This window comes from Aricia agestis, chromosome 5 (genome assembly GCF_905147365.1).
Source record: "Aricia agestis chromosome 5, ilAriAges1.1, whole genome shotgun sequence".
Taxonomy (NCBI): Eukaryota; Metazoa; Arthropoda; class Insecta; order Lepidoptera; family Lycaenidae; genus Aricia; species Aricia agestis.
This window is the reverse complement of record NC_056410.1, coordinates 20,120,883-20,377,600: the sequence shown is the minus strand read 5'-3', so window position 1 is coordinate 20,377,600 and position 256,718 is coordinate 20,120,883. Positions and strand designations below refer to the sequence as shown.

Genomic DNA, 256,718 nt, shown 5'->3' with positions numbered 1-256,718 from the left:
CAGAAAGCATATGCTACTATGCAAATTACATTCTTCATCATCATCATCATCATCATCACTACCATATTATACCATTTCATAGTCTTTTAGATCGAGACTCGAGTTTGTCAAGCGATAATTAAAAAAAATCTATATCTACCTAATATTATAAACCTGAAGAGTATGTTTGCTTGAACGCGTCAATCTCAGAAACTACAGGTCCGATTTAAAAACTTATCTCAGTGTTAGATAGATCATTTATCGAGTAAGACTCATCATTTATCGAGAAGGTTATATTATATTATTACTCTAAGACTAATACGACAGAAGAAACTCAGGAAAATGTGGGAAAAACGGGGGAAATATTTTTTATGGGAAAATGTACCTACGGATTCTGTAAAATTTCTAATTTACGCGGGCGAAGCCGCGCGGGACATCTAGTAGGTATATAAATATTCATATAATCTGCAGATCCAGTTTTTTTTCCACTTAAAATAATATTTGTTTCCTAGCTAGAAAATGAAAACGCAAAGAAAATGCAGTTATTATTGCGCCATTCATGAGTAATATTATAATTTTAACAATCTTTGTATTTGTGGTGCAACTACATAAAGACTGTACAGTGAATAAATCTCTGAAGTCTGAACGAACACATACACATTACACTACATTATTATTCTTTGGTGTATACTTGAATAAACTATTAATTGATTACTATTAATATACTTTTTGAACTTACAAATAGCAACATGCAAATATGCATGTTGCAATAATAACATAATGAGATTACAAATAACAAAGTTATATTTAAAAGTGCCTAGCTGTTAAAAACTAGACGATATAATATTATGGCAAAAGTGTACAATAATAATTGTATTAACTTACTTTCTTATAATAATTAGGAAATATAACAATTACAACTTTTTGCGAAACAAGTGCATCAGTGTATTTTTCAGAATTTTACCGTAGAGCATGCCGTAGAGATTGTTAACATGACAGTATATTTTATGAGTTAAACATTGGTTGCCTGCCCAACGTAAGGGATATAATTATTTTTTCCTGGACATAGAACCATACTTTATAAAATATACTTACATAAAAATAATGTTTTATCTTAGCGTAAGTTCTTTATGTTGCAACTTTTACATGACTGATATATAATTTTTTCAAAAAGTTTCTTCTAGTGTATGCTCATTTAAAAATTCATTGCATCTTAAGGGCCATCCAAATATAACGTTACATAAAATTCAGAGTTTTCGAACCTTACCCCCATGTCACGCTATTTTGAATACCATTAACTTGTCACATTTGGTATGACCCTCCCCCTAAAGCTTTTACGCAATATTATGTGGATGGACCCTTATCGTCGCGTCACGTTGCAATGTGAACTGACTCTAGACTGGCAATAGAAGGACCGCAAGTTACAGTCGGGACCGACTGCTCTAGAGCAGAACTGCATTGGTACCGACCGCTCAAGATCTGAATTTAGTATGAAAACTGCAAATCGCCATTGCGGCGATGGCTGACCTAAAGCACTCCTTAGACGGTAATTCAGCATTACATGCGTTACGTGCTGTAATGCAGGCAGATCGTTTATTGTAGTGAATGATGCGAATGACATCCAAAAGTTGTTTAATTTATCGTCCTGCAATATGTGAACATGCACGCATGATCGTTTCGCGATCGGCAATGCCATGCAACAATTAATACTGTCACTTAAATGCATGTAATTCTGAATTACCGTGTAGGGAGTGTTTTGGTTGTATTTTATCGGCTCATCATCATCAATACTCCAGCAGCTTGGTGAGTTCGTGGTACACTCGGTGTTTAGTGGGGAGGTAGAGCGGCTCGAAGACATGCGGGAAGGGCGCGTCCCACCCGCACACGCGCGACACCGGCGCCTCCAGGTGCAAAAAACACTCCTCCTGGACAAATCAAATCATTTGAGTAATTTTTTTACAAAATCTTTTCTGAACATCGAGACCATGACCTACCACCGGTTCGGGAACTAGCCCGGCGTAAGAAACAGACAAAATTTTTACTAAAAAATGTATAAATGTAGGAAACTATAATTGGGTGATAAAATTGAGCACTATCTGCTGCATAGGTAAGTAGTAGAAATTCGCACATTGATCCATGATTACTTGTCTTTCGAGCTTGTCATCTGCCTATAAATCAAAGAAATCGATTTATAGGCGGCGAGCCGCTGCTAATTGGTCGGGTTATGCCCTTTCAATAGCCGCGTACTGACCAAGCGAGCAGCCTCGCGAGGCAGTTGCTCGGTCGATCAGGATGTGTCTAGTAAGCGCGGCAAGCGGCCCTTTGAGCATCGATAAAAATCGACAACGCTCGGCTCGGGTCGCGGCACGCTCGGGCGAGGCAACGCATGCGTTTCCCTCGGGCAAGGCACGCCCTGACCGACCGAGCAACTGCCTCGCGAGGCTGCTCGCTTCGCTCGGTCAGTACGCGGCTAATGAGTCGTCGACGCGTCGACGCCTCCGTGGTCTAGTAATACAGAGCGCGGCTCTCGACTCGTAGGTCGCGGCACGCCACTAGCTTTTACGCAGCATGGGTCACACAAATGTCAATAGAAAATGATACCTATAATCTATGTCATAAAGTGTTTTTTTTTACTTTTGGTCGGTCGCAGCTAGCTGCGTCAAAGATCGGAAAATCTTTAATGTGTCTCGCCTAGGCTGCGTTTCCACCAGAGATGTTTTACTTAAAAGATGGAAAATTATAATTTAAAACATATATAGTGCACCAAGGCTTTAAATGAATATGTCAATGGGTGCTGCTGGTTAAAGAGAACTGTCAAAATTACGTTTTTGTATGAAAACAGCGTTAGTTCCTTTTCTCATCGCCTCATTGACGTAAGCTTGCCATGCCACATTACTCGCAACACATCTCTGGTGGAAACGCAGCCTTAAGAGCGGTCAAAGCTAGAACTATCTTTATCAGTAAAGGGGATAAAAGCTATAATCCACCTGTACGCTGGCGGCAATTTCTGCACCGAATCCAGACGTTAGCGGCGCCTCGTGGGACACCAGGCAGCGACCCGTCTTGCGCACCGACTGAAATGACAATGACTAATATAATTAGTTATTATATTTTGGTATAGGTATTAATAAAAATGTTTTAGCGATCGTTAGTTTTTTCACGTATCTAGTGACATTAAATAATCTTCCGACTCACATTAAACACAGTCTCCTGATCCCATGGCAGGATGGACATGAGGTCGATAACCTCACATTTAACCCCAAGCTGCTGCTCGGCGGTTTGCGCGACCTCTAGCAGGACGTGGACTTGTGTGCCCCAGCCGATCAGAGTAGCTGAGGATCCTGAAATTAACACCCGTATTCTTGGTCAATACTTAAGAAGCGCCTCGACCTCAAGGAACGTGTTTAGAGAGCCCGGCCCTCTCTCAAAAATAAATTAATAAGATAGCATCAAGCCCTAACAGCGTTAGGAGGACAAGGAATTAATAATAATAAAAAAAGCTCCCCCTTTCTGTTCCTAATCACGTAGCGGAAGAGTACTACATGATATACATATAAGAAATTTGAGTTGGCTTTGATACCCAACGCAGGGGAAACATGCAGGGAGGACAGAGTACGAGCACTAGACTTGCCGCAGCTATGGCGTTACGGTTAGCGCGAAAAGGAACGATAATCAAAGAAAAGTTGCAGATTTTAGGGACAAAATGACAGTTTTTTTTTTAAATATGTATATCACTTTGTCTATCCTTGCGTGGAAAGAAACCCTATGGTAGCTATGCCATGGGGCCGGATATTATCAATAATACATCGTACCTTCCCTGGCCTAAGACACTTATGTGGTCCAGTGGTTTAGAGCGTGGGTTCGATTCCTGCGTTGGAAACATGTTATTTCCAAAGGTATAATAAGGCTGATCACCTGATTGTCTGACAAGTAAGATGATCCATGCGTCGGATGGGCATATAAAATGTCGGTCCTGCGCCTGATCTCTCGCCAGTCGTGTCGGTCTTCCGTCCCACTGGGTTATGAGAGTAAAGGAATGGAGAATGCTCTTGTGTACTGCTCACACACTCGGGCACTATAAAATTACTCCAGCGTAACTAAACTGGTTTCAATGAAAATGGCCACCGTCACTGAAACCGGTTGGGAGTTATTATTGTCATACCTTCCCTTAGCACCTGGGCTTTACCCAGGGGCAGGGTGTACGTCTCGGTGGGTACGGGCTCGGCGGCGGCGCGGTACAGCACCTTGGGCTCGAGGAACACGCACGGGTCTGGGGACTGAGTGCAGGCCAGCAGCAGACCCTTGGCTGTTATGGGGCCGCGGGGGATCACCACCTGGATTAGAGAATTAGGCTGCGTTTCCACCAGAGCTGAGCGGAGCTGTGTTGCGAGTAATGTGTTCTTGAGAACCAATAGCATCGCCGCGCTGAGCGATTTCATGGCAAAGTCATGTCATTGAAGCGATTCTATTGGTTTTCAAAAACACATTCCTCGCATCACAGCTCCGCTCAGCTCTGGTGGAAAGGCAGCCTAAGGGCCTGTTTCACCACTTCTTGATAAGTGCCGAATAGGCTATTCATCAATAAGTGGGAGAGCCATGCTTCGGCACGAATGGGCCGGCTCGACCGGATAAATACCACGTTCTCACAGAAAACCGGCGTGAAACAACGCTTGCGCTGTGTTTCGCCGAGTGAGTGAGTTTACCGGAGGCCCAATCCCCTAACCCCTACCCTCAACTATTCCCTTCCCTTCCCTTCCCTACCGTCCCCTATTACCCTATTCCCTCTTAAAAGGCCGGCAACGCACTTGCAGCTCTTCTGATGCTGCGAGTGTCCATGGGCGTCGGAAGTTGCTTTCCATCAGGTGACCCGTTTGCTCGTTTGCCCCCTTATTTCATAAAAAAAAAATCACACACTTCTGTCAAATAAGTTGTGAATAGGCTATTCGGCACTTTATCAGAAAGTGGTAAAAACAGGGTTGGTAGTAAAAATGCATTATTATTATTATTATTATTATTATCAGCCTACTTGGCCGACCCAAGAAAAGGTGGCGCGACGAACTAGATGCGTTTGATAAAGAGTGGCCAACAACTTCACAGGATCGTGAACTTTGGAAAGAGAGAGGGGAGGCCTTTGCCCAGCAGTGGGACACTGTAGGCTAAAAATGCATAGAAATTAAAAAAAAAAACATTAAATAATACACAAAAAATACTTTAATCTTTAAACTTTGGTTTTTATGTTTTAAGTAGGTTTTAATCCACAAAATTTAAAAAATAATATCTGTGTAATCATAGTCCAAAAGTTTGCTATCAAATGAGACTTATTTTATGTTCAATGTTCATAGGATATTTACATGAAAAGTAGTTCAGATTGATATAAAATTCTCGGGAAAAAAAAAATTAAATGCCTGCCATTTTACAACGACGATGTCATATTGTAACACTAAAGGCTTGGACACTGGTGTCGGGATACATTGTATAATATGTCTTATTATAGTATGTAGTATAGTACTACTAACTTTTAACCCGGGAGCATGAGCGAAGAACGCCTCTGGGCTCTGCGAGTGGTATAGCCCCCCGTGGCCGACCGCAGCTGCGGGCGCGCGGACCGTCAGCCCGCAGCCCCACTGACCGCCAGACCGGTACCGGGCTTTAGCTGCCTCGTTTACCAGCTGAAACATAATATAAGAATCATATAACATCAATAACTTTAGGATGCGGTCCTCCAGCATTTTGGGGGTTGCGCGGCGGGTTAACACCCCGTCCACGGAAAAATCACACGTTCAGAAACCGACTAAGAGAAATAAACGATCTGATCCAAATACCGATGACCCTTGGCGAAGAAATACGGACTTTACAACATACGCTGTGTAGGCTCCGCGCTGCGCCTACACAGCGTAGGGGGGCGGATGGGGGGAGGTCGGTAGCACAGCCTAGCTAGCTACCCGGCTAAGTCATATTGACTCGCCGACCGACGTAGGATGCGGTCCTCCAGCAAATTATGTTGGGCGATTTTAACCCTAAGATTGGACGTGAGGTTATTTTTGCACCAACCATTGGGATGCATAGCAAACACGAACAATTTAACGACAATGGCCTACGACTTATAAGTTTTGCAACATCCAAAAATATTGTTATAAAGAGCACTATGTTTCCACATAAAGATAAGGGCACTTGGAAATCACCGGATGGAAAAACTGTCAACCAAATCGATCACGTTCTTATAGAAGGAAGACGCAAAAATACGATCCAAGATGTAAGATCCTACCGTGGCGCCGACTGTGATAGCGACCACTACATGTTGGGTATTAAAATAAAAGCTAAAATTACGACATATAAAAATAAAAAATCGCACAACAACTTAGGAATAAATATAGAAAATCTTAAGAATGATGCAACAAGGAAAACATTTCAAATTGAATTAAAACATACATTTAACTATTTAGCTGTAGAGGACACAAATATAGATAATATTTGGACAACAAGAGACACCATCAAAGAAGTTGCACTAAAAACACTTGGACGCAAGACCAGGAAAAAAAGGAAAGCTTGGTGGAACGATGATTGCGAAAGAATCATTGAAGAAAAAAGGAAATATAAAATTTTGTCAGAACAGAATAGCAAATTATTTGTCAATTTTAAAGTATTAAAATCAGAACCGAGAAGAATAATAAGAAGAGCAAAAAGGAATCACCTAGATAGTAAAGTTTGAAATATAAATACCCTTTGTCGAGCAAACGAATCACGGAAATTCTACCAGGAGCTGAGATCTTTTAGGAGGGGCTACCAACCTTGCTCTCAAATGCTCTTAGATGATAGTGGCAATCTTATAACAGATAATACGGACATAAAAAATGCTTGGAGTGATTACTTTAAACATCTGCTGAATTGTCCTTCACCTCGTATTGTATTACCACGTACAACCAGTGATAACCACGCCGAATTGGAACCTCTATCTTTTAGGGAAGTCCGACAAGCAATTTATGAAGCTCAAAAATAACAAGGCTCCCGGGATAGACGGCATACCATCTGAAATATGGAAGTAGAGACCATACAACTAAGATGAAAAACAACCAGAAGAGTGGAACACAGGCGTTATTTGTCCGATTCATAAAAAGGGATGTAAGAAGAGGTGCACAAATTATCGCGGAATAGCTCTTTTGCCAACTGCGTACGAGGTTTTATCATATGTGTTGCTTAAAAGGCTAGAACCTCATGCGGAACGAATCATCAGCGATTATCAGTGTGGATTTCGGCAAAACCGCAGCACAATCGATCAGACCTTCTTCTGAAACAACTTATGGAAAAACGTTGGGAATACGCCCAACGCATACACGCGTTATTTGTCGATTTTAAAAAAGCCTATGACAGCATCGACCGTAATTCGTTATACACGATCTTAAGGAACTTCAACATCCCTAAAAAACTAGTTGACATGATAATGGTCGCCACTAAGGAAAGCAAAATGAGAGTGAGGGTTGCTAAAGAGCTTACGGACGAGTTCGCAGTGGTCACAGGACTTAAACAAGGAGATGCGCTGTCATCTGCGCTTTTCAATTTAGTTCTGGAATATGTCCTCAAAGAAGTGATTGCACTAGATGTAGGGCTACAACTGAATGGGAAACATAGGTTGATAGGGTATGCCGACGACCTGGCATTACTGGGTGAAACTCCAGAGGAAGTGGCCAGCGCGGCCGAAGTCTTAGAAAACGAAGCCCTTAAGGTAGGCCTAAGTATAAACCGCGAGAAAACAGAATACCTCCACATTAAACGCTATAAAAACACGCGCACAAAACGAGAAGACCTGAATGTGAGAGGGATTTCTTACAAAGGGACGGACAAATTTAAATACTTAGGCTGCACCATTACCGACACCAACACGAGACAGGAGGAAATAAACACCCGCATCCAAAACACCTTACGATGCAGCGCGGCACTTCATGGAGTGTTAGTGTCCAATCTCCTAAGTAGAAAAAGTAAGATCGCCATGTACAAGTCTGTGATAAGGCCAATACTTATGTACGGATGCGAGACCTGGACGCTTACACTCGATGAAGAGAATAAATTACTGGCAGCCGAAAGAAAAATCCTCCGCAAGATCTTGGGCCCGGTGAAGACAGAAGACGGAGGAACTAGAATCCGAACCAACGCCGAAGTTGAAGACCTCATGGCCGAGCCCAATATTATTGGCGTAACAAAAGCCCAACGACTCCGATGGCTCGGTCACGTTGCAAGAATGGGGGAGGATCGTGTCACTAAAATGGCGTTTCTTGGGCGTCCGATCGGGCGACGACCTGTCGGCCGTCCACGGTACCGGTGGCTAGATGTCGTGAAGTCGGACCTGCGTGATCTTCAAGTCACAGAGTGGCAAGAAACTGCACAAGACCGCGACAAGTGGCGCAAACTCGTGTCGGAGGCCAAGATCCACTTTGGGTCGCTGAGCCATCGTAGTAAGTACATCATATCTTATTTAAATTTTTAATATCAAGGTTCTTTTAGTTATTGGTACCACAACTAGGTTGGCTAGTCACAAGGCGTCGCCAGCCGATGGCGCAGGGGGGGGGGGGGCAAGTTGACTTTACCTACTACAGTCTACAATTATTTATACTTTACTCACTCTCTATAAATGAGAAAAGTAGGTATGAATTGTGGGTAAAGTCGCCAGCACATGAAGCTTTTCACTTGTACTACGAGCCTTACATCTATTACCAGATTTTAATACTATAGTGGACGTTGTTTGCATTATATTTGGCAACTTTTTTAGAGTTTCTAGGGGGGGGAGGGCAGCTGCCCCTCCCTGCCCCCCCCTGGCGACGCCCTTGGCTAGTCAAAAGCTGCTTTTGCACCCTTCTGTTGTAAGTACATTGGGTACCGTGTTAAAGTAAAGCATGCAATTAAAGATCTACCTAACTACATTGGAACAAACCTGATCAAATGCAGGGAATATGTAATCAGCAAACTGTATTTCAGCAATGACATTGGCCCCAGTTGTTGCCATGCCGATGCCAAACCCAGCAATGCCCTGCTCGCACAGTGGTGTGTTGAATACTCGATCCTTCCCATATTTCTCCTGAAATTATATTATACATCATGGTTATAGGACAAGATTATTATAATTGATTAATAAAGCAGAAATGCTACTGCTTCGCTCTATCCTTGTTGTTCTTATGAATAACATAATTCTTGCAGTGCAATTTGTTATTTAAAAAAGTTTGTAGACAATGCAACCCTTGAGTGTCACAGACAGAGCAGGTAATGTAATAAATCTTTCCCTACATTTCAATGGTAGCCCCGCTAGACGCACATTTTAGCTGCTGAGGTGTTATACAGGTTGTTCTTATTTTTAATTTTTAATGTCGTAAATCGTAATACTATGGACCCTTCAAGTTACTCGCTATTAGGTTTATGTTGTGATGATTGTTTTTCCTTTTATGGAATGCACAATTAAAGATAACAAACTCTGCATACATTTGAATCAAAAGTGTTCATGATCTATTACCACTATTATTAAAAGTAAAACTATTTATAAATACTTTTTAGCCCGACAATAATTGTGCACTGGAGCAATTTTTATGTTATTTGACACAGATAAGAAGTAGACCACGTGAAGGATCGTAGGCTATCAATTTTTATCATTTTTTCAGTGGCTATATATATTTTATAACCTTGCGACGCCGGGGCGGGTCGCTATTATAGTACATAATAATATAATCACAGAAATTTTTGAACATCCTATGAAGAGAAAAGATGTATATTTTACACGGAAATGTATTGAGATGTATTTAGATGTATCAAAATGTAAATGTATATTTTCATATAGCTCTGTATCTTAAGATACGAAGATGAAAAAATATAAATTATAGCTGTTGTGTGTGGTCTCCTGACGATTTCTATAGAAAGATGTATAGAGATGTATCAAGATGTATCATGCTATAATATACATCTTTACATTACCTGCTCTGTCTGTGACAGCCTTTATGAAAGTTAGAGTTACTTGAAAGTATAATACATTATAACTTCAAGTGACCCTAACCATAGTCCATACACAACATAATAACGTTTTTTTGGTATTACCTGTAGTCCCAGAGCACATCTAAAGACTCCGCCGAAGCCAACATCCTCCCCGAACAGCACTGCACTGGGGTCTTCCCTCAGGGTGATGTCCATGGCATTGTTGATGGCCTGCATCATGTTCATCTGGGTGGTTTCCCCTGGAAAATATAAATAATAATAGTTTTTATTTTCATCTTTTATTAGAATGCTGCCCCCCCTGCCCGTACCTTGCTGCCCCCATGCAGCCCAAGCTTATAAAAGCGTGTTAAAAAGGGGACATCATTATTCATTAATATTTTCAACCAAAATTTCTGGGATTAAGTTTTACATACACATCTCAGACCGCTTAAATGATTTTGTTAACCTATAAGGTTCACAAAATCATTTAAGAGGTCAACATAGCTGATGTTCATTGATATGATAAGGTTCATTTTCTTATCAAAGATACCATTCAAGAAACAAACAACAGTTTTCCCATGCTAAAAGTAGAAATAAAGGCGAACTCCCTTTTAAAGTCATTGCACATAATCATGGATTTTTTAAGGCTACATTTAAATTTAAAAAGAAACAGTACAGAAAACAAAGTTAGACAAAGTTAGGTTCTTAAAATTGTAACAAAAATTGTAATTGTTGCATGAACTACAACAAAATTTCCATACTTATACGTAACTGTAGAATAAACTGAAGGTTGTGTTGTTTTGCATAAGTTTTAAAGTTCCAAAATGGTACCAAATAGGAATTATAAACATACCTTGTACCGGCGCCTCATTGTCTGGAAAATATGTGAAATGGGATGACAAACGTTTTGTACTTCTGTTTACATATTTTACAATATGCGAGAATATTACTTTTTTCTTTATGAGCGTAGCCATGATGCTACTTCACGACCGTACGTAGCCAGTAACTGCGCCGTCACACACAATAATAGAATAAATAAAACATCTTATCTAAAATTTTAATTAGCTGATAACGTTGAAGAATGACGAAAGTCTTACGTTCAACAGTTTTTGTTGTTTAACTGATAAATGATTATATCATATTAACTACAACGATGATAGCTGTAAGAAAAACAGTTTAATATAACTATTAGTATGTTATAGATTTTTATAGAAATTACAAGACAATAATAAAAATCTTATCACGACGAGGCCGCAGGTTACGAACGGGTTATGATTTTTTTTCTACGCTGATGAGTGATGACCACCTATGCACTTTTCTTGGTGTAATAACGTAACATATTATTTAACAAGCGTCATCATAATAATATATTCTTTTGCATGTATTAAATATTTAAAATCTTGAAATACATAAATGGAAGGAAAACATGATGTAAAACAATTTGTTTGACAGCCACAACACAATCTGTCGGCTGTCATTTGTCAGTGTCAAGAGACGAAACTTTTTTTTAAATAATAAAATAAAATTAAGAAATTTAAAAAAAACCCCGCCAAACAACTTTAAAAAGTAATGAAATAATATATTTTACTGACTTTAAGTTTAAATAATTCCTAAGTGTAAAGTGATATTTTAGTCCATAATTGTTGTCACGGTATGTCGGGGGACCGCCAACAGTTTTGCATTTTCATTATTTTGCATTTTGTATGGCCATGTAACTGATTGTCTCGATTCGGTTCGCTGTGAACTGACCCTTAAACTATAATGTTATGTGAAATCAAACATCTACATTAGCGGTCCCCCGACACACCTTGACAACAATTATGGACTAAAATGTCACTTTACACTTAGGAATTATTTAAACTTAAAGTCAGTAAAATATATTATTTCATTACTTTTTAAAGTTGTTTGGCGGGGGTTTTTTTAAATTTCTTAATTTAATTTTATTTCATGCTTTTTAAACTTGTGTTGGTTATAGTGCAGAATAATTCCTATCAACAGGATCATATTATATCCCAATGAATACCATCTACGAATGTCCTTTTGGATGAGGCCATCAATATGAGTCCAAACATTGATGAAACCTCCTCTTTGGGTTCATATGGAGCTCGGCTCCTATAGAATCCAGGTGATGCTGCAGCAGCAGCATGCAAAAATTTATTGGTTATCTACGTCTTACTAGTTGTCGCAATTCAAATGAGTCCAAACACGAAACCGTTGCTCTTAGTTGGTGAGGAGTTGGGTATCCTATTGATTACCAGGTGATGCTGCAGCACCAGGTCAACTTTCCATTAATGTGTAAATATTCATAAATGTCACGAACTAGAATGCAATAAAGCCCACCGAACGACTGCAAGTTGCTAATCGGCCCTTCACGAACCAGATGAACCGCGATTTTTCAGCACGGAGCAGGCTGATGATGATGAACTATAGCTAAAAACACTCTCAATGAAGTCAGCTTTCAAACAAAAAAAACTAGATCGAAATCGGTCCACCCGTTTGGATGCCACAGACAGACAGACAGACAGACAGACAGACAGACAGACACGTCAAACTTATAACACCCCTCTTTTTTGTCGGGGGTTAAAAACGGCCCAGAGTAAGAGCGTAAAGTATCAAAATTGAGCATTTTTTTTGTTTTTCCGTGATATAACTCCGTATGTTATCTAAAGGTAGCGTTCCGATCTTTGCCGCGGCTCGCCACGACCGACAACTGACATGGTGATCTATCAACGCACAGCCCAAACCACTGGCCAGATCGGGCTGTTTGGCATGAAGGAATAAAAATGATATGACGTAGGTATCCGCTAAGAAAGGATTTTGATCAATTCTACCTCCAAGGGGTTAAAATAGGGGATGAAAGATTGTATAATATAATAATACTACTTAACGCGAGCGAAGCCGCGGGCAGAAGCTCGTGGTACAAAAAATCTTTAAAAAATATTTTTTATGTTACCTCCCAGAGCGGGCTAGGTATACATCAAGCGGGGATGTTTCTTTTTTCGCGCCCACCCCATCGTGTAGGGTGACGTTTGATAGGTTTTTTAAAAATATTATGGGTATTCATAGATCATTTTCTGATTTAGGGATCCATTTGTGAAATATATTAAGTTTTAAAGTGGAAAAATCGTTAGAGTCCAGTGTCTCCCCCTTCTACCAGCTTAACGGTTGTTTCTGGAAATGTGAAAAAATTCACGGGAGTGGTATGCTGAATTTAAAAGAAAAACTATCACCGCTAAGAAGACTTCACAAGTTATTGAGTAATAGTCGATCAATTACTAAAAAATGTATTCGGCGAAGTACAAAGGAAATGTTCGTTCAAATTCCTTTGAAAGTAACTGAGATGATGTTGTTAGTAGTGTAAAACACGTTATAAATGTACCATCGAGGAAGTTGATCCCTATGCAATTGACAGACCAACGTTATTTGGTCGAATATGTCAATTCAATGTTAACTGTTATCTGTCAGCTGGGTTTGACGTAACGCAACCAAACTACTTAGGTCCCCGATTTGCATAGGAATCAACTTCTCTGATAGTAAGTAATTTTTTTTTTTTTTTTATTAAATTAGGGGGCAAACGAGCAAACGGGTCACCTGATGGAAAGCAACATCCGTCGCCCATGGACACTCGCAGCATTAGAAGAGCTGCAAGTGCGTTGCCGGCCTTTTAAGAGAGAATAGGGTAATAGGGGAGGGTAGGGAAGGGAAGGGAATAGGGGAAGGTAGGGAAGGGAAGAGAAGGGAATAGGGTAGGGGATTGGACCTCCGGTAAACTCACTCACTCGGCGAAACACAGCGCAAGCGCTGTTTCAAGCCGGTTTTCTGTGAGAACGTGGTATTTCTCTAGTCGAGCCGGCCCATTCGTGCCGAAGCATGGCTCTCCCACGTATAAATTTTCATCTTCATTCATTGACCATACAAAAAATTTCAAAAACTAGCGGTACTACGGAACCCTATATTGCGCGTGGCCCGACACGCACTTGGCCGGATTTATTAAATATAAAATTAGTAATGCAATGTAAATTTTTTAATATAAAATTAACATATAAAATTAATGAAAAATTAATGAGTCACCCGATGGAACATCTCTAGCCTATGAACACTCGCAACATTAGAAGAGTTGCAGTTGCGTTGCCTGTATTTAAATCTGCTTATCATTTTTTTGAGTTTTTTAAAGGGGGTTGCAAAAAAAACAGTGTTGCTGTTAATGAAACTATATTATTTATTAAGTAGGTACTTCGGGTCGCTGTGAATGTTGTGACAGTGTAATTGCTCTATCAGTATGGTGTTAAGTGTCGAATATCGTAGTGTTTATGGAAAATCCATGTCACGGTGGCAACAATGTTTTATGCAAATAGCCGAAGGCGCGGGTGGGCAGAGGCAAGTGACCCAGTGCAAGCGATAATAATCTTGGGAAGCGAAAACGTAATGGTACGTTTTATCTTCAATAGCTACGACGTCATTGAAATTTCGGATTGTAATATCTGTCGTGTTGTGTGTGAGGAAATATGAATTTTCACCACCTACTTTACAACCACATTTACAACTACGGTTAATGATAGATTATGACCATTCAAAAATAACTATATTGTCTTCTTTAAGATTTTGACATCGAGAGAAATTCGTATAGTCGAGCGGAGGAATTACAATATTATAGGAAAGTGGCTAATAGGCCTGGAGATACTGACACAAAATTCTTGGTAATTTTTATTAAAATTAACGTATTCGCGTCGGTATGGCGGGCTGTAAGCCGCACCCGACAAGTATGGCATTACGCTTTCGCCTACTTATTTTTTTTCGACTATCTGAAAATACAAGCATTTGTGGGATATGCGTGGCCGCCACAAAGGAAGATCTTCCGACCGAGCGAGGTGTTATGCTCGGTCAGGCCGGAGCCCACGTGATACATTTCAGCTGTCGTATATATATCGACGCGCTCAGAAAACTTCGATAGCGCGATGCAGGAAAGTTAGGCGAATTGTGGGTACCGCCACATCACTCCCCCCCGAAGACCGGAGGTCGAATCTTGAAGTCTTGTCGCTTGAGTCGCCAATGCCAGTGAGTTCCAGTGAGTCGGAACTGTTGCAGTGAGTCCCAGTGAGTCGGAACTGTAAGCTGCTGCACGGGATCCAGTGAGTCGGATAAGCTGCCATGCGGGGCCGCTGCTACGTGCTGACCAGGAGAGATGTGCTCTGGTTGCTGACCGGTCGGTGTAGTGAGAAAGCCCGATGATGCCGATGCGGAGTCCGCCCAGGCCGCGGTACATTGCGGCTAGTGGACGAGGTACCCGATGAGGCGATGCTGGCTGGCGCGGTGCGGAGGGGCGGGGAGTGATGATGATGCCTAAGGAGGCGTGTTCTGTCGAGGGTCACCAATGTGGGATAAGCGTGGCCGCCACAAAGGAAGATCTTCCGACCGAGCGAGGTGTTATGCTCGGTCAGGCCGGAGCCCACGTGATACATTTCAGCTGTCGTATATATATCGACGCGCTCAGAAAACTTCGATAGCGCGATGCAGGAAAGTTAGGCGAATTGTGGGTACCGCCACACATTTTTGTGGAACAAATCGTTCGACACTCGTTATTTATCCGACACGTTCGATTAACGCCCATGCGTTTGGGCTGCCAGTGCGAGCGCTATGACAATCATTTTCCTTTTTGCCTTTATGTAATTATACCCCTGTAAAACCGCCATACTGGTACAAATGACCAAGAATTTTGTGTCTGTATCTCCAGGCCCATAACAGGTCACACTATGTTAATCTTACATTTGAAATCCCCTATAAATGATCCAATGCAAAAAGTCATAAAATATTAGATACGTACATTATTCTAATACCACTTATTAAAAAAACTGTCTGACAGTTCCCTAAAACCGACAGAACGGATTTATATAACCGCATTCAGTGTGTCAACTGCTTTATTGCTAAGTAAGTTTTGAGTAGATAGCATATTGACGCCGAAAAAGAAAGATATCAATGCCTGTTGCTAACGCAGACGTCTATGCCAGAGTAGACAGAATTGTGTCTTTACTCTATAGTCCACACCATATTAACTTACCTACACACTTATTGCAAGATGAGGCCCGCAACTCCGCTCGATTATCGCGTGGGAACCGTATATTTTTCCGGGATAATAAGTGCCCTATGTCCACTCCGGGATTCAAAGTATCTCCATACCCAGCAAAATCGGTTCAGTGAATAGAAGAGGTAACAGACAGACCGACAGACACACTTTCGCATTTATAATATTAGCACTTATCACTTAAGGATCATTTAACACATCGATTAAATTGAAACCATAGACTTAGTATATACGTCTTATAGGTTTATGATTGAAACGATGTAAATAGCTAGTTATTTTTTCACGATGTCTTTCTTTTTTCAAACGAGGATAGGTCTTGGCTTGGACGCTCGTACCTACTGACGTCAATAATGATGATTTTAGACAAAGGAATCGATGTAGGGGTGGTTGACAAGGCCATTCGTCCCGACATCTGAAATATGGGACGACTTTTAATTATAGCTGAATATTCATACTGGCGCCGACTCGGCCCAAATTGGACGACATGTTTGTATAGCTCATTAAGCGGTAATCACTGCAGAGTTAGACATTCTCATAATGTGTGATAATTTGTTCAGGAAGTCAACGGATTAATCGAAGACGTGAGCGGATCAAGTGGATAACTGACATTTTGTAACTATTAGCACAGAATGATATTAGTAGTACCAACAGAATTCTCACTCGCGACACCCGTTTAAAGACATAACGACTCATGCTGCGATACTATAAAGTTTAAATTGCGACCGCGCACAAGGTGTCTTCAATTATATTCACCTACATGTCCTCTCTCTTTCTATCGCATAATTCGTACCTTTTCTGACGAAAGCAAGGTTTTCGCCTTTTAGAAAACAAAATATATTTTTTTAATTACTATTGGTACGAATAGCAAAATCTTTTTATCTTAATATATATATTTCTTGTGTGCGTGTGTATGTGACTGAACTCCTCCTAAACGACTGGACCAATTTTGATGAAATTTTTTGTGTGTGTTCGTGGAGATTCGAGAATGGTTTAGATTTACAGTTTGGTCTACTGGAAAATGTTTTTTCAATTAATTTCTTATTTATAAGGAGTTGTTGATTTTGGAATGTTTTACATTAGATCCGGCGGACGGCGCTATCATCGCATTCAATATTATTCTATTTCAATTTTAGTTTGTCCTGACAGATGGTGCTACGATTAATTTGAAAAAAAAATTGTTATTCAATTCATGTGCTGATTAAAATATTAAATAAATAACACATAGGCTACAATTTTAACCGACTTTCAAAATAGGGGAGGTGTTATGTTCGTTTTCTTATATTCAACGATTACTCCGCCGTTTGTTAACCGATTTTCAAAATTTTTCTTTTGGTATATAGGCTATCATCCCAATTTGGTATTATATTCAGAAAAGTGGTGATCTGATGAAGGATCCATAAGTAATCGAGGGAACTCCTCAAAACTTATAGGGAAACATATGGTGACTTCGGTTTCGTGAGAAGTATTCTAAGCATATGCTACCAACAAGTAAGATTTTGCACCGAGATATACCTGGTATACCGTGGTTCGGAAGGTGCTGAGAGAATTCCTGATTCTTTATAGATACAAGTTTGGGAGTTTCGGCGTTGTTTTAAGAACAGAAAGCATACGCTACTATGCAAATTACATTCTTCATCATCATCATCATCACTACCATATTATACCATTTCATAGTCTTTTAGATCGAGACTCGAGTTTGTCAAGCGATAATTAAAAAAAATCTATATCTACCTAATATTATAAACCTGAAGAGTATGTTTGCTTGAACGCGTCAATCTCAGAAACTACAGGTCCGATTTAAAAACTTATCTCAGTGTTAGATAGATCATTTATCGAGTAAGACTCATCATTTATCGAGAAGGTTATATTATATTATTACTCTAAGACTAATACGACAGAAGAAACTCAGGAAAATGTGGGAAAAACGGGGGAAATATTTTTTATGGGAAAATGTAGCTACGGATTCTGTAAAATTTCTAATTTACGCGGGCGAAGCCGCGCGGGACATCTAGTAGTAATATAAAATTTTAATAATCCGACCTATATTTTATAGTAGTTTTATATTTTCGATTAAAGTGCAGGAAACTTTTACAATTTAAACATAGTAACTTGTGTTTAAATCTGTGTAGTTTGTGTTTCTTTGTATGAAATTGGTTTATTTGCTATGTTTGTATAGTTTTTATCTACTTTTTGTATTTAAATACTACGGTATTTAAATACAAAAAGTCAATGTATATATTATAATATAAGTCAATGTATATATCGGTATTCAAATACATAAGTATTTCATTGGCCTTTTTAATTGTTCATTTTTATAAGATTTATAACGAATTTGTCACAGCGGTTAAATCAGTATCATGAATTAAATTCCTCTATGATCACTAAACAGTAGGTACGCAGCGAAAAATCTTGTGCGTGAGTCACCGCTCGGTTGTGAGTCCCTAATGATTTGCCACCCGCGGGTGGTACTGACAGTTCGATACCTACACGCCCGAGTGGGACAGGCCTGCTATTAGGGCAAATGCTCATTTTACGGGTTCCGTACCTAAAGGGTAAAAACAGGACCTAACTAAGACTTCGATGTCTGTCCGTCTGTCCGTCCGTCTGTCGGTCTCCAGACTCAAACTCAAAAACCGCTATAGCAAGACTTCTGAAATTTTCACAGATTGTGTATTTTGGTTGCCGTTATAACAACAAATACAAAAAACATAATACAATTAATATTTAAAGGTGGCTCCCATACAACAATCGTGATTTTTTCGGCCTTTTTTGCTCTACATATCAGTAATGGCATACGATATTTTCATGAACGCCTTTATTGTATGTCTACTTTAATAATTAACAATATTATTAAAATAAAATGTTTCCCATACAAAAAACACAATTTTGGCCTATTTTTGCTCTATAACGGTACGGAACCCTTCGTGCGCGTGTTCAACTCGCACTTGGCCGATTTTTCCATTATAATTTAAGCAAACCTAGTCTAAGAAAAAATGTTACTAAGTAAATAACTAACACTTATAGATGAACTAGCTGTCCCGGCAAACGTTTCTTTTCCATATAAAGTACTAGCTGTTGCCCGCGACTTCGTCCGCGTGGACTTCAGTTTATAGCACGCGATGTCAACAAAATTGGTGTCAAAAGCTTTTATAAAAAAAACCCTGGTACCCCTTAAATCAAAACAGCTGTGCAGTGTGCACATAATAATATTTCAATCTTATTATTTATATAATAAGATATAGCCCCGCAATTACACAACTTTACCCATAAACTATTTATCATTGATAGGTTTAAGGTTATGTCACTGGCTCACTGCATAGATAAAGTACTGATTTATTAAATAACGTACTTAAGAAATAACAATCGAAAAAAATCGGAAACTGAATGTAAGATAATAACCACCTCTTATAGAAAGATATGATATTGAATGTACTGTCACTTCTTGGTGGAAATTCATCTTCAGTTAAATAATTATACACTTTCCTTACACTTATTCCACTTTATTTTAATATATTTATTACAAAATTGTTAAATACACGACCGGTTTCAAAAAAATCATCATCAGGTGTACTGCAGGTAATTTTAAATTTTTCAAAATTTAAATTTATTTTTAATTTTAATTACCTGCAGTACACCTGATGACGACTTCTTCGAAACCGGTCGTGTAAATAACAATTTTGTAATAAATATATTAAAATAAAGTGGAATAAGTGCAAGGAAAGTGTATAATTATTTAATTCTTATAGAAAGACTTTCGGGCAAGCGCTAGCGCGATGTAGGGGACGCACGGCGCCATCTATTTTGAATTTTTGGAACTAACGTAATTTGAACAAATTTACGCATTTTCACCCCCTTACAACGCTTTTTCCAGTCTGTATACAAAATTTAATTACAATCGGTTCGGTAGTTTTGGCGTGAAAGCGACAGACAGACAGATATATATATATATATATATATATATATATATATATATATATATATATATATATAACAATCGAAAAAAATCGGAGACTGAATGTAAGATAATAACCACCTCTTATAGAAATATATGATATTGAATGTACTGTCACTTCTTGGTGGAAATTCATCTTCAATTAAATAAGTATACACTTTCCTTACACTTATTCCACTTTATTTTAATATATTTATTACAAAATTGTTAAATACACGACCGGTTTCAAAAAAATCATCATCAGGTGTACTGCAGGTAATTTTAAATTTTTCAAAATTTAAATTTATTTTTAATTTTAATTACCTGCAGTACACCTGATGACGACTTTTTCGAAACCGGTCGTGTAAATAACAATTTTGTAATAAATATATTAAAATAAAGTGGAATAAGTGCAAGGAATGTGTATAATTATTTAATTCTTATAGAAAGACTTTCGGGCAAGCGTTAGCGCGATGTAGGGGACGCACGGCGCCATCTATTTTGAATTTTTGGAACTAACGTAATTTGAACAAATTTACGCATTTTCACCCCCTTACAACGCTTTTTTCCAGTCTGTATACAAAATTTAATTACAATCGGTTCGGTAGTTTTGGCGTGAAAGTGACAGACAGACAGACAGATATACCCCTTAAATCAAAACAGCTGTGCAGTGTGCACATAATAATATTTCAATCTTATTATTTAGCCCCGCAATTACACAACTTTACCCATAAACTATTTATCATTGATAGGTTTAAGGTTATGTCACTGGCTCACTGCATAGATAAAGTACTGATTTATTAAATAACGTACTTAAGAAATAACAATCGAAAAAAATCGGAAACTGAATGTAAGATAATAACCACCTCTTATAGAAAGATATGATATTGAATGTACTGTCACTTCTTGGTGGAAATTCATCTTCAATTAAATAATTATACACTTTCCTTACACTTATTCCACTTTATTTTAATATATTTATTACAAAATTGTTAAATACACGACCGGTTTCAAAAAAATCATCATCAGGTGTACTGCAGGTAATTTTAAATTTTTCAAAATTTAAATTTATTTTTAATTTTAATTACCTGCAGTACACCTGATGACGACTTCTTCGAAACCGGTCGTGTAAATAACAATTTTGTAACAAATATATTAAAATAAAGTGGAATAAGTGCAAGGAAAGTGTATAATTATTTAATTCTTATAGAAAGACTTTCGGGCAAGCGTTAGCGCGATGTAGGGGACGCACGGCGCCATCTATTTTGAATTTTTGGAACTAACGTAATTTGAACAAATTTACGCATTTTCACCCCCTTACAACGCTTTTTTCCAGTCTGTATACAAAATTTAATTACAATCGGTTCGGTAGTTTTGGCGTGAAAGCGACAGACAGACAGACAGATATATATATAGTATAGATTTTGCCCGTATTATTTTATTGAAGTGACTAAATAAGGGAGCATACCCATACTACGTGACCTACTTTTTAAGATTTTATGACCCCCCCCTCCCCCTGGTGACCACGCGTAGTATATGCCAAGACACAACCCCCCCCCCCCTCCCCTCAATTGTTCACGTAGTATTTGACAAGAATATTTTTTGGCTATAAATAACCTAAATGCCAGTGTCAAGTATTAAATGTCGAGAAAAAAAAAATCGTATGACATTTCTCTCGGCGAAATTGACTACGTGACAAAAGTCTACACCCCCTTCCCCCTTCTTGTGACAGTCGCCGTCAGTCTCGAGTTGTATTTACTATACTAATTTACTATTATTTATTCAACAAATGCACTTATCAATATAATAATTATTAATAAGTACCCAGTAGTCGTTTCTCAGACCCATGCATATAAAATTTGGTTAAAATCAGTGAAGCCGTTTCGGAGGAGTACGCGGCCTAACATTGTGTCACGAGAATTTTATAATATATGAGATAATGTCCGAAATAAATGATTATTATTATTATAAACCTTGTAACTTCATAGTTCATACTACTTCATCTTGTAAATAAATATAATAAATATAAAGGTCCTAGAGAGTAGAGCCCATTTGGACAAAAAAAAGATAGTTTTCAAATTATTACTTACCCACGTCATCCACTCATGTCTTCAATTATTATCTATAATGTACCTACATAATATATATACTTTATAATAATATTATAAGTTTATAGTTCCCGTTCATGAATTATTATTTATTATAGTAGCATACTGGCGCCTCCGTAGTTCAGCTTTTGGCTTGTGATTTTGGAGTTGTAGGTTTAATTTGTTTGTTGGAACTTAAGTTATTAGCATAAACATCAAATAATAATAAGTCGTGTATTGTTTAACAAGATGTTAATAGTTTGTACAAAATTTAATCGTGCTGAAGTACCTAATTCCCATTGTGTTACTGTACTAATATTATCATTATTCTCTTTACTATAATACGGTTGATAAAATGGTAATAGTTATATTAGTGCTTATAGTGTAAGCTTTAGTATAAATGTATGTATGTTAGTCAATAGCTATGTCCACACTGTGCCTTTTTTGTTCATCAAGGGCATGCATTATAGCGCAGTCACCAGCGCACGTGAGGCATGCCCGCGATGCATGCGCTCTGACCGTATCCAAAACTTTCGCATGACAATGTTGGCGTTGCGTTTGTTTACGAAAATTGAAGATGAAAGTGCATAGTGTGGACTAAGGACATAGCTTATAAGGTATATATAATATGGGCCAAGATGCCTGGTTTAAATAAATAAAATTGCTTATACCTAGCTACCGTTATATCTTATATTAGATTAGAACCAAATCATACATTAGCCATAGCGTTTAAATAACGCTATGGCTAATAAACTAATAATATAAGATTTGGTTCTTTTATAAGACATAAACTTTACCCAATCTTAAGTAAAGTTTTTTATAGAACTATAGCTTAGATTTGGTTCTATGTGTTCTATATTAAGTATATATAAAAAAAACCGCGATGTACCAAAATTCCAGGGTCACACTTACATCCAAGACGAATCTTATAAAAATGGATTTCCAAATGTGTTAGTCGCGCTAAAACTCGAAAACGGCTGAACGGGTTGGGCTGATTTTAGTCTTAAAATATTCGTAGAAGTCCAGCCTGCCTAGCACACGCCAACGAGATATCTCACTGTACATGTCTTCTCGATGTTTGATGGTTTGTCTCTTCATCTCTATTGCCTAGCATGACAAACATTTTTTCTCGTGTAGATCTATCATCGAAATAACACATTTTATAGAGTTTTGTCGAGATAATGTCGAGATTTTGACATTATGAGACGAGTAGTTTTTAATTATCTCAAGAGTGAGATATCTCGTTGGCGTATGCTAGGCAGGCAGAGAAGGTTTTAAAGTGACACGAAGTTCACCGGGACAGCTAGTCTAATATATAATCAAATCTCAAATCCGACCAGTCAAGTCTCTACCTAAAATATTCTAAAGCAACATACCTACATGCTCTAGATCTAGAAGAACATAACTCTCAATGCAGTTGGGTAAATATATAAGCCTTTATAAGCGTGTCTCAGACGATCTCATTCAATGAAGTCGAGTCTACATCACCGACTATATTTATATCGCATTTCTCATAAACGATGCAACATAATATCTTTAAGAGGATACAACAGGGGCTAGAGAAATGAAAAAAAAGTACGTGTAATATCTATAGCTGTCTCTCTTACCTCAAGCCTATACCGCAGAACGCGATAGAGACAACTGCAGAAAATCCAGAAAATCAACGATTCGTTGTCCCCTGATTCCTTCTCCAAAACTTAACCGATTTAAGTACTTTTTTCATTAAAGATTAAAAAAAGGCTTGAGCTGTGTTCCTATGTTTTGCTTTTTTTTGTATAATCTAGCCAAATCTGTTTTCTGGACGTTTGAACACAGCGGAAAATCTGGCCATTTTTTTAGGTTTTTGAACGTTCATATCTTATTTAATAATTAAATTATGAAAAAAAAGAAAACATAGGGACATTGTATTAGTGGCCGTAGATATTCAGGAAAAAAATTATAACTCTACTAGCATTATCCAGGGAGGAAACAGGGGACAACGTTTGTATGGAAAAAATGGCGGTGTGGAATCCTCTTAATATTGAAAAGTATTCTCTGAACCGTACATATTGCTCGCCTTGAGCAATATCTTCGATCGTGAATCTGCATAAGCGTAAAAAGTTTTATAGATTACTAGCTGTCCCGGTGAACTTCGTGCTACTTAAAAACCTTCCCTGGACTTCTGCGAATATTTTAAGACTAAAATTAGCCCAATCCGTTCAGCCGTTCTCGAGTTTTGTGCTTAGCAACACATTTAGCGACTAATTTTATATTATAGATAACTATAGATAACCCGTAACTGTGTTGTGACTGTGTTGTGCCGAAATTCGTTTGTCGCGTAGGAATCTGAAAATTTTCGTGAAATGAACTTTTAGTGAAAGTATCTTTTTATTTCTTATTTTTTATTTTGAACAAATTTTGTGATTTTGACTGAAGACTGACTTTGAAGTCTTCAAAGTTAGTCTTCAGTCAAAAGGTTTTTAAGACCTCTAGCATTCTCACGGATTGCGGAACCCCAGTGCTCCACGTAGCACACTTTGGGAATGGCTGGAGTATTAACTATAGAGCAGACTGTAGAGTAGTGTCTCTAGGGTCTCTAGGTAAAGAAGTAAAGAGTTACTTGTACTTACAACTTGGTATAGTATAGATCGTCATCCTCATAATCATATCAGACTATATTCGTCCACTGCAGCTGGACATAGGCCTCTCGCAATGAACTCCAAGATGATCTCCTACTCCTACCAACATGGGCCCGCAACTAAACGGAGATCGTCGTCCCACCTAGTATAGATATTAGATACCATAATATTATGGCAATGGGCGTTTTCACACTGCGACGATAACGGCACGACACGATAGACGATACCGCAGAATAGATAAGGGCCACCGCACATATACAATTTCAAGTTGGCCGACCATCGTACAAACTAAATTGCGTAGTGTCACAATACTAAGTGACAGATTATAGATAGATATTTTAGAGCAATATAATATAAATAAATATAAAGAAAAAATTGATTATCATAAATATAAGACTAGATATGTGACTCAGGGCAAATATGTAATACCATCGGTAAGAAATTACTATGGTAAAAGAACCAGAAAATACCTGACTCCTACTTTATTTAACAAAATAGACTTTATATATATATAGAGATGATGACAATAAAACAAGCAAGTTAAATTTAAAAAGGTACTTAAAAAATATTTTTTTAAAAATAATAATGGACATTGTATTGGCAGTTGATATAATAATTAAAAAATGATACTTATAGATAATATTCTCAATGTTATAATAATTTAAGGTTTATTACTTATAAAATTTAAAAAAGCTAGGTAACTTCTTTGTTACATAATATTACTGTGTTATGGAATTGTCTAAGATGATTTGAAATTAGAAGTTGGAATTATGTTTCATAGAATCAAATAGAAAAGTTGTGAAGTTTAAGTTTTTTATTTTTTATTTTATGTTTTACTTTTTTAAATTTTTATGTTGCGTTTTTTATGTTCAGCGAATTTGTAATTTGTCGCCAACAAACTGCTGCGCAGTTTGGCAAATTTTAATGTATATTGTAAAATGTTAATTTACTCTGAATAAATAATTTAAAAAAATAATTCAATACTAAGTGACATATTAGAATTAGGAAAACATCATTGATCATACCTTGCATTTTAACTTCGATATTATCCAGATAAGTTTTAATGAAAAAATCCAGATAAAAAGGTGATAATAATCCATATCCATTATCCATACTTCCATACTAATATTTTTTTTATTATGTAATTCGGGGCCGTCTATGGGCCCTGTGTGTAAAAATATGTGTACGTATACACTTACTCAAGCATGATTGAACATAAATTCTAAAAGATTAAATTGTCAACGTGCCGATACGTGCCGACTGGACGTCAGAAAAAGAGTTCTGCTATCATGTATCACACGTCTCTTTTTACCACGCAGTGTTACTGATAGTGACATCTCGCTTTCTCTTGCACAACTTGAAATTGTATATGTGCGGTGGCCCTTATCTATTCTGTGGTATCGTCTATCGTGTCGTGTCGTTATCGTCGCAGTGTTAAAACACCCAATTGGTAGACTTTTCTGCGTGTATAAGTTCTGTATAGCGAACATGCGTGGTAGAACTCAGTGATACTACGTGGTACCTCGTACTATTACGTGGTGAAATCTCGTTACGATAGAACACGTGGTACGGTAATAAACGCCGCAAAATATCGTAGGGGCGATGTAGAGCGAAGCTATAACAGCGCCATCAAGTTGAGTTACGGGATTAAACTTGCCTGATTAGGTTTGTACTTTAAAGTTGCTCCGTAGAGCCAGTGTGGTTTGTTCTTAGAGAACAAATAGAACAATCCATATTTTAGGACCATCAAGTCAAAGTATTAAATCCTTTCTATTTCAGCTACCACTTTCAAGATTTTTCGGAGAAAAAAATATTGTTCGTCTTTTCAAAATGAAGCTACTCACAAAAAATTTGCGTGATAGTAATAAAAGAATGTTCTAGGGGCGTACTAATTGTTCTATCAGTTGCACAGCGAAACTTACCTTCTATTTACATTCAATAATGTCTTATTTAACGATTCTGGTCTTAACTATCGACGCTGAATAAAACGCCCATAAATTGGAAATGAAAACGCACGCAAAAAAAAAAAAACGGCTTGATCCCCTGTAGAGATTGATTCAGGTTATCTATTTTGATTGAGATAAATCTTAAAAGTCGGCCAAGTGTAAGTCGGACTCACGCGCGAATGGTCCCGTACTGTCGTAGAGCAAAAATAGGCCAAAATAAGTATGTGTTTTTTGTATGAGACCCTTAAATTTTACATTTTATTATGATTTATTAAAGTACAAATATAATTAAGAATGTTATGAATATTTCAAGTGCCTACCTGTTGCCGTCATTAATATGGAGTAAAAAATGGTTAAAATACTTTTATTTTATTTTTAGTGTTTGTTGTAGAGGCAACAGAAATCCATTTAAATCTCTGACAACTCTCTAGCTATTACCGTTCTTAAGACTGGAGACAGGCCGATCGACAGATGGACATACGTGGAAGTCTTAGTAAGAGGGTTTCGTTTTTCCCCTTTTAGCTATGAAACCGTAAAAAGGTTGTCGTGTCCAAAGTCCAAATAGCTTCATTAGGGCCCAATCAACGGCGATATAAATGAGGTATGAGCCATCAATCTGCGGCGACGTTGACGCGTTTGTGAGACCTGCACGAGTCCTGCACGACTCGAGGTTTGCACGAATCCTGGGGGCTTATTCTTGTGACTCGAATGTCAACAAAGTCGCGCGCACGTATCGTCTTTTACGCTTGAGACAACCTGAATTCTGAAAGGCGCATATAAACCACATTTAACGCTACTGAGTATGCACAATATCATTATTGCGATGCTGTTCATCTTATTATGGAACCAAATTTATGTATTGCGTCAACGAAGTGCGAATGTATTAAACTAAACTAAATATAAACGAAACTGGCAGTCGGCACTCAACAGTCAACTATGCCGTGAAACGATTACTTGAGAGGCCGTTTATGTGTGGCCCTGGGCCCATAAAGTTAATATACCTAGCGGAATAGAGCAACCATCTCCAGCTGTCAAACGACACCGAAATTGGTTTACATATTATGTGTGTAAAAATATTATGTGTACGTATACGAGTACACTTACACAATCATCTTTCTATGAGATTAATTTATTGTCACCGTGCCGATAAGTGCCGACTGGTCGTCAAAAAAAGAGTTCTGCTGTCATGTATCACACTCTCTTTTTACCACGCAGTGTTACTGGTAGTGACATCTCGCTTGCTCAGGAGTCAGGCCTTTGTTTCTCTATTACGCTAAGTATATAACTTTATGGTGTGGTCTGTGGCCTAGCCCTAACATATCATTCATATCAAACTCATAATTAAAGACTACCTCAACGCACTGCGTGCGTAGCCACGATTGTTATTGAGGGGAAATTGAAAGCCTAAATAGGGCAATATACGGCCTTAAAATGAAGTGACGTTCGAGGCGCGAGAATCAGGCCCCAGCACGAAGCCTGCACGATCCTCGGTGCACGCATGTCGCAACGCTCGCGGATTCGGCACCGCACCCGAATCGCGGAGATCCAGTGATACGGTTACGAAACTGTAACTAACGCGCGGCTGCGGGGCGGCGCGGCAGACGGCGGCAGTGCAGCGCCGACCGCCGCGCCGACCGCACGTCATCTCCCGCGTGCTGACGAGATCGGTATCGAGTGACAGTTGCATTGCAGGTGCCGTTTTTTATTAATTGAAAAGTGATTGTAATTCGGTCACGGCCGCGGCTCGGTCCGGCCCAGTTCTCCCGTCGCAGCTCGCCCGTCGCTCGTACGTAGCCCGGCCTCACTTGTTGCTCCTCTCCCGACTCCCATTCATCCCCATACCCTCAATGAACTTGCGAAATTCTGCAGGAGATAAAGTAGGTATAGCTCGCGATCCTTCGTCCATCGTAAACCATTAATCTTATAATATATTACGTGTCGTTCGTAATGTAACTGCATACTAACGGAGGTTATAAATTTAATCGTAGTCGAGTTAACGAGAGCCTTAGAACGTTCGTGGAATCTCGGAGCGCTCCCATCTGGAGGAATTTTCTCGCCTTTTATTGAAGTTGAAGCTAGCAGCTTTGATCCATTATCTTTTGTATGCTAACAATATGTTCGTAGAAAATATAGAAATAAGATGCGAGGCATCGGGTAGCGCGTCCGCGATTCCTTGAAAATGTCTCTCTCCGGCGCGGGCGGTTTACTTGTGGCGAATTAATCGCGGCTAACTCAATTACCTACTACGTAGTTCACGAGAATTTTCTTTGCTACGATGAAGGTTGCTATCATTAAAATTACGTTGTTAATGTCCCATTATGTTAGAATTTAGTGTCTAGACCCGAAATTCAGGGGATTACGATGTAGAGTTTTTAATTTACGTGCGCCCGCCGGTCCTTTCCATTTCGTGTTTCCCATATTTACATTTTCCATTTATAAAATAATTAAATATGTACAAAATAAAAATTGCAATAAAATTATTCGTAGTTCGGGAATGATTCTAAAATATTTTGCAAGTTATTGGGAACTCTAGCATTGCATATTCTTGTGTTTTCACATTGAAATCAGCGTTATTTATATAAACTTGATTCAGGATAAAAATAGAAGCTGCAGTTAATACTATATACCTTTCTATTCATTTTCTATTTTAGCTTCAAGATTTAAATAAAATGTAGAGAAGCGAATGCATATTAATATCGTTTTCTTTTAAAATTGATTTTACGGTTTTTTAATTCGTTCACGACTTGGTTATTAAACTTCTCTGTAAATATAATTTTAGCATTAGAAATAGAAATATTTTTTTTTCAAAATGAAGATATTTGAATCTATTGATATTTGAATCTTTCATTCCACCACATAATTGCTTAGTAGATTTTTTTACTATTTTAAAAACAAAGCAAAATTTTCTTGACTACGTAATATACGTCTGTGAATAAGAACAGGATTTTCCTCAATTCGAGAAGGCTAGAATTTATTGTCCAGGATAGTAATTGCAAGTCATCTATTTTTTACTCTATTCAGACTTCATAGTTACCTGTAAAATAAAAGTATAAGTTCCACTAAATAAACAAAAGTGTACTTTAAACTGCAAACATGGCACCGAAAATTCTATTTGAATTTTTATAGCTGATGTGTTGATCTCTACTCCAATCCTATAATTTTAATCTAACACCTAGAAAAGCTTTTAAAATCTAAAACAACCTTTAAATTTAGTATCTATTAGCGAGTTTCTGAAAAAAAAACTGACTCTTACTTCTATCTAGGTCATGTCCTTAAGAAATCCTTAAAAAAATATTTTGAGTGTTACTCTCCTTATCTCTACTGCTAAAATATAAATAAGTTTGCACTATTGACATAATATTTTCAGCTACGGCCACAAAATTGGCAGCCTTCGTTAACATTTTAATTATTTCACTAACTAATAACGTTTGATAAGAGTTATTATGATGTTATAACTATTTTCCTGTTGTTAAAATATTTTAACAATTTAAATTAAACAACGTTCGCGATTCCAGACTAAAATTCTGCTACACGGCTCATTCCCTGTAGACTGTTATATGTATCCTACCAAGTTTTATTAAAATAGATGTACTTTTCTAAAAGTACATGGCTATTTGGAACAACTTCGTAGCTCCAAAATTTATTTGTTGCGCGGGATCGGTACATTTTTTCGGGATGAAAAATTAACCATGTCATCGATAGTAATATATTAAAGCACCTCTGCAATGCCAAATTTCATCAAAATTCATTCAGCATTTTAAGCTTCTGTCAGGTATTCAACAAAAGAAATTAATAGGTAGCATGCGTGTTGAGAGAATATCCTGCGTGTAGTTTTTCCTAGATATTTTCCTTGTTTTTGAACAGTTATTAAACTTGACCTATATTAACACGAATTATTTTCACAAACAAAATCAAAATTAATTAGTTATCGTATAAAATGTTTATCGGTAAGGTTTGGATGATGTTATGCGATGTTAGCTAACGTTAATTTATTGTTAATTATGACACACGCAACTCCTTAGCGCCAAAATTTGTTTATCCCGGCACTCAAAGTATCTCCATAGCAAATTTTAGCAAAATCGGTTCAGCGGTTACACGCCCAGTGAAGAGGTAACAAACAGACAGACACACTTTCGCATCTATTAGTTATTACTTACTAATATTATAAATGCGAAAGTGTCTATATGTCTGTTACCTCTCCACGCCCAAACCGCTGAACCGATTTTGCTGATAGGTACGGTGAAAGTATCTACTTTGAGCCCCGGTAGAGGACATAGAATATTTTTTATCTCAGAAAATGTACGGTTCACACACGATACCCGCAATTCCGTTGCGCCAAAATTCGTTTATCGCGTGTGAACCGTACATTTTTCTAGGATCCTATGTCCTTTCCCGGGACTTAAAGTATCCCCGTACCTTTCAGCGAAATCGGTTCAGCGGTTTGGGCTTTAAGAGGTAACAGACATACAGACAACTTTCGCATTTATAATATTAGAAATATTAGTACATGGATTCATCGGTAAGTCCGGTAAGACAGGTTTGGATGATGTTATGTTAGCTAACGTTGATTTATTGTGAATGCAGGCGACGCGACGCGATACTGCGAAATGTTCATCGCCATATTTGATCGTTTTTAAATTGTTCGCTTTTTGTGAATAATGCGTTCATCGCTTTTTTATGGCTAAATTATTTAATTGTATAATATATTGCCGTCTGTTATTTGAATTATTATTATTATTATTGTGTAAGGTATTCCTTGCTCACGGGCAATTAAATCCCGGACCTTTGGAAGGCATGCGTGGGGCCGAAGCCAACACGTAGAGGCCCGTTACACAGTTTAATCTAAATGTTATGTGACACTGGCCGGTGATTCTCCCTGTCCGCACTATGGGAGTACAACCAAGGAGAGCCAGCGGCCAGTGTAGGACTATTACAGGGAATGGATATTAGAAATGATACCGGGCTATGGGGGTGAGGTGCTAGTGGACTGGGTAACTAGGACTATGGAAGGACTATGGCGTCTGCCGATACAACGTGGCAACATGTATCATAAAATTGGCAGACGGTGACTCGCCAACTCTTTGAATGGGCCCCTCAAAATGGTCGCACGCACGGTGCACCGAGGCGGCAACATTGACAGAGCGGCTTGAGGCAGGAGAGGTGTCGCTGGACTTTAAACGCCGATCATTTGCACCCTCAGAGGGTCCCATCACGTCGCCCACTCGCCACTTACGCCTCACATCCTCCCTCCGAGCCGAAGCTCTTGCGACTCCACTCTGACCGGCCGGTTAAGGCAAGGCAGAGGCAGGGCCTGATTCTCCGTCAGTATTCACTCCGGCCGGCCGGTGAAAGCAAGCCGGAGATGGAGAACAGGGGCTTCCCAGGGAGCACTCGGGTTCGTGGGGTCGCTACTCCCCAACAGCTCGCCACAAGCTGCCCTGCCTTATTATTTTTAAATTTATTATTTATTTATTTATTTATTTACTTTCGAAATGTTTATATTCTGAAGTTGTAAAGTTGAAGAAGCCAAATACGTTTCACAAATTGCCAGTTTCGAAAGTTTTGTTATAGGAATGTATGTATTCACTTTTAATTGGTTAACCAACACATTAACCAATGAGCAACGCTGTTAAAGAGATAAGCTACAGCCAAAACACCCGGCAATTATTTACAATATTAAGAAGATATATATCTTAAATATCTTTAATCTATCAACAACGTCGTTGATTAGATAAACTACAGCCAAAACTCCTTAAAACCGGCCATTAAAATATCTAAAACTGCTGAAAGTATCAATCACATCTTTCACAATTTTAGTAAATTGTATCAGTGCCACTCCTATTTCTTTTGTATTCTTATATTTTTCTGCCCTGGCATTGTTGTGACCGCCGGGACTGACATATTTCTGTGTAAGAGGCTTATGGGTATTGTTATTTTAACTTATAATGCTCCTTTCGTAGGTAATTGATTGAACTTTTTTGTTCGCCATTTCTGGCGTTTTTCTTTTGGCATTTCTTACTGTCAGAATTATTTTTTGATCGATTGCTTCTCTTTTGTATTGAAGGTTAAATGGTGTCAATTTGACAAATTGCATTTCGATACACATTGTCCGGTTGTGCATATCTGTGGCTTATAACATCTAATTTATAAAATTTTATTTCCATTTTATGTCAAAAGAGACCTTTAAATCTACCTTTAAATTTTGGATTTTCAGAGATTTCTATCGCCAATTTTTTTGTAAATTTCTATCTCTTTTCCATGTCACGCCATTCTAGTTTGCATAAAAATACATGACCACATTCCACCTATAACGATTGCTACATTACGATCAACGATGTCGATATATTGAAAATAAGACATTTAATTTCGAAACACTTGATTGCGCGTACGAAGACGATACTTTCAAAACGTTCATTTTCATCCCAGCGAGGCGATGTGAGGTAAGGCGCTCGGTTCCGCTCTCGTAAGCGGTATCTGCATGCATATGTATGCCAGAGAAGTTCCGATGGAATTCATAAATTATCTGCCACGCCATATACGGCTTCGAAATTGGATTGATCATTTTTAGACGGATAATTGATATTCTATAGCGTTTTTATGTGCGAATATTACGGTTTTAGTCATGTTATTCTTTATTCGTCGTATGAATCGAATCGAAATTAATTGATATTATAATAATTGTGTATCTTTTAATGAAATCAAATTTCAAAAGTTTTATACGGTGCAATATCCCTTTTTGGTTCTATTATATATAAGGAACATTAAAATTAGGTAATACGGGCACATTCGTAAGTTATTATTTTTCTGTAACGGCGGTGAGGTATTTTTAATCGTCAATCGCCATGGCATACGTCAAAAGACAATGTAATTTCCTGTCGACGAAAGGAGGCTGACGTAATATTGCATAATGCCATCCCTTTTAGGTACCTGCAACTAAAACTTTTCTTGTATTGTTTCTACTTTGTAATTAGATGTTGTTAGTCATTTCTTTCGGAAATGATGAAATGAAAAATTTAGAAGTTCGTTAATCACTTTTCCGTAATAAAGAATAATAAACAAAGTCCCGGGAAATATGCAAAATTTCTCGGGACTCTAAATCACGTAACTTCCAAGCCAAATTTTATTAAAATCACTATAAGGGCGAAGCCAAACGAGCGTAATTTGTGAGTTGTGAGTCGCAGAATTTCGGCTGGCAGAAATTCTGCTGCATTCAGTTTCGTACATTAGTCCTGTTTGATTCACACGAACGTAATTTTGTGAGTCAAGATTTGTATGAAACGATATTTACGCGACCGAAATTCTGCGACTCACAACTCACAAACTACGCTCGTTTGGCTTCACTCTCACTCTGAACAGACAGACGCACTGTCGCATAATTATTATGATATAAATAGTATATTTAGTACACACTTTAATTTGTCACTGTGGTCTCACTTTCATTGTATTATGACCAAATAAGTACAGTACTAATACGGGGTCCAAAGTAACGGCGAGCGTAGGAGCCGATATTGGAATCTCAAGGTGAAGCCAGTTTTTATATGTCTATGTAGCGTGTTATAGGAAACTAGCTGTTGCCCGCGACTTCGTCCGCGTGGACTTCAGTTTATAGCGCGCGATTTTAACAAAATTGGTGTCAAAAGCTTTTATAAAAAAAAAAAACCCTGGTACCCCTTAAATCAAAACAGCTGCACATAATATTTAAATATTTTTTTTAGTAAACTTTATATTTTATGCCAAATTTATAAGCTTATTTAGCCCCCCAATTACACAACTTTACCCATAAACTATTTATCAATGATAGGTTTAACTTTTAAGTTTACGTCACTGCATAGTTAAAGTACTGATTTATTAAATAACGTTAAATGAAAAAAAGGTAGGTAGTGCCCTTGCGCGCTTCGTTTGGCTCATCTTGGCGGGGGCACTCCCGTGCATCCAGATAACAATCGATAACAATCGAAAAAAATACCTCTTATAGAAAGACTTTTGGGCAAGCGTTAGCGCGATGTAAGAGACGCACGGCGCCATCTATTATGCATTTTTGGAACTAACTTAATTTGAACAAAATACGCATTTTCACCCTCTTACAACGCTCTTTTCTAGTAAAAAAGTAGCCTATGTCCTTTCTCAGGCTTTAGACTCTCTGTATACAAAATTTCATTACAATCGGTTCGGTAGTTTTGGCGTGAAAGCGAGACAGACAGATTATTGTTGTATAACCATTAATTATTGTTGCTATTATTGTTATATATACATATAGTACTAATCTGTATTAGTAAATGCAGTTCATTTTACTTGTTTTGATTTAAAAAATCCAAAAAATAAGATTTGACTCGCTACTATGTCACTTCCCTAACTTTGCTATCGAAGATATCGAAGCTATTCCTATCTCTAGTAGGGCAAAACCAGAGATAGATCAAATATTGGGAACGGCCGTTAGTCATTTTATTCTCTACTATCTACTATCTCTACTACTATATTATATCTGTGTAAAAATCTTATGTTCCGGCAGAACTGTAAACAAAACCGTTTTAGTGGTGTATAGGAATCCGATTCTAAATAATTAATTATTATTCTGTTGTGGCATATAATTATTTAGTAATATTATATTATGTTTATTATAGTAATATTATGTATTATATCTAGTTACGGAGTTAAACTATGATAGAGCTATATTAATATAATGTGTATTTTATAAAATAGTCAGCAAAACTCAACATTTTCTATTTAAATTGCTTTATAACACTTAATTGAAAATAGCTTTAACGGAAAAATGTAAGAACAGAGACGCAAAAGAAATTGTCGATTAATTAATATTTAAAGATAATTGAAACTGTGACGCAAGGTCTGAAAAAGTAAAATTTAAATTATCTTTAAATTAGTACTTACCCTGGTTCTGATCTTATAATCCAACATATGGCTTCGGCTTAGTTCAGATACAGTCTCGGACTGTATCTGAACCAAACCTATATTATAATAGTACAGTTTATTATAATATAGAGTCTCTATATTATAATAAACTGTAGAATATCGTATTCCCACAAATTGTGAAACTAAGATCAAATGATCACATCTGATTGGTCGACCTTCAAAACCTTTAGACGTTTGCTTGATATAAGTATCATAGAAGAAAATTCGTATGCAGTTGACGGACCTACCTCATGTCGGTTTATGTCAACCAAATACCTAGTTCCGCCTTCATCAGAATCAAGTTCTTTGATCTTTCATCTTTGATAGTATTTCGTTGTTTAAAGGCCCTTCCACACGACGTTTTTTTACGCTCGTTTGTATCGACACAAACGAAAGTTGAACGCTCAGCAAACGGAAGGACGTTTTAAACTTTATATCTGCCAAAACGCGATGAAAACGCGCAGAAGACGAGCGCATCAGAAACGCGCGTCGTCAGTAGATTGTTACATTGAAATAGCATAATCATGTTTTTTTTTTGCGAAACTGCAATATCTTTGCCATTTTAGATGAAAACATATTTTACCTAACAACACGTTTTGAGTGTCCTGTTTAGGCGTTGTAGGCCAGGCTGGGCTATCAGATTCGCCCACGCCTCGATACTGTAATATAATGCATATCTGGACAATCTGATAATGATTTAGGACAGCTGCGGTGTAGCCTTATATAGGTTTACACTTGCTACATAATATTATCTGTTGTTATAAAGCTGTAGAATTTGCTTGAACGCGCTGAGCGAGCGTCATAAATTTTCCCATACAAAAGATTAAAAAAGTTAATCTTTCAGCGCTGCTACTTTCACAGCTAACTCTATAAGGGGACACATACATATCCTAAAGTATTATCACTTAGTTTTGTAACACCCTGTATAAAATTGCTGGGAAGTGTACACTACGCGTACGCAATAAACGCATTTTGAACCGACAGACTTGTGGGCAACATGTTATCATAACCACATATGTATTTAAAAAAATCGTTTACTTGAAACAAAACACATTACATATATTATTTAAGGGTATATTTTCCGTTCACACAGTACACACCAAATAAGGGCACATTATTAGTACCCCTTTATTGATGTTTCAGTCAAAACAGTAATAGGGATGTTGACATTTATTCGTAGCACGTGTATCACTTTTGTTAATTAACTCGGAAGCCGCGATGAGATTCGGAACTTGAGACAAATGGAGCTTTAGGGTTCCGTAATGACAACAATCTTGTGTACTTATGTCGTACAAACTAGAAAACACTGTTATTTGCCGTGATTTTAGATTCGGATTCAAAGTGTCTTTATACTAATTCATTAAAATATCTGTTCAGTTGTTAAAGCGTGAAGGTACTAAAAAGGCAATTTGGTCTATAATAATATTACCGATTGCAGACGATTTTTACTTTCTTTCTTATAGACCAGGGATGGCGAACTTTTTTGTATCACCGTGCCATTTATCTTAAGAAAGTTTTCTGAAAAATTCGTAAACGTGCCATTCAATTTTTTTGTGATTTGGTACGTATTTCGAAGCCTTATTTGGTGCGCAATATGAAAAGGTGGATTTACAGCCTTAAAATGATTTCAATACTAGTTTCGTGACCAGTAGCGTGCTCCAAATTGTATTTCACGTGACACTGGTGGTACGCGTGCCAATGGTTCGCCATCGCTGGTATAGACAGTCTCACGTGTTATTGCGACGTCATTAAAAATTCGATGTGAACTGACCCTAAAGGGCCGCGAAATCTACGAAGCCTTATACAGTCTAATTCTCTCCCAATACCGCCACTTAGTACATTTCGGCGTTTTGGGAAGTATTGATTTACTTGTAAATCTAATTTGTTTGTCCTCTGTATGTTAGACGAGTATTCCTTTACGCGTCGAAAAGCTTTTTGGTAAAAGATAAGATTTTTTACGCCGGTTCTTCTCGAGACGCGATGTTAATAGCGTATTCAATATTCTACAATATCTATTTCAGTTAAACATTTTGATATTTACTTTGAATCTGGCAAATCCATATTTACCGACAAATAATGTAGTCTATGTCCTCGAAAGCTGTCCTGTGTTAGACAGATCCGGAACACTCCTTTAATTAGCGTGTTATGGCAATCCGCTTCTATTTTAGTGGGTAATCTAAAGGGAATGAGCCTATTCCTTTTAGCTTACTCTACATTTTATGTCATGTCAAAATCGGGTCAGCAGTTTAAAATTTTTCGCAACAGGTGTTTAAAGTATTTTTTATTTAATTATTATTAATCATCATAACTCATATTGTTGTGAGCTGATTATGTTATTTCATATTGCATTATTTTTGCAATATCTGCGATTTATAACTGCAATATTGCACGCGGATGAGCAATGTATCTTCTGACAAGCAATTATTTATTGCACAGTAACTCAAAATTCTATTACTTTGCATTTATTAATTTTATCTTTAACGAATGGGTGTAATATCGGCCACAGCTGAGCTTTCTTCTTTGATTTCATAAATGCAATCCATTTTGGCTCTTACTGCAACTTGCAGGGCAGAGATTCCTAACCAGGGCATAATCCAAGTTGACTTCTTTAAAAAGGTTGGGAAACTCACGTGTAGTTTTTTTTTTATAAGTCAATAGTGACAACGTTATTAAGAAGTTATATACCTATAAGTACTACGTAACAAGTAAAGATTCGGTTTTGTACTTCATAAGAAGTAGAAGTAGAATTTGAACTCTATATAATAAATTGTGAAGTTTTCATTCTCAAGTCAAGTCTTTATTCACAAAATCTTAATTTCTTATACAAAAACATTTCATCTGGCATCGCAGGGCACGCGCATCTAGCTGGACTATTCGTAGTTATGGTGCAAAACCATTTCATCTGACATTGCAGTATACGAGTCTAGTTGAACTATTTGTAGTTATGGTGCTGAGCTCACAAACCTTAAGGTACCTGACGTTTACTTTCACCGTGACGTAAGCGGTCAGCTGCGCTCGCGCTCATTCGGACAATATCATGACACGCATAGCTCGAGACTGAGAAAAACAATCAGACCAGTGGCGTTAGAGCCGCAGGCCACAGCTCTAAAGCTACTATCTCTATGAGCAACCAGCAAAAACTTGTTAGGCGCGTTGTTTCTAGACGCGATATTTGGGTTCGTAAATATTACATCCATAAACGTCAAATTAAGGCCATGATGAATGTTTCATAATTTCACTTTGGTGAAACCCTTTATACGTATAATATAATAGAAGGTGTAACAAATCATACTTGAGGGTGTGGATGGGTCCCCTGTATAGAGTTCACTGAGAAAGTAGCAGCGCTGATAGACTCACTTTTTTACTTTTGTTTCTACACAAAAAAACTTTGCTCTTTAAGCGCTACTACTTTCACATTAAACTCTATAAAATAGGGGACATATACACACTCCAAAGTATTATCACTTACATTTGTAACACCTTGTATATGCGGTTAGCTTTTAAACGTACCTAACCTAAGAAATTCGCCCTTTCTGGACGAGGTCTAACTTATGTATTGGCCAATAGACAATGCCGCGGTATATCTCGCCGTGCGAACTATACCACTTGACCAATTCGGCTCATATTACTGTGCGGTGTTCGACGTATTTTGTTCACCTGTTCACATAGTTTAAAGTACTAAAGTTTGGACGTCCGATGGTTGATTGAAGTATAGCTGCTTACCTTTTCATATTCTGTTTCTTTGTCATATAACATCTCTATATATTCTGTACAGCTGCTCTTATATAGCTCTTATATAGAGGTCTATATAGCTGCTTCTGACGTACATGAAAATATAGTACAAACTATGTGAGTTAAACGTTAATGTAACACAATTGACTAATTTCTGTCAGTACGGCAGTCAAACTTTTTAATTGTGTTTTTGTACCTTTAAGTTTCTTAATTTCAAGTTTTGCCTCCAAAAATCCATACTAATCTTATAATTTACACAGATCTGTATTGTTTTTCGCAGCTAATCCGACAAAATATTATGTTTTTTTGTAGGCAAAGTTACATTTTATTGTTAAGTTATATAAATAAAATACAATTTAAGGTGCCTAGACACGTAGACCTTTTCAGTTCGCAAGATAACAAGACGGAATGTTCTTGGTACGGAGGCGGAGCAATTATAAATTCCACTCATTTCTTATTGCTAACTCTTAATTAATGTTTTATTTTATCGGTAGGTATTTAAACTTCTTTAACTGATCCAGTTGTTGAATTATAATTTTATATTAAAATGCAAAACTTTGAATGTGAATGTACCATCGAAGAAATTAATTCATAGGCAGTTGACGGACCTATGCCATTTGCTCGGGTTATGCTATGACCATAAAGTTAAAATACCTAGCGGAATAGAGCTACAATCTCGAGCTGTCAAACGAAACCGAAATTGGTTTCATCTGTGTGTAAAAGTATGTGTACACTACACTTACACAAGCATGCTTGAACATGATTTAAATTGTCAACGTGCGGCACGTGCCGACTGGACGTCAAAAAAGAGTGCTGCTGTGTTGTATCACACGTCTCTTTTTAACACGCAGTATTACTGATAGTGACATCTCTCTTGCTCAGGCCTTTGTTTCTCTATTCCGCTAGGTATATTAACTTTATGGCTATGACTAAAGAAACTCGGATTATGTCAATTTCAGTCATGAAGTGTCGGCTGAGTTTGACATAATGCGACCAAAATACGTAGGTCCGCCATCTGCACCCGATCACCCGAACCCGCCAATTGTCAGTATTATAAGGCAAAACCGCAAAATGATTTTGACGAGTTAACACATAATATTACGCCCTTTTTATCGCTCGAAAATGTGCGGTTCATGTGGCATAATATTTGTAACATTAATCACTTTAATGTAATTCTTATTTGTGTTTTTCGTCAGCAATCACCAAAAATACTCCATATTTACATTTTCGGTGGTAAGGCATGATAGTAATTTAGAAATATTTGTTAATCTTTGTAAAAGCGTTCGTGTGGGCACTGGGGGCCATATAACAAAGGGTTGAATTAAAATGTACTCACGTAGGTCTAATGGATAAAAAATAAACACTAGTATTCGTCTTGTAGTGCAGTGGTTAAAATCCCGCGTTGGAAAAAGGTTATTTTTCAAGTTTGATGAAAGTAACACTAGGTTAGGAGAATTAAGAAAGATAATACTTGTGTACTGCACCCTTGGGCATTATAATATTAATTGGCTAACCTGGCTTCAATGAAATCGTCCACCATCGCCGCAATATTTTCGTCTCAAAACGATGTATAATTATAATTGCAGTAAATAATAATCATCAGCCTATGATAAACACCAAAAAATTTTTAAACAAATTTGATACTTGATAACTCATACGTCGTTAGTTCCAAATAACCGTATACCCAGAGGAATACCCAAATGGGTCTCCTTAAAAATGGAATTGGATCCAAATTATATTTCAACTGGCTTTATTCAGCGGCTTTGCCTGCTTAAATTAGGACGGTTATTGCTTAGGTACATATTTTGGTATGTTTGTATTTATTTTATTGTTTAATCTAATAGGTTACTTCTATTCCTCAAAAATAGTGTAAAATCATTCAAGTTGAGTAGTTTTTGCATGAAAACGTAACATACCCTAAATACATTCATATTTAATATATTGTTAGGTATATCTTTGGAGATTAGAGACATGAGGCTTATTTAATATTCATGTAGGATTATTAGTTATTATCCTAAAAATCCTATCAAAGGAAAATGTTAGTACTTATAGGCTAAAGTTAATCTAGATTCTTTTATTATATTAATAGTTGGAGTGCTTCTAAGAATTGATATTTGAATATTGTATGACATTGATGTTAGTAGTTCGATCCTAAGGGATTCTGAGCATTTATTTATTTGGTTTTTCGTAAATAAACATATTATGGCGTTAAGTAAAAAAAATGTAAAGTAGAAAAATATCAACCTAAAATGAAAACTAAAAATTAATTTATGATTCATTAAATACCAAGCTGTGGACCGAAATATTTGCTATAAACTTTAATTCAATTCATTTTGAAACTAAATATAAAAACAAACAAAACACGAAACAAACTAAAACGAAGAACAGTGCGAAAAGCCCTAATTGTCATCCCGAGTCGTAGCAGGATTCGTAGCGGCCTCGTAGCGGTGCTACGAAACTACGTAGCCCGAGATTATAATTTGCCATTTTTTATGCTTTAACTTGCAGTTGTGACTTTGTGACGTTTATTTTTAACCCCCGACAAAAAAAGGTGTTGTTATAAGTTTGACGTGTCTGTTCGTCTGTCTGTCTGTGGCATCTTTTTTTTTCGAAAGGGTCTTAGCTACTGGTCTGGTTAAGACAATGGTAGTTTAATCGTGGCTATAACTAGTCTGTTGCTAGTTGGTTTGGAAATAAACAATGAGGGGGGCCTGGCCCCCTCCCCTAAAGTCACACGTGTGACATTCTAGTCGGGCAATATTGGGGAGAGCTACGAAAATAAGCTATTTTTATCTGACGTTCTGTGGCATCGTAGCATCCAAGCGGGTGGAAGCGATTTTGTCTAGTTTTTTTATTATATTTTTTATTATTATATGAATGTCGATTTATCTTATTTTATGGCAATGTATTATTATGGTGTAATAAATATTTGTAACACATAAGCTACTATAGCGAGCAGTGCCCTCGATTAATATAGGCGTTGGTTTAAGTCCCAGTTTTTGACCATAACCTATCTTACTTGAGATATTAGTGAGGAGTTAGATCTGTAAGGAATCTTAGATAGAAAATTGTGGTTTTTCCAATATAAAATTTAAATTGGAGATACTTAGAACTTTGACCGTAAAGCGAAAATGGGTCTTGGAATTTAAAAGCACAGTTAATATTATACAAAAACTAGTACTAGGAAATACACAAGCAGTGTACCTAGGAAATATCTTCAAACTGTTTATAATTCGTTAATGTCGGCATTAGACGCGGTTGTTCTGTGAATTGTTACGTAAAGGTCGCCGCTCACACTTACCGCTAGCAAAATGCTAGCAATATAAGGCTGCGGTCACACCAAACTGACTTGTCAGCCGTCGAAAGTGTTTTTGTTTCATGTTCTGTTGGGAAATCTGAAAACAAAATTAGATTTGCCAACATAACATTATGTTGTGCATTGAAAGGAGCTTAACTTTAAGGTATTTTCATATATAATAATATATTCGCTTTGTTGCTGACAGTACCTTACCGATAATAAGTTATGCTACGCTATGGAGCTGCTAAGAGCTGGTAAGCTTGCTCACACTTGGCTTTCGGTGGCTGATAGTCAGTTGGGTGTGAACGCAGCCTAATTTATATCAACGTGTCCTAGATCGAATGAGCGGTAAATGTGAACCTTAAATCGAAGTATTGAAGCGTAAATTACCAATAATTATTATGATTATTAGTTTTCAAAATAATATACTGCGATGTTCTTTGTTATTTTTAATTATTACCTTTTCAAAATATGTCTTAGGGTATCATCAGTAAGATTACATAAACATCGGTATATTGTTGTTTTGATCAGTTTAATAAGTGGATGAGTCGATACCAAAATGCCCTCTGTACTTTAGTCATTGTATATTAATAAACATTAAATAAAAACCAAAAACTATGATTGCTAGTTATAGGAATAACACGAACTTTTTACGAAATAATTATGAAGCAAAAAGTGAAGCAACAAAAACTGATTAATAGCATTTAAATATTCAGTGGATAATTTTATCTAAATGCAGTAAATTATACAATTTGCTAGTCATTCTGAACACTATTATCTATGCAGTAAAATTGGATTTTTTAGTGTGCATAGCCATCATTATTAAAGCTTATATTATTCATACTTCCATACTATCCATATTCCATACTCCGATTTTGCCTTTTTAGTTTTTAGGGTTCCGTATCCCAAAGGGTCGGGACCCTATTACTAAGACTTCGTTGTCTGTCCGTCTGTCCGTCCGTCTGTGCGTCTCCAGGCTGTATCTAAAGAAACGCTATAGCTAGACTTCTGAAATTTTCACAGATTGTGTATATCTGTTGCCGCTATAACAAAGAATACTAAAAACAAAATAAAATGAATATCTAAGGTAGTAATTAGTAGTAAGGTAAGATATTAATAAAATGAATATGCCATACAACAAACGTGATTATTTTGGCTTTTATTGCTCGTTATCAATAATGGAAATAGGTAATCACTTGAAATTTTCAAATATGCGTTAATTATATTATGTGTGCTTTAATAAATAATAACAATATTAAAATAAAATAAAAATGTAAGGCCTCCCTTACAAAAAACACAATTTTTGGCCTATTTTTACTCTATAACGGTACGGAACCCTTCGTGTGCGAGTCCGACTCACACTTGGCCGATTATTTAATTTTATATGTACCAAGAATTACATTTTATTACATATTTTTATATATTTAAGATGGTTCTTTGGAGCCTGGTTTCTGATGCACCGTATGGGCATATTTTTTTAAATGCAAATTGTGATTTCTGCCTAGCAACATCGCATTAGAAACATACAATGTTGCAGTGTTACTTGCACATATTAGGATCAGAACTTGAGGTATTTCGTTATATCTCTTATCGCTCAGAAACGGCCTTTGACCGCACCCACTGAAACTATTCGCTGCAAAAACGAGCACAAAAATTACAATCAACAATCTAGTTTTATCTAGGTTTAGGCTAACCTGTGTTCGAAACAGACTTATTATGTTAATCAATAAGAAAAATCGCAGGCGCACACGTGTTTGAGGCCTTAGCTAAAGTGAGTGTACCAAGGCTGACCGGTTGATCGAATTTCACGCTCAAACCGAAACACTCCCTATTGTAACACACGTAGGGTCGCCATTCCCGCGCCCGCGCACCTGTGACCCAAAACCGCCGGTAACACCAACGTATAAGGTTCAATTTTTTGTCTAGATTTTAGACTAGACCGGCGTCCGTGTGCGCGCAATGTAATATACTGAGTTATTGGTGTATTGTGGTTTAAAATTGAATGCGCATGAGTTATAAATTTCGATTGCAATTTGAATGTGTCTTGTTAAGTCATCATCATCAACCAGAACTAGGTTTATACCAGCAATTAAATGTGAAATATGCGCGGGAAATAAAAGCGAAAGTGACATAGCCTAACCTAACAAAGAGACGTATATCGACTGAGGGTTCTGTGCATAAAATAAACACTAGACTTTATCAAATTGATGTCGATCCCTATATTTTACCTATGTCTCCCATGGCCACCAAGCATCCTCATTTTTGGGACAAATACCAGTGGTTGGTATTTACAAGATGGCCGGTTGCACTTGTTCTGGCAGTAAATTGCGTACTTTATGAGCGGCCATAAGGTCGCCACCTACTTGAATTTGTCTATTGGTTATTCAAAACTTTTGCTTAGATAAGACTTTACGTTTACATGAGGAGTTGCGAAATGTCATAATAACAGACATAATTTTGTATCGAAATTAAATTTATGCTGATTAAATTAATCCAGGCTATATAATTTTAAGTATACCGTATATATTGCGCTGGGATAACTGCAATAATTGTGTTTTTACTAACTTAGTACCTACCACTTACCCTTGTCTGTGTTAAAATTTAAATACATAACAAAATATGGTATATTAAAATTTTAATATCGTGAAAATAATAATAATTTTTTGCGCAGTCGAATATATTTACGCAGTCTTTGTTTGTCATGTGACATTTCCAATTTGCCAGACATACAAACAGACGGTAGTATTCGTTTTGTAAATATTTTTATTAGCAAAGGGGTTTGTAATAGTACTAAACAGAACAATTATTATAAACATAATTGGCATGCCTTAAATCTTAATAAAACACCTTTTCATTTTTCAAAATACCATACTTTTCAAAGTTTATAATATCCGAAACACATCTATAAGGTGTAACGAAACTAAGACATAATACTTTAGGGTGTTATGTCCCTAGAATTCACTGTGAAAGTAGCAGCGCTGAAAGAGCAAAATTCTTTTATGATTTACATGGGCAAGCGCCCCAGTAACATAATTTTTTAATACAAACGTGAAACTGTTTTTTTTTTTTTTTTAAAATAAGGGGGCAAATGAGCAAACGGGTCACCTGATGGAAAGCAACTTCCGTTGCCCATGGACACTCGCAGCATCAGAAGAGCTGCAGGTGCGTTGCCGGCCTTTTAAGAGGGAATAGGGTAATAGGGGAGGGTGGGAAAGGAAATAGGGTAGGGGATTGGGCCTCCGGTAAACTCACTCACTCGGCGAAACACAGCGCAAGCGCTGTTCTGTGAGAAAGTGGTATTTCTCCGGTCGAGCCAGCCCATTCGTGCCGAAGCATGGCTGCTACTTTCATAGGACCCATACATACCCTAAAGTATTATCACTTAATTTTGTAATACACCTTGTACGTGACGGACGTGTAGCAGGATTCTCGTATCGAAAGTCCACCGTTCACGTAGTAGCATGTCACCGTAATTTTCCGGTCCACGGCGCTGATGGCGGATGCGACGCAATTACGTTTTTCTATCGCCCGATGATTGTGGTTTAAACGCACTCGGGTATCGTTAGGTAGCGCTTTTCGGCTGCCCTTGGTCTAACACATTTGAGGTAACACTATTGACAAAATATTCTATTTTTGGACTGTGGTTGACTGTAAAATATACATAAATTGATTTTCTGATTTGGCACTTTTTTTTGTCCGGGTTTTTTTTATGAAATAAGGGGGCAAACGAGCAAACGGGTCACCTGATGGAAAGCAACTTTCGTCGCCCATGGACACTCGCAGCATCAGAAGAGCTGCAGATGCATTGCCGGCCTTTTAAGAGGGAATAGGGTAATAGGGGAGGGTAGGGAAGGGAATAGGGTAGGTGATTAGGTCTCCGGTAAACTCAATCACTCGGCGTAACACAGCGCAAGCGCTGTTTCACGCTGGTTTTCTGTGAGAACGTGGTATTTCTCCGGTCGAGCCGGCCCATTCGTGCCGAATGGCATGGCTCTCCCACGTATAGATTCCCCTCTCCCACGTAAGGATTAAGAGTAACTAGTAAGTAGCTATTTGACCGAGGTTTGCTCGGTATTTGATAAAACACGAATAAAATGACATTTTCTTAAAATGATTCCTAGCTAGATCGATTTATCGCCCCCGAAACCCCCTATATACTAAATTATATCTTATTATATCTTTAAACGAGCAATTCTTATATATATATATATATATATATATATATATATATATATATATATACATATATATATATATATATATATATATATATATATATATATATATATATATATATATATATATATATTAGAGAGCTGTCAATTTTTTTTCAATTTATTTTGGTGTAGGCACCGCAGGCGGCAAATCTGAGCTTTAAACCATCAGTTTAAATAGAAGTCTTTTCTTTAAACACGCTTTTATTAGCTCGGGCTGAATGTATGTAACGGACCTATCTCCAGTAGTTTAATTAATTCGAAACTTTGCATACGTAATAAGAGCCAATGACTTTAAAAAAAATCAAAAGACGCGTGTTTTTTTTTTATATTACTTATTTAAAAATGCATCAATGCGTCACGTTGGATAAGGACTCATACTTTAAATACAATACAGCTGAAAATCGAATACACGACTTTAAAGGGAACATTTTCGAAGTTACTTTTTTGCACTGCACCTTTTGGGACGGGTGAAAAATTTAAAATCTTTTCACCGCACTCCTACAATTAAAAAATCTGTCCCTTCGCTTACACTTCTGCTGGCCCTCCTGAAACTTGTGGCTTTTTTAAATCACAATTTTAGCTTATTTACTATATACTCAATTTACTATATACTCAATCTTATATATAAAATTCTCTTGTCACAATATTACCGTACTCCTCCGAATCGGCTTTACTGATTTTACTGACTGATTCCGTAGGTCTGAGAATCGGCTACTGGCCACTTTTTATATTGATGCGTGCATTTGTTGAATAAATAATAGTAAATTATTGCAAAGCGAGACTGACGGCGACCATTGTTTGTGCGACGGGATAGCGATGGACTTTGCCATGGTGACATACTTATTTAGTCAATTCAAATAATATGGGCGAAATACTTTATATGGCAAAGAAACGTTTGCCGGGACAGCTAGTGATATTATAATAATTAAAGTCATATTCCTAATCTGGCGGAACATTTATGTTCAGCGGAAGTGGTGGAGTATATTCAAGTGGTGTAAATAGTAATTGTGTTATCGCGTGCTCTTGACTCGAGCACACTCTCCATGACAGAGAACCAAGATGGCGACGTATGGCGAATTGACGTTACACCATCGTTACTTGATTACCTAAATACAAATACAAGGTCGTTAGTCGTAGTCGGGGAGATTTAATAATTATTAACTTTAATTTAATGAATGATTTTTCAGTAAATGCATTTTAACAATTTCTGATGAGTTACTTCAAGAAGGAGGTCCTATTTTTGTGAGCGTAAAATATAGAGTCTGCGACTTTGGTGAAAGAACTGAACTCTCTACAAGGAACACGTACATACCCTAAAGTATTATCACTTATTTTTGTTACACCCTGTATAGGTACATATACGAAGAAGTAAAAAGTATTTTTTATTATAAAATTTCATAAAAAAGAAAAAATATGTGTATAAAAATAGTTTTTTTAAGTTTAAACCAGAAAGCAATGAAATTGAAAAGTAAGGAGAAGTTTCAGGTGCTTATAAACGCATTAGGCTGCATTAGGCTTGTAAATATCAGCGTAAGTGGGTCGAATCTTGTATAGTTATTGCGAAATAGTTTAACGATATAAGCGATTTTTGCACCTGCATAAGCGCAAAAATATTTTAAAACGTGGATTTATTAATAGCAACACAATTTAGATTTATGTAAAGTTTGAGTCAAAATTAATAGTTAACCAAACTAAGTGTTGTCCTTGTGTTTTGTTAAGATACTTAGGATATTCTTGGGACAATCTTGAACATTTTAGGTACAAGTTACAACACAATTTAGAAAGAGTCAGGCACAGTAGAAATTAAAAGTTTGAGTAAAAATTATGTGTTACTTTATGACCAAAAAGAAAAGTTTTATTTTTTAAACTTCAGCTTAAAGTAAGACAATATTTTATGTTTATACTTAGTTAAAATTTTAGGCAGCCGTTGCCATGAAACCAGTTAGGTTTCATGGCAAAAGCGGCCTTTTTATTGTATAAACTCCAAGAAAATGTCGGCCTGCCAAGTACTAATATTATATAATCTAAAACAAGTACAAAGTATTGAAATTAATCAGAAAGATAAGCAATAGAAAACAAAGTTATCAAGCATGGATGACGGTAAAGAATTGTTATTGTTCAGTTCAAGCTGAAATATCATTAGTGGTACACCGTACAAGGCGATAATGAATATCCATTATCCATACTAATATTATAAATGCGAAAGTGTGTCTGTTTGTTTGTTAGTTGTTACTGTTCTCGCCCAAACCGATTTTGCTGAAATTTGGTATGGATACTTTGAGAGCGTCCCGAAAGGCTAATGTATGGATACGACATTACACGAGTCGAAAATCGACTTCATATAATATTATTACTAGCTGTTACCCGCGACTTCGTGCGCGTCAACCAAATGTAAAATACATAGGTAAAAAATAAAAAAGTAAAAAAATATCCTCCTCCTTTTTGGAAGTCGATTAAAAAGTAGCCTAAGTTACTTCTTATTACATCTGCTATCTGCCAATAAAAGTCCCGTCAAAATCGGTCCAGCCATTTCGGAGATTAGCCGGAACAAACAGACAGACATACAGACTACATTTTTTCGTCTAAAAATCGTTGGAGCCGATTTCGAGATATATATATATATATATATATATATATATATATATATATATATATATATATATATATAGAATTGCACGCTTATGTCAATTCCTAATACATTTGATCATTTGATCTTGCCAACCGCTCTTAAAATTGTGCACGATACCAGGCGATACTAAGCGATATAATAATAAATATAGTACGTTTGGGACACGCTTCGTTTTGTCACGGATGTTATAAGTATTATTGTTCCACGGTTAAATCAGATTCACTTACCTACTAGAAATTACTTTTGTATGACGTAATACTACGATTACATAGACGTAGAATCCTTTATTGAGAAGAGAATAAATTTTAAATATGTAAGTAAATGTTTTAAAAGTCAAAAGTATTTATTCCATTATTTGCATGAACAAAATTTGGACAAATGATATATGTATAATGGCACTTTGCGTAGTTTATGCTTCTTCATACTGCATAATTATGTCACAGGCCACTGGTTAAAATAGCCGTTCAATCAAACAGCTAGCCCTTGACTGAACAACGCCATTCAATTACACGGCTATACGTCGTTTAGCCGACTTGTTGATTGCAACGTTGAACACTACAGCTAGACGACGCTTAGCTAACTGGCTAAACTGGCAAATTAACTAAAGTGACCATTAGTTTAGTGTTATTGTTACACAAGCGCAATGATAACAAGCAGAATAAATTGTATTCTAACTCATTTTGAACACAATTGCAATAAATACCTTGGTGTTGCATTTCACAATCCCGTAATCTCCTCGAATATTTGTTTAAATTTTGATTCACTCGTATCTGCCCCCATAATAATTTCTGTCATTTTAATAACACTTGTAATGTATACATATTTACGAAAAATATCTTAATACAATCACAAAACACCGGCTAGTTGACGCCATATTGTAAACAAAACGCACCTAGCGCCGCAGTGGTGAGCGTTGAACTAATTCAATCAAACGGCTGCTTGTGAATCAGCTGTAGTGTTGAACGTTTTGAGCGACTGAAATATTCAATTAAAAAGCTAGATGTGTGATTTAATGGCGTTGTTCAGTCAAAGGGCTAGCTGTTTGATTAGAACGGCTATTATAACCAGTTGGCTGCAACCCATACATCATAATATTTAAGTCAAATGTAAGTGTTAAATTGTTCTTTTTTTATGAAATAAGGGGGCAAACGAGCAAGCGGGTCACCTGATGGAAAGCAACAAAGAGCTGCAGGTGCGTTGCCGGCCTTTTAAGGGGGAATAGGGTAATAGGGGAGGATAGGGATGGCAAGGAAAGGTAAGGGAATAGGGGAGGGTAGGGTAGGGAATTGGGCCTCCGGTATTGTAAAGAAATTATATCGCAATCGGTCGATTATTTTTATAAATAAAGCAGATATAAAATCCTAACAAGTATAAAATGAAAGATACAATGGTAAAGTAAAAAAATAGTTTAGACAAGCTTTATGAATCTGTTATAGCTATTATATTGCGGAAATTTTAATACATAGTTACTTGCTGTTAAGCATTTGTGCAATAAATAAATGCGGGTTAACCGCAAACATTTTTTTTGTTGAGTCAAATGTCAATGAATGCAGTCTTGTTCGAAGTGATCTAAAGAACATGACTGCATTCATAACTCAATACGTTATTTTTTGTGGGATGAAACACAGTGTCTAGATATACGTATTCGTTTCTTGAGCACAAACCGTAAATTCTTGCCACATAAAACTATCCTAGAACTTTTCCGCGACTAAAAGTAGAGAAGGGAAGAGATTTAGTGGGACGTAAAGAGGTAACAGACATACAACCACTCCCATTTAGTACAGATAATTTGAAAGACTGTTATTAGTATTCGTTAAGCAAATGTCTCCACTAACATGGGATAAAGTGTATGACATTTTTTGCTCCTCGGCAACCAGTGGAACCAGCTCGATGTCCCGATATGAACCCGGGGCAGGGTAATTATATCCAACAGGTTTCCACATTAACCAGGTAAAACTGGGCTCCATATACAATGTATGCCTAGGTCTTTGATATTTCAAATTATTGCGGAATAAAAAGTTAAAATGTGTCCCTGTACGTTTGTCTTTTTGCCAGTCAGTCTGTCCGTTTGTCTGTCAATATGCAACTGTCATAAGAACAGACTTTCTGTCTGTCTCTTTGTTTCCTCGTACCGTACTACCGAACTTATTCAAACAGGCATAGAGATTTAAGTCACTAGAAAGGATATAGGGTGCCCTTTATCGAGGCAAAACATAATTAAGGTTCCTACAGGTCATATTATACTAGGCAACTAAATCGTAGCATCGTAACATTTAGGTGCCTAGGTGTGATAAAGTGTGAGTACAGCCAGCAAAAAACACAATAGCATTTGACTAGCGTCGTGTGAAATATTCAAACTGTTTGTCAACCAATCGATTACATCTCATTAACAGCGCAAAAAACAGAATTGTAACATAGACACAGTATAAATATCATACAGTAGACTTACTTAGCCGCGATCATACTCGAGACTTTGTAGAGACTTTATGGCCGGTTTACATTATTCCAATCCAGTAATTTAATCCAGTGCTGGATTGGGTTACTGGATTGGAATAATGTAAACCGGCCATCACGCTGTATCAAAACTTTTTTTTAATAATTCAAGTTATGACAGTATTCACAGTGATGTGGGTGTGGCGACACTGAACTGATGTTATATTGTCATCCTAGCGGTAATTTGGTCCCTGTAAGTCTTGTGTAGGGATAGTATTACGCAAAGTCCGGAGCAGAGGGCGTTACTAGCATATTTACGAGTATACAGTAAACAAACAAAAAAAAAAAATGTTTGTGCTGGTGCTGGCTCAGTGCAGCAATATCTCCTATTTCAAACTTATCTAGTGCTGTAAACACTAGATATAATTCCTATTTGTATATTTCATCTTGGAGAGATCAAGTTTACTTTTTTGCCCATCTTGTTTTATTATGCTTGCAAAAAGTTTTTATTAGTTTTAAAGTTAAATCCTACGACCAACAAACAAATTCATGTATAGCAACTTACCCATATACAACTAGACCACTTTCTTGTGACTAAAAATTTACATTTGCCATAATGATCTAGTGATCTAGACATAGACAATCGCTATACTAAACCATATCCTTATTACTAATACGATATGGTTGAAAATCGCACATTAGAAAATTCCACTATTCCAGTAAAAAGTATAGTAGTATCCGTACAAAGTTACTTTACCTCGAGGTGATCCTTATGTGATGGGAATAAAGGTTATTTCAGAAAGGTTGTGTAGTCCGGTCATCTCGATTGCCCAACCTGTTACGTGGGGTATGATAGTGGGGAAATGTAACAATACCGTGGGAATGGTTGTGCCACATAGTTTTCACTTGAATTGACCATGGTTTTCATATTTGACATAGATATACAGAATGCAGTAAACCAACTTGTAAGTTGTAGCGTGTTTATGTATTTCTTATTTAGAATTGACTGTGAAAGTATCATAATTTTACCGACTTCCAAAAAGGAGGAGGTTATACGTTCGGCTGTATGTAAAATTTTGTATGTTCAACGATAACTCAGCCGTTTGTGATCCGATTTTCAAAAATCTTTTTGTGTTGTATAGGTTTTATCTCTAATTTTGTGCCATGTTCACAATAATGGTGATCTGATGATGGGATCCTGGAGGAATCGAGGGGACTCCTTGAAATTTGTATGGAAACATATAGTGATTTCAATTTTTTCTGAAGCATTCGAGGTAAATGCTACCAAAAAGTAAGATTTCACACCAGGTTTTACCCTGGATCCGAAGGTACCTAATAGAACTTTTGAATCCTTATAGATACAGGTTCGGGGATTTCGGCGTTGTTTAAACAACTGAAAGCATAAGCCAACACATCAATTTGTTTGATCATCATAATCAAAATCATAATTATGCCATGGGCCATGAGTCATCACATTATGACCCAATTATTTATGCTTTTCGTGATATTTTGCATCGAAGCAGATGTTTTTGATGATTATTTCGCTGTTTGTGGACCGATTTTCAAAATTCTTGTGTTGTTGTATAGGATATAATCTTGATTTTGTATAATAATTACGAAAGTGGTGAGCTGATGATGGAATCTATGAGCAATCGAGGGAAATCCTTGAAATTTATGAAAAGACTCATAGTGGTTAAAATGTTGTTTCTAGTAACTTAAACATATGTTACGAATAAGAGAAAGTTCATACGAAGGTGTCTCTTGGTCCAAAGGCACTGAACAGAACTCCTGAACCTTTAAAGATAAAAGTTTTTAAATTGCAGCATCGCTTAGATAACTGCAAGCATTTACCACAATTTCGCGTACTTATGTGAATAGTTAACATTCGTAGTGGTTATTTACGCATAAAGCCTTATCTTGTAGATAAGGCTTTATGCGTAAATAGACTAAAAAGAGTGAAATTATTATTTTTAACAAAAAATTAAAACCGATTTCCAAGGTAAAAACAATAATAATATGAAAACTACTAAAAAGTATTAAATAACTCTTACTCTATAATAGTACCTCTTTCGGAGTTCGTCTAAATCTTGACTATAATTTCTGTACATACTACAGTCTTCATTACTTTGAAGTCGGTACCAGTCCCAAAAGCTTCAGATATTCTGACATTGACTGAACTCACGATAAAATTAGCTGGTATGCTGCTATAAGCGATAGTTATAAAAAGATAACATCGCTAGCTCTCATTTTGACCACGTGCGAGCCAAACTCTGCAGGGCTAATCACCTAAATTAAAACGGCATGTATTTAAATCAATATCTGTATATTCCCTTTTCTCCATCAAAATGTTTGAAAGTTTCATCAAAAATACTGACTTGCACACTAATTATATGCACCTAAATAATGCGAATTCAGCATACTATTTAAAATTATTTGCGAAACTGTTTTACTGAACGAATACCTATTATTAAAATAGTATATCTAACAATTCCTTAGTTCAACAAACATACTACAACTTTTTAAAGGAAAAACATCACCTAAATTACTTTTAGGAACATCATTTATTCTAAATGAAACCCAATTTAATCTGTTACGTTCATAATATAATTAAGAACACATAAAAATCATCAAATGCTAACTTAACATGGACTAAACTTTGGCACAATGAATGGTACCTCAGTTTATAAACAATAATAATAAACAATCGGCAAAGAGCGAGTCGGATTCGCGCACAAACGGTTCCTTACCGATATATTGCAAAAAAATTAAGCCTCCGGCTTAGGAATTGCACTCTAGGGGTTAAAAAACTACTAAAGAAAAAAAAGAAAAAAACAACTGGCTTCAATTATGTTATGAGTCGACGGCTCCTACTTCTGGGTGGTTCACAAAAAATAAACCACGATGGCTAACCTAACCCAATCAAGTCGTATTAAGCCAACATTGTAATTAATTATTTAAGAATCATTAATAAATTTATTAACCCATACAATTATAATACAGTAGTAAATTTTGATAATTTTTCTTAATTTTTATCAATAAACCTTGAATTACATAGTTTTGGAATGATAAAATCTTTCACCATCTCATCATAATTACCAAAAATCTTTGTCGCTAACACAGAAATAGATCAAGATATATCTGTGGTCGCTAAAGAGTAAAGAGCGAGCGCAAAGGAGTGAGTGCGGCGTTAGATGAGGAGGCCCCAACATGTTTTTCAGTAAAACAGAGAAACAAAAAGAAAATAAAGTTAAAAATAGGTTAAAAATATTTTAGTTGCACGATTTGTCAATTTGTAGACTTGTTTTGATAATAGAAATTGATTTTATTGTGGTGCACCTTTCGATATCGTTTTTAGAAATTCCGTTGTAAGATTGTCCAATTTAGAGTGCAAGTTAGTATTTTTGATAAACGATTTCAATTTTAGTTTTACAAATAAAATATCCGATGTATGAACCATATTATTTTTGATGTGAATTTGGTTATAAAGGTCGTCTCGTTTTGTATGATGTTTAAGTTTTTTTTTAAGCACATGTTCATTTAATCAATTGTTTTTTTTGATCAGCATTAGTTTTTCTGGTATGCATTCAGTTAATTAGCGGAGTTAAGGTAGTGTGCTGAAAAATTATTCTGATGTACATTTAATAATATCCCAATTAAAACTAAGTAAGTAAATTGACCTTAACGCGTATTATTTCTATTTTTAAATCAGATACCTAGTAACTAAAATTTTATTAAAATAATTACATTTTACAAACAAGGGATGGTCACCAAAAGCGCCATACCGTTTCATGAAATTGCTGAGACAAAATCAACAAAATAGGAAAAGCGTGACGAATATGTAAGTCGTCAGTCGTCACGCGGGCTCACGCGGGACTGCCGGGACAAACCGGGAATCACGGGAAAAGCACGTGTACAAACCGTCCGAAGTACCAGGCACCCAGGAGCGCATAGGAGATACCTCGAAACGCCTTCGATAGTAACCCTTATGCGGTTGACATAAGGTCCTGTAGTAGACTGCTCTAGCATAGGAGTTGCAGGAGATCGTGCCTGAGAGTGCATTCCATAGTAACCCTTAAGTGGTCGATATAAGGTCCTGTTAGTAGACTGCTCTAGCATAGGAGTTGCAGGAGATAGTGTATGAGAGTGCATTCCATAATAACCTTTATGTATTTGACATAAGGTCCTGTCAGATTAGTATAGGAGGGTGGCTGGCGCGGCGCCAACGCAACAAGTGCTTGCCAAGTTCAAGTTCATTTTGGAAATCGAAAGTTTTATTGGTTGGGGAATTGGGTTCTGTTGGTTATTGGGTTTGTGGGACATTGTTGTATCTGTGCCTAGATCTACTATTGTAATGCTAGTTGAAACGTTAATGCAGCTTCGTAAGTGTAGCTACTAACGCCCATTTTGTGTGAGACCTCGGACCGTGATATTTGTTCAGTTAAGGGTTTGAGACGGTTTTGATTAAAAATGTTTTTACGCTACGAATAATAAAAACTAAGGAATCGTAACTCCCATACTATTACCGTTTTTTTGGTTCCTTTTGATCTGTCATGTAACGTCTAGCCTAGTACCGCTCAAGGTGTCCTAAATATTGCAAATGTATTGAAATGTGTACCTAAGGTACACTTTTTTGACAAGTATTGTAGAGCATGTTTTTTGACGGAGTTACTTTTCCTTAGTTTTTATTATTCGTAGTTTTTACGAGAAAAACCCAAACCCAAACAAATAACTTCATCTAAAATGGTTTCATGATTAGGAAATCGATAGTTTTTGTCTGCCTCGCTTTTTAATCGTAAAAGTTTTTCACTCATTTCTAGTAGTGAGTAAAAACATTATTTTTCTTGAACTTGAAAAGGTTAAAACGAATAATAAATATCACGTTTTATTATTTCTTCTTTTGTCAGGACTTCAGAAGTCAGAACAATGGGACGAGGCATAAAACTTCATAAAATTGATACAAGTTACAACGATAGTCAATAATAAACTTTAATGATGCTTCTCTATTTCCAACCGGCGCTAATCTCTTACTTATCGCAAGAGTTTACAACTTGGCAATAGCTGGCAATAGTGCACCTTTTATGTAAATTATCTTTTTTAATTAAGTTTCGTAAAACTATGTACCCCTGTTGAATACATTTTGAACTCTAACTCCACGGATTGGGGTTTATTTTTGAATGGCTGTACGGCTAGAGATAGAGTAGTTATCACACAGTGCGGGCGCTCGTTAAAGTTTATGTGGAATATTAACAGATGAAGATGTAATCGCACCGTGTCGAGTGGTGAACGTGTATTAATCTATGTCATCATCATGATCATCATTATCATCAAAATCACCAAAATCATCATCATCCACAAACTCTACTTTCTCTATCAATCTTCGTCATTTCTAAAATAGGTTGTAAAGATGTAACCTGCAAAAGTGAAATTTATTTTTATGGAAACAATTAACATGATTATAAAACGACGAAACAAACGTAAAAGTGATTAATATAGTTCAATTCTTTTCGACGCGCCATCTTTAAATATAATACATACTATATTATCTTTTAAGATATTTAATAGCCCAAAATTCTCTTTAGTTTTACTTACCCCGGCAAAATGTACAGTTCATTTAGCTTCCGTAGAGTGAAATTGCATATTAAGTTCGTAACAGTCACCTCATGCTTGCACCTGCAACAGATGTGGCGTCTAGCCAAGTTAGTAATGCACAATGATTTTGTACTCTATCTTATACGAGTAGAGTCCATTTTACGGTAACATGCTAGTTACGTTTAGGTTTATCAATATTAAACTCTATCTAAGGGGTGTAGAGTGCAAAGTAAGTTAGCTAGGATGAGATAAGAAACATTACTTAATTTATTTTTAATCTGATCATGACAGCATGTAAATATAGAGTTTTTATCGTAAATCAAAACGTAAATAATTTGGCTATATATATGGCGTCATAGACAAGATACTACGTTATATTTGATGATGGTGTTGAGAAGAAAACTGTCTGTAACTTTGTCCTCCAGGAAAATTCCTTCTATCTTTATCTATTGATCTGTATAATTTATTCGTAATTCTAATGCGTCCTATAAAGGCATAGCCCTGATTTGATGTGGCCTTAATACTGTCTCATCGAACCCAGTCTATTGGAAAGGGATAGGCGCCAGGGGTGGCACTTGTTGCGTGCCCTTGACATATAGGTCACTGGGGGACCTGTTGCCAGCGGAAAGAGATAGAACGAGATAGAGCGAGATGCAAGATGTAATCAAACTCCAATTTGCTTTAAGTTTCGATTGTTTTTTTTTGTGGTTTCAATTTCAAATGATTTGAAATACTCGAATGTCCTTTGTTTGAGGGAAATTGTTCCCTACGTAGAGCATTGTGATAATGTAGAATTTCGTAGAAAAGAAATGAACTTATGTGTGCTGTAAAATTAGATGCTGCGTTAATTAATAATTATTCTAAGTCTTCATTATTTTCTAAACCATCATTAAGTCTATTTGTGTCTGAGAAATTGAGAGTGAAAGATGTTTTAAAAGCTTTCTTACCGTATACAGACAGACAGACTAAACCGGTGGACTCAACAGTATGCTATGTATGATGTATCACTTGTGACAAGTAGGAGTCTGCATGAAAGACTATTGAAAGTTAATATTGTATTCGGCTCCTAATGATACCTATACCAAAGGTTTATTCGGATAATAAAGTTTTGATGATGTGTAAAGTAAGTACATAAATAATATTATAATACAGGGTGTAACAAAACTAAGTGATAATACTTTAGGGTGTGTACGTGTTCCTTGTAGAGAGTTCACTGTGAAAGTGGCAGCGCTGAAAGACCAACATTTTTTTCACTTTTGTATAGGAAAGCGTCACGACTCACGAGTATCCCCGTACAAAAGTGAAAAAAAAATTGGTCTTTCAGCACTCTTACTTTCACAGTGAACTCACTACAATGGAACAGATACAGTATACACACCCTAAAGTATTATAACTTAGTTTTGTTACACCTTGTATTTAAATTACTTTACTCTCTTATACTTAATCCATAAATACATATTTATAGAATATAGATTATAAGAAAATAAAGTTAGAAAAACAGTATTTCTACCGACATGTAATATCAATTATCAATGTAATAAAATTTACGGGTAAGTATATACATGTTTAATAATGATGACTAAACATTATCTAAAGTTTATATCACCAATTATAGTGCAATATATCTCTCACCAGTCTCCATGAAATCCTACTTATACAGTTATTTAGGATCCTTTTGTTCAATACACCTATTCTAATTAGCCGTTTGTGTCCCACTGCTGGGCAAAGGCCTCCCCTCTTTCCTTCCACACGTCTCTATCCTTTGCTGTGTTTGGCCACTCTTTATCAACAGCGTCTAGTTCGTCGCGCCACCTTTTCTTGGGTCTGCCCCTGTTTCGCCGACCTTTCGGTAGCCACTCCGTAACTAGACGCGCCCATCTGTCCGGGTGCATGCGGGCGACGTGCCCTGCCCAGCTCCACTTTAGACCAGCAGCTTTTCTTCCCACATCCATTATTCTTGTCTTGGAGCGCAGAGCGGTGTTTCGAATACGGTCAATCCTTTTGACACCTAAAATGCTGCGCTCCATAGCTCTTTGACAAACTCCGAGCCGGGACTTCTGTAAGTCGGTCAGAGACCAAGACTGAGCACCGTAAGTTAGGATAGGTAGGATGCACACGTCGACGAGTTTACGTTTTAGGCAAAGTGGAAGGTCCCCCTTCAATACACCTACTTTTATATAATTATACCATACTTAGTAAGTTTATATTAGCTAATGCAATAAATACCTGCTAAAGTTATTAATAATTTAAATAAGTTAAAGATAAAGCCACAGTAATTTTAGGATTTAAATTCTTTGTTTAAATCCTGCAACCTAGTTTTCAATTGTATGATGATGAATGAAACCATTTTTAACCCAACCTTGAAGAAGTTATTTTCATTTTCGGTATTTTAATATATCCTAGCAATAATGTTCACATTTTTCAATTTCTGTCGTTTTCTTCACGTATAAATACGGTTTAATTTTGTAATTTTTAACCTGTCCTACATTGTTTCCTATTCATTTTCATTTTTCAGTTCATATCCTATCCTACATCCGTCATTAGTCCCTCGTTGGAAACTCCACGAATGACTGTACCGCTACTGATGAGGCTCGAGCACGCGAGGTTGCGACATGTTGTTTTCTGCTTCAGCGCGTGCACTTGATGTGCACTTGTTACCAATTCGTTTCATTGAAGCAGGATACTCAATTGATATTGTTGTCTTTGGGATCTATCAACATCGACGTAGGCTACGTTGCTAATGTCATATTGTAGTATAATCAGCAAATTATACAACGCTGAAATACATATTTTTAATTATAATATAAATCATCAATAATCCAACGTTGAAATTCGTTCAAAATTGAGTTGTGATCTATATGAAGAGACGTAAGACGATGCTGATGAATTCCGAAGATATCGGTATAATTTAATACAAAAAGAAACCGCGTATAAATAACTGTAATACATTAATCACTGATAGATTAATTAGTGTGTAATTTCCAGTGATTGTGTTGCAGGGCTTCAGACCGCGCGCGAAGCGGACCATGTAGTGAACGTTCACCGGGCGATACGACATGGCCGACATAATGTGTGAGGATGTCGGTTACGAGTACGACACGACCAAGATCCCCGATATCGTGACGCCGGACGAGATGGCGGAGTCGGGCTACCAGGACTCGGAGCGGAGCTTCGGGGAGTGCGAGAAGGGCTGGGCGAAGGACTGGGAGCGCCGGGACTCGAAGGACTTCGAGAGCCAAGGGGACTCAAAGGAGGGCTTCTGCGACTCGGACAGCGGGGTGGACGGCAGCGGCTGCAGCACGGACGACTGCCCCGTGGTGTCCGCCAACGACGTGCTGGCGTACTACGACGTGCGCCCGCGCCGCCGCCGCGCGCCGCCGCTCAACTTTTACCACGTCGATATCGAGAGGATGGCCATGGACGCTATTGTTCAGGTGAGTCGCTTTGAATGTTTTAACGCCTGTACTCAATTGAGACATGACAGTCTTAAGACTATAGCTGTATAAAAGAACATAATACAAACGGTCGAATTGATAAACCTCCTTTTTGGAAGTTGGTTTATGGTTAAAAATACACGATGATAAAACGCGTTCTTGAATCCGAGTCAAATATTTTGTATTGCAACAGTTTCTTAAGACAGACGGCGCGTGTCATCTCTCAAGTAAGCACTCGCCCTAAGGTGAGATGAGCGCAAAAGAAGTAAAGACGCTAAATACCTTAGGCCTTAAGGATTGGAGAGTGATCCATGAAGTTTAATATAATTTATCCGCTTTCGTACTCTATGCAGGCATTAACTTTTTTACTGTTTTTACTCGTGCGTACTTTAGGGGTAGCGTTAGTTAAATTTTGAAGCAGAATAACAAAATTTTCCTTAGTAAACAATTTTTCATTAAGTACACCTTATATAAATAATGGCATAGTTAAAGTAAGATATGGTTGGATTATTTATAATAAAGTAAATAATAATAGGAATAAGTTATTCAAATTATGTAACATAAATTAGAAATGTTATTTCTGGGTAAAATCTGAGTTTTTCGAGGACTCGTGTGGGCGTTGTATTGTATTTTTGAATCAATATTTAAATTATAATTCTCCTGTTAACATCTATTAAAGGCTAAAATAATTCATTGTTATCGTTCTAAAAATATTAATGCTAATTAAAAAGATTTTATTTTAAGTCTTTCAAAAGATTTTATTTTAGGGTATATTTCATTTAAATCACGTGAACTGTGTATATTTTGAATATCGACTTATTTTATATCTTAATTAAGAGTTAATTTTAAACTTTATAACTATTCTAATAGTTACAAAGATATATATATATATATATATATGTAAGTTTAAAACTTCTTATTTAGAGTAGGCTGGTATGTTTGCGACAGAAAAGTAAAATATTTGAATTTTGAAGGACGACAATGTCAAGTTTGTAAGAACTGAAAAAAATGTTTTAAGAGAAAATATATTTTGTGTTCAATTTGGAGGATTTAAATTATAAACGTAATTGTCAATTGATTATAAAACGACAATTCGCTCATAATAATATGGAGAAGCTACAATTTAAATTTACTTTGCTGCCATCAAGAGACGGAAAATCAAATGTACTTTCTATAACAATGATAACAACTCAAAATAATAAAGAGTACTATATACCTGAAGAGTTGCAAGACATTAGTCATCACAGAGAAATAATGCAAACTACTACATATAGTAAAGTGCGAAATAGCCTAAAGAAAATATACCAGACCAGAAGGATCTGGATAAATATGACAGAGGAGTTGAGGAATATTTATGTAGATGAAAATGATAATCTGCAATTTGGAGATCAATATCTTGAAGAATTTGTTGAAGAACAGGCAGTACAAAAAAATAAAAATGAAGGAAACATACACGAGATTAGACATCACAGCCTTAGGGATGTCGCAGAAAAATTTATTATTGATAAATTTTCAACTAAGAATATGAACGCGACCTTATGGATTAACACATTTGAAAGAGAATGTGCTCGTTTTGTCGTCACAAGTAATGAACAGAAAGTGGAGATTCTTAGATTGTTTTTGGATAGCAGTTGTATTGATTGGTATAATTCAATGATCATGAAGCTAACACTGAACTCTGAATGGTCTATTTGGAAGTCTAAGTTCTGCGAAACTTTTGCAAACAAAGGATGGAGTCCAGTCAATTTCGCTTTAGCATTTAGATATAGAGATGGTTCCTTGATAGATTATGCAATAAGAAAAGAAAAGCTTCTACTTGAAATGAGGACATCTATTGACGTAGGCACATTAATTGATTTGATTGCAGCAGGTTTGCCAGAAAATATATTGCATAAAATTGATAGAGAGATTTTAACAGATACGATAGATTTGTTTAATGTACTAAGGAAACATGAACATATGATACAAAAAAAAAATACTGTGTATGCAAAGAAAACTTATAGAACTACTTGGCGAGCTAATGAAAATAATGAAGCTACACGAAATACATGTAAGATTTGTGAAAATTTAAATAAGGGAACACGTTATCACCCAGAATCTTTATGTTGGTTCAAAACAAAAGACAATGATAAAGTGAAAAGAAATTTAATTAGACATGTAAATAATTCAGTTATTGAGGCCGAGTTGAATGAGACTGAACAAAAAAACTAGTGGTGACACCATTAATAACTGTAAAATTAACTGTAAATGAAAATGTTGAAATTAATGGAATTTATGATTCAGGTTCCAACGTTTCCTTGATAAACTCAAAATTGCTTAAAATAAGAAATACAGGAAGCTATGTAAACAAGGCAAGCTTAGTAACTATTAATGGTGTCAGAAAAGCGACTGGATTGACTAGATTAAAAATTAAGATTTTTGAAGTAGAAGAAATGGCGGATGTTTATGTTATTGATGAAAATAATTTTAAACATGATTTTCTTATTGGATTAGACTTGATTAAAATGTTTGGATTAATTCAAACTGAAGAATTAACAATTATCCAAAAAAAATATAATAATGATAACAAGCAGATGATAGAAAGTATGAAAACGGAAATAGATAGTGATGGAAGTAAACATAATATAAAAATAAATTTTAATGAACATGTCATAGAGCAAGACATAGAAATGAAAATAGATCACTTAGAAAAAGGTGAAAAAGATAAAATAAATAAGCTGATTGATGAGTATAAATCTGTTTTTGCAAAAGACAAATATGATATAGGTACTGTAAATGGATATGAAGCTAGAATTGACTTAATGGTAGAGAAATATTGCTGTAAGAGGCCTTACAGATGCACTATGGAAGACAAAAAAGAGATAGAACAGCAGATAGCAAAATTGCTAGATAATAAGCTAATAGAAGAATCCTATAGTCCATTTGCAGCACCAGTAACATTGGCTTTTAAAAAAGAAGACAATAAAAAAACAAGGTTGTGTATCGATTTTAGAGACTTGAATAAAATTGTGGTACCGCAGGCACAACCTTTCCCTTTAATTGAAGATCTAGTGATAAAGACTAGAAATTGTAAATTTTTTACTACTTTAGATGTGAATTCAGCATTTTGGTCTATTCCGTTAAGAATAGAAGATAGAAAGAAGACAGGTTTTGTAACTCAAGAAGGGCATTATCAATGGACATGTCTACCTTTTGGTTTAAAAACGTCCTCAGCGATATTTCAAAGGGTGTTGAGTAACATATTAAGAAAATATAAACTCAATGAATTTACTGTAAACTATATAGATGATATTCTAATATTTTCAAAGGATTTTGATAGCCATATTGATCACTTGAAACAGTTATTAGAAGCTATAAAAAAAGAAGGATTCCGATTAAAATTTGTAAAATGTAACTTTGCCTCAAATTCTGTCAAATATTTAGGACATATAATTCAGAATAATTCAGTGCAACCTTTAAAAGATAACATTATTTCAGTACAGAACTTTCCTACTCCTAAAAATCAAAAAAACGTGAGACAATTTCTTGGTAAAATAAACTTCTACCATGAATACATTCCGAAAAAGGCGATAATATTAGACCCTTTACATCAATTGCTAAGGAAAGGCCAAAAATTTATTTGGTCTAATGAATGCCAAAAATCTTTTGACACGATAAAGAATCTATTATGCTCAAAACCTATATTAGAAATTTTTGATCAAAATTTACCTATAAACATTTATACAGACGCATCTATAGAAGGAGTTGGTGCAGTGCTAAAGCAGAAACAGCCAGATGGCAAAGAAAAAACTGTAGCATATTTTTCAAAAAAATTGACGGAAGCGCAAAAGAAAAAGAAAGCCATTTATTTGGAATTGTTGGCGATAAAAGAAGCGGTGGTTTTTTGGCAATATTGGCTAATAGGAAAACCATTTACGGTTTTTTCGGACCATAAACCTTTAGAAAATATGAATTTAAAATCGAGAACGGACGAAGAATTAGGGGATCTTACCTATTACCTTTCACAGTATGAATTTAATATAGTTTATTCTCCTGGAAGAAATAATTTAGAGGCGGACTGCTTAAGCAGGAATCCGGTATTAAATTCCGATGCAAATACTGATGAACAACTTAAAGTTGTAAATTTTATAATGATTGAAGACATCCTTAAAGATCAGAAAATAAATAAAGAAATACAAGAGCAAAAACATAAATTAATAAATAAACATAATGTATACTTCAAAAGGGTTGGAAAAAGAGATAAAATAATTTTATCTGAAGAATTATGTTTAAAATTTTTGAAAGAAGTTCATGAAAATATGTGTCATATTGGAATCAACCAAATGCAAAAGATGATTGGTAAATTTTATTTTATTAGAAATTTATCAGATCATATAAAGACGATTTGTAAAAATTGTGAAATTTGCATAAAAAATAAAACAAGAGGACATGAAAAAATTGGATTTATGTCTCATCTAGGACCAGCAACGAAACCTTTTCAGATAATGTCCATAGATACAATAGGTGGATTTGGAGGTTCGAGATCATCCAAAAAATATTTGCATTTACTGGTTGACCATTTTAGTAGATTTGCATTTATACATACGTCCAAAACTCAAACGGCTAATGATTTCATTAAACTTTTATCGAATATAGTAGAAACCGAAGAAATTGGTATGATTTTGACGGATCAATATCCGGGAATTAATTCGATTGCATTAAAAAATTTTCTTCGTGGAAAAAATATACCCTTGGTATTTACAGCAGTAAACTGTCCCTTTTCTAATGGCTTAAATGAACGCCTAAACCAAACATTGGTAAATAAGATAAGATGCAAAGTTAACGAAAAAGGAAAGAAAAGAGCATGGGCTAATATAGCTAAGGAGTGTGTTAAAAAGTATAATGAGACTGTTCACACTGTTACAGGTTTCTCACCATCTTATCTTTTATATGGCACAGAAAATGTAACGATTTTACCGAAGGAATTAAGAAGTAGCATATCAAGTGAGAATTGGATAAATGACAAGAAGATTGCTTTGGAGAATACAAAAAAGTCTCATGATTACAACAAAAAATTAGTTGACAAAAATCGAAAGCATTGGGATTTTAATGTGGGAGATCTAGTTTATGTTGAAAATGGAAATAGACTGAATAGATATAAACTAGAGGAAGTTTACATTGGACCATTTCGGATAGTAGAGAAGGTGTCGAATTCTATATATAAGATAGACACAGGTCATAAGAAAGCAGAATCAAATCTATTTCATTTGACAAAAATGATTCCTGTACCTATGTTAGATCTAAGTTAGATTTAGGTAGATGTAATAATGTAAAAAAAAAAAAATTTTTTTTTTTTTCGTTTTAAGGGGGGAGATGTAAGTTTAAAACTTCTTATTTAGAGTAGGCTGGTATGTTTGCGACAGAAAAGTAAAATATTTGAATTTTGAAGGACGACAATGTCAAGTTTGTAAGAACTGAAAAAAATGTTTTAAGAGAAAATATATTTTGTGTTCAATTTGGAGGATTTAAATTATAAACGTAATTGTCGTTTCTTTATATTTACAGGTACTTATGTTATTCCATTATTATTTTATTTACTTAGTTCTTATAGTTTTAAATGTTTTACTGTTTGCTTATACATTAAATCTTTATATTTACAGAGAAACAAAATTGTTTATGTTTTCCTCCTATATGTCGTAATAATTTTATATATATATATATATATATATATATATATATATATATATATATATATATATATACTTACAGTATATCATATATATCTAATAACTATAGTATAAAGCAAAGTCTCCATAATTTCCTTGATCTTTAAAATTAAAATACTAATAACTAAACTAAATCTGTAAAACTAAACTAAATTTTCCATAATCTTTAACACTACACAAACGATTGAATTTGTTGCGGTTTTGTTTAATAGATGAGAGTGATTCAAGAGGCATACAAGTTTAATACATGCTTAAAATATAACAGTATATTAAGTACAAATTACAATGTATCTAGATAACGTAGGTAATGTAATAAAAGATATTTTATTACACGTATTATTCAATTCACTTAACCGTGAACTTTCATACTTACGATCGTAACAAGGAAAATGTACTGACTTTATTGAACTAAGGGTCATTTCATACTGCAACGTTGTCAGGTCTAGCGATGTCTTTTAAAATGAGCCATTCAAAATTGGAACAAGCAGCCCAATCGGCAAGTCTGTTGTTTCAATGTGTGTCTTCGAGCTCAACAAATAGAGTTCAGTTTCGAATATAAAACTACATCACATAGCATCGCGTCACGTCACAATGTGACTGACCGTAACAAGGTAAAAGTACATATAGAACTAATTGTATTTTCTATCGGCAGTTACGTCAAAGTTACCCAATGAGTCAGCCGTCAGATTTTAGTATAGTATAGTTATTAGGCTTGCGCAAACCGTTACAAAATGTAACCAGACATACTATATGCCTTTCTCTTCAGCTCACTTTTATCTGAGGATAAATATGCCGTTTGTAAGCTATGTTGAATATTGCGGGCAACATCGTCGCAACTCGCATCAAAGAGCAATCCACAGAAACTTTACACTTTATAAACAGTATCTGTGCTTATAAATATAAATCCTAAAATTTTCTTTGAACATAATAATCTTTTTATCAACATAAACAATATCAGTGGCGGATTTACAAATTTGCCGCCTGTAGGCTATTCAATTTTTACCGCCCCTATAATTACTGACCTTTGAAATTCAATACGTTAGTTTAGTTCACAATCATACCCACCAAAAACATTTTTTGAAAATTTTTGCTGAGACGACCACACAAGGTTTCATCCTGTGCGGTAGCGAAACGGCGAAACCTTACATAATATTTACTGGTATGGTTAGGGTCAGTAGAGTTAGGCCGTGTAGATTCAGAAGCTTGGCTCTACATGAGATCTCATATCTTTTTCACAGGGTAAACCGTAAACCTTATGTGGTCGTCTCGGCAATATTTTACAAGAAATGTTTTTGGTGGGATTTTTATTTCTGTTAGAGAAAAAAATGAGGCTAAATTTGCCGCCCCTCTAAATCTGCCGCCCTAGGCTCCAGCCTACTTAGCCTATTGGTAAATCCGCCACTGAACAAGATGTTGTCCGTGGCGTGCGCGCAATGTGATGCCCCAGGAAATTTCCTACCCCGAGGTCAATTTTATGTAAACAAAACATCAAAATCGGCTTAGCATAGATTCTTTGTATTTGTATAGTATCTAATAATTTCTCATGTGTTTCCTCACTGTCGATATATTATAATTTATAAGATAAGTAGTTTTAAAGTTACGAGGGAACAGATGAACATCCATAACCACATAAATACATACAGGTCAAAATCATAACCCTCCGTTTTGCTTCGCCGTAGTCGAGTAAATAATATGTCCTGCGCCAATTTATTTCAAAATAGGTTCAATCTTCAAAGAATCAAATATCAGGCGTCAATATTACATTGTACGTTCGAAGGATATTCACTCGGCCTACACAGTGATATTACTAATTAGTGTTATTAGCTAAATATGGCAATAATTTTAGTTATTAATTATTTAATGTTGTTTGAGCTCTTAAAAGGAATTCAGTAATCCATTACCGATATATTCGTGCGAACACACGAGCCAGTTATTATCATTTCGTGATTTGTCGATTGTTTTTATTAGTTTTATTCTGTTTTATTGCATTCATGCTATCATTATCAGCTGGTTATATAACCTCTTGCTAATCCATACTTATATTATAAATGTGTGTCAGTTACCTCCTATGCAAACACTTTGATTTGACCAGGAAGGACATACAATACTAATTGTTATCTCGGAAAAATTTACGGTTAAACCCTATTTTGGCACGTACTGACGCCTGCTTTTACGCAACGTAAAAGCAGGCGTCATCTAGTGATATATATTTTCTATTTTACTAATCAAGATATTTAGTCTAATATTGAAGGTTCGGTGCTTTGTCTGTCTTTACCAATGTGCTAGAAAAAAACTTAGTTATTACATATAACCTTTGTTACCTATTGCAAATAGTTTTAGTGCCATTAGGCCACGGACGCTCCGGATGGACTCCGACGGACTCCGGACGGAGTGTGGACCAAGCTGACGATTAAACTTCAATTTAAGAGGGCGACTAATCCAAAAAATCAAACATCGTCTTCACACTCACGCCCGTCTTTCATATGCCAGGTAAAAAGGACGACGAGGATTCATCGCCAAATTAGTTTTTCTCAATAACTCGATAAATATGTACAACATTTAAAAAATCCGCTAGGTCGATCTCGCAATGATAGAATTTTATACAATGTGTTAAAATATTAACTTAGTTCAATGCACGGCTATGGCAATAAATGAAAAATTTGTGAAAATTAGATGCATCTTTGTGATTTTTTTCTACAGAGAAAATTTTAAGATATCGTGTTTTTGCTCAGATCGAATTCTCGGAAATATAATGTAGTATCTAATTTTAGAAAATGAAACAATTCGGGGCTTATTTAGTCGCCCTCTTAATGAAGAATTTGACAGATAATGTACTTATTACAGGGGCTTACGTCAAAAGTAATTAATAATGCGTCAGTTAGACTCTTACGGCCGTTCCCAATATTTGATCTATCTCTGGTTTTGCCCTACTAGAGTTAGGAATAGCTCAGATTAGACATTAGAGACATATATTTTATGTCAATTGTGAGCTATTCCTATCTCTAGTAGGGCAAAACCAGAGATAGATCAAATATTGGGAACGGCCGTAAAAGAGACGCCTGCGGGCCTGTCGGTCATCATTGGATAAATTTTTATATTTGCATGATTCACACACATAATCAGCCGCTTTAAGGAAAAAAAGGATCAAAATATTTTATTCCAACTACCCCGGTATTGCTAGAGTCAATTTATTTTCTCACTTTTTGCCATCAGATCCTGGTAGACCTATAGCTATTTTGGATATGTATGCTACAACGAGCACGCAAACCAGAGGTTCCCAAGCTTCTTAATTTCATAGATGTTTATAAAAAAATTGTTCATTTCGGTGGACTAAAGTTTGTTACTACAAGTGACAAACTCTACTTTTCTATATTTTGTCTGTTACATGAAAAAGTCTTCACTTTTACTCATAGGGGTCAATTCAGACCGTAGACCGCGACGCGTAGATGCATTTGTAAATTTGTATGGATTTCACACATTACAATTGCGTGAGACATCTTGCAATTCCGTCAAATCCATACAAATTTAGAAATTCATCTACGCATCGCGTTGCGGTCTGAATTGACCCTTAAATAACCTAGAAACCTTTTGAAATATAAGGATAAGTAGTAAAGTATTACCTAAGTTCTGTTACCGAACAGATTGATGCTAATACGTTAGCCAATGCTGACTTATTGAACAATATTAATGTCACTGAAGTCTAGACTGTAGAATTTAGATTCTAGATAGTTTAAGAAATGTTGGAATTACTTTAACTTTTTCAATAAAATTTCTACTTATTTCGGTAAATAAGTGAAAGAAAATCTTTGCGTGGTAATGACCAATGATGTAGAACTAAGGCCTACTTGCTCCAGTATTGGTTAAAGTTAACTCTGGGTTAATTAACCATAACATTACGTTACTTCAGTCGTTTTTCGTACTTAGAAGACATGATATTTTAACATGGGGTTCAATTTCATTTAAACTTATGCAAGTGGGATAAGTGAAATAAAAAATACTAAATGTAAAACATCAGTTCGAAGTTTGAAATCGATTCGAATGCAGTTGGCGGCAAAACTTGCATTTATCTAAATATGACAGTCAAGAGTCAAGACACGAATCTCTAGCAAGGTCAGTGGATTTAAACGCTAATGTTTCTACTTAATTACCTATGTGTCACAAACGACATTAAACACCACTTACGCGCATACAATTATAATTTTTATGGAGTTTAATGTAAAGCCCATTTTCGTGTAATGGCGAGCGGTCGTTATGCCATCTGTTGTAATGCACGAAGCCGTATTGTCGCCGTGTGCGTGTAAAATCGATATTGTGTTGGCGGATATATCGCTCAAGGGCGCATTCAGGGTTACCACTGTTGCAGGTAAACAACTACATGATTAGAAAGTTGTAGCCCCGGGCTCAACACCTTGCACTCGAGAGAGTCCAACATAATTAGCTCCAGTCAGTCGGGAATAGCTAATAAGGATTTTCCTGGATGGAGAAAGAAAATGGTGGATAAGTTTGTTTAATCAGTATACTGATCAATATTATGTATCGCTAATAAAATATGAATCATCATTTCTGAACAACAATCGTCTTTAGACTTTACTCTCGTTTTCATATTTTAATGACAAATTGACAACGTTTAACCTGCGGACAACACATTTATTAAAAGATGTCTAAAGCCATACTCCTAGGCACAATGTATCATTAGAATTTCAAATACATACAGCTTAAAACAAAAAATCTGAACGCCATCCTAAAAAACAACCGTGGACTGTAAACACCTGGGTACATATTTTTAGGAGTAAACAAGTCTATTTTTAGACGACAGACAAAAAATTATGAGTGATAGCCCTGACACAATTGTTCTTCAATTTGCATAGAGAAACAGCAGTTTCGAGAACCTCGCCTCGAGTCTTTCCCGGAATACGGAAATATGTTGTGAATGAATCTCTAGCTGTAATAAGTAAAGTTACTTTTATGAATATGGTAAGCTGTAAGTAACTTTTTGTACTCGACGTAGCCTATGGTAGGGGTTCGTTTTGTAGGCTGCGTTAGAGGTCTGTCTAAAGGATTTACTTGTCCTGAAAGTATTTTTTGTATCGTACCCTATGCATAATTATAATAAAACTAGATTACGTAAAATGCGTATGCAACTCCGTTGCACCAAAATTCGTGTATAGCGCGGGAATCGCATATATTTTGTCCGCAATAAAAAGTTGTCCAATGTCCTTTCATTCAAAGTATCCCCTCACTTCAGTGGTTCGGGCGTCAAGGCGTTATAGACAGACAGGCAGACAGACAGACACACTTTCGCATTTATAATATTAGTATTGCTGTCCCTGATAAGTATTTAATATTATTATAGTATGCATTTACAACTTATTTAAATTCAATGCTATTACAGTAGCTACACTATAATAATAATAATAAACCCGCAGGGCAGCTTGTGGCGAGCTGTTGGGGAGTAGCGACCCCACGAACCCGAGTGCTCCCAGGGAAACCCCTGTTCTCCATCTCCGGCTTGCCTTCACCGGCCGGCCGGAGTGAACACTAACGGAGAATCAGGCCCTACCTCTGCCTTGCCTTAACCGGCCGGTCAGAGTGGAGTCGCAAGAGCTTCGGCTCGGAGGGAGGATGTGAATCGTAAGTGGCGAGTGGGCGACGTGATGGGACCCTCTGAGGGTGCAAATGATCGGCGTTTAAAGTCCAGCGACACCTCTCCTGCCTCAAGCCGCTCTGTCAATGTTGCCGCCTCGGTGCACCGTGCGTGCGGCCATTTTGAGGGGCCCATTCAAAGAGTTGGCGAGTCACCATCTGCCAACTTTATGATACATGTTTCCACGTTGTATCGGCAGACGCCATAGTCCTTCCATAGTCCCAGTTACCCAGTTCACGAGCACCTCACCCCCATAGCCCGGTATCATTTCTAATATCCATTCCCTGTAATAGTCCTACACTGGCCGCTGGCTCTCCATGGCCGTACTCCCATAGTGCGGACAGGGAGAGTCGCGGCCAGTGTCACATAACATTTAGATTAAAACTGTGTAACGGGCCTCTACGTGTTGGCTTCGGCCCCACGCATGCCTTCCAAAGGTCCGGGATTTAATTGCCCGTGAGCAAGGAATACCTTACACAAATAATAATAATAAAGCTTTATTAATTCCACAATGTAAATTAAGTACTTACTATGAAACAGTTTTGTAATTATTATTTACTTATCTAGATGTGGACCCCCTCAGGGTAAAAGCCTCCTCCAAATTGTTCCATTGTTCTCTATCTTTTGCAGTGACAAGCCAATTTCTTCCTGCGCTGGCCGCAATCTCGTCCTGCCACCGGGCGCACGGGCGGCCTCTCTTTCTCACGCCATGCGGTCCTTTCCATTTTGTGGTGTTGACAGTCCATCGATTATCATCGTATCTGGCGAGATGACCAGCCCACTTCCATTTGAGTCTTTGAGCGTCTTTTATTTTTGTTCTTTTACGTATTTCTGTGTTCCTCACTCTATCTTTTAATTTTATGTTTAAACAACTTCTTTCCATTGCTCTTTGAGTGGTCTGGATTTTTTGCCTTGCCTTCTGGTCGTAAGTCCACGTTTGGCATCCATACGTGAGACAGGGTAGAAGTGTCATATCCAAGATAATGCTTTTGAATTTTAATGAAAGTTTAGATTTCATAATTTCTTTTTGGGCCCAATATTTCTTCCATGTAATAGCTAGTCTTCTCTTTATTTCCTCTAAATTTCGATCTTTATTAAATGAAATTTGTTTTCCCAAGTACGTATAGTTCTCTACGTATTCGAGAGGTACCTCATTAACCCGTACTGATGCCAACTCGCTGTTAGTCATGACTTTTGTTTTTTCTAGGTTTATTTCTAGGCCCACGCGAGCACTAGCATCTTGGAGATCCTGAATCATTTCGTTGAGTTTATATGGACTTTGGGAAAACAAGACGATGTCGTCCGCAAAACGGAGATGGCTTAAATATTTTCCATTCACATAATATATTCCTTGTTTTGACCATTTTTTTTTTATGAAATAAGGGGGCAACGAGCAAACGGGTCACCTGATGGAAAGCAACTTCCGTCGCCCATGGACACTCGCAGCATCAGAAGAGCTGCAAGTGCGTTGCCGGCCTTTTAAGAGGGAATAGGGTAATAGGGGAGGGTAGGGAAGGGAAGGGAATGGTAAGTTTTCCATTACATTTTGCAGGACCGCTATAAATATTTTCGCAGAGATGGGGTCGCCTTGTCGAACGCCTCTATTAATACTGATCTTGGTGCCAACTCTGTCTAACCTGACTCTACTAGTGCAGTTCCTATATATATTTTTGATGATATTTATATATTTTATGTTTATATTTTGGTTGTTTAATGCTGTCCAGATGCTAGTATGTGAAATAGAGTCGAATGCTTTTTTATAATCTATAAAAGCTATGTAGAGCGGGTTTTCATACTCTATATGTTTTTCAATGACTTGCTCTACTGTATGAATATGATCTATAGTGCTGAATACATTTCTGAATCCAGCTTGTTCCATGGGTTGGCATGAGTCTATTTGCGAGGATATTCTGTTTAGTAAACAGGGTAGCTACACTAACCAAATATAATATTGTGACTATTGTGACTATATATATAAAACTCAAAGGTGACTGACTGATTGACATAGTGATCTATCAACGCACAGCCCAAACCACTGGACGGATCGGGCCGAAATTTGGCATGCAGGTAGATATTATGACTTTGGCATCCGCTAAGAAAGGATTTTGATAAATTCCAACCCTAAGGGGTTCAAATAGGGGATGAAAGTTTGTTTATAATAATACTTCTTAACGCGAGCGAAGCCGCGGGCAAAAGCTCGTATTGTATATAAGTCGAATCACGTGACTTATATCCAGTTTCTTAGGTTCTTTTGGGGATATTTATCTATTCACTAGTGTTTTAATTGGCTAACGGCAAAACATAATATACCAATCAATAACGATGTTGTCAACAAACTCAGAAACTGACTATAATATTAGTGGAAGTTGGATACTTGGAACGCTACTAGTATTGAACACTTTTAGGCTGCACCACATACATGTCAAGTGTCAACTACACCTTGACTTTACTTTTTCACACACTTTGGCCTAGTCGTGACTTCAGTGTCAAGACAGTCAGAAATCCTGCGAGGCCCGGGCGGGGCCGCGGGGGGCGAAGGCCCCGCGAACACGTGTGCCCCCGTAATCGCATTACTGACTCGTCAACATAACCGAAAGTGCCTAATTAGTAATTGTTTTTTATGTTAATGTTCCTAGTCTGATACACGTGCTTGTTACAGATTAAGAAATATATTTTCGATAACTTACGACACCAAGGAATATATAATGTGTCCCGACGTCAGTGACCGATCCTTTAATAATTAATATCATAAATTATGGCACATTTTATCGATTAATTGGCTCCCAAAATTTTTCTTCTCTAACTTAAAAAAAAAACCTTTCCTTGGCGAGATACGTTCTTGCTTAGGATTTGTGTGATTTCCTGTAGGTTTGCTTTGGTACCAAAAATTAACTATTATAGTTTGTACACCATCATGCTAGAATCAGATTTTTTTTTCCTTTTGATAATGATGGGATCCTTTGCCCTTATTCGGGTTGAATTCTTGCCATATAAACTATTTCCTATTTTACATCTGATATTATAAAATTATCATCTTTTTAAAATAAAATTTGAGCTAATTTGTACTAGAGAATACCCAATGGTCGAAATTCGACCTCAAATAAAAAATTAAATTATAAGTTTAAACAACGATTTAATATTGACTAGAGATCGCCCAATGGTCGAAATTCGACCTTAGTTTCAACGACATTAGGACTACTATAGGTAGTAGTATTGTGTAAAAAATATTGACTTTATCATTTTTTTTTCAACTCTCGTCTCTGGGACTCAGCTGATCTCAGACTGGCCGTGTAAGCATTAGCTAATAGTATCTAAGATTCAATAAAAAAAACTATAATCCATTTTCAATTTGTCAACTTGTTGTCAAAAGACTTCAACCATAAATAAAAGAGTATAATTCGTATCTATAGTCTTGTCACTCAAAAATCTGTCATTTCTCATGTGTGTGTGTTGTAGTGTGTGTAATGTTTTATTTGTTAAAAAAATGTATGATAAAAGCATAATTTCAAAATAATATTAGTTCGATGCACTCCTTCACCATATAAACTATAACTGTGCAAAATTTCATGCAGGTGCGTTTCCCCATAGTTACAAAGTTTTTCGTTCGCGTATGAATATTATGATGATGATATTCTATATTATTATTTTTAGACATAATTCCTGCGTCAATCTCAGATTAGTAAAGTCAAATGATGACCGGCTGGCCGTGTAATAATTGTCCAGATGATATGACTGGAATCTGGATGACCGGAACCCTAGTTTCCGTTAATTTAATAGATATTGGTCAAACTTATTTAAGAAATCCCTTATCAAATACCATCTACAGATTTAACTCTGATCTAACGTATTACAAATCTACATTGACCAGACGCATGTCATCATTGGGTTCTTACCCTATTTTTTAGTGTTCCTTACCCAAAGGGTAAAAACGGGACCCTATTACTAAGACTTCGATGTCTGTCTGTCCGTCTGTCTGTCTCCAGGCTGTATCTCAAGAACGTTCTGAAATTTTCACAGATTGTGTATATCTGTTGCCGCTATAATAACAAATACTAAAAACGAAATAAAATTAATATTTGAAGAGGGGCTCCCATACAACAAACGTGATTTTTTAATTTTTTTTGCTATTTTTTTCCTTTGATATCAATAATGGCTATAGTTAGCACTTGAAATTTTTACAAAATTTTTAATTATATTTGCACTTTAATAATTGTTAATAAAATTAAAATAAAATAAATATTTAAGGGGGACTCTCATACGAAAATCTCATTTTTTGGGCTATTTTTTCTCTATAACGGTGCGGAACACTTCGTTCGCGAATCCGACTCGCACTTGGCCGATTTTTTTTTCTTATTCTAAGCGGTAAAAGAAAATGTTTAAAGCATTTTTAGAACCGTCATCCAAATAATTACCAATTTGTAAACTAGGCGAATTTCTGAAGAAGAAACAGCCCTTCTACATGACTGGTAAGTAGGCAATTCTTTGAATCTCTACCTTAAAACGTAGCGCCGTTTGATGTGAACAGACCTTTACATGAATGTGGCACTACTCGATATTGTTTGTATAAGTTCTGCACGGCATCACGACTACCTCATAATACCCGCTCGTGATCCGTGATGTACCTAGACATGCTAAGAACACTAGGTATCTAGGTAGGTACTATCTATATGGAGCTAGGTAGTATCTCTAATCCTTACCTATATTATAAATATACGTGGGAGAGACGAGCAAACGGGTCACCTGATGGAAAGCAACTTCCGTCGCCCATGGACACTCGCAGTATCAGAAGAGCTGCAGGTGCGTTGCCGGCCTTTTAGAGGGAATAGGGTAATAAAGGAGGGTAGGGATGGAAGGGAAGGGAAGGGAATAGGGAGTAGATTGGGCCTCCGGTAAACTCACTCACTCGGCGAAACACAGCGCAGGCGCTGTTTCACGCCGGTTTTCTGTGAGAACGTGGTATTTCTCCGGTCGAGCCGGCCCATTCGTGCTGAAGCATGGCTCTCCCACGTATAGATAATCTAAACGCGGATCAAAAATGACTACTTAATGTTTTTACCCATTTCAAATCAAAAGTTATCATTTATAACTATAATAATAGTAAATAACTTTAGCATCTTTATACTCGGGGAATTATTAGTATAAATACTACGAAAGATTATGACACACCTTTATACGACTGTGTAAAGAGTATTAATTGGTATTATCAATTTGATACAGTCAATATTTTCTTATTAACTTATTAGAGAATTATTGCCTGATACAACGGTCAACGGTATAAGCTATAACTTTTCTGACAGTGACTTTGACGTGATACCAATTATATCCACATTAGCGTTTTTATTATAAACATTTAATTATATGATTGTTAGATATAGTTATAATTATTATAAGTAAGTAAGCTTTATTTTATATAAGTACCTCATAAGTTATACTGTGACGTTTGTTTGAACTTACGTAACTTGCCAAACATAAAAAGTTATAATATCACTAGATCACGCCCCCAACTCCATTGCGTCGTAATTCGTTTGTTTCGCGAACACCCGTACCTAACAAAAAATATATACGTGTGGCACTCGGGAACTGCCGCGGTAAAGCTATTGCATAGTATTTTTTACGGTTTCGTACCCAAAGGGACTTATTCGACTTCGATGTCTGTCTGTTCGTCTGTCTGTCTGTCTGTCTGTCTGTCTCTAGTCTGTATCTCAAGAACCGCTATAGCTAGACTTCTGAAATTTTCACAGATTGAGTATATCTGTTGCCGCTATAACAATGAATACTAAAAACAAAATAAATTAAATATCCCATATAACAAACGTAATTTTTTTGCTATTTTTTGCTCGATATCAATAATGGCAATAGGTAGGCACTAGAAATGTTCACAAAATTCTCAATTGTACACAACTCTAATAATAAATAATAATATTTAAATAAAATAAATAATTAAATGGGGCGCCGATACAAAAAAACTCATTTTTTACTTATTTTTGCTCTATAATGGTACGGAACGCTTCGTGCGCGAGTCCAACTCGCACTTGGCTGATTTGATCAACTTATGCAATTATAATTCGCATGCAAACACCGTGCCAAATTCTGGAAACGCCGCACACAGACACGCCGGCACAGACATACAGACTTTCGCTTTTGTAACATTAAGTATACATCTCTCTAACTCGCGCCCCTATCGCTTACCTGTTGAATCAGATGTTCAACCCTAAAGTAAAATGTACAAGCAATTTTAGAGTCTCCAGACTAGCTCATCTTATCTTATCTTATATCTTTAAACGAGCAATTCTTGTATACACAGTGTGTAACAAAAATAAGTGATAATACTTTAGGATGTGTATGTGTTCCTTGTAGAGAATTCACTGTGAAAGTAGCAGCGCTGAAAGACGAAACATTTTTTTCACTTTTGTATGGGCTCGCCCCACGCTCGGGCCCTTGCCCATACAAAAGTGAACAAAAATTTTCGTCTTTCAGCGCTGCTACTTTCACAGTGAATTCTCTACAAGGAACACATACACACCCTAAAGTATTATCACTTATTTTTGTTACACCCTGTATATAGGGGGTTTCTGGGGCGATAAATCGATCTAGCTAGGAATCATTTTTAGAAAATGTCATTTTATTCGTGTTTCATCGAATACAAACACAATCAAATAGCTAGTGAACACAATCAAATAGCTAGTGATATATTAAACGTGTTAGATCTAAAAATATATTACCTGAATAGTTACATAATATTATATTAATAGCTCATAATAATTAATAACCTTTAACACCCATATCAATAAACAATACTAGACTTTGACGCTCGCAACTCCATTGCGCCAAAATTCGTTTATCCTATCGTATCGTATCGTATCGTATCGTATCGTATCGTATCGTATCGTATCGTATCGTATCGTATCGTATCGTATCGTATCGTATCGTATCGTACAATAGTTTATAGTATAGTCCTTTCACGGGACTTAAAGTAGGTAATCTCCATACCAATTTTCAGCAAAATCGGTTCAGTGGTTTGGGCGTGGAGAGGTAGCAGACAGTCAGACAGGTCTTTCGCATTTATAATATTAGTATGGATATACCTGAATAGGTATACCTATTACCTACTTAATCTTATAAAACTGCATAGTTTACTAAGCGGGTTTGCACAAACAAGTAGTTTGAGGTCGCACGCGTGTTCGCGGGTGACAGATCAAACCGCAGACTGGTCATCAGTCAGCACACAGCACTCGTCATCACGGTTAGGTGGGATCCGGAAGAGATGATCTTCCTCATAAAACCTGTTTTGTCTGCTGTTTTTTATAGAGGAACAGGAGTACTCTTTGGAGATAAAAAGTAGTACACTTTTCAATTTAGAGCACTTTTTGGCCCATTTGCCTTTTGTGGCCCAATGTGTCAAGAATAAAAAAAAAAATTTTGTTTTAATCCTGTTCTTGGACCATTTGCTGTGCGGTTTGTACATTTCCATGTTTAGATCCTTGTAGTTAGCGCAAATTCCGTTATCAACCAATAGTCGATAGTAGGTTGATTGGGTCAACCACCAGGAAACTTTTCTCTGATCTTGAGTCAAGCGAACCCGCAAAATTTACTACGTTCCTAGGTCAAGCAGGCCCCACTGATTTACTCTGTTACTGGATCAAGAGAATCCGCTAAGGAATTTCTGTACCTGGGTCAATAAATGAGCAGTATCGGTGTCGTGACGGTGTTGCGACACCCGGTGTCTGTCGGTGTCAGCCGGTGTCAGCTGTCGACACCCGCCGTACGTCATTACACACTCACGATACACATTTTGCAACTAACTTGTTATAATTTGATGGAAGGACCCTCGATAGAGAACTTCTAAAAGCTTTATAATTATGCAGGGTGTAACAAAACTAAGTGATAATACTTTAGGGTGTGTATGTGCTCCTTGTAGAGAGTTTACTGTGATAGTAGCAGCGCTGAACGACCATTTTTTTTACTTTTGTATGGGCGAGTACCCCAGCGTCACGAGTTTTCTCATAAGTGAAAAAAAATCGCTGTAAGGATATAACATAATGTTATGGAGCTACACAGTTTTCAAGCAATTTCTATATTGCAGAAAATTCACAAAATTATAATACGTCACTAAAGACTAAAGTACCTTTGAAAATTGAAAACAAATATTTGTTTTTCGTTAATTTTGTGAAATAAAATTTAAATGCACTCGGTCAATTTCATTTTATCTTTGTCGGATATTATAAATAGTCACATTTTACACTAATGTTAATTAAGAGGTGGTAAACTTATTTCATTTGTTTATGTATTAAATACTAAACGCTCCGCGCGGCTTCGCCCTCGTAAATTAGATATTTCACAGACAAATTAGCCCACAAAAAATAGCCTATGATCCTTCACGTGGTCTACTTTTTATCTGTGCCAAATAACATAAAAATTGCTCCAGTAGTTCGTGAGATAAGCTCTTTCAAATAATTTCCCCCGTTTTTTTCCACATTACACATTTTCATCTATTTCTTCGCTCCTATTAGTCTTAGCGTGATAAAATATAGCCTGTAGCCTTTCTCGATAAATGGGCTATCTAATACTGAAATAATTTTTCAAATCGGACCAGTAGTTCCTGAGATTAGCGCGTTCAAAGAAACAAACAAAGAAACTCTTCTTTATAATATTTGTATATAATTCTAATGCTGTTTAGTAGTATTTGGTGCACGTGGTATGCAATAAGCTTATGCATGCAATCTCGTGTAGTGCTGCAAGCTGTTTTGGCGCCTTGCCATGGGAAATTAGTTTAAGCGACAAATAATGTTTGTGCTGCAGCTTGCAAATTACAATTATACAAACTTAAACACATTACAGTAAATTGTATAGCATCTATTTGATTGCTTAAATGATAAATAATTTACAAACTTTTTTGCGCTATGGCAGCAAATTAAGCCTTTTAATTCCACCAAATAGAAAAAAACAACTCAACAACGATGCGATCTCCTAAGGTAGTGGATAACCATGATAGCACATCTATAGAATGCACAGCCGAGGTCGATCATGGGGGCAATTTGCGAACCGTAATATGGCATATTCGCATAGGCATATAATATAGGCAATTGCCTATATTAATATTTAATTGTCCATCGTAGCCCAATTTCAAATTCCTCTATAAGTCACTTGTAACAAACACTAAAGCCCGTTTTCACTACACTTTTTCAGGGCGATAGTTAGGAAAGTCCTTGTAAGGGAGTTGAGTATTAGAGTAAGGGTATCTGTACACTCTGTCTCTGTAATACAATGTGGTGTAATACAGGCTTTAATGAATGAAAATCGTCTTATTTGTTAAACAAAGTATTGTCTGTTTGACCTAATTAGGACATGGAAAACATGTTTTGTGATTATTAATTATGATTAACTGCGGAAAGGCAACTTTTTATTGTGATTAATGAATTAATCATAATAATATCTGAGTCATTAGGAAATTTTGATATTCACAATAAGTATAACATAATTGCAAAAAAAAATGTTGCTATTGTGACGTCATACCTGTATTTCTAATAGCCGGCTTACATTATTCCAATCCACTAATCTAATCCATTTTTTTAAACGGGAAAATGGCCTACCGCACATTCCCACCACTGCAACTTATGTGTCGCCAGGATTAACATTGGTAACCAACCACGAAAACCCTTTGATATGATCGCAGGGATGCCCGAGGGAAGGCTAAATCTGTCTTGGGACCCGCAACGAAATTAATCAGAAGAAAGGTAGGAGGAGTAGGAGAAATCCAATTTCCCTTCCCAAGCAAAGCGGGAGACAGCCAAATTTTCGTGAGAAATGCTTGAACAAAGTGGGAAGCACCACGGAAAAATAATTGAAACTGAAAATTAAGATTTTACAGGTATTTTGAGCTCCGAGAAGAGTAGAGAACAATAGTTTCGATCTTGAAAATTTTTGCGCAAACACAGTTATGACGGCTATCATTACATAAAATCTAGTTTAAATGGTTAGATACTATAACAAGCGGTATTTATGAAAATAATTTAATATGAATATGAATGAAAGTGAATGCGCTTCGAAGGTGTCACAACAGTCTTTCAGGATGAAATAACTGCTAAATATGCAAACGAAATCCACTGAGAAATATTAATAAGCCGTATTCTGTCCACAGTTATATGTCATAAACCAGTTATTTCACAGTTTGAGGTAATTAATAGATTAAGTCCACTTGCAACACCTGTGTTGGTGGATATCTAAAGAAATCTGCTTGCGCCATGGAAACGGTGGATTTGAGAGTAAATTCTAATAAATAAGGTGTTTGCTTTATTGCACGCTATGAATAATTAATACTATGTAAGAGCAACCGACTTAAATAAAACATATTTTTGACTCAGTTACTTTTTTAAAAAGTTCCACGAATTGCATACCTAGGTAGGTAAAAACCTAGGTGTGTGTACTCATAGAGTAGAGACGAATATTAATTACTTAATTGTAATTAAATGAAGATTTTTTACATGAGCCCCATACATTACACGAAAAACCTAGATGTGCATTTCTTAAAAATTTTCAGTTTTTTATCTTAGTTTATTTAGTTAAATTAAATATTTTAACCAACTTTCAGTTGGTTATCAATTTCGGATCGGTCATACAATTTTTGTTGCAAATTACTTGAGCGGTGAAAATAATATAATAAGTGTTAAAGTTCATTGTATTATATACTTCGATAATTGCAAAGTAATAATTAATAAGTGACATTTAAATTGGCAGCATTATTATAATTATGTACTATTGTTTGTATTAGATTCAATTAGATTAGAGGTAAGTGGGATTTTTTTGTCACCACTTGTCGTAGAAGTTCACACGATTTGAATGGTAAACTATTCTATACTTGGTACAATTATTACTAACAGCGCTATAAGGTATAGCGAAAAAATTACCTATCCATACTAATTTTATAAATGTGAAAGTGTGTCTGTCTATCTTATCTCTTCATTCTAAACCACTGAACCGAATTCGTTCTTTAGTATAAAGATATTTCGATTCCCGAGAAAAGACATAGGATGCTTTTTATTCCGGAAAAATGGACCGTTCCCGCGTGATTTTGGAATTTTTTCGACATCTAGTTTAATATGTATAATTTGATGCCAATTGCCCTATTATATCAAATGATGAGTGAATTCGTCAAAAAAATTGTACTCGGCACATTGAACGCAGTATTTTAATACATTACAACAAAAATCTCCCTTATTTATAAAATCAATTTCAAAATGGATAAAGAATGTTTTGTCCAAAGATAAAACGTTGTATAGCTTACTCATTGTGTAAATTTTTTAATTAGTAGCACTTTTCCGTCCGTCGGCGAAAAGTGCTCGCGGCTTCCCGCGACCGCGCGCGACGTCGCGAGGCGCCTCGAGGTGCCGCGAGCACTTTCCGCCGACGGATGCGCGGTGCACAGTGGATCGAAAATCGAGAATCATAGACATAAGAACTTGAATTTCCAGATGTCATTTTTTGGGCTGAAATATGGTCTCCTAGTTGTTATTACATAATAAAATGTAAAAAGACGCAGCTACGTGTAACAATAAGGGAGTTACAATTTTTTTATGAAAGTAAAGAACACGGATAATTAAAAAAAAAAAAAACTATAGAAAATGTCAAGTAGTTCCAGACAATTTAATTTAATTCAGTTGGAATTTTTAAATTGTTACTGGGGACACTGGAAAAAAGAGAGGGTTGATACATTATATCACCATAATAATTTCTTTCTTCTTTCTATTTGAATTAAGTTTTTAATTAACCAAAATAAAGTACAAATGGACAGATTTTAACTAACCAAAATGAAGTACAAATGGTGCCGTAATACGAAATATGCCAAAATGTGAGTAATAATTAGTACTATAATAGTGTGTGAGGATATAACGGCCAACCATGCGATTCCAGAGATATTATGCTCATTTTTCATGTCGGCTCCATACTAGAATTTCTTAAAAAATTATTACTTCCTTATTATTACACGTAGATGAGTCTTTTTACATTTTATTATGTAATAACAACTAGGAAAACATATTTCAGCCCAAAAAAAGACATCTGGAAATTCAAGTTCCTATGTCTATAAAATTCGATTTTCGATCCACTGTGCGGCGCTCCAAAGGTAGCGCGCGGCCGCCAGCGGCCGCCCGCGGCGACGCGAGCCGCCTCTGCCGGCCTCGCCGCGCCTCTTCGCGCCGCTGCCGGCCGCTGCCGATCCGGTGTGAATAGGCTCTAAGACTGATATTACAAATGATTAAAGCCATCGAAAATGTAGGTCAAATTATCAAGATTTCTTCTGGCGAATGGGATTTTAAAAGTGGAGCAAATTAGTTCAGGACACACTCAGTGCTCAGCTCTGATTAGTGTTCTTGTTGCGGTACTAGCAAACCTAGCCTTCGTTAATGGAAGCACACGGTAATCATGACTTCTAGATTATGTGGTGACGTATTAATTACTTTCATCGTGTTGAGGAAAAAGTTTAATACATATTTTCCGTCCGTGTCTTTATTATATTCTTTGATAATAATTTGACTATTCTCATTTTTAGGGTTCCGTACCCAAAGGGTAAAAACGGGACCCTATTACTAAGACTTCGTTGTCTGTCCGTCTGTCTGTCTGTCTGTCTGTCTCCAGGCTGTAACTCAAGAACGGTAATAGCTAGAGAGTTGAAATTTTCACAGATTATGTATATCTGTTGCCGCTATAACAACAAATACTAAAATCAAAATAAAATTAAAATTTATGGGGGGCTCCCACACAACAAACGTGATTTTTTTTGCCTTTTTTGCTCTATATCAACAATGACAACAGGTACTTGAATTTTTCTCATAGTCCTTAATTATATGTGTAATTTAATATTTAACAATAATTTTAAAATGAAATAAAAAATTGGGGGGGGCTCCCATACAAACAATACACATTTTGGCCTAATTTTGCTCTATAATGGTACGGAACCCTTCGTGCGCGTGTCCGACTCGCACTTGGCCAATTTTTATATAGCTAGTTTTTACGCGTACACACAGTATCTACCACTTAGGTGCTACCTACCACCGTACATTTACCCGAGATGGAAAGTAATTTATTTCTTGATCTGCAGTTCACTCTATATTATTATCATCTGTGTCAGATTTTATCAAAATCGGGGTTTTGATAAAATCTGGCACCCACAAATCGGGATTTTTGAAGCCTACTCGATATATATACAAAAATTATATACAAATAGACAACCTTTTTAGGATATATTTTGCTTTTGCTACTACTGTTAGGTGTTAATAAATTGCGTGAGAAGTTTTTTTTAATTTTTAAGCCCCCTACCACATTTCTGATATATATCCGGAGATTCACTTCGTAACGTAAGATTTTTACAATCATTTATAATTTATATGGACTTCCAATGCGATTTTAAACTAATATAAATCTAAATACTGACGCAATCTATATAATATCACAGAATAGATAATAGTACAAGTATAATACTTCATAATGAATCGAATACCACAACAACGGTCGACAACCTTGTTGACTAAAACTTGTTAATAATTGAAACTAATTAAAATAACTACGAACTAATCGACAATATCCAAATAATTAACATGTACATGAAATTATAATTAGTTTTCTATAAATTCAATACATTGTATCTTCAATTAACTGTTGTGTTAACTAATCAGTTAATACCAATAACTAATTAAAACTAACAACAGTGTGTACATAGCTGTGCAAAGTTTTTTCAAAAGAAAATTGAAATTAATTTCGAAACGATAAAGAATCTAAGGAGAATGCTGAAAGCAGCGACCATAAACAATTTAGTTTCGAGATTTTGTTGAAAAATGAAAACTGCAGTACTTTAATCATTCAAATTGATGTTGAACTCCATACACCTTAAGCGTTAGTGTCTATCTGTCTGTCTGTCTGTAACATCTTCACTCTTCAAGCCTCGACCACGGAGCTACAAATCAACGCTGGGCACCGAGACAAACTATTTATTAATATTATTAATTTAAATATCTTACACTATCTTGTCCCGGTGAACTTCGTGTCACTTTAAAACCTTCCCTGGACTTCTACGAATATTTTAAGACTAAAATTAGCCCAATCCGTTCAGCCTTTTTCGAGTTTTAGCGTTACTAACACAATTGAAAATCCATTTTTATATAGATAGATTAAAACCAATAAAATTATTTTATGTCGACGGTGACAGTATGGTGACAGTATGTTGAATATGATGTAACGGAATGATTTGCCATTGAAGGTATTGTTGTACTGATGAGTTATGATGAACTCAGCAAAATGCTATATTGTGTCATTTACATACACATACAACTCATTCAAACGTGCTTCTATATGAAAATCCCTACACCAGCTAATGTAGGGATTTCCATAATAATATACATAGTTTCATAGAGTTACCAGTAGCAAAAGTGCTTGGTAAGTTAATAAACTTGTTCATTATCTACTTAAGTTCCTGTAAAGATTTAGAAGTCAAAAGAAAATTTACTGACTCTCTACAAAACAAGGTGATAATAATTATACTTCAGGGTGTTGGTTTTAGTTTACTGTTAAAGTAGCAGAGCTGAAAGAGTATTTTTTATATTTTGTATGGGCAAAAATATAACGGATAAATCAGAAACAAAATTGCTCTTTCAGCGCTGCTTTTACAGTGAACTCTATTCGGAGCGTGCGAAGTGGGTGGAGGGGGTAAAGAAAGCGATTGCCACGCTTGCCGTGGCAAAAATATGCAACCAAAGGGGCTCAGCTAATAGTCAATCAAACATATCAATCTTGTTTTGAAATTTTTAGAAATTGGTCTTAATTATTTTTGTATCGTAGACTGCAAAAATAACAGCAGAAATAGGTAGTCAGTATACAAATTTAATGTTTTTCCTAAATCCACTAGGAAATTAGATCAGAAATAAATGGATAGCTGCTGTAATAATGAAAAAGTATGTGATTCGATATAACCTAAAATTGCATTATCAGTCAAGTCAATTTTATTTGAGTTGCATTTTATCTTATATCAACGATTTTCATGAAATTTAGTATATAGGGGGTTTCGGAGGCGATAAATCGATCTAGCTAGGAATCATTTTCAGAAAATGTCTTTTTATTCGTGTTCTATCGATAAGCGATAAACTGAAAAATATGACTCTTCCTGACATCTATTGGCAAATAATAATACTATTTTGTTGGCAACTAATTGTTTAACGACCAGCAGATGGCTTTATTAAGTAACACGAAGTCAATGAGTGTTTGCTATACCGAGCAAAGCTCGGTCATCCAGGTACTAAAGATATTAATTGAGTACCTAACTATTATTTTAGTGTTGATGAATAATGGATCACCATGGTCTCTCTCTCTGGACAAAACTTGCAGTGATAGTTTCATAGAATATTTCATTTAAATCCAAAGTACCTATCAGGTGGAAGAAATAGTGACTCACAAATGACGATAAACCAGATACTACTGGTTTAACTGATCTTTTACAAGCTGGAGATAGAGTATTGAATGAAAAAGGTTTTTCAAGTTAGCAAGTTTTAGATGAAATAAATTATATGTGTACTTTAATAATTAATAATAATATTACAATAAAATAAAAATTTAAGGGGGGCTCTCATACAAAAAACACAATTTTTGGCTTATTTTTGCTCTATAACAGTACCTTCGTGCGCGAGTCCGACTCGCACTTGGCCGATTACTTAAAGTACTATCGAAAAAGTTGATTCACAGGCATCTGCCTATGATTGATGGCGGACCTACGTAATTTGGTTGCGTTATGTGAAACCCAGCCTACAGATCACGACTTACATTGAATCTACATAACCCGACCAAACGACGTGGGTCCGCCATCTGCCTATGAATCAATTTCTTCGATGGTACATAATATTTTGTTGTTTGTTAAAAAACGGACTAGACAAGGAACGAAGCATTAACGTTTCGTTAATAGTAGACAGGGTACTGAACATCGATTGGCCGTTATTATTGGGCTGTGATATCCACTATCTCCCCCCATCACCCACAGATTATCAGACCTTGGGATTACGAGGTTCTCCTCACTTCCTGTAGCCCTAGCATAGCCACAGTAGAAATACTAAAGTATAGATAAACTGACTATAGTCCTAAAAATTCAAATAAAATACTACTTTATGACATTGACTGTAGCCTATATGTCATAAAGTGGCATTTTAATTGAATTTTTGTCGATCGCAGTAAAGATCGGAACGGCACCTTCAAAAAATCTCCACAGTTTATCTATACTTTCGTATTTCTACTGTGGCCATGCTACTGGTGTTAAACAGTTAGGCTTGATTTACATGCGTCCGCCCGGACGAGCGGTTTGGCGGTACACCGTGAGATCACACCCGATTGTATGTAAATAACAGCGCGACCCCGCCGCTATTTAAATAACTCGTTACATACTATTGCTTGTGATCTCTCGGTGTAGCGACCAAACCGCTCGTTCGCGTGGACTTTATAAATCCAGTCTAAGGGTCTAAACACATTAGGCTGAATTACGCCGGCGTAAATTCCGCCGCGTTTACGCCGCGTGCAAAATACGGGCCGAATACGAGGGGTGACACACTATTACGTCGCGTTTTGTATGCGTTTGACATTTGCGGCAGAAATTACGCCGGCGTAATTTAGCCTTGTGTGTCATACACTAAGGCCGGTATAAATAGTCAGTACTCAAGATGCATCTCGGTCTCAAGACACGGTTCAGGCTCTGTGATTGATTGGCTGTCAAAATTTGGACCAATCATAGAGCCGAACCGCGTCTTGAGACCGAGATGCACTACTGACTATTTATACCGGCCTTACTTTTCTCATATACGTTAAACAAACGTCAAACGACTAAAGAAGTATGTAGTTTTGACAAATCAAACGCAAGAATAATAAAACTGCATTTTTTTTGAAGATTATTATTAACTTACAGGTGACGGTTAGTAGATATTATTATGATTTGTTGAGTCGATGATTGATGAGTTGGCTTGCTCGTGTGTTTTCGCTGATTTTTAGCATTCTGAAACTCACAAGGCCCTTACCTAAATTGTTAACGTTAATAATATGATACTCAAAGATCGAAGTGAAAAATGTATGGGATTTGACATCAAGAATAGGTAATTGTAAAATATGACATTTTATCATTTACATCGAGAATCAACGAAGACATCTTAGCTAAGTTCGTAACGAATATTCCTTCAATTTGAAATATTGTTCACATAAATACTTTATAATAATTATATTATTACCGTATTTAGAGAGGAATATTAATTACTTACTCAAAGTATATTTAATGAAGATTTTGACATATCCCATATATCTTTCTAACTCCTCATTAAATTGAAGTTTAATCATCATTAAATGACTGACCGAGTGCGGCCGTAAATCGTACGAACTAAGTGCATCTACGTACATAAGCACTAATTTATTTCCTATAGTACCTAGATTGTCTAGACGTGGATCGGCAATACTTGGATAATAGCCAAGCTAAATGTCAACTGTTTCTCAAACTGCTCGCATTGTTAATACATCTCAGATCCGATCTATAATCAAGATTTTTGTTTGAGATCCATGCACAGGTATTACGTAAGTTGTGGGATTTACCGACTTGTTAACTATAGTCTATAGCTGGGTATTAAATGTTTAACTATGAACATAAATCTCAATGGCTTTATCTTGGTAAAGGCAAAAAGGTTTTATGTTAACGCATTCGTATTTCGTACTGGCTACCGATAAAAAAATAAACGCCAATTATTGTCAGAATTTGAATCAGAATTTGTTGAATGTGTCAGAATTTGAATTTCGAAGGATAAAGTAAGACGTAGCTGTCAATTAGTGGTGCCTCTTAAAAAACCCATTCACGGCAGGACTGCCGTGCAGTCCTGCCGTGAATGGGCCCTTTTACAATTTTTTGGGGTTATAAACAGGAGTTGATTGGTTTAAATTTAGCCAATCAAAGCGTTAGTGAATAGATAAAGTCCTGTAAAGTCTCAAAAACCGAGCAGTTGCAAATATTCGCTTTTTAAAATTGTAGTGCAGCATATTACATCGATAATTGGGTAATGCCAGACTAGATTTAAACGTGTGTTTACAGTAATGATACAGCGTTCAGGTATTATTTTAATGTCATAATCAGGATGAATGAATTAACCTTTCTTGCAAATAACGTAATTGTAGACAATGAGATCTAGACAGATTGTGGGGCGCGGTAAACGGTAGGAGGTTTGCTACTTACAATACAATTAAACTTAAGGAGAGCGGCATAGTATATCTCAGAAACTGGACATGGGTTTTGAGGTCTTTGACAACATTTTGACAGAAGATTGGTTAACAATGTGTTACGTAAACTCCTGTCCGAAAACCGGGAATTACACATTCATTATCGACCAGACTCGTTGCTCCAAAATTAGTTTATTGCGTGGGAGCCGTACATTTTGCCGGGAATTAAGTACCTATCCTATGTTCTTTGCACTCAAAGTACTCCATACCCAACAAAATCGGTTCAGCGATTTGGGCGTGAAGACTTAACAGACTTATAAACACACTTTCGCATTTATAATATTAGTATGGACTATGGATATATTATTACATGAATTAAACTATAGCTAACATTTGGACTCCAAATGCATCGGAGGATACGACTTTGGTACTCTATAACTTTGCTATAACTCCTTATTCTGAGGCCTGCAGCCCTGCATCGAGTGCCTAGACTAAAGATGCAAATCAGAATTAATTATCTGTGTTCGCGCCGGTAGTAAATATTTCCGAATGACATTACATTATGACCCCAGACGTAAAACTTAGCAATATGTCGTATTTATGATGGCATAAATAATAAAGATCGAACCTTAACGGACCCAAGTAACGGTTTAAAGTAATTACTGATTAGACATTCCTGTACATAAATTTTATGGAGATTTAAATATATTTTATTTGTTTATTTATTTTGTTCAATACTATACAATAATATGACAAAATTATAAGAAATCTTGCCGCAAAAACTGCAATATTACTCATAATATTATGTAGTATATGGGAAGGTCGACCTAATCTACGTGGGAGAGCCATGCTTCGGCACGAATGGGCCGGCTCGACCGGATAAATACCACGTTCTCACAGAAAACCGGCGTGAAACAGCGCTTGCGCTGTGTTTCGCCGAGTGAGTGAGTTTACCGGAGGCCCAATCCCCTAACCCCTACCCTATTCCCTTCCCTACCCTCAACTATTCCCTTCCCTTCCCTACCCTCCCCTATTACCCTATTCCCTCTTAAAAGGCCGGCAACGCACTTGCAGCTCTTCTGATGCTGCGAGTGTCCATGGGCGACGGAAGTTGCTTTCCATCAGGTGACCCGTTTGCTCGTTTGCCCCCTTATTTAATAAAAAAAAAAAAAACTGGTCTAACATATTAATAGTTGTCCTATCACGGTCGTACCAGAAATCCGTGATCTAGGGGTTATCATTGACTCCAGGCTTACCTTCACGTCTCAGTTCGATGTAATGATAAAGAAAGCTGCTAAAATGTTAGGGTTTCTTAAGCGTATCTCTAAAGATTTTAAACTTCCTGAAACCAAGATATTACTTTATAATAGCCTAGTGCGTAGCATCCTGGAGTTTGGCAGTGTAGTCTGGAGCCCTTCCTACGAAACGCACTAGCAAAGGATTGAGACAATTCAGAGAGCCTTTACTAGACACCTGGCCTTTGCTACCCCTCATATTAATTACAGACTCTCATATGACGAAAGGCTATCAGTTTTCAAAATGAACAAGCTTTCCGAGCGCAGACGTATTTTTTTTTTATGAAATAAGGGGGCAAACGAGCAAACGGGTCACCTGATGGAAAGCAACTTCCGTCGCCTATGGACACTCGCAGCATCAGAAGAGCTGCATGTGCGTTGCCGGCCTTTTAAGAGGGAATAGGGTAATACGGGAGGGTAGGAAAGGGAATAGGGTAGGGGATTGGGCCTCCGGTAAACTCACTCAGTCGGCGAAACACAGCGCAAGCGCTGTTTCACGCCGGTTTTCTGTGAGAACGTGGTATTTATCCGGTCGAGCCGGCCCATTCGTGCCGAAGCATGGCTCTCCCACGTATGCTAGATGTTGTATTTCTTCGAGACGTAGTGACTGGTACCACACCTTCTCAGGATCTGTTAGAGTCAGTCGAACTTGCAGTACCTAGAATTCATGCAAGAACAAGGCGGAAACCATTTTTCAGCACTCCCAGACATAAAACTGATCTTGGCAAGAACAATCCTATTTATAGAATAGCTACTTATAACGATTAGCATAAAATTTTTGATTTAGACATATACCATGACCACTCAATATCAATAAAGAAAAAAATGATACATTAAATATAACAGCAATCCGAAGCCATACAATGGGCATTGTCCAAAAAAAATCACATGTAGGTACTTTTTATATTTTTTTCGTTAAAATAGGGTATTTTAAGAATATAAATTAAATAATTTTGAAATTCATTGGCTAGTTTTTTCTCAATAAATTTTTAAAGTTTCGCTCTGACGTCATCATCGGCCGCCAATTGACCTCTGCATATGTTTCAAATTTCCTTTCAATCTTATTTATAATGGCTGTTTCGTCAAATGCAAGTTCTCATTATGTGAAAGCTGATACGAGAAGCTTAAAAAAAGTTCGAAACGTAATGTTGGTCGAATTTATTGCTAATTTAACGCCATTGAAGGTCAAACAAAGGTTAAACGTATTTGTTCAAAAATATAAGTAACTAATGGGTATTTTTTTCGTTTATATACAGAAAAACGATCACTGACCTTATTCCTCGAAATGTTTTTGTAATGAGCAAAATTAAAAAAAAATGGACAATCCCCATTTTATTTTTATTTTGACTTATTAATATTTCTTTTTTTTTCTCTAAAATTAATTGACCTATTATTATGAATTTACTATTGACTTTACATTGACATTATTTTATTAATCCGGACATTATTCTAGGCCTTATATAGTTAAAGTGACATTTTCCATATATATTTGTTTTTATTTTTTATTATGTATTACTTTTATGACATTGAATTAAATTATGTGCTGTGTAATGAAATGCTTCTTTAATTTTTGAATATTTATAAATTTAGAATTAATTGTATACTCAACTTTAATTTAATTTGGTTATAGATGTGTTATAAAATAATGTTGTGCATGTCTGTAATTGATATAAGCACTTAAATGTAGTTATTAATGTAATCAATGTATATGTGTGTGTTTATATTGTTGATATGCCTAATAAATAAATAAATAAACATCGGATCGATCGCATATTGATTGATTGATTGCCACACATTACCGTGTGTATGCACGAGACTTTATCAAAATCGGTTGGGCAGTTTTGATTTCATTTTTACATCAACTTGAAATTGTAATAGACATTCCCATTTATTTTATTAAGTACTAAATTTTTCGGGAATGTATCTTTTGTCCTTTCCCGGGATTCAAAGTTATCTCCATACCAAATGTTAGCAAGATCGTTTCGGCGGTTTGGGCGTGAAGAGGTGACAGACAGATCGACACACACACGTTTATAACATTGGTATAGATGGATAGATTCGAAACGGTTTAATTAGAGTTTGAGAAGCGTCTAATGCAGCCAGGTAGTATTGGCTGGTGGCAGGTAAATGTCACGGTGCGCATTGTCGTCTAAATATATACCCGCCGATTATAACTCGACGAGAATAGTCCGACTATTACTGTTATTATGTGACTGGCGTGCCTCGTCTAAATAATGTCATTGAGACGTCTTTATTTGTAGGAATCCCTCTCTTTAGTCACATAGTTCGTAGTACATGAGTCGAAAGGGAAAAGAATATAGGGGAGTTAACTGTCACACTCAGAGACAAATATTTATTACGTACTTAAAGTGAAGATTTTGACAGATATTATTGGGGGCATATGTTAAAATCTTCGTTAATTACAGTTAAACTGCGAATAATAATAATCGGCCAAGTGCGACTCGGATTCGCGCACGAAGGGTTCCGTACCATTATAGAGCAAAATAAGGCCAAAGTTTGTGTTTTTTGTATGGGAGCCCCTCTTAATTTTCTATTTAGTATTTATTTTATTATTACCTAGCTTTTGCCCGCGGCTTCGCTCGCGTGGAATTCGAAAATCGTGTACAATACGAATATTCTTGCAAATCTCCTTTAGAAACATGATGTTTTTCCAAGACCAAAAGTAACCTATATTACTCTCCATCCTTTCAACTAAGTCGATGCCAAAAGTTAGGCTGCCAAAACTGTGTCGCAGCGTTAGTGGTGAGTTTTCATTCTTCCTAATTAGGAACATACTAACTTATTAATTAAAAGTTAAATTATTCTTACCTAAGCTAAACATAAACATATCCACTTTGGTCCTGGCCCATACTTGGATGAAAGGACAAACAAACAAGTAAGGCCGGGGGCAAAGATCTCGCATATTAATCAAACGACACTCAAAACTGTGTGTTTAGTTTTGGTTAGATTAATTTCATTTTTAATAAATAACTTAGTTTGTTTTCAAAGAAGAAGAACTAAAACTCAATACTAACGACGCAACACCATCTTGCTTAGCTATATTACCAGGAAGAGGAGGGGGGGGGGGGGGGGGAAGTTTGGGGGGCCCGCATATTAATCCAATGACACTTGTACTATTAATCCAATGACAAAAAAAAGTTTGATACAATATCTGACCCCCTCTTCAGCCCCCATAAAGGGGTGGGGGAAAAATTTTATACACCAGATGTATAAATTGGAAAATACAGTTAAAAATATGAAGTTAGTCCATTGAAGAAAAAAGTTTGATACAAAATTTGACCCCCTCTTTGGTCCCCTTAGAGGGGTGAGGGGGGAAAAATGTATACACCAGATGTTAAGTTGGAAGAATATAAATATATCTGTGAAAACCGTATTCAAATCCGATCAGTAGTTTTCGTGTTTTAGTTTGGTACAAAATCTTACCCCCTCTTTTGACCCCTTAGAGAAGTGGGGGGAAAAAATTTTGTACACCAGATGTTAAGTTGGAAGAAGACAAATATATCTGCGAAAACCGCATTCAAATCGGATCAGTAGTTTTCGTGTGATGCTGGAACAAACATACAGACAGACAGACAGACAGACAAAAAACTAACCACAGTTTTGGCTTCTATAGCGATGTAGTAACAGCCCCCGCTTATTATTTTTGGATATCTTTAATTTTAATGTACAGAATTGTCATTTCTACAGTTTTATTATATGTATATAGATTATTAAAGTACACATATATTTAAGACCTTTGTGAAAATTTCAAGTGCCTATCTCTTATCATTATTGATCACGTGCAAAAAAGGCCAAAAACATCACGTTTGTTGTATGGGAGCCCTCTTAAATATTAATATTATTTTGTTTTTAGTACTTGTTGTTATGGCGGCAACAGGTATAAACAATCTGTGAAAATTTCAGAAGTCCAGCTTTGTAATAGAGCAAGATTGTGGAAGAATTTTCTTCTGGAAAACAGAATGCATAAAACACATAAAATTTTACGCTCTTCTGCGAAAGTATTAATAACGAAGACTGAAGTCCAGCAAAATTAGGTTTAAAGGTAAATGAAAAGCTCTTTCAGTTCTCGTTTCAATTAGTATTAAAAATCGATAGTGAGTTTGCTATATGTACTAAGATTATGTTCCTACAATCTACATAGTACAAATTTAATATGGTTTCGATCATAAAGTTAATATACCTAGCGGAATAGAGAAACAAAGGCCTGAGCAACTGTCACTATCAGTAACACTGCGTGGTAAAAAGAGACGTGTGATACATGACAGCAGCACTCTTTTTTTGACGTCCAGTCGGCACGTGCCGCAACCTAGCGGAATAGAGAAACAAAGGCCTGAGCAACTGTCACTATCAGTAACACTGCGTGGTAAAAAGAGACGTGTGATACATGACAGCAGCACTCTTTTTTTGACGTCCAGTCGGCACGTGCCGCACGTTGACAATTTAATCTCATAGAATTCATATTCAATCATGCTTGTGTAAGTGTATACGTACACATACCGTATTTTTCACACAGATGAAAACCAATTTTGGTTACGTTTGACAGCTCGAGATTGTTGCTGTATTCCGCTAGGTATATTAACTTTATGGTTTCGATGCAGACTAGTTATAAAAAGACTATCAAATGATATTCTCGTAAAATGACAAACGAGGCCTGACTTATGAGTTGTCGAACATTAAAAAAAATGTTCGCTGTGAAATACCTCCTATAATATAATAAAAAATAATTTATAAAAAAATATCCTTACTCTCCTACTAATGAATACAAGTCATGTCTTTTGTGTGACCGTACTTCAGGCTAGTACTACAGGAACCTGCTTACTTACACCTGCTATTTTAGTATAGTGTTTCAGAATCCGTTTAGCAGCTTTTGCTTTAATAAACTACACACTATCTTAGTAATATTCTAAAGCTGAAGAGTTTGTTTGAGCGCGCTTATCTCAGGAAATACTGGTTGAAATTGATTTTTTTCTGTTGGATGGACTATTTATTGAGAAAGGATTGATGCTATTAGCATCACTCTGCTACCAGCGACTGGAGCAAAGAATCTGTAGAAAATATGGGAAAAACGGAGAAAATTATTTAAACTCGTTAATCTTATACGAATGTTTAGGTTATTTGGTAAAAATATAGAGAAAACTACTGGGAAGGACTTAGGCTACTTTTTTCAGGAAAACAGTTACCCCGAAATTCCTTATTTATTACGCGGGCGAAGTCGCGCAGAACTTCTAGTTCATAATATAAGTAAAATAATAATAATATGTAAATTGGCCTTGTAGAGTAGGGGAGGGAGGATGTAGACGTCTCCTCTATACTTATTACTTATTCCCAGCAACAACCCTAAGGTTTAATAAATCTAATAACGCGGGACGAAATCTGCTGAGATTATTTTATTACTCATTTTAGAATTCAGGTCAAAGTGTTTGCGGATTTTAGTGGTTTTGGGCGAGTTTTCATAAATATTAGTACGTTATTACTATCTTTACTACTGATGGTAGGTAATTTATTATCAACGGAAACAATCCTCATATTCTTTGTCCTTTCCCGGGACTGTATCTAATTTAATTTAATCTGTACACATCTAATTTAATCTAAATCGACGAACTCTGTGGCTCAGTTGGTGGGCTGTTGGTAGCTCAAGCCGGGGGTCGCGGGTTCGAACCACGCCGACGGAACAAAAAAGTTTTCAAAAAATTCCTGGGTCATGGATGTGTATTAAATGTATATCTTATAATATACATCTTAAATATATGTATAGTATAAAAGTATTAAATATACCTGTAACATATATATATATATATATATATATATATATATATATATATATATATATATTCCAATTATAAATATATATTTATAATTGGAATCTCGGAATCGGCTCCAACGATTCGATCTAGCTAGGAATCATTTGTAGAAAATGTCATTTTATTCATGTTTTATCGAATACCGAGCAAAGCTCGGTCAAATAGCTAGTTATTGTATTTATCTGTGTGACCTTCTGTGAAACCACCAGCAGTAAACAATACAATGATTATCAAGTCGATAGCATCTGTTCGTCGAATCGTCACGGATAGATTTTCCTGTTGCATCGAGATGAAAAACACTTTTCCTAGAACTGTAATGACATGCGTAACTACCATGTAATCTATACAAATATTAAAAGGTGGGACATATCTGTTATCCTCAAAAATGTAAATAAGCACGGTTTCATAAATCAGTAATTTTGGAGTAAATTAACTACATGACAATTATGTTGCTTTACAAATAACTAATTTAAAGCAATATAGTTTTTTTTTATATGATATAACGGGGCAAACGAGCAAACGGGTCACCTGATGGAAAGCAACTTCCGTCGCCCATGGACACTCGGAGCATCAGAAGAGCTGCAGGTGCGTTGCCGGCCTTTTAAGAAGGAATAGGGTAATAGGGGAGGGTAGGGATGGGAAGGGAAGGGAATAGGAGAGGGAAGGGAATAGGGGAGGGTAGGGAAGGGAATAGGGTAGGGGATTGGGCCTCCGGTAAACTCACTCACTCGGCAAAACACAGCGCGAGCGCTGTTTCACGCCGGTTTTCTGTGAGAACGTGGTATTTCTCCGGTCGAGCCGGCCCATTCGTGCCGAAGCATGGCTCTCCCACGTATGTAAAATAGAAATACGACTCAAAATATAGTTCGGACTTTGCAAACTTGGATATGAAAGGTATAGATATCAAACAAACTTGGTAATACGCGAACGACTTAGTAAAAGTTATAGACTCCAGTAACTTGCCAAATCACATGACCTACCTCAAGTCTAGACTCGCGTGTACTGAGTCACGTAGATAGTGTTTGAGCCAGCTGCAATATGCTACGTACTACGTAGTGAATGTATTTATAAAGACAACTTACGTTTTCTAATAGAGCTAGCTCACACTTAGAAACATTCATCCGATTATAACCTAATGAACCGGTTTAAAAAATGGCGCAGATATACTCGTAATATAGACCATACAAATGCTTTCTCTACAGACTATGGTATTGATCGATACATACTATAATATTATGCAAGAAGTTAATGTCCCCTTACTCTGATGAATATCAATGCGAATTTTTGTCAAAATCGATCCTGTAGTTAAGGAGACTATTCCTATTAAGCAACAATGATTTGTTCTTATTACGCTAGATAAGTCAAAAGGACGCAATATTTTATAAGTAATAGGGTAATATAATAGACTTTCAAAACTCTACATTAAAGTCGTTGATAGTCTCTACACACGAACAAAGTATAGTTAACCAGTTATGCGCAGATCAGTGGTGTTTTTCTGTGAGAGCCGGCGCGCGGCCTTGCCGCTGCTGTGAAAGGTAAACTCGGCTACAATTACACCTCGACACCTTAATTCTACCTGCATTACTAATATCGGTTGCGGAACGGTGTCACACCGAAGTTAGCTGCGTTTGACGGGTGTGAAGTTAGCGTAGGGCTGCCGATGCTAAAAAAGATAGCTGCTATTTTGGGAAACAAAAATCCTTCTTAAAAATATCTATCACTTACTAATATAATTATTTACACACGAATGAATACTGCTCGCCTTTGTAGTTTGTGTAGAACATTTAAAAATCATATGATTATTGATGAAAATATAATAATGAAACTAGTAAAGGAATTTACCTTAGATAATGTTGTAGACTGCAAGTGAATAATATTGACGTTAACGTTAGAATCTTGTTGTGGTTTATATACTTACGAATTGTTTGTAACAAATATCGTGCAAATTGTTATTCATTCATTCATTCATAGGAAATAATGAGTATGAAATCATTGATGGCTATTACCGCGGCCGTCACCGGAACAATGCCAAGGTCGCCGCCATTTTGTTGCCGTTGACAGATCGTTTTTGTCTATGGTCGAGAGGAACTGCGCGCTAAGTTTGGTTTGGTAAAAAAAAAAAAAAAAACAATACAATATTGTGCGACGTAGTAGGTTAAGTGATGTAAAGTGTTGTTGTAATCATTCATTCAGGTTTGCTTTTAAAAACGAAGTTGTAAAGCTTTGGGCAATATTTCCTAGTATATAGAAGGTACAGGATAATATTTAATTAGAAAATTTAAAAATAACCCTAATTCTACTTAATTAAGTGACAATTAAAATGATATTGAAGAAAAGAAATCACTGGAAGTTGCTCAATATTGAAGTAGATAAACCCACATTTTTCAGCACTTGTCGGGTTGATGATGGCTAAGAACACTCTCAATGTCAGTTCAAAAAAATGAAATTCGGTCTACCCTTTTGGAATTTCGATGCTACGATGCAATGTAGAGATACAAACACGGTCAGATAGATACGTCAAACTTGTTAAATCTCATCAAAGGTTTTAAAATCGCTGCTATTGTGCGCTTTTATAATTCCGGACGTCACGTTATCGTGGACGCCGACTTTCACAATAAAACGTTGGGTACGTTAAATGCTCTTTCCGCGGACGTTTTGTAATGTTCAGAAGAGTGCAGACGTCGTGATGTCCTCTAACGCGCACGTTAAAAAGTTATCGTCGACGGAAATTTAAAAGCGTCTTCATATATTTCCATACATTTATACTTCCCTATGTCATCGTTTTACCGCGGACATCCACGATATTACCGCCACGTCCAAAATTATAAAAGCGCACATTTTCATACACTCTCAAATTTGAACTTCGCACTTTATTAGTTGTTTTACATCTTATAATTTCTTGCGAATCTTTTCGTGGTATCGACTCTTAACATCGTTATTGACTTTGACATCACCGCTCTAATACACGAACAAAAATATAATAGAGTGTACACAGAGTACAATCGTGATATGCTAACTACGACAATCACGCGATTATTTACCGAATTAGAGCTCGCATACAAAATATTTGCGAACAAAAAACACGTCTTTGTCAATATTGAAATCATTCACTTAGTACCAGAACCTGAACATACTGTGTTCGATATTTTTAACCAACTTCAAAAAGGGTTTTTTCAATTAAACCGATATGCAGATATGTTTTTTTTGTTTGTGCGCGGATAATTTCGTCGTTTATGAAACGATTTTGATGATTATGCTTTGTTAAAAGAAGGACATTTCAAAGGTGGTCCTATGGTAAGAAGAACTGTTTGAACCCGGTTTTTTGGTTGAAAATTATCATCTCGACAGTAAAGTTAGAAATCAAGCGCGAATTTACATGCGAAGTAATTTCTGAACGTAACTTCTTAAAGCAAGATAACGGATATTTCTTCATTACCAGCTCTTAGTCCATTTTGTTACTTAATTTAGTGACCGATTAGTGATTACATAGTAAATTAACATTTGGATGTGTTTAAAATTCAAATCAGCCGTATAATGAACAGATACATCAAACTTGGCATACCGCAGCATGCAAACTGTTGCATCTAATTTACTGTGACAATTTCAATGATTTATTTGTTTTGAATGAATTTATTATTAGTTTGTTAAGTATAATTAACGATAATCTTACATGACATAATATATGTTATCGACCGATGTTTTATGAAATATCGTAATATTTACATCTTACATTTAATTTTAAAAAAAGTCTCAAAGCTTATATTATATTAAGGCCGTCCCCCGAGCAAACGACCTTGGCCATACATGCCGCGTTGCCGAGATCGCACCAAAACCCTACTTTTTTACTTAACTTAGTTCAAAATTGTCCTAAAAAAAAAAACGGGGATATGTAGTATATGTTATTGTCGATCTATTGGCGTGTGTTTCAAATAAAAGTAATTTGTAAATCCTAAGGAGATGCTGAATGTATGCTTGAATTTTGATAAACTGGTTTTACTTTGGAAACTGATATCATGAGTATAATAAACAAAATTTGAATATTTAAAACGGGGAAAGGAATGTTGATATACTGAAGATTATTGCTGTATTTTTATTATAACTTTGAACGCCTCCGTGGTCTAGTGGTTAGAGCGTCGCTCTCGACTCCGGAGGTCGTGGGTTCGAATCCCGCGTTGGAAACATGTTATTTCCAAGTTTGGTTAGGACAATGCAGGCTGATCACCTGATTGTCTGACAAGTAAGATGATCCATGCGTCGGATGGGCATGTAAAAAAGTCGGTCCTGCGCCTGATCTCTCGCCAGTCGTGTCGGTCTTCCGTCCCACTGGGTTATGAGAGTAAAAGGAATAGAGAGTGCTCTTGTGTACTGCACACACACTTGGGCACTATAAAATTACTCCTGCGTACCTGGCCTGGTTTCAATGAAACCGGCCACCGTCACCGAAACCGGTGTGGGGAGTATTATTATTATAACTTTGTAGCTTTCAAATTCTGAGTTTATAAGGCTTAAAAAACGGTAAATTACGGAATCTCCGTAGGGAAGGCCCTTAAGGCGTGAGAAGATATCATTAAATTCCTGTACTTAATTCAGTAGTAATTTTTTAAATGTAAACTACTATTGCCATCTTATTTTCTCCATGCGATACGACAAATCGCAACGTGGTCGTAAAGACCGTTAAACCATCTAACAATAATAATACTTACTTATTATTAATAACTATGTTAAATTAGAAGCATTTCTATAAATAATGAACTTACATAGATATACACAAAATGATAATCTCTGCCCATTTATAAGACAGGGTTTAGTAATAGCTATTATCATACTAACGTCGTTTGTGTCATTAGCTCGCGTTTATCACTAATATACATTTAAACGTGCAATTTGTTTCTTTGGCGGCGCTTAGTGATTTAATCGAAGTATTAATAAGGCTAATACATTAGAGTTTAGACAAAAACCCGAAAAATGATACTTCGAAAACATAAGTGAGAATAAAAGTGTACAACGCAAAATGACTGCAACTTTTTTCGTTGATTGATCCGGTCAATTTCTGAAATTACAAAATGGTATTCTTGCGAACCGAACCGAAAAGGTATATCTATTCCCGTGTGGGCACTGGGCACACATTCGATCGGCCTTCTTGTGTAATAATTACCTTTAATATGTGAATTATTATTAACAGCAAAAGCAATAATTTATTGTTATATCGATTGAAGAAGCGCATCTTCATTAACTTCTATAATGTCTGAGTCAAAGGTCAAAGATCAGGTGGGGAGGTATTAACAAGTTTACCAGGGGAGGGGGTCATTTGTCTTAGCCGCGTGCGGTGTTATATAATTGTATTCTATATAAATATATTGTACAGTTTTGTTGTCTATAGAGAGCGTGCATGAACTCTATATAGATACATAGAATAATATAAGAATTCAGTAATTTTAAACTTTCGATATTTTATATATAAAAAAGATTTGTGCTATGTTTCGCTGTTTTAAGTACTTATAGCATTTTTTGGGATTTCTTATGTCATCAGTGCGGAATTTAAATGTTTAATGAGTGTAGGCCACTCTATTTCCGCCGCCCCATGTACGTAATCTACCGGCCCCCATTGACGCTGCCGCCTATAGGCCGCTGCCTATACGGCCTATTTACAAATCCAAGCCCATACGTTTTTAAATCCTTGCATTTGCTTCAAAGACTCATCGCAATCTATAATGGTTTAGTAGGAATGTAGTGCCTTAACGTACTAACGTAACGTAACTAACTTCAGACGTTTATAGTCAGTCAAAAAAGTGAAGAAATTACTTATTTTTAACAAAAAATTAAAACCGACTTCCAAGGTAAAAACAATAATAAAACTTATGAACTAAAAATTATTAAATAACTCTTACTCTTCAATATTGCCTTTTTCAGAATTCGTCTAAATCTCAACTATTTCTGTACATTACTACTGCAGTTTTTATTACTTTGAAGTCGGTACCAGTCCCAGATATTCTGACATTGACTGAACTCACTATTAAATTAGCTGGTACCGACTTCAAAATAATGAAGACTGCAGTAGTAATGTACAGAAATAGTTAAGATTTAGACGAATTCTGAAAAAGGCAATATTGAAGACTAAGAGTTATTTAATATATATTTTTTTAAATAACTCTTTAAAAGGATTTTTTTTAATGGAATAAGGGGGTAAACGAGCTAACGGGTCACCTGATGGAAAGCAACTTCCGTCGCCCATGGATACTCGCAGCATCAGAAGAGCTGCAGGTGCTTTGCCGGCCTTTTAAGAGGGAATAGGAAGGAAGGGAAGGGAAGGGAATAGGGGAGGGTAGGGAAGGGAATAGGGGAGGGTAGGGAAAGGAATAGGGTAGGGGATTGGGCCTCCGGTAAACTCACTCACTCGGCGAAACACAGCGTAAGCGCTGTTTCACGCCGGTTTTCTGTGAGAACGTGGTATTTCTCCGGTCGAGCCGGCCCATTCGTGCCGAAGCATGGCTCTCCCACGTATATTTACCTCGACTGCTCATAGATCCTATTATCAGATACCATTTTCGTAATTGTTATACAAAATTTAGAATATATTCTATACAACAACACAAGAATTTTAAACGGTCCACAAACAGCGAAAAAATCATCAAAAAAATCAGTTTTGAAGCAAAATATCACGAAAAGTACAAAAAGTTCACGAAAACAGTTACATATCACGAAAAGTTCAAAGCCGGAACAAAGCCGGAACTAAATCGGATCCCACGAATTTCAGGCCTATATGAATTCTACCGACCTTTAGTAAAATATTTGACAAAAATATTTTAAAACAATTACTAGTACATTTTAATTCACATAATTTACTACATGATAATCAATACGGATTTACTAAGGGTCGACCCACAACGGATGCTGGTATAGGACTTCTTTGCAGTATTTTTGAGGCATGGGAGGAGTCTCAGGATGCCTTAGGTGTGTTTTGCGATCTCTCCAAAGCCTTCGATTGTGTTGAAATTGCGCCACTACGGAATTAAAGACTCTGCTCTCAGCCTTTTGACTTCTTACCTTAAAAATAGAACTCAAAGGGTTGAAGTAAATAGTAAAAGGTCCAAAGGAACCAAAATAGAATTAGGTATCCCACAGGGATCTATATCAGGCCCATTTCTTTTTCTCATCTATATAAGTGACTAGTTAAGGGTAATAATTGCTGATGATACTTCACTTATTTTTAAAGTGAAGCGACAACTTTACTTTTAAATTCTAGTAAAACTAAATGTATAAAGTTTACTTTGCCCAATGTTAGGCAAGTCCAAACCAATGTAGTATTAAATGATGAGAAGATGAATTTAGTAGACAACACTGTATTCTTAGGTAAATTTATAGTAAATTACAGTGGGGTCCTCACATTGTTAATCTTGCAGGTAGGCTCAGTTATGCAGCATATGCAGTCAGAAAAATTAGGGAAATTTCTGACGAAGACACGGCACGATTAGTATATTTTAGTTATTTTCATAGTAGGATGTCGTATGGAATCCTTTTATGGGGAAACGCTGCCGACATTAATACAATATTTGTGCTGCAGAAGCGAGCCATACGTTCTATTTATAAAATGTCTGCTTTAGAATCTCTGAGAGATAAATTTAAAGAAATTGGTATTCTAACTGTTGCTTCTCAATACATTTTGGATAATGTAATATATGTTAGAAAAAATATAAGTAAATTTAAAGTTAAAAGTGACATTCACTCTAGGAATACTAGAAATAAGCACGAGCTAGATATGCCGGTGATCAGACTTAGTAAAGTCAGTAAATCTTTTAAAGGTCAATGTATACGCCTTTATAACAAAATCCCAGAAAACGTTCAAAATCTTTCCATTAATAAATTTAAAAAAGTAGTTAAAGAACGTTTGTGTGCCAAAGCCAATGGTCAATGATTTCATAAACGATGGCACACCTTGGGAGTAGGATGGCTTCTTGCAAGGCTACTTCTTCATTATTATAGGATTTACAATTATGTATGTGGATATTGTATATAATATTTAGTTACAAAATTGTAAACTTTATTTTAAAAGATTAATTTTTTTCTCACTTTTTTTGGTAAAAAAGTGGGCCCCGTGCGAGTTTCTTACGCCGGTTCTTCTCGCCGGGTTAGTTCTCGAACCGGTGGTAGGCATCATGTAGGACATTCTGAAAACATTTATTTTAAATTTATTCAGAAATAAAACAATATTGATTTTGATTTTGATTTTGAGTACCACTAATTGGGTCATAATGTGATGACCCATGGTGTAATTATAATTGTGATGATAATGATTAATCAAATTGATATATTGGATTTTGCTTTCACTGGCTTAAACAACGCCAAAATCCCTGAACCTGTATCTATAAGAATTCAAAAGTTCTGTTGGGTACCTTAGGAACCAGGGTATAACCTGGTGTGAAGTCTTACTTTTTAGTAGCATGTGCCTTGAATACTTCAGAAAAAATTGAAATCACTACATGTTTCCATACAAATTTCAAGGAGTCCCCTCGATTTCTCAAGGATCCCATCATCAAATCACCACTTTTTTGAACATAATACCAAATTCGAGTTAAACCGTATACAAAACAAAAATAATTTTGAAAATCGGACCACAAACGGCTGAGTAATCGTTGAACATACAAAAAAAAAGATACATACAGCCGAACGTATTGCCTCCTCTTTTTTGCAAGTCGGTTAAAAAGTGGCAACATCGTGGTGTCATCCCTTTCAAATCAATCTAAGAAAAAAGGGATGACACCACGATGTTGCAACTCTTTAATTTCTTCACTTTTTTGACAGACCATAGCTTTTGTTTTTGTTTAACTAAAGTTTTTGTTGTATGACATAAAGATAATAATTTGTGGCCAAGAAAGGTGCTAGGTTTGTAATTGCTAAGTTAAGACAAAGTAACAACAGAAGCGAAATGTGCCATTGCGTTCCATAATGTTGCATCACAACATCTTAAGCACATCTTTGAAAAATGTTGAAAATAATTGAGAATTCCACTATAATAATAATAAGTAATTAATATTATTATAATTATTAGAATTGTTTAGTCTGAGTCCATTTATAATATAATTGGCTGGGTTATAAAATATGTGTATGAGAGTGGATTTTTACGCACTGAAGGGGAATTTGAATATTTGAATAAACTCAACAGTGCTACTCGTGGTAATGGGGGGTGTCACAAAGCTAAGTTATAATACTGTAGGATGTGAATGGGTCCCGTATATAGATTTCGCTGTGAAAGTAGCAGCGCTGATTGAGGAACTTTGTTTTACTTTTGTAAAGAAAAATTCATGACGCTGGAGCGCTCGCCAATACAAATGGCAAAAAAATTTGCTCTTTTAGCGCTGCTACTTTCATAGTAAACTTTATATAATTGAGGGACACATAATATGTACCCATAAGTATTATCAGTATGTTTTGTTACACTTTGTATATTATCTGATAGAGCAGCCTTTCCCAAAGCGGGCGCTGAAGGTCTGCAGGTGTGGGACCCAAAAAAATGGGGGGCGTTGTGTAGAGGCTTGGGGGTGATTTATTTCATCAGGATGCATTTAAATTCATAGAGTTCCCGACTAAGAACGGCTGGGTTAAAATGGCAGTGGTATGCGGTGTTCCACAAGGGTCATCTCTTGGCCCAGAATTATGGAACATCGGATACGACTGGGTGTTGCGAGGAGTCAACCTAAGAGGAGTAGAGCTGGAATGTTACGCGGACGACACAGCAGTAGTCTGTCGCGGGCAGACACAGCGAGATGCCATAATACTGGCGACCGCTGCGGTCGCGGAAGTGGTGCGCCGCATACGCGCCCTGGGACTCGAGGTCGCCCTTGAAAAATCCGAGGCAATCTGCTTCCATGGACCGCGGAATGCGCCGCCAGTGGGTGCTGCTGTGATCGTGGGAGGTACACGAATTGAAGTACGTCAGTTCATGACTTATTTAGGTCTTGTGTTGGACAGCCGGTGGTCTTTTAAAGAGCACTTTCGGTGTTTGTCGGAGAAAGTCTCGAAGACTGCCGGAGGACTTGCGAGGCTGCTCCCTAACTTGGGAGGACCCAGCCTAAAATGTCGAAACTTGTACATGGGCATAGTGCGTTCAATGTGCATGTACGGAGCACCAATATGGGCCGAACACCTAGCGTCAAAATGCAGACAGATCTTGGTCAGACTGCAACGCACACTGGCCATCAGAGCGGTACGAGGATACCGCACGATCTCGAAAGACGCAGCATGCGTCCTCGCAGGTAGCGTCCCTTGGGACATCGAAGCCAAATCGTTGGCCGATATCTACTGGCGTTGCCAGGCTGAGCGTGAGGCAGGCTATATTCCGCCGCCAGATCACATACGACGGTGGAGAAATCAAGCGAAAGACCACGCGTTTGAGCAGTGGCTTGCGCGTCTGAACGAGTCCACAGTTAGTGTCGACCTATTAGCTGCTATGCGTCCCGTACTGAGGGAGTGGGCTGACAGAGAAGGCGGTGCTCTCACTTACCGCCTCACACAGGTACTGACTGGACACGGGTGTTTCGGTCGGTACCTGTGCGACATTGCCAGACGTGAGCAGACAACAGCCTGCCACCATTGTGACGACGAACGGGACACGGCACAGCACACCTTGCTGGCCTGTCCCGCATGGACCGAACAAAGAGCGGCTCTGCAAGCCGCCGTTGGAGATGATATCTCGCTGCCAGTGATCGGATGTGCGATGCTGAGCAGTGAAAATTCCTGGAGAGCCGTCGCGACATTTGCCGAGGAGGTGATGTCAGCGAAAGAGGAGTCAGGCGCGAGGCGGAGTCACTCGACCCTCGGAGGAGGCCAAGGCGTAGGCAAAGGGTCAGACATCGCCCTGACGTCCCAACTTAGCTGGGGAACTCGAGGTGACGGCGTGGGGACGCCGTCGCCCAACATCACCGAGACCCCGAGTTGTCCGCGATGCGCTAAGTGTTCCGCGCATCGCGTTGTAGTGACAGTGTAGGCCTAACAGCCATTAACTGAAGCCTTTATCGGCATCCGCTGGCAGGGTCGCGGTTGTGCCGAGGATGCGTAAACGCATTTCCCCAACGAAAAAAAAAAAAAAAAAAAAAAAAAAGGATGCATTTAAATTGAAACAATGGGGGCGCCAAAATATAATTTGTTATTATAGCGGGCGGTAGACAAAATAAGTTTGGGAACCTCTGTGATAGAGTGTAGACTCTTGATTAACACATTTTTCGCGAAGGTCGAATACTAAATTACAGGAGGGCGGCGTTCTGAAAGAACACAATAATTGTAAGATAAATCATCTAAATAAAGGAATATTATTGGAGAATGTGGAAATTGTGTCTAGAAATGAACAAAGCTGAAAGCGAAAAGTTATTGAAGTAATTTCCTCAACAAAGTTTACTGTGAAAGCGTATTACAAGTTGCTATTTATTACGTTTTGTATGCATCCTCGTAGAAATAGCAATTTTATAATAAGCGAAGGAATTTACCGATTACTATTCTTTATTAAATTTATTCCCGGCAAAATGTACATTTCCTACGGTAATAATGTTTGTTTTCGGATTCAGAAAATTTCTCAAAAAAAAAAATTAAATCCTCAGAAGGAGTTCCTTTTGACTCTTTTATTTTTCACTTTATCTTTCGTAATGTTTTAAAAACTAAAAATGACAAAACACTCAGAACCTAGGAGATGATGATGATGACCCCCGCTGACAGATCACCTCGATCACGCAGATAAGGCGCTGATCAGATCAGTAATGCACACGAGCTGTTAGTTCACATTGTATGTAATTGCCCTTACTGATTTATGTACGACATTGATAAGGCTACATCAGCAGTACGTTAATGTAATCTTAGATATTAATCATACGATGAAATGAATGAATTCTTAAAAGCTTATAAAAGTTACCTTTTATTAATAGGTACCTTTTTAGGCTATTAATAATTAATTGAACATCTTACTTTAAATAGCTTTGAAATCTGAAGAGTATGAACGTTATTCCTTTTTGGAAAGAGCCGGCTATGATGCCTATAAAATATATTATACCTATTTCCAATTTGAACTTTGATATGGCTACATGTAGTAGAGGAGGGGAGGGTGCTATTTTTGTAGTCACTCGAGCGTCATGGAGACCTAGTAGGTTTTGTACATTAGGTAAAGCTGATAAAAAAAATAAGAGCGTTTTTTTATTTTAGCGGTGGGTTCAGAAACTGCAGCCATTTTAAAGTTTTGAAAAAGAAAATATATTCAGAAAACCACTTATTTAGGTAAATTATAAATATATTTTAGACAACAAGGACTAAATCATTTAGTTTAGAGCCAAATAAAATATCTGCGAAGCTTAGTTATGAAAATATAAAGTTTTTTTATATTTTAAAACGTCCCTACAGGCTTACCTCACTCTTTGGGGTATACTAAACATAATCTATCTTATTCTGACAGATCCGACGACATTTCAATATTTAAAAAAAATTACCCACCACGTGAGAAATCTGATTTCTATACCATGATAACTAGACACATGTCGAAAGCCTCTACAAGCTTAATCTGACACGCTCGAGCTACTCCCGAAATCCCCTTTTCCCCTCCCCAACACACGTACCTGCAAGGATCTTCTAAGTGTCAGATTTGCCGTCGCTAAAAATGACATCCGTCATTTGATTTTGGCTGCATACAAAATAATACTTGAAAAATTTTGACGTGTTTGAGAAAGAGTGAAAGGACCAAAGGGGTGTGAAAAACACTGTCAAACCACAATTTACATGTTGACTATGTCAGTTTTTATGTCAAAACCGCTTTGTAGACCTGTAGTCAATATTGCAAGTTTCTACTAGTAATATAGGATAAGGCTAAGACAGGTTAATTACAAGCGAAATGGTTACAATTTCTCAGCATCCTGTGTTTATTGTGAAAGCCAGACTATTATGTGCAGGCGCCAGATCGGGTTCAGCCGGTTCCGGTGTCTGGGTGCTTTTGTTGTGGAAAGCCCTCTTGCTATTTAAAATATACATCTATAATGCGAAAGTGTATCTGTCTCTGTTACCTTTAACCTGCTGAACTGATTATAAACTTGTTCTTTAATAGATTTTGCCAAATTGGGTCATAGGAGTGGTATGCGGAATAGAATTAGGAATTTTTTACGCAAAAATTTGTTAATCCCATCCTAAAAAACAATACGCAAACAAAGCCACGAAAAAATATGCTACGAATTTAAAAGTCACTTGTTAATTGCTATATTTAAATACAAAATAATATGTAGGTAGAGTCTAGATCATATTAATTTGGTCAAGCTTTTAGGTTTTTGTTAGAAAGCATTTTCAAAGACCAACAAAAGATTAAAATAGTAGCAGCATATTTGGAACCTTATTTATACAAACAAAGGCGCAAATATTAAGAACAGAAAGGTATTCTTGGTTTGCGATTGTGGTTAATGGTTAACGTTTTGGTTAAGAGCCGAAATGGTTACCGACCGTAATAACGCTAACTAAATAAATGCAATAGCTGGAATCACTTAGAGAAATATGAAAATCAAACCTCTCGGCTTTTAGTACGTTCCTATTACTTCCAATATTCTTTCACACAAAGCCTTTATGTTCGTAATTTAATATTTGTTTAGTACTCGCGGGGGACTTACGTACTCTAAGGTAACATTAATAACGAAAATGCCTTTTGGGGATATGAAATATCCGACTCTTTAATGTGAGAAATGCTGATTCTAAGTAACGCATTTATGTAATACGTGCGCATAGGGAATTAGACTGGAGAGAATAAGAATTATAGACACAATTCGCTGACACATTTTCGACGCGCGATCGAAAAACACCTTCCCCTCCGTCTTACAAATTTTCCATCAGATCTCGCGCCATATCGCGCTTTTTACCCAAAAAATGCACAACGTCGCTAAATAAATTTAACTTCAAGAACTGTTGATAAGGTCATGAAAATCTGAAAATTGGCAACGCAGTTACCACATATTATCGCCACAAAGCTGGCTTCCATCAAAGCCTCCGTACAAAGCGGCTGTGAAGCGTGAAATATTGCTATAAACTGCTAAATCTATTTATCTATGGATAGGCTGTGTAGTGTGTACTATGTAGTGTATAATTTTTTTTCTGATAAAATAACTCAGTTACCACGAATTTCTATGAGAATAAACCGTTGTGTCATTAGTTAGAATAAAATCTATGAACAGACGATATCGTAGGAAGCGATGTCGTATGAGCTTTATAGCCTGTTGCTAGTTGTACCGTCACATACCGTCCTCTCGTCTACTCCATCTATTTTACCTTATAATTTTATTTTAAAACAAAAAAAATATACATCATATTTTACAAGCAAAGAGCGTACGGAGGTCCCAGACAGGCATTTCGCATATTTTAATATTAGTAAGGATGATGAGGATATGGATATCAGTCATGGCACAGAAGGGAAACGTAGCAGGGAAGTGATGGGAAACCCATGCTTATGGTTATTTAGTGATTACAAGTTAGTGGTTAATCGCTATTTTATTACATAACACCAATTAATATGTTTAAACATACAATATTGACTAATTATAAACTTAATTGCTCGATTAATTACATAATAGATACACGTCTATTACAGTGTTGACTTCATTGTAGCACTAATTATAAGATTTGCCTGGATTCTATGGCATAATCTCGCCTACCTTTTGATTGATATATTATGGTGCTAATACGTTTGTATCCATTCTTATATTTATTTGCAACTAAAAATATTTGTTACGTTGCAATAAAATTATAACAGTATTTTGATGTTATTTTTTCTTTTTACAGGTAAGAAATAGCTACTAAGAAATTCATATATCAAAGACTGGTAAGTACTTTATTTTTTTAAGTCAGCGATCAAAATGAAATTACATACAATTGATATATTATTATTTTGATATCCGGAATCCGGATACATTTACCTTTCACACACATTTGAGTAAAATTACGTGCCTTATCTTATCAAAGAACTGACGTCAGTTTCCTGACTCTTAATCAAATCTGACGTCACCGGGTGTTCTTTTGATGACGAGCGTTTTTGGGCGGGCGGACGCTGGGCGGCTAGGGCGGCGCCCACGCTCGCCCACGCAGATGGAGGCTCGAAGCCACTAATCTAAATGTCGATAATCGAGATAGGCTACATGTCCGTTTGGATTGTGTAAAATGGGTGATCAATTTCGATTTGAAAGTATTTTGTTGTTGCCTTCATAGAAAATGCCCTTTAGAGTTTATTTTAAGAAAATCTTGTATGCTATAATATATACCTATAGTTGTTTTTCTACTGTAAGATTTCAAGGGAATAAACAAACTACTTTCATCAAAGACTTTGGTACTTAGTTTAAACGATCTACTTAGTACTTTGAGCTCCAAGCTAACCTCGGTCTTTGAATGTCTGTTCGTCTGCCACCAGGCTATATCGCTTCAACTGTGACAGCTACGCATTTGTAACAATAATTTATGTTTGCTACTATAACAACTAACTATATAAAAAACTTGATAAAATTATTTATTTTATTTTGTTACTTTTTTGTTTCCTTACTGTTATCAAAGTGAGTGACTTATTCTGTGGTCAAAGTGAGGGAGATCGCAGACGGCACACTTTTTGTGTGATCGAGGCGCGGCCATGCAGATTGTATGTGCGCCGCAGACTCGATCACACAAAAAGTGTGCCGTCTGCGATCTCCCTCACTTTGACCACAGAATTTGACAGATGACAGCTGGTCCGACAAGGCTTGAAATGAACGTGGGCGGGGGCGCTGCTGGTAAAGGAGAACTGTCAAAAATGGCGTTTTTGTATGATGACAGTGTTAGTTCTTTTTTTCGCCACGTTCATTCAAATCCAAAGGTTGTCTGGAAGAAATTGCTATTTAGTAATAAGACCGCCTTTGTGTACTCGTCATTTTATGTGTTTCTGTTGTATGTGTGTCGTTATTGTTACTGTGTGCACAATAAAGTATATTTTATTCTATTCTAGAATAGAATAGAAACAGGAAAAATTAATATAATCTTCCCATACAATACACCTATTTTTGGCGTTTTTACGGACTTACTAACACCCACCTAATGCTGGGATATTCAGCCGAGTTATTCATTTCACATTTGCAAAACATTGGATAACTGATAGCCAGTAGCGGTACAATGTGAGCACAATTAGTTATGTAAGACTGTGTACGGCTTCGGTAAACCACCAGGCGGCTTCCTACTGCGCACATCTTTTGCTACTGTCTCTCTTTGATCAACTAATTATTTACTGGACTAGTGCACTTGTGATTAAAGTTACATGATCGATGAATTAAGTTTCCTTACTGGTTTTTCACTAGCTACACGAAGAACTAACCCTAGCCCGGGTAAGGTTTTATTGCATCTTGCGTTTTATCTTATAAATATCCAAATTTTATCCATATCGGATGAGATTGTGTGCTGACGTAACATAAGCAATTAAACACTTTTGGACTTACATACATGTACAATGTAATTTAGGTAAGGATTGAAAAAATCGTTTGGTTTATATATAGGCAGAAAAAACAATTATTCATTGCTAGCTGTCCCGGTGAACTTCGTGTCACTTTAAAACCTTCCCTGGACTTCTACGAATATTTTAAGACTAAAATCAGCCCAATCCGTCCAGCCATTTTCGAGTTTTAGTGCGACTAACACATTTGAAAATCCATTTTTATATATATATAGATGATCAAAAAGATACCTAATTATAAATGAACATATTATAAATAGTTATTTCACTTATCATCAACGTAAATTGTACAACTTTGCAGTTTTAGAATACTCTTTGCAATAAGTACTAACTTTCATTTCTTTCCCCCTGAGTGAGGAAATATGGGTCAAACACAAACTTTATGTCAAGACTTTTCAATTGAAGTTTTATTTTAAGGGCCAACCCACACGTACGACCACTAGCGCACCACAACCACACCACGTGGTCGGGCGTATATTTCGTATTGTAAGTAAACGAATAAGGACTGTTCACACGTACATCATTTTGCAGTCGTGGTCGACCACATCGTAACCACGGCCGACCACATGGCAAACACGTTGCGTCGATGCAACGATAGTGCGCGCACGCCGCCCGCGCTTTCGCAAGGATAGCAATAAAAAAGTTTCCTCTTCGAATTTCATGAAATTTTGAGTTTAGTCAACACGACGTGCTTCCGCTATAAAAGGTGGAGTCGAACTGTGTCTCCACACGACGTTGTTTTTTTTCACAGACACACATTTTGTCATTGCGACGTGGTGTGGTTGAGGTATGTGTGGGTTGTCCCTAAGAATCCCAGACGTATAGCCGTTTGTCCATCGCCACTGTCAACGGGATGTCAACGACAAACATTAAAATAAAACGCCACTTTATGACCTATAAGGTAGGACCTAGGCTATAGGTTTCATTTAGCTCTACGCCACTACAAAGCTACGGCGGCAGGGTTCGCTAGTAGGGAATGCAAATCTCGCGAGATTGGGGCTCAAGCGAGATCCCGCGAGTTTATGAATACAATACCGCGAGATCTCGCCAATTTCGAGATCTCGCGAGATTAGCAGTTTGGTGGGTTTTTGTTGCAAATAATCACAATATTTGAATAAATTAGGAAAAAAAGTAATGAATATTATAAGTATAACATTTATTTTCACGAATTTTTTCAATTGAATTTTATGCATCAAACATTGTTTGGCGTATCTGTCTATTATTTTTAAGTAGTAAACTTTGACATAAGTACGTATCTACTATCTATCAAATAACAAATGAAAGAAACAACCAGTCTTCTTTTCTAATGTGCGCTCTTATAATTTTGGACGTGGTGGTATATCGTGGACGTCCGCGGTAAAACGACACATCCCTGCCCCCTGGAAGTACAATGTATGGAAATATAATATGAAGACGTTTTTAAATTTCCGTCGACGATAACTTTTTAACGTGCACGTTCGGACATCACGACGTCTACACTTTTGAACCGCACAAAATGTCCGCGATGCGTAAAATCAAAAGGGCATTTAACGTACCCAACGTTTTATCGTGGAAGCCGGTGTCCACGATAACGTGACGTCTAGAATTATAAAAGCGTACACTGTCAAACACAAATCTTTTAGTAATAAAACAGTTCTTTTGTAACTAACAAAACAACGAGAAGTCAAAATTCAGGACCTAGTTGAAAAACACAGTGCACAGTAATTGCTTATGCCAGCTCCTCTTTGTTTTTACTCTGTGATCGCAACTCCGTCCGTGTCAGTCCGCGCTTCGAATAAGACGTTTTTATGCTGAAGTGCAATCTCGTTAAACTCGCGAGATCTCGCCTTTTTTTCGTCCGAGATCAATCTCGCTAAAAAAGGCCGAGATCTCGCGAGAACGAGATTGCATTCCATAGTCGTTAGACCAATGTCGGTAGAAAAGGAAACCTGTAGTTTGAGTGTTTTTCTTATGAAATAAAAACAAACGAGCAAATGGGTCACCTGATAAAAAACAACTTCCGTCGCCCACGGACACTCGCAGCATCAGAAGAGCTGCAGGTGCGTTGCCGGCCTTTTAAGCGGGAATAGGGTAATAGGGGAGGGTAGGGATGGGAAGGAAAGTGAATAGAGGAGGGTAGCAAAGGGAATAGGGTAGGGGATTGGCCCTCCGGTAAATTCACTCACTCGGCGAAACACAGCGCAATCGCGGTTTCACGCCAGTTTTCTGTGAGAACGTGATATTTCTCCGGTCGAACCGGCCCATTCGTGCCGAAGCATGACTCTCCCACGTATAAGTGTATAGTATGAGTGTAGTTAAGTGGCATTATAAAATTCTAAAATGTTTGTCGTTGACGTTCCGGTGGCACGGCCAGAATCGCAGACATAGCTGTAGAAAGTGCTTTTGGATTTCTTTTTTATCCCAGGAATAAAGAAGAGAAATATAAAATCTATTCCATAAAATTTCTTATTGTCACCGCAAATCCTTTGTGCCACCTTCGCATTATAGTCCTGTCTATAAAATAGAAATAGACAACTGTAAATGCGTGGGAATATCATTTTACTATCTCCTAGCTCGTTTTAAAAGGTTTGCGTGTTACTATTTTACATTTTTTTGAAGGTATCATAATAGAAAGAGTCTCTATTTAAAAAAAAAACTAGATCAGAATCGGTCCACCCGTATGGATGCTACGATGCCACGGACAGATACACACGCAGACAAACAGACAGACAGACACGTCAAACGTAGAACACCCCTCTTTTTGTCGGGGGTTAAAAAGGCCGGCAATGCACCTGCAGTTTTTTTAATGTGGCGAGAGTAGTTGCTTTTCATCAGGTGACACGTTTCCTCGTTTGCCCTGTTACTAAAAAAATTGTAAACATCAAAAACTTTCCCTCTGTTTGTAGAGAGCCTAATATTAATCTATATTATATTTAATTAAATGCAATTTTATAAAAAGCTCTTATTTTGGTGTCTCCAAAACTGTTACACCAATTTAGTGGAAAACTGCTGCAGCTGATATAGAAACTTTTACTTCTACCGCAGAAAAATGTAGGGTTCCAGTAGCAAAAAAATCACAAAATTCTTAATTTTTTTTTAATTAGGCAAAACGCTACTACGGTGTTTATTTGTTTAAATATTTGGACGCTTGTGCATTGTGCAATGTGCAATGTGCACGTGTAATGTAATCAGAGTTTCAGTACGCTGGGGATCACACAAAGTCTAGAATATAGTTCTAGACCATTTATCATACCTAAACGTAAACTTGTTGGACGAATTTCAAACTCAAACCCAACTATCTCTTGAGATGTTTTAGTATTGATTATTGTATATAATATAAATTATAATTACACTGTGTCGTTACTCAAAACTTCTTTAGCTGCTTCGTGAACTTTTTTGGGATCAGTAAAAAATGAAAATGTTAAACTATTGTCAAGACAAGTGAGATTGAAAATATTTTATAAGACGCAGGTATAGTATCAGTGCGGCGGCGTAGGTGAAGACGTATTAGTTTTGCATGTAGTGTTTTTCTAACGGCGAAATTCTACTTCGTTGTTTCGTTTTCATTTTTGCCAGAGCCCCAGTGCAGCTTGTTGTTGTGCTATTCGGCAAAAATCGTCCTATATTTGTACCACAGAAACAGACTTTTCCGTTTAGTTTGAGAATGTAAATTGTAAAGTGTAAGTTTTAATAGAGTTTAAAATGTGTAGTTAGCGACAAGCGTTGGGCATTTAGGTTCGTGCTAAAATGTTTACGAATATGCTTTGTGAAATGTATGCTTCTATCATATTTAGTCGTGTATTTTAAACGTCCAAAGGTCCAAATGGAGTATTGAAACATAGAACCTACGAATGCTGCTAAAGGCCACCTAAATATTGCAAATGTAATTGAAAATGTGTACCTAGGTACACATTTTTGACAAGTATTGTAGAACATGTTTTTTGACGGAGTTACTTTTCCTGAGTTTTTATTTTTCGTAGCATAGAACTCTATTATAAATTGGTTGATGCCTGTAACTCCGTTGCTCAGAAATTCGTTTATCACGCGGGAACTGTACATTTTTTCCGAAAAAAATGACTATGTCCATGTCCAGAACTCAAAGTATTTCCGTACCGAATTTCATAAAAATCGGTTCAGCGGTTAAGGCGTTACAAGAGAAAAAAAATGCACTTTTGCATTTATAATATTAGTAAGGATTGCAAGATCTGTGTTAAATATTGTACCTCATTATTTTAATTTTAGTATAGTCTACTTTATAATATCGTATTAACAGTATGTTAATTTTGTTAAAATCGATGCCTACTGAATGCGAACTGCGACTTGCAAATTTAGAAGCAGTTGTTCAAACAGTTTATAATTGTGGAATATACGCGATATTTGCTGACGTAAAATATCAGTAAAGGTTGTATAACAATAATTTTATAAATGTGATTGTATATAGTCATAATGTTATTAATAAAAAATATTTTACATAACGTTCATACTTGTAATATTCATATTATGTTCAATTTTTTGTTGAATAGACGTTTATTTATTTATTTTTATTTAATGGATACGCTGTAATTACAATATTTTTACCTAGTCTGATACATTCAACTACTGAGAACTAAGAACTATCTGGTCGGAACAAATTCACAAAAAAAATTCCATGGCCTCCGGGCGGTCAAATCTTCTTAACACCTTGGCTTAATATGCAAAAATATGTAAACACTGTTGATGGATGGCCAGAAATAAAATGAACAAGGAATATATTTTGTGACCCCCGCGCTGCCCCTGTGTCATCCATTAGTGTTATTAGTTATTACATTCTGTAGGTAAACGGTAAACCACAGGTTTTATAACATAAATAGTAATGCCTCTTGGTTTCGGTGACGGTAACTGGTTGGAGTAAGTGTGTGCGCAGGACACAGGAGCATTATAATAATAATATCTTCCTTTACTCTTGGAAGGACGGATGACCGACACCGACCAATCGACAGTTTTTCTTGTCAGACAATCAGATGATTAGTCTGCATTGTTCTTACTCCTAATCAAACTTTTTTTTATGTTTACTATGGTAACTTATACCATAAAAATCGCCAAACTGCACAACAGTTTGTTGGCGATAATTTCGTTTTGCTTAGTAAACTTAATAAAAAATATTAATTCTAAAATAAATAACACATTCCCAACCTCTAATAAAATAAGTGGAATTAATCCATTTTAGTAAATACAAATTTACTAAAATGGATTAATTCTAACGGAATCAAAATTTTTCCAACACTGAACTCGAACCCACCAAGAGCTCGTTCTAGACCACTCGGAGGCGTCTAAGACTTAGTATTGTTTGTACATTTTAATACCTTAACAAAGCTTCTTTGTAAAGTTTAGCAAAGTTTGGAAGCTGAGAAATGACAAAATTAATGTTAAATTATTAAAATAGTAACCTAAATCTTTGGAAAGTTACTATAAAGATTACAGTATTAGACTAAGAATTATATTGTAAAGTAGACTAAACACTAAAAAGTTTAAATTTAGTTTGTTATTACTTTTAGCAATATTCCGCGAAAACAACTTCCACCTTTAAGTAAATTAGTGAGTGTACGCATAGGCATGCGTAGAGTCCACATCCTGAGGATGCTCCGGTGTTGGGGCGAAACGCGCGTCGAGGTTTTCAACTTGCATGGTGCTGCCTCTCACCTTGCACGAATTTGCTAACATTATTGCTTGTGTGGTGGTAGTGTTTGCAAGTTCTTGCATGCGAGTGTACGCATAGGGAGTGTGGGAGGAGGGAGGTGCTGTACGCATGCCTATGCGTACACTCACTCATTTACTTAAAGGTGGAAGTTGTTTTCGCGGAATATTACTAAAAATAATAACAAACTAAATTTAAACTATGGATTTCCGCAAAGTAACGCCTGATTCCATTAAGAGTCCGTATACGAAATTTTGCCGAAATTTTGAAGAAAACGACAGCATTTTATGTATAGATTATTTCTGTCGTTTTCTTTTTATGAATTACAGCTCCAAGTTGCCGAAATTAACAGCAATTCTTTGCCCGTTTTCTCTAAAATTTTGCCGAGTTACATATTTTTTTACTCAACTATTTCATATTAAAGTGGTAAAAAGTAATTCCAACATTGTATAGGCGACTTTCTCAACAGTACATTGTATTTTTTTTCATACCGTTAAGACGTCAATACAATCCATAAACAGGTGATATTCTAAACCTTTTACAGCAAAAATCACAAAACTGTCGAGGGTTTGAGTTGGATTATCTAAAAATACTTAAAAAAAAACAAAAATCTAGCTCCAACATTAGATTATAATTGAAATGATTTTACATTTCGTGCATTAAAACTTATAGAAATACTGTATTTTAACTGTTTAATCACGTCTGTCAATCAGTGAAATCGGCAAAATTTCGTATACGGACTCTTAACCACTAAAGAGTTATTAATAGAAAGGACTATGTTTTAAGAGTACCTACCTATTACTTATTCCTTCTCATAAAGCTTTGGTATTTCTATGGACATATAATTAGTAATAAGGATCCCATGTAAGATATTATACTCGTAAGTAGGTTAATTACCAGCTACAATTTAAAAACGTCTACTATTTTATATTTGTGCAAATTATGATGTTTCACGTGTTCTTCGCTTTAAAAAGTGTTAAGGAAACACAAATATTTTTTAAAAACACCTACTGTTGGTAACATTCGCTCAACCGTACTAACATAATATTAGAGCAAACGTACGTCGTACGTGTACGTCTTTACGCTTGTAGATTTGGGATACTTTGAGTGGCAAGATAGAAAAAAATTGTTTCGAAATTAACATTTTCTGCGTAAAACGAGTCCTCAGAAAGAAATAGGGTTTTTATTTCGGAATTAAAAAAAAATGACACAAAGTCGCGTGAAACATGTATAGTTAATAAGTTAAAATTAGAAGTTATAATATTTCATATTATTATAATTTAAAACTAAATCATGAATAATTCGCAGCCAGTTAAGATTGAGGGTGGGCGGGGGCTGGTCACCGCACGCGGGGTGAGGGGGTGACAACTTTTAATTGCTTCTAGAAGGTTCCGTTTTGATCGTGACGAGGAATGAATGTTGTATAATGACGCTATCGAATTTAACACACATATCATGATCATCCTACTCCTCACTTTCGAGGGATGAATTTCTTTGCGGGTTCCAAGATCACATTAAATAGTTTTCGTGGTTGGTTACCACTGTTTATCCTGGCGATATGAGAGTTGCAGTGATGGAAATTGTCCTCCTTTTTATTGTCCGTACAAAAAAGGCTTGTAAAAATAGTAGGCTTTAGTTAAATAATTGTCGTTGTTTTTACATAACTCGGTGTACATTCAATTGCTATTTAGGTAAACACGTGGTTAATATTTCATTATAATTCATTCACATTTGGAACATGTGACTTAAATGTTTCTTAATTTAAACAGCGTTTCGATATGTAGCCATTATATTTGTCTAGACTTCATAAACCTAGGTAGTTACTAGTATTCCATTAACCCAGTTTAGTCATTAATAAATATTGACATAAAAACGACACAGAAGGTCGTAAAGTTAAAAGCCCTTCATCATGTCATTGTAGGTCGTTAGGAGCTCGTTAGTGCATGTAGAGTCACTAAAATTACCTTATAGTTTTAGCTCTTAGTCAGAATTCGGTGACAGAAGCCGGACTCATTATAACTTAGTGTTATAGTGCACAATTGTGTACACAGTGCGCAAGAACGTCTTTCTGACGAGAGATCAAGCGCAGGATTCTTTACATGCCCATTCATCTATGCTTATATGAACCATCTTAATTTTCATTTTTATGAGCACATCAGATGTGCAAGGTTCGCATGGTTCTATTTTCTAATTATAACAATACTTTTTACTGTCCCCATTTAAGAATCGAACTTATCGAGACGAGCTTTAGTGACCTGCATTGAAGTTCGTTAAATAATATAGTATGCATACATATTTTATCCTGACAAATGTAATACGTCTGTGAAGTGTGTATACTCGAAAATGTCTAACAAAAGTGTCTGCATCCTATTATAAAGAAGATAGAAACAAAATACGCGTGGAATTGTTATTGTAGTAGTTAGGTGTAGATAAAATTGTAGACTACATTTCACTGTAGACTGTAACTAACAATGATAATATTGTGCAGTATGACAATTTTTAGGGTTCCGTATCCAAAGGGTAAAAACGGAACCCTATTACTAGACTTCGTTGTCTGTCCATCTGTCTGTCTCCAGGCTGTATCTCAAGAAACGCTATAGCTAGACTTTTTCTATTATATTTTATAGATTTCACAGATTGTGTATATCTGTTGCCGCTTTAACAACAAATACTGAAAACAAAATAAAATTAATATCCCATACAACGTCATTTTTTCGGCCTTTTTCGCTCTATATCAATAATGACAAAAGATAGGCATAAATTTTTCAAATATTCTTTATTTATATGTGTACTATATTATTTAATAATAATATTAAAATAAAATAAAAATTTAATTAAAAATCCCATACAAAAACACAATTTTTAGCCTATTTTTGCTCTGTATCGGTACGGAAGTCGGAACCCTTCGTGCGCGAGTACGACTCGCACACGAATAGAAAATTTTAATAATACACTTTAAATAGTTCTATCCGATAGATAATATGTATTGCTTCACATTCAAACAGAGTAAATAGAATCATGATTTTGTAATAATGCAGATGTATCAGCTCAATAACGAAGGGATTATTGGAAGTTAACAAAATATACTAACCAATTTTAAAAGAATCGTAAACTCGTTAATCACTAACAGTTCCCAGTATCTACGCCTTAAATTGGAAGAATGAAATATTATTTTTTCATGATAAATGAATAATTACATCGAGATAAAATTATTCACTAAATAATGAGTCTACTATTCATTAAAATTAATGTGTTTTTATACTAGAATATCTTTTAAATGTCGCTTAAATTTAAAGTTAAATTAACCGTCCGCTTTAACGATGAGTTAGGTAATTAAAGGCGGCATTTTTTCACACAGTAAAATATTATATTTCCTGTTATGTTAACTGTAGACAAAGTCTACAAAAAATAATTTTACAAAAAAAAATATAACAGATATAAATACGAGATGTAAATAATAAAAACATGTTCTTATTATTTCTATCTTAGCTGGTTTTGTTACGTTTTTTGTGCCAATAAGTAAACATGGTATTTAGGTACTGTTTGCGTAGTTGGGCAAAGAAAAATGTTATTTGTACATCCTTTCCAAGTAAGTGGATGTAAAAAATATTGAGATGACTTTGTGTTATTTTACACGATAGAAAAAAAAAATTATAATAATCTAATATATAAAATTCTCGTGTCACAGTTTTCGTTGCCATACTCCTCCGAAACGGCTTGACCGATTCTCATGAAATTTTGTGAGCATATTGAGTAGGTCTGAGAATCGGCCAACATCTATTTTTCACGCCAAAAATTATTTATATGGCAAAACAACGTTTGCCGGGATAGCTAGTAATAATATAATATCTATGGATGCTTCACACCACGTCAGTCTAGCCCCGTGGTAGACAACGGGAATATATTTAATATGGATAAAATTATATATTTCTAGCGAACGTGTTTTACAATACTCGGCGAAAAACAAAGCAAAGTATTTAAAAAACGAAAGTAAATGGAATTTAACATACTCGTAATATTAAGACATCGTAAGGGATGTGTTATTTTATTGCTATCTTAAGAGTCAATACAATTTACATTAGTATGTCAATATCGTAATCGTTCATATTTTTGGTACGTAAATATTTTGCAGTGAATCTTTGTACAGGAACCTAGGTAATTACTATCTTAAGCTGAATAATAACTCAGATATGGTAAATATTCTCGTATGGGAAATGATCTTGGTATTACGTTCGTATGAGAATTTCGATGGTACCCGGACTATCAAAATTATCACATGCATATTGTCCCAGAAAATGTGCGGTTTACGCGCGATAATCGAACTTCAGGCAACGTTTTCCGTGGGAGAGCCATGCTTCGGCACGAATGGGCCGCCTCGACCGGAGAAATACCACGGGCTCACAGAAAAACGACGTGAAACAGCGCTTGCACTGTGTTTCGCCGAGTGAGTGAGTTTACCGGAGGCCCAATTCCGTACCCTTTTCCCTTCCCTACCCTCCTTTATTACCTATTCCCTCTTAAAAGGCCGGTGACGCACCTGCAGCTCTTCTGATGCTGCGAGTGTCCATGGGCAACGGAAGTTGCTTTCCATCAGGTGACCCGGGTTTCCTCGATTGCCCCCTTATTTCATAGAAAAAAATATAACTACTAAAATTATTACGCTTCCCAAATTGATTCCGTCGAAGATAATTTACTAACCTAACACACTTTATAGGCTTAGTCGGGTATGATACTCGTATAGTTAAGTATCTTATATCTCATGTACCCTCCTTATACCTACAATATACAGCGTGTAACTGGTAACATAACATAGTGATTATACTTCAGAGTTTAGGGTTTGTAAATACCTCATTATAGATATTCACTGAAGTGTGATATTATATAATTCATATTTTTTCACACACTCATGTATTCATATCAAGATTGAAGACATGAGTCTATGAAGTGGGTAACCAAAACTTAAAGATATAGGTAATTACTAATTTCCCGTATAAATATAAAAAAAACCTTGTTTCTTACTTCATCATGAAGCTGTAAATAGATTTTTCTTTATTTCAAACCATTTTCGCGGTCCTAAAGGCTCCGTTTATGCAAATAATTGGCCAAGTACAAGTCGGACTATCGCACGAAGGGTTCCGTACCAGTATAGAACAAAATTAGACCAAAAATTGTGTGTTTTGTATGAGAGCCCGCCCTTAAATTTTTATTTTATTTTAATATTATTATTAAATATTAAAATACACATATAACTAAGAATTTTGTGGAAAATTCAAGTACCTACCTGTTGCTATTATTGATAATTCTGTGATAGAGCAAAAAAGAGTAATAAATCACGTTTGTTATATGGTAGCCCCCTTTAAATATTCATTTGATTTTGTTTTTAGTATTTGTTGTTATAGCGGCAATAGATATACACAATCTGTGAAAATGTCAACTCTTTATAGCTATTAACGTTCTTGAGTTACAGCCTGGAGACAGACAGACGGACAGTCGGAGAGACGGAGAGACGGACAGACGGACAGACGGACAGACGGACAGACGGACAGACGGACAGACGGACAGACGGACAGACGGACAGACGGACAGACGGACAGACGGACAGACGGACAGACGGACAGACGGACAGAAGGACAGAAGGACAGAAGGACAGAAGGACAGAAGGACAGAAGGACAGAAGGACAGAAGGACAGATGGACAGATGGACAGACGGACAGACGGACAGATGGACAGACATCTAAGTCAGAAGTAATAGGGTCCCGTTTTTAACTGTGAGTTCGGAACCCTAAAAAGTCAATTTATGCAGTTTTCATATTACTAGAGATCGCCCAATAGTCGAAATTCGACCTTAGTTTCAACGACATTAGGACTACTACCTATATTTTGTAAAAAATATTGACTTTATCATTTTTTTTCAACTCTTGCCTCTGGGACTTAGCTGATCTCAGACTGGCCGTGTAAGCATTGTCTAATAGTATCTTAGATTCAATAAAAAAAAACTATAATCCATTTTCAATTTGTCAACTTGTTGTCAACAGACTTCGACCATAAATAAAAGACTATGATTCGTATGTATAGGCTTGTCACTCAAAAATCTGTCATTTCTCATGTGTGTGTGTTGTAGTGTGTGTAATGTTTTATTTGTTAAAAAAATGTATGATAAAAGCATAATTTCAAAATAATATTAGTTCGATGCACTCTTTCACCATATAAACTATAACTGTGCAAAATTTCATGCACCTACGTTTCCCCATTTTTCGTAAAAAGGGTTACAAAGTTTTTCGTTCGCGTATTAATATTATGATATTGTATAGTTGCCTTCGTCCTTCTTCACCCACTCATGTTCCAATTAACTGTTTCAGCGCTGCTATAATTTCACATATAACACATACAGTATACACACCCTAAAGTACAATCACTATGTTTTGTTACACACTGTATGTTATATGTCCTCGATCGATACCGATCGTCAATCAGGGTAACACGTAATCTCATCTAGGACTTAATTTCAGGATTTAGGTCAGCCGTTATCCTGGATTCGATACTATTTACTCGTGGATTAGTCCTTAAAAGTTAACGACATTAGCTTTCAGTACCGCATGTACTGAGCCTTGGAGATTTTTAATTTACTTTGAGACAGTCCTTTTTTCGATTTTTTACAATAGAGTGGTGCATTTGTTTATCGTGCGGGACATGTACATTTTTTTTAATTAAAGCCTATGTATATAATATATATGTCCTGTGACCTGTCCCAAGAAGAATATCCGTACAAAAAAATCGATTCAGTAGCTAGATTTTAAAGAGGTTACAGACAGACAAATACTTTTGCGTTATTGTTAGGAACAAAAATGTGGTGGTATTCCTTTTTTATTTCCTTGTGATTCTGTACAATTAATAATCGGCCAAGTGCAAGTCGGACTCGCGTACGTACTACATAGGGTACCGTACCGTTATAGAGCAAAAATAGGCCAAAATTGGTGTTTTTAGTATGGGAGCCCCCATTAATTTTTTATTTCATTTTGTTATAATTATTCAACTAGCTGTTTGACCGAGCTTTGCTCGGTATCCGATGAAAATGACATTTTCTAGAAATTATTCCTAGCTAGATCGATTTATCGCCCCCGAAACCCCTTAAATACTAAATTTCATGAAAATCGTTGGAGCCGATTCCGAGATTCCAATTATATTTTAAAGATATAAGATATTAAAGAACGCATATAATAAAAGACTTTCTGAAAAATCCAAGGGCCCACCATTATTGATATATAGCGACAAATGCCGAAAAAATCAAGTTTGTTGTATGGGATAATAATAATATTAATTTTATTTTGTTTTTAGTATTTGTTATTATAGCGGCACTAGAAATACACAATCTAATAGAAGTTTTAGTAATAGGGTCCCGTTTTCACCCTTTGGATACGGAACTCTAATAAGTAGCCTACGTGTATGTCATTCCGCAAATATAAACCATGCTTTAGAATAATTCCATCATTCATGGGAGATGAGTGATGACTGATGACAAATACTATGCCAATTATAACTCATTACTCACAAGTCACACCAAACATAATGAACTTTTGTATTAATAACCTAATATGACGTTTCAGCATGTTGTTATTTTTAAAACGACTCACAAACCCTTTAATGTGTACTGTAGAGAGACATGGTAGAGAATTCTCTCAACCATTTTTCTATGGTTAAATAAGTAAACAACTAACAGACCCTCCACGTGCTGACAGCAAATTCTGGTTAAATTTTGTCCTGTTCAAACTTCCAGACATTTTTTTAAGATCATTTCTTACATACTCTCAAGCATGAAGATAGATTTTAAAGCTTGAAGTTTTCTAAATGTAGATAGCAACTGTATATTGTCCGCACCCTGGGCGGGCGGCTCGGGCGGCGAGGGCGGGCGGAGGCTGTGGGCGGTTAATTGGGGCCTTAATCAACGCGCGACGACGCGGCGCCAACCGTGTTTATCCGTTGCTACCTACTGAGCGTTTAGCAGCTGCGTATTCGCAACGTTAATGGCAACCATGCAGGTATAGGTGGCAGCACGTAAATAATCCATACTAATAAATGTGTGTCTGTCTGTCTGTTACCACTTCACGCTATAATCACTGAACTTTTTGATAATGAATATACTTTAAGTCTCGCTTAGGGATGAAAAATACGTTTTTAGCCGAAAAAAGACAAATTTCCGCGCATTGCAATTGCGGGCGTCAACTAGTAAATTATTAACCCATATAGACCCGCCGTGCCCAAACGAGAAAACTTTTAAAATTACTGAATTTTTTTGTCTTTCAAGTTTATAGTTATTTTTATTGTAAGTGTCAATTTGCTAAAAGTGTATTTTTTTATTCCTAGAAAGTAGAAATAACATTAAAATAGTTAACAGTGTTTTATAATGATTTTTCTGAAGCTGTTTCTAACATCCGAAATGACGCCAAGTTAGTATTTTTTATTTTTAAGTTTTTCTTTTAGGCATTTATATTTTTTTACTTGAAAGAGCTCATTACACTATAACCTATAAAAATATACATATTAGTGTGAAAAGCTTAAGTCTTTATAAGATTAGGAGGAGGAGGAGGAGTAGTTTTATACAAGTTTATTTGGGGCCAATGGGCACATTGAATGTAAATAATTCCAATTTTTGTCGACCGATCAATTTCGTATAATCAATGAATTGAAGGGTATTCAATAGCTATGATAAATACTATGGACTTCAGGAAGTTGCTATTATTGAAGATGACAGTGGGAAGATATATTTAGTCGTATTTCCTTTGCAACCATGTGTCTTTTTACCAGTTTTTCACTACTTCAAGGGGTAGCTGGCTATTATGCAACTGATACTGTTGGCCAAGGCAGTACAGAAAAGTGTCCTCTCGTATCCGTCAAGGATATGAAAAAAAAATGTTTCAACCAACTAAATCGGAATTTGTTGTACATCGGCTGGATTATCTATGCGATCGGGGGAAGCCATTACAGCGTTTTTCTTCTGGGAAAAGTAAACAGATGTATTATTGTTGAAAGAATGTGGACGTTAGCTTCTTACATTTTTATCAAAGCTATAACAAGGATATGCGTGGGGTCAAGTCAACTGGTCAATCGATTTTCTCGCACTGTTATACGAAACAAAAATTGGTGGTAACTGGTAGGTACTGTTTACGCACATGCTGGATGTAGCAGTGGCAAACGCATGGCAGCTGCATCATGAAAGTAATAAAAAAAAGAATTGAATCAGCTCCAATTTCGGCGGCATTTGGTCATCATTACTTGAGACATAGAAGCGGTAGAATCCTGCAACCAGCAATACATATCTGTTCTGCCAAACCTGCAGCATGAAGGGTCACTTTCCCGAAAAACTGTCCCCATAATCGCGTTGTCCTGCTGGGCTAACATTACGTCATGAAAAAGGTCAAAGGCAATTTGAGAAATGTGTGAAAACACGGTACTATCATAAAATATGTATCGAAAATTTTCACACCGTATGATCCCATTGGCCCCATTTGAGGACGGCAATTTTTTTAATATAAAAATTAAAAAAAAAATTTAGTTTTTTTGGGTTTTCCTAATAATTTTATTGGTTTCTATAAATTAATAAAGAAATTTCATATTTTCTATGGCTCAGTTTCATTTGGGTCTAAATGGGTTAAGTTTCGGATTATCGACACCAGGGGCCATAACCACGAAACCGTTTTGAGACTCAAACAATCGTACGAGAATGCAGCGTTCTAGTCTAACAAACGTAAAATGTTAGAACAGGACGCGGCATTCTCGTTCGATTGTTTTAGTTTCAAAACTGTTTCGTAGTAGGCATACAGTTTCCCCTGTTTTTGTTGTGCGCGTTCCCCGTTTCCCTATTTGACATATTTCACCAAAGTGCGCTATAAACAAAATTTAAAGACATTATCATCCGCGCATTTTAACCGAACATTGATACAACTTTGGCATGGTCTAGAGTGGAGACACAGTTAGAAATACTGTGTCTCCTGTAAAATATTCCAGTCAAAATAATACAGTCGCTCGCTCGCTAAAATCTCGCTAGACGCATTCTCTAAAAAGCTGTTTTTTTAATGCAATAATTAGGGTCGTCTATCTATATATATCCGCGCATTTTAACCGTACATTGATACCAGTTTGGCATGGTCTAGACTCTAGAGAACAATTTCCGGATGTTAATCCAGGGTGTCAACTACCAGATTTCATCAAAATTGGTCCAGGCCTTTGAGCATGAAAAAGTAACGAACATACACACACTCACAAACTTTCGCATTTATAATATTAGTGTGATTGGTACAATAAGGGTTGATTCAGATCGCAACGCGACGCGTAGATGCATTTCTAAATTAGTATGGATTTGACAGATTCGCAAGACGTCTGACGCAATTGAAATCTGTCAAATCCATACAAATTTAGAAATGCATCTACGAGTCGCGTTGCGGTCTAAATCAACCCTAAGGGGTACGCAGGCTTGAGGTCTTTTTTGAAGTGGTACGCAGCAAAAACTAATTGGGAACCACTAGTCTAGAGTGTAGACACCTGTAAAATATTATCTGTAAAATATTATATACACCTGTATACATTTAATATACACCTGTAAAATATTCTCTTCTACCTGTAAAATATTCAAATAAAATAATACAGTCAAAAATCTCACTAGACGCATTATCTAAAAAGCTGTTTTTTTAATGCAAAATTAGGGTCGTCTATCTATATATATCCGCGCATTTTAACCGAACATTGATACAACTTTGACATGGTCTAGAGTGTAGACACCTGTAAAATATTATATACACCTGTATAATACTAATATACACCTGTAAAATATTCTCTTCTACCTGTAAAATATTCAAATAAAATAATACAGTCAAAAATCTCACTAGACGCATTCTCTAAGAAGCTGTTTTTTTAATGCGATAATGGTCAGTCGCCCATATCCTTTGTTCCAAATATACGCGTCAGTCCAAAAAGCTGGTTTGACGCGTATATTTAGAAATACAAATTTACTAATTTGGTTAATCAAAGCTATATTAATTTTGAAATAAAATAGCAGAAGGAAACAATTTTAATTTTGCTCATGGAAGCTTAGTCGAAGCTTCATTTAAAATTAAAATATCAGAAGCGGGATGTTGATGTTGTTTCCCACCCCGCGACGACAGCTTGTTGTTACCACAGGCGCCTGTTGAGCGCCGCTATGTCCACTTGTTGCTCGGTTGTCTAACAGGAATACAACATAGCGTGACAAAAATACAGTTGTCACGAATATGTTAGTATTTGAATGATTATTAATCATACTTAATACCTTTACGTAGATTTGAAATATGGAAAGTTAATTTTGAAATAGCTCTTTTTTTACTAATAGGTAGAGTAGTAGAAAGATATATAGGCTTCTAAGGTTTTGTTGTATTGAGCTTTTGATTTTTCCAGATAAAAGACTTCAACGATTTTGAAAACCTTGTTCAAGATTATTTCAATGTACTATACTCTATAATATTGTATGTACTATACTCTAGTGTGACTAAACCATATCTTACCTCAACGCAACATTCCATGAAATGGTAGTGAGGCAATCTAAGTTTTTTTTTTTCTTATCTACCCTCTCTTATATTATTTCTTTGTTTAAGTACATTGTATTACTTAAATTTATGTAATAGTAATTAGATGTTTTAAAATGATGTGTGTTTATACTTAGATATTCTAATTAAGTCGGTTTAAGCCTTAGTTTAGTATTTAAGCTGTATTTAAGTAGGTAACTTTAATTGACCTTTTAGTTAACTATACATTGTATATTTAAACAGTTAGTTTTAAGGTTGTAGTTATCTTAATAAAATAAAAAAAAAAAATAAAAAAAAAAAAATAAGAACTATTAATTGTCAATTCTGGGACACTATAATAAACCAGGTTTTTCTTCCGTAGTCAAGCCGGGTTTTATTCAGCCATATCTACGATACTAAAAAATAAATTGTCCATAGACAAGTTTACGGTAGTAGGAGGGACCTTTACATTGTTATTTGCTACCTCATACCGCGCTAATATGCCTATAACCTCACTTATGACCAATAAACACTTTATCTCATAATAAACTGCTTGTAAAGTTGTAAGATTCAAATGATAATAAGTTATATTATAGCTTAGAGTGTGATATTATAATAGACGGCAGTCACTTTATAATAAAAAACCGGCCAAGTGCGAGTTGGACTCGCTCATGAAGGGTTTCGCAGCAGCTATAAGGTTTATTTCTATAAAATTAAAAGGTTTTTGATTTATTTTTATATTTCAGTTGATTTAATGAAAGTTAAATTAAGGTTGACCATTAATGTCGTATAAAAAATACTTGCTAGTTCTCGTTCAAACCAATTTTCGTTGGTAGTTATGTACATCATATATATTTTTTAGAATTATCATGCCCGTACTTTAGAAGTTAGAGGGGGGACACACATTTTACCACTTTGGAAGAGTCTCTCTCGCAAACTTTTCAGGTTAGAAACAATGATATAAAAAATCTCAATATCTTATATCTTTAAACGAGCAATTCTTGTATATAAATATATATCGATCGATAAATCGATCTAGCTAGGAATCATTTTCAGAAAATGTCTTTTTATTCGTGTTTTATCGATAATCGATAAACTGAAAAATATGACTCTTCCTGACATCTATTGGCGAATAATAATACTATTTTGTAAGCAACTAATTGTTTTAACGACCAGCAGATGGCGTTATTAAATAACACCATCTGACAACACAAAGAAAAATGCCTCTATCCTTGTCGAAAAAATGTTGTTTTTAAATTGATTAGGATAATGCAGGCTGAATTGTCTTTCAAGATAGAAGATTGATGCGTCGGATGGGCATGTAAAAAAGATGAGTGCATAAAATGGTCTCTCACCAGTCGTGGTAACGAAAATAACGAAAATACTGCCTTATTTAGTAAAAATAATCGGGCCCTGTAAAAATCAATCAATCTTCAATGAAAGCGGATAGTGACACCAAATTCTTAATGGGAGCTTCTATACTTAAATTGAAAATGTCTTATCTCGTATCATTATTTTACATCACTTCCAGGCTGTATTGCCAACCGTTTCTATCGGCTCAGTTGGTGGTCTGTTGGTAGCTCAAGCCGGAGGTCGCGAGTTCGAATCCCGCCGAGGGAACAAAAAGTATTCAAGGTTCCTGGGTCATGGATGTGTATTAAATATGTGTATCATATAATAACAATCTTAAACATACGTATAGAATAAAAGTATTAAATTATATTTCCGTTGTCTGGTACCCGTAACTCAAATCCTTCAGGTACTTAGCACGAGGCCAGACTGAAAAAAAATATGACGGCTGAAGTGCGGGTGAAATGGATTGTGTTATCATCAGTGACGTCATCGGCGTCGACCGGCTACCGACGTCACGCGATAATGACTGTATAGACACTGCAATCATAATAATTAACTAGCTGTTTGACCGAGCAAAGCTCGGTCTCCGATGAAAATGACATTTCATGACATGATTCCTACCTAGATCGATTTATCGCCCCCGAAACCCCCTGTATACTAAATTTCATGAATACAAGAATTGCTCGTTTAAAGATATAAGATATTGGTAGGATAGGATGAATCATTGTTTACTTTGAAAAGTCCTAGATTTTTAGTATTGTCAAACTAATACGAGGGCTGCCTTTTAAGTTTTGTCGTTTGGAATAAATACAGACAATCTAATAAATTATCACCATTTATTGTTTTTTTAAGAATTCTTCGCGATATTTAAAAAAAAACTTTTTTAAAACATTTATTCCAGTTCAAAGTTGGGTAGTCAAAATGGCCGATATTTACGCGTAAACAGCTTCTTCAGGTGAGCTTAAACGTTGGCCACAAAGACTTTGCTTAATTTTGTGAAACTTATTAAAAACCTTAGGGCTTAAGCCAGGGCTGTAAGGCGGATGATCTAAAATTTCAACTTTTTGGGTTTACAAATACATCTTTGTTTGACCGGCGATGTGCGAACATGCGTTGTCATGGCCACGAACATACGACGTCTTAATCGTTTTTTTTTCGAAATTCGGTGATGACTTTTGGCAAACAAGCTGTGGTATACCAGTCAGCGGTAACCGTTTTGCAATCTTCGAGTACAATAGTGGCGATGTGACCACCCTTTGTCACAATGGAGGCAAACAATTTTTTTTAAAGTGCTCTGTGAGTCCATGACTTTGGTCGATTTTGGCTCATTCTAGAAGACCCAGACAGTAGACTGCTGCTTAGAATTTGGATCATAAGCATATATCCAAAACTCGTCACCATTGAGCAAATTATAAACGTGCTTTGACTCTCCTCGGTTGAATTGCTGCAGAGTTTTGCGACAAAAACTAACACGGGTAGTTTTTGGTCGTCGTTAAGCAAACAAGGTATCTAATGGAAAATCACCATTTTTACCCCAAGTTTTTCGTGCAAGATTTTTTGAACATTGGTCCCTAAAATGCCTATGGATGCCTCTATTTCGCGATATATCACATGACGGTCTTCGAGGATTAGCTGCTGCACGGCTTCAATATTCTCTTGCGTTACGATGGTTTTTGGACGACCATCACGTGGCTGGTCACAAAGGCTAGGGTGTCCACTTTAAACTTCTAAATACCAACATTCTATAATCCTAAGACATGGTCCTGCATCACTAAGTACAGAAGTGTTCTCCTCAAAACGCCGAAGTCGCGATAATCAACTTCGTTAGTTGTAAAAAATTATCGCACGGAAATTTTCCTTTAACATTTCCATTTTTACAACCGACTTGTCACCTTTGAATAGACGATACAATAAGACTATTCGACCAATCTGAATAATTTCTTTTGTTTTTGAAATCCAAATACAAGGAGATTAAAATCCCATACGATTTTTTTTCAATGATCGCGGGAAGCTTACAAACGACAGAACTTAAAAGGCAGCCCTCGTATGTATTCTGTGGTATTGTAGTGAAATTTTAGGACGTGGCACTAACAATATTTTATTTATATTGTATGTGTGACTTGCCACTAGGTTGTGATTAAAAAACAACCTAATTCAAATGCGTTGCTACCTGGTACACATATGCTAGTTACTAGAGGAAGGTCGTACGAGCAATAGAAAATTCCATAGAACCTTAATATTTCCTACGTAAGTAAAAACCTGCTTTCGCATACTATATAATTTTCTTTCATCTATTCTATTTCTGATTTAAATTGTATAAAATTCGCTTTAGTATTTACGCTTTTTCTACACAACAGACAGATGTTTCCTCTTACTAAAGTTATAAATCAACATATTTTGTAGAGATTATGCCTGTGCTTGCGGGCGACATACGTAATTCGTGACATTTAAATTCTTTTTGCGTATGCGGTGCTTGGGGAGTGAAATAACTCGCTTATATGACAAATGTATGTGAAATATTGTTATTCTGGCAGGGGTTTTATTAAATAGCTGATGTTATTAGCCATTAGGGCTATGATTGATAACTATAATATGATTGCAAAGCTGTCTCTAGCATGCACAATTATCATAATGTCGATCATGGGAAATCATATATTATAACTCCCACACAAGTTTCCGTGACGCTTTGCCGGTTTCATTGAAACTAGGCCATTTACGCAGGAGTAATTTTATAGTGCCCAAGTGTGTGCGCAGAACTCTCATAAACCCAGTGGGACGGAAGACCGACACCACTGGCACGAGATCAGGCGCAGGACCGACTTTTTACATGCCCATCCGACGTACGATCTTATTTAGAAATAAGGTTTCCAATGCGGGAATCGAACTAACAAAATACTCACAAGAGCCACGCTCAAAGCCACTGGACCATAGTGGCGTGACGGAAATTATAGATATGCAACTAAACGCTCATAACAGCTGCTGGTAGTATAGCCTGTATTTATTATGGCCTAACGGTCGTATTTGATATAATTCTAATGTTTTCTTCTAAGAGTTATCGTTATAGTAGAATAAAAATTAATCGGATGCCGTCAATTCATCAGCTGAAAGCTTTTTCAGACTTCAGACTACAGCATTGCCTCAGAGATAATCAAGGGCAGATCCTCGCGATGACGTTAGTCTGTTATTTCGTTGCTCGTCTCGTTGCTTATTTCGTCACTAGCTGTAAATTATAATTTGCCTAAATCGACAACCCAAGATAGAATTTCTTGGCACAAATGTACTAGGAAAGCCGACCCTACGTAAAGTGGGAAAGAGCTAAGAAGAAGAAGATTTCGTATCTACTCTATTTTCTGGGGACTGCCATGATAGCCATTGAAGTTTTCCAAGTCCTGGGGTGAGATCATTCTGGCGTAGAACTTGCCCCTCCTCCTGGTAAATACTCCTATGATATAACGATCGATGATATTTCACACCAGACCTAATAGAAGCTCGTCTATAAATTTTCAAATAGTTAATGCTGTCGACCTTTGGCTGACATGTAAGCTATTTGACCTTTGAGGCTGATATTCTGTTGCCGCATGAATCCGCATATTCGCGGGGGCGAGACCGCATTTATTCGGCCCGTTTTGGCCCGTTTCATCCCTTAGGAGTTGGAAAGGCAATAGCGTGTAAATAGCTAAATTGCCTGCGGGATAATACAAAGTTCTCAAAAAAAGACACTCCGGAATCCGTATCATGCCCGACTAACCTGTTCCATAGTCAGCAGGGGGTGCTCCTCAGGCAATTGTAGTAGCAGCAAGCCCGTTGGATCTTGTAGGAGCAAGATGATTGTCTTCTGTAGCGCGTGGTCCGCTCCGGAGCGTAGCTGAAGTACTCTTGAATTTTGATACACTTTGGTCGGCCGACCACACAAAAGGTTCACAGCGATTATATTGAAAAACCAAAAGGGAAAGAAACTTGAAATTCCAGCTGGATTAAGCCTTTTCAAGGAAAAATCATCAGAACAAAATTTTCTCGAATGCCATCAAGACCAGTCGGCGGCAAAAAGCGGCCAGCAAACACTTGTCATCTGTCAAGTGTCAAAGATATGTATTCTTCGTCTTCTTCCGACAGTGGTGAATTGCCATATTATGTTAAAGGTTCATCCAACGGTTGATGAACAGAAACTCCCAAACTGAGCTACATCCCAACAGTGGAAATCAAACACAACACAAATCCAGAGTCTAATTTGAGAACTTATTATTTAATTATTAAGGAAATTAAGGAAATATAATATACTAGCTGTTTCCCGCGACTTCGTCCGCGTGGACTTCAGTTTATAGCGCGCGATGTCAACAAAATTGGTGTCAAAAGCTTTTATAAAAAAACCCTGGTACCCCTTAAATCAATACAGCTGTGTAGTGTGCACACAATAAGTACTTTATTTTTTATATTAAACTTTATATTTTATGCCAAATTTCAAAGCATATTTAGCCCCCCAATTACACAACTTTACCCATAAACTATTTATCATTGATAGGTTTAGCCCCAATTTCACCAACGTCTGTTAGTGTTAACAGCTTGTTAAAATGTCCTGTCTTCTCTTTCGTTCATATGAAAAACGAAACAGCTAACGTGATACTAATTCGATCATTAACTTTAACAGTCGTTGGTGAAATTTGGTCTTAAGGTTACGTCACTGCCTGCACAGATAAAGTATTGAGTTATTTAATACCGTAGAATAGATATAACAATCGAAAAAAATCGAGACTTAAATGTAAGATGATACCACCTCTTATAGAAAGACTTTTGAGCAAGCGTCAGCGCGATGTAGAAGACGCACGGCGCCATCTATTATGAATTTTTTGAACAAATTTACGACCCTTACAACCCTTTTTTCCAGTAAAAAAGTAGCCTATGTCCTTTCTCAGGCTTTAGACTATCTGTATACAAAATTTCATTACAATCGGTTCGGTAGTTTTGGCGTTTGGCGTGAAAGCGAGACTGACAGACAGACAGAGATACTTTCGCATTTATAATATTAGTATAGATTATGTGCACACTGCACAGCTGTTTTTGGGTATTTTGATTAATTAAGGGCCGCGCTACACCGGAATGGCAGCGGCGAGGCGAGCACTTTCAGCGCTGCCATTCCGGTGTAGCGCGGCCCTAAGAGGGGTACCACTTACCAGGGTTTTAAAAAGTTTTTAAATTTGACACAAATTTTGTTGACACCGCGCGCTATAAACTAAAGTCCACGCGGACGAAGTCGCGGGCAACAGCTAGTATATATATAATATTATTATAATATTATTAAACATCATATTCTAACGTATTAAAAACTATAAACAAAAACATACTAACTAATAAGTATGATTAGTTCTATGTTACAATAAAGTAAAAAATAAAACGCCATCTGTTGAATCGTATTAGAACTAAAATGTTCATTCCATCGATATATTTCTGGATTTTTTATAATATTATACATAAAATATGTTTAAGATTTTTGAAATTTTATTTTAATACACATCCAAGACCCAGGAAAATTGAAAACTTTTTGTTCCGCCTGCGGGACTCGAACCCAGGACCCCCGGGATGAGCGCTGGCCACGCGCAATGCGAATTCATTTTCATCGAAATTTTCATGGAAATAAGATATTTTCCCACATCAAAATGTAGCCTATGTCCTTTCTCAGACTCTAGAATAACTGTATACAAAATTTCATTGCAATCGGTTCAGTAGTTTTGGCGTGAAAGCAAGACAGACAGACAGAGATACTTTCGCATTTATAATATTAGTATAGTATGGATTATAATATTATTAAACATCATATTCTAACGTATTAAAAACTATAAACAAAAACATACTAACTAATAAGTATGATTAGTTCTATGTTACAATAAAGTAAAAAATAAAACGCCATCTGTTGAATCGTATTAGAACTAAAATGTTCATTCCATTGATATATTTCTGGATTTTTTATAATATTATACATAAAATATGTTTAAGATTTTTGAAATTTTATTTTAATACACATCCAAGACCCAGGAAAATTGAAAACTTTTTGTTCCGCCTGCGAGACTCGAACCCAGGACCCCCGGGATGAGCGCTGGCCACGCGCAATGCGAATTCATTTTCATCGAAATTTTCATGGAAATAAGATATTTTCCCACATCAAAATGTAGCCTATGTCCTTTCTCAGACTCTAGAATAACTGTATACAAAATTTCATTGCAATCGGTTCAGTAGTTTTGGCGTGAAAGCAAGACAGACAGACAGACAGACAGACAGACAGACAGACAGAGATACTTTCGCATTTATAATATTAGTATGGATAAATTATAATAAAATTAAGTGCACAACCAGGAGTTATTCGGTTAACTTCTAGGAAGTAATCAAAGGGAATTGGGGCATCCAAAGGTCATTCGAGGCTATATTTTTTTATTTGGGATATAATCTCGTTCAGTGATTCCCAAAGTGGTCGGTCTTCTAGGACTCTGGAAGGCTCGGGGTCTCTAGACACATTTTTCCAAATATATGCTAGTTTCCATAACCTATTTACAAAATTCTTTGGATATTTCCTATTTATTCATCTGACAGTGTAAATTAACCAGTTGAGCGTTAGTTTAAATTATTTTGACGAACCGGACGCGTGGGAAAATCGAGTGGAAAATTAACTAATGATCGAATTGCATGAAGCTAAACAAAGTTTCGTATTTCAGTTTAATTTGACTGTTTTGTGTCCAATACAATAGTGTTGAAACCAATTATTCCGGAGTTTGTGGCCCGGAAAACTGTACCTTTTGTTGAATTTCATAAATAAGTTTAACAAAGATTATACTTATTTTTTGCTAGAACATAACATACGAGTACCTCTAAGTACCTACTCGTAACGTTTTAGACAGAATTGTATGGATATTGAGACAGCTTCCCATACACTCAAAACAAATTCAATCATAATATAATACACTGTACAGTAAGCTATAGAATTTATCTTACTAGATCGTGAAACTTAAGCGCGCATTTCGGCGTTTGGGGAAATTGGGAAATCCATGCGCAGATAACGCGTACATCTGAACGCGCCCTTAGAGTGAGCGCACATTAGAGACACGACAGTTTTTAGACAATCTAGTTTCACGTAGACGAGTCAGCTTTACGATTAAAGAAAAACAGTTGTGTCTACCACGCGGCGCATACCAAGACGAAACTGTTTTATCTACGACGACGCAACGCATACATCAGACTAGGCATACCGCTAGACAGTTTTGTCGTTGATGTGCGCGCTCGCATACATTTCAAAGGGAAGCCGACAGTCGTTAGTCAGACTTGTCGCGATGCAGTTCTTGTACGCATTAGACAATTTTGTCTGTGAGTCGTTTTGTTTCAAATGTGCGCGTCTAGTACTTTTTATTATGCGATTGTCTGTCTAAAAACTGTCGTGTCTCCAATGTGCGGTAGCCCTTAGGCTACGTTTCTACCGGAGAAATTTGTTTTTTAGGTTCAATATAATTCCGGCATTTAGTTGGGTCAGATAATTTTATTTGCCTGACCTAACTGACACTGGGATTCTTGAAGTTGAAAGCGCACCCTCAATTCTACTAGTTTTATCATTTGCAGAAGTAGTCTCAACAGTCTCCATTCCATACTTTTCGTACTTTATCTCGTGTTAGACACCTGATAATCAAAGTTTTGCGACACCGCACTTTCGACACATTCACACTATATCCATGTCCTAACACAGAACCGGCTTAGTGTACCCAGCAATCCATACTAATATTATAAATGCGAAAGTATCTCTGTCTGTCTGTCTGTCTGTCTGTCTGTCTGTCTGTCTGTCTGTCTTGCTTTCACGCCAAAACTACTGAACCGATTGCAATGAAATTTTGTATACAGTTATTCTAGAGTCTGAGAAAGGACATAGGCTACATTTTGATGTGGGAAAATATCTTATTTCCATGAAAATTTCGATGAAAATGAATTCGCATTGCGCGTGGCCAGCGCTCATCCCGGGGGTCCTGGGTTCGAGTCCCGCAGGCGGAACAAAAAGTTTTCAATTTTCCTGGGTCTTGGATGTGTATTAAAATAAAATTTCAAAAATCTTAAACATATTTTATGTATAATATTATAAAAAATCCAGAAATATATCGATGGAATGAACATTTTAGTTCTAATACGATTCAACAGATGGCGTTTTATTTTTTACTTTATTGTAACATAGAACTAATCATACTTATTAGTTAGTATGTTTTTGTTTAAGTATAGTTTTTAATACGTTAGAATATGATGTTTAATCCATACTAATATTATAAATGCGAAAGTATCTCTGTCTGTCTGTCTGTCTGTCTGTCTGTCTTGCTTTCACGCCAAAACTACTGAACCGATTGCAATGAAATTTTGTATACAGTTATTCTAGAGTCTGAGAAAGGACATAGGCTACATTTTGATGTGGGAAAATATCTTATTTCCATGAAAATTTCGATGAAAATGAATTTGCATTGCGCGTGGCCAGCGCTCATCCCGGGGGTCCTGGGTTCGAGTCCCGCAGGCGGAACAAAAAGTTTTCAATTTTCCTGGGTCTTGGATGTGTATTAAAATAAAATTTCAAAAATCTTAAACATATTTTATGCATAATATTATAAAAAATCCAGAAATATATCGATGGAATGAACATTTTAGTTCTAATACGATTCAACAGATGGCGTTTTATTTTTTACTTTATTGTAACATAGAACTAATCATACTTATTAGTTAGTATGTTTTTGTTTATAGTTTTTAATACGTTAGAATATTATCTATACTAATATTATAAATGCGAAAGTATCTCTGTCTGTCTGTCTGTCTGTCTCGCTTTCACGCCAAAACTACTGAACCGATAGTAATGAAATTTTGTACACAGATAGTCTAAAGCCTGAGAAAGGACATAGGCTACTTTTTAACTGGAAAAAGGGGTTGTAAGGGGGTGAAAATGCGTAAATTTGGTCAAATTAACTTAGTTCCAAAAAATTAAAACAGATGGCGCCAAGAGTCCCCTAGATCGCGCTATTGCTTGCTCATACGTATTTCTATAAGAGGTGGTACCATATTGAGCTAGATTTTTCGATTCTTTCGATTGTTATACACGTTATTAACTAATAACTCACCTACCAACTTAGACATCAAATTCAAAAACAACAGCGCCAAAACTACTGAACCGATTGTAATGAAATTTTGTACACAGATAGTCTAAAGCTTGAGAAAGGACATAGGCTACTTTTTAACTGGAAAAAGGGGTTGTAAGGGGGTGAAAATGCGTAAATTTGGTTAAATTAACTTAGTTCCAAAAAACTCAAAACAGATGGCGCCAAGAGTCCCCTAGATCGCGCTATTGCTTGCTCATGCGTATTTCTATAAGAGGTGGTACCATGTTGAGGTAGGTTTTACGATTCTTTCGATTGTTATACACGTTAATATTAACTAACTAGCTGTTGCCCGCGACTTCGTCCGCGTGGACTTTAGTTTATAGCGCGCGGTGTCAACAAAATTTGTGTCAAATTTAAAAACTTTTTAAAACCCTGGTAAGTGGTACCCCTCTTAGGGCCGCGTTACACCGGAATGGCAGCGCTGAAAGTGCTCGCCTCGCCGCTGCCATTCCGGTGTAGCGCGGCCCTTAATTAATCAAAATACCCAAAAACAGCTGTGCAGTGTGCACATAATCTATACTAATATTATAAATGCGAAAGTATCTCTGTCTGTCTGTCAGTCTCGCTTTCACGCCAAACGCCAAAAGTATCTCTGTCTGTCTGTCTGTCTGTCAGTCTCGCTTTCACGCCAAACGTCAAAACTACCGAACCGATGGTAATGAAATTTTGTATACAGATAGTCTAAAGCCTGAGAAAGGACATAGGCTACTTTTTTTACTGGAAAAAAGGGTTGTAAGGGGGTGAAAATGCATAATTTGGTCAAATTAAGTTAGTTCCAACAATTCATAATAGATGGCGCCGTGCGTCTTCTACATCGCGCTGACGCTTGCTCAAAAGTCTTCCTATAAGACGTGGTATCATCTTACATTTAAGTTTCGATTTTTTTCGATTGTTATATCTATTCTACGGTATTAAATAACTCAGTACTTTATCTGTGCAGTGACGTAACCTTAAATCTATCAATGATAAATAGTTTATGGGTAAAGTTGTGTAATCGGAGGGCTAAATAAGCTTTAAAATTTGGCATAAAATATAAAGTTTAATATAAAAAAATGAAATAATTATTGTGTGCACACTGCACAGCTGTATTGATTTAAGGGGTACCAGGGTTTTTTTATAAAAGCTTTTGACACCAATTTTGTTGACATCGCGCGCTATAAAGTACTATAAACTGAAGTCCACGCGGACGAAGTCGCGGGCAACAGCTAGTTAGTTATAAATTGATAGTTTCAGTATAAGTAATTCTATAGTTACAACACTAGTTTACTAATCCCAGCTAATTTCTAGCAGATTTACTACAAACGGAAATAAACACACCGGCAAAATTAGAGGAACATAACAAAATTTTCAATTTTTTTTTAATTGTTCACTGATTTTTATATATTTATTTATTTATTTACTAATTGATTATTAAAAAATAAATTTTATATAAATTTAGGGCATAAAAACGTGAAAAATAGAAAAAAATCAGCAAAAATCAAAAAATGAAGAAAATCTTTGAAATTTCAGTAGTAAGTTTTTAAGATAAATTCTCAATTTTTATTAAAGAAATGCCATGTTAAAAGCGTGTAATGCCTTCTATGGATCTCAAGAGGGCCTGGATACGCCATTCCATGCTTGCATTTTAATTGTCAATCATTTCCTGTGGGATATTCTCCTACTCCTCCAGTAGCGCCAACTCGAGCTCCTGGACACATTTTGAAGCTGGAGTTTTAACTCGTACCGTTCACCCATTGATATGCCACACGTCTTCAATCGGATCCACATCCGTAGACCACGCTGGCCTCTCCACCTGGGCTACGCCAGCATCGTTTAGGTAATAATGCCCGATTTTCTTACTCTATGGACGCACATAAAATTTAATTTACTACCTAAAACTGTGTAAAAGGCACACCATGCAGTTCCAGGATGTCGATGCTATAGCACTGTACTGTCAAAGTACCATCATCTATAATCATCAGCTCCATGCGGGCTCCAAATCATATGCAACTCCAAACCATTACGAAGCCTGCATCATAGGCCACTGTTTCCGGTAAGTTTGATGGCCTGTAGCTTTCCTTATGATTTATCCACATTCTTTATCGCCTGTCAATACAATGTACACAGAATTTGCTCCCATAACTGTACAGCACAAGATTTCACTCACTTGTCTAATTTTGATGTTCACGCGCAAATCTTAGCCTGGCTCTTCTGTGTCCTGTCTCAAGTTTTGGTGCCTTTGCTGGCACTTTTGAGTTTAATTTAACTTCTTTGAGTCTTCTTCTTACTGTACAATCACTTACACGTTCATCTTGGACCTGTTCCGACAGGTTTCGTGTCTGCATAGCAGTTTGAGGTCGATTTCTTAAGTTTTGTTTCCTTACAAAATGGTCATCCTGAACCATTGTCACCCGATATCTGCCTTGTTCTCGTCTCCGAACGTAAGATCCAGTCTCTCTGAAGCGTTGAAAGTTACGATGAACCACGGAAGGCCTGACTGACCGAACGGTAGGTGTGACCTTTCTCTATCGTGGTTACAGCTCTAGCTGTCGCAGATGCTGAGAAATCACTAATTTTGTATCTAAGCAATGTGTTCTTCCAAAAACCAAACAATCAAATGAGCTGAGCATACCTTTCACCCCGCTAAAACGCCATTCTTATCAGGAACACTTACAACGTCAATAATCGAAAAACACTTATTAGGGCATAATTGCTATAAAAACCTGTCAACTTGCCAGTTTTGTTCAATATTTTATTTCTTGAATGAGCTTAGAAGCTATAAAAAAGGCTTTCAGACAGCCCGACCCACTTGAGTTCAAGTTTTGGCCCTTTTTACCTATGTTCCGCTAATTTTGCCAGTGTGTGTATACTTTATGAATAAGAAATTGATTCTGCAATACCTGATTTGAGTTATTTCTCAGTTTAGAAAACGTAAACTTATAGTTACATATTGCAATAGCGTTTGTAGTTAATCACTAGCGCGAATGAAACAATTTACCATCGATGCCACATAGACATTTGTACTTTAGGCGTTTATTGGAAACCTAATGTAGTTATGTGTGTTTGTATTAGTCATTGGGACCAAATTTAAATGGTAAAACACGTCAATGTACGTTAGGGATATTGTTTGTCTGAGAATTAAGGTCTTAGGGTACACAAAAACTAGGCAGAGATACTTGATGACTTTGTTGGGTTTATAATACTATACTTCTAATATTATAAATGCGAAAGTATGTTTGTCTGTCTATTACGTCTTTTAGCCCAAACTGCTGAACTGATTTAGCTGATTTTTGGTATAGAGTTACTATTAGCTCCGGGAAAGGACATAGGATACTTGTTATCCCGGAGAAATGTACGGTTCCCGCGCGATAGCGATAAACTTAGTGGCGTCATTTTGTTCCTTATAAAAAGCAAAATCTAATAGCGATAGGAAATCGGAATCGAGGAGGAGGAATCGGAAGTAGCTGAATCAACTTTCCCTGAACGATCTAGCTATAGTGGTTTTCTAGATCTAAGACTAATCTAGCTTTTACAGTGCTTTTAGCTCAGGCTTCTAGTAAACAGAGTTATCTGTGCGTTGTGCGCAGTTTCACGGCCATTGTTCGTCGATTACTCCTTATCAGATGGAGATAAGTGCACTTGATTTGCTGTCATTAGGGCTGAACAGGGAGTAGAAAATTCTAGACAATTTGATGCACATATTAATATTATATTATGTGACAAGCACAGCAAATGATCCATATGCTGTGCTTGTCACATTGCCACCTTTAAATATTTTATGGGTGCAAACTGAAAGGAACTTAGCTACTTTATTACTTATTTACACTAACAAAGATTAGTTTTTTTTAATGTGACAACCCTACACTTAGAATGTCGAAGGACATTTATTATGTACAATGTAGAAAATTACCTAGCTCTGTTAGCTAGACGCGTAAAAAATGTTCTGTTTTCTATTTTCTAGCAGTTCCATTATTGGTTAGGTATAAGGTGGTCATAGCATAATTTTTGTCAACACTTTTACAATAATTTATGAGAATAATTGTAAATGAAATGGCAAAAACGAAAATTCCTGTAAACGGAACGGAAAGAAAATACCTACGCATTGTTATTTATAGTTCAATTTCAATTATTTGTATCTTTTTGTAAATAGGGCACTCAAATGAACAATGAATATTCAGCTCTAGGGTCTGTAATATTCCTAGAAACTGCTTTTGTTTTATCAGAGCCTCACCTTGGTTGTGGAGGAATTCGCACGTTTCGGCCCTGGCCCCACGGAGCCCGACAGGCTTTTTGTGACTTGCGCAAATCAATTACGGACTAAGTGACTAATGTACGATTGAAATGCAGTTATACGTGCAATTGACGTTCTGAACTTAGTTCTAAAACCCACTAGCGCCGGTACGGGTTATTGGTAATTGCTAAAGCTACGTTAAAATTATATCATGTCAAGGTAACAATTCATGATAAGCGGGGACTAATTTTAATCAACACTAGCATATTATAGCACATAGTAGCGTATACATTTTGTGTAGAAGTTAGCCAGTGTCCTTTCTCTTGGGCTACCCTGTTCTGTCCCTATTAGTCCAATCCATAAAGTTAATATACCTAGCGGAATAGAGCAACAATCTCGGAGCTGTCAAATGAAACCGAAATTGGTTTCATCTGTGTGTAAAAATATGTGTACGTATACACTTACACAAGTATGATTGAACATGATTTCTATGAGATTAAATTGTCAACGTGCGGCACGTGCCGACTGGACGTCAAAAAAAAGAGTGCTGCTGTAATGTATTACACGTCTCTTTTTACCACGCAGTGTTACTGATAGTGACATCTCTCTTGCTCAGGCCTTTGTTTCTCTATTCCGCTAGATATATTAACTTTATGGTCCAATCCATATTGTGACAGTTCTACTTATTATGTTACGAGTTACAAGATTTTTCAAGAAAATTATTATTTGCTTATTGTAAGTACGGAACCCAGCAAATTGAAGTCGGCTAAATAAGTAAGTCTTGTAGGCCACGGTGCCTAAACTTCTGACAAGAAATTCATTTCGTTTCTGGCCTCATCTTAGCTTCATCCATCACGCGCTGACGGCTGATTGTTATTGTTTCAATTTACACCTTTTGTTGTTTATGATGTGAGTTTCCTTATAATAAAAATACACGTTTATGTATATTGTACATACGAAAGGAAAATATTTTAACATTATTTAGCGAAATTTGAGTGAGAGAATTTGAGGGCGAACGAATTTTTTGACAACAGCTGCCATCAGCCATTTAACTAATAATAACTCCCACACCGATTTCGGTGACAGTGGCCGGTTTCATTGAAACCAGGCCAGTGTGCTCAGTACACGAGCACTCTCTATTCCTTTACTCTCATAACCCAGTGGGACGGAAGACCGACACGACTGGCGAGAGATCAGGCGCAGGACCGACTTTTTACATGCCCATCCGACGCATGGATTTTCTTACTTGTCAATCTGGTGATCAGCCTGCATTGTCCTAACCAAACTTGGAAATAACATGTTTCCAACGCGGGAATCAAACCCACGACCTCTGAGTCAAGGGCCACGCTCTAAATCACTGCACCACGGATATTTAACTAAGTACCCTAACGGTCCACCCGTTTGGCAGTAACGATGCCGCGAACAGAAACAAACACACAGACAGACAGACAAGTTAATTGGTGTTTATAATACCCCTCTTCTTTCGCCGGAAGTTTAAAAAAGACAAAAATCATTCGTTTGATATTTCTTTTACTAACACTGGAGGATAATTTAGAATTCGTTAGGATTTAGACAGGATCGAAGATGTAACATAAAAAACCCAAAATATTATAACACATCAGTGCATGCTGGACAAGCTTCCAGAATAATGTCATGCTGGACTGTAATGAATACCGTTTAAAGAACAAGCATACAATTTAAACTGTCGCAGTAATGCTCGTCATATCGCACTTCGTATAACTCCAGAGCGAATACGTTTTGCATATTAACCGACTAGTCCGGGGGTTGGACGTGGAAAATGAGCCTTATAATGCTAGGACGTAAATATATGTAAAGGTAAGAAATGAATATTTATAATTTATATAATTAATTATAATTTATTTATATTTATAATTTCATAAATTCCGGATAAAATACTCTTCTTCAATATAAAACCTTTTTTAGGGTTCCGTGCCCTAAGGGTAAAATCACCCTATTACTGAGACTTCGATGTCTGTCCGTCTGTCTTCAGGCTGTAACTCAAGAAACGCTATAGCTAGACTTCTGAAATTTTCACAGATTGTGTATTTCTGTTGCCGCTATAACAACAAATACTAAAAATAAAATAAAGTAAATATTTAAAGGCTCTCATACAACTAAAATATTTTTTTTGGCCTTTTTTGCTTGTAAACAATAATGGTAGAAGGTAGGCACTTGAAATACTCTCAAAATTCTTAATTATATTTATTCTTTAAAATTAATAAAAACATTAAAATAAAATAAATATCAAAGAGGGCTCCCATACAAAAAACAGATTTTTTTGCCAACTTTCGTTCAATAACGGTACGGAACCCTTCGTGCGCGAGTCCGACTCGCACTTGGCCGATTTTTTTATAAAAGCCGTAAAGTAAACGTTGAATGGCTAATGTGAATTAGTATTTTAAAAATCACACATTTTCGTGACGCGTCACTCAAACACCAGATCTATTACACTAGACCAAAAAAAATCAAGGTAGAAAAACCATTATTCAGTGTCCATTTGAGACCGCTCTATGAAACTTCCATTTGATATATTGTACCTCTAAATTCTTGCAGGAACATTATGAATATTATGTTAAACATTCTGCTACGAACGTGGGCATGGGAGTACGGTCAACAAAGCTGAAGATGTTATTGTTACATAATGTTATGTAAATATTTGTATTTTAAAAATATTTTACATGTTTAAGCTGATTAAAGAGCGGAATTTTTTATTTTACATTTATACACGTTTTCTGTCTGTACGTAATACTCGTCATTATGTTACTGACATTTATATTTGTTCTGGAAAAGCTTTGTGGAGCTTTAACAAAAGTTAATTCACTGAATTTATTCAAAAACCTTTTGAATTTCATAAAGCGTGAGCCATTTGTGTTATGTAATATAATATGTATAATTATGTAATAATAATTTAACTGCCACTTGAGGGATGAGAAGCCTTATACGTGAAAATATTATCTTTTTAATGCTGATATTTTATCCAATATCGATTACAACACTTTACATTATCTTAATTACAATTTGTTTAAGTCAGGATTATATTTTTATCTTATATATTAATTATAATATTATGATTCAATTAAAATTTATGTTTTAACTTTTAATAATAATGTGCTGCTAATTTAAGCAAAGTTGGTACCGGAATTATAGTCGGACTACCAGAATATCATATTCTATTATTTCAGTCCAACATTACCAAACAATAATGATGACTCCAAATGTAGTCACTTTAAGTTTAACGTCCATCATACTATTTCCTATTTGATAGGACCCGCGGGGCTAAAATGGTCGCTTTGGAGAATCATGTTATGAATCATAATAAGATTCATTTTTTTAAAATCGCAAAATGCAAGTCTGCTTGCAATTCATGTCTAGTAATTTGTACTAATTTGACATTTGTCAGTTTGACAGTTTTGACAATTCATTTGCTGAATTGATTGAATGGAATTGCTAAATGTAACCATTTTAGCCCCGCCGTACTGGATTCAACCTGCCCTAGTATGATCAAAAATTTTATGACATGTAAGCAGTAAAAACAACCAATTTAAAGAATTGTAATACTTAATTAAAATGTGAAGAGAAATGGAATAGTATAATATTAAGATTAAAAGATATGTGATAGAAATAGAAGATAAAGAAAATTTATGTAAAAGATACTAGTAGAAAACAACAAGTAATTATGTAAAATAGAATCATTAACATAAAATGTAAAAACGTTTTTTTGTAATAAAACGTAAAAACTGTTTAGATATAACGAAGCATGTAAAAAATTGTCTCTTCCCGTCGCAAGGGGGAACAAGAGGTCCCATAGTAGGGGCCGCAATAATAAAAAAATAATAATAATAATAATAAAATAAAAAAAAACCTGCCCTAGTAGACAAGTGGCAAGCGATTATCGTAAGCGCTGACAAAATGTATGCGATTTGACATAAGTCATCGCTTCGCTAGCGAATACTAATGTCAAATCCCATACATTTTGTGGCGTTGGCGTTTACGATAATTGCTTGCCGTTTGTCTAGGCCCTTACCTCTTAGGCTGGTGTTATCGCGAAGCGTATCGGCAGCGCCGTTGGAGCGCGCCGTTGGGTAGTTATAGTGCCGAAACGCTTAGCGATAAAACCAGCCTTATATTGTACTAGATGACGATGACTAGCTTCCGGGATGAAGAGTATTCTATGTCATTTTTCGGGATCCAAAGGGTTAAAAAGTTTCAGAAAAATTGGTTCAGTGGTTTGGGCGTGAAGAAGAACAGACAGACAGACACTTTTTCAATTATAATATTAGTAGAGATTAAAATAATATATTAGAGGTTCAGATAGCTTGGTACTATCTCAGTCGGCTCCTGGTCTATGGTATATAAATACTGTTGCTCCGTATCGTTATAATACCACTTGCATTGCTTTAAGTTTATTCTGTTCCTGGATGGTTTCCATCTTTCGAGCGAACCTTTTATAATATTGTTTATGAGACTTGAACATATTTACGTACTATGTATTAAGTAATATTTGAGATTTCCAATCGTACGTCTGCTTGTGCTAAATTAACTTAATTTAGAGATTAATATTATTGATGATTAATAATTCAAACCAATGTTTTTTGTGTTCCGAAATTTTAGGACAGGAAGTTATAGGTCTACCAGGATCTGATGGCAAAAAGTGATAAAATAAATTGACTCTAGCAATACCGAGTTCATTGGAATAAAACATTTTGATCCTTATTTTTCCTTATGATGGCTGATATTGCGTATGAAACATGCAAACATAAAATATTATCCAATGATCAAGGATAGTTTTTGAAAATCTGCCATCCAAATATGCCATCAAATCCTGGTAGACCTATAATAATGAATACCGTCCTCTCATTGGGCCGCTACGCCAAAATGTATGCCTGCTGCTGATTGCTGATTCTCCAAGCATAACGCGTTTTTTTTACTTTTTTTTACTTGGACATAAACAAGACCGTCGGTTTCACGCCGAGGCGCCTCGCACTTCTAGCACAATTATTTTGCGACCTACTGGGATCTTTTCCAATTAATCGCTAGTGATGGGATTTCTTGATAAAATTACGATGAAATTCCATTTACGTTATAATATTTTTGTGCAAATGCCCTTACTGATGAAAAATTATACACAGTGTCAGAAGTATACCTTTTTTAGCTATTGTCTTAAATATTTTTAATACCAATAAGCCTTTTTTTGAACATGGGGAAATGCTTTACTCGTCCCCGGCAAATTGGGGATATCGGCCGGGGCATGTGGGACTCCTGCGTAGTCTACCCACTAAAACCCCATGGTGCTCCACCCCTCGCTTAAGGCGGGTACAATAGATATTTCGATACGATAGACGATACGATAGATAGATAGAGATACGATCGTATTCGATAGAATACAATATATCTTTTAGGGTAGCTAACTTAATATTGTATCAAAAATATTTTATTGTCTTTTTAAGCCCTGAGTTAACATAACCTAAAATAATATTTTATTAACCTACTTATTTGATGATAGACCTATAATGTGTTTTAAAAAAGTTATACTGTAATAAAAAATTGCTTTATATTTCAATTGCGATATGAATAAGTAAATAAGCAAACGCGATTTCATTGCTAAAGTTTTAGTGGTTTAAAGATAAATTAGGACTACAATATTTTAAACATGACATTTATGAGGTCGCGTCTCGCATAATTAATTTATTATAATTAAAAACAAAACAAAATTACAATTTTTAATATTTTGGAAATTTTGTTTGTTTTTTACTTTAAACTCAGTTACTTATAGTTTTCCATAAAATTATTGTAAGGGAAACTGTAATTGTCTCAGAATTTAGATAGATATATCGACAAACGCATATAATTTCAGCCATCGAAACCTTATAATTGGTAAGACTCTACTCTCTATAGTATTACCTAAACGTTTTTTTGCAATAAAATGTCAAGAAAAATATCGATTCTAAAGTTTGCTCTTAAGACGTATCGATATTTTATCGATAAGTGATTCGAGGCACATCACTAGGTCTCGACGGGGCGCATCACTACCGCCCGTATCCGGTCAATGAACTAAACATGCACCACTAACGTAATATTATGTGCAATATTATGTTCAGTATGTTATAGTAAGTATCAATATGATACTCGTAGTACAGCGCGATCATAATATTAATCTACCCATACTAATTAGTAGTATCATAAGTACGAAAGTGTGCTTATCTGAAGCCTCTACAATACTCTACATGTTTAATCTGCTGAACGGATTTCGATAAAATTAGGAATTTTGGAAAGTCACATAGACATCCACCATAACCATCTCCCCTAGCATTGAGATACTTGGCGTCAACATATCGAGCGAAGTCCAGTTCCGATATCATCTTGAGGGTAAGGCCAAATTAGCCTCGAAGAAGCTTGGTGTTCTTAACAGAGCGAGACAGTACTTAATATTTTTATTACTAAGGGCCTGTTTCACCACTTCCTGATAAGGCTATCCACGACTTAACTTGACAGATGAAGTATGGAGAATCTGTCAAAAAAGCTATGAATAGCCTATTCGGTACTTTATCAGAAAGTAATGAAACAGGCCCTTAGAGTAGTTTTTGTTATTCGTAGCTAAGAGGGTTTGTTCACCTTACTATGAACGATGTACTAGGCGTCACTTATTTAAAACTTAGGTAGATATTATTTGTATTGTGTATGTATGGTGTAAACTATTAGCATTATGGGATTTAATCGCTCTCAACTTTAATCTGCAATTCCTTATTCCATTTGGCCCCAAAAGGAGAGTCTCAAGTTAGGTCTAGCGTTTAATCTCCAAGTTCGAAGACTTAAGTACATCAGTTATGAACTTGTGAGCGATTTGCAAATATCCCCAACTTGAACTAATTAATATGAGTGAACAGGCGCGCAGACCTCAGACTTTGACTTGGAATGAACTTTGATTTAAGCCAGGTTAAGGAATTCTTAGACGGAACTTAAATAGAACCCCCCAATTGATCTTATGAGTTTAAACGGATAATATGAAGATCGCAAATGCAAAATATTTGTATTTCCATTTGAATCGTATAAATATTAAATATTCGAGTAAAGATATTTTTGAAGTAAAGGCAGTTTTCTGAATTTTTAGGGTTAGAATTTCTTTTTTTTAACTCGCGTGAGGATACGTAATCGACAATTCATGGGAGAGAGTAGAGTACCGGTGGAGTAAGAGAGTAAGTAGAACCATCTCTATCTCTTTCAACCGCGCGGCCAAATAAAGATACCTTTTTTTTCGTTGGAGGAATGCGTTTACGCATCCCCGGGGCCTGGGGAGGACCACCGAGGTATGTGGGACTGGGTGCGTCTTCCGTCCGCCCCGAGGGACGGAAGACGCACCCGGGACTACCCACTAAAACCCCAACGGTGTTCCTGCTCCTGATGGTGGGACTACGGGAAACGCGTGATACACGACCGCAGCCCCACCACATCTGTCTCTTTAGGCTCAACTCGTGGATACCATTCCACATTACTCCGCGACGATGCGCTGGAACACCTAGCGCATCGTGGCCTACCCGGGACTCGATGTCATGGGCGACGGCATGGACGCCCCGAGCTCCCCTGCTAAGGCGGGACGTCGTGACCATGTCTGGCCCTTGGTCTCCGCCTCGGCCTTCTCCGAGGGGCCAATATAGATACATGCTGTTTCGTTTTCATTTTTGACACTTCCGGATCCCGTTTGTTTTCATTAGGAAATGCGTTTTTATTTATTGCAGGGCACTCCCACTATGTTTCGTAAATTTTGTTCCATCAGGCAATGCTTTTGTTTGTCTAGCCGATGATGGCTGTAGCCAAGGCCTGGTCTATGGTAAGGCGAGCCAGTCGTTTGCCCAGAGGGACAAAATTCACTTATTCCTATCTCCCAACCTAGCTATTAGCCACCCACCACCCTGGTTGGATAGTGGAAATATTTAAGTGGTTCACTTAAATGTTTCACCCATTCCCAACAAACCTAGCTTATGACTTATTTGGTTTTCTGTATAATATAAAGGGCGGCGAAAATTACCTTTGCCGGGATCGAGAGCGGCTAAATAATTAGGCCCTGGGTGGTTGCAGCTTGCAGGGATCTCAGAACATTTCGAAAATTTCGTCCCATCAGGCAATGCTTCTTTGTCTAGCTGATGATGGAGTCCCGGGGTATTCACGACATACAGTTAGCCCGCATTCGGTACAGCGTACGTGGACTGAAAACCAATCGCCAACTCTTTATCTCTAGGGAAGGTAGTTACCGATAAAAGTTTGTTTTGGTCCCCTTATAGTGTTGTGCCTCTAATGAAATATAGTATTTGAAGGTTCCCGTTTGTCCCTCGTGTTTCGATACTAAATAATGTATAGTCGATGCAGTATTAAAAAGTTTTGCTTTTATAAAAATGTGGTAAATAAATCTAAAATTTTGTAAGAGACAAGAGTAAAGACGCTCTATTCTCTTCTGTCCTACACCAGCGCCACAAGCTTCTTTTGACGCGTGGTCAAACTCAGAACATATAGACCGACAAGGGTATTTTGGCGTGTGGTAACTATTGCAACTAATGCCGCTACATCGCCTTGTAAAGTACACTCAATAAAGTTACGAATACGAAGCTTCAAATCTCGCTGCTTAACGCTTAGCTTCGGACACGACACGTGGGCTACACGTGTCGTGACGTGGGGTGGCGTGTTATCGCAGCTCCCGATGTTCCTGCGACTGTTAACACGGTGACATAATTCGTCTATTTGTAAAAAGATTTATTCTACACGTGTCAACAATGTAAACTGTAAATAACAATATTTCTGTAAACACGGCCGGGTCGGTGCCTGTTCCCTTGTACCACTTGAAATCCACACTCATATTATAAATGCGAAAGTGTGTCTATCTGTCTGTTACCTCTTCACGCATAAACCGCGGAACCGATTTTGCTGAAATCTTGTATGGAGATACTTTAAGTCTCGGGAAAGAAGTATAAGCATATAGGATCCTTCTCTTCCCGGAAAATGTACCGTACATTTTCCGGGAAGATATCGATATCCTGCACGATAAAAAAATGGCGCAACAGGGTTGCGGGTGTCACCAAGTAAAAAGCAACGTTTACAATCAGTTACACATTTGTATCCAAAGCTTTAAAGTTTAAACTATATTTTATCTGATGGATAAAATATCACAATCCTATAACAATCCAATGATGAACCGCTACTATTCTTAATTCTCATTGTTTGAAGTACCTAATTGTTCGCCATTATTGCAGAGCTGGCAGGTTGCCAGAATACTTTGGCAAAAACAAATGATACTTAGTACTCACGTATTCGATAATAGTCGATACCCGTATGCTCTTATGGCGGGTTTACATGCTTCATTTTGCAGTGAAGTCATCTGACGAGTTTAAACCGCCTATAATTAGAAGATGGTTCTATGTTCCGCTGTATATATTTTTATTAAGCTATTGCATATCTTTTATCGCGGGCTTTGAACGCGGCGGTAGAATCAAGAAATTCTAAAACCTAACACAACCGAACGTCGCCCGGCACAGCGTTGCCAGACTTCGCTACGGTGTTTGTGTGCATTCGACTAGACGTATGCGAATTATAATTGCATAAGTTGATAAAAAGTGTTTTATATCTTTTTTAATTTGGACATCATGCTTTAACTAACTAACTAACTCCGCTGGCTCAGCGACCCGAAGTGGATCTTGGCCTCCGAAATGAGCTTACGCCATTGTGCCCTGTCCTGCGCTACCTCCTGCCAGTTACTGACTTGGAAGTCACGCAGGTCAGCCTCAACAGCATCTCTCCAGTGATAACCTGACCCAACAAGACGACGAGCACATAATCTCAAAAATAAAATGTCAAAATGTGCATCAAAGTGTGGACCATTGTGACTGAGACTGTAGTCATCATTCAATGAAGTGAGTGATTGAAGAGAGGCTCATTTAATCCGATCGGACTACGCAGGTCGATCTGACTAAACTCGGCCTCCTATGGAGCCTTGAGATTGGATTACGGCCTCACCAAAATGATATTTAGACGAGAAATCGAACCATGTGTAACCAGCATTAGCAATACTATAAAATAGGTCACCGTGTTTCAGAATAGTGAGTCGTCGTATTGACAGCACATGCATGGATGATGCGCGTATGCATAATGCTTTTCTGACGTCATATTATCATGACCTGCTAGTGTGTCAAAGGCTTTATAGTCGTAATACTTAGCATATTCTAATACCTGTTATAGAGCTATTAGATGTAGACCTCCATGATAATGGTCTTGTGCAAATCCAGCATAATAGCATAAAGGGTTTTTTATATAAGTCTTTCTTAAATTAGTATGTAGAATGTAGATATTGCCTGCAACTTAATTCCATAAAACAACTATGTACCCTCAGACGCAAGGGTATTTCTTTATTTAATTACATCAAAAATCGCTTCAGCATGTTTCAGCCTTTTAAACAAAAAGGCAGTCACACTTTTACATTCATTTACATTAATGTGGATGAACTAGACGTTCCGCGCGGCTTCGCCCGCGTACATTAGATATTTCACAGACAAATTAGTCCACAAAAAAAGTCTATGATCCTTCACGTGGTCTACTTCTTATCTGTGCCAAATAACATAAAAAAATCTCTAGTAGTTCGTGAGATAAACCCTTTCAAATAATTTTCCCCGCTTTTTCCACATTTTCCTCTATTTCTTCTCTCGTATTAATCTTATCGTGATAAAATACAGCTTATAGCCCTCCTCGATAAATGGGCTATCTAACACTGAAATATTTGTTCAAATCGGACTAGTAGTTCCTGAGATTAGCGCGTTCAAATAAGCCCTTTAAAATAATTTCCCCCGTTATTTCGACATTTTCCTCTATTTCTTCGCCCCTATTAGTCTTAGCGTAATAAAACATAGCATATAATAGCCTTCCTCGATAAATGGGCTATCTAACACTGAAATAACTTTTCAAATCGGACCAGTAGTTCCTGAGATTACCGCGTACAAACAAACAAACAAACTCTTCCGTTTAAAAATATGAGTATAGATATAATATCGCAAAGTAGTGACCTAAGGTACATAATTACTTGAAATGTCGGCATTAAAAATACAAATGCACCAATAAGCTTTGAGTATTTAGTTAAAATTGATACCTAATTAGATATTTCTGTTAGCACTTAGTATTCAATGAGTAGTAAATAGCTATATCGTTTGTTACAGGTACGTAGCTGACATTTGGAAATGCCAGGCGTAATGCTGTGTGGAGCCATTATAATGTTTAATAGACATGTGTGGTCATAGCTTTAAGGTAAGCATATGGGCTGTCTTTGATTACTTTGCAATTAGCTACTTTGAGGTAATCCATTCTATAATTTTTTTATGACAAAAGAGGCAAACTTCATGACATACCTAGTAGCTGACTTGCAACTTGCAAGCAAACATTTTTTTGCCATATTATGTAACGTTATTAAATCAGGGATTGACCGTGTTAGAGTGAAATTTTTTTAATTCTAACTATTTTTCAATTCGAGATCAACAACGTCCGCGAGGGAAACAACCTGGTTGATCCACACAAAATTTGCATAATTTTTAAGTAAATAAAAAGGTTAAGTCGTTTTAAAGGACAATTTTGTAAATGAGACAAATTTTTTTCAGTTTTGTATGGGGAAACTCGTGACTGTTGCTGCGCTGGGGCGCTTCAGGCACTTGCCCATACAAGGGTGAATTAAATATTTGGTCTTTCAGCGCTGCTACTTTCACAGTGATCTCTGTAGAAGTAAAACGTACACATCTTAAAGTATTAATATCACTTAGTTTTGTTACACGTTGTATAGATATACAAAATATTACAAAAGATTAGATCTAGAAGATTACTCTGTTATACAACTAAAGACAAATTCCTCGAAATATTGATCACAACAAGACGCGTGTCGTTTAGCAAAATTATAGGTGTTCTAGTGAACTTTACCAGCGCATACTAATGCCTGGCCTTTGCGGTGCAACATAATAACTGCCTGCTATTTCGGACATAATTTGACTAGGCGTATTATCATCGTACATAAATTATTATTAGGCCAAGCTTTGTCATAACTAATGTTATGGTACAGGTATTGTCTAATATAATCATTTACTAGCACATAGACCACCTAGATAATGCATGAACTTTCGTTCGCGCAAAAGTTCATTTATAGCCGAATATAATCTCTTGTAAAATGAGATTGAAACCGAAGACAAATCCCAGGAATTAACATAATATCCTAAATATTTATCTAAATCGGTTGAGTTTTTTTAACGCGTGAAGAGGTACAGGACTTAATTTTATTTATACAATTACATACATTTTTTAAAAGTTATCAACCTCAAAAATGTTCTGCCTCTGTCCAATAGTATGTATAAAGGACTAGGAAAAAGAAGTTTGAAAATATTATTACCACATTTTATCATATAAAAAAAACAAGTATAATTTTCCATTGAGAAATGTTGGAGAATTTCTTAATGGGTCTGAAGCAGACTACCTAATGAATTTCAAGGTGAAGGCGGGCTGTCTAAAACACGAGGGGCTCCATTTCCTCACAGAAACTAGAGATTCTCTTATAAAATTGTACTTAATCACAAACAATTCCTTTGTAACCGTACCACCGTCCTTCAATATAGACTAGTATTTGTCTACGGTCCGCGTGACATATTTGGTCCCCTATTTAACTCATTTGGGGTGGAATTTTGAAAAATCCATTTTAGTGGATTTTTGGCTAATTTCTAGCTGTGCGTTGATCTGTCAGTTAATCAGTAAATTTTTTATACTTATGTTTTCCTATGTTCATTATTCAAACGGTTGAATCAATTTTGGTAAAATTTTCTTAGGAGTTAGTTTGAGTAGCAGCTGGTCAAACAATTTTCCTTGAAAATTTCACCAAAATCGGTACGACAACAACAAAGACGCAATGGCCGACAGATATACTTTCGCGCTTATAGTATAGATATAATTAATATAAATAGTAAAGTGAATTCTGAGTACATAAAATTAAATTACAGTCTTCGAGCACTAGTACAAAATTTAATTGAACTTTTTCAAAAGCGATTACGAATTGAAACGTTATAATTGTAGCTGAGTAATTACTGAGCAGTTGCCAGTTGCTACACCGTAGATGCGCCGATTGTGTTACAAAACTCCTTACAAAATATTTAATAAGTAATAGACATTTTGAGCAATTGTGCGGTATTTCAATGCCGATGTCTATCTCCTGGCCGTTTGAAAGTAAAGCGCGGTTTTCCTCGTGTTTCCTAACTGGTAATGCATAGTCTAGACCAGAAAGGTATTTGATTCATTATATACTAGATAAAAGCCGAGCTCGTCTGCGTCTCACACCTTGACTGACTGATGATAACACATCTACATATAAACAAATATTACTATGTTAAAGCACAAATCAATAGGCGTAATAGTTTCAACGTAAAGTGTACCACAAAATGTACAGGTTGTGGGATATACTTACTGATTATTGCTTGTTAGTCATTAGTTGCATCGATGTAAAGTGGTTATAAAATAGTAAATGCCATTTGACCGTTTATAATAGTAGTATTTTAAAGCAGATTGCACGGCGCAATCCCATTATTTTACGTGGTTTTGACTATTAACACTCCCTCACTTTACTATTAAGAGTCCGGGTGCCATTGAAATTCTCATACGAACGTAATACCAAGATCATTTCCCATACGAGAATATTTACCATATTTGAGTTATTATTCAGCATAAAATAGTAATTGGGTTCCTGTACAAAGATTCACTGCAAAATATTTACATACCAAAAATATGAACGATTACAATATTTACATACTAAATTGTAATCATTCATATTTTTTGGTATATTGCAGTGAATCTTTGTACAGGAACCTAGGTAATTACTATCTTAAGCTGTATAACTTACTTAACTTAACTTATAAACTCAGATATGTTAAATATTCTCGTATGGGAAATGGTCTTGGTATTACGTTTGTATGAGAATTTCGATGGCACCCAGAGTCTGAAGATGCATTGTCATTACAGCGTCGCCTTGTCTATCGCTTTGCTGGATACAGTCCGTTTTATATTTAGATCGTCAAGGTTTATATGACTCATAAAGTTAATATACCTAGCGGAATAGAGAAACGAAGGCCTGAGCAAGAGAGATGTCACTATCAGTAACACTGCGTGGTAAAAAGAGACGTGTGATACATGACAGCAGCACTATTTTTTTGACGTCCAGTCGGCACGTGCCACACGTTGACGATTTAATCTCATATAATTCATGTTCAATCATGCTTGTGTAAGTGTATACGTACCAATTTTGGTTACGTTTGACAGCTCGAGATTGTTGCTCTATTCCGCTAGGTATTTTAACTTTATGATATGACTCTAGATTTGGTTTTAGAGTTTTAACCAAACGGAAGAAAGAGTAAAGAAATCTATAAACGAATTTGTTCCCGTGGTTGGAGTGTTTTTCGAAATCAATTAGTATTTGGTCTCTGTGGAAATAATGAACGTATGAGATTGTTTGTGTGGCGGAATGATTACGCGTTGATTTCCCCGTAGTGCTACCCTCGTCTACGCCCTTATTTAAACGACAAAATATATTCTATTTATTTATGCCACACGTCTTTTGTTTTATATAAAAACTATTATATGGGTTTGTTAGAAGTTAGAGGTTAGATACTTTTACTGATACGGTTAGAGCTTAAAATATTATCAGCTAGATGACTTCAGCAACTCCATTGCGCCAAATTCTTTTATCACATGGAAACCTTACATTTTTCCGAAATAAAACGTATCCTATTCCCGGGATTTTGTATTTGTATTTATGGATCTTTTGATCTTAATCTACCAAGTTATGGCCTAGATAAGCTTTACACTATTATATCGTGTGACATGTCTTTTGTTTTCTATGAAAACTATTAATAGTTTTGTAAGTTCTGTGGTTTTCTTATAAGTACTTATGATCAAGGCTCTCAAAACAAATTTATTATATATGGTGGCCATCAGGAAATATATTTTCGTGTCGCGTTTATTGCCAAACTCCACAGCTGGGATGGTCCGATTTTTGCTTGCCGAAATAGCGCTAAGTGGGTCAAACATTGCACCATCCTGAGTCGCCCTTAAAGTTGGAGTTCCAAAAGGAGTTGTCATTACAATAACTATCTTCGCTCGGTCGCAAGATCTTCCTCTGATACTCTCAAGCATATTTCCACAACGTATACTGCAGGGTGTTACCAAACTAAGTGATAATAAACTTTAGGGTGTGTCTCTTAAATAGAGTTTACTGTGAAAGTGGCAGCGCTGAATTTGTTGTGATTTGTATGGGCAAGCGGCCCTGCGTCAGGAATTTTCCCATACAAAAGTTTAAAAAGTTGCTATTTCAGCGCTGCTACTTTCACAGTTAACTCAATACAAGGGACTCATACACTTCCTAAAGTGTTATCACTCAATTTTGTCACACTTTGTATGGCAAAAAATCGTTTGCCGGATCAGCTGGTATATTAAAGGCCCTACCTAGGTCATGGATATCCCTGCAATAAGGGTTTAGAGTTTCCACTAACTACGAGATTTTACGTTACCGTCCGGCTCGCTAACGTACTTTATGGCGTAACGCGAGACCTAACTAGGTTCGATAATAAGCATCGCTGTACATTGTACAAAGTTCCGACCGATGTAAAACAGTATTCTGTCTGTCTGTCTGTCAGCTTTTCATCGATTTTGATGAAAATCGGTAAGGTTAGGTCTTAGGAAATGGATGAAACAATTGCGTATGTAAGTTCATCAATAGAGTTATAATTTTTTGTATGAATATATTTTGAAAACGCTGGACAAAATATGACATTCGCTTTTTTCATACGTCGCTCTCAATTCTTCCTGTCCTGAGTCCACTGAATCCATCATAGACTTATAATATATACTGTCGTAGTTTATGACTGAATCAAATAATTGTTTTTATTATCGTACTCTCTTTATTTTAAAAGATACTACTTTCATATTTTTATTTCATTTTCATTTCATTTTTCATTTAGATGTTAGTCACGTAGCTATCTCTACAATATAGAGTTAATAACACCATTGCGTATCTATGAGGCGGCTTTTGTTTCACATAATTTGATTACTCAATGCCCATCCATAAATTAACAAAGTGTTCTTCAACTCACTTTGACTATATTACTTCTAGCCGAATAAGCTACAATCCATACTAATATTATAAATGCGAAAGTGTGTCTGTCTGTCTGTTACCTCTTCACGCCCAAAAAGTTGAACCGATTTGGCTAAAATTTGGTATGGATATACTTTGAGTCCCGGGAAAGGACATAGGATACTTTTATCCCGGAAAAATGTACGGTTCTCGCGCGGTAAACGAATTTTGGCGCAACGGAGTTACGGGGATCATTTAGTAATCCATATAAAAAGTCCAATATAATATAAATCCAATATAAATAAAGTCCCGCGCGAATCGGTGAATAAGGCACACTCACACATAAGCGTCATTTCAGATAACATAAAAGTATAAACTATAAGGGGGCGTCCGGGCGTTTACAAATTACGTGAGATGTTTAGGGGGGGGGGGGAGAGTTAAATCTCATCTAATCTCACGTTGGGGAGAGGGGGGGTCTCGGCAAATGTCACGTAATTTTTTTTTCAACCAAATAATGCTATTTAGGTTAATTTCATCCAGATTGTAGTATGCTTAAGACTTAATCGTAAGCGTAATCGTTATACAATTAAGATCATTCACAAATTCGTTCGAAAGAAAATCTACTGACTTTCAAACCAAACGTTCACGTAAGGAACCCACATTTTGAAAAAAAAAGAAAAGGGGGGAGGGGTCAAAAAATTCTAAAAACAGCTCACGTAATTTTTAGACGCCCCCTAACGCTAAACGCTGCGAGTTTAATTTCATGGAATTTATAAAGTAAAACAATACAGCACGCTTGTCAAACTTGTCCATCATAGCTAGCACAAGCACGTAGACAAACGAAAGAAACTAAATTTTGACAGTTTTACCGGAAAAACACTGGAGAAAAAGTTTCTTTCGTATCTCGATATCTTCCGCTTTTGAAAATCTATAAGTCAAGCATGACGAACCGCTTATGACATTTAGTTTCTTGATTCTTTTTTTATTTTTATTATGGCACTCAGGCGCGGTCGCAGCCTGAAATTTTGGGGGGGTTTTTTATCTGCGCCCTCGGACGTTTCTGGGTTCACAGCAGCTGTCTAAGGTCGGACGAAGTGGTGGCTTGGGGATAGCTAGATATTTCCTTTTATTATTTAGCAAGATTTTGAGATTTTTCAATTTTACCTTAGATTTTGGGGGTGGTCATGTACCCTGTGACCCCCCCCTTCGGACCGCGCCTGATGGCACTTGGCTATAAAACCATGGCTAGTGTCGAGTAAATGGCAGCAAATTAAAAAAAAATCGATGTATAGCAACCCTGTCTATAGCCGGAATTATAGTTTTGATCTACAAACTACGAATAATAAAGTTACTTAGTTTTTATTTTTCGTATTTCGTAGATCAAAACTATAATTCCGACTATAGACAGGGTTGCTGCACGTCGATTTTTTGAATTTGCCGCCATTTACTCGACACTGGCCATGGTTTTATAGCCGAGGTGCAAAAAAAAAGAACCAAGACACTAAATGTCAAAAAAAAAATTGCCGTTGCTTTGATGGTTGCTATGGAAAGAGTTTCTTGTCTTTGTCCACTGAAACTCAAGTCGATGGGTGGTGCCATGCTCGGGAATAAGATATGTAGACATGGGAAAGAAACTGCCATTACTTTCTTCCGAAGAATCGACTGGGAAACCCCGTGCTAGCTACGCATGTGTTTAGATATTACTGATTTTAAGTTAAAGAACACAGCTAAGTTACTTGGAATAGGTTATAGTAATGAGGATCGATTAGTGACAGTGTTGACACCGGCTACAATGGCTGATGAAACACTTCCAGTCTTTTGTCAGTTCTTTTACAAAACATAAAATTCTACTGTAGAAATTTGTTTTCTAAAACTAAACCAAAACCATTAAACGTAAGGCATTTTTTTTCGGAAGTCTATAATCTAGATAAAATCGTGGCGTTTTAAATTAACACCAGTATTTAGTAACTTTCTTGCATTCATTATTGTGTGTATTACGATAATTTTCTTTAAACTTGTGAGCTTTGTTGGGATCGGATTTGAACGTTAGAGGTGCTGATAATTTTTCATAGGAAACGTTTTTCTTTTCCATACCCTTTTCTATTCCCTCTGAATACAAGCATCTAAGGTACTAGCTAGGCCTTTGTGTCAACAGAATTTTATACACAGTATGACCTAACTTATTACACTTTCGTCGTACAGTATACACCTATCGCAAGGGTTGTCAAGTGGGAAGTAATAACAGCAAATGGGCTGTTCCCGCAAGTTTTCCACTTAAGATTTCCCTCAATTGATACCACATACGGTTTTTATAACTCCCCATTAAACGGCTAATAAAACCGTAAATGCCTTGTTACGTCATAACTCATAACATACGCCGTTACGTGACGTTAATCATAATGTAATATGATATCAATAAATAGAGGGTTATTATTTATTAGTATTGAAAGCTGGGTTAAGTATGGATGTAGTGAGATTTGGTGAGAGTACGTGTCTATCTGTTGCGTGTGTGTGCGGCGTGTGAACTTGGTATGGTGATACTTTTGAGTCCTGGAAAAGGACATAGGATACTTTTTTTATCCCGTAAAAAGTTATAATTAAAATAAAAGTACATAGAAACTTTACTTGGAACTAAATTGTAGCTATAGTTGACGTGAAACGTTAAAATAATCACGCTTTTCCGTGGGTGCACTTTTAACAAGAGGTTCACGTACATAATTTAGTTGTCCCTAAATGAAACAAATATTTCTGTAGGACCAATACAATTTTACCCTTATGAGAGCATTGGGCCTGTGCAAATAATGTCTTATTAATTTTCAAGGATAGAATTAGAAAATCCGACTTCGTTCGTAATCCGTTTATGTCATTTTTACTATGAAAACGATTTCATGTCCTTTCTCGGGGCTGAATTTCCTTAAATCGGTTCATTCAGCTCGAAGACTAATCTGAAAGATAAACATTTTTGCTACGAATAATAAAAACTATTTTTGTATTTTATATGGTGTTAGATTTTATTAAACACAAACAAGGGAGCCTGTTTCTGTAAATACTATATAACTTTTATTAAATAGTTTCAAAAATTAAAACATTTTGTAATAGGCAACCCTACACTACATTTTTATTTGCGCTCGCGTAAAGTAAAATTACATAAACAACTTTTATTTCATAAAGGAAGTATACTTTTATATTAGCTTAAAGTTTTAAGATATTATTGACTGTAAAGACTGGAGTGGTGCTTTGGAAGCTAAGTTGCACTTTAAAGTTTCTTAATACAAAGCTAGAGCACAGAGGGTTATAAAGTATGCAGGTAATATCCTATATTCGAAGACTTGCATGCACTTGAAAGCGATTGGAAAAAGATAGTTGGTCGCTGTTAAGCATTAGTGTCCTAACCCACAATTTTTTTTGTTGTTAAATTTTGAATGCAGTCTTGTTCTAAATCATCTACAGAACATAACTGAATTCATAACTTAATACGTAATTTTTGTGTGGGTTAGTACACGAATGCTTAACAGCGTCCAGTTATGTGTTATAAATATACTAATTATTTTTATTATAAAGAAAAAAAGTTCGCATTGTAAATGCTGCTTAACTACTAAGCTGATTTTGATGTTTGACATAATATTATACATACATAAGCATATCTCACAGGAACTCTACTATAGGTACCAAAACGTAGGGCCCGATGAATGTACAATGCCAAATTACTCGTATATCAAAATCAGTAGTTTTCAAGCAAAGGACATATACTTTTGCCATTATAAGTTAGTGTTTGCATAGACTTCCTCCGTAATATAAGTGCGATGATCTAATAAAACGGCAGAACTTACATGCGATAATGATAATGATTTAAGAGTAATGTAATGACTCAACTTGTAATTAGTTCCAGCCTTCTTTCTCCAAGCTCAGTATATCTGTTATAGACAATGCACTTTCAAATGTCTGCGGCCCAAGGCTGTGTTACGCAATGTCAGATGAGCTCAGAGGTACTTTGTTCAGAAATATTATACCTCTACAGGACCTTTATTACGATGAAATAGGGATCGTCATCCTTGAAACTTCGAGGTTCTATAACTGGGCTATACATAATATCTATTTCATAGCGTGATATTTATAAGCAATGCTAGAAGATGTGGATGACTGTAACGTGGCTAATTAATTATTTTTTTTGGAGTAATTAAAATGCATTTACTGTATATTATATGCTACTTCTAGTTTCCTATGATTGCATGCCAAACGTTTATTTTCCTCTTTGAAAAAAACACAATTAAAAATTTGTGTAGAATGATTTCAGAGATGAATAATTCGAATTAACCATTTCACAACCATTAAATATCAACATAATATTTTTATATAGCAGTCACGCTCTATGAGAATAGAACGAGACAACATAATAAGGACTCCATATACGATATATTGGTTTGAGAAATAATAATTGTTGACATCAACTAAGGAATCTCTATCTATTAGCGATACTACCGTACTTGGGCAGCAATTTCCAAACCAAATATTGGGGCCAAAGGTTAAACTATACTAATTGGCAAATAAGATACAATATATTAAGACATAACAGTACTTAACTGGTGATTATATACTTAACTGGTGACATACTATGCTATACTAGGTCATAGAACTAATATCATTGAAAAGAAAAATAAATTAGTATGATTTATCATAAGATATTTTTCCGCAGTTAGTTAAATAATAATGGTATGCATAATTATTAAAAAAGGTTGCAAGAAACCATGACATAGGTACCTATAAAAATTACAAATGATAGCGTTATACGTGGCTGACGGTGGTTGCTGTTAAAATGCATTAAATGAATGAATGTGCCAAAGCGTCATTAAAAGAAATAAGTTTTTCAGTGGAGCACATGTAGAAATATTTCTAGAATAATTTATGTTACAAAGCTCTTGAGTCTTGGTGTAAAGTATTTTGTATATTATAACAGCAGGGACTGAACCCTTTCATATATTCGGTACTACTTGTCAACAGTAAATATTTCAAGAATTTTAAGTTCACTTTAAGATTAATTCATTTTAAGATTCAAATTCAAGTTGTGCTTTAATTTTTTTTATTAGAAGATTCTTTTCATATTCGGAACCTTGTATTAAAATTACCATCCGTACGTTTTCTAAGTTACTATCCAGTCCTTAAAAATCTATTATCCATTTTCGGGAGTCGGGACTTAAAGAGTAATAAACTCTCACACAATATGTTATGAATTATGTATCAGACTAATATCTGATACATAATTCATAACATATTGTGTGTTTCGGTTGATTTGCTACCAAGGACAGTATTTAAAATGCATTATAATATTTAAAATACACGCCGTTTTCCGTTGTGGTAATTTGGTATCGAGGAGCGTTTTGCGTGGTAATTGCCTCCCGTATTGATGATGTGGTAATTGCTATTGACTGATGAAAATTGCTTTATTATGCCTCTGTGCTATTCCATTTATTTTAGACCAATCGAAACAGATTAAATTCAGATAGAACAACTAGGATTGATAGTAAATATTTATTTACTATAACGAAACTAGATGGTCCGGAGAACTTCGTGTAGCTTCTCTTCTAATAACCTTCCTTGGACGTCCACGAATATTTCATATATTGTTATACGACAGCCAGCTGCCGCTGGGGATTGGTGGGTTAGCTTTTTTTGGCCCATTTTTTGGTGAAGGTGGACAACTTCTATGTCCACTTGGCAAGAAGTACTAGGCACAAGAATATCTATTCTGGAATCTGGAAACAAATAACATACTTAAAAATTTACATTATGTATTAGCCAAATCGGTTCATCCTTTCGCGAGTTTTAGCGAGAATAACAAAAATCATAATTCATTTTTAGTTAAGTATATAAAATATATTAAATTCATAACTTTAATGAGCTAATGTATATATTATCATTCTCACTTATCGCGATCAAGACAAATCAAATATCTCACTTAGTCATATTACTAGCATAGAGTATCATCTTGAACGGCTTAGTGATAAGGTTTTTACGTGGGAGAGCCATGCTTCGGCACGAATGGGCCGGCTCGACCGGAGAAATACCACGTTCTCACAGAAAACCGGCGTGAAACAGCGCTTGCTCTGTTTTTCGCTGAGTGAGTGAGTTTACCGGAGGCTCAATCCCCTACCCTATTCCCTTCCCTACCTTCCCCTATTCCCTTCCCATCCCTCCCCTCCCCAATTACCCTATTCCCTCTTAAAAGGCCGGCAACGCACCTGCAGCTCTTCTGATGCTGCGAGTGTCCATGGGCGACGGAAGTTGCTTTCCATCAGGTGACCCGTTTGCTCGTTTGCCCCCTTATTTCATAAAAAAAAGGTAAAACAAGACGTCGGTATGCGCTGCTTGTATTAACGCTGAAGCCAAAGATTCATATAAAGGGTGTGTCTTAATAATCTTCCATAATATAGGGGGTACACTTAAATCTCTTAATTATAAAGTTTCGCCCCAATTGCACATGAAATGATACCAATTAATGAGGCACGATAATTCACGTCAGTAGTTTCAGCGAGTTACTAATTACGTCGAAATATATCCTATGAATAAGGTAATAAGTGAATAATGGATCTAATTATGTTTGCTAACACGCTATTCATATCTTATCAACGGATTTGTTAATTTAGGCCTGATTTTAGTATTAACAACATATTATGTAACAACAATGCAAAACTAAACTTTATTTACTCAGGCAATACACTCAATTGACAGACTTACTTCCCGTGGTGTTGGCCTGCCTGTTTCAGTTTTGAATACTTAATATGTGCATTGTGCAATGTGAGCATGTCAAAAAATGTTCATATCGCTGGTTCCAAATTTGAATATGTGCCATTCAAAATTTCCAATTTCGGATGGCACAGGAAGGATGGTAAAGCGAAATTTCTTAAAGGTTAGTTTGGGCGCATAAAGTACTTAAACTTCTTATGCGTCAAAAAAGGGAATTAGTTCATCGACCACTATTGTACATTATTTATTTCCTTTAATGTTCTTAATCCTTTCACCTACATATCGATTCGCGGAAAGGTCAAAGTTTTATCCTAAACTTTGACCTTTTCAAGTTCCAGTGAGTTGACCTTTTCTAGAACATCTTATGATTCTAGCAACATTTCAGTTCAAAACTTTAGTACAGCTATGGTAACATGAGTTAAATAAACTTTGTAAGATATCCTTTTTATGTAGATGGTACAAGTTTAATCTGTTGAGTTAAGAATTGCTTGCAGTCTGGTAACTAATGTAAAGATTTAAAGATGACGACCTTTATGGCTCAATTGGTTGAGTTGTGGCAGCTCAAGCCGGGGGTCGCGGTTTCGAATCCCGCCGACGGAACAAAATGTTTTCAATGTTCCCGGGTCTGGATGTGTATTAAATATGTGTATGATATATAATAAAAATCTTAAATATATGTCTAGTATAAAAATATTACATATATTTCCGTTGTCTGGTACCTGTAACACAAGTCCTTCTGGTACTTAGCACGGGGCCAGACTGACGTGGTGTGAAGCGTCCATAGATATTATTATTATTATTAGATTTTTAAGCTGCATTAACTGCTGATACTTAATACTTGAGTATTATAAATAATGTCTACAGCTCTATAGAGACTTACGCGCGCTGGTGTCCGAGAAAAATGTCTTGAAGGCAACAAGTTATGATTTAGGTGTCCCATATTGCCCTATCGAGTCTTATTTCACATGAAATAACATAGTATGTTCTCAATATCTATCAACCAATATATTGCATAGAGAATCCCACTAGGACTTTCAAAGTACGCCAGTAAAGTAGCAGTTCATTGGGACGCTTCAAATGCTTAAACACGAAAAAAGTTTCCTCAAAATGTAGTTGAACTATGTTATTGTTCACAATAATATTATATACAATACAGGGAGTAAATTGGGGAATACAATAATAGTATTCCCCAATTTACTCCCTGGACAATGCGTCTAGACAAATGATTATTTATACAATATTGGGATCTGTTAAAACTATGCCTCTACGTTCTATTTTTTTCTAAATATACTAATAAATAAAAAAATATGACCCCTTAAAAATCGCAAAAATGAATGCCCCGTACCCCGCCAATCCACCGACCACAAAACAAATTTGAAAGATCTTTTTAAGATAAAATAAAAACGTGGAGGCATAGACTCACTATTCTTGAAGATATTTATAAAAATAATAATTAGATAGGCTCTTTTTTGAAGGAGGAATCAGAGGACTACGTTACCTCGATTTATTGTATCTGTCTCTATCACAATACACGTGCCGGCGCAGGGTGAAGCGTGATGGCAATAGTTTCTTCACTTAAATTCTACTGCACCCGCGTTCCCTCTTGCGATGAATAGATGACCGCGCGAACAAATATGCTGGCAACACCTAATTACAAATATTTTTCGCCTAGCAACTCTATTTCCAGGTAATGAGATTGTCGAAACCAAACTAGTTTGCTCATCATTATTAGTGCGTGCGATTTCATGCATGCCTAAGTGACAACATCACAGATACGCCCATTGTAGGTAGCTATCATTAATAATATTATCTCTTCATACTTCCGTATCTGTTTGTCTAGTCCGTCTCATGTTTACAAGCTTTAGCAAGCTGGAATTAATTGATGCGTAGCAGTCACAGAAATTCTGTTGTCATCAATTATTTTAATAGCTTATTGACAGCTTACTTTACAAATAGGTCCAATATCTTTATTTCAGACCACTATGGTCCATTGGTTAGTAATACAAACTTAAATTTCAAATATGACTTAAAATAAATAGTGTCTAAATCATGCACCTAATTTGAACGATTGGAGCCTGGAGTTAACATTATACCTATATTTACTTTGTTCTTTGTGCTGAAGTACTTTTAATGCGCTGGAACCATAAAGTTTGTCGTGACGAAAATTACTATCCTATGTCCTTTCCCGGGAGAAGAAGTCTTTCCGCACCATTTTTCATCCAAATTGCTTCGGCGGTACAAATGTAACAGACTGATTGACTGAAAACAGAGTAGACAGAGTTGTAGTTAGTAAAGCTATGAATGTTATTTTACTATTTTATAAAGTTAGTATTTCGCGTGTTAAGTTGAACATTGGTGGATGCACATTGCACAGTGCACTTGCTTAAGTTACAATGTCTTAGTGAGAGTAGATTTTGCTTATATTTTCGATCTTAGGAAACAAATAGCAGTATTTTATCTAGATTGATTTGTAAACAGAGACAGTTGAACAAACTCAATAGGATTCCTGACACGACCTAGGTATTGAGAGTAATTGCCTTTTCCTGTCTCCCCAATACCCCAATACGTGCTGAACGCCTACTAATATTCTTTCAGCAGTAGAGTAAACAGTAAACACGCCGACGTGACTATTAACTAGGTTTCGCCAACGACTTTGGTTGTGCGGAAAGATATAAAAGTGACAATTGAAAAGTTTATGAACCTTGTACTGGGGCTACTTAAATAAATCATAGGTGAGGTTAAATGGGGTCTTGATTCGTCAAAGTTCATAATTATTTATGTTTCAATGAGTCTGTCTGTCTAGGTGTTTATTGCCTTCACGCTAAAACCACTGAACAGTACTCTAAGGCGGGATAAGAAATTGGGGAAAAAAGACTTTTAAAAAACGTGACTTTTGGATCGATAAAATAGTATTTTTAAACATCTACTGTTTGCTAAGATGATAAAAATATAATTGCGGTGCACTTTTTTGGTTTGATAAATTGCCTTCAGAATTACTTGTAAGCCTGTTTTTAATGAATAAAACAAAAGGAATAAATAATAAGGATGTTTTACAAAACCTTCAAATAACATTCACGTAAGGTTTTGCACGTTTTCCCAACTTTAGACAATCACAATCAAATTAATATTTAACGAAACTTTTACGAACCTTATTATTTTAACGGCGTGATTTTGTGTTATTCCGAGAAGCCTCCGTCCATGGACATTCGCAATGCTGGAGGAGTTGGACGTGTAAATTTAAATATTTTAAAATTTAGATATCTGCAGGGCAATCGCGTTAGTTTTAAACGTTTCAATTCAGGTTCACATTTGCTTTGGTTGTGGTTCAGTTACGGTTTGGTTCCGCTGCGTCTGAACAAATTTCAGTATCGTGCTAACGTTCCAACCGTAACTCAACCTTAGATGGAACTCGAACGAAGCACAACGTTTGATCTTTAGACAGACATTGCAGCGGACCAATCAGCGCCCTTCTGATTTAATTTTGATTGGCTTAAATATGAACAAATTTTTTCCGATGCGTTAATTGGTCAATTGACAAATTGTTTATTTATATATGGATGAATACGAAACGAGTGAAGTTGTTTAATGTTTTGGTACGTAGGTAGTTATGAAATAATGAATGTTACTTGGAGTTTTTAATTTACGTAGGTGAATTCATAATATTGTTTTACTATATTTTACATCGCCATACTTTAAGTGTTGAATAGTGACTTATGAGTTGTGACTTGTGACAAAAGTTTTTGTGGCGCGGAAAACATTTACGTAAAGTAGTAAGTAATGTCAAAATTCAATTCGATTTTTAACAAACTCAAATAGTCCGTAGTGTTATTTTACAGCTTTGAAGTAAAACATAAGCTTATATTATAATTTGATTATAGCTTATGTTATATTTTTCCATCGATTTTCGTCAATTTAACACACCAAAATAAGAAACATTTCAGAAACGTGCGAGTAGAAGTAGCATTGTATCAACTTTTTGTTTTGACAGCGTTTGCGCTTGGGCTGAGGTTCAGTAACGTCTCAACTAGCTGTCAAAACGTTAGTGCGATACCGGATCGTACCAAAAGTCTATCAACGTCCGAGTTTCATTTGCGCTTCAGTTGAAAAAATTTAGCGCGATTGCCCTGCAGGTTACCTCTCCCATTTGGTAAAATACAACATGAGTTGTTTCACGCCTGTTTTTGTGTGTCTCCAGTACATAGGTATGAATATATTTTTCGGAGTAGATAGAAAAGCGGGTACTTAGATATCTATTTCCTATTTTTACTATCCTTGTAGACTAGGTACAGTCTTAGGTCTCTATGTAGTGAGTTCTGTAGCTTATTCGAGTTATGATGGTTATTATTACTGGATGATGAAAATTGTCCTCCGTTTATCGCATGGGAACGTACATTTTTCTGGGATAAAAAGTATCTTATGTCCTTTCCCGGGACTCAAAATATCTCCAATCTCCATACAAAATTTTCTACAAAATCAGTTCAGCGATTTTGGGGGTAACAGTCAGACAAAAATACTTTCGCATTTATAATATTGAGTATGGATGTTGTCCAAGACATCCATGCTGCATTTGCTATGAAATTGCGTGTGAACCATATCCATCATAAACCAGTTTAGTAACTTTACTCTAAGTTATAACCAAAAGCAAATTGACTGCAGATTTTACCTATATTTTTATGTTTACGTAGATCTTATATATCTTTGACTCGATATCCACGAGTAACGTCTCTGTAGAATCGATATTCCGTAATAGGATCCCGGGGGAGGACATCGAACGCAATACCCAAATTACATTAAATAAGTACTTGTATATTCTGTAATAAGACATATTTAAGGATCAAGTCAAGAAAAAGAATGAGCAAAATATGACTCCGTTACGTTGTGTTGCCGCAGGGGCGGCTCAGTGTTCCGAATACAAATAAAAAATTATACAAATTAAATTAAGCCAGATATTTTGGAAAGTCAAAATATACGACACCGCCATTGATTTAAATATATCCCGCCGGAAAGAAACGTTTTAGACTGATATTTTAGTATAATTATGTTTAAAACTTAGTGCGTTGATTTGTCGGACGTAGAGTTTTGACGGTGCGAAAGATATGAAATGGGAGGACAAATGTCGCGTTGTTCTGTCGTCGTATTGTGTTGACGTGCGTCACCACAACTCAGCTGCTGTGTGGCATTACAGCTGTACTAGTAGTGTAGTACTAGTGTCTAGTAGTACAGCGCGTTATTGTGCTCCGAGTTCCGACGACATAGCTAACCACATAGCGCCAAAGCTTTTTTTTTATGAAATAAGGGGGCAAACGAGCAAACGGGTCACCTGATGGAAAGCAATTTCCATCGCCCATGGACACTCGCAGCATCAGAAGAGCTGCAAGTGCGTTGCCGACCTTTTAGGAGGGAATAGAGTAATAGGGGAGGGTCGGGAAGGGAATAGTTGAGGGTAGGGAAGGGAATAGGGTAGGGGTTAGGGGATTGGGCCTCCGGTAAACTCACTCACTCGGCGAAACACAGCGCAAGCGCTGTTTCACGCCGGTTTTCTGTGAGAACGTGGTATTTATCCGGTCGAGCCGGCCCATTCGTGCCGAAGGATGGCTCTCCCATATTTGCTTTGTGGATTGTTGCTTATGTGTACTAGTATATAATCAAAGGTGTACTAATAAAAGAATTCCCATTAAATTGTTGAATATATTATAATACTAGATGACGCGCGCAACTCCTTTGTGCCAAAATCCGTTTATCGCGCGGGACCCGCGGTAAATTTATGATAAAAAGTATCATATTATTATATCCTTTCCCGGGACTCAGAATATCTCCATACCAAATTTCAATAAAATCAGTTCAGTGGTTTGGGCGTAAAGGGGTAGCAGACCGACACACAGACACACTTTCGCATTTATAATATAATAGATGTCCCGCGCGGCTTCGCCCGCGTAAATTAGGAATTTTACGGAAACCGTACATTTTCTCATAAAAAATAGCTCTTATGTCCCTACTCCCTTCACTCTATATCTGTGCCGAATATTTCCATAAAAATTGCTCCAGTAGTTCGTAATTTCTAATATTTCCCCCGTTTTTCCCACATTTTCCTGAGTTTCTTCGGTCGTATTAGTCTTAGCGTGATAATATATAGCCTATAGTCTTAGTCGATAAATTAGCTATCTAACACTGAAATAAGTTTTTAAATCGGACCAGTAGTTCCTGAGATTAGCGCGTTCAAGCAAGCATACTCTTCAGGTTTATTATTAATTGTAGATTTTTTTCAATTATCGCTTGACAAACTCGAGTGTCGATCTAAAAGACTATGAAAAGTACCAATAACAGGGTCATTATAGGCTCATAAGTCATAACCATGGGATGATGTATGGTATAATATGGTAGTGATGATGATGATGATGATGAATGTAATTTGATTAGTAGCATATGCTTTCCATTCTTAAAACAACGCCGAAACTCCCAAACTTGTATCTATAAAGAATCAGAAGTTCTCTCAGCACCTTCCGAACCACGGTATACCAGGTATACCTCGGTGCAAAATCTTACTTGTTGGTAGCATGTGCTTAGAATACTTACCTTATTGGGATGATACCCTATACACCAAAAAAAAAATTTGAAAATCGGTTAACAAACGGCGGAGTAATCGTTGAACATAAGAAAACGAATATAAGAAAACGAACATAACAACTCCATTTTGAAAGTCGGTTAAAATTGTAGCCTATGTGTTATTCTGATGTATAAGGTATATTATTGTAAAGTTTCATTAAAATCCGTTAAGTAGTTTTTGCGTAAAAGAGTAACAAACATCCATACATCCACACATCCATACATCCAAACAAACTAAGTAATTATGGATTTTGTGATACGGTAAGTGATAATGATGAAAGCGACAATGTATGTCATTACAATCGGTAAACATAAAGGAACACGTACTTAATTAGGACATAATAATATGGTATTGTACGACTGTGATATAATTTCCTTTATCGAATCATCTACACGGTGATAAGGATTATTTTTCCGACCCAAATATCGACCAATAGAATTGCACTATTCGACGTCACGTGGTGCAACCTACATGGTATTATACTGATTATTTTTCCGACCCAAATATCGACCAATAGAATTGCACCATTCGACGTCACGTGGTACAACCTACATGGTATTATACTGATAATTTTTTGACAATTTTCTCTGGTAGTTGCTATATATAAAAAACAAATTCTAATTCTATTGGCCGACATTTGGGACGGAAAAATAATCCCCCGAATACCACACGAGCTTCAAAATTATCTGGCATTTCCCTCAAGGTTCCCTGCAAACAAATAAAGTCGTCAAGTTTTTCAGGTTAAAACTGACTCCTTCATTTGTTTGCAACGAACCTATCGGGAAATACCCGATAATTTTGAAGCTCTTGTGGTATTATAAGTGAAAATTACCCACAGACTTATTATGAGTTATTACTCTGCATCATTCTAATGGGCATTGCTTAAAATACCACACAAGAAAAAAAGTAAGAATTAATAGGCATCTAATATCTTCAGTTTATATCACCAAATACCAAAACAGTGCACGACCCTAAATCGCAGTATCGAAGTTTCTGAAATTGACGCGATAATATTATATTATACCACCTCCCTCGATCAGAAGATCCTTCCATTTTCCAAAGAGGCTCCTATAAATATGCCACAAATTCTAATCCATGTCAGCTAATCTAATAACATTACAGAGTGATATTTTAATAGAAAACCGGTTGCATACGTCTCGGGGGTAATTTTGCATGAGTTGTAGGTATTGAATTTTTCCGCCCGCCCCCAATTGCAGTAACATGTTGAAGTGTTTACACTATTCCTTATTGATTTATAAATCTCTCTAATCGTATTTGATCATTGCATAGTCCCTGTTTAAATAGCAAGGAACTTATCTAATTTCAAGTTTATGGAAGTTGTAATTATTATAATCAAAGACATTAGAAATCGGTCGCGAGCGAAACGATTGAAAACAAACGGGATACGACTCATACGTGTGACTAGAATTATAGAGACCCTGACCTATAAATAGCAAATATTATATCAATTCCACTCGCCTGGAAATTCTATATATAGGCGGCGTGCACGGGGCTGATAAGGAGATCGTCAAAATGTTATTTTACACGACATTAACCGGCGTACGAGATTAGTGGGGGGTGGTTATTGAAAAATAATGTCCTCGATATGAGGCTGTGGTGTCATACACTACGACTAGAGAAGTGGACCTTAAGTCTAAGAAATAAATACTGAAGAAAAGCCTTTTGAGTGAGACAGCTTGAAATTGGTTTACCTAACTTTGCCAGGAATAGGGTATGGATTTCTTTGGCATCCAAGTTTTTGAAACATACTAAGCCGTTTAGGGCAATATCAAAATTCATAGATTTGACACGTAAAATGTATGAATTTTGGTCCGGTTTTATAGACTGTTTATTTTAAACAGAGTCTATGAAACCGGATCAAAGGAACAGGCTGTGCATATGTTGCATTTATATAGTATATTTATATACAGCATGTGAGCGGCGGCCTTGCCCCGCCCCGCACAGGCATGCAGTATTTACTCTTGTCCATAAAAACATACTACGTTCTCCAACATTATTAGTCATATTATAGAGGTACTATACCACCCCCTACTTTACCTGCTATAACGCGGAAACTACTTACCATACTATCCCTCGAACATTCTTGTAGAGCCTAGCCAGCAGCTTTTTGTTCAAAGGCGAGTATAATGTACTTTTTAAGTATGTGATGTCTATTTTTTTCTGGTCTATCAAATACTATTTATCTTGATATAGACTAGCTTATGGCCTTCCCAAAATGTTTTCTATCACATTTTATCTAAATCTTTTGAGTGGTTAAGTCATTTCTGTTAAGTAAACTGTCGCATTTAAGGATTATTAAGGATTTGACCGACATTACCGAATATGTGTGTTACTAGGTGTAACCTAACTACAAATCTAGGCAAAACTTTAGGTCTAGAATCTAGATTAAAACATTATGCGTGACATGGATTAGTTTTTTATGGCGCTGGTACCTTAATTTAAGCATGTTGACATGCTAAAATTGGTCAGCAGAAAATTTATTAGTTTAGTTTAGTCAATTAAAAATCAGGTTCTAACAAAACTGCCTATTTAAAATTAACATTTACTTAGGTATTTTATATCACTACTTAGTTCCTTTCAAAGTAAATACACTATAAAATATTAAGAGTATACGTAGAAGTATTTATTAGAAGTATTTATTAGGTAAGCCTGATGATCATGATAGACAGACGGACAACAAAATAAATCGCTAAAGACTCGCCAAATATTAAACTATAGAGAAGAGACCTATTACTCTCTACGTTACCAGTAAAATTAAGTTAAAGAATATAGTTTTCTTTGTGTTAGATACATTCTACACTATCCACAGGTGTTTGTAAACAAAAATACAAACAAGTTACACAAGTGCTCAACTAATTATGTCATTCATCATACAACCGTCACATTCACTATTGCGACACGTGGCACTCTCGCTCTTATGTCTATGGTCATAAGGTCGGTGTACTGGAACCATTTAGATGTATGTTTATCGTCTTCTGATTGCCTATCGAAGGAATGAGGTTGACAAGTGATCTTATCTAAAGGCTTTACGTTCAAGTTATAGGTTAACAATTCGAACGTAAAAATCAATGTTTGTTTATGGTTCTTGCATTATCCGTACTAATAATATTGTGAATATATCTGTTTGTTTGTCTTTTGACTTATCTCTATCTTACCCCGTAACTCATTTACACTTAAACTGTTAAACAGACTTTTCCCTTTTCAAAAAATAATTTCAATTATTTCGTTTAAAAGTATTTTGTCCCAAAAAAAACATATAAGTACCAATATTATGTACTTTGCATTTACAAGACATATTATAGTTTCGAGTAAGTATGTTAGGAGGAAATTTTAGTAAAATATCTTCATAATAAACCTCCAAGGATTAAGAATTAGGGCTACATCAGAATTTCTCAGAAGGCTTGTGCGGTGTGCCTATCCTATCACATTAACTATTCACTCTACTAGTTTTTCTTGTTTCGCTTTCTAACATTTTAACATGTTCTTGTATGGAACGTCAACAACAGACAGACAGACAGACACAATGCAAAATTGTATCTATCTTTCTGTCTGTCTATCTGTTACCTCTGCAGGCTAAAACCACTGAACCGAATTTGACGAGAGTTGGCAAGAAGATTCTTGGTGTCCTAGAAAAGGCGTAGGATAGTTTTACTTGCACAGAAATGAGGTTTTAAGCCACTTTTGGTGCAACGGAGTTGGGGCGCTACCTAGTTACGTATATTTTGGAGCTTAGAATATAACAAACTATTAGAACAAAATATTAGAAATATTTCATTTGAATGTACAACGTATTATTATCTATTCTGTGGTATTGGTACTGACCTTTAATATTTTTTTACATTCCTTGTCATAGTAAAGTTATATATTTATGTATGTTAAACAAGTGCAGTTGCCAATTCATACATACAACTATGTTGCTAATATTATTATGTGCGATTAACGATACACAATAATTGTTCGAAGGTAGGTTACTGTTACTGTTAGGTAGGTAACATTTGATTTTAAGTATTTATTAGCTAAGCAATAGTTGTTCACACAGCTAATTTTTCGGTCGGTTCGGGCTCGGAGCATTGCAATGATCGTTCGTTTCATGTCGCACTGCCTTGTCAATAAAAGAAATCTATGAACTTTTTTGAATGACAGAATATAATTGCGTAAACCCTATTTAGTATTTAATGTATGCTATAAATCGACCTCCAACAAGGTGGGACGACGATCTCCGCTTAGTTGCAGGCCCATGTTCGGTCATCTTGGCGTTCATTGAGAGAGGCCTATGTCCAGCAGTGGACGACTATAGGCTGATATGATGATGATGAATGCTATAAATTACAATAAAAATACTTCAGTTAACTTAAAAAAAGATACGTTATCACTTATCAGTTATTTTTATTTCATTGTAAGTATATCAATTGGACGATTTCATCATATTTATTTTTGTTAACCTTAATAGTGTTCATAATTGTCTTATTTATTATTGTTATATTTAATTGTACATCCTCAACAACAAAAAGATTATAAACATAATACTCTGTTTTATCAATTCTTAGTCTATTTATGATGTTTCTTAGGATAAACCCAGTAAGAAATGGAGCGTGTTGTTTTGTCAATTGAGTCATCCTATAAAGAGTTTGGGTTACGAACAGAGAAAGCACTAAACTTGAAACTACTCTTGATGTTACTTGATTCTAACACTTCGAATGTCTTTTCGAACGCAGGTAGCATACAGTAATTTACAAATATTCTTATCTATTCGAATTACAAGAGTTGTGCTCTTTTTCTTTCTCACTCGGTGGAACTAGAGCGTTGTTTCACGTAGGTTTTCTGCGAGACCATGGTGTTCATTCAACTGGCCTATTCCTGCCGAAGTATGGTTCTAGAATCTAGAACTTCAAATACTATGGTAAACAAAGAGCTTTGTTGATGAATTCGTGATAACCTCTACACCTCACGCGAGCTCTTGTATTGTGTAGTTGTACAGAATAATGGCTTTTAACCATGTAGCATGTACACTGTACAGTCAACTCGAAACTGCTTAATTTAGATATTAAAGTTTTAAAAACAATTTTTTACTAAACTTATATCTAATACTAGTAACTAGACTAATGATACCATAACTCTAAGAACAATTGGCTAGTGCCTTTAAATGTCATTTTAGTCCTTTTCGTTTTGCAACTATTTCACATCATGCAACTTGCCTCTACAGCTTGCATTACTAGTTCTAAAGTAAGAAACATTTCAATCAGGCAACATTGTAAGAGGTCGGTGTTACTGTACAGCCGCGGTCACCACAGCTTAACACGTTTGGACCTTATTTTATAGCAATAAGATCGATATAAGGGTATTTAAATATTCATTAGTTGTAGGAAACGTCCCGTGCGTTGGGTAATGATTGCCAGTTTGCAGCTGATTGATTCTCCACTGACATAATAACAGGTGTTAGCGGTCACAGGTGGCGGGTCAGAGTACGAGGAATGTATGTGTTATGTAAAAGATGTAATTATATATTTGTATATTCGGTAAATTTAAAATAATATAGAAGAAGGAGGTAATGTGCCCCCCCACTTTGTTTATCAAGTATTATTTAAAAAATATAGGAGTCAGAAACCTAAAAAATACATTATGGGACTTCATATTCATTTGTTTAGACATGTCTTATTAGGGAATAAATAAAACTCGTGCAGGATAATCGAAAGTTTTAATTATTCTTAATCAATCACATTTGCTATTTTGAGATCAAGTGATGGTAATGTGACCCCCCGGGGATGTCACATTAAATATATTGCATAAGTGAAACTTAACGGCAAAAATCACAAATGTAATAGTCACCTTTGGAGCCTCCACAGTCTACATAGCCCATTAGTGAAACATTTGATACTGTGCCCATGGCTCTACAACTATCTTATTAATAAAATCACACACACTTAAAAGTTTCACCGGTCGCAAGTTTAAACTCGATCAAATGACAATCGAACTTGACAGCCTCTGTTGGATTTGTATGGTGCTAAATTAGTAGCATGCCGCGAGCATCCCGTTCCACCAAAATTATACTGGATAGCGTTGTTAAAACATTAAAATATTGAAGGGGGGCAATATTATATATGCAGGGGCAATACTACCTTTTCCCTGTACCTAATACAAATTTAGATTTAATTTCAGCAAGTAAGGTTATTGTTTGTCTAAATGTAATGATTTTCCAATAATTTTGGCTAGTTGCCTACGCTTATTATCATGGAAGTTCAAATACAAAGAAATACATGTAACCTACTTTAACTAGTTATGACCAAGTATTATAACTTTAAAAAAGAGAAAGCCAACTTAATTTTAGGATGTACGGCCTTTACATAAAAACAAAAAAATAGAGACAAAAAAATCGGCCAAGTGCGAGTCGGGCTCGCACACGAAGGCTTCCGTACCGTTACAGGGCAAAAATAGGCCAAAACTTGTGTTTTTTGGATGGAAGCGGCTTCCATACAAAAAACACTTTTTAATTTTTTATTTTATTTTATTATTATTATTAAATATTAAAGTAGGTATACATATAATTTTTCACAAGGTAGTTTACCTTGTGAAAAATTCACATGCCTACCTGTTACCATTATTGATATAGAGCAAAAAATGTCGAAAAAATAACGTTTGTTGTATGGGAGGCCGCCTTAAGGGGGCGAATAACCCTAAAGTGTCGATTTTATAATTCATTTTTATACTTTAAAATAAGCCCCGAATTGTTTCATTTTCTAAAATAAGATACTACATTATATTTCCGAGAATTCGATCTGAGCAAAAACACGATATCTTAAATTTTTCTCGATAGAAAAAAATCACAAAGATGCATCTAATCTAATTTTCACAAATTTTTCATTTATTGCCATAACCGTGCATTGAACTAAGTTAATATTTTAACACATTGTATAAAATTCTATCATTGAGAGATCGACCTAGCGGATTTTTAAAATGTTGTATATTTATCGAGTTATTGAGAAAAAACTAATTTGGCGATGAATTCACGTCGTCCTTTTTCACCTGGCATATGAAAGACGGGCGTGAGTGTGAAGAGAGAAGGACGATGTTTGATTTTTTGGGTTAGTCGCCCTCTTAAATATTTAATTTATTTTGTTTTTAATATTTATTGTTATAGCGGCAACAGAAATACATAACCTGTGAAAATTTCAACTCTCTAGCTATTACCGTTCTTGAGTTACAGCCTGGTGACAAACGGACAGACGGACAGACAAACATCTAAGTCTCAGTAATAGGGTCTCGTTTTTACCCTTAGGGGACGGAATCCTAAAATATTGTTTGATGTTACATTATTATTTTGAAGTTTAAATTAAGTTACATTATTATTTTGAAGTTTAAATTAAGTACTTCTGTCGTTGCCTGTACATTGAATAAAGGCGTCAATAATTTACAATTCGGTTGTGTTCGATATTGTTCTTTTAAATCCCTTCTAATCAAAACAGATAGTATTTCTTTAAAAGGGAAACCACTGATTTCCGGGACAACAACTCTTGCTTTCATTTTATCAATGAAAAGTATTTTTACAGCGTAAATGTATGTCTTTGTATAATATTCCTCAGTACAATTCTTTTGGTTTACATTAACTTATTATTTATTAAAAAAAACATTAATTTATTTCAAAAACTTGTAATATTATGTAGATTGCTGATAATAACAGCATATCAGACTTTATAGCGCCCTTCCGACATGAAAATGATTTCTCCTTGATCTATAGATCCTTGTCAATTGAATACAAAATTAAACCTTGTCAGGTCCACATTTTCTTACAATTGTTGACAAGTTAATTTGCGTTTCAGTGTTGCTGTCAGTAACGTGTTTACTCTACACAAAGAAACAATATTATTTAGCGGCGTTTAAACTCGCCTCAGAGCTAAGGACACATGACCTAAACGAAAATTCGTAAGACGAAGAAAAATAAACCGCCGCGCCGGCGTTAGTTAGCCTACTTAAATTACCGGGCGGCAAAAATGTTGCCTGCTTTTGCTGCTTCGTTTGTACTTCCGCTGCCGCTGGGACAAGCCAGTCGTACTGTTAGCGCGCGTTCAGACGTGCGCGTTTTCTGCGCGTTTTCTACTCGCGCGGATTCATCATTCATAGCAATTTCACCTGTGCTGAATCCGCGCGAGCAAAAAACGCGCACGTCTGAACGCGCGCTTATAGTTATGAACGGATAGTGCGCTTGTTAGGGAAATAAATTGATAAGGAAGGGATACCGGGATCCCGCATGCATTTTGCGGGACTAATCCCGGTTGAAAATTTTGCGGGATCCCGCGGGATTGGCGGGATTATAAAGAAGCGTGATTCATACGTGTAACTCTGCAGGCGGAGGTGCGTGAACTGGCTACTAGTAGTCCACTAAACAATTATTTACCTTCAATTCACTTTTAATGACAACTGTACCAACCAGCGTGGAAGCTGAGCTAACTTTTTCAGCTGCTGGCTACCTAGTGTGGAATATCAGGAGCCGTTTGGCAGACGACACAAAATTAATACCTTAACTTTTTTAACATACTTTTATAAGTTTGGACTGTATAGCGGACTCTTTGAGTTCAATTTCATATCTATATTTCGAAAAAAAAAAAACTTAATCCAGCGGGATTGTGATGGTTCAATCCCGCAAATACCGGGATTGAAATTATCTTGCGGGATTGCATTCCCTAGCTGTTGTGCATATGCATGATTAATTATTATGCATATGCAGGTTTCAATGAAACCGGCCACCGTTACCTAAACAGGTGTGGAATTGAAATTATTGGTTCAATTCTTCTTCATTTTTGGACCAGACATTAAAGACCAGTATTTGATTTTTCTCTGTCTACTGTCTAGGGGCCAGAAAGACCACAATATGGAAATGTTGCAACGTAATTCGGTCCCACGCTCGAAGGCACTTGCTTCAAATAGCTGCTGTAATAGACATCACTCGACCTGGTCCAGTTGTCCAGCGTGGGCTTACACCTTGACATTCAAACCACTACGCCATAATTATACTACAACCAAGAACAATCTCTATTACCGTGAAGTAAAGTTCAATTTCGGACGCGCTGTATAAACCACCTGCTGATAAAGAAAATTAAACCTTAACTTAAAAAAATTAGGGTTGATTTTACATTGGGTTCTCGCATCCGGGTGCAAACAAAGCGTCTGACATTTGCATTGATGTCCAGTTGCGTTGTGTACACAATCGATCACTTAATTGAGAAGTTAATGATCCAACTTAACTATAGAAAATCTGGATGTAGTAAAGATATGCTTCGGCTCGTATGGCTCGACCGCATAGAAAGCACTGACCGAAAACTGATGTAGAGTAGTGCTTACTTTGAAGAGTGAGTGAGGTTACCGGAGCGCCAAGGTTGCTAGGGATTTTGGAAACAAACGCCTGTAGCCAAGTTGCACTATTTCTATAGTTATTGATTAAAATGTAGGATTTGACCAAAGGCATCATTAGCACCGTCTTACTTGGAGTAATTCCATACACTGATTTCTAAATTGCTATCAAAATTGTCAAATGCAACTTAACTAATAGGTTCTATAACTTGAATTTATTCAACAGAGGACATCCTCTGTTGAAAATTTGCTTTATGTGCGTATTCCTCCTCTGCTCTTTTTCATGACATCCCTTAAGGCAGTTTAAAATATATAATGTACATAATATTATAATGACAGTGGGCAGGTAATTCCGCCCACAATAACCCAGTGACCCGATCGACCGCGTCCTTATTAATATTTATCACCTTATATCCATACTAATATTATAAATGCGAAAGTATCTCTGTCTGTCTGTCTGTCTGTCTGTCTGTCTGTCTTGCTTTCACGCCAAAACTACTGAACCGATTGCAATGAAATTTTGTATACAGTTATTCTAGAGTCTGAGAAAGGACATAGGCTACATTTTGATGTGGGAAAATATCTTATTTCCATGAAAATTTCGATGAAAATGAATTCGCATTGCGCGTGGCCAGCGCTCATCCCGGGGGTCCTGGGTTCGAGTCCCGCAGGCGGAACAAAATTTTTCAATTTTCCTGGGTCTTGGATGTGTATTAAAATAAAATTTCAAAAATCTTAAACATATTTTATGTATAATATTATAAAAAATCCAGAAATATATCGATGGAATGAACATTTTAGTTCTAATACGATTCAACAGATGGCGTTTTATTTTTTACTTTATTGTAACATAGAACTAATCATACTTATTAGTTAGTATGTTTTTGTTTATAGTTTTTAATACGTTAGAATATGATGTTTAATCCATACTAATATTATAAATGCGAAAGTATCTCTGTCTGTCTGTCTGTCTTGCTTTCACGCCAAAACTACTGAACCGATTGCAATGAAATTTTGTATACAGTTATTCTAGAGTCTGAGAAAGGACATAGGCTACATTTTGATGTGGGAAAATATCTTATTTCCATTAAAATTTCGATGAAAATGAATTCGCATTGCGCGTGGCCAGCGCTCATCCCGGGGGTCCTGGGTTCGAGTCCCGCAGGCGGAACAAAAAGTTTTCAATTTTCCTGGGTCTTGGATGTGTATTAAAATAAAATTTCAAAAATCTTAAACATATTTTATGTATAATATTATAAAAAATCCAGAAATATATCGATGGAATGAACATTTTAGTTCTAATACGATTCAACAGATGGCGTTTTATTTTTTACTTTATTGTAACATAGAACTAATCATACTTATTAGTTAGTATGTTTTTGTTTATAGTTTTTAATACGTTAGAATATTATCTATACTAATATTATAAATGCGAAAGTATCTCTGTCTGTCTGTCTGTCTGTCTCGCTTTCACGCCAAAACTACTGAACCGATAGTAATGAAATTTTGTACACAGATAGTCTAAAGCCTGAGAAAGGACATAGGCTACTTTTAAACTGGAAAAAGGGGTTGTAAGGGGGTGAAAATGCGTAAATTTGGTCAAATTAACTTAGTTCCAAAAACTTAAAACAGATGGCGCCAAGAATCCCCTAGATCGCGCTATTGCTTGCTCATACGTATTTCTATAAGAGGTGGTACCATATTGAGCTAAATTTTTCGATTCTTTCGATTGTTATACACGTTATTAACCAATAACTCACCTACCAACTTAGACATCAAATTCAAAAACAACAGCGCCAAAACTACTGAACCGATTGTAATGAAATTTTGTACACAGATAGTCTAAAGCTTGAGAAAGGACATAGGCTACTTTTATAGGGGTGAAAATGCGTAAATTTGGTTAAATTAACTTAGTTCCAAAAAACTCAAAACAGATGGCGCCAAGAGTCCCCTAGATCGCGCTATTGCTTGCTCATGCGTATTTCTATAAGAGGTGGTACCATGTTGAGGTAGGTTTTACGATTCTTTCGATTGTTATACACGTTAATATTAACTAACTAGCTGTTGCCCGCGACTTCGTCCGCGTGGTCTTTAGTTTATAGCGCGCGGTGTCAACAAAATTTGTGTCAAATTTAAAAACTTTTAAAAAGTTTTTAAATTTGACACAAATTTTGGTAAGTGGTAAGTGGTACCCCTCTTAGGGCCGCGTTACACCGGAATGGCAGCGCTGAAAGTGCTCGCCTCGCCGCTGCCATTCCGGTGTAGCGCGGCCCTTAATTAATCAAAATACCCAAAAACAGCTGTGCAGTGTGCACATAATCTATACTAATATTATAAATGCGAAAGTATCTTTGTCTGTCTGTCTGTCTGTCAGTCTCGCTTTCACGCCAAACGCCAAAAGTATCTCTGTCTGTCTGTCTGTCTGTCAGTCTCGCTTTCACGCCAAACGCCAAAACTACCGAACCGATGGTAATGAAATTTTGTATACAGATAGTCTAAAGCCTGAGAAAGGACATAGGCTACTTTTTTTACTGGAAAAAAGGGTTGTAAGGGGGTGAAAATGCGTAAATTTGTTCAAATTAAGTTAGTTCCAACAATTCATAATAGATGGCGCCGTGCGTCTTCTACATCGCGCTGACGCTTGCTCAAAAGTCTTCCTATAAGACGTGGTATCATCTTACATTTTAGTTTCGATTTTTTTCGATTGTTATATCTATTCTACGGTATTAAATAACTCAGTACTTTATCTGTGCAGTGACGTAACCTTAAATCTATCAATGATAAATAGTTTATGGGTAAAGTTGTGTAATCGGAGGGCTAAATAAGCTTTAAAATTTGGCATAAAATATAAAGTTTAATATAAAAAAATGAAATACTTATTGTGTGCACACTGCACAGCTGTATTGATTTAAGGGGTACCAGGGTTTTTTTATAAAAGCTTTTGACACCAATTTTGTTGACATCGCGCGCTATAAAGTACTATAAACTGAAGTCCACGCGGACGAAGTCGCGGGCAACAGCTAGTAATCGATATGCGGTCATCATTATCATTACGATGATCAGACATGGTGATGAGTGAAGTTCTCTTTATCTAGAGATCTTTGATGGAGCTATCTATTGGTGATGAATGATGATAATCCTTGTTGATGATGATTGCAATTCTGGCTGTTATATGACTAGCTGATTCGGTTCGGCGGAATAGGAGTTGAGAGCATGAATAGAAGATTCTACGACCGAGTGAGTTATATCCGACGTTATATTTACCACTAAAACGCCCAACTTTCAGAGATCTTTTTAGAAAATAGGATTTTTTCCTTTTTGGAAGAATAGTGACACTATAAAATGGTACATAGTCATTAGTCATTATACAAAGTATGTCCTTCGTGTGCATCCTATGCAAAATATTATCACAAAATACATTACTCAATCGATCCGCTACTTAACTGTTAAATATGTTTAATAATAACTTAATCGACTTTAACGAGAATTATAACTTTACGAAATACATTAACGAATTTGCATAATGTAAATATTTTAACCCTTAACAGCCGAGAGGTCAGATGTGACCGGGCCAGCATTTTAATGTTAATATTTAATTTTATCACGAAATTAAAAATTCGCTCCGTAATTTCAGCTTTATTGCTGAGCGCGATATTATATCCTGGCAATTTCGGTTAGTGTCATTATTACATTTTAATAAATATGGTAACTAATATCAACATACAAATAGAAAAAAGTTTCTATAATACGATGTTAGCATAACTTTAGAAATACAATTTTAATATAAGAACGTAAGAATTGTATGTCTCATAGTCTCTACAATGGTTGGGATGACATACCCTTTCTATTTTAATACTTACGTAAATTAAAAAGTTAATAGTATTCAAGACATTCAAGTTTTTAATAAACACTCGGTGGTTTTTACTCCACAATTTATATTCTAAACAGTCTTCCTCAGTCCAGTATAAATTCATCAAAGTCGGGGCATCGTTGGCGTGGAATATAAAGCGCCATCATACAACATGGCGTGAAATATGGCGGCAAATCATATCAGTGCGGCGATTGCGTTTGCGACAGTCATTGAAACTTTCTGTTCGGAAAGATTGGTTACTACAATTTATGAAATGACATTTCTGTTACATTCCTAGGATCAGATCTCACTGCAACCTCGAAAAACGTTGTGATACATTTGCAAATCAATTTTGGCTTTATTTCGAACGAGCCCGACAATTCAATACCACCTATTTGTGTGGTAAATTAAGTCCAGTTTTGAAGGGCTCAATTAAATATGCATCTTTAAATATCTACGCCTATACTATGTTGCATAGCAAAAACGTGAACAAAAATATAATTTGGATTATGGTGAGCATCAATATTTGATACAAAAACGAACATGCATGTTTGAAAGATTAGATCTATTCGACATAACTCACAAGTAGAATGAGTGGATGGAGCTTTCCTATTTATTTAATTTTATTTATTTACGAGCTTTTGCCGCGAGCGAAGCCGCGGTAAAAGGTAAAGAAGTATATATATATATATATATATATATATATATATATATATATATATATATATATATATATATATATATATATATATATATACTTCTTAACGCGAGCGAAGCCGCGGGCAAAAGCTCGTAAATAAATAAAATTAAATAAATAGGAAAGCTCCATCCACCCATTCTACTTGTGAGTTATGTCGAATAGATCTAATCTTTCAAACATGCATGTTCGTTTTTGTATCAAATATTGATGCTCACCATAATCCAAATTATATTTTTGTTCACGTTTTTGCTATGCAACATAGTATAGGCGTAGATATTTAAAGATGCATATTTAATTGAGCCCTTCAAAACTGGACTTAATTTACCACACAAATAGGTGGTATTGAATTGTCGGGCTCGTTCGAAATAAAGCCAAAATTGATTTGCAAATGTATCACAACGTATACTTACTTCTTAACGCGAGCGTAGCCGCGGGCAAAAGCTCGTATAAATAGCCCTTTACAATTTACCTGAATCATTTTAGGTCAAACCGATAGCTCACTGTAAACATAAAGATGTACATAAATTAAAAACTAAGCGCCGTACCTCAATGAAGCGGCGGATCTAATGGGGGTAGCCGTCGCCCACGCGCGCGGAAATAGAACCCCATCCCACCGCCGGGGCCCGAGTGCCCCAAATGCCCGTAGCCCCCGCGGGCCCCCGCGCTGGGGCCTCGCGATGAATGAAGCGATTTATGCTTCTGTTGATAATTTTACTTTACATTCGTGATTGGGGTGTACTAAATGTATGTACTAACACTCGAGCCCTTTTTTTTATTATTTTTTAAACTAATTGTAATTTTGACTTCTTCTAAGGCTACTTCTAAGGCCTATGAATTTGGGTTAAAATTAACCCTAGATTTAATGATATAGCTCTTTCATAAAACAAATGAGGTGCTTAACCAAGGGTTAACTCAATAACTACGCAAGCAGACCTCAAAAGAATACAACGCTTATTAACTAAATATGCCTAATAAAATATAATAGTAACTAGTTAGGTATTAGTTTGTAATAATCCATACTGTTGTTACAACTGCGAAAGTGTGTCTGTCTGTCTGTTACTTTGGTTGCTGATGGTATGGAGATACTTTGAATCCCGGGGAAGGACATGGAATACTTTAGTTGTAAACGCGTTTACGCGCGATTTTTTTTTTCAAATATATAATAATAAATACAAAGGGAAACATCATTAGCCCATCCCATTTATTATTTTGACCCCCACGTCCCTGACCTCACGCAATATTTTCCCACGTCATTTTCTCTGCTCGTATTTCGTAACCTTTCGCTTTCGGTGGGATCATCAATTTCGCTAGACTTACTCGTTCCTAACAGGCTAACACTAATACGACACGTGAAAGCTTTTAACCTGTACAGTGTACAGGTGATTTTAAGATGGCAAAAATTAAAGAAAATTGAAACAAACTATTGCCTTTTATAACGGTGTAAGCTATTCAGAATAACATAGAAATGTACATTCCCTTCTCTTACTATGAGTGCCAATTATTTATTACTAGTATAGCTAAAAGCCGAGCTTTGTGAGAGCTCGCGTCATCACACCTTGACTGTCTGATGATGACACATCTACATATAAATAAAAAAATACAATGTTAAAGCGCAAATCAATTAATCAATACGCGTGATAGTTTTTCCGTAAAGTGTACCATAAAATGTACAGGTTGTGGGATATACTAGGGCTCGCGTAGCTCGCCCTGTAGCTCTACCATGAGTTTAAAGCTATAGTATTTATCGACACTCGATACCGACTACGTACATTTTTAGTATGGCAAATTTTACAGCGCCTCTAGCGGTCACTTGCAGAACTAAAATCGCCATACTAAATATTTACGGTAGTCGGTATCGAGTATCGATAAATACTATAGCTTTAAACTCATGGTAGAGACTCTGATCATTAGTCTGTTACCCATTTACGCCTGACGACCTGAAGGATTTTTTCTTTTTATTAGATTAGAACTAGAAGGAAGATAAACGCTATTAAAACAAGCATGAAGACTAAAAATAACACCTTTCCTAGCAGTAGAAAAGGTGTGACGAAGAATTGAAAAATATTCAATAGAATTTTCTGTCTCAGATAGATTTAACACTATGTAGGGTAGGCATCTTATACTCTCACAATACTATCCTTGTCAGAGATGGGTAAGAATGAACGAATATTGTTACATAATATTTTCCGAGAATTTTCAGCGATGAATGCAGCAAGCATTCTCAACGCTTTGTGTTTGAGTAAACTGCGAGCAAACATGTAAAGTCTCCAACTATGAACCATTGAACAAGAACTCAAGTCTTTGCCACTAAAACTCAAGTCTCCGTCACATACTTAGCAAATTAGGGCTTCTTAGGGTTGCTAGTATTTGGGCAATTGGAAAAAACGACAGACGTTCAAATAGGGTTAGGTTAGGGTTAGGTAAATCTGTATTTGACACGATCGTGTATAATGTATTATTATACTGCACAATGGGTACGCACCCAAACTGCCTAAAATCAAAGCATACGACAGTGCGCAGTTACATACTACGTGACTAAAATATGATGGTAAAATTTTATATACGAAACTAAAGGATAGGAAAATAAGCAGATAATATTTGAATAAAATATAAAATTATTAGTAATTGACTTTCTCCTTTTTGTCTAAGCTACGTTTAAATTGAATTTGAACAAAGAGTATTGTATGGAGTTGCGCGTGCCAATACAATATTAAATCTCTTTTAGGAGGCGGAATTTATTGAAAAATAATGTCAATATACTCTTCCAGATAGGGACATCCTTTGATCACATACGTTTGATGTAAAATTGTAATATATAGAGTTCTTTAAGTGGATCTAGTAGGAAAAATGATTGAAGCGAATAAGAAGCTCATGGCCTGCAACTAAAGACTGAGATAATTTTTGTACTTAGAATCTTTCGAAAGCACTTTACACTTACGTAAAGTCTTCTTAAATACCAAGGTTATGCATTAGGTACAACAAATGCTAAAATATGTAGTTAGTTTTAATGCATGACGCCCAACCAATGTGTAAAGATTTTAAAAATTTTATAATCTGTGAAAAGAACGAGGAATAAACACAAATTCATATGACGGAATTCCTGGACGGCTCCTACTGAGTAAGCACTGAGCAAAGAACCACTAAGTACAAAAGTATGCAATGAAGGTCGTAGAGTACGCTCAGCGCTCAGCGGTAGTGCGTAGTGCAGCCAACTTCCCGGCTGAATGGACCGAGTGGGCTCGACAACTGAAATAGAACCCCACACCACTACGTATAGGGATGTGCAACACTTGTCGATGTCGTTAAGATATTTAGAAAGATGAATTATTAAACTGGAAAGATTAGGACTAAACAAGAATAATAAAATAGTAAATCCGTCAAGGTTTCTCATAGACGATTCCACAAGTTACATCGCTGGATGGCTATAATATAATATCTATAGACGCTTCACACCACGTTAGTCTGGCCCCTTGCTAAGTACCTGAAAGACTTGTGTTACGGGTACCACATAACGGAAATATATTTAATACTTTTATAGTATACATATTATATTTAAGATTTTTATTATATCATACATATATACACATCTCAGGAACATTGAAAACTTTTGTTCGGTCGGCGGGATTTGAACCCGCGACCCCCGGCTTTCGCTACCAACGCGCCACCAACTGAGCCACAGAGGTCGTCAGACTATGGCTGTGGCCATTGCTTACTCCTTCTCACTTATTTGTCGATTGTTTCTTTTATTCCATAATTGTAAATGTACTTTTCTTAAAGGGAAAAGGGAGAATTTTACATTACAGCTTAGAGATTAAACATTACATTGTTGAGAAGCCTCAAAGCGCAGTACTTAACATTATTTTTCTAATAGCCTCATCAACATTTTATCGATATAGTACGCCCCTCACTACGGACAGTAATCCGTCGGAACACATTGCCAGCCTTCCCTCAGCTACACCTACTCACTTCACCCCTCATTTAAATTACGCCGCATTTTCAGGAAAAGTAAGGATTTTAAAGCTGCCACGGACGAATACTTAGATGGTACTAAAATACTTTTTTCCGAAACTTAGAATATAGAATAATTGGATATAGCATTAATGATAGAGCAGAACCTAATAGCCTTTAATATTTTCTAATAATAATAGACAATTTTTGATCTAAAATTCAACTTTGGTGACGGCTGAAAAATAAAAGTGACTAAGTAATGTTATACAGCTAAAGGTATACCTGAAACTATGATTGTCTAAAATCTAAATAATAATATAGATCGTGAAGGTATATTATTTTAATGAATACTTAATTATAAAATCCAAATTAACATTTAGTAAAGGAATTTATGTAAAGGTTATGTTGCGGACGTTATAATTGTGATGATTAATTGAAAACAATCACTTTTATTACTTGAAAAAAAACCACATTGACCTAAATTTAAAAGCCTACAAGGTACTGTACAATATTCTACAATAAGGCTGTGAAGGAAACTTCTCGGAAATTTTCATTCAATGCAAAACGCTGTCGAGTTTCCGAACTTGTAATAAATATTTTCTTAATTACAATATCAGAGTTGCAAGAATTGAGAATAACTTACTTTATTTCTATTTTCCTCATGAAGACTATATTATCATTTTAGGTAACAAAATTGTATCAGCACGTGGTGGAGCCATGCTTCGGCACTAATGGGCCGGCTCGACCGGAGAAATACCACGGGCTCACAGAAAACCGCTTGCGCTGTGTTTCGCCGAGTGAATGAGTTTACCGGAGGCCCAATCCCCTACCCTATTCCCTTCCCTACCCCTCTTAAAAGGCTGGCAGCGCACCTGCAGCTCTTCTGATGTTGCGAGTGTCCATGAGCGACGAAAGCTGCTTTCCGTCAGGTGACCCGTTTGCTCGTTTGCAACCTTATTTCATAAAAAAGCTTATTATTATATTTCGATTTACTATTTTTGGAACATTTTCGTGAACTCAGTCACTTACACAACACAACACTTTTAACCATCATTAAGTGAACAAATTAGATAGCCGCGTATTAAATTTGTTTGTGTACAAATTCCTCTCTGATAATATTGTTCCGCAATAAAAACTCTCCAATGCAAAGGACATTGACAAGGACAGATATAACTGGACCTGCAACTCAAAATATTTCCATTATTATTTTTCGTGATGATACTCACAATAATATGATAATATGTGTCTATCTGTTTCCTAACTTATACTGAATTTACACGTTATATTCAAAGTCTTTGAAATTGAAATCCAGTTTGCCATTTTAAAAATTCCATTTGTCAGAACGTAACAAATGAGTTCGTTACGGTTGTTCGTGAAGCGATATTGAATATAAATTTCAAATCAATGAAACGTGTGCCGCTTTGTTAGCTGGAGCGTTATCGTGGTCGCTCTAGGATGAAACGAGCTATAACAAGCTTGGTGGGATGTTGTGGGACGCTGTGGGACGTCGTTGAAACAAGCGGAAATAACAAGTAGATGGTGGGATCAGGGTGGCATTCGTAATTCTTAAATTTTGTTCTTAGCATTTTCCAAAGAGTTAAGTTTATTGAATCGGATGCTTCGTTTGAGAGTCATTTTAGTTAATTCATGTATATTGTATAACCTGGATCGAGTCTGTATATTTTTAAGCAATATATTTTACCAACTCTATGTGGTCTTGAAGTATTTAGGGATAAACGCTTCAAGAATATTGTCCTAAATATTTAATTCATTATCGCACAAAATTGCTTTTCATAATTCGTCAATAATACAGCAACTAATTTAGTTTTCGAGTGATACAAATTATTTACGAATCCGAAATATTATTATGACACGTAAACTTTCAGCACTTACGCCCAACTAAACATGTTGTAAACCCATGAACATAAACATACCAAAACAAAACGATGCGTTCCGCCCACGCCAGAGACATAATGCGTAGAGCAAGCGTCACTGTGACGCGGGCGGGCGGGGCCGTGACGTCGGTCCCCCTGCTCCCCTTGACTCCCCGCCTGGACCCCCCGACGACCTCTTCAAGACCCCCTCACGGACTACGCACAAATTGCCAATTACGAGCGATAATAGATTCTCCGGCTTTGGGAATACGACGCATATTCCCTCGAGGTAGTATGTCAGGATAAGTTGTCCTAAACGTCTTTTATTTTCTTTGAACGTATGTATTATTTATTTGTGTAGATGTGTAAGTAATGTTAGTTCTTAACATAACAATGAGTCCGAAGCCTTTTTAGATAAGGTAAATAGAGTACTCAAGAGCATTTTCTCTTTCGTAACTGACTGTGGATCAACAAGACGAGAGTATGTTTTAAATATGACTTAAAGTCTACGAATAATAAATAGCTTAAAGTTATATAATTTATGTTATCGTCTTCTTGGAAACGATTTGAAAATCTGCATACATTATTTTACTAAAAACTTTTCTACAAACATTTTACTCTAGATAAACTGAACTCGAACGAAGAACGAACTAAAGTCGCAAATAGATTCGACACACGCCTTTAACGTTGTTGAAAGTGAAGTGTTTTCATACTTTAGTTCACTCGTACACTTCAGTTCCGCTACGAGCTACGGCGTAGCGCTCCGTAGCACTTCGTAGCGGGATGCTACGGAGTTCACGCTTGACTGTGGCCCTATAGAGAGTTTGGTAAACAGAGTTTAATTATTATAGTTGTGGTTAATTAGTTAAGAATAATAATATTTCTTAATTATTAAAATTAATAAAATTATGTAAATATATTTTTTTAAAGGAACTCTCAAAGAAAAAGCATCAATTTTTTTAAAAGTTATGATGTTTTTGTTAGGTTTGCAATTTTTTATTTAAAATAATATTATGTTTATGTTACACTATTATTATTTAGTTATAAGCACTCGATAAACTTGAGTAACACATAATTGACTAGCTTTGTTCAAAATTCTACGAAGTAATATAACAAATTAATTAAAATAATTAAATAAAAAAATAATCAAATAATAAAACACTATTCAATTATTATTTCATATCTTTTTATTATATTTAGCTTTGAAATTGTAAAACAACTTGATTATCTCAAAACGCAGTGACATCAAACTTTTAAATTCAAATAAAGTTTTTTCAACACTTTTCATAGAGGCGTATGAAAATTGTATTTACATGCTAAAGTGTTGGCGTAGCGCGTCACTCATTCACGTGGGCGCCGCCCCCGCCGCCGCCCGCCCACGCCGCCCCAAACCGCCCAGCCGATGTTGCCAACTTAAATTTGTCAGATTTAGTGCCTTTTCTCTCCATTCACTGAGCTGGAATATAGGTTTTTTGTGAGAACCAGATAAGATGTCCTAAAATGTAACTAAGTTGTAACCTGTAGGTCGCGTTTGAATTACTCTGTAACTCTTTTATTGTTCTTAATAGGTTGGTAGCACTGTCCCGTGACCCCCTCGGACCCCCTGGACCCTTCGACTCTCATTCAGTTTGTTACACGGTATTAATTATAATTTCGTTTGTTCGTCCGCTCAGATGTTATAGGTTTTAGGGGCCAAGTTTTTGTATCGAGATAAAAACTCTAACAGCCGTGTATTAGGCCACATAAAAGATAATTGGCTAAGTTTTATTATAATATAAAAATAAAAGAGTTTTGGAATCAAACTGCTTGTTTTCAATACTAAGCTACAGGAATCCATGAGAATTAATTGAAGTGTATAATTCTAATATGAAACGAAAATAATAAGGAATAATTATAAAACCCTAGAACGTAGATGATATCGATAATAATTTAGTTGCGCTGCAACCGTACAACTTGAATTTGTTGGTTGAAAAAAACTGTCTATAACAAATTATTATTGATGTCGTCGTCAGACCGACATACTACGGACTACCGCATTATTAAAAGTAGTATGAATTTTAATTTGTTAAATTTCTGCTTGATGCCATACTCAAATGATTTAATATTTATTTTAAAAACTAATTTAAGTTTAATCTAATTTAGTTATAATATTATAACACTAGCAACTTAAAATATCAGGCGGCCATTAGTATTTAGTATTCAGCTTTTGTCTATTCTAAGTGGTTACAGTTTCATGACCCTGTATTTATTTATAGCTTTGATTTATTTAACGAAGGCTTCTGCTTATATTTTTACCCGGGACTTGTAACTTTTTAGGCTTTGTGTTTATAGGTCGAAGTAATGTTGCCCCTTAAATTCATTTCAAATATTATGTAAATTAATATCAGCTTTATTTATATCAGGTTAAAAAATAGACGAATATTATTTTTTTAAACCTTGCTTAAGATGAAATCTGAATTATTGATGGGAGAATGTAAGTTAAATAATCAAGATAATTAAATACTTTTAACACTTCTTTTTAACAAGAAAAACTTAAATCTTGATTATAACAATCATACTCGTTATACTTTAAACGTTGTAACAAAAGTGTAATTAAACGAACAAGTTTCCGGGAAATCGGCTCAGCTGCAACACCCCCGCGGGGGTCGACCCCTGGCATTTGGGCTGGGGGGTCAAACGTGGGGGTCAAATGTCGGGGGTCAAGGTCAGGGGTCACGACGCCGTGTGCATCGATCCACACCTGTTACTGAATGAACTGCAAAAATCACCGTTGACAAGCAAACGTATGGCCTTTTAGTTCCTAAATTTCACCTTTTGCCTTTTATATTTTCAGGAATTTTCTTGTTGAACTTTATATGTTACTCTATTTTGTTTTCTATAATATTATTCACTTTTATTAATTGACTTTTATAAATTATTTTGCACAGTTTTTGGTAAAATTGGTAGGTAAAGTAAATCTCTTTATTTAATACTAGAAGTTGAACTCAAAGCTTAAAAATATTCCGATTCCTGTGACAACCGTTCATTTTCTTGCGATGAAAAGTATTATTTGTCCTTATCAAAATCGGCTTAGTAGCTTCGGAGTCTACTGGATACAAACAAACAATCTTTTAATAATTATATCACACAGCTCTCAGTAAGACTGCCTGTCTCTCAGTAAGAATGTTTATTTTTTCTTTATTTAGGTATAGGATTTATTTTAACTTTTTGTTTGTATAGCATCAGATTAAGCTGCCGCCCAATTGAAAAAGTGTTGACTTTGTGCGTAATTCTCGCCGTAATCTACTAGTATTACGGATTTGTATACAAAAGTTGAGTCGCAAACTCAAGGCTTCTGTGTAAATTTGTTTTGCGTCACTGAAAATAGCGCGACACGTCTCGAGGAGGTCTATTTTTAGACAACGACCCCCTCGAGGAAGGGGGTTTGAGAACCAACGATTTATAGTCGAAGTTTATTACTGTAAAGGCGTAGGTATTGTACATTTTAACCATTACAGAACCATTTGAGCGGACATAAGGTGTAATACCTTATGTCCGCTCAAATGGTTCTGTAACATAAAGGTTTCTATGAGACAAGAATTCTTTATATCATCGCAAGAATATATTATTATGTTTAAAATAACTTTAAAGTTTCAACGCGATCGTATTAAGTACGTTAAAGTTATATTATGATTTATGGTCAATATTAACACCTATTTATCAGTTCAAGTGCCATCATCTTTAAATTAGCTTGATTGTTATCCATGCATATTTTTTTAGAAAGTAAAATAATAATATAATTAAAGTTTATTCATAGCATTTAAAAACCCTAAAACCTTATTTAACAATATTTTTTGTTACAGGTAATTTATCCTTGCGGTCGAAAGTATTCGTCCCTGAAGGTTTGACCCTATTTCATTAAAGTTTTTGCGATGCAATATGAAGACTTTCAAAAGGTAATTTAGAAGCGTGATGTCAAAATTTTAACGACACGTGGCCATAGATCACTTTTGATGAACGTATACCTCTTGGCTCTTTTGACATGGCAAAGTGCCTACTAGGAGACAGTTTAAAACTCCCGTTCTTTGACAACAACATCATCAAGTGTCATTAAATATGGCCGAAATAAAAAGCAACGCTGCACTCTGAAAGTAAAAATCTTTGGCAAATCGCGTCCCTTAATGATTTGACGCTTGCAATGTTTTGATACTTTGATGTTTTCTTTATACTTGTCGAATGCAACTAAACTAAACACCCAGCTTAGATAACAAGTGACGTAAAATGTGCACTAAATATCTATAAACATAAAAATAGTTTATAGCTGTTAAATCGCACTTAATTAACAACAATTAAGTTATCTTTACTTCTTCGCTTGTTTACTACTCTCTGATAACTGACAATGTTTGCATACGTCTTATTGCATTGACTATTGTCACAGTCTTTATATTAGACGTGACCGTGATAGTTTTGGATATAAACTGTACCTTACTCGTCTATTTAGACCGCGAAGATTGGAAGATTTAATAACAGTACTTTATTTTAAGAAAAACAAGTAAAAATAGCATAATGTAAATGCGAAGTATAATGGGTTAGTATTACTCGGCTCAAAGCAAAAAAAAAAAAAAAAAAAAACAATAGAACTCCAACGTATGTTGACAGACCATCAGCATAAACTTGGGAAAGAAGATCGGGACTAGACGATGGCCAGTCTTCAGCTCTGATGAAGTCTGCTGCTGGACCGAGCTTATGACCCGGCGTCTTGCCTTGTTGGAAGGACCACACTTGGTTATTGAACATGGTGTTGTTTAGAGGCTTCACTAGCTTCCCAAGAATGGTATCTTGATACACTTGTGCCGATGTTTTGATACCTTTTTCACAGTAGCTCATTCATTCTATTACTCCGCCAAACCATCACTGACGTCGGGTAATGCCCATGTTGCGTCTACCGATCGGGAAGCTTCCTTAGAGCTGCGAATATAAATTAGGTCAATTTGTTTGTAAAAATGTTGCTCAATTGTAAAAAAAAATTCATTCGTAAACAAAATTTTTCTGGGATCTCCCTTTGCGCACCGCTTTAGTAGTTGTTTCGATTTTACCACCATATTCTTTTTTAAGAATTGACCAGTATGCATCTTATAGGGTGCAAGTCCTAAGTCATCTTTTAAAATACGCGACATGGTTCTAAGTGCTATCTTCATCTCGCGAGACTAAATCTTTTGCTTTCGAACCGGAGTTCTTCGCATTCTTTCCCTTACTGCTTGACCAACTTTTTTTTGTACGAATACTGCGTGGACGACCAGATCTTTTTTCTGTCACAAGCAGAGGAGGTCTCATTCGGCCTATTAATAGCCCGATACACAAATTATTTATTGCAAACACAGTGTATTGCAAACACAGCGATTCGGTTCTCTTTATCACCCCACTCCATTTCAATATCGCAAAATATTGTACAATGCATTGGCGCTGAAAATAAAACACAATGAACAATCATACAAAAATGATATATGGGTGAATTTCCCAAACGGCATCTTTTTGGCTTCTTTGAAATTACTATTAAAAATAATAGAAGTGTAATATTTTGATTTTATTAAATTGTAACAGTATTTATGGCCAGACTAAGTAATAATATGTCACGACATACTTTTTTCGAGCAATCCATCCTGAGACCAAGTCCGATCATGCGGTCATGTCAGAAAAGTCTGGACATACCTTTATGATTCTTTAAATGTATGTATGTGAGAACTTCTTTTTACTTGATATTATGTAGTTACGTACGTACTTAAGTATTAGGATATTTCGCAATGTTTGGAAGGTTAAAAGCACTAAAGTGTTAACATTAAGATCTTCGGAACATAAAAAAAAATATTTCAATATTTTACGCAGAAAATGGAGTTAACCTTAGATGGAAGTTGAAACACTCAAGCGGGGAAACTGATAAGATCTAGCAAAAACAGATCGACAGATTAAAAAACACCGAAGCAACCCATTAACTAAATGGCACGTAATTGGAAGTCAACTGCCTATTTATAGAACAACAACAACAACAATTTAAGCATAGCGGGCAGGATCAACAAATTGGTTGTAAAAACTTAGATTTGATTACTACCGTCTATATATAAAAAATCTCGGAAAATTAAGTCCACTAACATAACTATTTAGACAGTCAATTTCGTACTAAAATTAATTTTACAGGTCGACAATAATGTTTAGGAGTGTGTGAGGTAGGATAAATCAACAATTTTTTATTTTACTCCACATGATGTAGACAAGATCTCCTTGTACTATAAAAGTTTAGGCAAAAAGTTGTAAGAAATTAAGAAATTGTGTGCTGACTCTCCCCTCAACGCAATTAGTCCATATAATAAAAATACATTTTATCAAGTATGATAATTATTTTTGCCTTAACGATAGTAGACTATGAGCCGAAAATATATGTAGTTGATTAAATCACAAATGCAAAATATGCCGACGAAGACAATTTAGTCGACCGTGCGCTATAGAGTGGCTATATGTTGCAAGTCCGACGGGCCACGAGTTTCACGTTTTTTGCCGCATTGTGTGCAAAGGTGTCGACTTTCGTCGTAATTCGGCACTCCGGCCAAGGTGAAAAACCGGGAAAGCGTATACAATATCCCGTGCTACCTTCATGGTCTGAGGGGTTTGAATATTTATCTTATATCTTTAAACGAGCAATTCTTGTATATATATATCTAATTGGAATTGGAATCTCGGAATCGGCTCCAACGATTTTCATGAAATTTAGTATATAGGGATTTCGGGGGCGATAAATCGATCTAGCTAGGAATCATTTTCAGAAAATGTCATTTTATTCGTGTTTTATCGATAATCGATAAACTGAAAAATATGACTCTTCCTGACATCTATTGGCAAATAATAATACTATTTTAAGAGCAACTAATTGTTTTAACGACCAGCAGATGGCGTTATTAAGTAACACGAAGTCAATGAGTGTTTGCTATCCAGGTACTATGTATGTCATCCAGGTACTATTATTTTATACTAAATGATGTTCACGCTCAAACTTTAGAGCTGTAGATAGGTTGGGATTGTTGGGAGATAGAAGATATAACAATAAGATGGAGCATTTGGACTCCCTGTAAAGAATACAGATTAATTTTATTCCAGCAAAACGTACATTTTCTTATTTATAAAGTCAGAGACATTTAATGGTTACCGTAATTTAGTTAAATAAAGAATAGAACATAAAATCTTCGAAGTTGATGTTCATCAAATCAAAGTTAATAAGTCAATCTATCTGAGCGCGGCCGTAAGTGTTAAAAAAAACTTGAAAATGTTTAAAAGTACAAAATTACAACTTGGAGGTCGATTAATTAATGAAAATAACTCAAAAAGTAAACGTTTCTTGTCCAAGTTCGTTGATAAAGTGCCACTTGAGGTAAATTAATAAAAACTTCTTGTTAAAAAAACCAAAGCTGCTTTAACAACCTTGTACTGTTTCGTGGTTGGACAGAAGTTTTGATCATAAAGCAACACCGTCTGTGAAGTTCAGTTGCTAAGTCAACTCGGTACGGTCAGAATGTTTACCTAGGCAATATTAATTACGGAAATAAATATTTTTTGTCTACTACTTTGAAGGCACATTTGGATGAGGTAAAGTTAGAGTTAACCCGGTCTTGCCTTTTCTATACTATTCTTAATATTATAAAGCGGAAGAGTTTGTTTGTTTGAACGCGCTAATCTCAGGAACTACTGGTCCGATTTGAAAAATTCTTTCAGTGTTAGATAGCCCATTTATTGAGAAAGGCTATAAGGTTATATTTGATTACGCTCAGACTAATAGGAGCGAAGAAATAGGAGAAAAAGTGTAAAAAACGTGGGAAATAATTTGAAATTGCTTAAAAACTACTGAAGGAATTTTTGTGTCATTTGGCATACATGAAGAATAGACCACGTGAAGAGACATATCTATTTTTGCGGAAAATGTACGGTTTCCGTGAAATTCCTGAAATACGTGGGCGAAGCCGCGCGGAACATCTAGTCATTCATATACGAGGAACAAAAGAAAATATAGACTTTAGATTAAAGGTTCATTCAAGTGAATGTTCATTCCAATGCACGATTCACTTTTCTTTGAATACCCCACTAATGTTTCGGTTTATGCTCACATCTATTGGAGTGAAAGATACCGAATGAAATAAGAGAATTAACGGAAAATGGACCATCCAATATTATCAGCTTTATGAACGCGAACCGTATGACTGAACTATCTCTTTGTTAGTTTCGTCTGGAATTTATAGTTCATTCAAATTTGTGATTAAACCCAAAATATGTTAGCCCATTTAAAGTTACATATTTGGGATAACTGTTATTTCACTATCGTAAGGACAGAATAGATACTCGTACAAGGCGTAAGATACAACTTGAATTCTTCTTAAAAAATTGTGTAGGATAGTTGAGTGTTCACTTTTTTGGTACCACGCAAAGGAATTTAATATGATTTTAATGCTTTTTTTAACAGTCTAAAACATGAATAATATAGTATGGTAAAACAACGTTTGCTAGGTCAGCTATTTAAATCATCAGTCCTCTATACACTCTATGACCAAGGCTGTGTATGGTTTACCATATACCTTCACTCCAAAGTCTCGAGACATAAATAATAAATTAATTGCAACTCGTATAATTATATTGTAAGTTATTGATAACGATAACAGCTGGGTAGGGCACATATTACTTTAAGTTTAACGTTAAATTGTAGTTTATATGGCGCCAATTATTATAAAAAGTATCATAAACATAACTAGTGTTATATAATAATAATATGTTATTAAAACTCATAATATATAAAGCCTTGATGTATGGAGACAAGAAGCACTTTTAAACTAATAGATTAAACGGATTGGCTTGAGCGAGTTTACGCCAGTTCTCTTTGCCGGGCTAGTTCCCGAACCGGTGGTAGGCATCCTATCACCTATCTAGTAATCAAAATACAAAGTTTATATAAGTCCTCATTGAATGCTTTAAAAGCATAAAACAATACTTGTATCCTAGTCTTTAGTCTTTAAATGCAAATAACACTAATTATATATCCTGTACTAAACTCAATATAGTTAGCGATTACTCTTAACAGCTACATAGAAACAGCTGTTACTAATTAGTGATAAGGAGTCATTGACCTCGTTACTTAAATTGTAACGTGTTTATGTGTAACCTGTAGATAGCTTTTGTTTGTATAGATTGCCCTATAATCATAAAAACTGCAAGTGTTAATTATATCATACTAAACAGTCATATTACTAAAAGTTGCATACTAATGAGAAGTTTTTGATTAATTTTAAGGCTGCAAAAGCATCCGTGGCTTAGTGGGTAGAGTGTAGACCTTTGGTTCCCATTCGAGTGGGTACAGGTTTGATCCCGGGTGGACCAATGACACATTTTCAGATCTCAAGTACATTATACGGACACTTGTACGGTGAAGGAAAACATCGTGAGGAAACCCGCACATGGTTAGTCCCAGTCGTATTAACCTGTTCATTTCCGAGGAGGTTAATCGTCCCGATCATACCCATCGCAGGTCGACCTAGAAAAACACACACACAAAACGACGCGATAGATGCGATCGGCCTCATCGTATATGGGGGCCTTCATGTAGGCGGAATGATTTTACTATTCCATTATTGTACGCATTATTTTCGACAGCTAAAACAGAAATCGAAAATGTATTTAGATACAGTTTTACTAGTTTTTACTAGTCAACGTCAAAATCAAATTTTGTCAGGCTTTTTCATTGGCCAAAGTAAAGATATAAACCAATCAAAAACGCTGTTGAATTTATAAACTGCTGTCAAAAACCTGCTTAAAATGAGGTGGAGCTTGCCGTGCCTTATTAAACGTAGCTTAAGATTTTTTTTTTTTTTTTATGAAATAAGGGGGCAAGCGAGCAAACGGGTCACCTGATGGAAAGCAACTTCCGTCGCCCATGGACACTCGCAGCATCAGAAGAGCTGCAGGTGCGTTGCCGGCCTTTTAAGAGGGAATAGGGTAATAGGGGAGGGTAGAGATGGGAAGGGAAGGGAAGGGAATAGGGGAGGGTAGGGAAGGGAATAGGGGAGGGTAGGGAAGGGAATAGCGGAGGGTAGGGAAGGGAATAGGGTAGGGGATTGGGCCTCCGGTAAACTCACTCACTCGGCGAAACACAGCGTAAGCGCTGTTTCACGCCGGTTTTCTGTGAGAACGTGGTATTTCTCCGGTCGAGCCGGCCCATTCGTGCCGAAGCATGGCTCTCCCACGTATAAAGGGCGACTAACCCCAAAAATCAAACATCATCCTTCTCTCTTCACACTCACGCCCGTCTTTCATATGCCAGGTGAAAAAGAACGACGCGGATTCATCGCCAAATTAGTTTTTTCTCAATAACTCGATAAATATACAACATTTTAAAAATCCGCTAGGTCGATCTCTCAATGATAGAATTTTATACAATATGTTAAAATATTAACTTAGTTCAATGCACTGTTATGGCAATAAATAAAAAATTCGTGAAAATTGGATGCATCTTTGTGATTTTTTTTTCGAGAAAATTTTAAGATATCGTATTTTTGCACAGATCGAATTCTCGGAAATATAATGTAGTATCTCATTCTAGAAAATGAAACAATTCGGGGCTTATTTTTAATTATAAAATCGACACTTTAGGGTTAGTCGCCACCTTAATAATCTTCGCAGTCGAAATTATCGAATACAAGTTGGCTTTGTGCGTACATGCAATATATGCGCAGGCGCAGCTCACCTGCCAACTTGTAGATAAGCGACAATTTGTCGGCCGAGGTCAGCCGATAGCGACTAATTACACGTTTTAAAACACGCGAAATGACAGAGGGCAGACATACTAGGGCGAATTATTGCGTATTTCTATTTGGATTTATTTCGATCTTAATATAAACAAAAAATTACTTCATCAAGTTCATATGGCGTATTCCTTTATTGCGTTGTTATTCAAAGTTACTGATGAAATGATCTGACTTGAATTAACTAAACTTAAACTCTTATTGATTGTATTAATTATTTTTTACTAGATGACTTGCGAACTTTGTATCACTTAACTTCTTAATTTTGTCACCGCAAAATCTTGCACTTCAATACTTAAAATATCAGAACTGTTCAGTTGTTCTCGAGTTTAGGACAGATTTACAAAATTTAAATCAATCAAAACAAAGTTGGTATCGTAAACTTTTATTCATCATGTTTACACCGGTTCTAGAATTAGCAGAGCGACATGGACCAGTGAAAGTGCGAAAAGTCCTTCTTGTTATTTCATATTCCTCATAGATTCGCGTTGTCCTCCTACGCTTAGCATTTACTAAAGTCACGTTGTCACTCTTCATATACCGAGAAGTAATTAATCTATCCAGCTAATTGAACAGCGACTAACAGTACTATAAGGGCTTGATTACACCGACCGAGTAGAGTAGCGAAACAGTGTTCTCCGTTAATTTTATTTGTCGAGAGCACTGTCTCGCCACTGTACTCGGTAGGTGTATTCAAGCCCTACGCGGCTAACATTAGCTAACATCCGAACAAAGAGTGCAACGTTTTCCTTCAACAATTTTAGCAATTTTCATACAAAGTGAGGATGTGACGCGGCGCTTACGCAACGCAACGCCTCGTAAAACGCATAATAACTCAATTTGCTTTATTATATCGCTGTGTTCAGGGTCTTTAGACAAGTTGCATACGATTTGACTAATGAAAGCTAGTTTACTTATCTAGCGGCGTTGCACAGTTTTTTGAAATGGGAAAAAAATACAGATAGATCAAAAATTCGCATATAATATCACCCTGCTCTTTCTAGCTCGAGGTGGAAATATATGCTTGCTCCTGCTGTTATGAAATCTCGAAGTGCAACCCATTGGTTTTTTCGCACATTGAGAAAAATTGCTAAGTATGTTGGTGTTATGTTGGCTGATTGGCTCATCTATACTCGTATTACACAATAATTCCAAGGAAAACTCGTAGTACTAATTGGTTCTTAGAATGGAAAAAAACCCAAAAACAGGAGGAAAAACTCAAACAAAACTAACTTATAAAATTGATGATCCGATTAGTGTGGCTATAGACTACATTTTGTGTTAGTATATTTCCAAAAGGATAACCAGATTAATTATCATGTAATAAGTTATAACTTTTAGTTACCCCAAAATGCTATAATTTTAAACCCTTCGTAATAACCACAAAGCCACAAGGCACATGTGCTTGTAGTTTTCCTATACCTGGTCAGGGCGGTTCCCCTTCGAATCCGCTTTTGTTTTGTTTGTCACAAAAGCCTTGGCGCCCTTTCACTCGAAATAATTAATATTATTGTCTTAGTTAGTAGCCCAAGAAGGAAAAAACTAGCGTCGTTGATTGGTCGTTTAGTTTTATGATCTTTTTAAATCATTGTTTATGTTCTCGTTAACAAGATGATAAAAAAAACTTGAAATGTAGCGATCAAAATATTGTTTCAGTGATATTAATATTTCGTTTTGGATACTAGATACAAGTGTAAATTACTACTTACTTAAAGCAACGGACTCTCAAAACAGGAAAAAAAATGTTGATTTCAGGTATTTGACGACCTCTGTGGCTCAGTGGTGAGCGCGTTGGTAACTCAAGCCGGGGGTCGCGGGTTCGAATCCCGCCGACGGAACAAAAAGTTTTCAATGTTCCCGGGTCTGGATGTGCATTAAATATGTGTATGATATAATAAACATCTCAAATATATGTATAGTATAAAAGTATTAAATATATTTCCGTTGTCTGGTACCTGTAACACAAGTCCTTTAGGTACTTAGCACGGGGCCAGACTGACGTGGTGTGAAGCGTCCATAGATATTATTATATTATTACCTACCCATACAATTAATGGAATACAAATAATTTTAAAAGTCATTAGTGTTACAAACTATGTTGGTGTCACAAAGTTTAGCCGGCTCTTCTCGGCGGGGTAGTTCCCGAACCGGTGGTAGGCCTCATGTAGACTCGACGTTCTTAAAGTGTTAACTTTGTTAACCTATTTGGAAATAAATATTTTTTATTTTTTTTATTTTGATTTTAAATAATTTAAGTGTAGGAGGAAATAAATGACTATCTCATTTAAAAAACATATAATCCAAAAACAAAGTTCCGTCTTCTATAAATGTGTAAAAACTCGTGTCTTATATTAAGATAATATTTTAATCTAATTCAATAGTTCCCAAAATACTTCATTATGTGAAGTATTTTACTTTAAGAATTTTATTTTAAGAAGATATACCATAAGTTAAAAAGTTTGGAAACCCTGACCAAGTACATACAACGACACGTGTACATTACAACGCCCATGAACATTGTCAAGGTGACCCATAATCAGCTATTACGCGATGTTTTATCAAAATCGGCTCAGTACGGATCGATATTGCACATTTGTTTAAGTGTTTGTTTGTTTGTTATATCTCGCGAGATAGTAACAGTACAAGGCTATAAGTAATATTGTGACAGTTTTTTATACTTTTCCTTATATTATGTATGTCATATTCTTTGGTAAAGAATGTGCAAAAATCTTCTTTCTTACAGAAAATTCTAATTATCATAATATTACATGATAATATCGATAATTTTAATGTACTGATAATATTGTTTATATTTTTATACGGGTGTAATAGAACGTTTCTTTTCATACTACCTTTACTATTTTGTAAAATGTTGTATTGACATATAGCATAGTGCTATATGGACCAAAAATTGAAGTATCAATTATACCACTTTTACCTAATAGTAGTCTTTGATCCAGTTACTTAATGTTTGAGTACAATTGTTATTTGTTATTATATGATTTAAGAAAATGAATTATTATTTATTATTTTTTATTTATTATTATAAGCCTAAACTGTCCCACTGCTGGGCAAAGGCCTCCCCCAAAGACTTCCATCTGTCTCTCTCCTGCGCCACCGCTGGCCAGCCTGGCTGGTATGCCTCCAGCTCATCACGCCATCTTTTTCTAGGCCGGCCTCGGCGGCGGCGTCCGTCTAAAGAAAGTCCGTCTAAAGAAAACAAATAAAAAGGGTAATTCGATTTACGATCATTTTTCTTTTATTTAAATATTCTAAGAGGTATAATAATGCAGGACAAATCTTATGGTCCTGTGAATAGTAAGGAAGTTTAAGCGCCGGTTGAAAACTATCAAGTTTAGAAGTTTTTATTATAAAAAGTTTTCACCTTTAAGTTTCCACCAAGAACCTACAGTATATTAATCAATCACATATTATATTATGTTTTTATAATATCCGGTAAGCAATACCTACGTAGATTAAAACCTCATCTTTTTTAGTAAAGTAAATACTACATATTTTATTACACCATTTATACGTGGGAGAGCCATGCTTCGGCACGAATGGGCCGGCTCGACCGGATAAATACCACGTTCTCACAGAAAACCGGCGTGAAACAGCGCTTGCGCTGTGTTTCGTCGAGTGAGTGAGTTTACCGGAGGCCCAATCCCCTAACCCCTACCCTATTCCCTTCCCTACCCTCAACTATTCCCTTCCCTACCCTCCCCTATTACCCTGTTCCCTCTTGGAGGGCCGGCAGCGCACTTGCGGCTCTTTTGATGCTGCGAGTGTCCATGGGCGACGGAAGTTGCTTTCCATCAGGTGACCCGTTTGCTCGTTTGCCCCCTTATTTCATTTAAAAAAAAATTGTACCCTATGCATTAACAAGTGCAAGTAAAGTGGCAGTTTGCTTAGCAAGAACTTTCAGAACCATTTTCGTTGGGCCACTGCCACTGCAGAGATATAAACGATAGGGCAATATTAGTATCCCAATTCACTTCTTATTATTCGGTTTAATAAGTCTCATTCTGTAAGTTCCTTTCATATACCTCTTGAGTTGATATCATCTTCTAAATTAGTACACAATAATGATTGGGTAGGTTTAAAACTATTTATAATTTAATGTGCTATATTTAGCACATTGGCTCAGTTTATCTGACAGAAAAGCTATTTCCCTATCGACTGGCAAATTATAAAAATCGTAGTTATGGGTTCTCCAAAACATTATCCATTGTTTTATACCACTATAGTATTGCATTTAATATGTATTATCGGATAAAGAATTTAGTATTATACTTTAGTATAGAAATGCTTCCGCGGTACGATTATTTCAAACTTCAAAAATCTTCTTATAACTTAAAAAAAACTCGCGAAAAACTTTCGTTATCCTTACCACCTCTTATAGAAACACGTTTGAGTAAGCGCTTGTGCGATGTAGGACGACGCACAGCGTCATCTATTATTAATTTTTGGAACTAACTTAATTTGAACAAATTTACGTAGAAACACTCCTTTACATGGGCGTACCCAGGTTCTGGGCCAGGGGGGGCAAACTACCCAGGTTCTGGGCCAGGGAGGGGGCAAATTACGCAGATTCTGGGCCAGGGGGGGGCAAATCAGATTTTTTATAAGCTAGGTGTTTATAAAGAATAAAAAATTAATAATTTTTAGTTATAAAAATTATTAATTTGTAAATTATTACAAAGTATTTGTAAATTGCAAACAAATGGCAAAAATCGTTTATTTATAATTTTTATAGATGAAAGTACTAGATAATATACTTAGTAGGGACGTCAACATGATCCAGGGGGGGGCAGCTGCCCCCCCCCCCCCCCCTGCCCCCCCCTCGGTACGCCCATGCTCCTTTACAACCCCTTTTTCCAGTTAAAAAGTAGCCTATGTCCTTTCTCAGGCTTTAGACTATCTGTGTACAAAGTTTCATTACAATCGGTTCAGTAGTTTTGGCGTGATAGCGAGACAGACAGACAGACAGATAGAGGTACTTTCGCATTTATAATATTAGTATATATATTCAATTTACAATGTATTTAAAGTGGTTTTATTGAATAAGGATTAATGCCGTATTGGTTAAAATCACTTCGAAAATTAGCCATTATAATATTTTGTCGTTAAAAGTAAATGACAAAAAACTGTTTTTGTGGGATATCCATAAGAGGTAGACATATACCATTGCGGAGTTTTCTGTAGACCTTTTCAATGTGTACAGTACTTGGTACATTATTTTGATAAATCTCGTAGGGTTCAGCCTGCGTTTGCAATGTAAACGGAAAAAAATGTAATTATTTACGACATCACATTAGAAACCCCAATAATAACAATATTTTTCCACTATTTAAGGAATGTTATTATACTTATAAACCTTCCTCTTGAATCACTCTATCTATTAAAGAAAACCGCATCAAAATCCGTTGCGTAGTTTTAAAGATTAACAAAGGGACATGGGGGAAAAACTTTATTTTATAATATTTAGTGTGATAGTCTAAAATTACAATAGAACAATCCGAGAAATTAATTTCTAGGCAGATGGCGGACCTAAGTAATTTGGTCGCGTTTAAAGTTAAACCCAACCGACAGATCACAATTAACATTGAATTGACATGATCCGACTACATGACGTTGGTGTGTCAACTACTTAGGAATCAATTTCCTCGATGGTACCTACTATTTTAGTCACGACTGTAGTTGAAATTGTAATCGAACACTAAAATATATAGTAAATATGATCACCAAGCTTGACAGCTTCACCAAACTTCAAAATGCCTGATAAGTGACAACAGTGCCTGTTTTTTTAATGGCTGTTGGCTATAAATAACCATAATAAATGCTAGTGTTAAGTTTTAAATGACGAGAAAAAAATTTTTCGTATGATGTTTCTCTCGGGCGAAATTGACTACGTGACAAAACTCTAGACCCCCTCCCCCCCCTCTCGTGACCGAGCGTAGTATTTTGAAGACCCCCCCCCCCCCCTAAACGGGTCACGTAGTATGGGTATGCTCCCTAAGTTGCGAACGTGCGAAGGGTTCGGCACGAAAACACGGAATGAGTAGCTCGAGTCTAAGCGCCGGAAAAGTCGTGAATCATGACAGGTGACTTAGCGACAGTGACATTTTTTTTTTTACATATCTCTAAAATACGTGCAAGGGTGACGCATGGGAGCGCCACTATACAACAAGTAAGCATAAATCGCTAAGAATGAAGTCGCGAAATATAATTAAAACAATATCGATTATTATATATCAAGAGTACAATTTGAGCGTGAAACGATAAATTTCATAAAGCACACATTTACCGAACATACAATATGTAAAACATAAACATGTATTCAATATAATATGCTAAAACATAATATCTAATTATAATTATACGAGCTATTGCAAAAGCACTAGCTTTTGATTTGCCACGTGAATGGACTTTATTAGTTTAGATTTTGTGGTGTCATGCCTCGATCCTCATGCCTCGAAAATTTAATCTTATGCTAAGTACTCACATACGGTTTTGCTCGATAGTTTTACTCCGAATCGAGTAATAAGTACTGTGTAGACCGCAAAACTCACAGCTCGAAGGCTCGCGTCGAGCCGGTTCGATGGAATTAAGTATATCGATTTAGAGCAAAACTATCGAGCAATGCTGAATGTGTGGACAAAAGCCCAAGCCGTAGTTTTTACTCTACGTAATCGCTCTATCGAACAAAACTGTATGTGAGTACGGTTTTGCTGTATACGGTTTTGCTCGATGGTTTTACTTCAAATCGAGTAATAATTACTGTGTGGACCGCAAAACTCACAGGTCGCAAACAAAACCGTATGTGAGTACTCAGCATAAGACTATTTCACTCACTCGCGCGTGAGATAGAGAAAGCCTGTGAGCGAAATGATTTTCGGGGTGTAAGAATCGGACCCCTAATTTTTAGAGTTCAAGCATTTATGCTTGATCGCGGCATCACTCCATTTGTAAAATAACCTACAAAACCTTCCAACATTCAAGGTTTTCAAACATTCAAGGCTTCAGGAAAAGTCCTTGGTACCTTAACCCAATAAGGGCTCGCGCGATTTCCCCGCCCTTGGCAGGCATCAGCTGCCAAATTTTCCAATATTTACCACGATATCTCTTATCAGTTTCTTATCACTTATCAGCTTATCAGCGCCATTCAAAGTCAGGGTCGGCTGTGGGCGACCGCGGCTTGCACCACGTTATCACACTAGTTTTTTATGCGTCTTTTTGGCGCTTGGAATTTCATGTGTTATGCTAATCTGATCTAATAGTAACAGTCTTAAATAGAAGACTGTTCTTAGGATATCGTAGCTACTTTATTCTATATGACCGTATAGGTATGAGACTATGAAAAACTAGACTAAATTTCAATAGTACGATGCAGAATTGTGGCGTTAATGTGGGGTACCACATTTTTAACAAGACTAGGCAAAATACTGAATTATTCTTTTTTAACCAACTTTAAGAGAAGGCCACCAACCATTATAATTTCGAGGCATATGTATTTTTTACGCTTTTCTCATAATTTCAAATTTGCAAAGAATGACGGAAAGTTCTTAAGCAGAAAAAAACTGATGACATAGAGAAAATATTTTTCCTCAGTCTATGTTCAATGCTGATGATAATAGCCTTCACACTAGCTTCACACTCTCAGAACCCTTTGTAGGGATCAAAATAAACACGTAATTTAATACCGAGTTTCGGATAGACCTTGGGAGCTGACATTTCCAAACGAGAAATTGGACCGCTTCGAGTGGCTTTGTTCCACATAATGTACTCGATAAAAGCTACTACAGGTTTCTGAGGACCTAACTTGTTTCTACCCGACTACAGCGGAAAAGTCTATTGATATTGGCATGTACAGGTACAGGTATGTCCTGCATGTGTACGAATTGATCATTTTATTAGATTTAGGATCTTTATTAATATTATATTTATTACTAGATGACGCCCGCATCTCCGATTTTTTTTTATGAAAGAAGGGGGCAAACGAGCAAACGGGTCACCTGATGGAAAGCAACTTCCGTCGCTCATGGACACTCGCATCATCAGAAGAGCTACAGGTGCGTTGCCGGCCTTTTAAGAGGGAATAGGGTAATAGGGGAGGGTAAGGATGGGAAGGGAAGGGAATAGCGGAGGATAGGGAAGGGAATTGGGCCTCCGGTAAACTCACTCACTCGGCGAAACACAGCGCAAGCGCTGTTTCACGCCGGTTTTCTGTTAGAACGTGGTATTTCTCCGGTCGAGCCGGCCCATTCGTGCCGAAGCATGGCTCTCCGATGCACCAAAATTCGTTTATCGCGCGGGAACCGTATATTTCCTGGAAAAAAAGGATCCTATCTCCTTTCCCGGGACTCAAAGTGTCACCATACGAAATTTAATCTAAATCGACAGACAGAGAGTCAGACAGACACACTTTCGCATTTGTAATATTAGTATGGATAATAATGGTCCATAATAATCTTTAAAATAGGCAAAACAAAAACCACGGGGTACGAACAGGATACAAGATCCCCAGACTTTTAAGGAAAAAAGTGTTAGCAACAGACGATTTATATCAATGAGAAAACAAAATGGCCGGCACTGGTACCGGATTAGAACCAGCTCGAAATATTCAAACAAAAAGATATTCAAAACGATTTCTCGTAACAAAATTACGCTCGTGTTGCATACTAAATAGCTCCGGAATTTATGTGTTGCTTGTTCAATGAAAATATCATAATATTTTACAGAAAGAGGCTCATGATCTAGATATTTTTAATATTCTTTTCCCATTTTCCCTTTAAACTGAGACTAAGATTAAAGAAGATTTTGAGGGCAAGTAATGTTTCTGATTTGGTCGAATCGAATTTCTTTTTCTATAATTAATTTCTAGAACTTACATAAGTAGATGAGGATATATTTTAAAAATGTAACTAATTATCTTGCATACAGCCTACAGGCTATATTTAGAATCGCTGATTTAAATTGAGCATGAAAAATTCCAGCTACCTTGAAATGCCTCATAAAATTGACTACGCTTCTTAATTGCAAACTCTCATTACCATTAAAATGTTCTATTATGGTCTGCGTATGGCTAAAATGGTCACATTTAGCAATTCCTCTCAATCAATTCAGCAAATGAATTGTCAAAACTGTCAAACTGACAAATGTCAAATCAGTACAAAAATACAGAAATGAATTGCAAGCAGAGTTGCATTTTGCGATTTTAGAAAAATGAATCATATTATCAAATCAAATCAAAATCAAAATTGTTTTATTTCTGAATAAATTTAAAATAAATGTTTTCAGAAAGTCCTACATGATGCCTACCACCGGTTCGGGAACTAACCCGGCAAGAAGAACCGGCGTAAGAAACTCGCACGGGGCCCACTTTTTTACAAAAAAAAAGTGAGAAAAAAATTAATCTTTTAAAATAAAGTTTACAATTTTGTAACTAAATATTATATACAATATACACATACATAATTGTAAGTCCTATAATAATGAAGAAGTAGCCTTGCAAGAAGCCATCCTACTCCCAAGGTGTGCCATCGTTTATGAAATCATTGACCTTATTTTTTTACATTGGCTTTGGCACACAAACGTTCTTTAACTACTTTTTTAAATTTATTAATGGAAAGATTTTGAACGTTTTCTGGGATTTTGTTGTAAAGGCGTATACATTGACCTTTAAAAGATTTACTGACTTTACTAAGTCTGATCACCGGCATATCTAGCTTGTGCTTATTTCTAGTATTCCTAGAGTGAATGTCACTTTTAACTTTAAATTTACTTATATTTTTTCTAACATATATTACATTATCCAAAATGTATTGAGAAGCAACAGTTAGAATACCAATTTCTTTAAATTTATCTCTCAGAGATTCTAAAGCAGACATTTTATAAATAGAACGTATGGATCGCTTCTGCAGCACAAATATTGTATTAATGCCGGCAGCGTTTCCCCATAAAAGGATTCCATATGACATCCTACTATGAAAATAACTAAAATATACTAATCGTGCCGTATCTTCGTCAGAAATTTCCCTAATTTTTCTGACTGCATATGCTGCAGAACTGAGCCTACCTGCAAGATTAACAATGTGAGGACCCCACTGTAATTTACTATCAAGTGTAATACCTAAGAATACAGTGTTGTCTACCAAATTCATCTTCTCATCATTTAATACTACATTGGTTTGGACTTGCCTAACATTGGGCAAAGTAAACTTTATACATTTTGTTTTACTAGAATTTAAAAGTAAGTTATTAACATTAAACCAATGTACTATTTTTGAGAGAGCACTGTTTACCTCGTCGTAGTTCGACTGTTGTCGCTTCACTTTAAAAATAAGTGAAGTGTCATCAGCAAAAAGCACTATCTCATTATTATTATCCTTAACTAGATAAGGTAAGTCATTTATATAGATGAGAAAAAGAAATGGGCCTAATATAGATCCCTGTGGGACACCTAATTCTATTTTGGTTCCTTTGGACCTTTTACCTCAACCCTTTGAGTCCTATTTTTAAGGTAAGAAGTCAAAAGGCTGAGAGCAGAGTCTTTAATTCCATAGTGGCGCAATTTTCTGATCAATGTAGCATGCTCAACACAATCGAAGGCTTTGGAGAGATCGCAAAACACACCTAAGGCATCCTGCGACTCCTCCCAAGACTCAAAAATACTGCAAAGAAGTCCTATACCAGCATCCGTTGTGGATCAACCCTTAGTAAATCCGTATTGATTATCATGTAATAAATTATTAGAATTAAAATGTACTAGTAATTGTTTTAAAATAATTTTTTCAAATATTTTACTAAAGGTCGGTAGAATTGATATAGGCCTGAAATTCGTGGGATCCGATTTAGTTCCGGCTTTGAATAAAGGAACAATCTTGCTATGCTTCATTAAGTCAGGAAAAATACCATTTTTTATACAGTCATTAAAATCATTGCTAAATGAGGAGCTACGATGTCAATTATTGATTTAATATTTTTTTGTGGACATGCCCCAGAGATCAGCAGTATTTTTAATACTCAACAATTTAAAGGTATCAATAATATCTCTGGGGTTAATTTCTCTAAACTTAAAATTGACATCACACTCCTTTACATTGTCTCCGAGTAGCTTTTCGGCAGCTTCAGGTGAAGAATTTAAATTTTTTGTCGTTGAGACCGGAATGTCAGCAAAAAACTTTTCAAAGACCGTCGCAACTTCTTGATCATTAGTAATCTTTTTATTTTCAAAGTATAGTTCAAAATCAGAGCTGCGACAGGATACATTTCCAGTCTCACCAGCTATAACCTGTCATGTTGTTTTGATTTTATTTTTAGAGTTTTTAATTTTATTTTTTATATATAGGGCTTTAGCAGCTTTACAAACTTTTCTGAAGGTTTTTAAGTAGTTTTTAACATATGCTTTAAATACTTCACTATTGTTAATACACCTTTCATCATACTCGTATAAGTCATATAATCTTTTCCTACTTATTTTTATTCCTTTTGTTGCCCAATTAATAAATTTAGTTTTTTTATTACTGTTTCTAACCGTTTTAGAAGTAAATATTGAATTAAATTGAGTTCTTATCACCTTAAATAATTTATTAAAAGCTTCATCAGAGCTATGTGAGCTGTCCAATAAATGGATATTTGAATTTAATTTACTTCTAAATTGCTCAATACGTTTTGTGGTCACAGGAATTTATGATTCACATCATGATTCTTCAGAGCGACCATTTTAGCCCCGCTGATGATGGATTCTTTTCTGGCGAATCTTTCTTCTCTAAAAAGTTTTTTGTTTATACCTTACTTGAAGTACTGGAACGATTTTTTGTAATTTGGCACAGAATATATCTAAGATGAGACCACGGGGTGTCACAAAACATATTTTGCGGCATAATGTATGGTCCCCGTGAAATCCCTTATTTACGTAGGCGGAGCTAAACGGAATGTCTACAAAAAAGAAAAACAAAGCATGTTGACGGATATCGTGGACGGTATAACGCGTGATAGAAAAAACAGGATCGAGACAATGCAAGGTCGCACAAGTACAGTAACGGTATTTAGTTTATGACTAAACTAAACTAGTGATCTCATGGGACGATCCCACCTATTTAATGTGCCCATAGTGTAAGCCACGAAACGAGACAAGATTTTGCGACTTCCCATGTTTTAGACCATAGTTTACGCAAACGTTTTAAAACTGAACGTTTTAGAACTGAACGTTTTAGAACTGAACTGAACGTGAACTGTTAATTCAGTTATACCCATTGAGTTTTTGACATCTATTTAACGTTACTAATTGGTTAATATTAGAGCCAATCAAAACCGCTACTGACTGCATAAACTTTAGTTAAAAAAAAACCGGGCAATAGTAATTACTATTGCCCGGTTCCGCAGCAGCAATAAGGTTTATTTTTATGAACTCAAAAGGTTTTTAATTTATTTTTATATTTCAGTTGATTTAATTAAAGTTAATTTAAGGTTTACCATTTATGACGTATAAAAAAAAAACTACTTGCTAGATCTCGTTCGAAACCAATTTTCGTTGGTAGTTTTTATAGTAATGTACATCATATATTTTTTTAGACTTATCATGCCCCTACTTTAGAAGTAAGGGGCTGGGGGGGGGGGGGGGGGGGGCACACATTTTACCACTTTGGAAGAGTCTCTCTCGCAAACTATTCAGATTAGAAAAAAAATATATTAGAAACTTCAATATGATTTTTGAAGAACTACCATAGATACCCCACACGCATAGGTTACATGTTTTTTTTTTGTTTCAGTTGTACCTATGGGTACCCCTAAAATTTTAAATAATTTTTCCATTTTTGTGCCAAAATCTTAATGCGGTTCACATATAACATCTACTTGCCAAGTTTTGTGGCTGTGAAATATGGACGTACAGACAGACAGACAGGCAGACATGACGAATCTGTAAAGGTTCCGTTTTTTGCCATTTGGCTACGGAACCCTAATTACTTATAATAATGTACAACCACAATTTGGTTAAACTACCGGCCAAATAAAGTCTGCGGGGTCTTTTATACAATAATGCCTTAATCACCAATATTAATAACACTAGTACAACAGCTAATACTAGTAATGTTAGTAGCTTGTAATATTTAAAGCACTTTCATTAAGTTCAATACCGCGAGCCGGATCCGCGCCGGCCTCGCCAAGGACGCGGCGTATCCGCCTGGCCTTAATCGCGTGTACTACACTCGGATTTGGTAGCTTATTGTCTACAATCTGCTACAAATAAAACTATCTACCAATAAATAGGTCTGTTTTCGTAGATTTATTGTCCACTGCCTAATAAACATCAATGTGGTAATTTTGGTATTTAATGATACTCTTCATTTTACTCAGTACAACAGTTTGATTCAGTTTACATCACTCTGTCGAAACACAGCGCAAGCGCTGTTTCACGCCGGTTTTCTGTGAGAACGTGGTATTTCTCCGGTCGAGCCAGCCCATTCGCGCCGAAGCATGGCTTTCCCACGTCTACGACATTCATGAATTAATGACTAATGATTTTAGGGATATAAGCCTAAGGAAAAACGGAAATACTTACATGCCCGTGTTTGATAAACAACAATATTATGGATTGATAATATGGAAAACCTCTGTCGATATCTTATCGCTGAATTTATTTTTCTTTCTCAAAAACCTTAGTTATAACCTTATTAGTATGAGGTCTAATAAAAACCCCACCTGCCGTATGTAAGGTCACTGTGTTTGTCAGTGTGTCGTTGTCTTGTAATTAAAAAAAAGAAGAAAGAAAAAAAAACAGTCTGTCGCCGCCTTATTTTTGTCTCGTGTATGGGACCGATTAAATTAATTTTTTGATCATTTGAGTATCCAATGCATAATTTTGTTATAAGAATTAAGAATCTATATATTAATACGTGAGCCAAAAACTTTGTATCCCTTTTGACGAAAAATGGGGAAACGTAGGTGAATGAAATTTTGCACAGTTATAGTTTATATGGTGAAGGAGTGCATCGAACTAATATTATTTTGAAATTATGTTTTTATCATACATTTTTTTAACAAATAAAACATTACACACACTACAACACACACACTTGGAAAAATTACAGATTTTTGAGTGACAAGCCTATACATACGAGTCATACTCTTTTATTTATGCTTGAAGTCTGTTGACAACAAGGCGACAAATTGAAAATGGATTATAGTTTTTTTTATTGAATCGATACTATTAGATAATGCTTATACGGCCAGTCTGAGATCAGCTGAGTCCCAGAGACAAGGGTTGAAAAAAATATGATAAAGGCAATTTTTTTTTACAAAATATAGGTAGTAGTCCTAATGTCGTTGACACTAAGGTCGAATTTCGACCATTGGGCGATCTCTAGTTATTATAAATTATTGTTTGTCGCCATGGAAATAAAAGTAAGTACTGAATTTTTACAATACTTGGAAAAATTTAGAGTAGGTGAAAGATTACTTTATTCTCTTGTCGCACAAAATATCTGTAAAAAAGAATCTATACTAATATTATAATCGTCTGTCTGTCTGCCTCTTCACGCTTAAACGACCGAACCGATTTTACTGTTTGGTATGGAGATACTTAAGAGTCTCGGGAAAGGACATAGGATACTTTTTATCTCGGAAAAACGTTAGCACGCGATAAACTCATTTTGGCGCAAGGGAGTTGCGGGCGTCGTCTCTACATAGACGAATACATAATTAAATAAAATAATTAAATAAATACATAATCCATACTAATATTATAAATGCGAAAGTGTGTCTATCTGTCTGTCTGTTACCTCTTCACGCTCCAACCGCCGAACCGATTTTGCTGAAATTTGGCATGGAGATACTTTGACTCCCGAGAAAGGACATAGGATAGTTTTTATCCCGGAAAAATGTACGGTTCCCGCTCGATAAACGAATTATGGCGCAACGGAGTTGCGGGTGTCATCTAGTTTAAGAATAAATTGCAAACGAGCAGCAATTGCCTAATGGAATACGCTTACTGTTGCTCACAAAACTATTTAAGTATTGTAGTTTGTTTTCAACTAGATAACATTTTTGAAAGGCCATCTAGAACTTTCGCATATCACAATGTCCTAGAGAAAGACGTGCTCAACCTTTTGTAACGGTTTTTATCGTTGTTGTTAAAATAATTCCATACCGGCCCGCAACAACGCATGTTTATGTTGTCAACACGATAAGTTTTTTTATTATCTTGTTGTGAAATTAAATGTGACGAAATTGTAATTTATATTTTTCGTTAGAGCGCGTTTTCATTGTTGCCATAAGACGAATTTCGCGTTGTGGATGTTTTTTTTTCCGCTCACTGAGCGTTTTCAATCTTTCGTCGTAACTTAAAATATATTGTTGCTAGTTTATGTATTTATTTGGTCTGAGCTAGGGAATAAGAAAAAATTTTGTATACCCCTAAAGAATAAGGGGAAAATAGAAAATTAAGTGCGTGACCATTGTAGATTGAATGAATCATAGTCTCTTGGTACAAATTCATATTTCACAGTCAATTTACACAGATTTCATGCACTTATATAACCCTAAATATTTGCATGACAGTCTTCTAAAACTACTCTGAAAAATTATGAATTACTTACTTAATACTTTTAGTAAAGAAAAATAGTAGCAAAATTATCTAAGAACTTGTCGTTTTCTTATATTATGCTAAATTTACTTGAAGCTATAAAATCAACTATAAAATCAACACGCCGAAACACTATGCTAATACTATGCATTATTATATAAAGCAGGTCCAAAGAGATCATAAATATTCTTTTTTCGACCTGTGTAACAATATTCAAAGTAACCAACATACAAAATTATATGTTAAACGTATTAGAAAATCTCTGGAATAAAATTGAAGTCAAACCTACAAATAAAAACTTTAGGAGGGTAATTGATTTGAAATATGGTTGCAAAATGCGCACTTTGGTGTACATTTCCTGGAACTTTTGTACTTTCGGTTGGCTGCCAAACTCGGGTTAATCATACAATTTTTGTTGAATGACCGATTCCAGTTTACTATAGAAACGTCTAGACTCTAGCTATGTTTTTACTTGTGTGTCAAGTAACTAGCGTCCATATTTGAGCAGTCTTCATAAGAGGAATTGTGCTATACTGTATTATGTTTCAACGAATCAACCATCAACTAACCAACCACGTATTTCCAGACTGTCAATTATATATTTTGTTTATTTTTATTTAGTTTTACCAAAATTACGTATTTAAAGTGTTATAATATAGTACATACTTTATAGTAATACCCTTGTCGAAACAATCTACTTCCCAACCTTGGGGTGCCCCGTCGTGATAGACGAAAGTAATGTGGGTCGCAGTCGAGTCAAGGTGAAAAATGTTTGTGAGCCCTGATCTGTAGATAGTGCGTTTAATGTTGTGTTGAATCTAACAAGTGGTTTCGCAGAGGTTTAGGTTTGTAGCGCTAGTTTCATTTCAGCTTAAGATTAAAAGGATTTTATGAAAGAATTTTAAAATTAAAAAAAAAGAAGTGAAGATATTATAATATATTTTTCGGATTCTTGGCCGTTATTAAAATATAACTAGTTGTCTGAGCTACGTTAGACGTGTATAATAAAATAAAATGATTTGTCAAGAAAAAAAAAATAAGTTACAAAACTATAGAACATACACGTAGACAATTTTAATGCTTGCAGCAGTAAACAACCTTTTTTATTTTATAAAAAAAATAGTTTTATCGCAGTTGATTGAAACAAATAACAAAATCTCGTTATTTCTATTCCTAAATCCTACAACAAATTGTACCATTTTATTTTACTGTACCGATTCCTATGCTATAAATTTGACTGCAGAATTTATTTGCAAAACGGCGTTTTAAAATGCGATACACTTGGACGTGCGACCATTAATCTGCGAGGCGTTTAACATTTAAAAATGTTTACAAACTGGACGAGAAGTTACTGGTTTAATTAATCTATGACTAATTATGTGGCAGTCAAACAACTTGAGTCAGTAATTCGGTTGGATTACTTGAGTATTATTCGTCTTAGTATTAATATAGTAGGTAAGGTTAAGGTTACTATTAAGGTAAGTAGTAAGGGAGGTTGGATTCGTGTACTTTTAAATCTCTGAAAGAATGGTACAAATAAAGATAGGTAAAGATATCCTGGAGTCAGGATAATCATTGTAATAGCTTTACGGTCCTTACGGTTGCTTTTTTAATACTAATACTATAAATATAACTGTCAATTTGCTTCTTTTTACTCACGCTTAACGATTTCAATGTTTGGTATGAACATAATATTTGGAGTCCCCTCAAAATCTAAAGTTAATTTATTTCGGTGCCACGAGGCTACAAGCATGAAGCAACATCTACTTTTTAATGAATAACAATAATGAAAAATAATTTGAATATTATATATTATCTTATGTGGAGGATTATGACGATAATTTTTGATTAAATTAAAATTTGACGACCTCTGTGGCTCAATTGGTTGAGTGTGTCAGCTCAAGCCGGGAGTCGCGGGTTCGAATCCCACCGACGGAACAAAAAGTTTTCAAAGTTCCTGGGTCATAGATGTGTATTAATTATGTGTATCATATTATAATAAAAATCTTAAATATATGTATAGTATAAAATTATTAATTATATTTCCGTAGTCTGGTACCTGTAACACAAGTCCTTCAGGTACTTAGCACGGGGCCAGACTAACGTAGTGTGAAGCGTCCATAGATATACTTATACTTATAATGATGATGATTATTGCGTTCCTAACCCTGATAATAATGATAACGATGATGCTAATTTGAATCAATTACAATTCGTATTACATTCCGCGCGTCTCACGATGGTGGTTGCGCAACCAGCCGAAAGGTGAAGGCCGCTGGTTGCCGACACCTGGTGCCGTTATTTGGGCTATGATAGCAACCTATGCGGTGTTTAAATATGACAGCTCATAGAAGAGTGAGAGTTATCTATTTATTATGGCATGTTGAGAGTCTGAGACCTAGGTTGAGAATTGAGATACAGAAGATATGTTGAGATCTAAATAATTAAGAGTTGAACTCTTAATTATTTAGGTAGTATACAGGAAATATTGATATTTTAAGACCTAGGTTGAGAGTTGAGGTACATTTTTACCAAAACATTACCCGTGGCTACATCTGGTCAAACGAAAAGTAAATAAAAGGGAACACTGTAGGTCTATTTTTTCGGAATAAAAAGTAAACTTATTATTTCACTATTCGAGTATATTCTCTAGAGTTTTTATTTTTCGTTCAGTATTTTTTCGTGAATGTTTAAAAAGCTTCGATGCCTGATCACAAACTTTTGTGTAAAATCAAACAACCAGTTTAATTTATTAAATTTTTCTAATTACTTCGTTATGTTTTTGCCATGATAACGAAATACAAAATGAAATACTTTATAAGGTTTCCAAGATTAATCAAAAGATCTTTAATGTTACTTACAAATTATGTGTAGTAATATTTAATAATAATAATAACTCCCCACACCGGTTTCGGTGGCCGGTGGAAGATTTCAATGAAACCAGGCCAATTACGCAGGAGTAATTTTAATTTTTATAGTGCCCAAGTGTGTGCGCAGTACACAAGAACACTCTCTATTCCTTTTACTCTCATAACCCAGTGGGACGGAAGATCGACACGACTAATTTTATATTATGATTTAATGATATGCCGATTATTGCCGATTGCATGCCGAAAGAAAATATGCTGTTGCAATTGAACTGGCAATAAATAGTTTTCACGTTGCTTGTATGACAACGCAGTTTGCGTTTATGGTAGGTCTACGTCATACATTAGCATTACGTTGTAAAGTATTTTATCCGTGTCCTGTTAAAAAGTTAATGACGCATTAGACTTAAATGTGCATATTTAAAGCCTTTAAAGCCCCCAAATATGAAAAAGCCGAAACCATCCGTATCTAGAGGCTGCCATAAATGGGGAGGCTGATCGAATAGTCGGACTGACGCAGACCAACCACGTAGCCAATACGTTTTTTATGTTGCTTCTTTATAGAATCGCCGATCAAAATGTATGGAATTGACATAATGGTTCGATAGTATGAATTTGGCTTTCGACTCGTGTAATGTCAATTCCATACATTTTTAATGGCGATTTTATAAAGAAGCGAATGTTTGTCAGATGATCGCTGATGAAAAGATTTGACGTTTGACTCGTGTAATGTCAATTTCATACATTTTGATCGCTGATCGATAAAGAAAATATCTTGCGTGAAATGCACAAAACGATGAACCAGATCGGCCTGCAATCGGTCCGACTGAGCGATCGGCCTTCCCATATTAAAGTAGCCTTTAGATGCGGACTATTTTGGTTATTATGAAGTGTTATGATTGTTATGAACTATGTCATAAATGCGCAATTTTGTAATTTATGTTCATATTCAATGCTACAACATACACAAAAGATAATTTGGCTGAAAATGTCGTTGAAAGTAGCGCGCAAAAGGAAATTATCTATCATTTACTCGTTTCAAACAATTTTTTCCATACTCATAACAAGTTTTTAAATTACGAGAAATGACCATTAAAACGTATTTAAGATTATCATAATCGACGAAGAAATATTCATCGAGCATAAATTAAACACGAAATCGATTTGTACCGTCTGTGCCACCATGCAAATATTCTTTTCTACAAGTAGTGTGACCGAATATTTTGTTTGATAAGTAAACCCGTATGGGTGCTACCTACACACTAATTTTTACAGATATGTTCGACTAGCAGTTTTATTTTATATTTTAGTAGTTTATAAAAAAATAAGTAGCAATTTCAAGAGATACAGAATACTATAGAATTATTTTCGTCGAATATTTTGGTCCTAAACCAAAAATGCGTAGCAACCGCTACAGAAATGTTCTTCGTAGCGCTCCCTACGAGTCCCGTGTAGCGGCGCTACGGCGTAGCACGGGACTCGCGTGACGTCATCGCTACTACGCAACCTCGCGTGTAGTCCAAGATCCTGCTGTTTTTTTTTTTCAAATTTTGCGCGACTTCCATTATTCTTTGTTTGAGAGTTTGCACGCTATCTAGACGCGTAGAGTAAACGCAAAAGAATCGTATCGAGAGCGAGACGCGAATACGGATACCGCGCGGGTGGGGGCGAGACGGGTGATAAGCAACAAGTTGCGGGGGCGGCGGGGCGGCGGGGGGGACGTTATCGCGTGACGTCACGGCCCTTTCACTCGGCCCGTCGGCCGGCCGTCAGTCAGTCCGCGCGGCTCGGTCACGGCGCGAGCACGTTCGCGCTAAACACGGGATATATCACGTAAACGGTCCAGCCGGTCTGTGACTCCCGAAGTGCAAAATGGGCGTGATCAAAGTGACACCGGACTGCCTGTTCTCGGCCTGCGACATGCTCGACGACATGAGGGTGAGTGTCCCGTTTTCCCGTATCCCGTGTCACGTGTCCCGCTGCGCGTGGGCCGTCACGGGAGAATTTACGAGACATGCAAGACGTGATTTTGTGGAATTCCTCGCGCATGTCTTGCAGTTCTCTGTTACAGCTAGTAAAACGTTCGAATCCAATTTGATGTACACGTAAACAAAGATACTAAACACTACTATTTTAGCCCAAACTACGAAACTAATCATAAGATTTTATAATTTTGACTTTTTATAATATAATATAAAATTTTGCCCCTCATCTCCTTTATGAAACGGTTGCTTGTGGTCTAATTATATTTGTTTACAATCAGCTCAATTTTGTTCTGAACTATCGTTCATGTCGAATGATTCGTATTTCCTCTGTCCGCACTCGACTCGCCTTTTCACGATATGTTTTTTCACTAAAAGAAAGTTAATACAATGCAACAAGTGGGTATCTGAAATTTTAATGGACGCCGAGTTCCGTTGTCGCGCGACATTTGCCGGTGTATGGATTTGATTGTCCTGGGAATGTTATAACGTGAATAATGAGACTTATATTGTAAATGCGAAAGTTTGTGAGTGCGTATGTTGGTTACTTCTTCACGGCTGAAACTATTTTGATGAAATTTTCTATGGAGTCATCTGACATCCTGGATGAACACCTAGGCTAAAAAGTGCGGAAAAACTTTGGAAGTCATACTAATTTATTTTAAAATTTAAACAGTGGGTAGCCGCGGGGCACAGCTAGTGATTAAAGTAAAGCGTTCTAGGTGCCATAAGATAAAACTGAGAGTTATAAGTAACTAGCTGTCCCGATGAACTTCGTGTCACTTTAAAACCTTCCCTGGACTTCTACGAATATTTTAAGACTAAAATCAGCCCATCCGTTCAGCCGTTTTCGAGTTTTAACGAGATTAATATTATTGTTCTTCGGGATTATAACAAAATGTTAAACCTAGGTTGTAGCGGTTCTAGATATTACTATACCGGGCTTTTAAAGTAACAAATTAGATAAAAACATTTGTATAAAAGATTAGTACATATTTAGATGTTTAAGACATTATATCCTGGGTATAAATACGTGTTTTAAAATTCCAAGGTCAATAACTGATCGATTTCTCAAGTAGTTCACCTTTCACGCGCGTCTTCGCGATTTATTTTTTTCTTTCAAGGCCATTGCGTCAATTTTTTATCACTTTATCGCAAAATAAATATTTAGTTGAGCCGGAGTAGGGAGTTCGTCTTGATTATATACCTACCTGAAATTATTATGCTTAAATTTATGTTTAACGATACTTTATGGTTCAGAATTTGAGACTTCAGACGCACGTCGATACGCAACAGTTTAAATGCAAGGCCTCGCTTTTAGAGTGGTCTGGAGCAATATAGATTTCATACAGTTTCAGATTTTAATTACAAAACCTTTTTTGTACCTGGATTTTTCCCACAATCTTTACGTTTAATCCATTTTTAGTTCTAAAGGCTTGAAAAATAAAATAAATCTAAAACATAAAATATGGTTCTAGACTTGTCTTACTTGTTTACCTACCACCGGTTCGGGAACAACGGTAACAAACTCGCACGCTGACAGTTTTCTGTAGTATTATTATTAGAGATGCATAACGATGATGATAATGATGGTGGTGACGATGATGCGTTATCACAGAATGGTGATGAGTGCAGCGCGTTTGAAGTGGAACGATTTCTAACAGCAGTGAAACACAGCGGAAGTGGTCACCTTATCAGACCCAAACCATACGTGACATTGCCACAAGTTTGAGGTTACGTTATGGTACCTACCTCGAGATCCACATTTATAGTACCTCTGGTACCAAATTGTGTTGCACACATCGAAAATCACTCTGCTGCACAGCTACATGAGCTGTGTATACGCACACAAATGTTCTACTACAGTTTATTTTTTCATAGTGGCTTTTTAGCGAGTTAGTGTATAAGCGTTTTAGCTTAAATATTTCCCAACCAAATATGGTAAAATAAATATATCAATTTCCAAAAAGGGATATTTAAAATGACAAATATCTTATATCTTTATACGAGCAATTCTTGTACACATATATATATATATATATATATATATATATATATATATATATATATATATATATATATATATATATATATATATATATATATATATATATATATATATATATATATATACAGTGTGTAACAAAAATAAGTGATAATACTTTAGGGTGTGCACATGTTCCTTGTAGAGAGTTTACTGTGAAAGTAGCAGCGCTGAAAGACGAAATTTTTTTTTCACTTTTGTATGGCCAAGGGCCCGAGCGTCACGAGTTTCCCCATACAAAAGTGAAAAAAAAATTTGGTCTTTCAGCGCTGCTACTTTCACAGTGAACTCTCTACAAGGAACACGTACACACCCTAAAGTATTATCACTTATTTTTGTTACACCCTGTATATATATATATATATATATATATATATATATATATATATATATATATATATATATATATATATATATATATATATATATATATATATATATATATATATATGGAATCTCGGAATCGGCTCCAACGATTTTCATGAATTTAGTATATAGGGTGTTTCGGGGGCGACAAATCGATCTAGCTAGGAGTCATTTTCAGAAAATGTCTTTTTATTCGTGTTTTATCGATAATCGATAAACTGAAAAATATGACTCTTCCTGACATCTATTGGCGAATAATAATACTATTTTGTTAGCAACTAATTGTTTTAACGACCAGCAGATGGCGTTATTAAGTAACACAAAGTCAATGAGTGTTTGCTATACCGAGCAAAGCTCGGTCATCCAGGTACTAAATATATTATGTTACAAGTGGTATAAAGACGAAAAATGTATTTGTTTTCATCATAGAGTAACTTATATATTATAATAGGTGTTTTCATCGAATATGTAACTAAACTATTGAGTGCTGAGTCAGATTTTGATGAAATTGGCATAGACTAGAGCACATGACGAGGAAGGACATACGATACCTTTGATTGAGGGAAAATGTACGTTGACATCGGGAAATTATTTTTACGCGAGCAACTTCTAGTAATATATTCAAACGACGTTAACCTTTAACGTCACGGGCGGGGTCTACGCAGACCCCACGCGCTGTTTTTTGACGGTATTTTTTTAAATTGGCAAGTTACGATCGCACGTTTTCGTTTAATCTCAATGCAACGCGAGGTCTTTCAGTGAGTAAAAGTCCGTCGATCCTCTGTTAAGAGAAGTTACATTTTCTCTTATGTGGGGATACCTGCAGACCCCACCCGTGATTTAACGTATATACTTTTTTCAGATTGGTTATGTGTTTATATTTGTTTGTTTTTTTGAATTGGCTATATGTAAATGGAAAAATGTGTTACCGACTAAAAGATAATCAAATTGCACAAAATATCATATACAATTTTAATGTCTCTGAAAGTTTTTGGAAACATTTTGGAAGAGTTAGAGGTAGCTAGACCTAGTGCACCAAAAATGAAACGAAGATGCTATTTTTGTCCCAGAACTAATTATTATTGTCTGTAAGCCTTGCTATAAAACTATTTACAAGCCTCATTCTGTAAAATTATTTATTACTTACCTTGCCTATTCAAGGAATAAAAATAGTTTAGGGTAGTTCTTATCAAAGATTGTCAATTTTTTTTCTGTAATGTTTAGTGTTAATTTTTCTTTTGATTACTTATTTCTAAGTCTTATTTTATAAGAAAAAACCGGCCAAGTGCGAGTCGGACTCGCGCACCGAGGGTTCCGTACAAACCTGCAAGGTTTACAAAGTTCGTTCATTACGACAATCGAGTCATAACTATGGTATTTTTATTGCAAAATGAAATTCATAACATTACAATGGGGAAAGATGGAGGAGCATAAATTTAAGACAAAGATCTCTTTATCGTTTAAGTAATAGCTCTACGCGTTCATGAGGAAAAAAGTAATAAGTTTATATTTATTAAAAAATATATATTTTGTAATGTAACTAAAAATTTAAGGTTTTCGGAATTTTTCCTTTATGTGTGCTATAAAACGTTGCTTCATGCCAAATTTCAAGATTCTAGGTCGACTGGAAGTACCCTTTAGGTTTTGATTCCCTTGCGAGTACTTGCGAGTTTCAAAATATGCAGCTTAAATTGCTGTTTCTTTTGATTGCGTTGACATAGAAGTTTGATTTTGTTACAGCTTAAAGGTATTATAGACCTGAGTATTTGGTATGAATTTCAATTTAATACCTCTACGCGTTTATGAGGAAATGGGTAGTAAGTTTAAAATTATTAAAAAAATATATATTATGTGATGTAACTAAAAATTTATGGTTTTCGTAATTTTTCCTTTATCTATGCTATAAGACGTTGCTTCGTACCAAATTTCAAGATTCTGAGTTCACGGGAAGCACCCTGTAGGTTTTGATTCCCTTGCAAGTGTCGAAAATTTGCGGCATAAACGGCTGTATCTTTTGATTGCGTTGGCTTAGAAGTTTGATTTTTTCACAGCTTCAAGGGACAGTAGACCTGAGTAATTGATATAAATTTCAGCTTCATACCTCCACGCGTTCCTGAGAAAAAGGGTCTTGACAGACGGACGGACGGACAGACGGACAACAAAGTGATCCTATAAGGGTTCCGTTTTTTCCTTTTGAGGTACGGAACCCTAAAAATAATAAGTCAGTCTGAAGCAACCATTTTTGTTAAATTTTTTGTACATTAAACATGTGCCCTAAAAATTCTATGCATGAAATTGGTTAGTTCATAAAAATGTTCTTTACCGTCTAAATAATGGTTAGTTTATTATTTATAAATGCTTTTCTTATATAAAATTATATATTTTCTTATAATATAAAACGGGCTTAAAAAATTATTAAACATTTCTGAATTTATACGTATATTTATATTGGGGTACTTCTAGACCCCACGCGTGCCGGAATGTTACCCAAAACAACGCGTGTACTTAAAGGTTAAATATGCCGTCAGTGGAACATAATGTTATTCTTCTGTCGTCGGTGTTAAGTAATAACATGTGAATATTAATACTTCGCTTTCCATTACGCATGTTTTTGACGTTTGTGGGTTACATAGATGTTGTCGGCGACTTTGTCCGCTCAAATGAAAATTCCTCGAAAAACAAATTTTCCAGTAACAAAAATAAGTTCACCTTCCCCGAGTACCGCAAATTTTTATTGATCTTATTAATTAATAACAAAGCATCACTAGATTCATTTTATGTTAATTAAATTAATTAAATATATAAAACTCAAAGGTGACTGACTGACTGACATAGTGATCTATCAACGCACAGCCCAAATCAATGGACGGGTCGGGCTGAAATTTGGCATGCAGATAGATGTTATGACGTAGGCATCCGCTAAGAAAGGATTTTGATCAATTCTACCTCAAAGGGGTTAAAATAGGGGGTGAAAGTTTGTACATAATAATACTTGTTAACGCGAGCGAAGCCGCGGGCAAAAGCTCGTATATTATAAAGATATTTCGGACTTAGGTTCTTTCACTATCTATAATGAGTTGTGGCATTATAATCTCATTTATGAATTCGATTCACTTATATCTGCATTCTTTATTGTTTTTATCAAGGTGAATTGACTTTCTCTATTCGAGCACATTATATACGTACTTTGGTATCATTTAACTATAATTCATATCTTAAATAGTGCTTGTAATTGAAAACTATGTAACAAAAAACCTGATGTTTAAAAACAATATTCACAAAATATTTTGCTAGTAATGATCACTTCCTAACTAGCAGTATTTAAAAACACTTCAGTTATTTCAGTGCTAGTTGGATATTGCTGGCAATTTCGTCATTGCAATATATTGCTCAGGGGCGAAAATTATACTGAGTCCTTGACCAGGACAAAAAAGTATCTTCGTAGACATCTAAATCGGTTTAAATTTTTATAGATTTAGAATTAAAAATTTAATAGAGTGTATTAAATCTATTTCATAGATAGAAAATTATTCTCAGTACAAGCAGCTATTTAAACTTAAAGAAATAGTAGATTAGGTATGTACAGATAACATTTATGTGTTCGAAGAAAATATTATCGAGTGAAGCGCAGCTCATTGATAAGATCTATTCTTGTGCGATCTATGAATCACGGCACAAAACTTTACTGTGTTGTCAGTTCTCACGTCATACACCACTACCATAAAACCGTGATTGCGTCACTACTTTTTACCTAAAACAGACGGTTAAAAAAATACCTCTTGTGTATGAGAGTTATTTATAATGTCGCAATAAAGATTTTGTATAATGAATTTACTTTAGATCCACCATCAAAAATATTAATACCATAAAGAGAGTGATTTTTGGAACGAAAAGGCTCTGAAACTATAAAGAATAAGAGAGTATCTACTATCGATTACGTCCGAAGCAGTAAAAAGGACGATTCATAAATCATAAGACTCAAACTCTGTTTTATTTTCAACCAAAAGACGACATGCGACGTTACACATCTAAAACAAATAGCAAATTGAGCGTGTTTGATAAGAATAAAAGAAATTGCAGCTGCTATACGTCAGTTGTTTATATACTAAAGTTTATATAAGTTACACACCGATTAAACTGACACAAAATTCGCAAAACAAGCGAAGATTAAACGCCTGTTAAGTTTTGTTTGGTTTCGCTAACCCGACGTCCACAAACTCAAACTCGGACCATCTTTAAAGTTCTGTACGAAGAATTTGCATATATGAGATACATTTTATGTTGAGACGAATCAAAGACTAGGAATCTTTTGGCGAATAAAGATTTTTTTATTTTTTTTATGGCCGGTTTTCATTATTCCAATCTGGTGAATAAAGTGATCCAAATCAGCGCAAAATTGCAGTCCAGTGCCCGTAAATTATTCCAACAGTAATTTAGCGCTGGATTGGATCACTGGATTAGAATAGTGTAAACCGACCATTACATGAAAATTTAAAAACGACTCGCACAAAAAGTTCCTTTTTAAAGTAGTTAACACGACGAAAGAGCATGATACGTTCGTAGAAAGCTATGGGTACTTACTATTTACGCTACGATGATATTGACGATTGTAATATTTTATCATCTGGCAACAACATTACCCGGTCAAATGACATTTTGGCAGCAGTTTGAGCGCCAACTTGAGTCAGTAGTCAATTTGTCACGTGCATACATTCCTTATTTAATATAGCTTATTTATGTCTGTTAAAACTATATTTAAATTCATTTTCTTATGAACTAAAAAACTAAAGTTTATGTAGTGGTCACGTTCCATTGCTAGTCATTGTGTTCTGTAAACATGTCTCTTCGTTTTTTATTACGATAACTATCGCGGATATTTATCCCTGACTTTCGACTACTTAGCATTTCTATAACTTCAATGCAGTTTTCACACTAGCTCGTTCGACGGTCTACCAATTCGAACTATCTAATCGAATTTCCAAGACAGTTGTATCTGTGAATTCCAGTGGTTCTGCGCACGCGACGCGCACGCCGGTGTTCCATCCGATGGATTCTCCGATTTATTCATGATCATGCATTTATTTAACGTTTTCTATAACGAGATCTCAAATTCATCGATTAAGAAAGTTGCATTTGTGGGGTAAAGCTAACTACAATGTCTGAGTTCTGACTTCTGACCAACGAAGTGTTTGTTAGTCTTTCGTTGTCTTTCAATAATTCGTATCGCAGTCATTACAGGTATTTATTATATTTTAATCTACATAAATGAAAAATAATTTTCAATTTTGTCAGTTTCGCTAAAACTCGAGAACGGCTGAACCGATTTGGCTAATTTTAATCTTAAAATACCCATGGAAGTGGAAGTCTCAAGGAAATAGTCAACCTAATTCGAAGCTAAATATTACTTTCAGTCGTGTTTGCGTTGTTTCAAATATTATGTTAGTGTCCACCGAAAATAAATAGCACCTGTATGTTAATTCAGCAAAAAACAATTGCGCAGCTACTGGCATATAATATTAAATGTCACAGGTGAAAGACGAATATATTAGCTTCCATAATAGTCTTCAACATACTACATTACATTATATGTATAAATACTAGTTGTCCCGGCAAACGTTTCTTTGCCATATATAAAGTATTTCAATTTTTCACCCATATTATTTTATTGAAGTGACTAAATAAGCATGTCACCATGGCAACGTCCATCGCTAACCCGTCGCACAAACAATGGTCTCCGTCAGTCTCGAGTTGTAATAATTTACTATTATTTATTAAACAAATGCACTTATCAATATAAAAAGTAGCCAGTAGCCGATTCGCAGACCTACTGAATATGCATATAAAATTTGGTAAAAATCAGTGAAGCCGTTTCGGAGGAGTACGGTGACTAACATTGTGACACGAGAATTTTATATATAAGATAAGACGTAACCAAGAGTTGTTGTTAAATCTGTAGTTAGCTTCGTAAATAACCTTTTTCATTAGGTTTTATGCTCATGTATAAAATATCATTTGTTTAGAGATTAGACCCATTATATAAAACCTTACAGACTAACATACATAATATTATGTTTACATTTCTTATAAAACTACATATTACAATTCGAAACCACTTACCATTTCAGCTACATTATTTTAATAGATCTCGAAAAGTTGCGTACCCGTTAAAAAAATTATAAAACGCGAAATAATTTCAAAAGCACAATCAGAATCTAAATGAAACACTTCAGTTTAAATCTAGCAGTAAGCGCGACCTTAGCGCGTTATACAGGATGTTCGGCGGAATGCAGTATGTAGGTCATTTCGCAACACCCTGTACACTATCTCGGCTCTCAATGCTTTGTTCATGCACTGATGCACTCTCAAATTTATAACTCTTAATATTTAATTGGGCAAGTAGTGTTATTAAATATAAATGAAAACACGTCATATTTATCCAAGGTTTCAAACCAGGCACGATATTTTTGACAAAAAAATCTTATATAGAAATTACGCCATAATTTCATACGTCCATGTGATATCTCAAAACTAAAATGACCCCAAGCAACCCTGAAGTGGGGCCGCTTTAAATATAGAATAGATTTTCGTAATAGATTCTACAAATAATATAAAAATCAGTAGGTAGAACTGTCTTGGCCAAGTTCTTTCTAAAAAAAGTTATTCAAAACTTTTTTTGGATTTTTGAGGCAAGTATTTTGGGCCAGTAACTTGCCTCTGTGTTGCTATTGTAAAAAAATAAATGACCGTAACCACAAGAACAATACAGTTTTATTGCAGTCTTCCGTAATACAGCCTTTACCAATTTAATTAAATGTACAATTGATATGTAATTGCTTCCTTATTAACACGATTTGTAAATAGCTACCGTAACTATTTACTTGTGGATTTTAACATTCTTGACTAATTATTTGATTAGTTGTCCATAAAGAAAATACTATAATTATTCCAATTATTAATAATAATTGGGATTTGAAAGATATTAAATCTAGCTTGAGCTACACAAAAATATTTTAAACTAGATGTACGCTCGCAACTCTGTTGCGCCAAAATTCGGTTATGGACATTGTATTTTTTTCGGATAAAAAAGTATCCTATATAATCGGGACTCAAAGTATCTCCATACCAACTTTTAGCTAAATTGGCTCAGCAGTTTGGGCGTGAACAGACAGACAGACACACTTTCGCATTTAATAATGTTGTGTATGGATTAGTTCACGTTGCACATGGATATAATGACGATGTGATTGTTAACATTTTAGCAAACAATATCTGCTCATCGCGTGTGACCCCTGATAACACGGTGACAGGACAAAATGCACGACAGCCGCCGCCAGCCGAACTCGTGCAGACAGTATTATTCTCATCACTTATTACTTATTAGTAGGCAATGTAATATTAATCATAGTCTAATCATGGCGGGAGACAGGCAAAATTACCGATGATGCATAAATAGATATATTAAACTTATTAATCACTAGCGAACTTTTTGACGATTCATCTCTAACTGGCTGTCTACGCGTTGTACGTGGAAATATTAAATCTTAAATTACACATCATCAAGTTTACATTCATTGCCATTCTGTAAGTTGATTTTGAGTGGAATCGGGAGCACGAATACTTTAGTATGATTTAAAAAAAAAAAAAAACCTAAATCCTGCCCTTGCATTAGTTTTATTTATAATTTATGATAACGCGAGAGCTGACTTACTCTACTGTATAATCTTATATATTCAATCGAGCAATAGGGATGATGACAAGGTCAAAGATTAGCGAATTTTGTTAATAAAATAAAGAAATCACGGTAAAAAATAAATGTTCCCAAAATTTCAGCTTGATAGCATTTGTATTTTTTTTGTTATGCGCCTTTAAAGTTGGATATTCAAGTCAAATTTTTTTTCAATTCAATTTCATAATATTTGTATACAATTCGATAACTTATGCAATTAAAAGCCACTTTTGTTATGAAACCACTTTCATAAACGCAATATTTAATATACCTGTCGAACAAAGTTGTCTCCCGACGCATACAAACTACGAAAGACTGACGTCAGTCTTTCGTAGCACTTTGTATGGAGCGTTTCGGGCAGGTCTTTTTTTATGAGATAATTGAATTGTCATATCTTGGTGAATTTTTAAGCAATCAGAGTCATTCTTTCAATGATGTTTCTATTTTTTAAGGGTCTTTCAATTACCGATAAGAAAAAAAAATAGTCATCATGCCTATTCTTGTATATATATATATGGAATCTCGGAATCGACTCCAACGATTTTCATGAAATTTTGTGTATATAGGGGTTTTCGGGGGCGATAAATCGATCTAGCTAGGAATCACTTGTAGAAAACTCATTTTATTCGTGTTTTATCGAATACCGAGCCAAGCTCGGTCAAATAGCTAGTATTTATTATTTACCTATACTAATAGTATCTATAGTTGACTTAACAATACTTCATAGGCAATATTTGGACGCCTCCGTGGTCTAGTGGTATAGAGCGCGGCTCTTGACTCGGAGGTCGTGGGTTCGATTCCCGCGATTGAAACATGTTATTTCCAAGTTTGGTTAGGACAATGCAGGCTGATCACCTGATTGTCTGACAAGTAAGATGATCCATGCGTCGGATGGGCATGTAAAAAGTCGGTCCTGCGCCTGATCTCTCGCCAGTCGTGTCGGTCGTCCGTCCCACTGGGTTATGAGAGTAAAGGAATAGAGAGTGCTCTTGTGTACTGCGCACATACTTGGGCACTATAAAATTACTCCTGCGTAGCTGGCCTGGTTTCAATGAAACCGGCCACCGTCACCGAAACCGGTGTGGGAGCTATTATATATAGGCAATTCGCTTTAGGCTAAGTTTGAGCGGTAATTAAATAGTTAAAGCGCACTCAAATGTTCTTCACATTTAAGCTTTAAGCTATAACTAAGATTTTCACGGATTAAAATATATTTTTTGGGGATGAAAAGTAGCTTGAATTATGTAAGGTAATAAACGATTTGTTTGTGTTTCATCAAAAAGTCGTAGTTTCGACAGTACAGAAGCAAAACATACTTACCGAAATGTTACATGATATATTTCTAAAAGAGCTTCATCATCAGAGTACTAGATAGTTACTGGATCTTTCCATATTTTGTAAATTATGCAGTAGCCATGCAGTATGTCTCAAAATTTTGATTAATTATTATTAATTAATCAAAATTTTGAGACATCATATTATCAGTACGTAATAGTAGACATTAACAAAACGTAGACATGTGACGTCCTCTCTCTAGGACGTTGTTAGTATGCGGCGAGCGCTGCAGCCTCAAGTTTTTTCCTGCCGAAGCCCTCGACTTCGCACGTAAGGGTATTTTCGTTGTGAAACATACACTGGATATCACGCGCCAAGATTACCAATAACATATTGTTTTTATTGGGAAACTATCAGCTGATCAACTGATCTCAGACACAGTAAGACCGAATCAGCTGGTCAAATTCGGTCATACTACATGCTAGAGGTACATAGGACATTTTTAACCAACTTTAAAAAAGCAGCAGATTCCGTTTCGGCTGTGGATATTTTTTTGTATGTTCAACAATGACTCCGCCGTTTGTGAACAGAGTTTCTAATTTTATCTTTTTGTGGTTCTACTAACTATTTTATATTGGCCGTATTAAATAAAAATTAATAGAACACTTTAACATAATTGCTTTGTCGTAAAAAAAAGTTATAATGTTTACTGTATTAAAATAATTATTATTAAAATATATTTTTTATCGCTTAAAATATAATCTAAATTAATAATTCTATAGGCCGACGCCCACATATGCGTTTATTTTCCTCTGTTAAAATATGAAAGTAATAGAATTTAGTACATTTTAGCCTAAACCTAATATTTAACTATTTTACTGGCTCATAATATATTAAAGTTAAAAACTGAATAAAACGTGTCGAAGTGTAATAAACAAAATACTTCAATGTCAATAAACTTAGCTACTCATATGTACTCGTACTTATTACTGAAAAGCACGTACATATCGTAGAACTATAAATATGCAGTAACTAGTTAGTAATTACTAATTCTACTATAGTAGTATTTTAAGTTATAGTCATTATAATTATAATTGTAAAAATAAGAATAAAAAATTATTTAATGCAGATAAACATCAACAAAAACATATTGTAAAATAAAAGAATGTTTAAATTTAGAATATGTAATTATAAAACCTCATTCAAATCAGATGTTTTAGTTAAAAAAAAAAACATCTAAATGGGCTGAGCAACCTTGACACGACGGTCGAATGTTTAGGTTAGTGACACTCACCACTCACCGTGACATTTTACATGTTACATATGGCTTTGTTATGTATCTGAAATAAAAACTAGGCAATGAACTTCCAACACTTCTATTGTTTTATGGTATAATATTTGTTTGTAATTTGTTATGTATACCCGGAATCTGGTTAAAATCATTTTATTTATCAAAATGCGTAAAATCTGGTAACACGTATCGTTGATGTTAGATGCAGATATGAAAGGGGACAATACTTTACAAAAATGAGGTTTTTTATTTTGCCAACTAGCCGTAGACTACAGCTGTAACTGCACTCAACTGATTGCTTTTTATTGTTGTAGAGAACCAGCCATAGCAATGATAAAACAAAGAATGAGAACATTTTTATAGTCGCTTAAAACGTAAATATCAAAGTCTATAATTAACTAAGTCACTTTAGATGTTTTTTGCCAAATAAAAGTTCTGAAAATTCGGTCGTAAACGTCGAAACGTCCACACAATCTGGTTTCCTTACGCCGGCTCGTTGCCAACTGAGATGAAGGTCAAATTGTTTTAAATTCACAAACCTATTATTATTTTGTTTTCATTGACGAAGATGCGTAGCGTACTTTTCGTTTTTATTTTGGTTCAAGAATCCTGATTATTTTCTTGCTTGTTTTTAATATTTGAATATAAAGAGGTCCTGATGTATGTTATTGCAATCTAAATAAAAATAGTCTCCTCGAATTAACAATAAACATAAGTTATTGTGAAGTCACTATGCAGATTTGGTTTAAATTCGACACTTCAGGAGAATCTATCTATAGCCATTAACGAATAATGAAGTTCATCATTTATTCAATACAGCAATGACGTAATTAATCAGGACTTTAATTAGGAAGTGGAAAGTGAAAAATACTTTGTACCTGCGTCTGCGCACGCCGAGGCCATGCTAATCAGCGACCTAACGAAATCGAAAGTACACCGAATCTGGGCCGTGAGGAATCTACGGACTATGGAGCGATTGCATACGTACGCTTTGTATGCGGACGGAACTGGACGGATGTTACGCAAAATAAATGTGAATGAATGATGCGTAAACTATGAAGGAAAACATCATAGTATTGTCTTTAGGAATATTGGAAATATTCGCATTTTTAACGCCAGTTTCTTTCGCTGGCTTTGTTCCTGGTAGCACCAACCAAGTGGCAATAGCCTAGGTATTAAAAAAATAATTTGAATTTTGAAGGATGGCAATTACTCTCTTCATCCTTTCTTCCATGTAAGATGGTAAACTCATCCTTCCTCTCTCCAAAGTAACTCTATTTGCAGACATCTTTATTTCAACGGATGCAGTTGTATTAAATGCGCCTCTTAGACTGACCTCAATACCAAATTGATATCATTACGCTAATTCAGCAATAAAATTGCACAGACATCGGTGCATCGAATTATCATCAATGACTGACCTTTCTCATCAGCATACCAGCCGTCGTCACGACTGACGCTAATGCGCTGTTGAAATCGAAAGCATCGAGGTTGTACACTGAGGTTACCGTTCCTTTGAACGGTGGAATGCCTTTAGTAAGATTTTAGTAGTATTATATTAAACTTTAATAGAGCCAAAGTCGTACTAGACATGGATATCCTGTATATTATGGAAATAGAAGGGATTCTGCCTACCCGATACTAGACGGTGGATGGATCATTCTTCAACTCTGTTGATGATGATGATGATGTATTTTATGAGATTACAACAATCGAATCAGATGTAGGATGAGATTATATAAAGAGAGAGAGAAGTATAATGGAATGATGTTGTCATAATCAACATCGATGATGGTTAAGATTTTTATGTAGTTTTTGATGAAGAAGTGAAAACTGAACTGAAACGAAGCATTCGTTTCAGATCACCAATGAAGTGATATTTCTTGGATCTTCGACGAGTTTCTAGAGTTCTTGCAATATCACATATATCAAATCAACGTCTTAATAAGCAACAATCTAATTGTATTGATTGACTATTGCATCAGTAATCTGATGAAACGCCGGCACACGTTACACCAAATCTATCTTCATGTCATGGACGACCTTGTGCAGGTTTCGTGCAGCAGGTATGCCCGTGACAACCTGACACGGAAAGACCCATGTCGTAACTTCCACACTCTTTAAATTGGTACATTGAAATAAACTAGCAAGGAAGGCGTGGGTGGTGATGATGATTGTCCAATAATTAAATAGGATGAAGTATTATACTGTAATGAGCGTTTCATGTTTATCTTTAATAATATAATAGAAAAATACTTTTCGTTTGAGATACACTAACAAAGATTCAAGAGAACCCTATTACTTCAAATCTATTATTTTTATATATTTTTATCAAGAGCGTTATCAGCGGCAAATACACAAAAACACTGAAATTTCAACTGCGCATTTGCGAAATATAAATAACAATAAAAATACACGAATCCTTATCAAAATAAAGATATCGTCATTAGCATATTGTACGCCTTTTATAAGATAATTATAGTCTTTGAATATTAAATTATCAAATTATTCAAAAGAGTACGAATACGTTTTGAAGATTTCTGATTTATGTATAAGGAAATGTTAAGTTATTGTATAAAGTAGTTCAATACGAAGAAGCTCTTAAAATTTGTAAGGACACATTAGACGAATAAACGTTATTCCAGTCACTTTTACTACAGAAAGCGTCCTTATAGAATAAATTGAACGTAGTACGACAACAACTAGAATATTCAGAGAATTTGTATCGCGGCTTGTTGACGTGCCTTCGTGTGAGTTGCGCGATCAACAAACGTAAACATGTTGAGTAAATAATTTTGTCATGTCTAACATATTACAATAAATTATGTTTTTTATGTAAAGCAATCTGTTTCGTGAACTTGAAAAGATTTAAATACCCTATGTCACGGATTTCATAAATGAATTAATGCCGTCAATAACATATTATTCAATAGAGATATCGATAACACAATATTTAACCACCTAGACCTACACATAATTTTCCGCTACACTAAACAATCAACATTGACTTACTCAACACTAATTCAATCGGCAATCATTCAATTAATAAACTAGCACACTTGTTCACATCGACTAAAATATTTGGGACAATTATTCGTGGGACGAAATATGAGAGAGTTACAGTCTCCTGGATATGAATTAGGGTGTTTAATAACCGCGAACCTCAATCTGAGATTTGTAATTTAGCTGGAGATTATGAACAAAGCGGTGAGACAAGTATGTAGGTTACCGCGGCGGCCTTTGCTCGAGAAATCTTGCAACGAAGGCCTCCGCTTATCGGGCGAATAAAAACGTCTAAATTGAACCGAAACATAACATGTTTGTGCAGTTGCTTGTGACGCTATTCACCTTTCGTTTGATTGAATATTCATATTAATTGTTCATGGTTCTTATTGGAACAATGCACTACCGCGTGAAAACACCATAATACGTCAAACTTTGCAATTTAAATAACAAATGTTGTTTGTTATCATGTATTATCTGTAATACCTCAACATGACTTTAATTTCCCAATAGGTGTAATAATCCTGAATCAGCAAAAACCTATTAAAGCGAAGTAATGTGTCTGTCAGATTCTTTAAAAATACTCAAAATAACATGTTGTCATAGTAGCATCATAATCTGGCCTGAAGAACGAAGCAGCTATAAAGTAAAACAAAGTATAAACCATAGACTTAATATATACTGATATATACAGATATATACTTACTAGCATTATAGGTTTATGGTATAAACTATAAAGTAATAACTGATAATCGAACTGACTTGATGACTGAAATCGATCGTAATGTTTTTCGCGTGTCGAACGTAAGCCTGAACACGGATGCACAAGTGATTTATATCCAAACAACGCGATGGACATTTACTGTTGGTTCAACGACCCGACTCATGAAAGTGATGCCAACAAAAAAGGACCAGATTATGTTCTCGCACACGACATAAAATTTAATTTTACTGCTACTGTCACTGATCCCAAAGATAATGACACAATCGAGAACGAAAATAAAATAAATGTAGGTAAAGTGTAAAAATGAAGTAATTATAAAAAGAAAGCGTATAAGCAAAGTCCACTCTCTTTAGCCCATAATTCGAGTTAAAATTACTTATTTTGGTTTATTTCTTAATTGCTAATGAATGTAAGTTATTAATTTAGATCATATATCCATAATTTAAATACTACGATATAGGGAATATCCTAAATCAGTAAAGTGTATAACTTGCATTAGGTTTGCAGTAGGTTTAGGAAATTATGTCCCCTACACACTGCGTAAGATGTTGTACGAATATGGATTTCCGTGTGTTAGGTCTTATGATTCATTGCTAGAGCATGCAGACAGGACGTCTAGTACCCTGTTAAGCCAATGATCTGATTAATCTAAATAGGCTCACATCGGAAGATTTTAATTAAAGATTAATGAGTTTCGATGTTGCAATTGAGCAACTATCTTAGGTTGTACAAAATTGCAACTCCTGAATGTACGGTGTTGCTACAGATTATATTTCTAATATTTTAGCTTTAGACGTCGTTAAGAGTAAAATATACTTTCTATATTAAAATTTATTTGATCATTCATGTTATTTCTCTTAATTTATATGACTACTATTTTAAATCATGACTATTCAATATCCTTTAAAGAAATAAATAATAATTCATATCTCTGCAGTCCGTCCCACTTGTTAATTAGAAGGGAGGCCTTATCCATCAAAAACCGGACTAAGATGCAAGAATACGATAACTGCCAATGATTAATCTTAAATTACATAAGCAAGGCATCGTATTGCGTAGCGACCTCTGCCATCGATTTAACTCGCAAGGAAAACGGTCCAACAAAACCCGCCCCGAAGGCCGCATTGGTAATGACATTGTCACTTTTACATTTTATCAGTGTCGTTTAAATCGGATATTAATATACGTTGAATTATACGTTGAATATTGATTGCTCTATTTTATTATCGGTGGTATTTTAATCATGTGGTGGTGTTTGTGTTATTACAGCTGTTGTTACTTTAGATTCTGTTTACTTAATTCCTTACTCTTATAGAAATTTAATGTACATTTTACTGATAATAACTCAGTATTTTTGTAACGATTCTCGTATAATTTATATTGTTAAATCAATAGCTCAATTAATATTATACAATCATTGTATATTAACACAGGATATCAATCATCAAAGCTACGCTATGCCACTTTTTGCAAAAACTAGTCCTCGAAAAATCGAATTAAATAAAAATAAGCCGTCTGCATTGACCCAGTAAGATTAGTTCGACTTTTCCTGTGCGTATGCGACGATAACTACACAAGGTTGAGAGAAATTGACAACTACAATTACGACACAATAGAATTATCAATTGCCATTGATACTGTGAATAAATAATAATAAGTGGGACAGGATACAGCAATAATATCGGAACGCCCTGATCTCAATGTTAAATATTTAAATGTACGCGTTGATCCGACTAGTGATTGAAGTCAATAATTAGTCAAGAGAATATAAGAAACTTTGCTTCTTTTATTGTTCATACTAGGAGTGGAGATCTTGGACCAAAATTGATCACCAATGATTTATTTGTTTCACATGATATGATAGTTCCCGTGACACTTCCCACGTGATTCACTTCGTGAAAGTGAAACATTATTACACAATACGAATCATTGAACTTGTGCCAAAATTCTCGGAGATGTTTTATTGACACTGTTGTTTAGTGATATAGAGTTCTTCCTAGTTTATAACATGATATTTCCATTTGCTAAATAATTGCGTGTACTTCTTAGTTAAATTTCTTATTTTTTGTTAATATTGTTTAAAGCGTTAACAGCAGTTGTTAGTCAAGCATAATAATATAAGTTAATTTTCTTAACAATTCCAGCGCATAAGGTGTAATTTCATTAATAAATGCGCGACCTTGATTTGCGTAATGTTTTTATTAACTCTATGTCTTCAAGTGATTACGTCATGTCTTTTAATATTATCAGACCTGTCCCACTCGCGCGTTTAGGTATCGAACTGTAAGTACCCCTTTAAAGGGGCAGATCACAAGGGACTCACAAGCGAGCGGTGACGCACGCGCAAGATTTTTTTGTCGCATATATATCTACATACTGATTTAACCGCTGTGACATAATCGTTATTAATCTGATAAATATGAACAATTGAAAAAAGTCAAAGAAATATTTCAATAAAGTACCTAATTTAAGACTTTAAAATACAAAAAAATATAAAAAATACACAAACATAGCAAATAAACCAATTTGTTACAAACAAACCGCATACTACACGTAAATAAACACAAGTTACTATGTTTAAGTTGTAAAAAATTCCTGACCAGCTCCTACATCATAATCGAATATAAAACTATTATAAAATATACGTTGGGTTACTAAAATTTGATAATTACTATAAAAAAAGTTTGCTGTTAGTTGCTATAGTAATTAAAAGAAGATTATTTTATTTTCTAAAAGGTGACAATCTTGATTTCGTCAGAAAGGGTACCTCTTACGCGATAGAAAGAGAGCGCACATGTAGGCAAATATAATTGTAGGCACCTAGCACTGCGCGGTCGGAATTTGAACTTTATAGTATCGTAGCATGAGTTGTTATTTTTTTAAACGGGTTTCACGAGTGGGAATTCTGTTGGTACTACTAATATATATTCTGTGATATTATGACAATATGATTTGTACAGAAAGAACTGCGGGGCTAAAATGGTCGCTTAGTTGAATCATACAATGAATCATTTACGATTCATTTTTAAACTTCTCTTATCGTGCAATTCATTTAATGATTCGTACTAAGCAATTCATTTGTTTGACATTTTTCTATGAAAAGTCGTAAAAATCAGAATCATCAAATGTTACTATAAACGTCATCTTTGATCTTAGAACTATTCTTATGTCGTAATACATTATAGAAATTGTTTAACTAAAGAAATTTAAAATTACAAAGTCGGTTTCAAAACTTTGAAGTTTGTATACAAACATCACTAAAGTAAAAAATGTTGCCAGCATGGCTTCATAACGTTATCGATTACTAGAAAAATTACCGTTACGTACCGTTATTTTTATAAGGGTAGCTTAACGATATTTTTAACGATATCTAGTAGGAACATAACATTTAAATATAGTTTAAAAAATGCCGTTATTATTACCGGTAAAAATATCGTTATTTTCTGGTATGCGACGTTGCCAGTTCGACGCGACACATTTCGTTAATATTCATACAAGTCTGTGGGTAACATTTTTAGATACCTATAGGTATAAAAATAACGTTATTAATACTGATATTTTTAACGGTAATTTTTGGTATGCAACGATGCCAGTTCGACGCGACACCTTCCGTTCATGTTAGTAGACGCACGAAATCTCACTCAAAGCCCAACTTCGAGCACCAAAGTTTTTTCGCAAGATTTGTGCTTACCTACTTTTTAGGGTTCCGTAGTCAACAAGGAACCCTTAAAGTTTCGGTCTGTCAGGCCGTCTGTCTGTCTGTATTAAATTTTACTGTGCCAGATGCGGACATCTATACTTACCGTCTTGTACCGCGTTTGAAATTACGTGCCATTCCACGCGAACACGGACATGTCATACTTGTTCTTATTTACAGCGAACACTGCACAGTGCACGCGGGTGTGCTCGTACTATTTATTTACGCGCAAGATTGTTGATTAATTTAATTATTCAGTGATCCGTGAGCCGTGACCCGTTTGCTCGTTTGCCCCCTTATTTCATAAAAAAAAATTCGACATGATGCATATTTTAGGGTTCCGTAGTCAACAAGGAACCCTTAGGGTGAGGCCAAACGAGCATAATTTTGTGAGTCGTGAGTCACGCGAAAAATTCACGGTGAAAGACTCATCAAGGTGATGAGGATGGTAAGTATATTTTTCGCGTGGGGCGATGGCGAAAAGTTGCAGGAGGTATGATTCCGAATAATTCCTCAGAGCACTCCCCGTGATACAACTGATAGAGGATGCAGAGTGAAGCTACATATAGCCCGCCTTAAATATTTAATTTATTTTGTTTTTAGTAATTTCATAATGTCAGAAATCAGATGGATGAGCGCATTGGTAGCTCAAGCCGGGAATCACGGGTTCGAATCCCGCCGACGGATTAAAAAAAATCAATTTTTTTAGTATCTATATTTATAAAAAAATATAGATATTTTAAAAGAGCCAAAAACTAAAAGAGTTAAGAAAGTTTTAATAAATGTCATTTCCGATTAAAATTAATCAGCGACATCTTTGGGAGAATTTTGCATTTTGTGAACGTGTTTTAAAAATAGTCTACTAGATGGTGCATTTATTTATTGTATTTTTTATTTGTTAGGCTTATTTGATACACTCAACGCCATCTATCGTTCAGATGAGAACTAAAAACTGCAGACACGCTGTTTTTTATGGGATTCAAGAGTCTTATGTATAATTGATCTGTGGTGTGATGGTAGTGATGATGATGAATGTAATTTACATAGTAGCATTATAATATGCTTTCTTAGTAAAACAACGCCGGAACCCCCAAACTTTTATCTATAAGCAATCCGGAGTTCTCTTAGTATCTTCGGAACCAAAGCATACCTTGGTGCAAAATCTTACTTTTTGGTAGGTAGCATATGCTTAGGATACTTCTCTTTAAATCAAAATCACCATATTATGTTTCCATATAATTAATAATTTCAAGTATCGGTTAAATTTTCACATTGTTATATGGGCATAGATGCCCTTGCGGCAGTAACCTTACGAAAATATAACGATTTTTGAAGATTATGGTGAAATTATTAAACAACATTTTGTTTTTAGAAATGATTTTAATGAACAAATATACAATAAATGTACAGTTTAATACATAAAATATAACAATTATATCAAATATTTCGTGGATTATACATAAAATCATAAATAAATGTAGAAAAAAAACCGGTCATGTTCGTTTTTATGTTTTTCAGAATGGCAATACAGTTTCAATTATGAATCTGCTAATGAATTAAATTGCCGTTGACGTAGGACGTTATTTTACAAAATTAAATGAATTACCGAGGATATTGCTCGTAATATCGTCGCTGAATTGATTGAGAGGAATTGCTAAAAGTTACCATTTTAGCCCCGCTGTAAACTGTATTTTTACATTTTGCTATTTTTTTGCACTAAAATAATTTGCATACGAGTACGGACTGCAACGATAGATTCCACAATATAAACTTTTACCGTTTACGTGACCAGCCCGTCAGCAACGTCTTTTGTACGCAGCAATGCTCATGTTACTATACTGTTGTTACAGAGCGAATCGAGCTACACCTCTTCTGAAGAAGGCTGCGGCGGCGAGCGGCACGCCGTGCTGAGCTACGAGCAGGTGCGGCGGCTGAACGACGTGATGGACGAGGTGGTGGCCATCCCCGGGCGCGGCAACTTCCCCACGCTGCACGTGCGCCTGCGCGAGCTGGTGGCCGGCGTGCGCGCGCGCCTCACCGCCGCGCAGGTGGACGGCGGCGCCGGCGTGGCCGTGCGCGACGTGCGCCTCAACGGCGGCGCCGCCTCGCACGTGCTGGCAGACCGCCCGCAGCCCTACTCCGACATCGACCTCATCTTCACCGCCGACCTGCCCACCGCGCGCCACTGCGACCGCGTCAAGGCCGCCGTGCTCGGCCACCTGGCCACGCTGCTGCCGCCCACCACGCCGCGCCGCCGCGCCACCCCAGCCGGCCTCAAGGAGGCCTACGTCTCCAAGATGGTGCGCGTCAACTCGGACGGGGACCGGTGGTCGCTTATCTCCCTCGGGAACTCGCGGGGCCACAAGTCGGTCGAGCTCAAGTTCGTGGACACGATGCGCCGCCAGTTCGAGTTCTCAGTGGACTCGTTCCAGATCGCCCTAGACTCCCTGCTCGCGTTCCACGAGTGCGCGCAGCTGCCGATCGGCGAGAACTTCTACCCGACGGTGGTTGGCGAGTCCGTGTACGGCGACTTCGGCGAGGCGCTGCTGCACCTGTCGGAGAAGCTGATCGCCACGCGCCAGCCGGAGGAGATCCGGGGGGGCGGCCTCCTCAAGTACTGCGCGCTGCTGGCGAAGGGCTACCGGCCCGCGCGGCCGGACAAGATCAAGATCCTCGAGCGCTACATGTGCTCGCGATTCTTCATAGACTTCCCGGAACTCGGGCAACAACGTGCCAAGCTGGAGGCGTACCTGCGGAATCACTTCGTGGGGCGGGAGGAGGAGGCGCTGAAGCATAGGTGAGCATCTTGCTATATGTCGCTACTCAATAAAATATTCAGAAAATTATTATCATAGTTCATTTGCAAAGTCATATTAAATTAATTTACAATTTTTCCAGAAAAATGTCCCTCACGAACATACCATCCATTGACTATTTATATTTGTACGCACAACAAGAGCCTAATTGTATTGTCGTTCCGGATGTGGCAGGTACCTGACGCTGCTGCACGGCGTGGTGCGCGAGTCGACGGTGTGCCTGATGGGGCACGAGCGGCGGCAGACGCTGGCGCTGATCGCGGGGCTGGCGTGCCGCGAGCTGTGCGCGCGCGCCGTACTGGTGCCGCTGCTGCCGCCGCCGTACGTGGTGTGCGTGTGCGCGTGCGCCGCGTGCTGCCCGCAGCCGCCGCCGCCCCCCGTCTGCGACTGCTGCCCGCCGCCGCCCCCCGTCTGCCCCGCGTGACCCTGCCCCCTCCTCTCATGAATTTAGTGCCAAATGTATATAGTGTAGCGCCGCGCGGCCGACGTCAATTGGATCGATTCGATTCTCGTCAATTGGGGAGCGACTCGCCCGTCCGCTCCGTCGGGGCGGGGGATAATTTCTAGTCGTACTCCTTTCGTGTTGATACATTAATATGTCAGCAGTACGAAAATTATTTTCGCGGCCCGACGGACGCGACGGAGTCTGTCAGCCTATAAAAAGACTAGTTAGTTATTTTAAGCTTCGGACGTGTAGGTCGTCCCCGCGCCGGAGCGGCACTAGCACTAAGCAGTGAGCAGCACCCGCGGGGCCGCCCCGGCGCCGACGAGCGAGCTCATCCATATTGTATCCATGCTGTAAACTAAATCCATGTTCGATCACTTTTTGACTCCGTCGAGTCGCATTCAAATATGGCATTATATCTATTGTAAGATTCGAAGTATATTTGTATCGGTTTGAAAACGGTCAGACAACGGTTCCGTTCCTCTATGAAACTGTAAACATATTTTAATATTGTTGTTGCTCCGAAAGATAATCGTATCTATACTCGCCCGGATGTCGTGAGCGGCCCGAGCTACAAAGTTAAGGTAAAATATAAACAAAAAATATAAAATATTTAAAAAATCAAAAAAATGGGGGACGCCTACGACATCCGAGTCGATGTTAATATAAAACACCATAATGGTAAAATATTTTAGGAACATTTACAAGTAGCGAAGTCATATATTAACAGAGTACTTAGAACTTCTCGTAGTCTTCTCATTACGTCGGTAGATGTATGGAAAATTGTGATTTAATTGTTGTAGATTATTATAATGTTATCGACGATACTTACATAAAATTATCTAGATAAATTCAATAGAATTATATAATATTGTTGTATTTTAATGATATATTGTAGTTATACGAATGAGTGTCAACTGTGTCCGGCCATCTCGTGTATGTTTTGCCAACGCGTATTATTAAAGTATACAATGAACTAGATTCCCCCTTAGTCGATACGATGTTAAACTTCGAAGTACAAGTTACACCTCTCCTCTCCCCTCTCTTAAATCGTCGGAACAATCTGGCTGCTCCTATCGAACCAAAATTTCAGATCTCATTTTATTAGTTTGCAAAATTTCCTCGAGAAATCATTGAAAATTGTCGCTAGCTTAGGTCGATTCGCCCATTTCGTTTACTGTAAATGTTGTTACTTCACAAAGATGATATTTTTGATGTCTTTACATAACCGATTCGTCGTTTTGAATGGGCCGAACGAGTCTAGCTTTGTTATTATTACAGAACTGATAATAATGAAATAGAAGAAGTGTACGAACTACCCCCGCCGCAAATATGGAAAAATCACTTAACATTAGATTTTATGGTACAATCCATTTCAATCGCTACATCACGGTAATAAAGTTCATTTACTTGCAAGAGCATACCCTCATGATGTGGCGTCGTCGGCTGCAAACAAATTGCAACAAAGTTATCTGTTTCATTATTATCAGTTATGTGGATATTATCTACATCTACAAGTATCGTACTTATAGTTAATCGAAGTACATAATAGTGGGATTAACTATTACATTAATTAAGGAATGAAATACCGCTTGACTGAGACAGGCGTTATCCTTCTGACAAGTTTTACAAACTATTTTGTCACTTTTCTAGACTTTATTTTGCAAGAAGTATTCTATAGGGCTTTTACAACCTGAATGAAAAATACAAATGACTTGCGCTTAGGAAATTAAGGTTTATTCTGTATTTAACTCCATTTTCAACCCCCGGTCTCAAAATGACGATACGTAGAACGGGGTTGAACATCTGGGTTTTGGAAATATAGGGCTTGAACACAAAATAAACCGAAATTAAACAGAATAGAATCTGCGTGTAGAATTGTTCACTGATGATCAAAACTTCAACAAAAGAACATTCATACATGCGCATTCAATTCCGTTTCCGTTTGTAAGCATTTATTCCTTGCCTAGGGGGTCTTTATTATATTGGTCATAAAATTGTTTATATTTTGATATACTATTTGCAAAGTGAGTCGCCGCTACTGTGATTGAATTGCTATCTCTGTCTCACGACTACCTCCTCTCGACTATGAAGTCCGTTATACAATTTTGAAATTTTGTAATTTATTTCTGATGTAAGTAGCTCGTCGTAGCTAGGCCGACGTGACGAGGTACCTTTACGAATTAAATAGCCAAACGTATTTTATGGTCTCACTATAACCGTTAAAGTGAGTTTTTAAGAACTTAATTTATATAATGGAAATATATTTAGTGTAACGATTGTATACGGATGTCGGTCTAAGTCCTGTATCTTCCTGTATATACGCGGTCGCTTCCATGTAAACGGTCTAATTATATTTACAGAGAGACATCGCAGGTAGTTTAGGGTTTTTTTTATATTCTGTAGTTACCATCAGTTTCAGCTAGCCTTACATTTATGTTTATTTTAATCTTAATTCGCGAGGCGTTTGTGTGCTTTTTTAAATTATCCACCCGTATCGGTTAATCTTTTGCAGTATTTAGTGTTTAGTTCGGAAATTTCTTACGTTCAGTAAGTTTACGGAGCATAATAATTTTGAAAAAATCACAAGCGTCGAAAATGTGCGTTGATACTTAAATTGTTCGAGGCAAAAGAAATTCGACCAAAAATGATCAGAGAGTATAACCTACTTAAATCAGGATAAATGATAATAAAGACGGGATCGAAATGTTTAATAACTATAACAATTTCACTGATGCACTCGGTATAAATAGAATAATTTGAGAAGACACTAATCTGAAAGCTAATTACTAATGTACGTCACAGTACGCTCACATGATAATCTGATTTAAGAAATACATGTAGGTACAATAATAATTATTGATCCTTGCTCGGATTACTGTTGCCTATCATTGTACTGGTCGACAGAATTATTTAATCGATAAGAAACATGATTGTTGACTACAAATACATTGTTTTCCTTCCTACGGTTTATAATGAATATTTTCTGCCGCTGAAACAGTCTTTACAAGAGATGACTTACAATAAACATACAAAGAAATATACGGGAAAAAATATTTGCAGCGTTTTATCGCTGGCTTAGTGTTTCCTGTTTTTAAACTTCATATTTTTTTGTGTTTACAGAATAACAATGACGCGATAATGCTTCTTAGAATCGACCCCCTATCAATTATGTTCTTATCGTTTAAATTCTCTGTCGACTGGTGTGGTAGCGTCGACAACGGTCATCGCACGTCGTCGGTTGTCGACGGTACCGTCTATTGCACAGTCGACAATGGTCATTATGCGACGTCATGCTGTCGGCTACTTGTGGTAGCTTCGGCAACGGTCGTCGCATGTTTTCTGATGTCGTCTGTGTCGACCAGTGTCAACGCGGTGCCTGGGCCCGCTCATATGTTTACGCAGTGCCCAGGCCAGCCGACTCTCTAGATAAGGGGATGCTAGTATAAAGCCTTATGTTGTATAAGATTATTGAATAGTTTTTATCAAATATATTTACATTTATAGTTATTTTTTCTCTTCCAAGTTGTCTGTTTCGTGGGACATGCGTGCGAACGCTGTTGTTGGTCTAATGAACTATATATTTGTGAAGAGTTTTAAGCTATTGTAAATTTTACAGAAAATTAAATAAAAAAATGTTGTGAAAATAAATTATAAAAAGTGATAAACAGTGCCCTGGTGTTTTCTTTATTGCCTACCCAAAGTTATTTGATTAGTTATTACATTTCCCTACAAACAACACTTTTGAAAATGTTTGTTTGAGCTTCTCAACTATTAACTTTTTTTCTCTCTTTCTTGCTAAAAAAATTTAATTGATAAATTAATAAAACACAAAATTATATCATTATATCATTATTATAATATTATTAAGAAATCTAGGACCAATGTTATAATAAAATTGTTACTTTGAGATTTCTATAAAGCTCCTTGTAAGACCTACCTAAAAGTGTAAAGCTTAGAACAAGCTACAAATCAATCGATTAGAACAGTAGCATACAAAATTCCTTTTTCCGTAGCCGTATATTACCTATAGTTGAACTTATGTTAACCGAAATCGAGTTAGTTACAAAAACTTTACGGTGTACGACAAGGGTCGTTACTGAGCCATTGCCTATTTTTAGAACAGCGAAATGATGTCTACAGCTATAATTGTGTATATTGTATCTCTATATACCGAAGTATCATAATATTCTTACAACATTATGCATATTATTTAATGACAAAAATAATGGCGATACTTATATAAAAAATTTTTAGGACTTATCAAATTATTTAATACAGGAAAGACCTTAATTTGAGTGTTATCACAATTCCTTCAAGTAAGACGTTCTGCTAGGTATAAACAAGGTACTAATCTAGGTATTAGAGATATCCGGAAAAGTCACCAAGTGAAATTGATTAACTAGATACAAATATACATAATAATTGTATTATTGGAAATCCAGAATCTTGATCTTTTTTAGGGTTCCGTACCCAAAGGGTAATAACGGGACCCTATTCTGTCTCATGTCTGTCTATCTATCTCCAGGCTGTAACTCAAGAACCGCTATAGCTATACTTGTGAAATTTTCACAGGTTATGTATTTCTGGTGCCGCTATAACAACAAATACTAAAAACAAAATAAAGTTAATATTTAAGCAGGGCTCCCAGACAACAAACGTTATTTTTTTGGTCTTTTTGGCTCGTAATCCATATATGGCAACATATAAACACTTGAAATTTTTACAAAATCCTCAATTATATGTGTACTTTAATATTAAATAATAAAATTAAAATAAATAATTAAGAGGGGCTCTCATGCAAAAAACACAATTGTTTCCCTATATGCGCTCTATAACGGTACGGAACCCTTCGTGCACGAGTCCGACTCGCACTTGGCCAATTATTTTAGAATCGGCTTAGTACCAGATTCATTATAGCATCTGAAAGGATAGAATCACTGAAAGGAGGTCATATAATTAACAAAATAAGAGGATATTGTATAATGTAACATGAATTGAGAATGTCAAGAATTAACAGGGTATTGAGATACTGTTATTTCGCAAAACCACAAGCACTTGTGGTCAGGTATTTCATGCTTAAAGTTCAAATAACACTGATACAATGTCATAAAATAATTTAGAAGAAGGATAAACTAATATTTGGAATAGGCATTAGATTCAAAGATTACATCATCATTTAATCATCATCATTTTTCTGCTAAGTTCTTCCAAGTTTCATAATTACTATATTATGTAGGACAAGCCATTTTTAACGCACCTCGCTCTCCAGATGGATCCATTGCAACCTCCCACATTCTCTATTCTCGGATAATTTTCCACTAAGTATACATTATATTACGTTAGTTTGAAATTGTGAAATAGAATATTTAATTTTGTCCAAAGGAAACAGCCGTATTAGGTAATCAGAATTAGAGCGTTTGGCCGTGATAATATCAACGTCAAGGCCAGTCAACGAACCTTTAAAATTGTAATGACCTTGAGATATCAGATTGAGTACCATAACGAACTAAAAATGTTAATTACGATTGTTATTAGCACGTACTAGTCGAAGTTGTTGCAGTATTTTTGTTAAAAAGACTAGGAGTGGCTACTAATATTCTTAGTCAATATTCAAATAGAGTGGATACACGATTAATAACTGCATATTGAAAAGGATTTCTATACCTGATTTTGTATAATGCAGACGTATTAGCATAAAATATACAGGATATTTTTAATGAAGCTGAAAGACGGGGATCGATAAACAATTAGTTTGTATCGTATTTTGTAAATTAGAGTTTTGCACAGACTTTTTAGGTTTGAAGCTGAAAAGTCGTGTACAGTTGTTTTATGATCATAGGGCTGAATCTCTGGCTTCGTGGGTCTCAGGGGTCTTTCCCTTTCCTTTTTTCAAAATGGTTAAGCTTTTAGAGCAATGATGTACGCAGCGTTGTGAACCAGAGCTCGTCCAAAGATTTTCTGTTTCCGTGTTGTCTGATACGATGATCATAATATTTTATGTCACATGCAAAAACAGTAATTAGCTGAGATGTTGTGATATCATTGCGCGTGAGGTCAAGTTTCAGTCGATGCACTTGTAGTTATTATTGCTGTCTGTGCGCAGCGCTCTATTATCGATGGCGTAGAGTTCAAAATGTGATTGTTTGTTACTTCAGTATCTCCGCGTGTTGCTTTATTTGCGTAAATAATCAGCCGTTTCAGTCAAAAGGTCGGATTGCGTGTGCATGTTCACCTTAGGTAAAACATATCAACTGATAAGATACGAATTGCGACTTTAAAAATGCATTTATTTGCAACTGTAGACTACACAATCCACAAATTACGCTTGAATCCAATGTTCTACGCGTAAACCCCGTTTAATATGAGAATTGATGATCGGTTAAATGAAAATTTTTATTCTAATAAACTTAAGCTCCTGTTGAATCCTCCCGTGATTGAGGCTTGCTTAGGATTAGAGAAAATGTTCTTCAATTGAGTTCATTTTATATTCAAACCGATGATTTAATTATTTTAATTAGAACTGCAAATTGAGGATAGGCGATATAAAAATATAAATGCTGGCATTTTCACTATTTTGATGATTTCGGCAGCTCCACCAAAGGGATTTGACATTTTAACGCGTTTCTAAGCGACATAATATCGCTTGCGATGCCGTTTTGTTTCCGGACTTCAGCGACCAGCATCGATTGCATTTGAGTAACGCCCTACTAGTTTATCTCCGTTGAAGCGGATGGTAAAGATTGATAACACGGGAGTATCTATCAAAAACTAGAAATAAAACAGGATACAGGCGTAACGGAAAACCAAACTTTCTAGATCATTAGTATGTATCGTTTGCATACATCCTTATTACTGCCATTAGCATAACACATTATACAATTAGCCCAATATTTAGCAACAGCCCAGCCCTGTTTGTTGCTACGTTGCTTAAATCGTCCATCATAATTTAACTACCCCAATGTTAGCAGTCATCCTATCCAATAAA

At 36.1% G+C, this 256,718-nt stretch overlaps 2 protein-coding genes and 2 long non-coding RNA genes across 8 annotated transcripts; 1 reads left to right on the top strand and 3 right to left on the bottom strand.

Annotated features, from left to right (window-relative positions):
• Positions 1–834: 834 nt before the first annotated feature.
• LOC121727238 (2-oxoisovalerate dehydrogenase subunit beta, mitochondrial) lies at positions 835–11,299 on the bottom strand. 2 transcript variants are annotated; one of them, XM_042114958.1, is made up of 9 exons: positions 11,025–11,299; positions 10,781–10,933; positions 10,051–10,187; positions 8,903–9,046; positions 5,496–5,648; positions 4,142–4,313; positions 3,175–3,320; positions 2,967–3,053; positions 835–1,904 (listed from the first exon to the last, which is right to left on the bottom strand). In XM_042114958.1, the coding sequence occupies exons 2-9, from the start codon at positions 10,899–10,901 to the stop codon at positions 1,764–1,766; spliced, it is 1,101 nt and encodes a 366-aa protein (XP_041970892.1). In that variant the 5' UTR covers positions 10,902–10,933; positions 11,025–11,299; the 3' UTR covers positions 835–1,763. The 2 variants fall into 2 exon arrangements, with proteins under 2 accessions (XP_041970892.1, XP_041970891.1); XM_042114957.1 differs by having other exon boundaries at positions 10,781–11,299.
• Positions 11,300–24,647: 13,348 nt separating this feature from the next.
• Positions 24,648–36,689, bottom strand: LOC121727239. Its single transcript, XR_006035633.1, has 3 exons — positions 36,679–36,689; positions 29,330–29,331; positions 24,648–24,732 (listed from the first exon to the last, which is right to left on the bottom strand). It is a non-coding gene; the product is annotated as an uncharacterized LOC121727239 (long non-coding RNA).
• Positions 28,210–253,403, top strand: LOC121727236 (terminal nucleotidyltransferase 5C). Of its 4 annotated transcripts, none has more exons than XM_042114953.1 (4): positions 28,210–28,280; positions 60,393–60,827; positions 248,320–249,266; positions 249,460–253,403. In XM_042114953.1, the coding sequence occupies exons 2-4, from the start codon at positions 60,450–60,452 to the stop codon at positions 249,707–249,709; spliced, it is 1,575 nt and encodes a 524-aa protein (XP_041970887.1). In that variant the 5' UTR covers positions 28,210–28,280; positions 60,393–60,449; the 3' UTR covers positions 249,710–253,403. The 4 variants fall into 4 exon arrangements, with proteins under 4 accessions (XP_041970887.1, XP_041970889.1, XP_041970888.1 ...); XM_042114955.1 differs by having other exon boundaries at positions 60,379–60,827; XM_042114954.1 differs by lacking the exon at positions 28,210–28,280 and adding an exon at positions 28,296–28,374.
• Positions 167,699–186,793, bottom strand: LOC121727240. Its single transcript, XR_006035634.1, has 3 exons — positions 186,783–186,793; positions 178,819–178,829; positions 167,699–167,770 (listed from the first exon to the last, which is right to left on the bottom strand). It is a non-coding gene; the product is annotated as an uncharacterized LOC121727240 (long non-coding RNA).
• Positions 253,404–256,718: the final 3,315 nt, after the last annotated feature.

What these genes read in the sequence shown, in the direction of transcription:
- LOC121727238 (XM_042114957.1), bottom strand. Translation starts at nt 10,901, where the DNA reads ATGGCTACGCTCATAAAGAAAAAAGTAATATTCTCGCATATTGTAAAA. An exon ending in GATGTGCTCTGGGACTACAG is followed by an intron (nt 9,047 to 10,050) that starts GTAATACCAAAA and finishes ATATAATTTCAG; the next exon opens with GAGAAATATGGGAAGGATCG. An exon ending in AAATTGCCGCCAGCGTACAG is followed by an intron (nt 1,905 to 2,966) that starts GTGGATTATAGC and finishes TGATTTGTCCAG; the next exon opens with GAGGAGTGTTTTTTGCACCT.
- LOC121727236 (XM_042114953.1), top strand. Translation starts at nt 60,450, where the DNA reads ATGGCCGACATAATGTGTGAGGATGTCGGTTACGAGTACGACACGACC. An exon ending in CCATGGACGCTATTGTTCAG is followed by an intron (nt 60,828 to 248,319) that starts GTGAGTCGCTTT and finishes CTGTTGTTACAG; the next exon opens with AGCGAATCGAGCTACACCTC. An exon ending in GAGGAGGCGCTGAAGCATAG is followed by an intron (nt 249,267 to 249,459) that starts GTGAGCATCTTG and finishes CGGATGTGGCAG; the next exon opens with GTACCTGACGCTGCTGCACG.